This window comes from Phalacrocorax carbo, chromosome Z, assembly GCF_963921805.1.
Source record: "Phalacrocorax carbo chromosome Z, bPhaCar2.1, whole genome shotgun sequence".
NCBI lineage: Eukaryota > Metazoa > Chordata > Aves > Suliformes > Phalacrocoracidae > Phalacrocorax > Phalacrocorax carbo.
The window spans coordinates 28,102,511-28,359,867 of NC_087548.1; the positions used below are offsets into that span (position 1 = coordinate 28,102,511).

Sequence of the window (257,357 nt, forward strand, 5' to 3'; positions counted from 1 at the left end):
ACATTCATATTAAAGTGACAGCTACATCCCAAGAAAAAGAGTACCTTTTTCTAAATGCTTTTCTAATATGGAAATTGAAAGTTACTGTGCAAGTTCCTATCTAAACCTGAAGGAAACAGGCTCAATTTCCAGACTAGCTGACGAGCATATGTAGCAGTTTTCTAATTTGTTCTGTAGAATTGTAAGATTCTGGCATGAAAGAGCAAAAATGAAAGAAGTATTCAGTAGTGCTTGAGAGAAGCTGCTGTGAGGGCCAAAAGTTTCATACTTTCTACCTGATCCTTTGTCTTAAGGTACAAGTTGCTAAACCCAAACTCTTCAGAAGGCACTAGAGGAGTAAATTATGCCTTCAGCTGTAGAACTTAAGTGATATAATAAATTATGTGAAGTTATAGCCTTAGCTGATTACTTGACAAAAATATAATTTTTTTAAGGCTTTTCCTTGAGATTTTTTCATGGAGCCGAGGATTTTTGTTTTCATTTTCTTTAGTGACTTCTTTAGTGAATAAAAGGCTTCAGAAAATGTTCACCAAGAGAATAATGACTATTTGGAATTTGCATTTTCCTTTTCAATGATCTTTTCAAGGGAGTCGCATAAACATCTTACCAAAACACTTCCCATGATTTCTCTTGGGAGAATGCTCACTGCTGTGTGTGCTGCTTGTACACATTTTTTTGTGTTTGGCTCTTTAGGGAACTAAAACTGAATAGACCAATTTCAAGGATGCTTTGATGACTGATAAATCCTGAATATCAATAAATACTGGTTTGATTTAGTTTTTTTGTCTTAACACCTAGGGAGAAAAGCAGGTATAAAAAAACCCAAACAGTATAAACTCATGAACAGTTAGTCTGTTGTGGAGATTTGGGTGCGTTCAAGAAAGGACATCACAGAAGTAGGCTTATATTATATTTGCTGGATATGATTTCATTTCAGTCCTCATCAGTTCTTGATTCTTCAGAGAATGTGTCCTGGTTTCAGCTGGGATAGAGTTAAATTTCTTCGTAGTAGCTAGTACGGGGCTATGTTTGGGACTTTTGCTGGAAACAGCGGTGATAATGTGGAGATGTTTTAGTTGTTGCTAAGTAGCGCTTACACCAGTCAAGGACCTTTTTCAGCTCCCCATGCTCTGCCGGGTGCACAGGAAGCTGGGAGGGGACACAGCGGGACAGCTGACCTAAACTGACCCAAGGGATATTCCATACCATATGACGTCATGCTCAGTATATAAAGCTGGGGAAAAAGAAGGAAGGGAGGACATTGGGAGTGATGGTGTTTGTCTTCCCAAGTAACCGTTATGCCTGATGGAGCCCTGCTTTCCTGGAGCTGGCTGAACACCTGCCTGCCCCTGGGAAGTGGTGAATGAATTCCTTGTTTTGCTGTGCTTCCGCGCGCAGCTTTTGCTTTACCTGTTAAACTGTCTTTATCTCAAACCATGAGTTACCTCACTTTTACTCTTCCGATTCTCTCCCCCGTCCCACCAGGGGGGACTGAGCGAGCGGCTGCGTGGTGCTGGGTTGCTGACTGGGGCTAAACCACGACAGTCCATTTTGGCTTTGTCATTCCTACAGCTAAGTGATTAATTTGAATTTTGGAAGGACTTTCTGGTTCCGTCATAGCTTTCAACGACACCTCTGCTGCAATGCCAGCATAAACCATTTCCACCTTACACACATAGCCACACATTACTGTCCCATTATGCACCCCCTTGTTTGAATCTGTCTAATCTTCTCTGGAAATAGCTAGGAAAAAAAAAAAAAGGTTGCTTTTATCCTGCCCCATTTTCCTGTTCTGCTCTACAGTGTCACCCCAAGAAAACCTGTGTCCATGCAGCTGGGTAATAGGAAGTATCCAGATGATATGTCCAGTACTGCCATAGGTTTATGTTAGGGGTTATGAACTCAGTCAAGCCCTCTGTCAGCATTAAAAAGAGATTTCAAAATGGTTTGTCCTAACAGCTGCTACTGCTGTGATGCAGCCAGGCAGGAGCTCAGATATGTGGCTGGATCAATTATCAGAGCCAATGGTTGCAGGAAAGGATTTGGATTTCCATCCATAGCCATTTGGGGGAAGACAGGGGCAGATGCAGCGGCTCTCAGCTTGTGGTACTGTGCTGATCATGGCAGGGATGGAGCCAGGAGCCTGCCTTGCTTGCTGAGGGCAGGCAGGAACCTCCCAGGGACCTGGCAAAGCCGGGAAGAAGCTGGGAGGTGCAGTGATTCTCAGCAAATATCATCTTTAATTTCTTAAGCTTTGCCTGTCTGTTCAAGAAACTATTTTTCTTCAACCTTAAAGTGCATCTGATATTAAGATCTGTTTCAAGTGCAGAAAGTAGCAGGTCCCTGAAGTTGCCTTACTTGGGGAGGCATGATTCTGAAACAGAAAAGCTGGGTCCTCTCCATCGTTAAGTTAACTCTCACAAGTTAGTCTGCAAGCCAGGAAGATGAGGTCACAAAGAGGATAAAATGGACAATTTCCTGTCACTAATGGCAAGGCCATGGCTAACATTTCCCTTTCCAGCAGTATGGCTTATCTCTGTCCTGTTTCTTTTCTATGTCTGCCCTAGAACTATTATAATGGTGTTTTCTGGTACTCAGTTAGTGACTCGGTGCCTTTAAAACAGGGCTTTTAACTACAGTGATGCTATACTATAATCTAATTGAAAATGTTTTAATTCAGACCTGAATTGTGTTGGCTCTTCAACTCCAACTCTGACTAAAATAATACAATAAATGGGCTCTGAAATATCATGCACAGCCATGCATAAAGGAAAGTATTTTATACTGAAAATATATATCTGTTTATACTAAAAAAAAATAGAGCTAATTGAACATGAAATATCTTTCAGCCATTTGAAGTAACAGTTCAGGTGCACTGAATACCAGCCCCCTTCCTTCTCCTGAGCACAGAAAGTATTTGTTTCTTTTAAAGATCAAAATGTCATGAATGTGCCTTTCAACCACGTTTGTTAAGAAACTCACTGAGGGGTGGTTAGAAAGAAACACGTTTTAAATATTCTTAATTGTTTACATTGCTCATTGTACGGGCTTGGAGCTCGTTCACCCCAGTTCAGTGAAAGAAACAACAGTTACTTCCATGACTCACAAGTGGTCAAACAAATATGGAGTGTTTAGGTACTAACTTGAAGTTTTCTTCCTCCTTAAAATAAAATAATATTCACAGCTGGTTTTAAAACCACTTTGGTCATACCTCTAATCATGATGGAGTAGTAGTAATTGCATTCAGGTACTCAAAACATTGGTGCAGCAGTTGGCTGTCTGTTCTTGTACGCCAAGCTTTGTCTTCACCAGGTACTTGGCAAGACACAATCAAGTCTTTCAAAAAGATAAATTAGGCTGACGTGATCACCTCCTCTGAAAGTTAAGTAAGATTCAGGGGTTTGAGTAGAGACCTCTACCAGATTTGTAATCTGAAAACAATTGCTATTAATGAACAGCTTTCTTATGAAAGACACAAACTACTTTTCATTCCTGTTGCCTATTCTGCCAATGCAGTAAAAGATATCTAAAATGTCAAGGATTGGTTTAATTTAATCAGCATTTGTACTTATTCATTAGTTGAGAGATTTAGTAAGGAGCAGTCTCTTCCTGGCCACTCCCTGGTGAGGCTGTATGGGTGATACTGGGCAGTTTTGGAGGAAAGAGAAGGGAGGCAGCTGATGCATCCTGTTGACGTGAAGCCTGAGACAAGACAAACATACAAAGACTGTGGGAGAAAAGCAGAGCAAAGACAGACACCCCAGCTCAGTTTCTGGTGATAAGTCTCTTACTCTCAGTTTCATTGCAAGCAAAATGCAGGTGTGAAACACTTAACCCAATCAGACATTCTGTGGTCTCACAGGCTCATATGGAGCTTTTAAGGTCACCCATCTTACGGGCTTCTGGGTCACAGGCTCCCAGCTGACTGGCAGAAGATACAGACTAGGCCATGCTCACAAGGGAAAAAAAAAAGGCAGTAACATGATACAGAAAAAAGATCTGTGAGGAGGAGGGCGACCCACATCTCCCACCCTGATAAGGACACAGCTGTCTCCACAAGAGCTGGCAGCATCTTGCTGACCACAGTGGACACTTCTGGGTGGCTTCATTTGGTCACTAAGGCCACCCTGGTCTGGGAGCCCTGAGGCTGGAGTAGGCCACCTGGGTCTCTAGACCTCAGGGCCCAGTGACTCCTCCAGAGCATACAGGTACCTCACCACCACATTTGATGTACATGCCTCAGCATGTGACATCAGCTGCTGCAGCACTCTCAGCAAGGGTGGTATAAAGGGGACAGCAGAGATGGGACACATGGAGGTAGCACCTTACACTGACTTCAGCTGGATGAGGTCTTTCAGACAAATATTTGTTTTCTGTTTTACTACTGGGCATGTTAGTTTGGCCTGCAGTCATAACATGGTTTTACTGCTCCCAAAGGTGGTGTCAGAGGGATGTCTGAGGGTCTGGAGGCTGGAGTTTGGCAGAGTAAGCTAGTCCCATGCAGGCTGGTCAATGCTGCCTGGGGGCACAGGTCCACAGAAGAAATTGCCCTCTGAAACATGTCCAGCTTTTATACTGAAGAGATCAGGTTTAGAACAGAGGCTGGCAACAGGTCAATTGCCCAGTGTTTCATCACCCCTGTTTGGTCCCCAGCACCCCCTTATTAAATGACATAAATATTTCCACTGAATCCCAAGAGTCAACATCCAGGGTAACAAATCTATGCCATTCCATTCACATATCCTCCTGCCTTATGCACTTAACTGGATTTCTTAAAAAGCAAAAAATGGCTTCTCTGTGTTTTGCCCACCAAGGAATAGCTGTATTTCAGCATGCAGTTTTGGCCCATAGATTTTCCCATTTTGTGATTATCTTAGTTGATGGATGTGAACTCAGGCTTTGGTTTGGATTAATTCTATGTTATCTATCTGAAATATCTTTGCTATTAAAAATAAAATCCTGTACCACTGGACTCCAGTTCCTATATACATCTTAAGTACTATATACATCTTAAAGTACTAGCTCCCTCCAGTTTATCCAAGTATCAGCAAAAATAAATGGGCTGAAATACCTAATACCCTTACAGCTAAAAGATGATCTCACTTGGTATGCCTGAGCTCATTCTCCTAAAGTCAGTGTGGAGGGAAGAAGGGTGGGAGATTTTGGACCCTTGCCAAGATCCCTATTAAAGACCAATTTATTTTTCATTATTTAACAGACAATGTTGAAAATACAAATACCTGTGGGATAAAAATGGTTTATGTAAGTAGCAGTGGGAAAACTCTGGTAAACCAGAGGTGAGACTAATCCCTTAACAGAGAGGAGTGAGTAATCACAGCCGAGTCAGACAGAGCAAGGTCTCACTGGGTGCTGAGTACGTCTGTGAGGAGCTGAGTGTTTCTGCTCCTATGACAGTGGTCACTACAGGCAGGCAGGACCTACGTGAGCAGTGAATGCCTTGTGCACTGCAACCTATGAGGATGATAAGCACTAATAAAGGCAATTTGGAGGAGACAAGACAAGTGAAGGGACTTCTTGAATTTCTAATGAAAAACAACCAAGTGACTTTTTAGCTATCTTTGTAATTAGAATTTCTGCAATGTATTACTGGGGTTAAAACTACTCCATGGAAGTCGTGCGAAAAAGATAAAGAACCTTTACTATGCATTTATTTTAAAAGGCCAGATAACCTGTTCAAAAGTGCTATTAATCCAGAAACAACATTAGCTAGAACAAGAGACCTATTTCCAATGCTCAGTTAAGGTCCTGCCACTTGAGAGCATTTGTTAGAGGTGTGCAACATCAGGACAGAGTTAATATGCTATTTCTTGGTTGAGCCATTCACGTTGTGGTATCTGTAGCTTGCAGCTTCAAGTTGCTCTTTGTTTCTCCAGTTTTCCTGAGAAGGCCACATAAATAGACAATGAGAGGGATGTTGATTCTGAGTCTTTTTCCTAGATATTAATACCAAAAAAAACCAAAACAGATGGATGCCTAATGCTCAGACTGTGCTCCATAGCTTGCAAGAGGAAGTAATCTCCTTTAACGTATTTCATTTACAACTTTCTGTCTCATGGGTTGTCCCTGGAAAGCAAAGGTTACCCACTATGTGATCCCAAAGCACTATCGGATCATTAATTAGCTGTTGTTCCCTGTTGATCCCAAAAAAACAGGAAGGGCTCAGGATGTTCCAGTGATTTATCGCTGCTGGAAAGGGGAGGTCATGTTTCTACCCTCTCTCAATCTCAGCTGCCTGCACCTGCCCCCGACTTGCAGTGGGTCACAGGGTCCTTCACTGAGCTGAATTGCCTCCCTGGCTGAGCAGAGGACTGATTTGACACGCTAGCCAGGCGAGTGGCACAGACGAGGGCCAGACACATGCTGGAGAAGGCCGAGGGAGGAAGAGGAGGCAAAGCTGGAGACGAGTGGTGTGACTCCAGCCTCTGTCACTAGCACCCTCTGACAGCTCAGCAGAGCAATCAAAACTTACTCATTTCCTGGCTTTTTTCAGTTTTAGAGAAGGAAACAGCTTTAGACCCTCCCTCCCCTCTGCCTCCACCACCATGAGGGGATGATGACGAGGTGAACAAAACTCACCCGCTGGCCTCCGTTGCTGGTGTGTTTGTGTAGGTTCCTAGCACCTCACCCAGGGTGGTTTGGGGTCTCTGTGCTCCCCAGCAGACTCCTGGCACTTGCCTGCCTTCATGCTGCTCCTGAGGCTTATCCGACCTCGGGGGCAGTGGGGAAGAAAAAAGGTGAAAATAAACCATGGTACACATTCCAGTCAGATGTTCCCTTTTAAACACAGACTTGACAAATAATGCTTTATCAGTATCAATGCACATCAGTGACCACATTGTTCAGTCTTGCATTTGGGAGTGCTTTCCAATTAAAAACAAATCGCTGAAAGAGACTTTCAAATTCGTTTCATTGAAGAAGAAGAAATGAAGGGAAGCTACTTGAGATCTGACAATAGCTGAAGTGATTTGTAAGCATGAAGCACACAAGATAACATTTAATTAACAGCAGCAAAAATAGAACATCGCTTTGAATTTACGTAAGTTCTCTTGTTCTATGTATGCGCAATGCCCTTTCTTTAAGTTTCCCTTCTCAGAAAACTGTATTAACCCTCCATTCCTATAGATGATATACCAGTCACAGGTTGGGCAGCATTTCCTGTCCCTTTTTCAGAGATTTCATTGCTCTGTAGGGTGTGACCCAGGCAGTATTTTTTTAAAAATCTCAATCTGGAATAATTTTCCTTAAAGCAGTGAAAGTGACTGTTTGTGCAGAAAAAATTACAACTAAATGCTTATATTTATTATGGCTGTGCAGAAGCTTACTTATCAACTGCTGCCTGAATTTGAAACGTGTCTGTGGCTTAATCAGGTAATATCTCCAGAGCACGTGAAGAAACTAGGACACTTGCAACTCAGGTGACCATCCCGGGTCCCCTGGTCAGCAGAGCCAAACAGACAGGTTTTTGGTGCCACTCACCTGACCTGTTTTGGATGCCTGCTTCAGGGATACTGGAACCACAGTTCCCAGGCACAGCTTCTCTCTGCTGACTAGTGAGAGGGCCCTGACGTTGCAGATGGCTCCAGTTACCCAGATCATTTAGTGAGATTGATCTTGAGGAGGTCTTGGCTCAGAGCTCATCTCCTGGCCCCAGCATCACTCCAGTGAAGTTACCCTGCTTTTAGTTTTACTCCAGTTTTGAGTTTTGCAAGCTTGCTGCATACTATAGTACACCTCTGTGAATTAGAAAACATCAAAGAAACTGTATCCTAATATGAAAAATAGCAGTAATTAATAGTAAGTTGTATAGGAATTAGTAGTTAATCCACTAGTAATCAATAACTAATTATGCATAGCAATTAACCAATTGTAGAAGAAACATGAGCATATGTATGAACTATTTTTGTGATCTTATTATCCAGAGTTAAGCAGCGCTCCAGTTTTTGTGACAGTTGTTTTGAAGTCAGTGGGAGAACCGCTGGCTTTTCGATGATGGGATCTCCTGCATCTGTGTAGTAACATAATCCTACCCCTGGGATATGACGAACCAGCCCAGCCTTTTCCAATTGATTTTACTTTTGCATTTGATGCAATGCAGGCTCCAAAGTCTACTTGACTTTGATGTGTCCCCTGTAAAGTATGCAAATACACACTTGCCAGAACTTTCCTCTCCTGCTCTGCTTTTCCCTGCTAAGACAGTAAGCAACTGTCCAAAAAAGCCAAGAGATGGCAACAAATTCTAATGGATCACGTTCCTGAGTTAAGCTAGTTTGGAATGAGAACAAGCCAAAACCACTGTGCAAATACCCCAGGATTCAGTCTAGCACATACTTAATATTAGATTGGATCATCTAAACAGCATTTCCACTGCATCCTCAGCTCCCCAGAAAATTGTACTATTCACTGACTGTAGAGATTGACAGCTCAGATGGTCTGACAATGAGCAGCTTTCTCATTTTTGTAATCCCCATTATCTGTGCTCAAACCAACAAAATTATGATCATAAACACACAGCAATTTCCATGTTTTGAGAAGATCTACTTCTAACATAAAAATATTATATTCAGACAGGTAGGGCTGATACTGCTGTAGTGACAAATGGATCAGCTAAAAACAGTCTCCTTCCAAAGATAGCTATATTTGATGCAATAAGATGATAAATGTGTGCATCAGCTGTATTAAGGATGGAGTCTGTTATGCGGGGATGCCTCTGTAAAGCTTCCCAGATTTACTTCTTCGCTGCCTCTTATTTTGAGGATCCAACCCTTCCTGCCTCCAAGCTGGTCTTTTCTAGTTTTCATCTCCCCTACTTAAAGGAACCCAGTGTACTTTAAAAGGAGTATTTTTTCACCAGTAATCTTGCTGCTTCTCAAAGTTTCAGCTCAACCCAGGAGCTTGCAACAGCATGATGACACAGGATCTTTTGTATTATAAGAAACTGCCTACACGTTCCCAAAGGTGAGGCTGGAGCTTGACTGATTAAACGGACAGGGACCCCATTTGGTTATCTCTTCATCTGGGACACTTCAGTTTGGCTTCCAATTAATTGTATCTGGTAGGACTGAAGGAGAATTTACTGTAACTCTAATTAAATTATGGCTGAGTTAGAAGCATGTGTATCAATCCCCTTTGCCTAGCAAAAGAGCCAGATTTCCGAACCAAAATATTTTTAAGAGAAACCAGATGGTTGGGGCTGTGTTCAGACCTCCTCCAAGAGGTGCCCAGTTTAAATCTCAGTTTACTACAGTACCTAAATTTGAGGGGGATTAAAACCAAGAGGTACTTAGAGATGTGCTAACTTTGTCATGTGCTGTAGTATCCTCACAGAAGTTACAACGAAGTGCTTAGAACCTGCTTGTTGTGTTGTCTGCTGGAGGTAGTCCTTAGGCCCACAAAACTTATTGGAAGAGTATCTTTTCCTTGTAAATATAGGCTTCCTAATTCAAAAGCTTATGAAACCTTCTCAGAGAGGTTAGGTTTTAATTGTTTCCTCACTCACCTGGCTTCCTACTGCAGGGCTTTTTGGTATCTGCAAAATCCATGTCCAGCTAACTCTTATGTCAGGAGGTACCTGGTTTAGCTTGAAGCTGGTGGCAGCTGCAGGTTGTGGAGCCGGGCCAGATACCTCTTGAGACTTCTGAGCACCAGAAATGGTGTAAGACCAGGGATGGCAAGGCAACATCAGCTGAGACTCTCAGCAAGTTCCCCGATCAGCATAACTAAAGCTCTGACATCTGAGTAAGATGTTAGGAGGAGTCATCTTTACCCAGCTTTTTTGTCTGAATTCAGCCAGCTCTACAGTGCTGGAGGTATTTGCCAATATCTGTCAGTTAATTAAAGCTGAGTTTTCCAAAGGCAGAATAATTGCTCTTCAGACAAATTATTGTGATCTTTTATCACCTGCCATTATGACGATTCTGTAATTTTTATTTTTGTTATGTGATAAATACTCAATCATACCTTTTATTATTGCCTCCGATTGTTATAATAACTGAGCTTTACATAATGCCTTATTTAAATATATGCCTGTAGCTGTGCATGTCAGAGGCATGTGCAGTGGCCAACGGGCCCTGATGGCCAGACCAGGTGATAGGGCAGCTTCTGCTGCTCTCATGCACAAAAGAGAGCCCTCCCCAAGCACCTCTTCACCACCAGCAGTGGGAATTGTCCCAGGGCAGGGGGAGGCTCAGCCTGAACATCTCCTCTGGGACAGGAGCCAAGGTTGCCCTTGCTTCACAACAGTTTGCTCAGACTCACCAGGAGCCCTGGGGAGCAGGAGGCTGTAATGTTGTAGTCTCCTGCTCCAGGAGCCTGGGCAAGGCAGAGCCAGGGATGTGACAGCAGGGAAGGAAGAGAGCTGAGGGGCCGTGCTGGTGCCTGTGAACTTGAAAGTCAGAAGATGTTTCTCCTCCTGCACGAAACAGGCATTATGTGCTTGTCCTGAAGGACATGCTTGGGTCCTTCAAAATGCTGTGTGAGTCCCAATGAGGGGCACTGAGTACCAGTGTATAGATGAAAGGCAAATTTTGGTTACAAAACTGCTTGCTTTCCTGTTGAGGGGCAAAGTTATAAAAAAAACTATTAGTCAACACTGTAATTGATGGTTTGATGGTAATTTGCAGTAGCACAGTACCATGAATATCAATTTTATTCAAAAGAACAGATAATGAAAACTTTTCATTTTGTAGTGACTCACGTGTAATACACTGCATTTCCTTTAATAGGAAATGATGTGCGTACAAAATCCATAGTTGCTATGATTAGTTGTTGCTGATCTTTAAAGATAAGAAGCAAAGTGCGGAAAAAAAAGTGAAAACTGTGTCAATTTATCAACACGAAAGTTACTCAGATACCAGAAGTAATGAGGCTCTGAATAAAAATGGCTATAATGAATCACTTCCTTGAAGTATAATTTAGCTGGTGTTGAGAACTGAGTAAGTACAGCTTTGAGGTCCTAAGAAGAGTGCATTTCATGAAGGCAAGTGAAATTCCTTTAAGCTTTTAAAAATTCGTTTGTTCCCTGTTACAGAATTGGTGCTGCATATATTCCAATGCAGGATAACAGAGTTCGGCACCTCTTACAACCTATGTGCACAAAATAATGTGGCCCTTGTAGGTAGCATAAAATCCACTTGCATGTGAAGCCAGTACAGTGTGATGGCCCTGGAGACGTATTTTAAATTTGCAGGAGTAGATATTCAGTGGGAAGCAGGTTATATGATCAAACACCTAATGTGCTCTGCAAATCTACTCTCCTTACTATTCAGACTCTGGGAGACTGCTTCCTAACTATTGATCAAAACTTCATCACATACAAAGCAGGGCATGATTTTGTAGAATCAATGTTAGCAAAGCAGGTATTTAGAAGATGTTTTAAAAGTCCTTTAGACTGTCATTCAGAAAGACCACACTTGTATCTGAGCACTTATTTTCTTTGTCAGTCGTGAAAGATAAAAAACAATGTTAGTTTAGCAGAACAACTCTACCCTAAAAAATTATTGCATATTGTCACAGGGACTCGCACATTACTGCCAAGAACTTTGTGATTTTTTGTCACTGCTTTAAGCACAAAGAATCTAATTTTGGGAACAGACGGTCACCTCACAAAGCAAGAAATCATTGTAACATCTCACTCTCATCAGTCTTTCTAAGTTACAGTTGTTCTGCTGAGTTTTTACCTTCAAAAACAACAATTCTAACTTTAATAAAACATTTCTATTGCACTTTCCCTAATTGAAAATAATCCTTAATTCCTGAATAGTTTTTTTCCTCTTAAAAATCCGAAGAGCTTGAACAAGTCAAGTTCCTGTATCGAGACCTATTTTACATGGCTTTTGGCACATGCTTTATGTTGGTAGGTCCCATAACAATGTTCCCCTTTCCAGTGCCAGAAATCTCTTGACAAGCATTATTTCAGCTGACTGATTCTTTTAAATGCCATGGGCACTTCTATAGGGACTGGTGCTGTAGCTTTTTCCCCACTACCACCAGATTATTTCCATCTTCTCTTCTGGGTAATTTCAACAACAAGTACTTACCACTCTCCAATAAATCTTTGCAAATATTATTTATTTATTTCATTTATACCTGGTAAAGGTGGAAATAACATTTAAGCTGAAGATTTATTGCATGGTCTTTAAGTAGAAGACTTTTAATCGTTAAATCTTAATTAAGGTGGGAAATTCAGCCTCCCACTGGGCAACTCACTACATTATTTTTTTGTGACCAGCCACCCTGGATTTCATATTAGTACAGAAATGCAGGAGCTTATTTATGTCCTGTATCCCTCTGACTTCCAAGGTCAGGCTCCAGTAAGAATAGCTGATTTTACCCTTTCCTTTTGAAAAACAATTTTAACCCTAGGTTCCTTTGCAGTTTTTGTGGTGCTGAAGAGTTTTTCAGTCATTGCTTGAGTGTTGGCTGTCCTATCAGTTGAAGTTTAGCGGTTTTGTTTCTAAATCTAGCATGGTGCTCCTGTGTTTTGTAGTGCTGTTGTGGTATCATGCCATCTTTTACATCACTTCTCCAGGGGAAAGTCAGTGGTGATGCCAAAGCAAAAAGATGAAGAAAAGTGTTTCATTCTCAGACACCAGAGTCTGCACTAAGCCTGTCACTCACATCTTCTCCTCACAATTTTGTGGGTCTTAACATTAATTTGGAGGTTTGGTGATTTTGCCTACAGTGACAGATGTCAGGGTGTCTAAATCCTGGACATACAATTTCTTCTCAAAGCCAACATTTGCATACACTGCGTCTTCAAAGACTTTTGTGCCATTTTTATTGTTAGAAGCTTGATTTTTTTTATTATTCTTATAAGGCTTTCCAGCTCTTGTAAGCCTCCAGGCTACAACCTTGTTAATTGATAAGTTATTTCCAGCTTCTTTCAGCAGATATTAATGTTATTCACATATTTCTTTTCTTGCTTTCTTTTTTTTTCCTTTTACAAACTTTTTTTTCTTTGCAGTGCTTTTATTGCCTTGGTTTCTTATCTTTTCATTCATGAGGATACTTATTTCTTTATTTGTCCAGAACTAAACCCTGGAGGAGTTGTGACATTTGACATCTAAGAGCTGACTTCTTGTGACAGAAGTTTTTCTTCAACTCCTGAAATGAGTTGAAAATGCAGGGATACAGATTGAAGTGACTATCATTTTCCACATGACATAGAGCTTAAAGCACAGCCCAAAGAATGGCTAGCTGGCTGGGGTCAAGGTTTTTCCAAGACAGCCAATAGTGTGGAGTGATATGACTGATGGTGCTGCCTAAATTTATGCTGATTAAAAGATTTAGGTGAAGTGACAACCGGTTCTGGGAAAACCACCATGTACTCAAATAATATGCATGGAGCAATAGCAATAGGTGGTGCTGTCGTACACAGAGTGTTGTTTTTCATTCTCCTCCATCTATAAGATTAAGTTTCTTAGTAAGAGAGTCCACTTCTGTATACTATAGAAGGAGAAATCTCAAACCTGTGAACATTAAGTATCTTTTGTATAAGGCCTTGGTGTTTTGGAGGTATTTAAGTCATGTTAGGATTGAAAAAAAGTACCACATAAAGCTGAAGTGTGGGAAATCCCACTATGAAACTGCACTAAGCAAAAGACTGTGAGTTTATCAGTTTATCTATCTTCATTGATGATCTAGCCCTGAGCTGTTGGACCTGAATTCCTTGACATTTCAACTTCTCCTGTGTTTCTTAGTGACCAAGGAGCAGCATTTTAAAGAACTCTCCTGCTCCCCAGTTTGAAGGTATGCATTGTGGATAGGTATGGGCTGATATGGGAGCCCCTAAGCTTGTTCCCAAACTGCCCAGCCCAGAAACCTGCCCTGGTTCACCAAAGGGTGCCTGGGAAAGGCTGATGGAGCCAGACATGGTTAGAGCTGCCCTGACAGTGACAGGCTTTCAGAAATGATGAGCTGAGGTGGATGTCGGCGACAGAGGTCCTCTGTCACTGCAAGTTTCCTTGGGGAAAAAAGCTATTTTGTTGAGCCCTGGTTTCCTCCCCCCACCCCGCCCCCACCCCCCCGATTCAACATCTCTGGTACTGGGGAGCCAAACAAGCACCATACCAGGGCCCCCACAGTGGGTCACATGGGGCTGGAACAGGGACGTGGTGGCCAAGGACCCTCCAGTCAGAGCCCTGAGCCAGGGCTACTCTATGCCTCAGGGGCAGCTGGCAGTGGTTTCATCTGGCTTTTTTTTTTTTTATTTAACAAAGCAAAACATTCCCACAGTCCCCACCTTTTCCATAAACCCAGCCCTGCAAGGTGGACACACTCACCCAAGTCTGACCAGACTGCCAAACTCTCCCTTCTGTTCGTGACTCAGTCACCAAAAATGGGTTTCCAAAACTCTACAGAGGGAGAGTCTGAGGCATCCTGTAGTTTACACCCACTTCAGTTGGGGGCGATTAACTTCAATGTTGCTGAATACTTAAAACAGTTGATTTTTGGTGACTATGAGATTAAGAGCCAGAAATCAGAGCTGAAGATCTCAGGCATGCAGCTGGATTAATCACTGTGACCATTAATTGAACACTGGAGGAGGAACAGTTTGCTCTTGTTATTGCCAGATAGCACTCCCAGAAAACATACAAATTGGTCCATGGGGCCTCCCTCAGAGCTAGGACACAACTCTGGTCCTCTGCTGCACTGTGCTTCCTAGAGCCCTCCAGGCTTACACTCCTCTTCTGGGTCACCAAAGGTCTAGAAAAAATTAATCTACATTTGTATATCCCTGTCTCCATTGTGTCAGCAGGTCACCTGACCAAAAACCTTAGACAGGGTTGGTGCCAGTAAGTGTACAGCTGCAATGTACTCCATATGCAAGTATATGCAATATTGGCAAACCAAATTTCTGCCCATAATGTTACTTTAATAGTCCACAGTTTTACAGCAACATATGTTCAAAATTATATTTTCCAGGAAACTGCACAAGACTTAGGAAGTTTAACCAGAATGTTAAAAGAGCTCTTCAGAAAAATACATCATAATAACGTTTTGCCAACTCTTTGGATGTATTTATTCATGTTTGGATTTGTGTAAGGAAGTTTCCATGCTATAAATTTTTATTAAAAACATGTCATTAGAAATAAATAGTACATTTATAGTCATAAACAAACTGGTAGTTTTTACACACACTAATATTAGGTTTCCTCTTAGAAAACTCAAAGTACATTCCACCATCTAATTTTTATGTTTATACTTGATATAAAAGGATAAAGTTTCTGCATGAAGTTTATACTTATTGTGGGTTTTGTATCTCCTCAGACTAGATACACAGAGAGTTTGTATCTGTTTTCCTAGTAGTATTTATATGGGAAACATAGTGTTCTCTTCTTGCTGTTTATTTTCAATGTGGTAAATAAACTTAAATACTGCAGAAAATATATAATGATAATAACAAAGATTAATAATAGTTGTTCTCCTGCTTGCTCATGGGAATGACTGATTTATATGAAAAAAAGAAATATGCTTGTACTGTAGAAAGGCTTGATAATATCAGCTGGATAAAGGAAAAATACATTTTTTAATTCACCAGAACCTCATTTTCATTAGCTATGTGAAAATACATGGCCTGGTTTCTCAGATACTAGGAAAGCAGAATTCCTCAATACTGTTCTCCTTTCTGTTTTCTGTTTCCTGCAAATCAAGTTGATGATACTCAAATGTCACACGGTTGATGTGTTTGCCACTGGAGACCATTCGCAGCACGGTATTGTCACAGCCAATCTTCATTTGGGCTAGTTAGGGAAAAGAGATATAGAGGACATATAAAGATACACTTACATGAGAGTGAGGGAAGAGATATATAGTGTTGGGGATCACAAAGCACCAATACATGCAATTTTGGAAACACAGCAATTTTGTGTGTAGTAACGACCAGCCAGCGGGTAGCCAGTTAGGTAAACTTTCTTTTGTATTTGTTAGTTTTACTTTACAATGGCTTGGGTATTTAATCAAGTTTTGTAACCTTTACTCATGCAAATGCCACTCACTTCCCATCCACCCACAGTCTCGCATATGTATAGATAGACACAACGCAGAGGTCTGTACATGGTTGCATTTGGGAAGGTATGCCACTGTTAGATACTACAAGCGATGGGTAAGAGTAATGGCACTCCATCCTGGAGATATTGAAAATTATCGATATTGAAATGTTTCCTGTTAGAGGGACGAATGGTTTTTTGCATAAGGAGGTTCTTCACAGTAACAAAGGTGTGTGAGAGCCCCACCAACACAAACTCAAATGGTAGTGCCCAGCATATGGACTCACTCTGGGGGAAATCAAGCATATCACTAACAACTGCTTTAAATTATTTATTTGAACAGGGATTTGGCAAAGCCTGTTTCAGTTGGGGAACTTGGAGCCCTTCCCCACTGGAGGAGAAATCTGGTGGGTCATTGGGAGAGCAGGGGCTGCTGAGATGGGATTTTCCTTCCCTTTTTACCACCAGGAGACCATATTTTAATCTCATTGCAGTGCTCAGTGTTTACTCAGCACCAGCACTTGCTGGTTAAAGCTTTAAACAGAGCCTGGACCATTAGGTTGTGGTGTGATGAAAGGCAAGGGAGACCATGGGTAGAATACCGGGCACATTCTTGCTCTCCAACTGTGTGGAAATGCTGCTCCTCCGGTGCACCCGTTCAAACTCCTGAGGTACAACACATGTATTGAATATTAGGGAAACTGTGAATTCCTGTTTTTATGGAGAGAAAGAGGTCACCGACCTGGTGTGATAGTGAAACAGCTTCAGAGCTCCTCCAGTGTTCAAAGCAGGAAGTGGGAACTCTGAGATTTTTGGGATATGTGTTACTTCTGCAGCAGAAGAGGAAGCTTTGGAAACACTGAGTAAGTTAAAAAAACCTCCTTAACTGAAATTGCGACTGCTCTGCCTTCATTTGTTATGCATTTCCAGGCTCATTTATCTGTTGACACTCTAATAATCATATGTGTCTTAGGACAAGCATTTTAAAACTATGAATAACTTAACCTTGTTATAACGATTACTGAAGGAGCAAGTGAGAGTGGTTGTGGGTGTGCTGTCTCACAGAGCCCAGCTGCAGGCTCAAATAGTTTGTGCTCTCCTGTTCTGCTACATGTAAAGTTCAACAGCCTAGCAGGAAATCCAGGTTTGGGGGGGCTCTGCACGACTCCCTCAGGTTAATTATTTTATCACGTGGAGATAAGTGGAAGAAGGAGTTCTTACCAGACCCATGAAAGGAGTGACAGAGATCAGCTAGTGGAAACATTTTGGATGGGTCCAAACCAGTTCCTCCTAGCAGCTCTACAAAGTCTCCAACTCCTGCACAGCCTGCTGATGGTTTCTAAAAGGGCAGAGATTAAAAGTTATTTATCATTTATCTTCAAAAGGTAGCAGTTCTTTAGAATGATTGCATCCAACAGTAGGTTTTAGAAGTCCTCTGTGCTCAAACCTGTGTGAAATCAGGCTGTTCTCTTCCTGAGTAACACTACTTGAGTCTGACATTTGTCAATTAATTTCCTTAAGGGATTCCAAAGAAAGACTTAAGTAGGCTCTGAAAATTACTGACAAGTAGTTAAGGTGTTGATTCAACTGCTTTTAGTGCAGATAAGCAATCTGGTTCTGGATGCCTACACATGTAATCAAATTAATAAAGGCATGGGCTGCATGTGTGCCCACACTCAGCCAGCAGGCAGGAACTTAAGTTCCACTATACCATACTTATTCCTAAACAATAAGTATTACTAAAAATGCACTATTCTGGCAAAGTTTAATGAAAGTAGGAATTAACCAAAAGAGTAGCTTTGTATGACGACAATGTCTCACTGTATACTAGACCCACAAGTGTTCTTTTCCTGAAAATTAATGCTGTTTGCAAAAACGTCTTGCATGGACACCTTGTGCACCTTTGGGCTGTCACCCATATGGTGCTATTTAAGTGCCTGATTTCTTTATCATCCTCCTACTATTGTCCCTTTTCTGCCCACTGCTGAATAAGTCAACTCACTTGCCTGAATAAGTCAACTCACTGGCAGCAGAATACAAACTTTCTTGCTCCTATCCTTCTGGATATTTTGGAATTTGCACCTTCTTAGACTTCCCAGACACAGGGTGCTGTGAAAAACTCTTGTCCTCTTCTCTCTAGTCATCACCAAGCATCAAACACTGTGGCAAAACCCCAGCCCCATGTCATGCATCAGAGTAGATGGAGCAGAGGATGCCCAGCATGCTGAGCAGGGAATCAGTTGTGAGCACATCTGTATTTTCTCCATGCTAATACCTCACAATCTAATCCATGGCTCCTGTCTCTGTTCAGAGTCGTTGCTACTTTCATTAGTTTAAATACAAACAGACAGCTCTCCAGGAGAGTGCTCCTTTCTTTCTAATGACATTCATACCCTTTGTTATGGCAAGCAATATTTACATGCATTAATGGTACTTCGCATAATTTGATTGCCTCTGCAACGTTACAGAGACAGACCCAGATCTCATCTCTGGGGGTAAATCAGAGCCCTCCAGCGTGCACACACGTGGTCCAGAGAGCACATGCCTTAGCAGCTACTGCCACGGGCTATCCCCGTTTGACCCGCTTCCCTGTCCTGTGCCTGGGAAAACTGCACATGGTAGTAATTTCTTAGGAAACAAACTACTCACCTTTAAAAAGAGGCCATTTAAATGTCCCAGAATAAGATCAGATATTTTTATCACCACTGGGTAGATTATGGAGAAGCTGCAGTTTCTATTCTGATGAGGAATGACCATGGTAAACCTTCCCGAGGGAGTCTGAGAGATGACATTGCAAGCTGGGGTACAGGAGAAGTTACAAGAATTACTTGTGCAGTCATCACTGCATGTAGCAAAATGATGTTCCTTCAATACTACCAAAGAACAGATGATTTAATTACCGAGAGTTACAATCAAACAATTAAAAGCATGCATATGGCATTTTTCTGGGGTTCTTGCATGGCATTTGTTCCCTAAAATCTCCCTACCCACTGCTTACCATGTAACATGAGGTCTGGCAGAACTTGAAAAGTGAAACAGTCAATGGCAGAGCTCTCACCCCAAATCCATACATCAGGGGTTTATGTTGTTGGGGGCTCGTACTTTTTGCCATTTTGAACGAGGTTAAATATAGATGCAGGGCTTTTGTTTAGCTTTGACTGGTTATTGCCTGATACTTCCAGCAAGCCCCAAGTCCTATACTGCTCCTTTTAACTGGAATTCCTTACTCTGCAAAACATCCCATTGAAACTAGAGTGGGTACATGCTGATTTTATCTTCAAGCTTAACTGTTCAGATAAGGGAGTAGCTTATCGTTTGTGTGTGCAACTCAAGGGATCCTCCATGCAGACCTGGGGGCCTGCAGCTGCTTCTGCAGGCCGGTGAAGGACACGAGACACCTCTAGCAGCTGCATGCAGTTATTACGTCCATGGGCATGAAGTCACACCAGCATGGAGACCCAGCTTGCAGGCTTGTGTCTGGACAACTCAGAGTAAGGACAGGGCAGACATGCTGTCATCTTCATCCTTTGCATAGTGAGGCAGATAAGTCAGACTGGCCTGAACAATAATTGTTAAGTGTCCTATCCCGCCTTGGAAAAAAGGGTGCAAGTGACCCTTATTTGTGTCTTGCCAGCTCATAGACTTAGGGAAATTACTTGCAAACAGATCCTTGGGTTCATATATCACTCACAACTGTCCAATAGCTATTCAATAAACTCTTTTTGCAGTTGAACTTTTTAAAGTATTTTTTCCTCTTTGTTCATCCAGATCTAGAAATTGCTGAGATTAAACTCTCTAAATTAATATTATTTGTTCTAGACAAATGTGTCTGAACATGACAGTATTAGATTGGAAGACACCTTCTTTGAAAGAAGGAGCCTTCTGGTCCTGAATATTGAAGGCATGCCTAAGTTCTCTTACATTTAACTTACTTTTTCTTTTTTTTTTTTCTTGAGACACACACTGAGCCTGAGTCAAATCCTCAGGTGTGCAGGTGTGTGTGGCTCTACTGGAGCCATGTCAGTGCAGATAATGTCAGAGAGAATTCGATGCAAACAAACGCAATCATTTTGCTTCCTGCCCCGAATGCAAGCCCGTTTGATTGTATGAAAGCCAGACTTACGGAAGAGGTTGGCATTCTTCTTGACTGTGATGGTAAATCCATTGCCTGGCTGATGAATCCTGAAGATGATCATTGCCACATTCTGCGATGACCTGATGCTCCTCTGAATATTGCCACTTTCACAAAAGTCTACATATCTTTGGGAAGTGGTGAGGGGATGGTCCAAGGAACTGGGAAATTTCTCTCCTTTTAGTATCCAGCCATCAAATACCTACAGGGGTTCAATAATGGAAAACAAGGCTTTTGCTTATTGTTCTGTTAGCAGAGAACAGAAGTGTGAAGTATTACAAACACTGTTTGATTTTGACATCAGATGACCTGTTTAAAGCCACCAGTTAAAAACAAAAATCCTTTGTATGTATTTATTTCCTAGCATTTAACTAATTATTCAAGCTTCAATCAGTATTTGGAAAAGGGATACATCTAAATTTTAGTCTTTACTTCCTTCAGGTGACAATTTTTAAGACCTTTTTTGAAGGAAGCAGTTCTTTTTGCTCCAGCATCATCACATTTGCATCAATTTCTTTATTTCTTACTATTGCAATTTCATTGTTACTAAGAGAAGTTTTTGAGCAGCTTGATTTGGAAGCCACACGAAACACAAGTCACCTTCTCAAACTCTGGGCGTTAAGTCAATTGATCTGGCCTGTAATTTTCCACCACTCATGTTTTGCAACTTGTCATTAATGGGCCAGGAGGCCTTCCAGAAGTATTGAAATACAATAAAGCTTCAGGGAGGAATTATTGGCAGAGGTGTTGCTCTCTCCTGTGTCTGTTCTTTCAGCTTGTCCTAACCACTAGAAAGCAGAACAAATACTGCCTACTTGGCAAGACATTAAGCGGCAAACTCCACAAATCTTTCCTTCACAACAAAAACAGCAACGATTTGCCCTCACTGTCTTCAGGGAAATGTGTCAGAACTAGAGATCTGTATTAATGCTAGCAGAGCTGTACAGTTGCCTGCCTTGCTGTTTCAATTCCCTCCTACTTGCTCTCACCCCATAATTCCTTCTACGCTCCAGTTAATACCTTGAAAATTCCAAGGCCCAGATCCTGCCATGGCTTCAGTGAGTAATCCTAATGTAAGAATGTGTGGGTCTTCCTCATGGAGAAGCTTCAGGATCAGTCTTTGTATTCACCAGAACTGTAAATTTTCTGAAGTAATGGACATGGGTGCTCAAATTACACTAGGGAAGAGCTGCCCGTGTAAATAAAATAGTATAATGCAGAGACTGGGGACACCATGATCAAAGGAAGGAAGCTGCTATAAAGTCTCAAAGATCTCTTGGCATTATTCTAGCCTCTGTAAGTGGCTGTAAGTCTTGGTACAAAATCCTTGGACCCACAAATGGCTGAAATCAGCCTCCCTGTAGCAACATGGGAAGAGATCCCAGCCAGGGGTACGGGATGGAGGGACAGGATTCCCCAGGGCAAAGCAAGCAGGGGAACAGCATCTTTCCAAGAGAGGGAGACAAGGAAAGGGCTTGAGGGCACCAGCCAGGGGCCATCAATCCTCCTCTTGTCTCCTGAACTGAGTTCAGATCTTGGTTAATAATTCTGCCTGTCAGCAAAACGAGCTGGTAAAGTTTTTTGATACTGGAATATAAACAGCTTGGAGTCATGAACCTCTTTCTGTTCAGAGACAATGCCCTAAAAAGCTCTAGGGGGGCCATTTGAAAGAAAGCCTGCAATGATCCACTCATTAATAAGCTGAAGCTAAGTGACCTGCAGGTGGAGGTAGGTTACTGGAGCAGTAACAGCTGTTCAGAGAGCTGTGTCATTATCTACAGGGTTCATAAGATTCATGGTGCAATGAGAAAACCCTCCAAATGGGGCTGAGGGGTGTGGCTCATCCTGACCAAACTTTTCAGTTTGTCCCCCAGGTATGGGCACTCAGTAGATGTGCTCCTGGACAAGTTCAGAAAAGCCGGTGCTGCAGTTTGGATAGAGATTGTCAGCCTGCATCTGACTTTGCTTTAGGGAGGTGGTGATGGGGGGGGACGACATACCCAAAGTGCCTCTGGGAGGAGGAACAGCCGTTCCAGAGACTGCTGCTTTGTGAAAGCCTGTTCTGCACACTCAAAACACACACACACCCCCTCCCCGTGTGCAGCAGCATTCGCCTGCACCTTCCACACGTAACAAATGTCTCACATGTCAGATGAAACCAGGGAAGGGGAAGTGCAACAGGACTTGCCAGCTTCTTACCTTCAGGAAATCGCCCCGTTGGCAGTCAATGTTTACAAAGTCGTAGTCTATTGTGATGAGTTCCTCGGGCTCCCCGATGAAGAAAGTCGCACAGTGCAGCTGCGGTTGCTCTGCAGTGAAGGTGAACTGCCCCTCTATACTCAGCATGTCAATGCACCCTGGAGGAATGGAGACACAGGGCTGCTGCCTCATCCTGCTGGGGAGGGAGACTCAGTGCCAGCTCCTGCGGCACAGCGAAGGGGAGAACAAGGAGAGACCCCCACGCTGGGATCCAGATGGCAGTGAGGAGAGGGAGACCCAGCTGAAGCAATTAGAACCCTGCTGAGCATCAGAGGACGAATAGTAACTCAAAGGTGTGAGCACAAGCATGCGATGGGGGTTGCAGAGGGGGATGGCATGTCAAAGCATCTCTGAGCAGAAAACTCTGTGTGTGTGTATATGCACAAGTGCACAAACACATCATTCCTTCAGATCCTTCTCTAATCACAGCTTTCCTACTTGCCCCATCCCCTGGAGATATGACCCTGCCCAGGGACAGAGGTGGACCATCCCTACCCTCCTCCCATTATTGGGGACTTTTAACTCTGAGCCTCAACCTCTTTTCAGAGCCCCATTTTAACCTCTCTGCCTCAACAACAGTTTTTCTGATATTTTAGTACTTTGTCCTTCTTCTCCCTACCCTTGCAAAAAATGCCTGCAGCTCTGTCACTCCCAAATAGACCCTTTCCCTTTCCTGAGATCCCCGCAGGACTCTCCCACCCACCAATGGCCCCACTAGAGCACCAAAGAAACTCACGGAGTGACCGCCGGTAGATCTGCCCTGCAGTCAGCTCTCGCTTCATGTCTTCACTGAGGAGTAGGAAGGGCTCATCTTCACCAGCGTCCCTCACCTGGTGAAGGAAAGAGAGCAAGAAGAGGCTGGGACAAAGTGAAACAACCCCCTCACTGCACCTCTCAAGAACAGGTACCAGCAGATTAAATCCCTCCACAGAAACGGTGCAGCTGTGTAAGAGCTCAGTCAGAAAGCTGCCAACATGCAGTAGAGGGGAACAAACCTGGCACCTAAGAGGTGAGCTCCACAGCTCAGTGTACAGTAAATTTCTTAAATCCTCAGCAAAAATACAAGTTTGAGAAAAGGGAGGATAAACAAATGGGGGCTGGGGTGGACTGGACTGTTGCATTAATGTTACCCAGGTGTACGTTCAATGCAGGAAAAGAGGGAATAGGAGGGGAGAGAGGAAAAAGCACAATGCTCAAAAGCTGGTAGTACAGGTTAGGAGACAGCAGCTAAAAGCACAGAGAGGCACTCTAGTCATCCACCCCGTTGCTCACCTCTAGGTATCTGGTTTCCCCCTTGGAGGCTGCCAGGAAGATGAGAACGAAGTGGCATTGAAACTGGAAAGCAGACGGCATGCTGATACCTCCTCTAGTGGACCTCTCTCTCTCCCTGCAGCCAAGTTTCTCCCAGTCTGTGCCGGTAGGCAGGAGCCACTGGGGTGTCTTGGAGAGACTCTTTTTATAGAGCTGTTGGGAGGGGAGGCACTTGGTCCCTGTACTGATAGGGTAACCCATGGTAACTGAATTCCTCTCGCAGTGACACAGTACGTGGGCATGATGAGGGTCCAAATCACAGCTACAAATTTCCAAGCCGGTCAAAATCCCCTTGCTGGCGGTTGTCTTTTCTACTTATCTGCCTGGTGGAGCTGAACATGTCTAGGGAGGACAGCCTGTCCCCATGCAGCTGGGGCACTTGCATGGTGTGTTTATTTCCAGTTACTCTGAAGTGAGTAACAAGGAGCATCCCTCTCTCTTCCTCTTCTCCTGCTTTCCAGTCCCAGGGCATTTTGGACCTGCAGGGCTCCCTGCCTCCCTCCTACTGTTCCATGACATGCAGTTCTCTGCAGCCACCACGCCAGGTGCTTCCCACCAGCCAGGCCTGGGTGGGCACTCCTACATCCCAGCCAGGCTTGCAGCCTAGGACTAACATCCCCCTGGGGCTGGGGAACCTAATGGCTTCCAGGTCCTGCATGTGCAGCTGGAGCACAAGGGCTCTGCAGCAAGTACACAGGTGAAAACAAACAGCTTTCCCCACTGGACAAGGTTTATGTACAGAGATTAGGAAAACTTAGGGTTCCTGGGGGCATATTCCCCACAGAAGAGCTGATATTGCTCCAGCTGTGATCCTCAAGGGGATCCTGAGAAAGACCTTCAAAAGATGAACCTGGGAATGAAAATTCAGAACTCTGCAGAGTACTAAAATCAGAAACTCAGCAAAGACATTAGTTTTAGGGTGTATTCTTGTTTTCCCCTGATGTGGGATGAACCATCAATACTCTGCAGATGACAACCCTTTCCCCATCTCTTTAAACCTTTCCCCAAGGTTTCTTGCTAATGTCTCCTTCTGCTCTATGCTTCCCTGTCAAATCGTCGTTTTAGTTCAGACAAACTTAAAATAATATGGTCTGGACTTGCTTTAAGATTGCTGCTTCTGATTTCATTGCTAGGGCTTGTCGACAGAAGTATTTGCTTGCCGTTTCACCCAACTTGTTCGTTGAACAACAAATAAATAAATCCTATTCTGTCTATACACCTGTGGCTCTGAGCTTAATATGCTGTAATTCTTATTCATATGGTTTACTTTAATGTAAACTGTAATATTGCTTCATATCTACATGACACTTCTGTGAATTTGCCATATCTTTGTGGGTTTCAAGAGCATAAAAAATACTAAGGAAATGGAAAAAATTATTTTTTAATTTTTACATCAAATTGCATGCAAAGGTTGTTAAAACTGCTTTGGAGAACTGAGTAGTTAATCACTGCATGAAACAAGACTGAATTAATTCATCTTCATGTACTTGTCTTGAATTGTTTAAATACTGTGATTTTAGGCAAGGATTATCAGAAGCACCAAGGGAGTTTGGAATCTGAAATCCATTTAAGTTCTTTGGGTATTACAAGTTTTGTTGGAAAACTGCAGGTTTTAGTCCCAACTTGCATTAGAAGATGGCTGGGAAGTTAATCAGAGTGGTGAGAGGTGCCCTGGAGACCACCGAGATCCTGTGGGACCAGGGTGGGCTGCAGGGGAGCACAGTCTCATTTGCTTTTCTTATCACATATTCACTTTCTGAAGAGATGAAGGAAGTCAAGATTACAGCAGGACTTGTCCACTCCCCATCTTTGAGACACTTTGCAGAACCTAGTTCTGGCTGGGGTGTCCTAATTTGCCCTGCCAGCCCCCAACCTAGATGTAGGATGCCGAGTCCTTGAACATTTTCAGTAAAAGAGAAAGAGTGACTGTGTGAAAATTTGGCCGGTTGCTAAAGATTTGGTTAAATTCAGCTGCAAAAATGAGTGCACAAATGCAGCTAAATCAAAATGACTGTCTATTAAACCAGCTGTGAGGTGATCTACTCAGAAAGAAACATACTAACAGCGATGTCAACATATTATAAACCCTTGCCTGTGAATAGCTGAGGTCTGGGCTAGCATAGCATTCACTGGTGGAGGTGCCCAGAAAAGCAGGTAGCCCCAGAGGCTGGAGGACATCCTGGAAGGTGAGGTGTGGGGACTGTCCTCCTCCAACCAACGAGGTGGTGGGAGGGAGGATAGGAGCCAACTCCACATCTGTCGCAATTTCTTACTCACATGGGACCTATGGTGGCTCTGCATTTCCTGTGCAACACCTGCAGGGGTTTGCTTCGAGGGTTACAAATGTTCTATGTAACAATGCAAAAGCTAAACCCAGATGCCCCTTGCTGTGGATGTGGAGCTTGTTTTTAACAGAGGTGGTAAGGCAACCTGTGTTCTACTCTGCATCATCTTACGCTTTGCATTTCGACTCTGGGCTCAGCAGGAGCCAATGAAGCACAATGATATCCTGAACAGCTTCATTGCAAAGCCTCCCAGTGCCTGTGGTAATTCCATGTGTCCACAAACACAGGGCTGCCTTCAGCCCCCAAACTCATGTGCGTCCCTTTGTGCAGCTCTAATGCCTGTGGAAGGCAAGTATTTGGGATGGGGATAGGGAGCCACATGCAGAGGTCCAGCTGCTGCTGCTGCCAGGGACTCTGCCCTGCAGTGCCTCCACACCTGACTCAGGTAGAGCCTGGGCAGAGAGACCCCCGAAGGGGGCCAATCCCAGGGGAAGGAGGGGACTCATCTCCCAGCCCTGCCTCCTGATTGTCAGAGGGTGAGATGTGATGGTGGACCACCTCACTCAATACAGCTGCCTCCTCACAGGGTATCACAGGTCCCCTCCTCCTCTACACGGCCCTTTGCCTGCTCCAGCACTGCTTTTGTTTAAGGCCACTGGGAGAGACTCAGATCTTCAGGAGAGGAGACTGCAACTAACAAAGCAAAAATAAAATCAGCAGTTTAACAGGGTTCAAAACATCCCTGCAGCGTTTCAGAAGGGAAAAGCACCTTCAATGCGATATAAACCTTTGGGCAAATGAGGAGGGTGTACTTTTTCTTTCGTGCAGTTGAGTTATGTTAACACCTTATAAGACAATTTTTTTCCTTAATATCGAATTATATGAAACAGTGAAATGCACTCCCAGTCTGACACTGCTAGGGGCTAGATAATCTTGTTACTCTCATGCTATGACACCTTAACTCAGCTGGCAACCGTAACTCACCCTGGGAACAGCCCCTTCCTCTGGGCAGAAGTGATGAGATGCCTCCAAGCTGGTGAGAGGTTTGGCTGTATGTAGGTTATCACTCACACCACTCCGCTATAGCTCAGGGGGGTATTGCTGGGGCACTCCCACCTTTACAGAGCCTCAGGTTCTTAAAGCAGTGCCTGTGGGTGGGTTTTTTATGCCATACAGCTGTGTGCTTGGAAGGACCCACCTGCCCTGTGGTGGAAATCCTCCACCTTGTGCTTGGAGCTTGTAGGTGTCTTGACAGATATAGCAGAGAAGAGATCCCAGCTGCTGTCAGAGGTGGAGAAAATACAGCTGAATAGAGTAGTGAAACAAGCCTCATTTACCCTCCCCCATGGTGATCAAGCAATGTTATATACAGGTGGTAAATGCAGTTTCTTCTCCTCAAAGGTAAGGTAATTGGTACAGGAAGATTGTGGATGATGCTCTTGGTATTGAGATTTTTCAGTGAGCAGTGCTTGAGCTACAGACACTCCTTAGGGATCCCTCCATGATGAGAAGAGGGCCCAGGTGTTATGAACCCTTTCTGCTCTCCAAAAGGGTCCCTTGAGTCCCCAGCTCACTAACACAGCACCCTGCCATGCTTTAATTCCTGAAAAAGATAATTTTATTTCAGCACTCCCTTCATCACAAGCACACTGCAGGCTGTGGCCCCCATTCCCTCCACTCAGTGTGGAAATTTCACCTGCAGTACACCTCACCCTGCACCCAGGTAAAGGGATGAGCCTTGAGGACTGCTGACTCTGGAGAGCTTGTGCAAACCACAGTTCCTGGACCTCCTACCAGCTATTTGTTGAAATCCACAATCTTCTTGTTTGGGCCATATTTTAAATCCCCTGTTTCTTCCTCTCCAGAGTGCCTCCCTCAGCTCTAACCTGACTGCTGGCACAAGCAGCCAGAGCAGACCAAACCCCACTTTCACACTGTGACCTTAAACAAGAGTTAATTTTCCTGTATAGACACAACCCCATGCAGGCTCTGACTCCATGCCACAGGGAGCAGCCTGGCTGCTGCACATCCCACGGGGGCTCCTCTCTTGCCTGTGCCATGTGGTTTCTTGAACTGATGGGAGCAGCAGTGCTACACCACTGACTGCTCAAGTGAAGAGGGTTTCTCCTGCCTCAGGTGCTCCATCTTTGGCTGTTGATGCTGATTTCTTGCTGCTGTCCAGCACTGACTGAAGAGATGTGGTGTGGGGTGATGCACAGTGTGAGATACCCTATCGTGTCAGTTGCTAAACGTTGTGCTGAGCCACATTTATTTCCCTTACACTCATCCCCCCTGTAACTCAGAATTAATTCAGACTAGTTCTTCCTTTCCCCCATGGTGTCTGGGAGAGGTAGTACTAGACAGTCCTTGCTGTTTATTGTGTGGTTGCAGGTCTCACACCGATGTTTGTGTCTTTGCAGGGTAGGAGATTGCTGCATGTCACTTCTATTTTATTATACATGTATGCCATCCAACTGATTGCAAATCCTTCAGTATATTATGCCTGAATGGCGGGATCAGTTAGCCCAGATTAAGGCGAGAAAGAAATCTAGCGTCTCTGAAGTGTCAGATGTCGGTGTCAGTGATTGTTGCCATGGCAGTTATCAATGGGTAACGGCCCACGCTACAAAATGCATCAACTAACTACCGGAAGCACAGTTTAAGCAGCTGGACTATGGACATACAGTAGGAAAGGTAGAGTTCAACATGACTAAAGTAACTAAATTTGCCCTGTCAATGGTTTGATATATTCTTTTTACAGGAACCCAATCAGAGTTGCAATGACATCTGAAGGACAGCATACCCAGCAGCAGAAGTACTAAGTCTGAGATCACATTTTGTGCTACATTCCTTTAGTCTTGTGTTGGTTTCAGTGTCAGGCAGGTTTCCCAACAGCCCATGATCCAACCTGAGCCCAGGACTCCCCACTCTGCACTCAGCGGGCATCTCTGTCACTGACTTCTGTCACTACCTGTCTGTGCCAGCTCTATACTGGGTATGGCAAGCCTTTTCTGGGCCTTGCCATACATCTCTCTGTAACACTTCTATTACTTCTTTGTGTCTGTCTAAATTGGCTTTAAATAGAGCTGAACTTTCCGTAAGGTGAAGTAAGTGTAGCTTGTTAACTCTGGGCAGTTTGACACAAGAGATGTGTGATTTGTCATGTTGAGTGGTTTAGAGAAATGACAAACGCATGTGATATATGAACTGAAAGCCTATCAGCGTCATGCAGGCTTGATGATAAGTGTTGCATTAACACTATTTACAGCACTGAATAAGAGCAAGGACTGTGAAGCTCGCAGTTTAGCAGGTTACAAATAATCAAGCAAACATTACATTCAGACACTGAGATTACCTTGAGGGCTGTTATCACTATCAGCTCTGCCTGTGACTCAACCCAGCATCTACACAAAGCAGTCAGGGCCAAGAAGTGGGAGCAGAGAAAAGTTTTCTCCCAGGAAGGAGAGATGTAGGAGGGGGTGACTGGGAAAGGTGCATGCCATTGCTCTGGTGTCAGACATTCACTGAGCTGTTTAATTTTAGTCTGGGCCTGCCTCCTCTGTGGATCCCCAACACGGTACCTCCCCTCTCAAGGGCTGGTGCAGGAAGACATCAACACCAGCGTGGCTTCCAGGAAAGGGACCTTGATAGATACCTCTTCCAGTCCATGTCTATGGACCAAAGTGGGTTGTGTTTGCCTTTGCCAGCTGCAGTGGCTACTCTGATCAGTCCCAGTGCCCTTGCAGAAGAACAATCTCCCTTCCAAATCATGGCCTAGTTATTGTGGTTGGACTTTGCTTGGAGGCGTAACCCTTTTGGCCCAGGTCAGGTCCAGTGCCAGATTTGCAGAGGACACGGTGCTGCAACTTCTTCCACTACTGCGGCCTTCTCCCAGTGACCCTGCCCCCAGCAATAGTTCCTGTCCCTCCTCTCCCAAATTTCCTGTTCAACTCTGAGTTACTAGAATATTTGTCACTTTATTTTCAATTGAGAAATCTCAGTATTTACACGTCACGTTCCAAAATTCATTAGACCTGGGTCACTATGAAGAACAAACTTCATCATTGACAAAGCACCGCTTTGATAAGTGATGTTTTAAGATATTTTTCTTATCCAAGGACAAGTATTTCTCAGCTGAAGTGACTATCTTTTTGATTGAGTCTTTCTCATCTGGGACAAAACTGTGATTCAACATGATTGTCTCTAGTAGTGTTAGGCATCACAGTAATGGGCCCATTCCAGAAACTCTGTGAGTGTTACACAATTCAACCAGTCAATATGAGTCAGATAAGAGATGCCAGCATACACAGCATAATGGTATATTTATCCTTCCAACTGCTCCCACCACTTAGTCCTTTATTTTTCACATGCATGTGATTCTTTACCAGTTATCCTTAGTATTGTACAGGCTGCAGTAACAAATACTTTTAAGTAAAAGTACTGGAATATTTTGTGTCAGTGAAAAACCATAAACATTGAAGGACTTTGAGATCACCTGGTCAGGGTCAGCATTTTTCAACGTCCTGAAGTCTGAAGACAGCTTCACCTTTGATAACAATGTCACAGACCATGTTTACTGCAGGTGTGCCAATAGACTTTTTCATTTCAAACAGAAACCCTACTTGGGTTTCAAAGGCTGATGATTCTCTCCTTCACATAATATTATTCCTAGGGCACCAAAACTGACAAAAAAAAAAATTTCACCAAATGAAAACTGCAGAATTAGGCCATTAGTGCAAAGGCAAAAAGAGCTTTCATTTCACCTAGCCAAGGCATTAATGGTTTAATGGTACAAAGCTCTCCAACCCTGCATCTTGTCCAGCTACCCTTTGCTCAGCCACAGGGAGCTATTTGCTGCTGCCACTCGATGTCCCCAGCTGGAGCTGGGGAATCTGCATCTTTCTGCAGCATTCTCAACTTCTTGTCATTTTTCAGCTCCCAAAACACAGCCTTCACTAATATTCAGTTAGCATTAACCACTAATGGTGGTTCAGTTGCTTTTCTCCTCTTTGTGACATGTTCTACCACAGTTTATTTTCCTGCTATAGCTTTATTCTGTGCACAATGCTTTTCTGCGTTCATGCAATTGCTGGGAATGTAGAGTCACAGCAATATATGGAGTTTCAAGGCAGACTCCGCAGATAGGTATCTGAGAGCTACACTATGATAACTTGCTTTGCAACACACAAAATCAACCTGGACCTGAGAGGACATCTTAGAATTTAAAGCAGATGTATCACAGGAGCATTTTCCACTAATTTTCTCCCCAAATACCTGTACTCTGAGCAAATGCTCCTCTTGTGTTCCTCTTAGCTTCCTTGTTGCAACATTTGCAGTTTTACAGACATGTCCTTATTTAGCCAACCAGCTAACAGAAACACAACTTTCCATTGAAGGCTAATTTAAAGTCTCAAACACATGTCTTCAGCTGTTGCAAAATTATGGCACTAAGTGCAATAGGCTCTGCCTTTTACATCAGCTGAGAATCTACTTGCAATGGCAAAATAAGTGGATGCAGCTGCAGTTCTCTTCCTTGGGAGTTGCCCCTTGTATACAACTGATTGCAGGTGGCTGAGAGGCTGGTATTTAAAAAGGGCACTTTTTTTCTTTTCCTTCTTTTAAAAAGTATCTGGTGAAGTTCATTCATATGCTCTCTCTGATGGCTGCCCAGGGCTTGTAACCCACCATACCTCAACTCAGAGGAAAGGATGTGGATGGAGCTAGCTTAGAAAACAGATTGCCAGATCATAAATGAAACATTATCTCTCACGCTGTATCATGTGGCAGGAGAAAGATAAAATTGAAAATGTGACCTCTTTTTTCTTCAAATAATACAGTGCCATTCAACAGACTTAATTATCCCTAAAGGCACATCTATTAATTGTTGGTCTGTCAATCAAAACTCTTATTAGACATGCACATGATGTCACATCACAGTCTAACAAATCCTCCTGCCAGTCAAATACCTTTATATAGTCTAATCTGATTTCAGAGGCAAGTTTTGTGTTTGACCTTTTACCCAACTTCTTTGGGGCTGAAATTGGAGAGGAGCTGAATGTTTTCTGTGTGCTGCCAAGCTGGGACAATGGGCTCCAGCCTGTGCCTAAGAGTTTCCTTCCTGGACACTCCCTGGTTTTTGCTGTGGCATGGAGCCTGGAAAGGGGCTCTGCCTTGGATGGCTGAGTGACCTGGGGTGGATATGCGTTGCTTCAGGAGAGCTCTTCTACCCCTTCTTCCAGCCTGTCTGTACCACAACATTAATCCCCTGGGTGCTTGGGATATCATGAGCCCATGCTTCACTGAGATACCTGTACTAGGTTCTGAGGTTATACAGTCCATACTGTGCACACTGCATACACACACGGTGCTGCTGTGGCCATGCATCCATGGCAGTGATTGCTGTGCTGCAGGAGACCCCAAAGCCTTTGCCCTAGGAAGAAATATGTGCCTTGCTAAGGGAAAAGTATACATTCCTGAACAGAGCAGGCACCGTACTGACAGCATAGGGAGTTTTCCAGCCTGTGTGTCGGGGTGTCAAAGATGAGAAATAAATGCACTAATAACTACTGGGATTTGAAAGGCAGCCCTATCCAGATTTCTCAGACCAAACAGGCAGGCATGTCAGGCTGCTGTACTGTTGTGCCACCCTGAGCAGCTCTGGACTTTGTCGCATGTGCTGCATGCACTGCTCTGTACCTGCCCAGCAGGCTTTGAAAATGCTGGATTACCTTTGCTAGCAAGTGCAGGTTAACACAGATACTCCGTGTATTCAAGGTGTCCCTGCAAGTGCCGCACTGGATTCGTATCTGTAAATATAAAATCATCACCGGCAATAACTTTCAATTCCTTCTCAAATGGCACTTGGTGGAAAGCAATTAATGATGTTTCTGGCTGCTGAAAACATCATCTGTTCTGTTGGGGTCTCCTAGAGTCACTTCTTTTTCCCTCCCCACAACCCCAGGCAACTTTGTTTCCCATCTTTACAAGGAGGAACTGATGCTGTAGGATAATGATTATTTCATTGGGCTTGACACCGTCTACATTGCTGTAGAGTGAAAAAGGTGGTGCCTTCCTAGTAGACCTGGCTGCTAAGTCACAGCTTGGATGGACCATTCCCTTGCAAAGCACTTGTCATCATGGTGGTGTCATACACAGCTCTTTGAGATCTGTAGTTGGATACTGAATCTGAATAGGTTATGAATTTATTTACCAATAGTGCATCAAGCTTCATGTACCCAGTTGCACTGGCACTTCAAGTCTCTTTTGAACGGAAATAAAAGCAAATGGCAGAGGCTATTGCTTTCATGATAATATCATTTATCTTCTGAAAATCTGCTTTTTAGATGTCAGGAAAACAATTTCACAATACCTAGAAAAGATCTTGTCTGGCATTGCTGTATTTCTATTTTTCTTTAATGTAACTTGAAAATATTAGCCCATGTTGTTGCGTTCAATTTTCTATCGATTTTCCAAGCAGACTGATAACACAAATGAAAAAAAAGCCTGTAATTAGACATAATTCCTAATGCTCAGGGACTCTGGAAAAAGCCACACATCAAGCTTCCTCTGCATGTAAAACTTCAAAGTACTTCCTAGATTCATGAACTACAGGCAAACTTGGAAGTTCGCAGGAAAACTTTCAGTAAACAATGAGAAAAAAAATACTGCCTTCATGGTTGAAGGAGACATTTTTCCTTTCTGAGAGAAGCTAAAACCAAAATGTTCACATCTGCAGGACGAAGTGGCCGTAGCAAGATTGGCCATACAAGCACCGTCTTGCAAAACCAGTGTGAATGGCTTCAATGAACCTCTCCCTCCTGAGGACTGCTTAAGGAAAAGAGGATTGCTTACAACTTTTTCTGGTTCAGAGGCAATCCAAAACTTCCAGGTGATCTTCAGGTATCTTCCTAGCTGGCTCCTGTTGGAGAGGAACAGCAGCAGAATGATCCCCTGGTGCAGTGGGTCAGCCCACAGTTAGCCCAAGATTAGGATGGCAAGTTCCTTACCCCAGGACCCCAAACTGTGCCAATGCTTTGCGTTTTCAAGCAATTAAATGTGCTTTGTAGCATTTTTTTCCTTTTCTGCTTTGTCTCCAGTCTTTGTGCAGAAAAGTTTCTTCTTTAAAGCTGATAGAGTTTAACAGTTGTCCTTGTGGTTAAAACAGCAACAAGAAAAACTTAATCAGACAAGCCAAAAAGGGTGATTTATGAGGTTTTAGAAAACTTCTGTTGGAATAAAGATCATTTGAGTCATACTCCTCTGATTCACCCAAGCTCATGTGCAAGCAAGCCCCTTCCACAGAGAAATTAGGCTGCACTCAATCCTTAGTAAATTCAGCTGATGAGATGGCTCTACTGACCTCATCACCACAGCAGCTCTCCCTGCCTGACCTCGGGGCATGTTACTGCCACCAGCTGTGACTTAGCACAATTCTACTCAGCAGACAGGCTCCTACGTGTCCATGGGCTCATCAGGGATGAGCAGAAGGTTTATGAACTTTCTGGAGCTTGTTTCCAAAAAGCCTCTTACTCAGAAGTCATAACGAAGAAACTAGTCCTTACTGGGACAATCTTATTCCTTTTAGCTTGGGGTTGAAGCTTTTAGCTGCTCTCCTCTCCTGTCCCCTTGAAGGAAGGGGAAAGGCTTGGAGACTAGCAACAGTCTGCAGGACCTATGGGGAACCATAAAAGCAGTCTTATTTTTTCTGGCTGATACCCCTGCCATCCTGGTCCAACAACTGCAATATTGAGGTGTGTGCCATTGCAGGGGGCAAAAAGTTGTGCAATATTGTCAGTTTTACTTTAACAAGGATTGCCATGTTCCCCTAGACGATCTTCTGTGAATCCTGTATACCTTCTGTCACTGAAGGGTTAAAGAGACAGCACATTGTGGCTCTGCCACCATGGTGAAGTCTCCTTTTTGCTGGGATGACATTTGGTGGTGGCCCCTTTCTTAGGGTGATGTCTGCCCCTTGTTATATTTATTAGACCCTGTAGAATCTCCTCCTTATAAAAAATTACATCTTCTTAATGATATATGTTTTAATCAAGTACTATAATCTTTACTGAATTATGTCTAAGGGTCTGGGGGGGACAGGCAAGTGAAACGCATTCTTCAAATGTTGTCTAACAGGGCACATCTTCATTGGGGGATGTTTCTTTATTAACCTTTTACAAAGCAGAAAATCTTAATTTAATTCACATGCCTTTTATTATAGTTTGAAGTTACCAACGAAGTAACAAGGCACAAAGAGAGGTCTCCATGCAAGGAAAAACCATGACACCCTGCTGCTGAGGATTCGCAGGGCTTTGGAAGTATGCTTAATTCAAACACGAGTGAAGAATTACTCTTAATTCAACCCAAGAGCAGGTTAACACTGAAAGGGATTGTCCTACTCTCTCCACACCTGGCCATGGGGTCCTACTGCCCCTTTTGTACGGCTTCCACGCAGTGGGTTGGATCAGCATGAGATGAAATCATTGTTCCATGAGATGAGTCACATTACAAAGCTGTACCCTGGGATCCGGTCATTAAATCCCCCACAAGTGGTCCTCTAAAAGCCCTCCTCTTAGGGGTGCCAGAATAGTGAAAGCAGAAGGCATTTACATTTCCCCTGAAGACCCAGTCCTTCCATCAGCCCTCAGAGCAGTTTGCTGACTAAATCTTCCATGTATTTGAATAATTTATCATATGAATACATTCATTTATGCTGAATGAAGAGGTGGACTACTGGGATGCAGCAATGCCAACACAACAAAATTGAAGCTGGGGAGGTGGGGGATACAAACCCATAACAATGGCAAGCAGTACTGTCTGCTCAGGTGGCAGAAGAGAGCTGTGACCACATCTGAAATACGAGTGTTTGGGGAGGTATGGAGCAGCACAAAAAAAAGGCTTTAGAATAAGCAGACCTGAGCAAAAACCAAGCTGCTCTTTTTGAGCTGCAAAAATATGTTTGTCACTGAATGACTGAAAAATAAATTGCAAGTTTTATGCCTCATTCTGAATTTTCCAATTCAGAAAGTATATAAGTAACATTCCTATGCCTTTTACTTCCCACTGACATTTAAGAAATAGAAGTTTCAACTCCTGCCGAACAACTCCTTCACCTGGGCAACTGATGAATGCATGTTAGAGATGCCTGCAGTACCAAGACTGAAAATATTACAAGCCATATCTCAAGTAGCATAAACTGACTTTGGTCCAGCTTACACCAGCTGCTGAACTGCTCCATAAGTGTCTTACAGCCATAATGGAGGGATGGTGGTTTGCATTCACTAAACACTAATGCGGGCTACATAGCTAGGTGTGCTTTGGTCACATTTGTGGTGAGGAGATTGATCGTATTGAGCATTTTTAAAATCCCTCTTTCTTTAGCTGTTCTTCAAGGAAATCATTACATGCCACAGTCAACACAACAGCCAGAATGACAAAATCATTAAAATCCACTTCATTGTCTTTAGTGGAGTCCAGATCTTGCATAATCTTACCAACCAGAAGAGGGTCCTTTTGGCCCTAAAGGGAAAGTGACTTAGCTGTGCAGATCTTGAATGTGTAATTCTGACACACCCGGCGGTGCAACCCACTGCTATGTCACAAGGCCCAGTGCTATTAAATAAAAGGCTGCGTGAAATATGCTCCTGAACTGTAATATACCACTAGCCACAGCATTAAAAATATAGGTCTGGAGTCCCAAAAGTGCACCAGAACAGAAACTGAAGACAGTGCAGCTCTTAGGAGGCATACAGGTACTACACAGGCGCTGAAATGAATTAAGCAGATTTTGGAAGCTGCTGAGCACTGGTTCCTTTTGACAGATAGATCTATAGTGTGCATTTGTCTGTATCATCCCTTAACGAACAGTACTTAGATTTTCAACAGGCTATTCATAAGTGGTCATATTATACATCCATTCATCATGTTCAGAAGATCTCTACTTAGCAAACAAGGCATCCTATTCAGTGGGAGTAAGAACAGTGAATCTCATAATAATAAATCAATAGCCAAGATTAAAGAAAATCCAATTCAAGGAAATGGACACAACGTAAAAAAAAAATCCTGCTGGTGGTGATAGGGTCCATGACAATTCTTACAGTTAAGAGGATACAGAAAACCAACTATGAATCTGGTCATTATTCCATAAAAAGCATCCACGCTGTGTAATGTAGAACATAAAAAATGTGAAAAGAGGTATTCAGATCAGCAGCTTGTTGCTGAAAGGATTTTCTTAGCATCTGTCTGCTGGGCACACAAGCAGCTGTACTGTGTCCGTGGCCATGGTGCACAAGCTACTTTCTTGTCTCATGAGAATTGGTTATGCGTTTAATTCTTTGAAGTATTTATCTATGCCCTGTTTATAAAAACAAACAAACAAACAAACAAACTGATTAAAGCCTGATTTAGCATCAGTTTTGCTACTGTTTCTAGGCAGCCCTTGTCTTCCTGCTCAAAAGCGCAGGTACCTGGCTCTGCTGCTGGTGGTACATGGCAGGGCACTGGAGCTGGACCACCCTCTGAAAACACACTTCTCAAATGGGACATTTGATCTCATCTCCTTCTGTCTGGCTCCACAAAGACAACTGTCGTCTGAGAGGCTGTGGTAGGATGTGCCTTGCAGAAGAGATGCTATTCCCGAAGACTTGGATAGCTATTTATCCCACCCATGAAACTAACTCAAGAGGTTCAGGAGCTGCATCTTACTGAAAGGAAGTCAGAGAGCTCGCTGGTGAGGAGCTCCTTGAGTTCTCCTTTGCTGAGCTTGTATCTGTCTCCTTCTTTGCCAGAGTAGTGATGGTAAATCCTGATCAAGGTGTCCATCGCATCTTCCAGCAGTGTGGACATAGCAATGAGAGGGAGAGCTGCAGGGTAAAGATCCAGAGTCAGTGACATTGCACAGGAGCCAAACCAAACGCCAGTCTCAGGGAAGGGATGGAGAGCTATCTGAAGAAAGAAATTGTTACCAGTACTGAAAAAAAGGGGTTTTTGATTGATCCATCCTGTCAACTGTGTGTGAGCAAGTCGAGACTGTTATAAAACATTGTCCTGAACTCACTAGCAGTTACTTTGAAGAGGTAAATGGGAAGGAAGGACTTTATTTAAGAAAGTGATCTACTGTGCATCCATTTTGCAAAGCTACTGTAAAAGGAAATCACTCATACCCATAGCTGAAAACACAGAGAAAATGAAGGCACTCCCTCCTCCCTGTTAATTCAAAGTTTTCTCAGGAAAGTGAGATCAGCAAAGAACAGCAGCCGAAGTGGACGCACATTTATACAGAAAGCTCCACACCAGTTTCTTAGGAGGTTAAAGTCACCAGTAATAAGGCAGAAGCATCAGCTTTCAAGTTATTCAGTCGTGTTTGCTTGGGCTGACCTTTCTTCCTGTAAATTACCTGGAGTAATTTACATGAAAAAAAAATTTGTAAAATACAAGACAAATGTGAGCAAGGCATCCCCGAGGGTTTGCTTCATTAAGCGTGCAATAAGAAGACACACAGGGAAGCACCACCAAGAAAAAAGATGGAAATGCAATTAGTTGCTGAGTAGCTGACTCAAAAAATAACTAAAAATAGAAATCAGAGAAAGAGAAATATTATGCTGATTAAGCCCTGGGAGAGAGGTTAAAAAGCCAGAATGAAATTCAAGGTAAGACTGGAGTCCTGAACAATAACACCATCCAAATGATAAGACTGCTTTACAGGCTAGCTGAGGTGTATGAAAGAAAATACTCAAATCACACAAGGTGATGGTCACCTTCCTTTTAAAACCCATGCGCAGGCTCCTGTTTGTCAGGCAGAGAGGGTGGATTAGACAAATAGAGACAGACATATAATTGTCACAAGCTTCTGTTTCCCTCTGTATTTGCCTTTTCTGTTCAACAAAAACCACTTTCTGTAAATGGGTCACTAAAATTTTCACTAGGCATAGCAGAGGGCTGCGTGTGGAACATACAAGATATTTTTTATCATTTGACTTTTTTCAAATATGCCCATCCAGGGGCCTGAAGGTCAAAATTAGAAAATGCTAACAATCACCAAGTCAGTGTAAAACAACTTTCCCCCATTTTCAAAATAACTCTTTCTAATCTGTCTCTGCACTTCTACAGCTGAAAGAATAACTGCCTCAGCACTGGCAGCCAGTGTTCAAAGATACTTGGGTATGTAGGGGGAGGTTTGTAGGTGATTTGTCACAAATCCCTTGAGATATCTACTTTTATTGTTGGATGTCTCTGTAAGCCTAAAATATTGGCTCTTGCTCAATGAAATTCTTGCTGTAGTACACGTGTCCTCAGGAGGAAACAAGAAAACCGGTTTCAGAGGAAGGTGTGCCTGAAATTACAGTGTGCACTGATCAACGGGCTTGGCTTCATTTTTATCAGTCCTGCACAACAACTGCAGCTCAGCATCTCTCTTTTTATAAGTGATCTTTTCCCGGGAGGGCTTCCCCTGCCCTGAACCGAGAGGCAATGGCTGGGGGACACAAGAAACAGCAGCTTCACCATGGTTGGGTCTACTTACCACCCAAAATATCAAATAACCACAGTTTTCATGACAGACATATGAAAGACAAAAGTGCTTGCTTTGGGTTTCTTTTCCCTCCATAAAGCCTTCCACCGGCTGCACACGCATGTCCAGGGGGCACAACTGTGCAGATAAACAGCAAAAGCGCACACAGCTGCAGGTCTTTCACTCTTTTACTCCAGCAAGGGGGAAAGAGAATGAGATGGGCATTGTTTTTAGTTCTGAAAACCTCCAGGCACTCGTAATTTTGAGTGCCACAGTAGATCTCAGCCCACACCTCTGCCTGCCTCCTTTGCCTCCAGACATGATGCTTCTTCTGTCTGTGCCATTGTGACAAGTCTCCACATCCTGAGGGGTATTGGCTATGCCTCTGGGAGAAGAGGGAAGGAAGGGGATTGCCACATAAAAATGTTGGGCCCCAGTAGTATGGGAGGTGACTGTGTGTAAAGTGTTGTTTCTGAAATGGTAGGCAGGCTCTTCTGGTTAGACACCCCTGCAGACATGCTCCATACTGCATGTAGGTTGTGCACCTTCATTTCCCATCACTGCACTCGTGAGTACTCACCAAGGATGGGGGAAACCAATGCTCAGGTACATTTTAGAAAAGGTCCAGGTGGAAACCAACCTGGAAATGTTGATATGCAACAAGAGGAACCTAATCCCTCCTGAAGTCAGAGGAGAGTTGGGGTGGAGGATTGGTTTCCACACCTCTTCTGTATCTGGGGATAGCTGAGTGACTGGTTTTATACAGAAGTCCCTGTGCTCCAGCAGGAATCTAGTTGGACCATATGCAGCACATGGGAGAAGAACACGGGTGATATCAGGCATAGCACACGTCTCCCACTCAGATTCCAGGCATTCTCTGTGTCTTTGCAGATGCTAAGAAAAACCATGGAGTCTCTTACATAGCTACAGCCATGCAGAGCCGTGTCTTGCCTGTGATTCACTAATGCTTATAACTATCGCTCAGAAATACTAACCAGATAAATATTAAAATACTGAGCCTTTTTGGCTATACTTTCAACAACAGTTTCACCCACAACTAGAAAAAAAAACATGGCTGTGTGAATACATAAGTATAAAATCCTCCTGGTGTCTATGTATTATATTGATCCTCTGACTGATGAATATTGCAAATTAATTACCTAAGCAGAGTCTACAGGATGTACATCTTCCAGGAAGCAGATATAAATTTCAGAGCTGCCATCCTCAGGACAGAAGAAAGAAGGGTTTTCTCTATCGTCTCCAGGACATCAGCTCAGTAATTTATACAATGATATAACCTGTACAGTCTCTTTCAATAGCTACTTTCACTCCAGCTAATTGTGTAACTCTCTGTTCCATTCTAGTGGATTACATGTACATGGGGAATGGCTGCACCTAACAAATGGCTTGTTTGTTAAGTGGCCCAACCAATTTGCTGTGTCCATCCCTTTCCTCCCTGGCTAGTGAAATCCTGCCAGTGGCTCCAGTGACAGCAGATATCTCCTAACTCCTGTGAGGGCAGGTCCCAGAGGCTACTCAAAATTCATTATATCAATCAACTGGTTTTAATCCTTCATCCAATACTCCAGCACAATCTAGTTTTGTGTTATATCTAATAGGCACTGAAGTCAACACAGCCTGTGAGCACTGTTGTATCAGAGCAAGACACAACGCTGTGTCAGCAATCACCATTCCCCATCATCCCCTGCACTCTGGTTTCCACCAGGCTAAACGCAGGAGTAGCACCAGACATGTGGTTGACAGGAGAAGCAGGTCTGCAGCTTGACTGTAGACATGGTGAAGACTGGTGCCTTCCTAGTTCATGACCAAACTGTCTGTCACAACCTGGCAAGTCACAGCAGTGTTGGTGGGAAAGCACCTCTGGAGATGCCTAGTCCCACCTCCTGTTCAAAGCAGGATGATCACCTACACCAGACCAGGTCAGCTGTGGCTTGTCTAGTTAAATCTTTAAAACTTCCAAGGATGGAGATTTCACAAGTTCTCCGGTAACCTGCTCCAGTGCTGCACTACCTCTATTCAGTCTGAGCATCCCAAGCTGCAATCGTGGCCATTGGCCCCTTATGCACCACCTACCGCCACCACAAAGAGCTTGACTTTGTTGACCTTATACATTCCCTTCAAATAGTCTTGGCTCCTCACTCAAACTCAAAAATAAACTTGAAAGCAACCTGTCCCCTGACTTGCCCAATCTAGTTCCATGCTTCAGTGTCCCCTTCATGTTATGTGCTTGCCCTTGCAGGCTGCTCCAGCTATGCCCTTCTTCTAATGTGTATTTCAATATTAAAACTATGGACTGCAAAATCAATGGCTGTCAGAAGCAGAAGGGCTGATTTTTCACCTGGCATGGCAGAAATACGCTATAAGGCCGAATTCTGCCACCTTTGCTCAAGCAAAGTAATAGATGTGAGGCTTACAGAACGTGTCAGCCATCTGATTTCACTGGGGGCTGCTGAGACAGGCAGGGGTTGCTCCTTGCCCTGTAAACCTGAGAAAGGACCCAACCAGATATCACTGCTTCCTTTAATTTTACTTGGGGTAATGTAGAGGTACACCCAGCTGGGAGGCTCTCCAGGACTGCTCCTCCCCTCCTACATGGAGATGGGGCAGTCAGACTACAGCCAGAAAACCTTATCACTGGTCTCTGCTCCTCAAAAAACTGAGCAGCATTCTGCCCTGTGTGACAGCAGTCAGCCCTTGAGATATGTCAGCAGCCTTCTTCCTCCTCAGCTGGGAAGGAGAAGCTTTGGCTTCTTCACCAGGATTTTTCCTTGGTCTCTTCTTGAGACAACATAACACAGACTGCCTTTAAACCAGAGCAGCCTAAAAAGTGACAGTCTAAGCCACAGTAAAATACTGCTCAGCTTAAGTGGGAGGATCTCATACTTAGGGCATCTGGTTTTCCACATTTGCCAGAATGCACGTGGGGAATATTTTCTCACAAATAATTGTGCTGGGAAAGGCAAGTCAGCCTCCCACCCACATCCTGTCATTATTTATTTTTCCCAAACTCATACTGTTCTTGGGATGCACGTGTTTTGAATCAATGCTGTACCCCCAAAGTGGCAAAAGATGTGATAGGAAGCAATAGGGAACACTGCAAGGTTCAGAAGGACAGATATACTGTACACTAAAAAGCTTACATTAAATTAGAGCCTAGACTAGACTGAAGAATTTATTAATACAGACTAAAGAGCTTATAATAGACTTAACATTTGAACCAGTATTTCTTGTTAAGTTATAACAAGAATTTTTACATTTTTAGGATTGCTAGCATTTTCATTTGTGTTTTGTTTCCTTATCTGGGTGGTTGATTGTTTTATCCTTTTACATCAGGCATGTCTTCCTTCCCCACAGGTTCCGGTTCACATCTTCAAGACTGTTTTAACTGCTGTCATCCCACAGGCAGCAGAATAGCAAAGTGCTATTAAAGCTCTTGCTAATAGCTTTTACCACCTAAAATTGGTGGTAAAAATGGTTTACTCTGTAGGCATCTTTTTTAATGGGTTACACTTCAATGGCTACCCAACTGAAGTGTATCCTGATCTCATTATCTGCTGAGTCTTGTTTTGGACAAGCTGGTACACTTATTTTCCAAATATGTAAATGACATTTTCATTAAAATGTCCAGATCATTGAACTCTGCTGGTTCCCATAGTGGTCATTTCTCTTGTGATAATCGTTTAGGACAGAAATCGGAGCATTGTCCATACTTGAGGTACTGACTTGGGTTACCACTTACTGCTCCCTTCTCCTCCACCCAGAAAATGGGCTGCCATTTCATCCCTCTGTGAGCATCACCCGTTACTAGCCTGTGAAGGCAACATATCAAGTCATATAGGAATGTATTGTATATGGAAAATAGCCTAAAAGCTTTCATTAACCCTAAACTGGAGTTCTGAAGTGATATTCTGGCTATACAGTCCTTTCTTCCTTGCAAGCCTCTGAACCAGAGGTATCTATCCAGCCATATATCAGCCAAGCCATTTTTTACTTTAATGCAGTTTATCTACACAAAGGAAGCACACCAAAATAGTATAAAATACCCTGGTGTAGACACAGAGTTGGAGCCAGCTCTGCCTCAGAGAGCAGCAGGGGGTCCCATTACAGAGCAGCTCTCCCCCTCTGCCCCATAGGTACCCAGCCTTTTGTAGCTCATGTTACAGCTAGTATTTGGCAATGCATCACTTTCTGAACAAAGCCAAGACAGGAATTCCCTTTGTGTTTAATCCACTGATTGATAATGCAAAGCTAACCTTTTGAGATACGCTGTTCCTGACCAACTCCTGTTTCTTCCCAGTTCTAACTCATATCAACATGCAGCAACCTCTGTCCTAATTCACTTCCATGTCCAGTTCCTTCCACAAGGTTTTTGCAGCTATGTTCAGGTTATGCTTTAGAACTATTGGGACCACTCCATGCAGGGGGTGATCCTGTGTCACAGGATGGTGGCCAAGTGACCTACAAGGTTGTGGCAGTAGGAAAACCTTCCATAGGTTTTCCCTGGCCCTGGGTGGGCTGCTGACTGAATGTTGCCTCAGTTCCTCCTTAGTGGTCTCCAACTATCACACAGCAGCTCTTATTTTGGGAATGGATTTCCTAGGGCTGGTATGACTAGCCCTCTGTTGGCAAGGATTGCCACTGAGTAGCGAAGGTCCCTGGCTCATACAACTACATGTTTGTTTGTACATGCACTTAGTCATGCTGTGATGCGCAGGTGGCCACCAAGGCTCCAGATGCAAAGCTCACTGCATCTTTTCCATCCTCTCTGCTCTGTTTATGAGCCATGTAGTCAAGTGGGCTCATCTTGAGATAACTGGCAAATAAACTCACCTTCCTTATCACCAGTGCTGAAATAAATACCTACCAAAAGATGCACTGGAAAAAAAAACACTCCAGACTGACTTGATTCAATATTCCTGGGCACTGTTGATGTTAAATCAATATAGAAAAATGAGGCAAAGAAAGTTTTCTCTTAGTTTGGATTTATATAAAAGAACGAGGAAAATGTCTTTTGGTCTGGGGCTGCCCCTTAGCGTCCTGCTGAAGAACTGCTGCTTCCAGATCTCATGCTAGCAACGACTACCAAAGTGATTCAAGCTGTAGGGTCCAAGGGAGAGAGACTCCCACCCGACTGTTCCAGGACATATGTAGATGTTTCACCTCTGCATTACTATGGCAAGTTCCAAATAAGGGCCTGCATTATCAAAAACAAGCCAAATAAGTAATATCATTAAATATTACAGAGAAAAGAAACACCCGTTGCCCAGAGCTTGTTAGCTAGACCTATAAACTCTGCAGAGAATTTAAGTGCTTAACATAGGTCAGGGTTAAAATAATGGGACTTAGGCACATGCTTTGCTGAATTCAGGCTGCATATTCCACTAATGGCCTTTAATAATGCATCCCAGACTTACCACCTGCTGTGGGAAAAAGAAAGTTCAGAAGCACTGTTGTGGTTTAATCCCAGCTGGCAACTAAATCCCACACAGTCGCTCACTCACTTAACTGTGGTAGGATGGGGGAGAGAACTGGAAGAGTAAAAGTGAGAAAACTCATGGGTTGAGATAAAGACAGTCTAATAGGTAAAGCAAAAGCCACGTGGTCTGGCAAAGCAAAGCAAAGAATTCATCCACTACTTCCCATGGGCAGGCAGGTGTTCAGCCAGCTCCAGGAAAGCAGGGCTCCATCACGCATAACGGTTACTTGGGAAGACAAACACCATTACTCCAAACGTCCCCCCTTCCTTCTTCTCCCCCCAGCTTTATATACTGAGCATGACGTCATATGGTATGGAATGTCCCATTGGTCAGTTGGGGTCAGCTGTCCCGGCTGTGTCCCCTCCCAGCTTCTTGTGCACCCCCAGCTTCCTCGGTGGTGGGGTGGAGTGAGAAGCAGAAAAGGCCTTGACTGTGTAAGTGCTGCTTGGTAACAGCGAAAACATCTCTGTATTATCAACACTGTTTCCAGCACAAATCCAAAACATAGCCCCATACTAGGTATTATGAAGAAAATTAACTCTATGCCAGGTAAGCCAGCACAAGCACTTAAGGGCAATGCCACTGTTCAGAGGCTAAATGGAAGAAAAGACCAGAGTAATGTGATTTCCTCCAGAGCTGTTACAGGAGCAATGTGCAAATAACCATGAATTCTTGTCCAAATGCAGTGGGATCAAGAAACCTGAAGAGGGCATTGAGGACCAGTAAGTGGTCACGGTATAGAAGGAATGCTTAAAGAAAATAAGGCTGTAGCAGAAAACCTAAATAAATATTTCGCATGTGTTTTCACTATGGTGGAGATTGGGGAGGTTCCCACAGGACAAAGAAAGGGACATGTTGAATGACCTGCCTCAAACTGAACTGTACATAGAAGATGTTGCGGGGTAGATCCTCAAAACAAGTCATAACAAGTCAGAACTGCATAGTATGCACCCCAGACCTCTAGAGGAACTTGAGGTGGATGAACAATGGGAGCCACTGGCAGTAATCTGCCTCAGGACCACAGCACAGACACCTGCCGGGTACAATGCCAAGTGGAGAGGTGCCGGGTAATATCCAGAGAGTGGCTGAATATTAAGTCTGCTGTCCATATTGGGTAAAGAAGTAGGGACAGCCTGAAAACCAGGAGGGTGGGAAAACGACTGAAAACAGTACGCTGGGGAAAAGTAAAGAGAAGTCATAATGCAAATCTACTCCCTGAAGGAGTCCATCATGGGTGACCACCCTGATTACTGTCCACCTTGTTCCCAGAAAGCATTCCTCACTCTTAAAGAAACTAGGCTGCCATGGGGTACAAGGAAATGACTCACACAATAAATTGCTAAATGAAAGATAGGCAATAAAGAATAAATTTTGGGGGTTTACACGTGAACTGACACCATCGGTGGGGTCTCCCAAGAATCTGTGGTCTGGGAAAGGGAATGAATAAAAAAGGGATAAAGTTTTTTTGTTGATATAAAGCTATACAGAGAGAGGAAGTTAAAGTCCAGCTGTGAAGAACACAGAAGGAGCTCATGGAACAGAGTGATATAGTGTCTGATAAATTCAGCATAGATAAACACAAAATGATGTGGGGAAAATCAGGTTTTTGTACACAACTCTGAGCTTTGGGTTGACTATTAGGATTCATGAATGAGATCTTGGGGTAACGGCAAGCGAAAATATTGGTCCAGTAAGAATCTGAAAACAAATAGGATTAGGAAAGATATAGAAAGCAGAAAAACAGAAGTGTTTTTATGCCACTAAATGAGTCCAAGGGAAGTCTGCTTCTTCAATATCGTGGTGGTCCTCCTACCTAGAGTATGGCAGGATTAGAAGAATCATAGAATCATAGAATGGTTTGGGTTGGAAGGGACCTTTAGAGGTCATCTAGCCATTTCCCTGCAGTGAGCAGGAACATCTTCAACTAGATCAGGATGCTCAGAGCCCTGCCCAATCTGACCTTGAAAGAGATAAGAAGAGCAGCAAAGAAACAGATTTTGTGTTAGAAACGGCTAAATACACAGGGCAACTCAGTCTGCAGAAGGACATAACTGGGGATATGAAAGAAGTCCATACATTTGAAAATGACATGGAGAAGGTAAGAAGTAATTATTCATGGTCTTTCCATTACAAAACTAAGGAGAAAGAAAAATAATCTCCAACCTCCTAATTCAAAACAAGCAGAAGAACATTTTTAAGCTACTAAACTGCTTGCTGTGACAAATTCCTGCAGAACACTTACTGAGAGCTACCAAATACAAAAGCTTGTGTCATCAAGACATCTCCAAAACACAAATCATGGGAGACTGGGTTAGTGTTCCAGGGAAGTAGCAGCCTTGCCCCACTCTAGTCCTCTTTCCTACATACCTGCATTAGCCAGTGTTCCTGGAAGATTAGGCAAGAACTAGCTTTTGCCTGACATGAAAAGCCAGTTATATTCTTATGTTACCTGACAAAACCTCCCAACAATAATGTGGGACCAGTGCTAGTTCTGACAAAGAGTCTCTGCTTTCCTAGAGGACTGTGTGGTTTAAATGGCTGTCCCAGTAATATTGGAATAGGGAGAAAATTCATTAAAAAGTCCAAGGTAGATAAAACATTAATTTCCAGGACAAGGTTATAGGAAGGCAAAACTCTGAAAACAGAAAGTGCCTCCTCACTGGATGTTTTTATGGCTATTACAGCTGCAGTTGCTCTGAGGGATTTGCTCAAGAAAAGTGAATTTTTAGTAGTACTAGGAATGGAGCTGGACCAACACTACAGGAGCAATACATGTCTGAGCAGGAGCAAGCCTCAATGATAAAAGCTGATGGAAATTAAGAGGCAGAGGCAGACATTTGTAAGGTACAACTGATCTAATTGTCTTTAAAAGACAAGGAAACTAGGTGGTTGTTCTGAGTTTAATGAACACCATAAATGGCCCAGAGATGTGTTGCACGCATGTGCAAACCAAAATGAGCTGAGATAGTGGGAGGAACAGAAAAATCCAACAGGCATAATTTCCTCTTCACACCTGAGAGTTTATTTAGAATTTGGTGCTGTATTTTTTCTCTCTGTTTTGGGGAGAAACTAAGAATACACTGTGCTGTGCAGATACACTCAAGTGTATCAGCAAGATACACCATCCTGCTGAGATGCCTCCATCCCTCACCTTTGCAGGGCAGTAGCAGGGGCTCCTGGCTCCACCAGCTCCATCAGGTACCTCGTGCAAGCCACTGGCCAACAGTGGTGTTCCTTTGTGTCAAACAATGTGATGGCCCCATGGGCTTCATATTGGTATCTTGGCTCATAACCCTGTCACACACCCTCCTGCCTCATACCACAGTCCTATGTCACCTGGCACACTGGATGGTGGCAGAGAATACTCTTGCACTTGTGTGTCCCTGGACACAGCTCAAACAATAGCAAATCCATTCTCCAGCCTTTTCCAGTGCTTGCCACTGGAGTGTTGTTATGATCCATCTGTTTCACTTCTCCATACTGTTTTTATCCTTGCTTCCGCACCTCGCAGGCATAACACTTGCACAGCCTTTCAGCCCCTGCATTTGCAGGAAGGGACTCCCTCAGCTCCAGCAGACCGCATTGCATCTCACTCTGCAGCATGAGGTTCTCTTATGAGGTTGTGCATCATTTCCCATGATCTTGCTATGGGAAGCCTGTTTTTTGTGGCTGATGAGTTAGCTCACTTTCAAGTCCAGTATCTTAGAGGCACAGAAGTAGTCTGAATGGAACTGCATTCAGCAAACATCTCCAGTGCGTAAAAACAAAGACATTAGATAGATGTTGGAAGAGAAGAAGTAGACATAAGTGGCTGCAGAACTACTACTCAACCAATACACATTATGGTTAAAATATGCTATCAAAATTTGGATATAAAATGGAATGAAATCACCAAAGTAAGTTAAAATGGGTGAGTAAAAGTTTTGACAGATAGAAAGCCCACAGAGCAATTATCTACTTTGACTGTGTGCCACTAAAAATAGTCATCATGCCTGCTGTGGAAAACAGTGCAATTGTGCACAAAACCACTTAGAAATTTACAGCTCTGTTGCTTTCTAAAAGGATGAGTAATGTTTTGTTGCTCTTACCCCATTTTCCAAGTAGCCCTATAACAAAGCCTTGAAAAGAGCTGGTGCTATATTCACAGGGCTTCCTTCTCATCATCTCCCTGCCATGCCAAACAATATTCCACCTTTGATCAGCAAGTCTTCTCTTTACTTCAAAGAGTCACATAACACTGTTTAAACTCTCTCTCAGCCACAGAATGTTACACAGGTTGCATTCAAACCCTCTGGTTCTGGTGAGCTTTCTACATTCATTATCCCTAAAAGTTTTAATAACATTTATACTGTACCTTCTAAGAGGCATATATTTCTGGATGTCTGAGCTACAAAAAGCAGAATGTCAGTGACTGATATAATGTGCAACATTTTTTAGTTTAAGCTTTTATTTCCTCTGCAAGTATTTTTCTGCATTTTTTGCAGTGATTTTAGAGTGAAATCAGATTTTATCTTTACGGAAAGTCTTTTCCAAACTAACTGTTCTGCAGTTGTTTAAAAGTTCTTCATCCCTCTGGTATTTCCAGAGAAGGCAGGACAATACACTGACACAAATGCTGAGACTGGTATTAAATGAGATTTCAGATGTACTTTTGATAATACAAAGCATTGTCATCCCTGAACTAAAAAGCATGATGATGATACCACCCTCCTTCCTTGCTCTCTTTTTCTAGAGAATTTCTATTTCTTGGGGTAATTGACAGATACAAAAGGCTGGCAGGTTCTCAGGAGCAAGTACATGCTACCACTTTGTTTCCATTGTGTTGAGTGTTTAACTATGTTCTTTTTGGTACAAAACTGTAAATATCCTTGTTTTCACATAGAAAGAAGTTATCTCAAATACCTGAGGCTGTGAAGACTCCTTGGAGTCATACTGTGGCAGAAGTATGGCAGAAATGAGTATCATTTCAGTAGTGATTGCTGCCTTAACTGTACAGTGCTCTAATGGTACCTTCATTAATTACAGGCACACGTTCTGTCTTCTAGCAGTCACTGAAACAAGTGTAACTGGCATTGATGTCTTTTATTCTAAGGGTTATCTAAGTAAAATTATGCCACTCACAGAGTGAATGAACAACTACTTTCCAACAATTAAAATTACACACGTTGCTGACTCACGGAAAGCTCTTAAATGATGATATTACAAACTATCTACATTTTTTATCAGGGGACTGAGTCCAGGCACTCCTCATTCTTCATTCTTCAGTTCACTATCAAGAGAAGTTTGAGGTAAAATCAAAGGCAGGTGCTCTCACCAACTCCTCTAATGATGCAGCCCCCATGATGGGACAGGTCCAGCACTCTCAGTTGTCCCTGACTCACCTGACATGATGAGCCTCTGACCTGCCTTTGATACCAAACCGAGTGCACTTACAGCATTTTGCAAGAGTATTACAATTCCTCACTGTGGAAGATGAAATGCTAGTAAAAAAAGGGTACAAATGGGACTCTGCATTTGCTCAAAGGGTGGAGGATATTCATTCCTTACTTAATACATTTATTTCTTACTTGAGTCCACTCTTGTGAAGCAGCCTGGGTCATCACGCTCTCACCTGAGTCTTGCAGCACAAAGTTATTTGTAGCTATGATGGCCATGGTAAACACGCATTAAGTTACAGCCAGACATTTGCAGATGAAGCAACATTTCCATTCTAGCAAAACTCATGTGGGCTCAGACACTGCAAAAATAACTTTAAAAATCAGCTATTGCTGGCAATAAACTTCTGCATGTCATATCATTTCAGAAACCTAGGTATTACAGGAGATAAACAACAACACCTCTTCCTCTTCAAACAAGATTCTGCTTGGAAGACTTTGCTTTAACAATGTTTAAGGTCCAAGAAAAATAAGGGATGCTAGAAGATACTGTGAGAATATCCTACTTCAAAAGATACTCTCCAGGAGCCCCGTGTCTCTCCTTAGCAATCTGCTTCTCCAATCCCAAGCTTAGCAGGGATATTTAATACTATCAGTTAACTTCTTTTCCTTCTCTAACATCAGATATATATGTGTGTTTTGAAATGAGGAATTACAAAACCATTTGCACAGCACAGGGAAACTTGGATTAAGTCTTTTGCATTTGTATATTTGTTAAAGAAAATGTGCAATAGCAGCTACGAACAGAAGAGGGAGTCTTTAATCACAGTATCAGCTCTTTCTGCAGTTTTTCAGAAAACGAAGCAGTACATGACTCTATATGTAAAATTCTTTCCCCAGCTGACAAATAGTCCTCAGCCAGCTCCTGAATACCACTGATCTCCCTGGGCTTGGGCAGACAGCTTGGCTGGTATGTGACACGTGGCTCTGCCCCTTGGCTGAGAAGCCATGCTCCCACATCATGCTCTGCGTCCTTTGCCTGCTGAGATGATACAATTTCCCTGTACTGCAAATCTCCTGAAGCTAGGAGGTTAATATGCAACAGTGAGGATGTAAATTGAAGGTGGATGCTCTACTCCATGAAAACGCCAAGAGCCAAGGAGATGCTTGCATCTCTGTCTGCAATGCAGCAGCTTTGGCTCCTCATGTAGGTGGTAGAGAAGTGGATGCTCTGGGAGAAAGGAGGGAGGCTGCTAGGTTAGACATACTGAACTACCCTCCACAGATGTCTACCTACCTACCCATACCTACCTACTCTTAGATACCAAAGCAGCGATGTGTGTCTTCACTCCTATCCCAAGTGCAAACTAACAGTGAGGAGCTCGTTCTCCTTTGAAGAGGGAATGAACTACACAGCACAAAGGCACCATGAGTTCATGCTAAGGGAAACTGTGCACTAGCAGGCATAGGGTATATGCCACGTGCACAGTACAGCGACCCTACTAAGTAGAGAAGCTCCTCAGTGGTCCTCAGGCCATAGTGCTTCCTGATCACATCTGACAGGTCTAGTTCGGTGCCTTTGGGTACCTGCAACCAGCAATGACTTTAGGGTTGGTATTCATGCCAAATGTTGTTTAAAATTAAACCACATTTGGAAGACAAGGGATCTTTAAACAACAGAGCTGCTGACACCTCTCTTATCTAAATCTCTGCTATCTTGATTTGAGGTGTAGGCAGTGGAAGCTGTGACCTTAGCAGAAGAGTTGGGCATTTCCATTTCCCTACTTCTGGCAGAGGTATCTCCACTCTGTGCTGTCCTACGTCCTAGAGCCATGACCTCTCCTATCCACCTGCTCATGCCCTGCCATAACACAGTAACCAAAGTGAAGGTAGCTGTGGAAGGACTCTTGCTTACCCATTTCTCCTAGCACCTCTCCTTCTCCAGCCCCTTCTCAGCTCCTGCTGCAGAATTTAATTCTGCAGAGCTCACCCTGGGCTGTTTTGTCAATGCTGAAGCCAGCTCTGCATCCGTCAGTAGCAAACCTTAACAAAGCTATCTGCATTCTTCAGAGACATCAGACCAAACAGCCTCCTCATGAACAGTTTACCAGCCATCACCTTCAGAGAGCTTCTTTGTGCTCTCCCTCACCGGCTCTGCTAACCAAAAACTCACGTCAGCAGAATCTGGGAGTTGAGCGATGCTCCTCAGTCTTGGCTACTCAGCCAGGGTCTGGCAGCAACTCAGACACTGAGGATTGTCTTACCAGCTACTATGGTAGTATTCACAACTCTACCAATTTAACCACATGTAGTGACATGGGGAGCTTCCAGGCAACCAGAATAATATCCACAACACAATCTTCATAAATTATGACAAAGCATAATTTCCATAACTTCTTTTTAGCAATGCATTTTATCACCAAATCACTCTTCACAGCAACAGCACCCTCCACCCCAGCTCACAAATATCATCACCTCAATACAGCCACCTCCAGTGTTTCCAGTTCACAGAATCATAGAATGTCCTGAGTTGGAAGGGACCCACAAGGATCATTGAGTCCAAATCCTGAAGTTAGTCCTGAAGGAGTTGTATTCCTGAAGTTAACGGAGAGACATTAGTGATTTTGACCAAAAGCAGGCAACTTCATTTGAATGTGACAGAGTACTACTTACTTCCAACACGTCCTGAATTAGTGCTATGGGCTTGGCCTTGATATTTTTACACTGTGAACCATGTAACCCAGTTTATCTGCTCACAGAAAGCCAGATGGGTTTGCCTGACTGGGATTTGAAGATGAAATGTCAAGGAGTCATGATGTGTCAAACTGCAAGTATGCACTAGACCTGAGTCACTGCCAGCTAAATCCAGAGAGCATGGTGTTCCCACCCCAGCCAACAGTGCTGAGTTGACTTCTTGTGTTTTCTTCATATCTCCCTGGCTTTTGCCAATGCCTGACACCGAAGACTCTCAGGACTTTGAGGAAACTCCCTCAACCCATTGCATTTTTTAAATTTATGTTCTACACATAAATTATTTCCTTCATTTCCTCTTATTCAGTGGGTCAGCCTATCCAAAGAAGCAGCATATCCTTTGTTTTCCCATGTTAAATTACTCCCTTTTCCCAAGTGCTCAGAAATACAGACACAGGCCCCATGCAAAAGGGGCCTACCTCCCTGCATCCCACAGTCCACAGGATTATGTGACAGCACAGTCCCCATCGCAGACATTCAGCCTGGAGAAGCATGAACCCAGCTGCTAAACCACAGCACCAGGAGTACATACCGTCCTGAATTCAGACTCAGTGCAGAGAAAGCATGAACGCTAATAGTGTTCCCCACTGCATCATGTCCATGCATTGCTTCCTTCCAGCAGTGGAGAGCTGGAAGCGCTGTAGTGGTGGTGGGGAATCAAACAAACTGCCCTAAGGTTTCAATCTCAAACATGCTGAACATTCAGTTCCCAGCAGTTTGCTTCTTTAAGGTGAGACACAAAGCCAGAGTGCAGTTGGTGAACCAAATGTAGCTGCTAACTGCAATGGAGAAACATCACTCATGTGCCAGCTCATGCTTGTTCTCAGTCACAGCACTTGTCACTTGATGAATGTAAGGTTTGGCAATTAAAATCCTGCCACCCTTAAAAATTACTGTATGTTAATTTTTAGAACTGCTATAAAATACAGACAACATCCCTCTTGTCCTCTGTTTCCACAGAGCTCATTAATGCTCAATACTACATATTATTAACACCTTCAAAACAAACAAGGGAACAAAGCTTAGCCCATGTGATGAGTGTGCTATCGGCAGACTGAACTGGTAAAGCACTCCAAACACAGATGGAACTTCAGCAGCAAGACTGTGCTTTACAACCATCATCATAATACCATGCAAACAAGATGGAGCAAGTTTTATCAGCAAAGGTGCAGCCTCTGGGTTACAGCTACATTACGGCTCTTGCTGACATGGCTCTAGTGGTCAGAGATTGCACTGGTTCTCTCCCATGGGTGCACTGTGCTGTGGCAAAACACAATACCCAGGTGAGCATCAGGCCAACACAGGTTGCATGCAGCATCCAACAGCTGGCAGCATCTAACAGGGAAGCAGGGCACCTAGAGACTGGAGTGGACACGCTTTAATTACCTTTGCATTTGGGCATGCAGCCTCTATATTGAAGTGTAGACACTGGAGCTTGGCTCTGACAGAATTTTGTAGCTCAGTTACGGCAGAGATAACCCCTGGTAGACCTTGGTACCCTTGAGGTGGCTCTGTTCTGGTGTTTGTACCACATGAGCAATCCCAGGTGGTTTATGAACTCCAGTGCAACTGTGAACATACCTACCTCCATGTACATGCAGACAGATATGCCTTTCCCTCTTTCCCCAGCTACCAAAGAGCCAGCCAGATCATTGGGGAAGCTGGCTGAAAACACACTTAAATGACTGTGAAGCCCCAGTCACACAAGCTAGGACTGAATCAGTGAGTCCTGATGGATCCAAGCGAATTGTCACAGTGCCTCTGCACAGCACTCAATGCACCCTTCACAATCACTAGTCTTTTTTCATTATCTGAAGCATCTCCACCTCCTTTGGCCTAGATGACAGACTGCTGACTATGTAATCAGCCTGTTGTACTGGTCCTGCCAGCAAACAGTGCCTGGAGCCTACAGAAGGTTATCACTCCCGAGAAAAAATGTAGGTAGCACACACTCTCCTGACTGTCTTTGAATCAAAATGACCATGACTACTGTGTTCATGCTGAATTTAACATTGATGCTATATATTAACCATGTTCAAAGCGCCCATGACAGATAAAATACATCAGCAATTAAACTCAAGTCCCAAAGGGCTGTTACGGTAGTTAAGTACTATGCTGCTTGATTCCCAGGACAGCTACATGTCTAGATATGTGCTACATGTCCTCAGTCATCACACCACAGTTAGTTAGACAAAATGAATGCTAAACTATGTAGGCCCAGATGGTATTCATTGAGGAGTTCTGAGAAAATTCAGGGACAAAATTGCTGTATTAGTAACAGAAGTGTGTTGCCTCTTGCCAAAATTATACTTGAATACTGCGAGCCAACACTGTAATCAATAATTAAAAGCAGGTTCTGAGATGTCCAGGGAAATACAGTCCTGCGAGCCCAATATCTGTACTGAGCAATTAGTGAAGAGTCTAAGAAGGGTCACCACTAAGGAATTGCTGGACCTTTCTGGGAAAAGTCACCAGAATTTTTGTAAAGAGAAGTCTGGGCTTAACAACCCTGTAGAGTTTTGGCCTGTAGAGGCCAGATACATGTGGAGGTAAGGGTGATACAGTGGATCCAGTCTACCTGGATTTCCAAAAGCTTTTGCAAAAGTCCTGATCAAAGACCTTTAAAGAAACTTAAGCAGCCATGGAATAATAGGGCAGGTCCTCTTGTGGAAAAACAACTGATTACAAGAAAAGAAATACAGGGTACTGGAGCTAGACTTTTTTCAGTGGTGTCCAAAGACAGGACAAGGGGCAACGGGCTCAAGTTGCAACACAGGAAGTTCCACCTAAACATGAGAAAAAACTTCTTCGCTGTGAGGGTACCAGAGCAGTGGAACAGGCTGCCCAGGGAGGCTGTGGAGTCTCCTTCCCTGGAGACATTAAAACCCTGCCTGGATGCGTTCCAGTGCCCCCTGCTCTAGGTGTCCCTGCTCAAGCAGGGGGGTTGGACAATACGATCTCTAGAGGCCCCTTCCAACCCCTACCATTCTGTGATTCTGTAGCAGAAAAATGGTCAGTTTTCACAATACCAGTTACCCACCAGTGTGGTGCTGGACCTATACAGTTCTACATGTTCATATATAAATGGTCTGAAAAGGGTTGAGCAGTGAGGAACAGAAGTTTGCTGATAACACAGTAGGTCAAGACAGCAAGGCCTTAGGCAGGCTGCAAAGAATTGCAGAAGAACCTTGTAAGACTGATTGAGCAATGAATTGGTGGATTAGTTAAGTAACTGTAAAGTGAGGTGTATGAGGGAAATACATAATAGCCTGAGAGAACTATGGCTTGCAAAATGTAACCACTCAGGAGAGAGATGCAGTTACAAGCAGCTGCATGAAAACATCAACTCTGTGCTCAAGAGCAGGGAAAATATAAAATAAAATTGAATGTTAGGGGCTATTGCAAAAGGAACATGGAGCAAAACAGAAGTCATCACTGTACCATCCATGGCTTGAATACTGTGTAGCTTGGTGACTGTGCACGTGAACGGGAAGTTCTCAGATAAAGGAAACACGATGTTTAATAGTGTTGAATAGTGGCTGTACTGGAAGGACTGAATTGGCTAGGATTCCTCAACCTGAAATGTAGCTGAGGGAAAGGGAATATGATACTGGCCTACAAAATTGCAAGTGGCTGGACAAGATGGTTAGGGACTTGTTCACATGCTCTTCTCCTGTAAGAACCAGGGACCACCAAACGAGGATAGCGCATCCTGGTTCAAAGCAAATTAAATGAGGTTGACTTTCACAGCAAGACAGCCAATAGGTGTTAATAATTAGACCAGCCAAATCAGGCTTCATGAAACTCTCATGCTGAAAATAGCTGTCTGTTGAGAGAGTACTGTGGGGAACTTGATACATGCCTGCACTGTTTTTACCCCTCCCCAGGGTAACTGCCTGTAACTTCTTTTTGTTGGTGTTTTGTGTGCTTTTTGAGTTACAGATTAATCCCCCTCACAGATGCCCTTGAGCTTAGCTCCCCCAGCCTTCATGTCTTTTTTCCTCAACTTCAGAGCATGTTTCAACAGTCCCGCAACAAAGGACTCATATGGTACAAAACAAAAAGCTGCCCTGGCTACGTCTTGCATGCATCTGGTATGTTGGTAGGTGCCTTATGCAGCAGGCCTACTGTTTTCTGAAACACCCCTTGACACCTCGCTGTCTTGTTGATCCTCAAAGGCATGAGTAAGCAGATTACCCAGGCCAAGCCAGACGGACCCTCGGTATTAGCCAGCAGAGCCATTCCTATGGTCTGTGCTGCTTACGAAGTTAGGCAGCAGCTTCACAGCTCCTGTGCCTTAACTTGCCTTGTAGTTGCACAGTGCAAGCAGGTGTTGGTGGTGAGAGACACAGTCTGACCCCCTGTCTTGTGCTGAGCAAGAGCTCATCTGGCGAACCAGCCAAATGCTGTTCCAAGTCAAACGTAAACTCTCCTCCCTCCTCCTGGTAGAACTTTAACCCAGGACTGATCCTGGACAGCAGGAGGGAACAGTATGATGAAGCAGTTGGTGTCGGGGAAAGACTAGTCTACCTCTCTTAGCTGCAGCATAAGCTTGAGTTGTTTGTGAAACAATGACATTGTGCACATAAATTACTCCCGGGCTACGTGTTCCTACCCCATCACTACCTGGCTGCACAGACACACAATTGCCCATTTGAGGACTTTATTCAAATCAATTGAACAACCAGCCTGGTCTACTTGCTGTGTTAATTGGAACAAAATAATTCATACTAAATTCAGAATGAGGATTTGCAAAGCAGCTACAGATGCAAAAACTTTCCCCAAATTTGCTTGTTTCAAGAGCAAAAGAACACAGCAAAACAATTCATACAAAGTTTTTTCCTCTTTACCTGCAGATTAGTTTAGTCTTCATTGCACTTGGGTTGCAGCAAAAAAGACACAGTTGCAGCATTGTATATCTAGAAGATACAGATCATAAAAGCAATTGGATGCATGATTAAATTCTCAGTACCAGTTCGCTGCTTCGCTCCCTAACCACACAACAGTTAGATGCAGAGCAAGGTACCCCTCCCTCCCAAAGACACACACCCAGATGGCATCACCAAAACAGCAAAGGAAAATCACAAAGAACATTAGTAGTCTCTATTATAAAAGCAAACTAGACTTAGATTTTTCAGCTCCCAGTAAGCATAATACAAAGGAATAAGCTTCACCTAGATGACTGTGGGCTCCTTGAATAGTATTCTCCAATGTTTGTCACATAGTACAACCTCCTTTTAAAATAAATCATTCTGTTAGTTAAAACTTTTTCTCAAAAAGCTTTGAACAACGCTACAGTAACATCCAACTCTAACATGTATCATTGGTAGACCTTTGCTGTTACTGAAGGTAGGAAAGGAAAGATTCCTCCTTACCACCTGTTTTGTCAATCCACAGATGGATACTAGAAAGGCGAAGTGGTCAAGGAGATTAGCACTCCCCTTCACATGAGCTGCAGTGGAATGGTACAATTGATTGTGTGATAGTCCCCAACTCTAATCCCATCAATGACAGGAAAGGAAGAACAAATTGTGACAGCATAGATACAAGCATTATTTGGTGTACTTCTGATAAAATAACAAGAAATAAATCCTGTCCCCCAAACCCCTGGCTACCTTAAGGATATTCTCCTTCAGCAATTTAAGTGATCCATGAATCATCAGTGCTATCTTTGTGGTATTATATAGGCACACACAGATAATTCATCATCTTTACAATATACAACCTGTAACCATTGAACTCCTGACAGATGTAGGTAGTGCTGTAATCACATAAACTGCATGCCCTTCCTTCATGTTATTCACTACCATATACAGAGCAGGAAGCACACTCAGCAACATAAAGGACATTCTCATATTCTGTTTATCACACACAGGCTAAGGAAAAAGTTCAGACAGCAGTTCGAAAATGGTACAATCCCCTTCTTCCCAAGTCCTTTCAGTGAACTGTGGCCTCTTACATAGTTATTTTCCAGCAAGAATGATGCATTACATCTTCAGCTCAGTAATAACTAAGCTATTATTTCCCTGCTTTTTTTCAGGAAACAGGAAGAGCAAACTCTTTATGCCTCAGAATCATTTGTGTTCCACATCATCTGAAGAGCTGTAAACTCTCTGATCCTCTGAAATACCACCACACAACATCCTAGTTTCACACTAAGCACCTGCTAGGAGTTAGTAGACAAGGCTACAGCAGATAAAAGGAGAGACAGAGCTTAATTAGTACTTGATATGAGACATCAAACACATTACACAAACCTCTTAGTCTTTATTATGTATGGGCAAAACAACCTTGTTACAGACTAGCACACAGAAGAACATAATTTGTAAATACTTGCAGCCTTTAAGCTGTACAAGACTGCTCAGATTCTTCCTACAGTTCAATCTACCCTCTTCCTTACTCTCCATAATTGAAATGGTGAATATTTCCTGTCTATATACCGGATGCCACACAGTACTTTTTGGACTGAGGGTTTTTCATTTGCTTGTGTTTGTAGGGACCCAGCTACGTCTAAGCCTCAGACAAGTCACTTGGATGCAAGTTCAATATACAACTTGGTGAAACTTACCAGGACTCCAAGATTTGAAAAAATGCATTTAAATCTTACAAGCAAACATATACCCATCAGCTTTTCAGAAGAAAAGCACATGTGATTCCTTATCCCTGAGCCATCACAAATATTCTGGGTGAGGGAAGAGAATTTAAGATATATTAGAAATCCACTGGTGCTGAAGTTTGCTGTCTTGTTAATGCGTTTGTTTACATTTCACTATTCCCTCCCATTTCTGAACTGTTTAGTTTTAGTTATCTGCTAATAAGATAAGGGAACAGTTTCACTATAATGAAATGCATCATTAGGTAAATTTTACTTAACCCATTTAGACATTACAGCTACAGTTGTCAGACTCCTAATTCTCTATTAGGAATATCTTTATTACCTGAAACCAGGGAAGTTGAACTACTCAGCATTTTCAAGAGCATGTAAAAGCATAAAAGAAAGCACCCAACTCAAATGTGTTATTAAAAAAATTTAGATATATTAAAAAATACAAGGCACATAATATAAAAATCAAATAGCTATTCATCAAAACTTTGTTAAATATCCCCATTTAAGATCATGTACAGGCAAGCTTTAAGTAACAGTGTATAATCTCAACTAACATTTTATCTCAGTGCTAGCTGATAACATGTTCAGCTTGTCAACTCAATAGGGTGACCTTACAGGCTTCCACCATGTTAATATTTACAACATGAAAACTTGGAAAACAATATCAAACTATATTATACTAAAGATAATAAGCACTCACATTGCTGGACCCACACCAAGATGGTGAAACGGATTCTCCTTTCCTTCTGTCTACAGCTTCCAATAACATTCAGTGTAAGTAGGTACATAGAGCAAGGTCCTACATATGCAATCTGTTCAACTGTTTAATGGATTACAATTAAAGCCCAAACAGATTTCTCTGTTAATTAAATATACCAGCAACACTACACAACATTCCAGTGACATTTTGCTTTTTAACAACTTCGATACTGAACAAAAATGTCTTCAGCCATGACTCACTTCCAAGTCAGCAGGACTTTTGCAGAGCACTGGAAATGTCACAATTTTTTTCCAGTCTAGTGGCAGGATTAATCTGCTTATGATTTCTACACAGGGTAGAAAGCAGCTGTCAGTTCTGAAATCCAGCCTTCAATGTAATGAAAAAGCAAAGATGTTTCTTCAGACTCTCTTGTACAAAATAACTCTCCTGTCACATCCTTTCAGCACTAGTAATAAAAGTCACTTGTCTTCCAGGATTGAACTCAGTAGGTTGATTTAGTGGTCCCATTTGAGTTTGAAGAATAAGAATTTGATTTCTTGGGGTACCTGCCTGATGACAGAGACACTTGCATCCTCCGCGTAGTTCGCACAGTTTGGCAAAGAAGAGCATTTTTAAGGTTGTCTCTGAAGTCTTTTGAAATATAATAATAGATGAATGGATCAATGCAACTATTCAAAGTAGAAAGACACAGTGCAGTTATGTACGACACATACAGATAGCTCTGGCGGTAGGTTTTGAGGAGAGAATAGTGCACAACAAGCAGCACATTGCTAGGTGTAAAACAGATGAGATACATAGACAGGACAGCGATAATGAGTTTGATTGCTCTTTTTCGCTTCTTCCCAGTGCTTATATCTGAGATGGAAGCATTCAGAGTCTTAATCATTAGTATGTAAGCGACAGCAGTGATGAGAGCTGGAATTAAGAAGAGTCCAATTGCAAGTGAGAGGAAATAACTGAACATATGAAGAGGCAAAACACTTTCAGGCAACACATCATGGCAGGTAGTGATATTAAGATCTGAAATGTATGCTGTCTGATTAACAAGATACAATGGAATCGTGCCCAACAAAGTAAGTATCCAGATAGCAAGGGAGATGCCCAAGGCAATTTCCGATTTCTTTCTTGAATGCACTATGGGGTTCACTACAACCCAATACCGTTGCACACTGAGACATGTCATAAAAAGAATGGAACAGTACATATTTCCATAGAAAAATCCAACAAGTACTTTGCAGAGACCTTCACCAAATAGCCAGTTATTGCCATTTATATGGTATGCAATCTTCAGCGGGAACCAGACAACAAAAAGAAGGTCTGCTAATGCCAAGTTAACCATATAAATCACAGCTGGATGTTTCTTCTTTGTTCGGAAAAAAAAGACCCAGAGCGCCATGGCGTTGCTTGGCAAGCCAATGATAAAGACAATGATGTAGAGAACAGGAAGAAAAACTGTAGTCAGCTTTCCTGTGAGGGCTTTTGCTGCAAATTCATCCACTTCGTATAACTCTTTAGAGGCATTATTTGTACTTGGAACTTTCTGGCCAAGAAAACTTCTTCCTTTTGAACTGTTGGTTCGACTACTCTCTAAAAAACAAACAAACAAAAACAAAACCCAAAAAATTAATACGTTGTTGCTATTGAAGTACAGACTTTTTGTTCTTTTTAAAAATAAACTACACATAATGATTTACTCTGAAGAATTAAAGAGGGCTTCATCAACAGAAAAATTAAGAAAAATTGAAGATGAGTGTAACACTGTATCTGAATTGGAACTTGAACACACTGACTTTGTGCATGAACATGCAACAGGACCAGTCATGTGGGATCTCTTTCCCATTCATGGTGAAGATGGTCAGACAATGTCTGCAGTTTCTACTCAAAGTGCTAGGTGGTAAAGCTGACAGCCATGGTTGCTTTGATACAGTTCCAGAACGAAAAATGCTTACACCTTGCATTTTAAAGAAAAGAATTCTTACACAAGAAATATGTAATGCACAAGTATGTATGTTTTCCAGTATAGATTCTCAAAAGTAGCATAACTTTAGATAGCTGTTCAAGTTATTACTGCAAAAATCAGATGTACAGCATTAGCATCCTGTCTAGACTGTGTGACCTCCTAAAGAGGTGTATAAAAATACAGCATATATCAGTGTTCTTGAGAGTTTTGAATTAAGTTACCCTAGCTCCAGTTAACAAGGATTTGACAGGTTCCAGGCACAGGCACACTTCACTGGAAAACCAAGGTGTAAAAAAACTTTTTGCCAGTAGAGTGACATAGACAAATCTTCACAGTAGACTACATGAGGACTTAAGTGTAAATTATACCAGCGTACAACAGTCCTAAAGAAAATTAATTCAAATGCCAAACAGTAATTTTGGCCTATATGTGGTATAATTACAATAGGGCAGAATTATACTAATTCTGCTCTCAGATCTTCAAGCTATATGATTATGTCAGCAATACTGTTAAAGATTGTGAAGTTTACTCCTATAATACAGAAATCCCAGCTCCCTAACATGAGCTATGCATATTAGAAGCCATAAAACCAGCTGGAAGAACATAGCTTACATAGACATCAGATCATGTAAATGATAATTAGCCGAGCAGGCTTATAGGCTTATAGCTTAGCTGAGATAGATCCTACAAATGCTTGGAAACAGACCCTTTATTGTAAGCTGACAGTAATTCTCAGAGTACTGTAATTCAGTGAGGTGTACAGTGCTATGTTAAGCAGCTGTCCATCAGTAAGTAGCTGATATTATCAAATTGCAGTCATACTATTTGTACTCCATTACAGAGACTTATACTGTAGAAAACTGGTAGAGCAAATACTACCACTTCATTCTTATTAATGTTTTGTGATTGGAGCAAAACAATGCTTTGTAGTTGATGTTCATAGGTTGGGTTGAAAAAACAAACAAACAAACCCCACAAAATCACTCACCAAAAAGTGCTTAAAGTGTCAGTGTGACACAGAATAATAAGCTATAATAAAGTGGATTGATCGACACATGACCCACAGGCAGGCCTTGGTATTACAAGAGTGACAGAATACAGATAAAGGTTTGTTTTATTCTATTTATGAAGACATAGTCAAGCTAAATGGGTGATTTGTGAGACCAAGTCTTGCTTTTTTGCTTACTTTAAGTAGTTTAAGCCTCAAAAGTTCTGACTGCAGACACTGGGCAGTTAGCCCACAGTGTTAGCCCACCTGGCACCCATAAAGGGAGACAGTTCAGTGTCCCATTTCTCTTTGCAGTTAACACTCCCTCACCAAGCAAACAATCCTTTCATAGGTATTTATATTTTGTAAATCCTTTTCTTTCTCTTTCTGTGCTTGCACTTTTCCACAACAATTGAGTTCTTTTCCAAGCTGAGTTTCACCCTGCCTGACTCACATACAGAGAATGCAGTTGACTTGCTAATCTGCCCACGGGAAAAGCTTCCCAGGCATCAGGGGGAAAAACGTACTCTCCTCCCACAACAAAAGACTGTTTCAACACCTTTGCCCATTTGTCCAGAAGATATAACCCACTGGATACCGAAACATTATGCCTACCCTGCAGACACAAAAGTGACAGCAGGATACAATATCCAAATTAACTAGCTTAGGTCACGGTAGTAATACCCACACAGGACTAAGGTTAAAATTACCCTAATTTTTTGATCTGCAGTTCAGATTCACCACAACCCCATAACGGCATTAGCCTGTTGGAAAACAGTGACAGTCATGTCCCCTGGCTTATAGTGCATCTCTCTTGGTCGCTCTTCCAGGCCATTTCACCTCCCTACTCCAGAAGAACAAGTACCCAGATAAAATTTTTAAGCAGACAACTCACTCCCTCCCCAAAGATGATTCCAAACTCCATCCTCGCGCTGCATCCCCCAGGTCAGACAAGTAGGATATTAAGAGGCAGCCTAATATCAGAAACTCTGAACAACAAACTTTGCACCTAGCTAGTATCTATTTGTTGAGAAAACACGACCTAACGTAAGCTTGGCTTCTATATTTACACAATCTATAAGCATATACTTCTATTATGTAAGAAAGTCCAGGTTGAACAAATACAGAACACATTGCAAAGGCATGTGTACATATGCCAACGGGGATTTACTATAAAAGGTAGTGAAACATGAACCTTAAGGCAGGGAAATATTAGTAAGACTTTTTTACCCCCCCCCCAAACAGGACTTACGTTCAATAAGCAATAATACAAACTAACAAAGGTAAGAACTGAGATTAAAAAACGATCCTAGCTTTTCGGAGTTGGGAAAAAAGCGAGAAGACGCTCTTTAAGATTTTTTTATGTTTATATATAGCTTCTAGGCAGGTGCTAGCCGAAAGCCAGATGAGGTCCGGCACCGATGCGCCCGCGCAGGGCCTGCGGTCCCACAGCCCTCCCCGCCGGCTCCGTGCGCCCCAGGAGCCCCGAGGGGGCTGGACGTCGAGCCCGCCTGCTTGCCTGTTGAGCTGCTGCCCCCCCACCCGGCGCGGAGGCCGGCCGGCAGCGCCCTCCCGCCGGGTGCCGGCAGCTCCACAGCCACCGGTCCGAGCTTTCCGAACCCGTTCGACCCTGCGGGAACCTTGCCCAGTCCACCCCGGGCTCCCCGCACCCCAGCCGCGGCCAAAAGCCTGCTCTTCGGCGCGGTCCAGCCCCGCCACCGCGCCCGCCGAGCGCCCAGCCGTGGCCCCCGCACCGCTCCCCGCCTGAGGCGGCGCCGCCCGCAGCCCAGCCCACAGCCGAGGCACCAGGCAACGAGCGCGGCACCCGCGGAGCCTGGGGACGGCTCGGCCGGCCGTCCCCTGCTGATCCGACCCCAGCCCAGCGGCGGCTCTAGCACCCGTCGGCGACAGCTCGCACTCCTCCTCTCACCTGCGGGAGTGGCGGCTCCCAGCAGCGCACAGAGCACCAGCAGCAGGCACAACCCACGGCGCCCAGCCATCCTCCCGCCGCGCTCCAGCCACCACTGGCCTCTCCCGCACACCCGACCAGTTTCACCTGATACCTGAGCTAGGAGGGGGCGGAGGGCGCGGTCTGGCCGCTACCAGCCAGGCAGCGGGCGGAGCCGAGCCAGACCACGTCCCCCACCCCCGAAGGACTACAGTGCTGTCCCTAAAATGGCGGGTTGAGTCTCACCGGCGGGTCCGCTGAGCCCGCCGCAAAATGGCGGGGACGCCCCCATTTCCTTTGAGGGGGTTGGGGGTTCTGGTACCTCGCCTCACGCCCGGTGTCCCCGCTCCGTGGCCGCTGGGGCCGAGCAGGTGCTGTGGCCTCGGCCCTCACCTCCCTCCCTCTCAAGCTGGCCCTCCGGCCGTCACCCGGCCCTAAACCCGCCGGCGGGAGCCCGGCCGCAGCGCGGGGGCTCCCTCTTGCCAGCTTGTAACTGGGTAAAGCCCAGGCGTAGGGCTTGAGTGGCCACGTATGTGGAGACGGTCGTGGTTCGATGCCGAGCTGCTGCTGGAGCAGAGCAGGCTGGTCCTGGGACACACAGGCCGGGGGCAAGCTGGCATGGAAGTGGGCTGGAGGGGTGTTTTGTGCACCGCGTTACTCCTCCTGGCTCATAAGGTTGCTTTGTGTGCACCATGTTTTTTACTGTTCCTTACTTTGTCATTTGACAGATGGGTAGGAAGATGCATAATGGCTACTTAACCTAAATGCATTTGTGGTACTGTGCTGGTGTGATCCAGGGTGAGAAAGGGGTGTTTTCATTTGCCAGCCTTTCTTAAACTTGGAGTATGCCAACTTCTTTTTGTTTTTTGCAAACAGGGATTTCAAGAACTAAATTAAGCACAATGCAATGACAAGCAGTTTTTTCCATTTATCCACACAAATATGAATTTAAGAAGTGTTTTTAAGTTTGTAAAATCAAGCACACAACTTGCCAAATTCCAAAATTAAAACTACGTGTTCAGTCCTGATTCACACCTCTAGATCAGTTCTCCAGTTACATCACAAATGCTCCCTCTGCCTCAGTCAGTCTGCAAAATGCTCAGTGTTCAGTTGGTGAAAAAATTATTGGTTTTTTTTTTTCCTTTTTTGAATGAATATGCTATGACTATGTTCTCTTCTATGTTGATCTGAAGAGAAAATTCTTTTTGTGGGCTTTCTGTGATGGTCATGATATATCACTGTGAGCTGAGGAGGTCTGCATTGTTCCCATTTTACAGATGGAAAATGGAGTACAGAGAGGTAAAGGTAGACACATTTGGAAGTTTTGGGTGTCTGAGTTGACACTCTCAGGGCCTTTCTTTTTTGTGTCTTTGTTATAAGTTACTCCATACTCAAAACACAGTTCCTGTTTGTCATCCACCCAGCTAAGACTGTTTACAGATTTCTCATCTTAGTCTCAGCTTCCTTGCAGCACCAGGAGAGTCATAGCCCATCCCTCCAGACTCCCTCCCTGTCTCTTTCTGTCTCACTTGCAGTACTGTTTTGTTTACTTTACCGTTACAAACTGCTTCATGGGTGCTTAATCTTCTGCTAATCACCTTGTCCAGTGAGTTGTAGTCTTCTCATCTGGCTTTTTATCTAATCTCCCTTTCAAACAGGCATGTACATATGTGCTGGCTGCCGATCTCCACGGTGTTTTCCCTCTCAGATCCCTAGTACTATGGAGCAGTCAGTCCTTCTCTCATCTGGTTCTGCTGCAGCCAGTGCTCTCCTGCCAGCACCCAGTCCCAGTCTTCAATGTTTGTTTTCTCTTGATTTATCCTACCCAGTCTGCCTTTTTTGTCCCCTTTACATTCAAAGCAGACAGCTTCTTCTCTCTTTTCCTTGGATCCAGCAACACTGGAAGGGACTGAGAACACATGGGAAAAGGATCGCTCTGGATTTAGCCTCTATTGAGTGTAAGGAAACCATGTTAACAGAGATTTATAATTCTGGGAGAGGCTTTTTACCAGGGCCTGTAGTGATAGGACAAAGGGTAACATTCTGAAATTAAAAAAAGGGTAGATTTAGATAAGATAGAAGGAAGAAATTCTTTACTATGAAGGTGGTGAGACCCTGGAACAAGTTGCCCAGAAAAGTTGTGGATGCCCCATCCCTGGACCTGTTCAAGGTCAGGTTACATGTGTCTTTGAGCAACCTGAGCTAGTGCAAGGTGTCCCTGCCCATGGCAGGGGTGTTAGGCTAGATGATCTTTAAAGGGCCCTTCCAACACAAACCACTCTATGATTCTGTAAAAAAAATAATGGTCTTTGACACTTGTGAGTAGTAGTTCCTGGTGCTTTGTCTGTGCTTTGCTAAGAAGGATTTTGTTCTAGTTTTGTTCTATTTGCTTTTATTGAGAAGCTGGTTTTCCTAGCTAACATGTTCAGCAGGGATAATATATGTTAGGAAGATTTCCTATTTATACTCTACAAATGAGTTATGTCTCATGACTTAAAATATATTTAATAGAAACTAGAAGTGATCTTGCCCCTGTTCAAATCACTGGGATCTCTGTGCAAAGCAGTGTCAGGCCTTTGTGATTTTTTGTTGCCTTTATTGAAGACAACTGATTTGTCAAACCCATTTACAGTTCTAGTATACCATTTATCAGTTTGGAAAGAAACTTTAACAATTTGTAAATAAACACAAAACAATTATGTTCTTGTTCACACTAGTTTATAATTGGAAAATAATTGCAGTAAATACAACTGCCACAGGAAGAATAAGTGTATGACTATAGATACTTATTAAACCCCAATTCTCCTTTACAAATTGGTAATTTCTTGGTTTTTCTGCTATACAATTTTTTCTGCTACAAATACATATATATGGAGGTGTGTGTATATATATACATACTGCTATATTATACTATAATGAGTTGAGAAAAATCATCTTGCACCTTTATACAGTGGCTTGAAGGGAGCTTTGAACTTGCATGTCATTCATTCGTTATTTATTATCAAAGCATAGCTAAAACTGATAAAAAGATAAGTGAGCACTACCTCATAATTTCCTGTTCAAGCCATGTTTGTCAGGGGCATGTTATCAGAAAAGTCTTACGCACCTTTGGGCAAAGGGCATCATTGGAAATGTGCTCTCCCTTGCAGTTTGAGTAGCTGATGGGTGTGGTGGTATTAACACAGCTTAGTGCAGGGGCTCTAAAGGGGACCTTCCAGGGTACGCCCCTAAGGTCTTGATTCATTTTTAACAGCATAATGATGCGGTGTAATCATGAAGATGTGTGACTGTCAAAGATACTTGGTACCCCTTTATTAAATGAGAAATGGAAGTGGTTTCATTGCAAGGCACTTGCTAGTACTCATGCAGTTTGTGCTAGGATAAATAGGTGGAAACATTTTTAATATGCAGAGCTTGTTTTATGTGCTTTGTGTGCCAAAATCAAGCAACTGAAAATTAGGAAATGCTATAATTTGGATTTCTTGTGCAATCTTAATTCAGCGTGCGTGTGCATATGCATTTTGAAAGGGGTTTAGTTATAACATCCAATCTTTCTGTGGTGCACTGCGGTGCACTGCATGGAGTGTGGTCATGAATAAACAGGTAATCTCATACTTAACATCTTTACTTATTTGAGATATACTCAAGACACCACCATCTAGCTAGTACTGACTTCTTATCCTGCTTCTGTTGTAAACTGGGAAAGTACTTTCTCTCCATTGATAGGAATGCAGAGAAAAGCACGTGCAGATTGCTTGCTACTCATCAGTGCAACCACTGGTTTAGGCTCAGTTTGTAGTTTGTATCTGTCTGATGTACATGGTGCCATTCTGTTACCTGTGCTGAGGAAATGAAACAATGGATCATTATTAAGATAGGATAAAAATATGTAATAACTGAACAAAATGAAATATTTTTATGTGTTGGTGTGTTTGTTAAAGTGGGTGTTACCCTGTGCTTTGTAATAGCCAACTAGTCTCCAGCACAAACCACCTGCAAGCAGACAATGATAAATGGGAGCTTGCATCAACACATGGAATTTAAAATAAGGTCAGGATTACAATGGAAACAAGATTATTAAAAAGCTATATGCTTGGATATGCAACCTCTTTGCAGTGGAAATATAGGGGGGAAGGTTGTGGTAGAAAATTAATCACAGTATTAGTTGTGATTAACTCAATAAAGATTTTCCACATCTTTCTCTTTCCAAATCCTGTTGATCCATCTCACATAGGATGTTTATTGGTGGCTTATCATGAGATAACTCAGTTTGTACTGACACTATGGGACTATCCAAACACCAAATTACTTTTAGGAATGGATCTTTATTAGGTAAACATTAAAAGTGATAACTGAACTGTTGAAAACATTCTGAAACACCTTAAAAGCCCACAAAATTTCTCAGATAGTTTCTACTTTCTGTATTCCTTTTAGTAATATAATTAAACCACACCAGTTCCAAGGAATGATTTAACTCAGATTTTTCAACAAAACCTTTCTGATGCCAGGAAAAGATTGCAAAGTCTGATGAGTATAGTGAAATTATAATCCTAACCAGTGATAAGAGGTAAAGAGGTTTTCCTTCCAGAGATTAATAAATGAAAATTGGCATACATTGGCCAAAGCGAGGAGGGATTTCTTTTTCCATTTTTTCCTTCTGTTTCAGTTAAGCTACTATTTGTATGTACTGGTTTGTAAAACGACTCTGAAGGGAGTTGAAAGTTATTTTCAGTATGGGTCTATAACGATTCTTGTCTAGTGTTTCTACATCTGCACTGGAAGGAATATAGGGTGGAGTGTATAAAATAACAATTCCTCTTAAGGTAATCTGAATTGTTATAGTGAACCACAAACGCAATGAGAGACAAGAGTATTGTATTGCAGCAAAGAGGATTGTTGTCTGTAATGTGTGTGAAGAAGTCCTTCCTTCACCCAGCACCAGTAAGTTATTTGTTGGGCGATGTTTTTAACTCAGTCCATATCTTCCTTAAAGAAAACTGGACAAAGTCAAGAGAAGATGTGAAAAATTGGAACGATCTGGAGAATGTTTGGAGAAATTAATTTTGTTTGGTCTAAAGAAGATTGTGAAGAGACATGATGACATACTTAAAGTATGTCCAAAGCTGCAGCATGTTTTCCATGTTTGCTGAGTAGGCTGAAATGTTAGCAAAGTTAGATATTAGGAAAAAGGTTCTAACAATTAGCTTTACTGAGCCAAATCAGTTTTACTGGGCCCTCACTCTCTAGGGAATCTGTAGGACCTCCACGACTGGCAGTTTTAAAGTGGTTTAGACAAACAGAAATTACATAGGTATGTATAGTTCATCCTGGCAGAAGAAGTAGGTGATGGCTTGAGTAAGTCTTCCAGCCTACCTGTTAGTGATTCTACAAAAATTTTCCTGGCAGAATAAAAGCACAGTCCTTTATTACACTGCCCTCAATGGTCTTATCCTTGTTTGGGATCTGAACACAACAAGATTTGGCATGGTGTTCGATGTACATTGTGAGTCAGCCTCAGTCGTTCTACACTCATGTATCTGTTCAAAAACACATGCTACTGAAAAGCTAGGCCCTGTCTTATCTGATTCTAGCTAGGAAGGGTTCAGATCCTTAGGTCATGCTTATCATTACTGAGCAATCATGACTCAGGCAACAGCAAGGTCTCCTCCTGAGATTTTTTGCCTCTGGGGAGGCAAAAAAGCTGTTCTTGCTTTCCCGACACACAGACAATAGCAGTTTTCCAAACAAATGAAGGACCAGAAGCCCAGAGGGAAGAAGCATCCAGGTGGGGAACTAAGGGAGAAGAACACCAGCTAGGTTTTAGGGTGGTGGTAGACCTCTGGGAAACCCCATGGTATCTGTACCCATTTTGAAGAATTAGACAACAAGAAAAATGCCAATCACTAACTGCAAAGTTTGGTGGGTGCCGGGGAGAGCTGTGCTTTGAGTCTGACATAAAGAACGTGAAGAGAGTGAACCACACACGTGGTCATCTTCAAAAAGCAGCACGAAGACATGGTCTCAGAGACTTGGGAGCTGACTAAGTCATAGCCAGATGTTGGAAAGTGGGGAGACAAACTGAAATCTGGGTGGGGGACCATTGGTGGTCAGTGCTGCCAGAAATTGCAGCAGTCCTCTGACAAGAGCTTTATAAGAAATTAATCCTGTGTACAAAACAGTTGTGATCATAGTCTTGTGTGACTTATGTTTTTCCCCAGAGGGTTAGGCAGTATATTTTGAGGGTTTTTTTAAACTATTTAAAATTTTTTTGTGCATTTGTTTATTTTAGTCTTTCTGTGTTTAAAACACAAAAATGTCTAAAACAGAAAGTGGTTATTAGGGCCCTTAAGGGATACTGTAACCTCTCCCCTCTCTTTCTGGGCAGTAAGTTTAAATGCATAAATAATTCTTAAATTAAGCAATGCAATTCCAAAACAATCTCTAAGAATTGGTCCTTTTGCCTGTGTTGAGCTACTCCAGGTTGGCAGAACACCATACAAGCAAACTGGAGTAGGACACAGATTCCTGGTTTTATCGTCATCTTTTTGAACTAATTCCCTCTCTGCCTTGTGGACATATGTCTCAGAGTATTAGCAATCTGAAGTAAAAGTAACCCATAGTAGAAATAACCTACAGATATGCTAATGCAGTTATTAGACTGACTATTGCCTTTCCTACAGCCCTAGTTCATTTGCATTATTTCTCCTGCTCCTGGCAGCCTGCAGAATGGGATTGCCTACCTCATGCATTTGCTTTCACTGGCCCTTCTGTGTTTCCCAGTTTAGTAAAAGCATGCCTATTTTTCTAGTGTTGTTCCGCTACCACACAGTTACTAGTCCTCACACCACAGTTCCCAGAACACTCTCAAAAGAGGATTTTTTCCTCCATCTTCCAGCTCACCTCTAGGGGATACCTATGGAAAAGGAATCTGCAAACGAGGGAGAAAAGCAATGGCTTATGAGTGGTGACCTGGAAATACTTTTTTATCTTTCCTCCTCAAGATCCTTTCATCTGTTGAGGTCTTGGCAGAATTGCAACATACTTTGCAACATTTAAGTACACCCATGGCAGATCAACAGAGAAGAAAAGTGTATGTGGAGGTGCAGGGTTGGGTGGAGGAAGAGTTTTGTGAAAGGAAGAACAGTCTTCCTCAGAACAGTTTCATGACATGTATACCAAGTTCAAGCTGTAGGCTTGCTCTAACCTAACTATAGTCAATAAAAGGCAGGTGGTGCTTTCACATGTCTGGAACCGCTGAAGTGAACAGCCAGTAGAATTTGAGCTGTCATTTGGCCAGTGGATTCTGCCTGTCTCAGTTTCAGAAGGTGTTGGTTTTGATTACCTCAGTTTTACTGACATTATGTAAGCACCTTGGCATAGGTAAGACCTGGGACAGCTGTAGGGATGGATGAACTCTGGCTGGGAATTGTTGAGGGATACTGAGGAACTTAGGATTTGCCCAAGCACTAATGCCATTCTCCGTTGTGAATGGATGCCAAGAGTCAGCATCCAATAGATTATTTAATGGCAACAATGACATCCTGTCTGCACCATTAAGCACTTGCTAATGCTGGGATCTGTCTAATCAGTGTGTTTTAGATTCCAACTGATATTTGCAATAACACAAAACGGAAATTAATTCTGAGAGCTTCACGGAAAGTTTCTATGACAAGCTTTTAGTTCAGCTGAACAGATAAACTGATATTCATTCACAACAGTGCCAATTGATTTAAAAGTTATATGAACAATTCCAGCATTGTAAAGGAGCACTTGGGAACAAAATTTCTAAATCTTAAAACCCTTTTACTCTGAATAGTATTTGTCTTTGAGATTTTTTGATTGCTTAATCAAATTTCTATTTTTAGGATCAGTCTCTTACACTTCCTTGAGTATTCATACTTGTAGTAAACAATAAAGGTCATAATGCTTTAATAGATGAGAAAGTATGGTTTGAATCACAATATAATTTTCGTAAATGGAAAGTGGGCTTAATCTAAAGTCTGTGCAGTATACATTCATCTCCCTTTTCTTATTCAGAACGCTTTGAAAGCTTATGATATGCTGCTAGTCTGCATTGCTCTGTAAGTTGCTTGTATGAAATATGGCATTTTGACCACATTTCCTGACTAAGTTTGGAAATTCTAACAGAATCATGCATTTATTAACTTCTGACCCTGAATGCCATTCCAGTCATTTGACCTGACCGTTCAGCTGTTCTGTCGGTACCTGTGATGTGTTTTGGAATCTCATCCATGTTATAGCCATACGTTCTTAGTTTATCAGTGATCTGAATAAGGTGTGAAGAATTTTCTAGTCATAATGATATACCAATATTGCAACAGCTGTCTGGTAGGATTATGGTGGGGGGGAAGATAAATACTTCTAAGGGCATAGATTTTTTTTTTTCTTACCATGTTCATGGACCTGCACTATCCCACTGCACCCCTGCATGCTGGGCCATAGATTGGTACAACCAGGTAAGGATCACAGGATACTCATCCAAAAAGAGGGAGATTTTTTATGGGATTAGTTCTGCAGTCTAGCTGATGGCCTTCCTGTGTTGATGTAAAAGAGGGAGTGTTGCAGAGACATGCACAAAATTCCAAGGGCACTGAGTGGGTTGGGCAGCTCATGTGGTAGCAGTCCTGGCTTATGACATTTAAATAGTACATGGCACTAGAGTTCAAAAGGCAGCATGGCAAGTAGAAGAAATTATTGTTTTGGCATTGGCTGGTTTGGCAGGGCCTAATACCTTGCCTATTGCAGTTTTATGCCAATAAATTAAAATGAAGGAAGATAAGCAACAGGCGCACAAATGTGTCTTAAAAGCTAGATTGAACAGGATTTAAGTTAATGTCTACAGCTGGGAATAATAGACAAGATGGTGATGCATTAACAATTTAAGCTCTGATAGAGTCCAACAATACTTAAGGCACATGATAGTAAGGTTTAAATTACTTCTGTATGAGACCTGACTAAGCAACTGAGAACTCTTCAGTCTGTTCACATCCTCCACTACACCACTAGGGACTGGGGCTATCCACTCAAATATGGGGAACCAGGTTCAAACATAAAAATACATTGCACCAAGGACACCCAGCCAGTAGGAGACTTGTGGAGCTCCTTCCCAGAGGATGCTGGGTATACAAGAGGTTGCCATAAGTTCCCAGGAAGACTGGGCAACACTTGGAAGAGAGATCCATTGAGGATTACTAAAGAGACAAACCATAACTGGCTTGGGAATTTCCCTGAGCAGAATGTAGTGCAAGGGTGAGAGCAAAATTGGGGAAATACCATTCATGTTTGTTCTCATCTCTTTCTTTTCGGTGCATCTGCTTATGGTCACTCTTGGGCTGGTACCCAGGTGAGTGGTCTTTTCCTTTGAATAGTGTGCTTTTCTGTGTTCCCTCCTGTGTGCATGGCAGAGATGATTGATGGAGAGGACTTTTGGTGCAGGTCCATGCTCTCCAGGGAGAGCAACTATGTCATGCGTCAGCAGGACTTGTGGGCTCAGCTGGGTGAGCACAGCTGAATCCCACAGCAGCAGACTGCAGTAAAGCTCACAATTCCAAGGGTGTGCTGGCACTTCTTAGCCTGCCTTTGCAGAGCATCCTGCATCATAAGCTATCTGAGGAAGGACAGGGCAAGTCTGTCCACACTACCTTGTGATCTACGTTACCGTTGATTTGAGAACAGACACTGTTGTGGCTTGGGAACAGGAGAATTAGAAAAGCTGAAGGAGAAAAGATACCTATGCTATAAACTGGGCATCTCTCAGCACTCTAACATGGAAGAGATATGTCTTGTTTTCAGCATTTATGGTCTTTTCATTGTTTCAATGTCACCCCTTTCTCTAGCTCTAATAAATGGTGATTTACTCTAGTTCAAGTGGTTTGCAAATTGCTTTTTTGGGAGTTCCTGCCTTCATTGTCATTAGAGGTGATAGGGACTGCTTTTATCATACTTAGGGATTATTTGTTAAAAAGAACAGAGACTGGAACCATTTATGTAATTATTTTATCAGTGGGATTATGGTCTGTCTAGAAGCAAAGCCCAGTGTCCACAAAGCAATTAGTTTAATGGAAAAAGTATGCTGGTTGGCCAGGACTCTGGAAAATTATTTGGAAACTCCCCATGCTAAGAAAGGACATGAGGAGAAGATCCATGCAGCTGTGCTGAGTCACACGCTTTCCATGCAGCCATCCTGTCTGTTCTTGCAGTGCCTATGAAGTGTGGCAGGATCCAGCCTTGTCCCCAGCATCTCAGCCCACCTCCCACTGTCAGGGAAAAACCACAAACACTTTATCAGATCCAGTGCTGTTATTTGGCCCAAACTTGAGGTCTACTACACGAACAAAAAAGCTAGGATTATGAACAAAAATAATTTTATTATTCCATCATTCTGTTTTGAGGAGGGAGTTCTACTTTTGTAAAATAACTATTTGTGATTGAATTATTTAATTTGCAATTGGATTGTTTAATTTCTTTTTAAGTTTAATGAACAACATAGCCATAATTATTCATATTTAGAAAAAAATTTTTTCTTTTACTTAGTTGAAACCTGTCAACATTTAAACTCCAGGTCTCATATGATCTAGATGCTTACTATGAAAATGCTTAGTCAATGCACATTTAGAAGTGAAGTGAACAAGAGCAGTTATGATTTGCAAGTTATTTACTGCATGTGCACAGTAGTCACTTTCACCATTAAAGAGGTGTCAGACTGTGAGAGGATGTGAAAGACAGAAAAAGGTGCTTCCCTCTGCCTTGCTGCAGGGCCATGTAGGAACTCCATTGCAACCTCCAGATGCCATGTTGTCCCTGCTCCTGCCTGGGCTTCATTGGGGGTGGCAGGGGAAAGTGATGCCACAGAATACCCCAACGGCCCACCCTGCTCTCCTGAGCACAGCAGTACAGGAACCCATCACAAATGTGGGGCTATTGCTGCAAGGCACAGAATCAGGAAATCTTCCCTTTTCCCCTCTTTCCGCCTAAACCATTTGGTGTCTTTGGGGGTGCACTGCGTGGGAGCAGGATTTGGATTGTTGATCAGCCCCTAATGTGAGGAGCAAGTAGTTAATCCCTCTGGAGGCATGAAATATTTTCTTCTGATGGTTGTGCTTATTCCAGTTATGCTGGACTGCTCCCGTCCCAGGCAATTTTCAACCCTTTGGTGGCCAGGTGACTGCTCCATGTAGTGAGATGCCTCACCCCAAGGCACAGGTATAACGATGCTCAGTAAGAGCCAGTCCTTCACCTGCTTAATGTGAGGGATAATCCTCTTTTTGTGCTGGCCTGTTGTTCCTGGTTCCCAGGCAGCGATGTACTTGGCAGCAGCCACGGTCTCTTACAGACGCTTCAGGTCCCTGCTCCTGCTGAGGTCCTGGCTCGGTGTCCACTGTAAACCCGGGCTTGGCTTCCACAGGCACAGCTCCTCATGGGACCCTCTTTCTGCTGTGCTTAACGCAACTAAGCTCACAATTCTTGCTCTTACTGACTGAGGTGCTGTTTTGCCCTTTCTCTCCCTCCCTCCTAACTGAGCATTGCTCCGGCAGAGTGAGGTCGGAGATCTCTCGCCAGATTCCCCCAGGAAGCTCCCTCAGGCTTGATCATGAACTCACACCCACGAGCTTCCTTTCCTAAATCCAAGTAAATCCTTTTACACTACAGTTAATAATTTAAATTTAAGCAATGTAATCTTACCTTCGTATGATCTTGTAGCATTGAGGAATGTGTTTTTGCAAAACAATATAAAAGGCTGAAGTGCAAAAGCAGCAGTACTTGCATTTTAATTGCATAAAAATTCTGCATGGTTGTTACAGATACTCAGTGTATTATCTGGGTTTGATAGAAAATTAACTAGGAGTGTGAGCATGAGAATTAAGAAAGTCTAAATGTTCCACAAATGTTTGCTCAGTGAAAGCTATATTCCTAGGGTTGCAAAAATTAATTAGCCATATTTCATTTAACATATAACTTGATGATGACAGCTTCAACACTAGCCATATTGCTGTGCATTTTCTGTAAAATTAAGTGTGATGTTTTTTTACCTGTTTTTCTCTACTGTGGCTCTAGGGATTTGAAACAAAGAAATTGTCGGATTTCATTCTCCCCACTGTGTTTAGGTTTGTTTATGCTTTGGCAGAAAAGCTGGTTGATCGGGTTTTTCTAGGATGGAGTCGTTACTGTATTACCTTTCCTGACCTGCTGAAAGATCTTTTTTTTTTAATAGCACATATATAATGGCCTACACACAAAAATAATTGAAATATTATTAAATTACCTCTACGTATAGAGATAAATTAAATTTAAAGTATGTAATAAAATATTCAGTACAGGAGGCTACAGTGAAGTATTGTATGAAGATTTATGTATGAAGGATTTATGAAAAGGAATTAGGTGTTTCAAGGTGAAGACCTGTCCCAAAGAGCTAAAACTCACGGTATCTGGCTTCCAACTCCCTGCAAAGAGTGTAGCCTTGTTCCTGCCAGCCTCCCACACTGAGCAGAGCAGCAAGAGGCAGCCCCAGCAGGTTTGGACATGGGCGCTGGTAACCTCTGGGTGAACTGCAGGAGCAGGCTGTCCCTGCTGGAAAAAAACAGATTCCTTTGGCCTTATTGGGTGTTATCTGTATCCTCTTGTGGAAGGGAGGTCAAGATGATCCATATGAGTGGAGCCAGGGGACAATATGTCCTGCTGTCTCTGCTCTGTAAGAGTCTGACACCATTGTAAACATCCTGACTGCCAAAAAAAAAAAACCACCCAGAAGGAAAAACACCTGTGCTTTGGAGTGTGATTCCTGCAGCCACTGAGTTAGGGGATTTTGTGCCTAAGGGCTCAGGTGGAAACTGCTAAGGGGAAGGGTGCAGCCTGCCCTATGCCTAAGAGACATCAGATGTCTAATCCAGAAAATCCTGTTTTTGCTTTGCCACTGGATGTAGCAAGACAAAGTCCTTCCTTGCTCTCAACCTTCTTCTCCCCAAAGAAAATCTACAGAGAAAGAGAAAGAAGTAGAGCAGTGTTCTTTTTTACCCATTACCTTAAGGATTGTGAAGATCTAGGATCGAAGAGTAAATGGGATTTCAGCTTATGTGTCTCCTTAACCTAAGATAGAGCTCCTACATCCAAGTTAAAAGACACTGTAGTACTTGGACATTTTCATACTCTTCTAGTGAAACTATTCCACTTTGCTTAAAGTACTCAGATGTTCTTTGGCACACTGGCATCTTGCATCCTATTTATTAGTAGTGACCTGGCAGGGTGTGACCTAACACCATAAAATCTTAAAAAATGTGAAATAAATACTCAAAGGGATGATCTGTGCATTGCTTTCCACATTCTCAGTGCCTACAACAATGAAGTAGACAATTAACATGCAGCAAAACTTCACAAAATTTTCAAGTTCATCTGCAAGAGCAATGAATTCCTCTATTTCATCACTCCCCTATTTCATCACTGACTTCTTAACATAAAGGCAAACAGGACATCCTCACACAGGACCAGGCTTTCCTAGAGTGCTTGGTTGTGGAGCTGTAAAATAATGCTTGCCTTCCATTTAAGCTTGATAGTTAATGGTTTTTAAACTAATATGTATTTTCCCTGTTTTTAAGTCTCTCTCTCTTTAGTTCACAAAACACTACCACACACCAGGCAATTGGAGAAAAACCACAGCTGTTGAAAGCTAGACAGTGATAACAGTGTGTCTGTAGTCAAGAGCTAAAAAGAAGGTGTTGATAGTCCCCACGCAGGTTCATATTACTTTCCAAGTAATAAGCATCAGCTTTTCATTTATTGTCTGTAGCTTGAACCATTAGAATATACACAAGTTGCATTTTCAAAGGATTTTTATTTCTCCTGGGGAAGTCCGGAGTTTTTTATTTTAAACATAAGCTGGATTCTCATGTAACTATGTTCAGCATTAAAACTTTAATTAAAAACCAGTAATTATTATAATCCTCATGATAAAGCCTCTCGGATGGTAATTTTCAGCTCTTCAGGGCAAGGATTGCATAGTTGTGTACTTAGTAGGTGCAGTGTTTTTGCTTGAGTTTTCTAGGTGCTATCAAAATACACATTCAGCTCACTTATAAGGAAAAACCCATCCTGAAGTGAAAAAATGAGGTGGCAGCCTGGAGTGATGCCATTGTGTGCTGATGCCAGCACTGAGCTGTTGGCACAATTGCTCACTGTGCACGGAAGGCAACTGCGATATGTGTTGCTGCAAATACCTTTCTATTTTCTGTTCTCCACCCATGTGTAAGTGTATTCCTGCTACAGTAAAATGAGTCAGATGATACTATGCCATATCTTCCATGGGATACAGGATCCCTTCCCCACTGGCCAGTGCTAAAAGAAAGGACTTGAGGTCTCTCAGTTCACCTAGTAAGCCTGTGTCTAAGTACACTATCTGCATCTTCTGATGTTTTTCAGTGGTCAAATATGACCAAGTGATACATGGTGAAAGATGAGCTCGTGGGACAGAAGACTGGCCTGGCTAAACAGAGAGCTTTGACTGGAACTCAGGCGAAAAAAAGAGAGTTTATGAGCTTTAGAAGAAGGATCAGGCAACTCAAGAGGACTACAAAGATGCCATGAGGTTATGCAGGGAGAAAATAAGAAGGGCCAAAACCCAGCTAGAACTTAATGTGTCTACTGCCGTAAAAGACAATTAAAAATTTTCTATAAATATATTCACACCAAAATGTGGGCTAAGGAGAATCTCCATCATTTATTGGATGTTGAGGGAAATGTAGTGACAAAGGATGAGGAAAAGGCTGAGGTACTTAATGCCTTCTTTGTTTCAGTCATTAATAGTAAGACTAGTTGTTCTCTGGGTACCCAGCCCCCTGAGCTGGAAGACAGGGATGGGGAGCAGAATGAAGCCCCAGTAATCCAAGGGGAAACAGTGACCTGCTACACCGCTTAGACACACACGAGTCTATGGGGCTGGATGGGATTCACCCACGCGTACTGAGGGAGCTGGCAGAAGTGCTCACCAAGCCACTTTCAATCATTCATCAGCAGTCCTGGCTAACTGGGGAGGTTCCAGTTGACTGGAAGTTAGCAAATGTGACACCCATCTACAAGAAGAGCCGGAAGGAGGCCTGTCAGCCTGACCTCAGTCCTGGGGAAGATTGTAGAGCAGATCATCTTGAGTGCCATCACACGGCATGAACAAGACAATGCAGGACCAGCCAGCATGAGTTTATGAAAGGCAGGTCCTGCTTGACTAACCTGATCTTCTATGACAAGGTGACCCACTTAATGGATGAGGGAAAGGCTGTGGATGTTGTTTACCCAGACTTTAGTAAAGCCTTTGACACTGTTTCCCACAGCATTCTGCTGGAGAAACTGGCTGCTCATGGCTTGGACAGGTGTACTCTTCGCTGGTTAAAAGAAACTGGCTGGATGGTTGAGCCCAGAGAGTTGTGGTGAATGGAGTTAAATCCAGTTGGCAGCTGGTCACGAGTGGTGTTCCTCAGGGCTCAGTGTTGGGGCCAGTTCTGTTTAATATTTTTACCAACTATCTGGATGACAGGACTGAGTGCACCCTCAGATTACAGCCCTCGAATTACAACCTCGGTCATCAAGAGGGCCAACTTTGGCCTCTTCAAAGACCTGCTTGGAGAAATCCCATGGGCTAGGGCTCTAGAAGGCAGGGGGGACCAAGAGAGCTAGTCAATATTCAAAGACCGCTTCCTCCAAGCTCAAGATCAGTGCATCCCCAGGAGGAAGAAGTCAAGCAAAGAAGTCAGGAGGCCTGCATGGATGACTAAAGAGCTTCTAGAGAAACTCAAATGGAAGAGGGAGGTTCACAGTATGTGGAAAAAGGGACTGGCCACTTGGGAGGAATACAGGAATGTTGTCAGGGTATGTAGAGATGCAACGAGGAAGGACAAGGCCCACTTGGAATTAAATCTGGCAAGGCATGTCAAAGATAACAAGGACTTATTTAAATGCACCAGCAGTAAAAGGAAGACTGGGGAAATGGTGGGCCCACTGCTGAACAAGGAAGGCACCCTGGTGATGCAGGATGCAGAGAAGGCAAAGTTACTAATGCCTTCTTTGCCTCGGTCTTTACTGCTAAGGCTGGCCCTGAGGTGAGAGAGAAAATCTGGAGAAAGGAGAACTTCCCCTTGGTTGAGGAGTATTGGGTCAGGGATCACCTAGGCAAACTGGATCCTCACAAATCCATGGGCCCTGATGGGATGCACCCATGAGTGCTGAAGGAGCTGGTGGATGTTCTTGCCCAGCCACTCTCCATCATCTTTGAAAGGTCATGGAGGACAGGAGAGGTGCCCGAGGACTGGAGGAAAGCAAATGTCACCCCAGTCTTCAAAAAAGGCAAGAAGGAGGAACTGGGAAACTATAGACCAGTCAGCCTCACCTCACTCCCTGGAAAGGTGACGGAGCAGTTCATCCTGGAGGTCATCTCCAGGCATGTAGAGGACAAGAAGGTTATCGGAAGTAGTCAATGTGGATTCACCAAGAGAAGATCATGCTTGACTGACCTGATAGCCTTCTGTGATGGTGTGACTGGCTGGGTCGATGAATAGAGAGCAGTGAACATTGTCTATCTTGACTTCAGTAAGGCATTTGAAACTGTCCCCCACAGCATCCTTACAGACAAGCTAAGGAAGTGTGGGTTGGATGAGTGGACAGTGAAGTGGACAGAGAACTGGCTGAACAACAGAACTCAGAGGGTTGTGATCAACGGGGCAGAGTCTGTATGATCACCCGTAACTAGTGGTATTCCCCAGGGGTCTGTGCTGGGTCCAGTGCTGTTCAATGTATTAATCAATGACCTAGATGAAGAGACAGAGTGTACCCTCAGCAAGTTCACTGACAATACCAAGCTGGGAGGAGTGGCTGATGCACCAGAGGGCTGTGCTGCCATCCAGCGAGACCTGGACAGGCTGGAAAGCTGGGCCAAGGGGAACCTCATGAAATTCAACAAAAGCAGGTGCAAGGTCCTGCACCTGGGGAGGAACAACCCCATGCATCAGTTCAGGCTGGGGGCTGAACTACTGGAAAGCAGCTCTGTTGAGACAGACCTGGGAGTGCTGGTGGACAACAAGGTGATCATGAGCCAGCACTGTGCCCTTGTGGCCAAGAAGGCCAACAGTACCCTGGGCTGCATTAAAAGGAGTGTGGCCAGCTGATCGAGAGGGGTTATCTTCCACCTCTGCTCTGCCCTAGTGAGACCACATTTGGAGTCCTGTGCCTAGTTCTGGGCCCCCCAGTTTAGAAAGGACAGGGAACCGCTCGAGCAAGTCCAGCAGAGAGCTACCAAGATGATCAGGGGGCTGGAGCATCTCCCTTATGAGGAAAGGCTGAAAGTCCTGGGTTTGTTCAGCCTGAGGAAGAGAAGACTGAGGAGGGATCTCATCAATGCTTATAAATATCTAGAGGGTTGGTGTCAGGACAATGGGACTAGACACTTTTCATTAGTGCCAAATGACAGGACAAGGGGCAGTGGGCATGAGTTGGAACACAGGAAGTTCCAGCTAAACATGAGAAAAAACTTCTTTCCTGTGAGGGTGACAGAGCAGTGGAACAGGCTGTCGCAACAGCCCCATGCAATGCTACAGGCTTGAGGAAGAGTGGCTGCAAAGCTGCCTGGTTGAAAGGACAGTTTGTTGACAGCCGGCTGAACATGAGCCATCAGTGTGCCCAGGTGGCCAAGAAAGCCAACAGCATCTTGGCCTGTATCAGGAATAGTGTGGCCAGCAGGAGTAGGGAAGTGGTTGCCCCCCTGTACTTGGCACTGGTTAGGCTGTGCTTCAAATACTGTGTTCAGTTTTGGCCCTCTCCCTATAAGACAAAACACTGAGTTGCTGGAGTGTGTCCAAAGAAGGGCAATGAAGCTGGTGAATGGTCTAGAGCACAAGTCTTATGAGGACTGGCTGAGTGAACAGGGATTGTTTAGCCTGGAGAAAAAGAGGTTCAGGGGAAATCTTATTGCTCTCTACAACTATCTGAAAGAAGGTTGTGGCGAGGTGGATATCTCCCAAGTAACAAGTGATAGAACGATAGGAAACTGCCTCAAGTGGCACCAGGGGAGGTTTGGGTATTGGATTGGATACTGGGAAAATGTTCTTTACTGAATGGGTTGTCAAGCACTGGAACAGGCTGCCCATGAAAGTGGTTGAGTCACCATCCCTGCAGGTATTTAGAAGATGTGAATATGTGGCGCTTAGGGACATAGTTTAGTGGTGGTTTTGGCAGTGATAGGTTTACAGTTGGACTCGATGATCTCAAGGGTCTTTTCCAACCTAAATTATTTTGTGATTCTATGACAGGCTGTTCTTTTATTGTCCTGGTTTCAGCTGGGATAGAGTTAAATTTCTTCGTAGTAGCTAGTACGGGGCTATGTTTGGGACTTTTGCTGGAAACAGCGGTGATAATGTGGAGATATTTTAGTTGTTGCTAAGTAGCACTTACACTGGTCAAGGACTTTTTCAGCTCCCCGTGCTCTGCCGGGTGCACAAGAAGCTGGGAGGGGGCACAGCCGGGACAGCTGACCCCAACTGACCAATGGGATATTCCATACCATATGATGTCATGCTCAGTATATAGAGCTGGGGGGAGAAGAAGGAAGGGGGGACGTTTGGAGGGATGGTGTTTGTCTTCCCAAGTAACTGTTATGCGTGATGGAGCCCTGCTTTCCTGGAGCTGGCTGAACACCTGCCTGCCCATGGGAAGTAGTGAATGAATTCCTTGTTTTGCTTTGCTTCCGCGCGCAGCTTTTGCTTTACCTGTTAAGCTGTCTTTATCTCAGCCCATGAGCTGCCTCACTTTTACTCTTCCGATTCTCTCCCCTGTCCCACCAGGGGGGAGTGAGCAAGCGGCTGCGTGGTGCTGGGTTGCTGACTGGGGCTAAACCACGACATTTATTTATATTTGTAAATTCTTAGATTTAGTGTTATTACTCAGAGTGGTTTATTATGTCACTGTTTTTGTCATAACGAATGTAAGATTACAATAGATGTTAATGGACTGTTTCCATCATCTGCATTCCATCAGCTGAGAATATATGCAGCCCATATATTCTCAGATCATCATAACTGTGTTCGAAATAAAGATTGAGAACCTGGCTAGTGGTAGTTTTTCCTCTAAATTTCAAAGGATGAAAATATCTCACTTGATCCTTTACTGGGGTTGGCCTCTAAGGAGCTGAGGCTTATAGATTAAATGGCACACATTGTAGCTATTAATTGCTTTCAGAGGCCTTGAAAAGGATATTTTATTGTGCTTAAATTGGGACACATTTGTCTCAAAGTGCTTCACAAAATAAAAATACTTTCAGATAATTCAGAAAAACCTTGCTTTACTAAATTCTGATATATGACATGATAAAAATTGTGATGAAATATTTTGGGGGATTAAATGTATCACATTTAATCATGTGCTTTACTAGAGTGGCTAGTTTTGACTAGAACTGGTTTTTTAAAAAAACAAGGACGGACTTTTGAATTTGGCTGGGGAACATAAGCCTGAATACGATACTTAAAGAACAAAGAAGGAAAAGCATGAACAGTAGCACCAGTTTATTCATCCAGACCCTGAACAGTCTGTTGTACTACCAGAATTTCAATCTGATCTCAGATTCAATTCAGATCTCTGTCTTTCAGCATATGGGGTTTTTTTAAAGTGGTTGCTTTAATGCTTGTGAAATGTTAAATCCAAACATAGAGATTAAGAAATTTTAATTAGTCAGTAAAGATACACTACAAGTTTTCCCACCTTTTTTTTTCCCCCACCACTATTTTTAAGCCTGAGGTGTGTTCAGTCTGCTTAGTGTAGTGGCCACTGGAAGCAGCTGTAGTGTAAGAAGCTACAATACACTTACAGTGGTAAAAATGCCTTAGTCCCAATAATACTATTCACTGTTGTTACAACAAGTGGAAAGGCAAGACAGAAATATAGTAACTAGTTTTTCCTGGTAGACAAGTGTCAAAAGACATCAGCATAATTTGGTTCCTCTGTTTGATTACTGACAATGCACATGAAGGCCATTACAAACCACTGTCCTATCAGCTTTCTTTTAAGGCAGATGAATTAAGAAAACCTGTGGAACTGGTGGTTAATTTGGGTCTGGATCCTACCACAGCTGGATTTTCCACACTGATGCTTGTGCAAAAGACTTACTTAGGCTACAGAGCTGCATATCAAAAGGGCTGTCTATACTGAATAGTTCTTCCCTCACTGAGCTTCCAAGTTCCAATTAGCATCATCTCCAGAGTGGAATGCAGAGGAACAAAAGCTGATTATCAGTCAGCTATGTCATGTTGTTGCAAAAAAAAAAAACCCAACAAAAAAAGCAAACACCATACTAGGTGTAGCAAGAAGAGCACAAATTGATAAATGAACCACCCTAATGTATTCAGCATCAACAAAGCCTCAGCTGGAGTATGGTGCCCGCACCCTGTTTTGGGAAAGATACAGACAGAACACAGAGGCCAGGGGAAGAGAATACAAGATCTAGAGAACAATCTGTTAAAGACAGTTTGAAAGGATGGAAATTGTTTAATCTAGAAATGAGAAACCAGTAGAATGAGAAACCAGTAGAAATCTTTAAATGTACGAAAGATAATCTCCCCACCCACCCCACCCCCCCCCCCCAAAAAAAAAAAACCAAACAAAAAAGGGAACTGAAAAAAGAAAGGAAAATAAATAGGCCAGCATCAGATGCTGAGGTACATTGTAGAGTCTCCATCACTAATGGTTTCTGGAAGCACTAGAGGTAAGACAGGCATCAATGAGGAGTGGTGGAGGGACAGCTGATCCTGTCTTGTGGCAAGCCAATAGACAAGTGCTTTTCTGAAAAGCCTTCCTTCTGTCCTGTTTTTAGTGACTCTAGCACATGAACAACGCTGTTCCTTTACACTCCATAACTGCTGAGATGGGTATATTCTAATGAGATGCCAGGATAGCCTTTGCGAGCTCTGACTCCTTTGTTCCTCTGTGCTCCTTGTTGCCATACAGACTACAGAAATGGAATAGCTGAACCTTTTCCTTGGCTATAGCAAGACTAACTCCTGACCCTGCTCAAAGCACATACCCAGTCATGGATCCATTTATTGTCTTGTAGGCAGTTAGACATTTCTAAAACAGCTGGGCTCCAGAACCAGGAATCAATGGAACTGGTGTGACTAAGCATTTATTAGAAGAAAAGTTTGTCATGGCTATTAACTTTGTTGTGTTACCATACATGTGAGTGATAGCTTTTCTGACTCATTAGGACAACTGCCGTTACACAATAGTCTGAGTAAGCCACTTATTTTGTACGTGTTCTGGATAACAACAGTATTAGAACAGATGAGTTCATCAATATTTGCCTAGATGATAAAAGAAGGACATAACTGTGATCACAGACTTCCTCCTACACCATTTGAAGTGAGAAAGGCTTCCTAAGAAATTGCACTCCTGTGGGTCTCCATAGTGCATGGTGAAAGAGAGAGAACAGGAGTCCCCATAACCAGTGTATGGTGACAGTAAAAGAGAGGCTCCTCTTTTGGACAGGAGCCCTAAGGGCTGTCTTCTTCAGTTTAGGCAACTTGGTTGCTTCCAGGAAAATCAGTGGGAATGGGCTAAATAATTAAACCTCTCCCATGAGCAGAGTCACACTTGCTATTTTTCCTTTCACCCTGCCCATAGAGGGATTTTGAGATGTGTGCAGAGCACTAAGCTGGGCTCCAACTTAGGGAAGGCCTCCCAGGGCCTTTCCTTTGAAGTAGGAGGAGAGTCTGTTTGTGGTACCATTTGAGAAACCTGCAAGAGGTGCGCTTCAGCACGTGGTTAAAAGCAGAGCAGACCTTCAGCAGGTAAAAGGTTCTGCAGTCCTGCCCAAGACTGGGGAAATAACGGGAAAATCCCTTGAATGCAATAGTGAAAGCTAGTGAAGAGGTAGCAATCTAATGGCTATTAATGGTTACTGTATCCTCTATTTAGATCAAATGATAAATTTGTTTTATGAACTGGTAGAGAATGTATCTCCACTATCAACTTTTCCCAGGCCTGTTTATCTGTGGAGCCATAATACAGTGACAAGATGCACAGCAAGAATAATATGTGGAGGGAAGTAATCTGCAAAACAGCTTAGTGTCCGGAGAGTTATGAAGTTATGCTTTCTACCTGGCAGTGAATATTACAGCAGCTATTACTGAGTGAGCGTTTCTGACACACTTGGCAATGCTGGTCTGGATTGTGCTGAATCTCAGTGAAATTGCAGGGTGTAACAACTTGTCTTTAATTAAATAAACAGTTATACTTGATAGAACTGGCTGCTACACCCTACACACAAGCCCATGATACCAAAACCAAGATATGTGCAGAATGTGTCAGTGGTTACTCCAACAGAAACCTCAGCAACAAAGACTAGTAGGCTTTTTTGGATTGAACACTAACTACACAGCAACAGGAGCTGTGAGCAGAGAAAGAGAGCCCTGCTAGTCTCTAGCTAATACCTTCAATCTTTGTGCAATTAAAATTTTTAGTGCAATGAATGGAATTGCCACAGTAAACACCCAACTTCATTTGTACCTTTCCAGATGAACTGCTCACAACACTCAGTAGGGTCTTAGAATAAGCAGCAAATGTACTATATGCTGAAAGTTGGTTATAAAACTATGGCTGTGATAACAAGCTGCACTGGTCGTGGTGCAAATCAAGCCATCCTTACTCTGCTCCAGTCCAAACATGTTACAATTATAGTAGGTTCTTGTCCAACACAACCAGCAAGAGTTAAAAAACTCTCTAAGCAAACTCTTACACATAGGGCAGCAATGCTATTTGTCCCTACTACTCCCTCAAAGCATTTGTTTGATGAGTTTAAGGAGCTACCACCACCTGCAAGGAGCCTCACACGTGATATTTCAACTTCTCTTATAAAAGTGAGCTCCACACGTTTTTGCACATGACATTTGTTCCCAGCGAACTGTATTGGAAGATCATCCTTAAATATTTCTTCCTTTTGTTGCATGGAGTCTCATTGCTGCAGAATGTGACTTGTGGTTTGCTAGAGAAGCCCTGTTTTTAGTCTGTGGGTCTGGATGTCTTTATCAGTGTCATTATATGAAGTAATTGATTATGTCTCATAAAACATCCAGTTTCTGTATTTGAGAAAGAAATACAGGAAATCGCTGCTGTCACAGTTACAGCAATGGATTAAAATAAAACTCTAAGTAACTAATACATACACATCTACTTGCTGGGCGTAGGGCTGTCAGGGTGGGTTCCCATCTTCACACTGTCCAGAGTGGCTGCATCTTGGGCATCAGCAGCATTTGTTAAGATCGCTCTGTAACCCCACATGCCCAAAGGTCCCAGGCCAGCAGGGAGGCTGTGCTAGTTCACTAACCCCAGGGCAATGCCACTGTTAGCTCCATGGTCCTACCCTCCTGACGTAGCCCCTTCTTCCTCCCCCATTTTAAGATCTGGTGCAAGTTGTTCCTGTTAGGAGAGGAGTAAACCTGGGCTGTTTGTACATTGCTCAGGTAGGAAGACAAGGTGATGACGGAAAGCTAGAGGCAGCTAGGCTTTTTTCTTTGGCACTGTGACCAAGAGAGGTTATTTGTCAGTCAAAGGAAAGTCCTAAATTAGCCTTTCCAAGGTCACTCACATGGGCAAAACCACACGATTTTAGGCAGGAGAAGCTCATTTGCTGTCTCATTAAGCTAAGACCTGTTTCCCCTCACCAGAGGTGGATAAATTTTAATGAAGTGATGTAAAACTCAAGAGCTGTGCCTGCTTTGTGGCATAGGCAAGGCTGGCACCTGACTATTAATGGGGGCAGTAAAAATCCTCACCCTGTCTATGCTAGAGGAATCCCAGGCTCTGCCTGGTCCAAGTGTCCTCAGGCATGGCTGTCCCTGTGCTTGAGACCAGAAGCTGGGCAAGATCCTGAGCCCCAGAAAAACATGAGGCACAGGCATGCTTGCTGCATACCTCAGAGCTTGTACACCACTGCATGTGAGAGTGCAGGCTGTAGCAGAGAGCTTCAGTCATGGGGATGGAGGAAGGTGGAGACTGCCTTCATCCTGCCTGCCCCCCACCTCTCCTCCATAGTTTGACTGTGTGACTGTGCTTATGAGAGTTGGGCAGGTGGGTAACTGAAGGACCGGGAGGGTGGGGACAGCTGAGCCACAGCTGCAGAGGCACCCACTGCCATCCCACCTGTCCCCAGAGACCTGGGGGCTGCTTGTCCTGAGCCTGAGGAGGCAATGCAGGGGTGTGTACACAAAGCTCTCAACATAGCTGCAGATTGTCTGCCTGCTCTGCTGAGAAGCACCTCACTAGTTTTGCAAAAACATATTGGGCTTTTTAAAATGGTTTTGAAAATCATGACAATTAGAAAAGTTTAAAATCCTATTTATATTCCAGTATCACTATCCAGCCACTACAGGCACCTCTGTCCCTCAAGCACCTGGCTAAGCATGCAAAAGTTTAGAGGAAGACACAGTTAATATCTTTGTAGAGTTTTCCATATATTCATAAGAGAACTGCCACCTTCATCTCTGGGTAATGCTTCTGCAGACCTCAGGTTACCCTCAGAGACAAAAAACAGCACAGAATGGAGAAGTGGTTTCTCCTTGATGTCGCTCTTTGCTTAGTTTGGTTTTTATGTACTAGTCTGGAAGCAGGGGTTGAGGAAACAAAAAACCCCTCACAGTGTCTATTTAGAGTATAAACAGGAGATACTGTGATCAAGCAAAGATAAAGTATTTTGCTCAAAATAGCAATAGCTCTTGATTACTGATTTTCAAGTTAGGACATATTTTCACCGCTTTAACAGAACACGTCAGTAGTTGTAAAGAGTCTGCTGCGGAGTCTTAGGTTAGAAACTAAGATAAGAAAATACAAACCTGGAAGCTACCCAGAGTGGTTTAAAGTACCAAAACATTGCCATTGTCTTTTTTTTTTTTTCCACCACAGTGTATCAGTTGGTCTAACAAAAGATAATATACCTTTAGACAAGCCTGTCTCTTAAACAGTCTTTACATTTTAAATGTAATTTTAAAAGAATTTTCAGTAATAAAATTCAGTGTCTCTGATGCAGAGATATAAAAGGCTTAGAAATATTTTAAACATTTAATGAAAAGTGTTCATATAGTTCACTGCAAATATAAAAATATCTTTCATCTAGTGAATGAAGTGCATTAAGTCCCTTCTTTCAAAAATTTTTATTGAAGATAATATGGAAATAAAAATAGGGAAAAATGTTAAAGTAAGAGATCTAAGCTGAATTTCAGAACTTCTGTAAATATAATTTTCAGTGGTAGGAGTACTATTTTCTTGGTCACCCCTAGCTTGTGTTTGAGTGACAGCAGAAATCTTCAGCGTATTTTTTATTTCATTGGACATTAAAGCTGTGATAACTAACTAGATATATTATATACTTTGCTGGGTAGAATTGCATCTACCTCTTAAAGTCAGCAAAGGTGGAGAAAAAAAAGTGTGAAAATAAATTGAAAGCAATTCTACAAGTGGTACTGATATACAGGTTTACTCCTTATGTGACCTATAGGAAAATCATGCAAGAAAAATATCCTTGGGAATACAGTTAAAATACTGTTCTGAAGGAGGGAGATTTGTTAACACTTGAACAGGCAGATGAAACAATGTAGAAGTTAGGGTAGCAAAGTTGTCTCCCTCCCTCTCTCTGTCCTTCCCCATCTGGGACTGAGGTCACAACACTACGTGCTTTAGGCAGCTGTAAAGCTGGAGCTGCATACATGCCATTCAGTTATTCCAGTTATGCTAGCTGACCAGATTTTTGAATTTAACAGATTTCTCACATTTTATGGTTCCTGGAAAACATGTCAGGTGTGAACACATCTTTTATTTGGCTTTGCAACAATATTGATGAGCAATGAAAGATCGGAATTGGCAGTAAAAGTTGTTCATTGTGAAAGAGAAGTGAGAAGAGGAAAACTACAGGAGTGAGCTTATCAGAAAAGAAACATTTAAATCAGCATGTTAAGTTGTAATGAATAAAGGCTAACTAGTTGAAAGGAGACCCCTAAGGCACTTTGCTGTGTAAATGGTGAGGAGGGCTGTCTGGGACAATGTCTTCTACAAGAAAGGCTCAGTGTTTAGGGAGGTATCAGTAAACAGGACTGGTGGTGGCAGTGATGAAACACACCCTCCAGAGCTGGACACCTGCTTTCAATTAAGTGCTGTTCTGTGGAAAAGGAAGCAGTCTCCCATGGCATGTGTTCGGCAGCATCATTTACTGTCAGTGGTACCACTGGCTTCTGTACCACTACCTTCTTGTAGGTATCCAGGGCGCAAGGGAGGACCCACACCCCCTGGAATATAAACTGAGTAGGACTGCAGTGTCTGGCTGAAACAAAAAGGTTTGGTCTTAGTATCCTAACCTGCTTCCTGTTTTGCTGATGGTGATTGCTCTTTCCCATTTATAAGCCAAAAAATCAAATTATTTAAGCATATATCTGAAAAAAAAAAGGAAAAAAGAACACTATAAGCAACCAATAGTGATAAAATAGTGATAGATAATCTGGCTCTGAAACTCTATTAAACTATTTTCCTTTTCTGTGTTCAGGCTTCTGAGGAAGCAGCAGTGTCCTGCCTGCTATCTCTTGCTAAGCTGAAGGGAGAAACATGGCAAACCAGTGTGAGCAGGCTGCAAGCCCTGTGGGAGGATGAGCTGAGAGTGCCTTGGGCCCGAGCCCTGTGGCAGCACATTCACTGCTGCTTGGGCACATGGTGCCATATCCACAAAGATGAAAACACATATGTGAGACTTCCCAAGGACTGCTGCCTCTAGTATGTAATAGTGTGACACAAAAAACTCCCGAATTCCTAACACAAAACTGATCAAAGCCAAGGACAGTGGCTTTCCCAGGCTTACTATGGAATGATGAATTTGACCCAATGTCACTAATTTTTATTTTGGTGAGGGAAAATCAAGCTGTATTTTCAGTGTAGGTTGACTTTGTCAGCTCTGACTATGATGGAGTTACACTGCTGTGTGTGATGCATTTCAGCTTAGTGCCACGCTGTGAATGTCAGGCCTTGCTTTTGAGGAGAGAGGCTTATTTGTGGTGCTACAGGCACCACTGTTATAAGGCTGGTCGCACAAACATAACAAAAATTATTCCCCAAAACTTTGCTGAACCTTTTTACAGGTTCTGTTTAAAATAAAGTCACCCACTTTTCCAACACAATTCCAATACTTTTTCACCTTTTGAAATGGGTATGTTTGTTTAGAGTGTTAATCTCTATTTTGCAGTTCATTGTGATGTTCAGATCTGGTTCCTAATGGTGTTCTCCCAAAAAGCCAAATCACAACAGCCATACCTAGTTATTTTAAAGCTCTTTAGTGTTGACTTGGGTTGTAGCATGTTATTTGTTTAGGTGCTCCAGCTGCATTAGCTAGCACTAAACTATTTCTATAGCACTTGCAAAATGCAAAATGCCATGAAAAAGCACTTACGTGAGTCATTAATTTTAAACATGTAAGAGGTCTTATTCATTTTTTAATTTGCTCAGCATCTTGCAAGATCAAACTGTGATCAGATAAAAAAAGATGTAAATGATCAATAAAAAAAGGCCTTGTCCATTAATTTATTCAAATATTGCACTCAGCATACCAGGCCCTTCTCTTTCCTCCCTCAGCTCTTGGAGGGCTCCAGTGCGGAGCCATAGCTGGTGATCTACCAGCTGGCTCATACTCTCGTTCCATTTCCAGATCCCATCTCAGGTAGGACTGATCCACTGGCCTGATCCAGTCTGCCTGTTGCAAAACATCATGAACATATTTTGCAGCCATGCTCACATTTCTGGCTAGGATTCAACTAAATAGGAAAACAGAGCTAACAGCCAGCAGGCCATTCTTTGTCTGCAGTCAAGCTGTAGGGAGCAGGTTATAAGCAGATGCACACTTGACATTAACTGATAAAATGCTTCTAGTGTGAATGTACCAATCCATACAAAATCCTTGACATGCTAATTTAAGCAACCCCTCCCGTGTGAAATAAGATATACCAGCGACAGCTGCTATATGACGTGTTTTGCCAACAGAAACCACACTGACTACAGATCTTGCCTCTGCCAATACTGCCAGAACATGAAGTTGGCGTATATGGAACATTAGCAAGCTTTCTTATGCATGTCTAGTGCTCGACACCTCCTGACTTACAAATGTGATTTGGCACAAGTTTGTTAGCTTCCTTCATACAGAAAATGATGCAGCTTAACCCCAACATTATGAAAAAAAAAAAAGAGAATGAGGAAGAGAAAGTGTTGGTGAGACAGCATGTAATACCAATGGGTTTCATTTCTTTTGGTCAGATTTCCACTCCTTCCCCTTTCCCTTGACACAAGCTGTTCATTTTCTTTCCCAGCTAGCAATGCAAAGGTGCATAAAGCATGAAGTGTTGGTTAGCTTAAGCATGCCTGTCTAAATTGCAGTACTTCTCTGGTTCAGCTTCATGGAAAGGCTCCCACATTGTGTTTTGCTGCATAGCCATGCTCAGCGGTTATAACCTCTTTTGCAGGTGCTATTTGTGCCCAAATTTGGCTCCATAAACTGCTGCTGCTTGAGCAGGTCTCTTCCTCTTGCCATCAAATACAGCAGCAAAAGCAGACACTGAGAGCTGTAGCACATTCCAACTAACCAGTTGCACAGAAATGCCAAATTCAGCCCTGGAATGAGACTTCCCAGTCACATAGCAGTTTGCTTATTTTTGCAATCCAGTCAGGCTGAAGCCTAAACAGAAAGCAGAAACTGTGGGAGCTTAAAAGAGGGAATAATTGTTAATGCTTCATTTGCTATGAAAAGGTGATATCTGCTCTATGTTTTAGCAAGTATTATGCTGTGCGGCAATTGTCTTGTTAATCACCTACCTCGCCATATGTAGCAGAAATACGCATTTGCAGGCTAGCAAGGAGCTTGCTAGAAGCACTTGCAGAGCATCAATATGAGTAGGATGCCTATGCATGTATCATTGAATGGTTGGGTTAGATGGGATCTTTGAAGATCATCTAGTCCAACCACATGTTTTACTAGAACAGATTGCCCAAAGCACCATCCAACCTGGCCTTGAACACTTCCAGAGATAGAGCATTCACAACCTCTCTGGGCAACCAGTGCCTCACCACCCTGATCATAAAAAATTTCTTCCTGATCTAAACCTACCCTCTTTTGGTTCAAAATCATTACTCCTTGTCCTGTCACTACAGGCCCTGGTAAAAAGTCTCCCTCTGTCTTTCTCATAATCCCACTTTAAGTACTGAAAGACTGCAATAAGGTCTCCCCAGTGCCTTCTCCAGTCTGAACAACCTCAACTCTCTCAGGCTGTCCTCATAGCAGAGGTGCTCCAGCCCTTGGATCATTTTTGTGGCCCTCCTCTGGACCCGCTCCAACAGTTCCATGTCCTTGCTGTGTTGAGGGCTCCAGAACTGGACAACAGCACAAGAGCAGAGCAGAGGGGCAGAATCACCTCCCTCGACCTGCTGGCCACGCTTCTTTTGGTGCAGCCCAGGACATGGTTGGCCTTCTGGGCTGCAAGCACACATTGTTGGCTCATGTCCAGCTTTTAATCCACCAGTACCCCCAAGACCTTCTCCACAGGGCTGTTCTCAATCCCTTCATCCCCCAGCCTGTATTGATACCGGGGGTTGCCCCAACCCAGGTGCAGAACCTTGCACTTGGCCTTGTTGAACCTCATGAGGTTCACATGGGCCCACTCCTCAAGCCTGTCAAGGGTTGTGTTTTCAAACATGCTTAGGCAACATAATAATACTTTCTAAAGGCAACTTCAGCACTTTAGCTAGTTACCAAGAAGTCAAGAACTCTAGTTAGATTTGTAAGTCATTTTTATTTAAGGGTTCTGTGCTCTAGCAGCCTTTTCTCTTTTCTTTTTCTTTTTTATTTTTGTGCAAGCCAGAATTGTCAGCAAACCCAGCTTCAGCAGCGTGCGTGGCAGAGGCATGATACTAATTTACAAACAAGCATACAATCTTTTTTAGTTATTCTTGTTCAGGATCTTTGTTGATGCTCTTAGCCAAGAGGATAAACAGCTGTGGTCACCCGTCTCATGTTTCACCCTACAATGGAGGAGGAAGTTACTCATGTGTTCCTGAGCATGAAGAGATTACAAGTGAAACCACCCAGCCACAGAGCAAAATGATGTAAATAATTGCTATGATTGCTGAGCTGTTTTTCATCCCTCCTAGCACGGAATACTGACCCTTGCAAAGCACACTAGACAGTCTCTTTTGGCTACCTAAAAATAAACCACTATCATGAAACAAAATTATCACAACATTGAAATAAATCCCAACTATGTAACAGATATAAAAAGCAGTCCCCAGACTGCTGGGAAGCACATAGGTAATTTTTTCTGCTGGCAAGAAGTGGATATCCATAGTTTTAAGATGCATTTGGATTTTGCTGAAAACCAGACTTGGTCCTAATATGGTATTAAACAAAATGAGAATGTATCTGAGGGGGTGGGGTTTTAGCCTTACAAGCTATATATACATATTCTTTTAGCATTCATATACTTAGAAAGTGGCAAATACTTGAGAACAAAAGTCTAGGGAGACCTGGTAATGCAATATTTAATTTTGCTTAATTCCTTTAAGGAACAGTCACAAACGAACAAGGCATCATGGTTAGAAAGAAGTTTCTCACTGTCACACTGTATGCAGAAAGATTAGGTTTCTTATCACTTGTTCTGGACTGAAGACAGCTTTTGTCCATTGCTGTACTTCTTGGCAGATTCCTACGGCAAATCCTACATCAGTCAAATTTCTGCTTTCATTTCCATTTTTGTGTAAACTCCTATTACCTACATGCTCGTTTCTAAAACTGGTTTCCTGTTGTTTAGTTTTAGTGTCCTTTGTAGTAAAAGAATGCTAAACAGAGTGAAGTTAGCTATTGGGCTCTACATCACAGTAATTTTAGTAGATGTGCACACAATGTAAAATACAAAAAACATCCAGACTTGGGAGGATAAAGGATATTTCCAAGTCCTAAACATGCAAGTGAAGATTAATCATGTGCAAGAAAGCACACGTTTTCAAACTGCATAACAAGACGATGAATAAATCTTTTTCAGTATATTTTCTGCAGAAAGAGCCATTCAACACTGATATATTACAAAATAAAACTCCAGTTTTTTGTGAAATTAATTGTGGAAAATACCACATTCCTAACCAAGATGCCTAGCATACACTAATGGTAGTAACACCAAAAGAAAAGCTAGTTCCAGCTGCTGAGAATTACCTCCCCTAACATATTACACCAATCAATAGCTGGTTTTCATTTGCTCACGTTCCTGAAACCATACTGTTTTGAAGTGGAATATATTAAAATTTAAAATAAACAGCCTCAAGATCCAAGATGTAAAATGAAGCTTACAGCTAATTCCAGAAATAATGACAAAGAGGGAAAAAAAAAGCCTAGAAAGATATTTCACTTTCTTCAGGAAGTGCTGCATAAATGGATTTCCTGGTTTCAAGTGGTATATAGTTAATTTTCCTCCTATTAGCTGGTATAGTGCCGTGTTTTGGATTTAGGATGTGAATAATGTTGGTAACACACTGATGTTGTAGTTGTTGCTGAGCAGTGCTTACACTAAGTCAAGGATTTTTCAGATTCCCATGCTCTGCCAGGTGCACAACAGGCTGGGAGGGGCCACAGCTGAGACAGATGATCCAGACTGGCTGAAGGGATATCCCATTCCATATGATGTCATGCTCAATATATAAACTGGGGGGAGTTGGCTGGGCACAGCAAACATAGCCTGGGGATTGGCTGGGTGTCAGTTGGTAGGTGGTGAGTAATTGTGTTGTGCATTGCTTGCTTTGTATATTATTATTACTACTACTTTATTATATTTCAATTATTAAACTGTTCTTAACCCAAGAGTTTTCTCACTTTTACTCTTCCAATTCTCTCCCCCATCCCACTGGGGCAGGGAGTAAGTGAGCGGCTGCATAGTGCTTAGTTGCTGGCTAGGGTTAAACCATGACAATGGAGTGGTTACATAGGTAAGAATTTAATCAACCTGATACAGTTCAAAAATCCTGAAATGGCATTTCATAAAACTCCTGCAATAAACTGAACTAACAATGCAAAGGATTTGTCTGAAATAAGGAGTTTATTTGAAAAACACTCAAAAACTATTATTAAGAAATTACTTTTCTCCTCTACATTAACCTATTTACATATACTATATATATACATACACAGAGTTATAATTTGAATTGTGCATTACTATAATGAATCCATAGACTTACGTATTGTACAACAACTTGGTTTAACGTTTCGCATTTCTTGGATATAATAGCCTTTTTTTTGTCTGAAATTGTCTAAAAATTAAGCATGTGTAAAGTATATTATCTCAATGCATTGCTAGTAACTTCCTGTAGACACTGTTATTCACATTAGTAGAGCACGTACCCCTTCTACTAGTGGTAGACACTGACTGGCCACTGCTGTTACTACTTTTAGGATCGAAAGTCTCTTTACAATGGAAGAGGCTGAAAAGTTGTCTCTGATACTGAGAAGAAGCATAGTAGTAAATAAAGGGGTCAATGCAACAGCTAATGCTGCTGATGCAAACACACAGTAGGTAGGCAAAGTAGAGATACTCTAACCTGTTGTTGTAAGAAAAATTGATATAATGAATTAATAGGAGGATATTCGTTGGTCCAAAGCAAATAACAAAAACAGAAAAAACAGCCACACACAAGAGCAAGGCACGTGTTTTCTTACTTTGATTTGCAACAACGGTAGAATAACTAAGACATCGGATGATACACACGTAACAGACAGTAGAAATTATAAACGGCACTACAAAAAAAAAAGAAGAGAAGATGGGGAAGAAGTGAAGGTAATAGCCATGAAGTTCAGATTCTCTTAACACATCATGGCAAGTAGTTATATTTAACTTGGGTATTTCCACTGTTTGCTCTCTGACAAGAAAAGGTATAACCCCACTTATTGCTACAAGCCATATGATGAAACAAATCAAGGAGGCACGTCTTAATGTACGCCACCCTAGAGACTGCATGGGATATACCACGGCTAAGAAGCGATCGAAGCTTATACTTGTCATAAGCATTATTGAACAGTACATGTTACAGTAGAAGGCAGCAGTGATGAAACGGCACATCTGAGGTCCAAAAACCCAGTCGTTACCAGAATAGTGATAAGCAATCTTAAAAGGAAGCACGCTTACAAACAAGACATCCGCAAGGGCCAAATTCAGCATGTATACTACAGCTGGCTTTTCAATTTTCATTTTTCTCAGAAACACAAGTATTGCTGTAATGTTCAGAGGGAGACTCAGCACAAGCACTATCATGTAAACTGACGGAACAAAACGTGTCAGCCATGGACTGGTGAGGTATATTGCTGTTTGCATGGACACTTTTGTTCGTTGTTTGTGTAGGAATGATCCAGGCTGGTTGGTGGCTCCTGATCCAAATTCTGAGTCATTTTCAGTATCACCTCCAGTAGGTATAGGATCATCCTGGTGATTTCCTGAAAAGAGTACAAAACTTCTGACCCGTGGTATGCTGCCATTATATGGGAAGGCTGAAAAAAAAGAAAGTATAAAGATTAATAAGGAAATATTTACATGCTACGAGGAAGCAAAAACATATTTCAAAAAGAAAAGCTAAGATTGTATTAGCAACACAAAATAATAAGGCTAATTCCTAATTCAAAGTGCAGACTGCCCACAGATGCTAGTCCAGCCCTTTTTGTTTTAGCTCCTGTTACGAGTTTGGGTAAGGTGTCCTCCTTTGTCTCCTATCTCTTAGTATGGAAGTTTTTTATGATAGGGACTCTATCTGTGCTTAAGGACCCAATCTCATCTATGTTCCCTAACACAAACACAACAATAGATCTGCCACCCTTGAGTTGTTTTCACCAGACCCTTCATACAGTTTGTGAAAAATGAGAGGCTGGGATAAATACTGGTATTCATACACAAAACTCCCATTAGAAGTACTCATCACTGAAGTAACAAAAAGTTAAAAGTGCAATTAAAACATCCAATTACTAAGATACTTCTCTGTGCTCTGGAGACATCCTGTTCAACCTGACAGCCCCCATCAAGACAGATGGCAGAAGTCTACATGCAGTTTTCAAGGTGGATGTGGATCAACCTTTTGCTTGCATCAGGCAGGTAGCCACAGACTGCACTGAAACATTTCCCCAGTTCTACTTATCCGAGCCCACACTGTGCATCAGCAAGGACAGCATGTGCCCAGTGTGCCCTCAGGGTGCTTCTGAAACCTGCCACTAATGTTCCCTCTACGGCAGGGTCTTCTGCAGCATGGTTTGGTGGCTGTGACCTAGAAGAAAAATGTCAGGACAGGGTATCTCTGCTTTTTGAATATAGCTGTAACAAGTTAGGAATTTAGTGTCAGAAAGTGTTGAGTGTGTGGCATGAGTTTATTTATGTAAAAAAAAAACCCCACAAACCATCAAAAGAGCTACTTTAGACATTATTTCACAAAAGTTGCTTGCAGGGAGAATTATTTTGGAAGACTGTCATTTTCAGCTTTGGCTTAATCTAGTTAGGTGTAGAATAATTCAAACACATAATGGGCAGACAGAAGTGACAGAGTTGCTACTACTTAAGTAATCATTCATCTGATCCTTTGTTGAATCCTAGACAACTAAAACAAAAATGAAGGTGTGTTAGCTTAGAAATCAGTGAGCTGAAAGTACATAGGCATGATTCACCTGTCTAAGATGCTATTTGTTAGAAGCAATTATTTGTTCTACAGTAATTCAAATCATTTTTTTAAATGCAGATGAAAACAAAAGTATCTGAAGGAGGAAGATGGCAAAGGGAGGAGTGTCTGCAGCTTTCAGCAGGCAGTTACCTCTCTGTGCACCGGCTGTGGGAGAAGGGTCCTGCCCTGCTTGAATTTTGGTGAAATTCAGACTTGAATGTGGGGTGAGGTCAGAGGAGTGGTAGGGGAATCTGGGGATTGTTTAAGGCTGTTGTGCTGCATGTATCATGTGGTGTCACAGTGCAGTTCTGGGGGCAGAGGGGACAAGAGAGGAAGTGTTTGAGATAATAATTTTCATACGCAAAATTACTAGACTGTAACCTCTGCAGGCCAGAAAGAAGGTGCTGGATGACAATCTGAGCCTGGGAGCTTGTTGTATAGACTGCAGTGGGAACAATATAATACTTACACAGAAACACAAATGCACAGAAGTATGTGAGATTCAGTGTTCACACAGAAGGGCGCTAAACCAATTTATACAAGAGTCGATTCTGTCATTTAAAAGAGAACATTAACAAAAAGCAAAACTATAGATCCTTAATCTTTAACCTTACTTCAAAAGTTTAGTCCAAGCAGTTGGACAGCTCAGGGAGTCAGCTCCTAGTTCAGCAGTTCAGGTGCAGCACAAGTTACATTTAACACCTCCAACTTTAGCTTGTAGCTGACATTCATCCATTCACCTGTGGCTGACATCAAATAGTTAGGTGATTTCCAGGACTTAATGATGATTGCAACAGAAATCTGTCACAACAGACACCATTGCTATTCATCTCTTTTGGGAGGATCATAATCATACTTGAATAAAAACCCCCTGATTTCTCATGCCAGCGGCAAGTCTCCATGGTAAAATCATCAGTAAGAGAGAAGAAAAAGCTTGAACAGTACCTCTAGTATCTCCAGTACATACAAGTTTCATGAATTCAAGACTCTGAATGCTGTGAATATATATTTCTTCCACTGACATTTCTAAAATGGAAAATTTCTGAAATGGGAGACAATGACGATCCTAGTCCCCGAAGGACTATGTGTCCTTCTTTGTTTCTCCACCACTGAAGAACAGTGTGAAGAACCAAATGAAGAGGTGACATGGTTTCATGTGAGGAAGGCATGTTTTTAGGGAACAGATATAAACAGACTTGACGAGAGGGAGGATAAACCTATGTCTGGAGTCAGGAACTGTATTGCCATGAGTTGGTAACTGAGGTGCTTCCAGCAAGCACCTCCCTCATCCCAGCATCCCTGAACTTTTAAGGGCTTCACCTGTGCTGCCTCACCTGAGCTAGCAGCACTGCAGTGAAGCCACAGAGGAAATGCTGCAGTGCTTCACTTTTGAGCACTAGGGATTAAACCAGCCAGATCCACTGACTCTTAATGACTGAGGTTAAGTCACTTAATGTGGAAGTGCTTGGTGGTAACCTGACCCATTTCTCGTCAGTGACTCCTAATTTAGAACCATATGAAAATATGCTAAAGGAAAAAAATGACCTTTGTCTTAGCTATTGCTTACAGTTACTCAAACATAGCTCCAAGAATTCAGGATATAATTAAAATATTGGCAAACTTATTTACAACTTTCTTAGATGAAAGTCTTTAAAGCCTGCATTACTCCACTATCAAACTTTTCTAAAAGTAGAACCCTATTACAATAATTCAGGACATATCACAAATAATTTTAGTTTAGTTAAAATTCTCTGGAATAATAATTTAACTTGATGAAAACCACATGTTCTCTGATTAAGCAAACACTTTCTAAGTTCAGAGTTGAACTCAACTTTGATGCTGTTAACACCACTGCCAATGTGTGCCAGCCCGTGTCTCCACCTTGAACTTAGAAAACATGAGGTACTACTTGAAAGCCAGCTCTATGGAGAAATGCAATGAGACCTCAAACTTGCTATGGAATGGAATTAAATTTAATTTTAATTTAAAAGATTGATAGCCTGATATCAGTTCTTTTCCTTTGGAAAGCTGCTTGATGTTTGTATGACACAGTGCCTGTGTGTGACTAGAAAAAACAATAATGCATTTCATGCTTTCTGAAACAGAAAGGAAGATGGTTACTGCCCTGAGGTTCTGGATTCTTTTTGTGTCAGTGTTTATTTTAAAAAGCCGACGATTAGAGATATATATACATAAGGGAAGAGGATGAAATGATGTCATATTATTTCAAAAGATCTTACTGAACCTTGACAATAAAGTTCAATAACGGGAAACAAGCATTACCGATAAGCTGGGATACTGCAAGACAGCCAGTACAGTAGCTCTACAGAAAAGATTGTAAAACTACTCTTACATAGCTACAGCTCTACCAGAATCTGTCAGATGTTCCTTTCTAGCTGTTTTAAAGCTGTAGGTATAATTTGTCTCTAAAACATATTTCACTATAGCTTGAGTAATTTTTAGTAATACAAATAATCTGTTAGGAAACCAGAGGTAAAGCTTGTATAATGATCACAGATATTCAAACAATCATCCTATTTTTGCTAGGCTGTCACCTGATCCATTTGGAAGAGGTCAAACCTGGTGGATGACTATCTTTATGACTAATAGTATTCTTGTTGCTGATATGACAGAGTTAGCAGCTATATCAAAGAACTTGTAAAATATAAATAGGTATGAAAGAACAGGACTAAGAAAGTAGGAACAAAGAAAGGGTGGGATAAATCAATAACGTTTAATGCTCATGGTGTGCAGTCATGACACTGGACAATCTATATACAGACTTTCCTATTCTTCCAATATGGACTTTAAGAGGCAAAAGTTACATAGAATCAGTACAATACTCAAATTGCTTGTGGTCTCTGCACTGATTCTCCAAAAAGGACATATAGAAATTATGTGGAAAGTTCAGTAAGTTTGGGCTTGTTTGATTTTAACAATCTATACTGTGCTGTGCTGTTTTCCATTCAGTACTACGTATTGTTGGTGTCATGATCAGCATACACATATTCTGCTTACCCAGAAAGACACACTTTTTTTTTTTTTTTTTAACCACAAGGCTATTTATAACTTCCTTCCATGTCTACTTTCATGTGCAAGGGCCTACTGTGCATACTGTTCTGTGAAAGGAGAATTAGAGGGCAAAAAATGTAATGTCTTCAGCCAATCGTAAAAATCACTCTTGAGCTCCCAATGAAAATTTCGAAGTATTTCTGTAGACCCATAAACCTGGACAGGATGTTACAAATTAGCCATGGTCATGTCCCATGGGATATTTCTGTGAGGTGGAAAACTAAAGATTAGGCTCCTACTCAAGCCAATTAAATACGTTCCCTTTGTGCTGCTAGACAACTATTAATACCGATTTCTGGGCATTACTGATGACAGCTGCACCCACACTGCTGGTTTACAACAAAAAGTCAGTTCCTCTTATCTCCCCTTTGTATAATCTGCAGTGATAAGCATCTTGAATCTAAATTACTCAGTGGCCCATAAATTAGGTACTCACAGGCAGAATGTGAAGTGCATGCCAGACATGTATAAGATAAGTCACAATTTTGTAGGAGAGATGTCAATTATTTGCTTTTGTAAAAACAAACACCATACTGTATTTAAAAATACTCTTTAGCCCTCGTCTCCGTTTATACGGAATTCATTATTGTATTGCACGAGTAGCGTAGTTACAATTTGAACACATTTTCCTGAGGTATTGTTTTCTTGCAACCAGATGTCAGCTCCTTTTTGCTTTCCTTTCTCAGCTGCTTTCACCACAGGTGCTGGCTTTAAGCAATGACAACATCTCTCTATCCAGCTATCAGTGTCCCAAGGCAGGAAAGTCCTGGCAGGTTCAGACCTCTGCCAGCCACCTCATCAGCACGTGGTCAGCTAATCTGCAAGCGCCTAGCGCCAACCTGCTGCCAAACCATTGCTTTTTCACCCACCCACAGGACCATAAGGTGAGAACCATGGATGTTGAAGGACCAAGGGGAAAGTAGGGAGAGAAGCCTCAGGTGTGCAAGGGATGAGCACACCTAGGGATACAGCAGCGCATGGGTGATGGGAATTAAGTACATTCTAGAGGAAACAGGGAAGCTTATCTGGGACAGTGGGAAAATGATATTATTAGAGTGGGACTGAGCACAAGGGGAACAGAAGGCATATTCAGATGGCCAGGCTTTATTAGTTCTGCTGTGCAGGAAGTAACTTGTTTTGAATTTTTCTTTTCCTAGTGATGTAATACAGTAACTATTTCAATCATTATTTCCTAAAGAAGCAGCAAATAAATAGTGTAATTCGGGGTGCTCTTTCATGAAGACTAGAATTTCAAAAGGCAGGAAAACAAGTTTGAATGTTTCCATAAACTGGCAGAATAGCACCTGACAGTACAATCTTTTTTCTAGCATTAACGTTATAGTTGTCTTTTATCCCCCTCCCCGCCTTTTCTTTATAAGGACATTTTCTGTAGACTTCCAATACAAACACGGTTATGTTCTCTGCAATCCCACTTGCCCTTGCACCAAAAAGTTGTTTAGTGAAAATTACTTGCCCTCTCTGATTCTTCCCTCCCAGCATAATTACAAAAACTAGCTCAGCCTCCTTTCAGCCTTTGCTTTAGTAGTCAAAGTATGCCACACTCTGAAATTTCCCCTTAGCTGTTCCTCTAACCACCCCTTTTCTGTACAGAGAGCTTGAACTGAGTCTTCCCAGCAGGTACCTCATGGGGCTAAGTTATTTGTACAGCAGCGCTATGATCCCTATGTAATTGAAAGAAACGCTAAACTGAATTTTACGGAAAAAATTGTTGCTAATCTCCAAATGCAGAATCTTGCCCTTTGTACTGTTGTATCTCTACCAGAAACTGGGAGGTTGCAAGCATGTGTGTCTTCTCTTTCTTTCCTTCCTTCCCTCAACACCTGCACTGCCAGACAAGCTTTAACCTAGGCAGGTCCATTGTCTCACCAGGTGTAATACTGATGTTGCTATTAGTGCTATTTCTAATCCAGTAACCATGAAGGTCATCTTGGGATGGGTGTTTTGAACTATTTTGTGCTGGCAGATCTTCCAAACTTTATGCTACCTACAAGTTCAGCTGGCACTCTGTCTTCTGAAGTTGTTACAAAAGGCAATGTCAGTTTTCTTAGGAAGTCCACCAGCATGCCTCACAAGCCGGGTCGCTTCTTTCGTCGTTATTTTCTATTGCGTGGCTGCCTCCTCAGCCACGGGACGACTGTAAACCATTCTTTGCTATCAATAACATCACCTGTGGAGTTGCGTCGTTCTCAAATCTATGTATTTCAGATCTACGACGTTTCCTTTATTCAAAAAACTGGTTCCCAAAAAGCACGTCTGACGTTGCTTCACCCAGGCTAACTTTCTGGTTTAGCCCTTCTCTTGCCGCTGCTACGAGAGCAAACCTCGAGCAGCGTTTCACAACGCCAAAGAAAACGCGACCCTAAGCCCCAATTAACACTTCAACGCGGGAGACCCTTGCCCTGGCTCCCGTCGTAGCAGGGCAACGACGCCGTGCACTAACGCGGCTTCCGTTTGTTTTCCTCGGCCGAGGCGCAGGGCTCCGGGGCCGACACCAAGGCGGACGCCGCCGCTTCCCCGGGGACCCCCGCGGGGCGGCCGTCCCTCCCCGTCCCCCCACCCCGGGGGCGGCCACTCACCGGCGCGGGCGGCGGCGGCGGCGGGCGGCGGTCGCGGGCAGCCGAGGAGGGCCAGGGCGCAGAGCAGGGCCGGCAGCGCCCGCGGCCCCATGGCCGCCGCGCCGGAGCCGGCCGCGGGGAGCTCCCTCCGCTCCCTCCGTCCGTCCAGCGCAGGGAAACGCGGGAGCAGGCGAGACGCGGTGCGGCCGCTGGCGACGGCGGGCTGGGAGTGCGGCTGCGGCGGGGGAAGGGCCGCCCCGCGGCCGCCGAGGCTTCCTCCGGCGGTAGCGGAGGCGGGGGCGCCTTCGTGCCGCGCCGCCCCGGCGGAGGGGGGGTGCTCCCGGCCGACCCCGCAGCGCCCGCCGCGGGGGCGGGGAGGGGAGCCGGGCCTCGGCGGCGGCGGGCCGGGGCGGCGGGCCGGGGCGGCGGGCCGGGGCGGCGGGCCGGGGCGGCGGGCCGGGGCGGCGGGCCGGGGCGGCGGGCGGGGGAGGGCCTGCCGCCCCCGCAGCACAGCAGCCCGCCTCGCAGCCCCCGCGCCGCGAAAACGGCGGCGGAAAACGCTGGCACCCGGCTGGGAAGTGGGGAGCGGTCGTGGGCTCGGGCAGGGTGAGAGGGCAGGAGGTGCAGAACAAAGGGTTATTCTCGAGGAACTATTCTAAGCTAAGTTTGCCAGATTTTGTTTGTGCAATCCAAATATCTGCTTTAGTCGTAATTGAATGATCACGCTCATTCAGAAAAGCTCCTCAGTACAGAGAGCTGCTTTGAATAAAGTAGACAACACCGAAGCTTGCTTGTGTTGCATGGGTTCAGTAAGCTGACTGCTCTACAAATACAGGACAACCTAAAAGGGATTCATTACCCAGCTTTGCTGTCCTCGTGGCTGTTCTTGCAGGACGCCTGAGGGAGTGGTGGCACTCCTCAGCTCCAGTGGCATGTGCCTTGGACAGGAAAGCTTATTCTGTCCTTCAGAGCTGCTCACGAATCAAGGGCTGGTTAAACTGAAACCAATATGAAAGGTATAGAGGAAAATGTTTTTGTTACTTTACAGCCTAAATAATTAGGCTCTTTTCTTTGAAAATACTTCTCCGACTGGTGGTTTGAGTACTTCACATTTCTTAGGCCTATAACACAGTCAAAAGCTTCACAAGAGGAAAGTCTTTTTTTGGTTTGCTAGGGTCTGCTGCCCTATCCTCAGCTGCACATCCTTCTGTTTACAGCAATATAGATGAAAAAAGGGGGAGGGAAGCCCTATTTAGAACTTGTTCATGTGTATGAAGTGCCTTTATTACTGCAGAAGCACTGACCTTTGCACTTAACTGAGAGTAAAGTCATGGAAAAGAAATACTCCTGATTAAAAATACTAGTTCCCAGTAACACCTCTGGGATGTTCTTCCCACAATCCTAACACTTAATACTTATAGCACTGTTAAGTGAGACTCCAATTTGCGTAGAGCAAGGGCAAGTAATAAATGCAAGTTTTACAGCTGGCCAGCCTTTCTGCAGCTCTATCATCCTAAACACACTAGGGAGCCCACACGGAACACCCTTATACTTAATCATGAACTATTCTTCATCTATTTAGAAAATACTTTCTTCAGAGATAATTTCATCTTTTTGGGAAGGGAAAGTGAAGCTATTCTTGGGCATTTCTGTTGTTTCACAGCTCTATAAATGGACCCAAAGGTAACATGTAAAAATTTCTAAACCCAAAATGAACTAAAAGTGAACAAAAGTGAACTAAAAATCAGTCTTTCTTAAAATAAATTTGTATTTGTAAAAGTTATACCAGAAGAGCATACATTTTCAGTATTTGTATTTCTTAAGTTTCAAGAAGCTTTAACCAGTGGGCCAGCGCTTGAGGGATAAACCAGTCTACAGAGTTTGTGAAAGCTGGGAAGGGAAATGCAGATTTTATCTGCAGGGAGTACTTTAGTTGCGGATATAAGAAACAGTTATAGGGCTATGTCATTTCATCTTTGTAAATTAGATTACTATAAACATAGCGAGTGAATAATGTGGTGTGTGTACATTTTCTGTCTGCACATGGGAACCAAATTTAAGTTAATTTTTGTATCCTGTATTTATGCAAGTCAGCTTGCTACTTTCTAGCTAAACTGTTTATAATGAAGGTGAAGAGTTCATGGTTTCTAAAGCTTTTACCAGTTACCACATTTTAATTCTATTTCTTGCACCTTTTTTCAGAGCATTGTTTTTTGGTACAAGCATGTTACAGGACAAAATTTCATTACTGTCAAACACACTTGGTCTACCAAAAAAGCCTACAACTATCTAGTAAGATTGCTGCATCATTACTGTTTGGGGAAGGAGCCATCTTTCTGCTTTTCAATAAACAGATTACCCTAGAGCGTGCCTGGGGTAGGTAGTTACTACTCAAAAAGGATAAGGTTAGAAGCATATCTCAGAGACAAAATCAGTCCTCCAGGAAAAGGGCCGTCTATCTAGTTATTAGCATTTTGAAATCAGATGTGACTGTCACTCTGGATTTGCTGTTAGAGGGAAGTTTGTTGTGTTGCTCCTCTATTTAAAACAAAAGCTAAAGAAGAAGGTTTGCAGCTAAGTGCAAAGTGAAACAGAACAAAGTTATTGCTTGTGATGGTGTTTGCCTGCTGAAGACAAGAAAAAAAAAAGATGTTCTGTGATTTTGTGGATAGTTTTGGAAACCTTCAGAGCCCCATTAGAATGGATAAATCCCAAAATAAACCAAGTTAGCTGCCAAGCACTCTTAGTCAACTCTGAAGACATGCGGTAGAAAAATGCAGACTGCAGGGCTAACAGACTATTGGCAATTATAATGTCTTTTCACTACCACCAGTTAAGGAATACAAAGTTGAGAGATAAGGCAAGTCTTTCAGGGAAAGATGTGTTTTCTCCTGTGGTGAAAACTGATGCGTAGGCTCAATTCACCTGTACTGGCTTTTTCCTCAGGTTTTGTACCAGCAATCCAAGTCTTTCCACATTGACCATTTCATGAATGAAACTTGGTTTCATCAAGTCCTGTCTAACTCTGAAGACCCTAAATTGCAGCTTACAGCAGCCTCCAAAAATCCTTTCTTTTTTGTTTTATTTAGTAGCTGTCAGCAGCGTAGGACAGCAGTGCGTGGGTACAGAATTACTTTGCTCATTTGCATGGTACTTGGTGTTACTGTCAGTCTTATATTTATGTAGGAATCATTGTGGTCAGTCCTGTTTAGCAGGGTTTCAATGTTTGTTCAGTGACAAGGCCCTAAACTGAACTAGTTAATTAAGAAAAATCTTCTGAAGGAGTTTGAAGAAATCAAATTTGCGATTACTCTTTGATGTGCACTAGAAGAGCAGGAAGCCCAAGAAATGGTTGGAAAAGGTGAGCGCTAGCACACAGACCGTACCTTTCATACATCTCATTATGTTGGTACCAAATAAGCTTCCCTAAGCTTGCATACATCAGGAAGTAACTGAGGAACATGCTGTTGCATTAGACCTATGCAGTCACTACGTGTGTTAACAGTGTTACACAAAACAGCATATCCAGGAGTGACTTACTCCCAACAAAGTCTGTGGGGGTCTAGTATGTCTCAGCAGCAGAACTCCAGGCGTTTGACGTGTTACCTCAAAAGTCTGGTCTTAGGATCAACATCCCATCTGTGCAGACTTACCCACACAGCTAGCATTTGTCAAAAATATGTAGGGATTAGTCAAGTCTGTTACAAATAAAAAGGGAAGCAAAAGGTTGTGTGTTTAATGCATACTCAAGTACAATTCACTTCTCTCCTTTGGAAGTAGAAGTAAAGTGCTGCTTTCATCTTCCCATCCAGCTGTTTTAAGGGAATCAGGGTATCAGTACTGCAGCATTTATGGAATGTTAAAATGGCTTATACATAACTAGCTAGAAGAGAAATGGAAGCACGTAGGAACTGTTTATCTTTTAATTAGAGATTAGCTGTTTTAAAGTAGTCAAGTGTTCAAATTTGATGCCATGCATAAATTGATATCTCTAGTTAGTGTAATAATTTTTTCAGCTTGTATAATACCACAGGTCGGTATACCAACTAAACTCATGATCTATGTATCTGTCACTGACTTTACACTGTTTTATTCCACCTTCAGAATTAATACTTGTTTAATATTTGCTTTTAAAATCTATTCCAGAATGCCTCACAGCCCATCTTTTAAAATTTTTGTCACAAGGAGAGTTAGGGTAGGAAATATTTTCTCTTAGTTATCACATTACCGTACACACGTTTGCTCTGTAGATAAATTGGTAGTTCATGAGCAAAATCACCATCACATTCAATGGCATAAAGGCCATGGAGGCTGAGCAACCTTTCCAAAATGTACGGTGAGGACAATCAAGCTTAGATGAAGTTTTACAAAAGCACTGAAAGAAGTTCTTTCACTACCATCTGGATTGCTGCTTTAACGACTCTTTTAAATGAAATTTAGGAACCAAGCCAGTTTAATTAGGTAACATTTATTTTACATAGAACAATCTCCAAAGAATATTTTAAAAACCCAGTCTAAATACTGATTTTATTGCATTTATTTTCTTACAAAAAAAGACAGACAGGCACAATTTATGTATTCAAATACTTCAAACTGAACAGCAACTGTTAACTATTCAGAATTCCCCAATGCCACTCCAAAGGTTGTGAGAGTAGAAAATGTCATTTTACATGAGGCAGTAGTGCATTTAGTAGAAATGAATCACAAAATATATTTTTGTATAGTAAGACGTTATTGCCATTTTATAATTACCTATAAAATTTTTGGAATTGCACAGTAAGTTTGCTTTACAGTTGACAACTGCCAGAAAATAGGCTTAGTATGTAAGTAGGTATTTGCCCAAACTATCCCCTAGAAACAAATTAGGATTTCTTTTGGTAAATACTTAAAGTCTAATAAGAACTGTATTATATATCTGAGGTCATTTAAAAATGTTTTAATAGGAAGAGGTGTATGTATTCAACTGAAATAAATTTCTGCCTACCTTAAAATCCATACAACCAAAACAGCTGAGTGTCCTAAACAATATTTTGATCTGAAAGTACCAACACCAGTGAATTTTGGAACTGTTTAAATTGATCTATTTCTTATTTTTCTGCTTCATTAACAATGCTGAAAAGGCACTGTGAACATTCCTCTGAACATTTGGTGTTTTAGGTTTTTTTTTTAAAGTGAAAAAGCATCCAACAATAAACCTCAAGCAAATGTTTAAAAGCAAAAAAAAACTGAATAGAATTCCCACTGATGGACGCAGTCCAAGATATCTGAAGACACTCATTTTCCATAGAACTTCTTATTCAACAAAAATATGAGCAAATTGACATTCACTTTAGCTCTATCAAACATTTTCATTACAGCCACACCTTCATACTGCATCTGAAGCAAATCCTGTAATCAGAAATAAAATCATTAGTCTCTGTTTGAATTCATACCTTTCAGCAACATGATGGGGTCATTTTCATCACAGGATAACCATCTCAAATTGCAGGTCCTTCACAGTTTAAACAGTTGCAAGCAACTATTGGAGAGGGGTAGAAAACATTACACATCCTCTAGATCCCAAACTGTAGACTGTCAGGGACAGCAAACCAGAAGAAACACTGTTTTCTGTCTACTTTTGATTTCTCTTTGTATTTAGTGCTTGCCACTGAATAATGTGGCATTTGGTTTCATGCAATCACCCCAATATAAACATTAACCCTGTGTGCCCAGCATCCTACAGACGTTATGTAGCTGTTCCTCACATGATCTGCTGCTCTGTGCTGATTGAATAGTTCATGAATACATATTAAAAAAATCTGAAATAGTTTATAAATAGAGGAAATGCAACTGTGATTATATAGCAAAGTAACAACGTTCAAATTCTACCTGGAAATGGAGCTGCACTTTTTCCATCTCAACCCCCAAAAATTTTGCTTTAATTTCAAAGTCACCCACTTCTTCTCCAGGTGTGATATCAAACATCACGTTCTTAAACCTTGAAATGAAAAGAAGGGTAATTGATTATGTTTTATATAGTCCAGAGAGTTTTGAGAAAAAAGCCTGCAGAACACAAAAGAGCTTCGACTGTAAGCAGTGTAAATGGTGTCAAATGAACCACTCGATCCCTACTGCTATGTCTTCTTGGAGACTTTCTGATGCATATATAGATGGCAGAGTTCTCAAGTCTTTTATACTGGGTAAAAATTGGGCTGTGGGAAGTTCAGGGAACAAAGATGACCAAGCGTCCACAGCACAGGAACAGGGCAGCCAGGTAGTCATTCTGCCATGCCTGAGTATCTTCCTGCAAGTGTGTACACACTGTTCTCTGGTTTCAGTTTGCCTCGTGCCTTCCTTAGCCTGATGAAACCACTTGGAAAAAAAATATGCAACCTGGAACACTTTCTTCCGTGCAAAGATGGATGGAAGGGTGCAGAGGGTGGAAGATTTTCACTCAATGGCCTCAAAATGGATAGATAAAAGAGGGATTTTAAACCACCACATCCATTCTGCTTTGCTATAGTGAGAAAGTGCAGAAAACCAGGTGTTTACTCAGTTACATGAGTGTGATTGGTCAGTAAATGGAAGAAAAAAATTTACTGCTGCAGCTTCTTAACAAGTCAGTCATCAGCAGCACACTCACTGCTAGACTTGTGCTTTTTCCGTCTAAGCTAATGTCAAAATAGGCTTATTCAAATATTTTCCCAAGGTAATCATATAGCAAGGTACAACAGAAAAAATGATGACAATTGTGATTCGTCATTCTTCTGAACGTGAAAGTCTGATGTAATTTTAGGTGTGGCACAGGAAATGGGGCTGTGAGTTCAAGGAACAAAGATGACAAAGATTCCGCAGCATAGGAACAGGGCAACCAGATTTTCATTCTGCCACACCAGAGTGTCTTCCTGCAGGTGTACCTTTTTGCTGGGTAAAAAACTGGCTGGATGCCAAGCCTGGAGAGTTGTGGTGAATGGAGATAAATCCAGTTGGCAGCTGGTCATGAGCAGTGCTCCCCAGGGCTCAGTTTTGGGGCCAGCTTGTTCAATATCTTTATCCATGATCTCGATGAGGGATCGAGTTCACCCTCAGTAAGATTGCAGACAACACCAAGTTGGGCGGGAGTGTTGATCTGCTTGAGGGTAGGAAGGCTCTGCAGAGGGATCTGGACAGGCTGGATTGATGGGCTGAGGACAATTATATGAAGTTTAAGAAGGCCAAGTGCTGGGTCCAGCACTTGGGTCACAACAACCCCATGCAACGCTACAGGCTTGGGGAAGAGTGACTTGAAAGCTGCCCAGTAGAAAAGGACCTGCGGGTGTTCACTGACAGCTGACTGAATCACAGAAGGGTAGGTGTTGAAAGGGACCTCTAGAGATCATCTTGTCCAACCCCCCTGCTTGAACAGGGACACCCAGAGTAGGGGGCACAGGACCACAACCAGGCGGGTTTTAAATGTGTCCAGGGAAGGAGACTCCACAACCTCCATGGGCAGCCTGTGCCACTGCTCTGTCACCCTCACAGGAAAGAAGTTTTTTCTCATGTTTAGCTGGAACTTCCTGTGTTCCAACTCATGCCCACTGCCCCTTGTCCTGTCATTTGGCACTAATGAAAAGTGTCTAGTCCCATTGTCCTGACACCAACCCTCTAGATATTTATAAGCATTGATGAGATCCCTCCTCAGTCTTCTCTTCCTCAGGCTGAACAAACCCAGGACTTTCAGCCTTTCCTCATAAGGGAGATGCTCCAGCCCCCTGATCATCTTGGTAGCTCTCTGCTGGACTTGCTCGAGCGGTTCCCTGTCCTTTCTAAACTGGGGGGCCCAGAACTAGGCACAGGACTCCAAATGTGGTCTCACTAGGGCAGAGCAGAGGTGGAAGATAACCCCTCTCGATCAGCTGGCCACACTCCTTTTAATGCAGCCCAGGGTACTGTTGGCCTTCTTGGCCACAAGGGCACAGTGCTGGCTCATGATCACCTTGCTGTCCACTAGCACTCCCAGGTCTGTCTCAACAGAGCTGCTTTCCAGTAGTTCAGCCCCCAGCCTGAACTGATGCATGGGGTTGTTCCTCCCCAGGTGCAGGACCTTGCACCTGCTTTTGTTGAATTTCATGAGGTTCCCCTTGGCCCAGCTTTCCAGCCTGTCCAGGTCAATATGAGCCGGCAGTGTGCCCAGGTGCCCAAGAAGGCCAACAGCATCCTGGCTTGTATCAGGAACAGTGTGGCCAGCAGGAGCAGGGAGGTGATCGTGCCCCTGTACTCAGGACTGGTGTGGCCACACCTCGATTACTGTGTTCAGTTTTGGGCCCCTCACTACAAGAGGGACAGTGAGTTGCTGGAGCGTGTCCAGAGAAGGGCAACAAAGCTGGTGAAGGGTCTGGAGAGCAGGTCTTATGAGGAGAGGTTGAGGTAACTGGTGTTGTTAAGTCTGGAGGAGACTGAGGGGGGGACTTTATTGCTCTCTACAACTACCTCAAAGGAGGTTGTAGTGTGGTGGGTGTTGGTCTCTTCTCCCAAGTTACTAGCAATAGGACTAGAAGAAATGGCCTCAAGCTGTGTCAGGCTAGGTTTAAATTGGGTATTAGGAAAAATGTCTTTACTGAAATAGTGGTCAGGCATTGGAACAGGCTTCCCAGAGAGGTGGTGGAGTCACCATCCCTGGAGGTGTTCAAAAAACGTGAAGATCTGGCACTTCAGGGCATGATTTAGGAGACATGGTAGTGTTGGGTTGATGGTTGGACTTGATAATCCTAGAGGTCTTTTCAAACCTTAATGATTCTATGATTCTATGAAGTTGTGAAGATTTCTTTAACAAAAGCCAGGCCCCTTAAGCAGCTGTTGATTAGAAAAAGCTCTGAATTGCTTTATAGCACACTTACTGGTTGGTTTGAAGATCTTCAATTTCTAGGATGACACCTTTTTCATGTAGTCTTGCAGCTGTGTACTTCAATGATGCCTGCTTCAGTCGTTTACTCCCCTTCACCTCCTCTTTTCCGTCTAGTTTAATTGACCTCCGTGAATTTCTGGGAAGAAAAAAAAAGGGTTTAATTTATCTACAAGGTCTTTTACTCTTCTAGCCATATTTAGCTTTCCTTCACTCATTGCCTTCTTGAAATCCTATTAATGAATGGAATTAACATTCAAAACAAATCTAAGAATTAGAGGGATTCTTAGCACACAGTGAATAGTCTAAACATATTGGCAATGATTTTGAATCAACGTTTTTTAGTACTTGTTTAAACTCTATTGTGAAATGCAAGCCTGATCCAAGAGAGTCCACAATCATCACTTTAAAATAGAAACTTGTAATCATACAGTGACATAGGCGTTAGATAAGATTGGCCACTACATTTCATTTTTGGATCCCTGAGGTACGCACTGGAAAAGCTTCTTTTCATGTCAGTAAAATGTTTTCATTTTGACATTTAGTGGCATTGGCAAAGGCTTGCTCTAGAGTAGCTGCATGATACCTTTAAAGTAAAGGTATATCAGGCACTTATTTCCCCCTTTTCCATTCTAAAGACAAAACCCAATCCTTCTAATGAAGGAAGAAAATCAATAATTACTTCCCACAGCTGCATGACTTCAAAGCATGGTAATGGATCTGCGAAGTAGCACCACTTAAATATATTGAAAACACTTACACATCTCAGGCCTTTTTCTTTAAGGCAGCTTTAAATAAATGCAAGACTTTACTTTCCAGGTTTTGACTTAGGTCACAGTAACAAATCCCATGGACTTTTGAATCCATGGATTGCCAATCTTTTAGAGTAAAACTTTAAACTACAGATTAACATCTGTTCTCCCTCCTGATAAAACACACTGAAATATTAAAAAACAAGAAGATTCAACTCACTTTCTTGTTAAGTTGTCTAAACAAGTTTTTATATAGGTGTTGTAGTAGTTAATTTGTTCTTCATAAAATGCTGTCTTGGAGTTAAGTGCATTCAAAGTTTGCTGGAGTTTCACCAGTTCAGCTTTTCGATGATGCCTGTATCTTCTTTGATTCCGGATATCCTAAAAAAATTTGTTAATGTAATCAGTTTATTAATTTGATATTTTTAAAAGTCTCAGCTTATAACCATTCACATATGTAATTATACAACCTGACTTAATTACTGGGAGGAAACATGAACTGTCATGTTAGTTCTCACAAGCATGGCACCAATAGTGAGTATGACAGTTTACATGACTGTACAGAAGACAATCACCTTCCTACTCATGTATACAAGTGGTGGTATCTTGAAATCTGCTATGGTCTCCAGGGCATGACAGACAGAAATCATAAGGAAGACATAATCTTCCATAAATGGAAGCTTTCTCATAGCTGGTTTCTGGTGAGAGGCCTAGGAAATGAGAGCTAGGTAAAAACTAGCTACTACTAAACTAGAGTTTGGGTTGAAGGTAATGCTTGAGTGAGGTAGATAAAAGTGAAATAAAAGCAACTGCTAGTCCTAAGGCTCATCCTAATCTTCAGGTTGTCTTAATGGCTCAGAACGAAGCATCTGGGCTTATAGGTAAGAAATAACACCAGAATGGGGCACTGAATACATATGTAGAATGGTTTTTCTTAAGTAGAAGTATAGGCAGACACCTGAACAGATCAGGACTTTAGAATGGCATTTCAGAACAGGTGAAATGTGACATACATACTTATATTAGAGGCTTAGCTCACATGAGTAATTTACTCCTTTATATATTCAAATGTATTTGCAACTTTAAAAAATACATATGTATAATATGTAAATCACTCATGTGAACTATGAGTAATTTACTCATGAGTAATTAAAGATAATCCAATATTACTTACAAGTAATTAAAGATAATCCAATACACTAAGATTCTCACAGCCAGTATTGGGTGTGGGTTTGGAACAGGATTTGCCAATTTGTACACAACAGGCCCAGTGCTTTATCAATACCAGGATGGGCACCACATTGGCCCCCTATTCTCCTTGTGTCCTGCCCAACCATTGCAGATCAGTGTTAATACCAAAGAATGTTTTTGGGTTTTTTTTAGTTTTTTTAAAGCTTTACCAAGACTCCATTAATTATTAATTGAAACACTGATGGGTAAATCTGATTCCTTTTAAAATATAAAAAGCTGTACTGAAACGCATTGTACTGGAGAAGTTAAAACAGCATTAATATAAAATCTGGATAAGAGTCTACAGTTGAATACTATTCAGTTCAGGTAGTTACGCATGAGAGTACTGTCTTTCACTTATTTTGTCAGCAAAGATGATTTGTTTCTTACGTGGGTACTTCAGTGATTTAGTGTAGCATTCTCTGGAAAATGTATATTGCCTAAATCCATTCCAGCTAGAGATATACTAGATGCCTAAAAACCATCAATATACAGGGAAGCGTGTTCCATTTACCTTAGCGATCTCATTTATAATTTCTTGGTACTTATTTGCTGAAGACACTAGTCCTGCTTGGTCCAGTGTCCGGAGATTTCTCTGAATTTTCCTTTTCTTTTGTTCTATTGGTAGCTGCCCATCTTCAAAAATAGACTGACTGTGCTTCATTTTCTCTGGAGTTTTAGAATCTAAGATGGCACGTTTTTCTACAAGTTTCAAGTGCTCAGATTCCTGGTTTAAAAAAAAAAAAGAAAATCCAGAACAGCTATTTTCCAGCTAATGATAACAGTTAGGTATTCAGGTACATTGAAATCTCGAAGGAGATTATCAAGAATCAATGCGCAGGTTTTGTTTATATCCTCTTACCACATGGTCTGAAAGTGCTCCATTTACTATGCCTTTTGACATACCTTAAGTAACTAATCAGGACAGCTAGAAATGTATTTCAGTTGATCAAAACATGTCTAAAATCAGCCAGATGACTCAATGACTTCACTTAGTTGTGGGAAGACTGTCCAGATCTCACAGGTGTCCTCTACATACATACACACTGAGGTAAGCTAAAATGTGCACTTTGAGATGTAGCTTTGTCAGTATCTACAGGGAAGTCTTCAACTAGGAGCTCTTCCCACTCAATTCCCATACCAAGTGTAGCAGTAGTTCCCTAGACAGATGTTTGCTTGTATTGCTTAAACAAATAAATTAGGTGTCAGGAAACTCTAGTTAAGATACTGAAGTTCATGAGAGAAAAAGAAATCTAGCAGAAGGATTCACCTCAGGCTATTTGATTGTATTATAACATAGGAGAGAAAGAACCTGTTTACAAAAAATGTAAAGAAAAAGAATATTATTTTAGTTGTGCTAGTTGACAGCAAGACTTAATTTTTCTTTTCTTCTGAGGCTGTTACCAATTATACAGTAAAAGAAAATTTGCAAGTCTCACATTTTGAAGGCTCCGCATCTGAATAGTCTAAAACCAGCAACAGTGATTTCATTGTTATAAAGTGGTGGAGAAAGGTGTCAGAGATCTGCTAGCGCCGTACTTTGTTCCCTATTCGAGGCACAGTGTAGCACTTACCTGTTGCGCAGTGGCTGGTGATTCTAATATTTCTGAGAGTGTATCCCCTGGCTGTGTTCTTATTACATCCACAATAAGTCTCTTGGTCCTTTTAAAAAGGATATATGGATATTATAAAGCAGTTGTCACTGGATCACTTGTGCATTTCATTACTTCAAAAGTAAAATGACCGTTTATTATGGATACTTGGTAATGTTAATGTTTCCTAGCTTTTTAAGTTTCAGAGCTTCCATTAATAATGTTGAACATCTAGCTTCTAACACAGGTCTGAATAGATAAATACGTGCATACTTTTCCTACTTTTATTTCAGAAAACGGTTAACCAACTAGCACAGTAAAACAGTTACTGTTAACATAATAAAAATCCAAGCAACAACTCACATGTGGATTTTAATTATGATCATGACAAAACAGCGGATAGGAATGTAATCTTTGCAAAACTGAGCTATGCGTGCTTCCATTAAGGGTTGTATTTACTGAATAAAGTGGAAGTGCTCTCAAAACTGGTAAACTTCTGAAGGAATTTTACATCTGACAGTGTATTTACACACAACACTTAAAGCAGATATTTCTCTGGCAGGAATGGACAAGGACCATTTCCTTGCTTAGAAAAGGAAGCTGCTACGCCATGATATGTAAACCAGTTCCTTTTTTGGTAAGAATTTATCTCATTCCTGCTGCCTCTTCATCCACAATATTTCCAAGAACATCCTGCTACAGAATTCTGTTAATTTAGAGGACACATTTACAAAAGAGATATAGCTCCTTATTCTTAAAAATTAACAGAAACTTGAAGATGCAGCTTAAATTTCCCAGTAAAGTGTCTAAATATGATCAAGGCTTCTGTGATAAAACCTCACGACTTGGTTTAAAATGATAGTTTACCTACCTAAAGTGGGTTTTTTGTTGGTATTTTCAGGCCTAAAAGTTCTAATAAAAATGCAACGAAATGGCACAAAAGATTTACTTGTATACAGGCAACATTATCCAAAATCACTGAGTATTTGGGTGTGATCCAAGCTTCCATGGAACGGGCAGCGAGGTAAGAATGACTGACAGCCCAGGCAGATCTGAGGCGCTGCTCCTTCCAAGTTAGAAGCCACCCTGCTAAACCTCCTGGAAACTAGTTTGCTCATGCAGAGCTGCTGTTAACTGCACTGAGCAGTCCTAGCACATTCAATAGCTTCTGAAGGACTGCTGTTAAATGTATTTTTCCTTCACAAACTCTCTTAGAATCCCCTCCAGTTTGCCAGGAAAAAAAAAAAAGCAGAACAAAACCAGAAAGGCTTTCTGAAGTTGGTTCACTTGGGCTACACCAACACGTTGCTGGCTTTCTCTGCCTGACACAACCTTTGTCAGTCTTTAGTCATCACCACCACGGTCTACATTAATGTACTTGGGATAGCATTATTGTTCTATGCAATGCCTTAGATACAGGTGCTGATATGGCCGATAAGACATGAGGCTTATTTCCGCTTCCTCTCCCATCAGCTTTCTCTCCCTGCGTACCAAACCTGCTTGGCTCTGTTGTTTTCCAGAAGCACCCCACCTGGGGCTGGATGCCTCCCCCTTCACCTGCCGTGTGGCATGTGGCACCTACGCAGTCAAACTATGCAGACAGCACTACACAGAGTCCTCTAGATGGGGGGACCAACAAATCTCGGGGTTCTTCACAGAAGCCTTAACGAAACCATTTAAAAAGCAAATATATCAATGTTTCTATACAGAAGAGGCACGCCACTTGCAGAGAAACAAGGAACATGCAGTAAGTCAGCTGAGACTTGAATTTTAGCCAGGTACTTAACACTTCACAGTTGCAGTAAAAGACTTCTACAGCTAAGGTCAGAAAGCTAAGCATCTGTATTTACACATCTCTTGTGTAAAAGGTAGTGGTAAGTGTTTTAACTTTTGATATTGCTGCAATTTACCACAGATTGCTAATTATTCTTCTGTCAGATTACTTACTAAATTTCCTCAGATTATGAGAAACATTACTTGAAAACACTTATGCAATAGCGAATTTACTCTTTTGTTAATTCTCATGCTATTGTTTCAACATATTTCCATACTCCACACAATGCAGAGGATTAAAGACATTTCTTTTGGCCTTGATTTTGCATATTTTAGGGATTCCATTAAGGGTTAGCACTTAACTCCTACACAGAGGGAAAAAAAGACAGGAAGCACTTTTTTTTTTTTTTTTTAAGAGGCAGCTGCAGGCATATCCTTATTTCAAAACCAGCCTGGGAACAGCTCTAGAGCCTTGGTCTCTGGAATACCAAGTGACTAACACAGTTTTGATTTGACATTGTCATTGCAATCCCCTTTAGATCTCAAATTATATTTGATAACAAGTTACAGAAAAAACCCAGTGTTTTCTTGTTTAAGATTGATATCAAGTATGCACATTTACCGTGGAAAAACTCCTCTTCCTTTTAGGATAAGAGTTTCCTTGCACTTAAAATGAGATTTTTTTTCCCCCTCAGACTTTAAACAGGCATTTATGTGTTTGTTAGAAATTGCACTGCTTACTACAGACATAGCTAAGAGCTTTCTTCAGAAGTAAAACTTCTCATATAACCTAATAAATTCAATTTACTGATTTTGATTTGGGAAAAAGATACTAACAGATAAGAGTTGAATTACTGCCTGTATCTACACTCCAACTGCTTGCAAAGGTGTAAAATCCTTATGTTTTATTTCCCTATAAAGTGAACTTCTAACCGTCACCCTTGTGGGGTAAAAACATACATAGTAATGAGGGGAGTAGCATCCTGTTGTCCCCCTTCTTCAGGAAGCACCAGGATCTTAATTAAGCCAATCCTTATTCTGGACAGTTTGAAATAACTTCAAGAGAGAGGTGCCAATAACTGATACTAAGTGGTTTTATAAAAACATTTTTGACTGCAAGGTAGCCTATATCCCAGTAGCCATTTCTTAATTTGCTCACCAGATAAACAATTTTCTTTCCCTGGATAAAAGCTTGCACTATTCCTGCTGAAATGGCAGTTGCATTCTGTTCAAACATCTGATGGCGGCATTTCAGGGAAATGTTTTCCTTTGAGGGGGCGGAGAGGACAGTGTGATACTGTCCATCACTTACAAGGCTAGACATCTTTTAATCTCTACTTTTCCAAGGCTGTGGTGTTTTAAAGCAGGATGCTCTTACATCTCCATGGAAAAGTACTTACTAGGTTAGATAATGATCCTTTCACTGTCCAAAACACAAGTGGTAGTATCTTCCAGTTTATCTTCCTGTAAACTTTCTGGAAGAATTGACAGTTTCTTGGTCTTTTGCAGAAGTTTGAGTAGGACTGAACACAAAATGGCTTTTGAAAACTGAGTGCACTCAGCACCTCAAAAATGCACTGAGGCAGGGCAACAGGGTGGAAGCAACTTTTTTTTTTTTAACTGAAAAAAACCGACAAACAACCAGAATGTAAGTTTTGAGCAAAACTTACTTTATCATCAGGCTTTTGAGATCCTGATCTTCACCTTCTCGTAACTCATATTTGCTTGTTAGAGACAGTGAAATCTCTGTTTTTGCAAGTTGATTCAGTGTGTTTTCCCTGTTGGGGTCATTGGGATCAACAGCTCCTTCCCCTGTAAGGAAACATTTTTTACTGCAAGTTTTCCTACTTTCCCGTGATTCAATGCATGAAGTGAACAAGAACCTAGATAAACCACCATAAATAATCAGAAATATTCTGTTTATTAAGCAGCACACACATTCCTACCATTTAGAAGCAGTCTTTTTTTTGGACACTGAAAAATCAAAACCATAAGCCAGCTATTTATAAGCCCCGTTAGAATATTTTGGAAATGCCATCAGTTCTTGCTTTTCAAGCTACTGATGTGCAAGAGGCTCACATGTCTTCTTAAAGAAGAATACAAACAATTTAACATCCTTTGTCCTAATGTGCAGTGGTAGTGAAAAATGAAATAGCGGCTATGTTAACAGGCTGTTCACTTGGAAGCTGGTATTACCCATGACATCCTAGCTGCTTTATAAAAAGTTCACATTTTACTAGAGTTAAGGCTAATTAAATATCAGTCACATTTATTCCTTGTAACTTTCTAAGAAATCTGCATAATTTTTAAAACTTCATTTTTGTTTGGATAATTAAGTGTCAGAATAAAAAATGGCTGTTTTAATAATTCTCTGTGCACTTTTTGTAAGTTTCTAGCCAATGCTAGCAAATCTTAAGATCGGGTTATTAAAGATAATTTGTTTTCTATCTGCAATTTGAGCACAACAGGATCATTCTGCTCAAAACATTAATCTTTAGAGTGAATCTTGCAGTTAGAAGAAGGTTCAACTGGAAGGAGCAATGTTACAAAAAGTCTTCAGAAAAGAATTCTGTAGTAGATGAAGAAGCTGTCACTATGAGAGATATGAGAGTATTTAAATCAAGTACCCATTTAATTCTGCCCCTAGAGTGAAGTTAACCATAAAGACAAGAACAGCATACCAAGGAAAGACTCTACATCAGGAACAGGTCCCAGCCCTTTCAGCAGTTCGTTCAGCAGGTCATTCGGCTCAGTGGCAATGGCATCCTGGTGTTCTAATAGTAGCTATAAACAAATGTAAAGTAAGTCATCCTCCAGAAAAAATATTCCCAGTGTCTTTATACTTCTAAATAAATCTGGAGACTAAATGCTGACAAACACAGACGTAGTGTGATCAGGATTATGGAGGACCCAAACGGGGGGAAGCATGCTCGGTTCTGGACTATGAGTTTAGAATTGCTCTTGCTGTAACGCAGCTTGTTGTGCTCCACTGGCAATCGTCTCCAGAGTGCTGAACATCACAACTGAGCAGATTTGCCTTTAGGCCTAACGAAGTATCACAGAGTAAAGGCTGATAATACCAAGTGAGCATTTCAGTGCTGCATTGTGAACTAAGCACACAAAGGAATGAAGGCAGGGTTGGTGGTCCACAGAAAGATACCTATTTTCTGTATATCCACTTCAGTAGCTTACAGTAGCATCAGTGATATCTTTCAGAATTGACTGTATTTTGTAAGTGAGAAACCAGCTGTGCAGGACCTGCTGCACCATTTCTAATACACTTAGAAGTTGCAGGAGATTTATGAACATATTATCAATAACTTCCATTGAACCCAGGCACATTATCAAAACTCTAAGGCACAAAAATACTGGTAAGCCAAGTTAATAAAGAGTATGAACAGGGCAGTAACATTTTCTTGAAAACAAGCTCTGGCTATTTGTGAGAAGAGTAACCCTGTGCCAAGTTAGTTAAAGCCGGCAGCATTAGTGACCACTAGATTCAACATCCCATTCCCCGTAGAACCAATATTCCTTCCTTGGAGGACTGATGGAAAGACTGAAATTTAGCTACAGCAAAGCATACACATTAGGCAAAAATTCCATGATTCTAAGTATTCTAAAGACTGCAAGTTATAGTCAGTCAAAAGTTACTGGTTACTAGAAACTTACAACTAAAAAGCCTATGTCCAGAAAAGAAAGCATTTCAGACACACTTACAAGACAGAGGTAAACTTTATAAGCCCATAACCATTAACTTCTTTAAAATAAGTTTCTTTTACGTGCAGCAGCTACCCTATACTGTATAGATTATTTCATAATCTATACACTTTAGTCTGTTGACTAGTATATTTTCATTGACTTACTGAATGGGTATTGATAATTTCTTCAATGGAGATATATATGACAGGTTTGCTAAGGGTCACCATGTCAGAGTATTCATCAATGTTGAATTTCTCTTCTGGTTCAGGAACATCACATGCAGCTTGAAAAAAATTCCTAAGACAAAATTAGAATGACTTCAGTAATTGGCCCCTGTAAACTCACTTAAGTTAGCATGCTTTAATTACCCTGTATAAAAAACACTCAATCAAAAAATCAAGTCCTTGACATGCAGTATATTTTACTTATAATCTGCAATCTACACTTAGTGTTAAAGGAATGTTTTGGAGTCAATCAATTTACACATCAATACAAATGATGAAGTGTCTTTCTGGGACAGCTGGTAGAAGATTGTTTCAAAGGTTATTTTTTTTCTTCTTATTAACGAATGATAACTTTGTAAATTTTAAACACTTCTAGAACATTAAATACAGACTTCTCTAAGTTATGAAAGGTTTTCTACTGAAAGACACTCCAATTTATGAAGTCACTTTGTACTTTGGAAAGTGTGCTGAGAAGAAATTATTTTAAATAGCTGCACAAAATTACCACTTGGCCTACAAGTGTTTAAATTGCTGTTACTCAGAAATTGATCGGCTCAGAATGACAGAAAATGTGGTATTGTTTATAAATACAAGAATCTTGAGAGGAGAAAATGCAAAGGATGTTTGAAGCATTACTTTGACCTGATTAGCATGTACATGAAGAGCTTTGACCTACTTCAAGACAGCAACGGTTGTCTATCCGAGCCACTCACAGCTTCAGGGATGTGCAGTCAACCAAGAAACTGCAAGGTCCTTTTGTCAGAGGACCACTTCATTTTCCAAAGTGAAAGGACCTGAATTTGGAGCAGCTGGGAGGAGCAGGGTTTAAGATGAGGCCTACAGGGATGCTGCAGGAGCTGTCCTGCCTTCACTGTGGCAACCCTGCACTGTTGAGGAGGATGCACATTGTGGGCTCAGAGAACCTTTAAAGTTGGTATTGGGGGGGGGTGGGGGGGTGGGGGGTGGTGGGGGAAGTAAAGGGCTGGGATTCCTCAGTTTGGAGAGGAAAAGCTGAGGGATCAGTCAAGTCATACAAAATCACAGTGGTGTTGCATGAGAAGTTCCAATCATCAAATCCCAAAATAATGGGACCAGTCACCCAGAAACTCAGTTTTGAAGTTAGCTTAATTAGGAAAGAGATTCTTCCTTTTGTAGTGATCAAAGGGCCAGCTAGAGTAGGCTCTCTCTTTCATTAGTGTATGTTATGCTTGCTGTAACACTTTCTACCCTAGTGTTTCTTCATGTTTATTCCATGCCCATAAATACTTAAACTTAGTAATTCTGTTTATTGAAGTATCTTTGTACTCATGGCTGATCACTCAAGGAAACCCATTATATGAACAGTACATTTGCTTTCCTGAAGGGCAGACACTGATGATAGAAGTTCTGAAAGTGAGTTTGTTGCAGGACTCAACAACACTTCAAGGTAATAATAGCAGTCACCCAAAAAGATGGGCAGTGATCCCAAAGAACTTGTGTCCCAGAGTGTAGCAAAACATGTAATTTCTATGACTGTGCACGGTGAGAAAAAAGATGGGATCTCTTGGCAAAGACGAAAGAATAAAAACAAAACCTGCAATTCCTTCCTCGGACAGAATATTCAGCTGTCCTTCTGACCCAAAGAATACATTATTTCTGCTGGATAATAAGTCACCGCAGATGGCTCTCACAATCTGTGTTTGCAGTAAGGAAACCTTCCTGCAATCAAGCCAGCAGAGATGGTCAGTTCTAAAAGTAATGCTCAAGCAGGAATGCAACCTGTGACTCCTGCTTCAACTTCCTCAGCAGTGAGAATTTCTCTATGGCAGATCACTCATGATTTTTATACTCTGAGCAGGGAATTACATAAATGAGAAGTTCACCTGCCTTACTCATCCTAGAGGAAAGTTCTTATTGTGTAGATATTTGTGAGGGCTCTGCATACCTGAACTTCTGGTATGTCTGTGAGAGGTAAGTGTTCATAGATGATAGATGTTCACTCTCTCCTTCGAAGAGTTTGTTAGAAGCAGCATGCTGAAGGACTTTTGCCACACAACCTAGGTTCCTCCTTTGGTCAGGGTGTATCTGGCCTCTGGCTGTCATGTCAATTATATCAAAACCGTCAGGAGCAACAATGGCAGGGTTCATGTAGCGGTAGTACAGGAGGTTGCCGACAATCTAAAAGAAAAAAAAAATCAAGATATCTTGCTTTTGCGTACAGTAATTACATTTTACAAAACATGGTCAATCGTTTCTACTTCTGAATTAGACCATAAGAACTGGTGCTAGAAGAACCCCTTAGACATGTGTTATCTATGTAGCTAACTAAAAAAGCCATGTCTTCCATAAGATGTGCTTCTTGCAACATGTCTGTGAACATCAGTTATGGACTTTTACAGCCACATTTCAGTTTGCTGTTGGCTTTAGGTCAACTAATGCAAGGCACACAAAGACAAATGCAGCTCTTTTAGATTTTGCAAGGTTGAGCTCCAGAGGCTCATTCTCTGAAGTGCTACAGATATCTGGCAGCATTTAATGCATTCATTGACAAGGGACCCATTTTTTCTCATGGAGAATGCGTGCAGCCCTAAAAGACTACAGAACAGGTTTTCCAAACTGCAGTTTCTATAATGATGTTACAGTAACCTGTATTTTGCAGATGGTGACTTCAAATCATTCCTGTTCTCAGAATTAGGCAGGACTTTTGTTTCTGCAATTTGCTTCAGCTTATGAAAGGATTACCTGTGGTAAGGACCACAGTAAAAAAACAAAACCCAAGAAGATTCAGGTAAACTCCAACCTTCTAAGAAGAATTACAATCCAAAACAGGTTGAGAACTGTCTTCCATAAGAATTGCTGGGCATCCAGATTAAGATAGCTAGGTTGTGGCAACAGAGTTCCTTCTCCCCCCCTTCTACCACCCCTTTGCAACCCAGAAATGCCAGTAAATGCTGGTGTTCTCTGTTTCTTAGAGTGCTTAGTGTCAATAAAGATCTCCTTTGCCATTAAAAGAACAGGCTGCTGGCAGTTTGACCTCAGAAGTCTACCTTTAATAGTTCATCTTCTGTTGCATCTGGGAATTTCTCATGGAGCGAGCTCTTCAGAACTTTGGCTATATATCTCATTCCATAACTACACGTAGAACAGATGAAAAGAAAAAATATTGTAAAAGCTTGGATGAAACAAAACAGTCATTCTAGTCAGCCAAATTATTGGATTTTTCCCCAGCCACTTAAAACACAAACCAATACTATAACCGAAAATACAAAAAATTTCAGTACAGGGAGGTGTTCATTAGGCTGCTAAAGCAGAGTAGAAGTGGAGAAACCACTCCCTCTACTGGGGAAGTCATTCGAGAGGCATGCATCACAAGCCATGTCATTTGAAAGGATCTCCATTGCAGAGTTTCAAGTGAAGCTTCACTGTGCACATTGACTGCAGCTTGGAGAGTCCTAACTCACAACTTACGGCATCATATTGAGAGAAGAGAATATGGATGTGAGAACTTTGTCAGTTACTGCTCGCAAACTCTGCATTGATGATTCCAGTTTGTTGACTACTTCTGTGTGCGTTAATGCTTGTTCTGTGGTTACATCATACGGCAATTTGCTGCAAAGCAAGCAGATATTAAACCAGGCTAAATGTATTTGAGAATAAAATACATTTTCTTTGCTTCATAAAGGCCATCAGTGAACAGAAAAAACCATCAGACAAATACAGTTGAAATTGGCTAAGTAACAAATGCACTAGCTCTCTTTATTTTTGGGGGGGTGGGGGCAGTTTGTTTAGGTGGGGTGCACACAACATGATGTACCTTCCCTTAATTATAAAAGAGAAATCCTAATTTAAGGCATGCATCTCCACATCCTACCATAGCTCCTCAAAAGCCTGGGACACTACTAACATGCTGTTATAAAACCTGGGGAAAAGGCTATAAATTATTCCATGCATAGTCTACTAAACATGTAAAGATTAAGTAATTGACTTTCAAAGTTCATGACCAGGAAACTGATCCCTTTGTTTGGAACAGGCTAGCTGTTCTTCAAGCACCTCTCCCCAAAACTCTCGCTGTGCTGCAGGAAGATGGGCACAAGTGCAATTTGTCAGAGAAGGAAAGGGATAGAAGAACTGAGGGAGCCCTGAAGTATTTAAATGGTACAATATGTACCAGCTTCCTCACTCACCTGGCTTCACCAGTCTGCATTTCTAGCTGGTTTACCCATGACTTGTACACATCCACGGGACTAGTATTGATTATGAGAGACTTGTCCTCCATGATCTCCTTCACCACTGGGGCCAGGAGCTGGCGCAGTGTGTTCTGTCCACGAGCACCACGATTGAAGCTGACGACCATCTTAATGACGGTGGGGTTTCCAGTAACAATATCCTGTATCTGGTCTACCTTAGAACTGTATCAAGAACAGGAGAGTTCTCAGATCTGACTTAGGTATGCAATAATCCATGTTTCGAAAACTCACCCTTTTAAGATTATTCTATTTCTATGTTGAAACCGTCTATTTCTTAGGGCTTTCATATAAAACAAGAAACTACTACCTGAATTCTGTATGTGTTATAATAATGTCCCTGGAACAAAGCATAGTTAGTGGCAGCTAATCTATACCTGATTCAGGCCCAAATACCTGTTCAGCAAATACCTGTTAAGGGCATAATATAAGATTTTATTGTTTCAGGATAAGGCACCACTCACAGAATGTACTTCTACATAGAGAAAGAAGTCTTACTCCACCCTTAAATACTCAAGCACAAAAAGCAAGAAACCCTAGTGTGTATTTTTTCCAAGCTATTTTTTTCATACAAAAATGGTGTCCACCATAGAAAAGTTTTTGCCAAATTGGAAATAGCTTGTGTTAACGAATACGTTACCCTGAAAACAAATTTCTCTAGTAACAAAAATATGTATACAAGTTCCAGCAGTTTAAAGATTAACTGTCAAATTATTTTAGATATGCAGTATTCATTGAAATGTCTGCAGCACAGATTATCTAAAATCATCTTGTGAGTGCACATACTTTATCTCCTCTTCTAGAGCAGTTTTGAAGAGTTTGAGAAGCAGATATTCTTCTCGTTGGTTGGAGGCATAGTTGTACAGAGTGAAGATGACAGTATCCATAAACTTGGTTGATTTGTTTTGTGGCATCTGGAAAATCAGCTTTGCCAGATATGTGGGATTAGTCTACAAAACAAACAAATGACTTAATACTATTGTCCAGGACAACCTACCCCCACTTGGGGGGTAGCTCTCTCTATATTTCCATTAACACCAAAAGCATTTATGTTAATTCCCATATATCTCACTTTCCCACACAGGCTTTACTTTTTTCCAAACCCTAATATGTAAGAAACATTGACTACTGCACAATTAGATATCCGTGAGTAGCACCAGTAAGTATTTTATCTGAGTCTCTGAACAGTGTGTCTGTACATCAGGTCTATGTAATGGATGACAATTTACCAAATGTCAATGGCTATCTACCAAGGAGACATTGCATACTACATGTCCTCTTAAGTATTAGAGGGCATTTGCCCTGGGAAGATCTAAAATTCTTCTAGAAAAACGTCAGTGAGATGAGATAAAAAGAGCACAAGAACAGATGCATGATATACAGTCAGCTGTAGAGCAGACAACTTCCTTTCCACCACATAAAATGCACAGTAATAATGACAGTAATTTATATGGACTTAAAGACATGTAGGGGAAAATATTTGTCTTTGGCTTCAGTACAAACTGAAGTTATTCTCAAGAAAAAACATACCTGTATTTCTTGCACAGTTTAAAAACAGCAAGGATTTTCTCAATTACAGGAAATATCAGAAGCTGATCATATTATTTGCTGCACTCTGCATCCTACTTTGGAAATCTTCTAATAATCACTACCAAATTAACTAAAAGTAAGCAAGCAATGTATTTCTAGATTTTCTTTAGCAGTTTGCTGCCATGCTAATTTTTAGATTAAGATTTACCTGTAAAAGGTAGAATAAATGTTGATAAGCCTCTAGTTTTTTTCTTCTCTCTTTACTCAAACCTTTGATACCCTGTTTGTCAACCGTAACCATCTCTTCCAGCTGACTTTTGCTCTTTTTGTTAAGTTTCTTACTGTGCAGTACCACATCCTGCAGACAGATAATCAAAAGTCTAGGTTATATATTCACACACACAAAAACAACAATCTGGAAGAATTAACATTTTCCCAACCATGTTAAATGTGATATTCCTCCAAGGGCCTTTGTTAGCAACTTTGTATATTTTGCTGCTCTATTCACAAACCTGTCTTTTGAACATCTTTATCTTGTCAACAGTATGGCTTGCCAACCATGACTGTCTGGGAAACCTGATCTCATTTACAGACTCATTCATCGTTTAGTTAACAATGAACAAGCTCTCAAATACAATCAGAACTCTACTCCATTCTGCCACAGAAAAGATACTTAAAATCTGCCAGCCAATTATTATTGTCCACGAGCAAAACAAAGAGTTACATTCAGTAGCAAACTGACACACCACTCAGGACAACAGAACAACCTCTACCACACGGTATTTTGACAAGATTACTTAAGGCATGCAAAGAAAGTGCTTAATTTATCCGGAGTATTTTAACTAATTGAGGGTGACCAGGTGCTGGCACAGGTTGCTCAGAGAGGTTGTAGAGTCTCCACCCTTGGACATATTCAAAAGCTGTCTGGACATGGTCCTGGGCAACCTGCTCTGGGTGGCCCTGCTTGAGCAGGGAGTTTGGACCAGAAGACCTCCAGAGGTCCCTTCCAGCCTCAACCATGCTCTCATTGTGTAATCCTGAGCCCCTTCAACACATGGAAGTACTCAGTGCTACCAAGGGAGCCTGAACAGAGACTGCTGACCTGAAGAGTGATTCTGTTTTTCACCAGCAATCCAATCTTTATATCCATTAAGTTCAAGTCCTTCTCCAGCTGTTGATTGGATCGAATTTTTGTAACCACTTCTTCCCTTAACCTTGTTACTTCTAGTTCTTCTTGAAAGTCTAAGTCACTTTGGTCCAAGAGGTAGGCAAATTTGCGCAGGACAGTCAAGGGTGGATTTTCAGCACCAACTGTAGTTGAAGTAAATAGGCTTGTTAGTCAACATAATACTGAACACCCCTAAAACCCTCAGGAAACTGATAACTGTGCAGAGAATTTTGGAACTGCAGAGAGAAGTTTATGCCAGTTAGAGCAATATTTTTGTCATACTGTATAAGTACAGCTATCAAAATAGCTTCAGCTGTAAAACAATTGATTTACAAACAATTACACCAGCTTTTGAAGGGGAATAGGAGACTGAGAAATCCCAGGTGAAATTTTTTATTAAAAAAAAAAGACAACTGAACACAGCAACATACTTCTCTCCAAATATACAACATTCAACTGTTACCACTTACTTAGTGTTCTGTAGTCCTCCCTGGCTTTGTTTGCTCTGAGAAATGCTTGTATCTTCACAATTTCATCATTCTGGAAGGGACCAAGATTAGGCAAAAGAATCTGGTTATGACACACTTCTGTTCAGAAACACACTGCAGAACCTGCACCCTCTTTCCTAAGATTCAAAAAACTGCCTGTGCAGTCATATTACGCTATTTTAATGCTTCATGTTCAAAATGGAGAAAAAAGGACTTACATGATCCTTGAAGTACTGCAGCCGTTTCCTGTAAGCTGTCTTTGCTAGCCACATTTTGACCCATGACTGAATCTGAAAATTAAATAAAAACTTAAAAGACACTGCACAAACTGTTTTGTGTGTGTGTTTTAACTAATTTCTGACAGCCTTTTTCTGCAGGCATGCTGTTTTCACATGCTCGGGGCCATTGATGACCATACCACTGGGCTCCCAGAGTCTGATGACTAGATTAATGGGCTTCAACTGAAATAGCAAGTTGAGTTCAAGGCTCTACCACCCATGTGTAGCGCTATCTTTGGAAGTAATTTCTACTTTCAAGTCTCAGCTCTCAGTTGTAAACCAGTACCCTTCAGAGAAAGAAGATCAATATCCGATCTACGATCTACTCGTGACTTAGTAATCCATTAGCATCTCAGGGAAGTGAACACTTTTCAGACAGACAAATTTGACATTTTTAATGAAATGATAACACACTGTCAGCTCAAATATTTTCGAATCGAGTATTATGGGAAGGGAAGCATAAGGAAATCTCTATTATGAGCCACTCAAGTTCAACAAGGCCTGATAGAAGTCAAATACAGAGTTTTCAAGAAGCAATATACTTAAACTGTCAACTAAACAACTTTCAGCCATGCAAACTTCTGGAGCACAAGTCCCTCCAGTTTGTGTTTGTAGTTTCTGATTCCCAGGTGATTGAGGACCAACCTAAGGGATAAAGTATACTTAGGACCCAATACACAGGGGGAACTTACCTTAACGATAGCAGCAACATTGCCTCGAAGCACGTTTAATCTGTCAACATAGTTTTTCCTTTGTTTGAATCCTTTCCAGAAAGCCTGTTTTATAAAAGGCAGGAGAATATTATTACTAGTAAGAAATGAATTTTTTTTTTTTTTAAATCTACAGATATATACTAAAATAATTAACAATGTTTATCCCGTACAGAAAAACTGCCATTATGGTAAAAAGATAACTAAGATATAAGTAAGCTTGCCTCTGTATTTTTAAGGTGCCCTGATACATTTGTTGTTAATTTTGGCCAATCTCAGCACAAACATTTTGTTGTCCAATGCTATTTCCTTCCCCACCCCTGAAGTCATCCTTACTCTTCCCATCAGTACACCGACATCCTTTAGCATCCCAGTCACTGGCTTCATCCCACACTGGAAAGACTCTGCCAGCTATTGCCCATTGCATCCAAAAGCTGTCCCCTATCTAACTGGACCCCCACTGTTCTTGGCCTGGCCTCCTTCCCAAGTCTTTGGTCTTCCAGTCAATCAGGATCATCTTGTACCACAGATAACCTCCCAATTCCTTCAACTTGGTTCTTCCTGTCCTATCTCTGAAGCAAACTCTTGGCAAGGAACCCAATGACATGGATAATACAGATACTTTCACTGCCTTTCGTCTTTATCCAGCCAGTGATACCAGCCTTGTCCTCTACTTGTTCTCTTTTCACAAGTCATTTCTATTTTAATACCTATAGAAAACAATCAGAGAATAACTTTATTTACCTATGTTTCTCCATATTTTTGAACCTGTTCACAGACCGGGAATTCATCAAAGAACAGTACAGTCGTTTACTACGCTCAGACATGATGCCAGAAAATGAAAAGCCAATGCCAATGACGGCTACTAGTGGTAAAGGTATTTACCATCATGAATTGTTAAATCAAATTACTATAGATTAAAAAGGTCAGTTGTACATTTTTCTGTAATTTCTCTTGTTTTTCAAGACTGGAATAAATTGCTTCTAACAGGAACTTCTAACAGGTCTATTTCACCATTTAAAACTGGTGTGCATGCATTTGTCAGTGTTCACACCCTCAGCAGAAAGTTTCTTTTATAATCCTTTTGGAGTTCAGCAAACTGGAGACATCCAAGAATTACTGCCAGAGCCCGAGAACACCAGGGCAGCTGCCACTCCCTACCCAGATATTGCTTCATGGAGCAGAGGCAAACCACTTCCAGGTGGGGATAGTCTAGAAAGGAATGTATTTCTTAAGTCATGCTTTGCAAGGAATTTTTGCTTTGATACTCAACAAATATCTTCCGATCTTGTCCTGTGCATAGTTAGGTGTACCACACAAAACCTAAGCACCTCAGAATAAAGCCAGGGCTATGTATTTCTGAGCTTCTCCCACTGAAGTAACTTAGAGTGCAGGTGGATATGATTCTTTTAAAACTAGATATTTGCTATTTAAAAGCACAGTTACTCCAATGAGGACAAGAACATATTTGCAGATGTTGAAGTTTGAATTGCTGCTGAAGAAAACAGGGGGACAGACCTATTTGAGAATTTTATCAGTGGTACTAATCAGCTGCATCACCTGTCACATGCAGAAAGTTGCCCAAGCCATGTTACCTTCTTGTTCTAGACCAATACCTGTATTTTGATGGCAGATGGTTCCTGGTTTTGAAGGTATGCTTTCCTCTCCTGGTAGTTTTTTCTGACTAAGAATCCCCTTGCTTGGGCTTGCAGCTGAACAATCAGATTTTCATTAGCAAGCCACAGCTGTTCTCGATTGTAATCTGCTGTAACTTGCCCAACAATGCTCTGTTAAGACATCATGGAAAAAGATCATTGAAAAGCAAAAAAATCCCGAGCCAAAGCCTTCCTGGAATTTGGTCTGTATTCTCTCCATCATCTGCACAGCTTATGATCATCTTATCCAAGCCCCTCTGATTTACCCCTAGATTTTAATCAGTATGACAGAAGAGCTACTTTGCTACCACTAAATTTTATATGAAGGGTAACTGAATTCTTTTCAAGCCTCAGTTATTCAGCTGGATATGCTATTTTGAGAGAGGGTTTTTTTTTTTTTATATACTTTAGGAGAGTCCTGCTTTCCTAATACAAGCATTTTGTAGAAGTCAGGCATCTAGAAATACTAACTGAATCAGGGAACTCTCTATAGAGAAGCTCACTCAACTATTGCTGCAGTTAGAATTTGGAAGGACCTACACTGTGACTTGAGCTGTTTGTGCAGCAGAGTAAACCTGTAACACAGATGGGCTGCATCAACATAAAAAATCCAAACTGCGCAGAAGCTTGTGTGATCTACTTTGTTCTAAGTTATATTTCATGCTAATGCAAAACTTCCACAGTAAGGGAGTTTAAGTATCGCACATCTTGTTGGACTTGGAGATACAAGAATGCTGTCAGATGATTAGATTTAAACATAAACCAGTGCTTCCACCTGCCCCCAAACACATAACAAAATCCCTTGTCACAGGCCAATGTGAAGTCCAAAAAAATGCAAAAGGATATGAAAGCAATCAGACTTTCCTCCATCAGTGTCTGCTGGTGGCCATTAAAAGGAGTGCTGTAACTTCCAGTTAGGAAGTCCCCACATCACTGTCAGACATCAGACAAGAGGCTGTGCTATCACTGTCTGCTTAGACTTAAGTTGCTGCTATTGTTAGAAGCGATACTGAACAAAAGTGATCTTCATTCAGTCTCACCCAGCACAATCTCTTCCCCTGATTGCCATGTCTTGCTATCTGTCTCTCTCAAACGTTTATGTTGCATTTGCAATAAAAGCAAAAGTTTCAACCACCTACCTGGATTTCTTCACCAGTTAACCATGATGTTTTTGGTACAACTCCTTCAGGGGCAACACAGGTACCTTCTTCAGTTTCCACATTGTAGTAGTAATCATACATGTTTTTCATTACAAGTTTAATCCATGGACTTTCATTAGAACCTAAAAGAAATGCACACCATTAGTACACATCTGTGCCCTGTTACACTGATAAATTACAGCTCTCCCTATGCATTTCCCATCTCTACCTTTGCTACAAAGCCATTTTACATGCAAAGTCAATATATATCTTGGGTCAGTTTGTAGTAATGATGTTTTCAAAATATCCCATTAGGTTGATCAGGATCATTCTTCTAGAATGAAACAGCTATGAGGTTAGTACAGATCCATTGCCACCTTCTTCCAAACCCCAACTTGTCAAGTTAGTGCTTGCTCCTGAAACAGCATGTGCTACGTCTTCCATCATCGCTCACGTAAGTGGAACTGAGACTGTGTTTATGAAAAGAAATGTTGTTCTTGTCTTCTGGCCAAATACTGGCTTTATTGACACTTAGCTCACATGGGACATTTCCTATATCCACATCATTGTCTTGTTTAGTGCTTTGGTAAACGAGGCTGTATCCTGACAGGCAGGAAAAGCCTCATTTCCTCACGGACAAAAGGCCCCAAGGTAAGCTGATAAAGGTCAGTTGTGCAAAATTCCCTCAAAAAATTCATGTTGCAGGATGAAACATGCCCATGGTAAGCTTTTTTTTTAAAAATCATTAGCTAATTTTGGCTGCATTAGCTATAACCAGCTTGCAGCTTTACATGACAAAACATCCCATTGTCTTGCTATAGACATATTCTAACTCCAGCTTTTGCTGATACATGCTGTGCTGCTTTGGCAATGCAGAGAGACCATAACTGGGCCATGGACACACTGGCAGAGCCTGGCTTGATCTTTGATATTAACCCATAATGCTGAAGTGAACAGCCTAACCCTTTTCTACATCTGCTAACAGGGAAAAAAAAATTAGAGAGCAATACAGTTTTCTGAGAGGAAGGACTAGTCTATTGATGGTCACAGAGAAGCTGCCCTAAATTCACTCAGATGCTAGCTTGAGGCTCTGGAAATAGCTAGACTTGTTTCTCAGCACGTACAGTGATCTGGATGATGGGTGCAACAGTTCAGCATCATGTGAAAAGCACCTGGGCAAGTATAACATTTCTCAAAAAATTTAAAACCTGCAACTGTCTTCCTCAGTTTACAGGGATTTTAGGTAAACCTTTTCCAGTTGCCTCAGTGATACAGACACATGGAACTCTTCTGTTCAAGAAGGTTTTTACCTTCTCTAGTTTTCAGGTTCTTCGCTTTGGAGAGGTTCCTGAAGTAGGTTTCAGCACACTCAGGAATGACTCGTAATCCAAACTTGGACTGCAGTATCATCAGGACTGGCTGTGAATCACCCTTCTCCAAGCTCTTATTAATCATTGATGTTCCAACAGCCACTAGGGTAAGATAATGACATAGAAAATTAAGTGGTTCATATTCTATGTACCCACAACTCTGGCCTCCAGCGACTTTGATAATGGACTTCTAAGGCTGGCACACACAGACAGCATGACATACACAGCAGTTCAGTGCTTCACCCATTTGCAGCCTCCTTCATGCTTGTAAGGACAAGTATTTCAGAGAACAGCAAGCTTGTTAGATAGAAAGTGTGCGCTCCACCCAGACTAGGGTGCAGCCACAGCACAACTGACAGTGGTCTGAGGGCGTAGCTGCTCCCCCATCAAGTGACACACCAGATGACACCAGGGCAGGGGTTGAGGATTGCAGGTACCCCCTACCTCAGCCTGCCCTAACAGATAGGCCATCATCTGCTGATCACTCAGAATTCTTCTACAAATGCATGGAGTCATTAGGTTACAAGCTGTATATCTTAACATTCACTTTTACTGTACAAAATGGAAATAAAAACTGATTGCCATAAGCAAAGTCTTGCAACACTAATAGTATCCTAGTTAGGATCCCGAAGGAACCCTTTCTTGCCCTGACCCCTGGGAGCTTGTTTAAAGCTGATGCAGCAAATTCATGCATCTGAATTTGCAGAGATGCAGCTTTTGCTTCCAGGGCACATAAAAGTGCCCTGAGAGGTGATGCTGTGAAGCATGTTTGAACTTTGAGGTTATATGACGTTACCCATACTCTGATTCAGGACCACTTAAGCGTCCTTTGCTTTGTGCAGGTCCCACCATCACCAAAGGAGTTAATAACACCACACCTGACAGCATGTAGCAGCACACAGCACTTCGAAGTACCTTACACCCTAGAAGTATATGCTGCTTTAGAAACTGCTGCTCTGGTCTTTAATGGTATTCCTTCACATCTAAATTCAAGATCCATGCACAGAGGAAGAAGATAGTCATATGGCTAGAACGTGTGCATTATAGATTGGCTTAAGTGAACCTGGCTACCTTTTCATCCCACTGCTGTGCTTCATGCTGTTACACCAAACACTTTTCCTTATCTTGGGTATATCCACATCAATACAAAGAGTCCCTCCCCATAGTCAGTGCTCTGCTTACACGGAGCTGACCCAAAAGGTGTTCAGTATCAGGATCCTACATACAGGAGGCACGGCATGAGACTGAGCTAGCAGGAGGTCATTTCAGCAAGAGAAACAGTTTTTCTCTGTGGTTGGTTTGACTAAGGTGGAATGAGTAGCTTTGGCTACACAGCAACAGATCAACCTCCAAATACATTGGCAGCAAGCTGAGAAACAAAGTGAACACAGAACACCATTGTCTGGATTTCTACCAGATAACATCCTGCTATTTTAATGTGCTTTGAAACAGACCCCTGCCAAGCATGCACGTGGTCCCCCTGAGATGGCTTTGTACCACAGCTGTGGTATTGTGATGCCCAGGAATCCAGCCTCAGCAGCAAAGCAGCAGGAAAAACTGGGAAGCCACACATTACCAGCTTTCTGCTGCTGGCCCAGGTGGCTCAGCCCTGCTTATACACAGTCCCATGTGCCTTGTCAATTCTGGTCACCCATATTTGAATGCTTTTCTTCCTCCTTTTTCATCCTATAGTTACAGGTGCTGGAAATGTTATAAAGACAAAAAAGCACACAACCTAGATAAGAGTTGTTTCTATAGGCCCCCTGCTACCTGGCTTTTTCTCATCTTTTAATTAATTATGCCTCTATTTTTGAATGAAAATGTAAGAAAGATGTTTAGTAGGGAAGAAACTAATTTCAACAGAAATTATTCCTTTCTGTGGAAGTGCTAGCAGTTAGTACTGTGGCTGTTGCTCTAAAGAAGGGCCATGTGAACCCTGTAAAATTATAAGCTAAATGGAACTTCACCATACCCAGCTGCAGAACTGTGGGCTTCAGTCTGCTCCTGCAGCTGGGATGCCAGTACCAGATCAGCACTGTGAAGGGCTATTTTCTGTACCTAGCCTCCCTTCAAACAGCTATGATATACAAAGATGCAGCGCTCTGGTGTGATAAGCCTGAACACTCAACAGGGCCAAAGATCAGGTTTTTCCTACAACATGGAATCTCATGACATATCCTGCTTTGGCAGACAGAGTCTTCCTGTGCAAGACTAAGGTTGGTATTGGTGTCTATTTCTGAAGGCTACACAGCTGATATTTGACTAATCTCATTTTGTCCTCCACTTAGACAAGGAGTACCATGGTTGAGCTGATTCAAGAAGCCAAGCAAGGTGATGCAAACTGCACAGCAAACATCACAAATAAGGAATTGCATCAGCATTTACTGGACATGTCTTCCTAAATGAAGATAAAAAATACAGAGCTCTTCACTGACAGGGAAGGCTGTTTGTAAAAACCTTTAAAAATATTAATAATGCAGTGTTCAATATTTATATAAGGCATAAAAATTAGTTTGGATTAGTTTGGGTCGAGACTGTTTCAGTACAGTTGTCTACCATTTTATTGCCATTAATGCAACAATCTCAAAAGTACACTTTGTTCTAAGTGAAAAAAAAAAATCTTTGCCTTGCAAAAAGTTTTGGAGTGGGATGTGGGGAGTTTGCCTTTCAAAAATAATATCTCAGATCAAAATAAAGGTTCATTTCCAAGTTACAGTCAAGCTGAACATAGTTTAGACTAACAAGAGTTAGTCTTAGTTTAGGTGAACAAAGTTTAGATTACATGAACACAACATGCTAAATTCCTGACACAGGATGTGTTTGTTATAGGAAGTATCAGGTTCTGTGCCATAGGGAAATTTTAAACCTCAGTTTTTAGCTGCAAAACCTTACAGCTCTTCTAAAGAATGTGCTGTGCTGACACTGCTTCCTTTTAACCCAGAGGACAGAGTACACGAGATTAGTAGTTATTTCTACAAGTGACTTGTTCACACAGTTCTAAAGATCATATTTGATTGTGAAAATGTGGACAAAAATGAGGATGTTTTCAAGTCACTCTTCAGCTTTGACTTACATGTTTTTATAAGTTATGTGTCTCCTTCCCTTCTCTGCACTCAGATGTTTCCTCATGCCTCTGGGTGGCATTGGTGGGAAGCCATTTTTGTCCACAAAAGAAGGTATGAACACTGCTAAGTACAAGAGCTCTGTTGGGAAGACGTATGTGTCTGACCCCATCGCAGAAAACACAAGCCAAGTGTTTTTAACTATAGATGTGACACCTAGGAAAATACTTAAGTGTCTTCAGTGTATTGACTGTTTACATTAAGACTGTATAAACCAATTACAAATCAGTTCTAAATTAACAGTACACTAAATGCAATGTTGTTGTAGGAGGGATAAAAGGTTTTGTAACAGCTAGCTATGTTTGGTTTCTTCCACCCACAAGTTCCCAAGCACTAACTACTGACATAGCCTGCCTATAAGTAAACAGGCTTCTGCACTGCACTAATGGAGGCTGAATGCAGAGCGACAGGAATGCACTGACTTCAGCAGTTGTATTCACAAGCTCTTAGGGTCCAAAAGAAGGCAACACTGACTCACCCGAAGCCAAGTCAAGCAGAAGGTGAACCAATATCCAATGCCAAGCTGACAGCCTCAGCTGGTCTGTGCTGGTCCCAGGCAGGAGCAGATAGGGGTGCCACCATCTCTCCAGTGTGCCCTATACACTCAGCTACACTTGCTTCTAAGTTACTTGCCAAAGTGTATTATATATTATGAATATTTTTCTAGAATTATTACATTCAGTTCAAACTTTGACAGAAGGTGTTGAGTGCATCCACAACACTCTGAGAGGATAAGCCTCAACATTTTTCCTACAAATTTCCTCCTCTCTACAGATTGGAAGAGCATGGCTTTCTCCAAAAAACCTAAGTGGTCTTTTTACACTACTTTTAAAGTTAATATGTTCCTAATTTTTGTGTTGGGTTTTTTTTTAGCACTTAATAAAAAACATTATAATGAAATAGAAATAAAGCTGTAAACATGTAAGAATTTGCTCTTACAACATGCATCAAGATTTTAGTCTCATATAAGCAAAATGAACTCTTGAACAGTATATCCCTTCTCATTCACATATCCTTGTGTTTCAACAGGTATGTAAAGATACACTGACACTAGAATTCTTGGTCATGATGTTAACCTATATAACCAAGTCCACTAAAGTATTAGCCAAGGCTTAAGGTTTACCACTTTAGATAAAGCCAACACCACCTCTGGAGATCTAAGTTACCCTAATTTCAGTATGACAAAGAACGTGCATTCATATCTTTTGATGTATTTAAAGGGCTGCCACACTTCCCCGAAGTGGAAAAAATAAATTACCACTTTCAGTTTTTCAAGTCTAAGAAAAACAAAAGCAATGCAAATGCAGGTTAATGCTTACAGGTTACCACTGCTTTTATATTGTTATTGGCATCACTGATTCCTTTCTGTATTTCATCCAGCCACAGAAGTGCTGATTCATCTTGGGATTCCTGAAAAAAGGACAGAGAAAAGCCTTGAAAAAACTGAATTATAACAGAAGTTGTCTGAACATACTGATAGAGCTCTGATATACAATCTCCTCTTGCAAAGCCCCTGGACACTAAAAAGAATTTAACTGCTTAAAATCAGCAATAAACCCACATTCATATTCTATTTACTGACTTTGATAAACTTCTGTTCAAATTCAAAGCTCTAAATGTTTTAATGTGTAAAAGACACCTCCTGCTAAAGATCAATAAAAATTTTGAGTGAAGCTAGAAACATTTTCATTTCCATGATACGTAATTTGAGTGTCAAATAAAACAACACATTACCAGGCAGCACTGTGATAGTAGCATAAAGAGCACAAAGCAAAAGACTGCAGAAAGTTGGCTTTTTTTTTTTCAGAATCCTTTATTCGGAAAGGATCCACATGAACACCTGAATACAGGTTACGTTAGAAAATAACAGCCAAAACCAGCATAGAAAGACAGCTCAAGTTTACTGGTGATGACTTAGCTTCAGGTGGTGAACATTTCAGGAAATAAGCAGCAGAACAGGTCTTGCTCTTCCTACAGGCTAACAGTGCATGGCATTCAACCCAAGTTAAAATAGAAGGTCCAGGGAAGTGTGCTCAGCATCCGCACCAACCACCCTCCTCCAGCTGCCCAGGTTCACAGATCAACCAACACTTCAGCGGAGAAAATAGGGTTTTGGAGCTAAACTGACATTTAAAATCTAATCCAGTAGGTGGGGGAACAAAATTCATTCTAAAAGAGAAATAAGAGTGCCAGTTCTATAACAGACTAATGATGAGAGAAACTGGAATGTACTGATTTGATGACGATCTAGTAGCATATACACTGAAATATTTCAGGCAAAAAAAAAAAACAAACCCAAAAACCCAGAAACTCTCTCAAGCTAAAACAGTGTGGGCAAAGAACCAGCGTCAGGCCAAAAAATCTATTAAATCTGTTATCTGCAGAAATTAAAGAGAAAATAGATTAAAAAACCCTAAAGACAGACTCTTCATGTAAGCAATGTAGCAGACTATCTAAATAAAATCAAGTAGCATCAGGGAATCGCATGACAGTGGACACATGCTGCAAGTTTTTCTAACAAGAAAGTTAGAGTTAGCACTTGAGAGAGTGTATACTGAATTCCCAAACTACAGCTGACAATTTTGAAAAAGGATTGAGAAACTGAAAAAAATTCCTTATCTGCTGTCCAGCTTTTATATACTAAATACAAGAACAGACGCAAATACTGCTCTGCAGCCAAGTACAGCTTATGCCGAGCCTCGCCACTAGCTTGGAAGCCAGACCAAGACTTGCGCTAATTTTGCCTGCTGAAGCAAGATGTTGTTGTTTGGCATTCAAGGGGAAAAAAAAAAATAAGCCAGGCAGAGAAAAAGGAAGTAAGCAACAAAACAGCAGACGAAAATAGGGGAAAGGTTTTAGAGGCTGCAGGCTGTGTAGGGGTGGGAACTGCCTGAGTGCAGCCGGCAGTCAGATCGAAGGAGCACAGACAGCTAACAGCGGATAAAGAGGTAGAAGGCAAAGACGACCACAGTTTTCTTAAGGTGTGTTTGTATGTGTGGCTTGCTTTCACCTTTGCATTTACTAAACTTAGATCACCACACTCTCCCCCAAGCTTGGCTTCTTCCCCAAGAAGGATAGAGTTCAGCAACATGGCATTTCAGTCTGTGGATGAGACCCTTGAGGATTTACTAAATACACCATTTGATTTTTCTAGAAAACACCTTTTTTACCCCAAATATCTGTACATACAGATTCCAGTAGAAGCCCCACATCGGCTTAAGGCTTGTGGTAAATTAGGAGTTAAATTGCTGCTGTAAAGCAATTTTATCTCTGTGTTGGGCAGAGGCTGAATCTGAGTCATGTGTGCATATTTGGATACGTCACACCCTCTTGCTGTAGTAGACAAAGAACAAACTACCTCCTTACCATAAACTTCATGGCTACAGGATGCTTCTAGAGAACAGATCAATCATTCTTTAGTCCCTTCCAGAGGGGAAAAAGTCCCCCACAAAACACTGAGATGAATTAGAACAGCACCATTGCCTGGTTGTTGGATTTCATGTACTACAATGAAGATACTGATTTTCACTGGACTGCTCTCTCTTACTTCTAGTCTTTTCACAACAGGTGAGTCCCCCTTTCTGTGTCTATTCCATATTTTAGTCAGTACATGGGCTTTTCAATAATGTTGGTGTTTCGCCAGCTTAAATGGGTTGTATGTGCCTCATTACAGAAAAATATACTCCAGGAAGTCTCACTTAAGGCAGATTTTTATTCTTCCGTTTCAGTGGCACCTTACTTCCCCCTAGTCACTTTCTATAAGGAATTCTATTTAAGGGATCTTTCTGTGCTTACTGAAGACACACCTTCTCTAGTATTTCTGTAGTGATATGATGATCTTAAATGTGTAGAGTCTTGTTGTTTCTGCTTTAAAACATTCAACAGAATTAAGACTTCACTGATGGTGCTATTAGAAGGAAATGCTCAGATAATTATTGTGAGAAAAATAACCAAGTGAAATGATCAAATAATAAGCCCATTTTTTCCCTTTCTAGAACTAAAGCTGTTTTCAGACCAAGCTCATTTTTAAAAGCTATTTCATATATATATAAATATATACAAATAGGCACCTGCATGTACCTATGTCTTTTAAAGACTAAAATTAATATTCTGGATTAACCATCCAGAAAATTACTAGAACGGATGCAGTCTACTGGTTACCATTTGTACCATAACATGGTACATTGTACCATAAATCTGCCAGTAAGCATTGACAAAACTGTTTGCTGTATTTTATTCCAATATGGAAGGGTAAAAGCAAAACCCACAGGTTTTCATCCAAATTGCAGGTAGCTTCTGAATTCCAGTTTCAAGATACATGCTCTAAGCTTTACACTAAGTCTTTTTGCATTAAACACAGCTAAGAAAATTTTTAAATTACAGAATTCATTACACAGATGTTTATCCTGCAAAATCTTTTTTGCAACACAGGGCTTTAGAAAGTATTTTGAATATATTTGTGCTTCATCTGGAAATGTAAATTTCTCTACACAGTTCTCTTCTAAGGCTGAGGAACAGGCTTTAATGAAAGCCGCATCATTGGCTTTGCCACATGCTAACTATATTTACTCACTGAAAAATTTTCTGCTCCATAAAAAGTTTTATTCACCTACTAATAAATTTGATCTAATATCAGTCCAAGCATTTGTTTTTGGTTCTCAAGACTAACTGCCCTTCCTTGTGTATAAGCAGCTGAAAAGATCTGGTTTGCTGTAGTCAGAAGCTGAAGAATAACATTGATTTCATATGAGACCCCCAAAAATGAGGGTTTTTTCAATTTTCTAATTTGAAAGTTTCAGCCTGTGTTAGGCAAGACAGAGTTTTTTTGCATCTTTTGCAGTCATGCATTTCATCCATGATGTGACAATAGTAGTACTGCTGTTTGCTTCAGTAATCCTGATAAAGCATAGACCAAGGCTGCGGCTTACATGATGAATTACCAACATTACCACTATGGGGAAAAACCTTTACAGGTGAAACAGTACACAAGTGGCTGATTTTTTTTTTTTTTTGCCAAATATTACTGAAAACATGCAAAATGCAGAAAGATCAGCTTAACACTAAATTCATGCTAAATTTGTAAGGCCGGGTGTGAGATGAAAAATAAAGTGAAGATTGTCCTTGAGTACATTTGATATGAACACCCAAAGGAAAGGAGAAAGCCACCAAATCATTTAAACATATATCACTTTTTACATGGAGATGTTTCCCTTTCTCTGTACCTGAAAGTGAATTATATTGCTAATCTAGTAATTTACCCTTTTCAACAATTTTAACTTTTCTTTTTAAGCTTCAGAATTTTCACTGAATGGCTCTGCAATTAAGACTGTGTCTCTTATCAAGACCTTCCGTGGAATTTCAGCAAGAGACTACGATTACATCCCCCCATATGCTATGGAAGAGGAGACAACGACCATCCATATCGGACAAAACAAATGCTCCTCAAAAAAGTCAAATGACTCCACTTTAACAGAAGTGAACAACACCACGCTGGAATACCTGAAGAGTTCTCTGAGCATCAAGCTAATACCTGCCGTCTACCTCACTGCTGTTTTGTTGGGTATACCGTCTAATGCCATCATTTTGTGGATGCTGCTCTTCAGGATCCGGTCTGTGTGCACCGCCATCCTCTACACAAACCTGGCAGTTTCAGATCTGCTCTTCTGCATCATGCTACCCTTCAAAATAGCATACCACATCAATGGGAACAACTGGATTTTTGGGGAAATGATGTGTCGAACTACCACTGCAGTGTTTTACGGCAACATGTACTGCTCCATTCTACTGCTCATGTGCATCAGTGTTAGCCGCTACGTGGCCATTGTTCACCCCTTCACCTACAAGAGCCTGCCAAAACGTACCTACGCCATTGTGGTCTGCGCTACAGTGTGGACCATTGTCTTCTTGTACATGCTCCCACTTGGCATAATGCAGCAAAGCTATTATGTGAAACAACTGAACATTTATACCTGCCATGATGTGCACAATGCCTGTGAAACAATATCTTCCTTCCAGTTCTACTACTATGTTTCTTTAGCTATCTTTGGGTGTTTAATACCTCTTGCAACTATCATTTTCTGCTATGTCTCAATTATACGAGCGCTCAAGACTCATGAATGGTTCTGGTACGTTAAAGTCAGTCTTTTGGTCCTTACCATCTTTGTTATTTGCTTTGTGCCAAGCAATATTATCCTTATTATCCATCACATTAACTATTACTATTACAATACAGATGGGCTGTATTCTTTTTATCTAATTGCTTTATGCCTTAGCAGCTTGAACAGTTGCCTTGATCCTTTCCTTTATTTTCTGATGTCAAAAATCAGAAGTCAATCCAATATTTATCTAACAATGGTTAAAATATCCAGGCAAAAATGATTTAGCGCTATATTTATATTTTTGGAATTATGATTTTATATAGTATTAACCAGGGAGCAACAAACCTCAGGCACAACAATTAAACTTAAAAAATTAAAAAGTGTTAAAAAACACAATCTTGGTAAAATTTTCTTCCTTCCACACACCAAACAAAGAATATCTTCAGAAATATACTTCTCCAGCTCTGTAATTTTATCACACTTATTGCAACATCTGGTGTACCTAGATTAAAGGAAGTGGCTCCCACCTTAATTTCCTTCTGAGATTGCTTTCATGGCCATGGAGAAGAAACCAGAATATCAGTCACCACAGCCTCTGAACACCAGAAGAGGAATCAATAGCTAAACAGCACTTCTACACCCATTCATGATTTCCAAACACTTCAAATTAGCTCTGAAGCCCACAGTCACTGCAGGAACAACGATGTGAAAACAAGTTTTTGGCTCAGTGGAAATGGGAACAAGTAAAAGCACTTTTCATGTGCCTGGGAGCTTTTGAGTTTTGCAGAAGCTCCTTGTCACATCGTCAAGAGAAAATACTGCCCTGGACTTTGGGAATAAAGAGCCAGAGTCCCCATATTTTCAAGGAGCAGTAAATCTACAGCCATAGATGGAGCCTGATACTTCGAGGGCAGAATCTCTCTGAGGCTGCTTAACCAGCTTTGCACTGGAGACTTGTTCTTCCACTTTGTCAGCGCCTCCACTCGCCTAGCCCATGAGGACAGCTGGGAGCTAACCCTTATCAGTGTGAATCCAGGCATGTATTATTCTTGCTTGGTAAGCAAAACAGGGAAGCTATTTTGTAGTATTCTCTGTTTCCACATCCTCACAGGAAATACCTACAGTGTTACAAATACTGAAACCAGTTATGATTGATTGTCCACATTAATAAAGCAAAGGGTCAGCTTTTATGTTTACCAAAACTTAAAAGCTACATACATCCTAAGTTCCTACAAAGTGAGCTCAGTGGTTGGAATTTGTATTTGTAACTGCAGAGTGTAAGACAGTGATGAGAAAAAGTGTTTACATCAGTTTAATAATAGTATTGTAAAACACTTAAATTTGCACTGGAAAATTATTTCAAGGAATTTGCAGCCTGGTAAGATTCCACCTCTTCAATTTCTTCTGGCTCCTAATTTATGTTAGTTCTAATCATGCCATTCCCTCAACATCCACAAGAACAGATTTTAAAGATAACTTTAAAATAATCCAGATGTTATACTACTATTGTAAATATAAAAAATGTGAACCTAACTGTAATATCTGTGTGCCTATCACCCAAGAAATAAAATAAGACAGGAACCATTTCAGAGTTTGGAACACCTGTTTAACTTTTCAGGTGTCTGTAATACACTCCCTAAACACAGGGTTTTTCCTCACTGGGAACTGAAAACATTTGGTTTGAAATGGCCTTAAGAACTGTTAGAAGCTGTGGTTTAAGATTACAGGAATAAATAAATTCCTGGTTTGTGTTTTCAATTTCAAGCAAGGAACAAGTAGGTGTGATCTGAGATTAAGACCTTTAATGGGTACTGGGAGATTTGCAGACTACTCCCCCAAAGCCATCACAGCCAGAGGGACGTGACAGCAGGCTGATAAGAATAAGCAAGGAGGTTTGACCCATGTGTTTTTCCAGATGCTGGGAGACACAGGAAGTTCGCAGGCAGACCTATCTGATCCTTGTAAATCAAATACTTCCTTTTACCATGGCTCACTCTTAAAACATGCTAAATACAATTAAAGGCAGATCTGCTTTATAAACAGGGCTCAGAAAAAGTGGAGAATAGGCTTTAGACATTGCACTATATTTTAAATTCTGTTTGGATTTTTTTTTTTTAAGGAAAGTTCAATCTAAATCATATCTTTACCTAAAGAATAGTGATGTCCATGTGATTGTCCATGTATGTCTATAGAGAGTTAAGTCAAATTAATGCATCTGAGTATTTCTTTTGGGAGCACATATAGTGTAGTGTCTTGCTCTCTTCCTAAACAGGAGCAATGCTTTAAGTAATGCCAAGCTACTTTTAAAGTAGCTGTCAAAGGACTGCAAAAAAACCCCCAAAAACTTTCAGGAGAGAAAGGCCAGTGGAAGCCTCTAGGAACATCACAAAATTTTGAACAGGAAGACTTCAAAGAGATAGCACAACTTTTGTTGTGAAACTTGGAGTCACCTATTTATTTCCTATCAGCACATTCACACAGGGACAGGAGTAGGTGCTGTGTTTGCACCTGGGGAGCACAGTGGCAGCCGGCAGGAGCGAGCCAGGGCAGGGTTGCTGCGTGCAGGCACGTGGGTGCCTGTGGGCTGTAGATCTCTGCCTCAGGGACATGCCAGCTTGTTACACCTGCACAAAGAATCTGGCATGTCCTGGACCAGCCCTGTGCAGCCACCACCTGCACGGACACTCTGCCCACAGATACCGTCCCTGGCCCTTCTAGGACAGCTGAAGTAGTCAGCACACACTAACCCCTCCCCAGCATGCACAAAGCAGGATGCTTTTCAGGATCCAGGGGCCAGTGAAACCAGCCCTTACCTGGGAACCCAAGCAAGAAACTAAGATGTGCAAGCGTCTTCTGAAGGCTCTGACAGTGGACCGTGGAAACACACTGTTTCACAGCAGTTACCACAGGTGAGGTGGCAAGATAGCTGGAATGTATTTCTAAAAGCCAAAGTTCAGGAACTTTCTCCAGCTGACCATATTACTTCAGGAACACATTATGTGAATTTTAAGCATCTTTTCCAAACATTGGACATGTTAAGCGCTGTGCTAGTAGCTTTAGCTCATCCTGTGTTCAGTCACATCCTGCAAGCTGTTAAGCTTTGTTTATGCTTCCCTGAGCTGTGGTGCTATAACCAGGGCACTGTTTTTGGGGAAGCAGATAGCAATATCCTGCTGAGATAGGTTTAAACTGAAGGCACATACGAGACAGCCAGCTGCTTGTTGCATGATAAAGCCAGAGCATAAATATGTACAAAATTCCACCGTCATAAACCACGAGATTTAAGCAACTGAGACTCCTCAAAGTACTTCCCAGAGGTTTGTTAAGGAACACCATGACTCCTTCAGCATGACTATGACTCCTTTCTGGAAGTAACCTCCGCTCCCACCCATATTGTAACTACCTGCCTGACACAGTCTAGTGTCAGATCCTTGCACGAATTCATAACTTGTCAGGGCCACTGCTGCCCACATTTTGTAATAGCTGCAGCAACGTAGTAGGATTAAAAATAAGCAAGGTTATGTCAAGTCTGTAGTGACCCACATGCAGAATATGCCTTAGTATTACTACATTGAGAATTAGTCCCTTTTGCTAGTCAGAATAACTTGTAGTGGAAGATTACTTAGTGCCAGTTTGTTGTCATTGGCTTATTTACAACTCCCATTTATGCAGCTAATCCAAACCTTGGGGGAACAGGACAGGGACACATGTCTAAGTGACAAGAATTGGCGTTTCAGTTCTGACAAACAGCAATGGTCAAAGCTCTAACCTTGCATTTCTGTGCTTTGGCGTGGTGCAGAACATCCTGATAATGCCTTGCATTTACTGGTGACACATCTTGCAGCTTTGCTGTGGGCAACAGTAGAGTTTCTAGAGTTCTATCGGGATTTCCTTGGTCAATTGCTTCATTAATGTGACCAATTGCAATGATTCCTATGAAACAGAAAAGTAATTAAAGACAGTTATCAGAGAAAGATACAACTTATCTGATACCAGGTACAAACAAAGCAGTAACGTGAAGAACAGAAAAATCAAGTAACAAGAAGCAGAGGCAGCAACAGCAGCTGATTTAAAATTATTTGTGCTCAAATATTCATGTGAAGCTATTAAGTTGTACAGTTTTCCTTTCTGCCAGTTATTGATTCATCTGAATCTACCTCTTCATAAAAATCAAATTTATCCTTGCTGAAAAAAGGAAAACAGACTTATCTACTCTCAGGGCAGGAGTAGCTACATGAAGCTTACGGAAAAGTTTGGCATCACATCTAAATACGTTCACCTATGTACTGGCTCACAGTGCTGAAAGACAAGTGAATTAAGATTACTTGAAACCCTGATTTGGACAAATACATACATACTGACCTCCAACTTACAACATTGCATAGCAACTTAACCTAATTTCTTAAAGTTTCACCTGAAATAACCAGTCTGATAATGTTGACGTGAGAAATCACATGATTGTTCAAGATTGGTGGCACTCAGGACTTCAGTCAGCAAGTAACATGGTCTGGTGTATTTAATAAATTGTCTAATTTTCTTCAGACGGGTCTCAATGTTTTAAAATCAGTTTCTTCCTACCCCCAAACAGTGCTGAAATGTGCCGATTCAGGTACTTTCTCCCTAAAGCCACCCCAGAAGGGCGCCAGCCAAGGGCCTCCCTATCACCTGTGGGGGATGGAATCCTTGCCAGCAGATCATCTCTCACCAAGTCTCTCCCAGACCCACCGCAGCCCAGCTGGTGGGGGTCACAGATCCATGCCCTCATAAGGTTCTGAGAATGAGCATTTTTTCTGGGGTGCCACCAAAGAGGGACTGTGCAGACCTGCGGCCTTGCTTGTGAAAACAGAGGCCACCCTTATTCCTCCCCTCTCTGCCCTAGTTAACCATCCCAGGGCAGAGGCCACTGTCACTGAAACCGAGTGAAGCTATTTTAGTACTAAAGATTGACTCTCCTGATGTAAGATCACCTTTCTTAAGGCCTGTTTCAACTCCTAGTGACTGTAGAGATTCAGACAAAAGAATGATTATGTCAGTTAAATGAACTGCTCAGCTTCCCACCCTGCCAGAGGGTACATATCAGGAGCGAGCCTTGAAGGTCCATGGCAAGTACTTGACTAGATTTAGGAAGGAACAATCCAGTCAGTTTTAGTAATATAAAGCTTCTCTTTCCAATACGAAACAGTAGTATGTGTGACTCTGATGACAGGGCAGGAAGGGCACACGCACTATGTGTCAGTGCCACCCTGGAAACAGCCCGCGCCTTATGAAGGCTCTCAAATTATACTCCAGACTTCTTCCCAAATGACAAACAGTCTAAAGGCTGCCTTCTCCTTGCTCCAGGAAATGGAGCATAACTTGATAGCCTCAAATTTTAGTTTAAAAAAAAAATCATACTTCCATATCCAGTAGAGAAACTTGATCCTTTAGCATTTTTGAAGCCCAGATGACCCTATCATGTTTAATAACAGCATCCTTTTAGGGCAATGCAGTTATATTCAACTTCAAAAATAAACTCCAAATCCTTTTGTATTAGGAAAAGTGGGCCCAAGAAGCTACGCAGATAGGAAACTAAGTTACCTAAAGGGAGAGCTGGGCAGATAATTGCACTGCATAACTTTGTGCCAACTCCTTTGTGAAAAAAACAAGGGCTTGGAAACCATTTAACATTAAAAAACCTGTCTCCCACAGGATACTGCCTGTAATTTCTTCCCTATCCCCCAATATGCTCTTTGCTTACAAGATCTGTAAAATCCCCAAAGCAAAACCACCCACTACAAATACTGAAAGATACTTCCAAGTGGGCAGAACCATGGCAGTTGTGACACTGCAGAAGGCAGGCACCCTATGATATCTGTCAGCCAGCCAAATCATAACCATGAATACTTCGAGGACATTTAAAGACAATTGGGTGTTCAAAATTGCTTAATGCTCTTCTCTCTTGAAAAGTGTCTTTACAAGGCCATTCAGCACAGAAATTTATGTATCAAGGACCAGACTATCGTCTCTGTGGGCGACATAGCGGAAGAATTACTTACTTTCATTTTCTTCTTGAATTTGCATATTAACCATGTCAATGCAGTTCTGGATATCATTCCAGCTTAAATAATCTTGGCCTTGAGATGAAGCCTCTGACTTAATAGACAATAGTGTATCAGCATAACTATAAGAAGATATAAAATACATAAGTGTATTTCTTATACAAGTTAAGCTGCCATAAAGAGTTAGTCAGATGTATCATCCATCATTTAGTGCCTAGTATTTTTTTCTATTAATGTATTTCAGGCAAACTCATCCTTGCCAAAAATTATACAGACATGCAAGCTGCCTTGCTGGTTCTGTGTGTGCATTTCAGGATCTGAAAAAATGGTCCTGTACAATAATTCAGTGCACTTTTCATGGCAACGTGGGGTGATGGTAATACATACACTGGACAGAGTTTGCTGTATGGGGCTACAGATAAATTTCAGTGAAACTATGGTTTGCTTCTTGCTACACTAAGTCAAAGACCAGAGTTTCTGCCGTAGCATCAGGTAGCAGCACCTCCGGCTACCTCCGTGCTCTCTCTATGTGGAGGATGATGAACCATGGATAGGGGAAGGGCATAAAAAATTATGCTCCTCCCCGTACAACTCAAGGTCCTCCAAGCACAAGCTCTTCTTAGAAGGATCACAGATCAAGATCAGCTGGAAACCTTTGCCATAGCATATACTCAAGCATACATAGGTTAATTTTCATATTCCTGAATCAAACATACAACTACCACAATGTGTCAGAAGCCTGAGAAATGAATGGTTGCCAGAAAAAATACAGGCAAGAGTAATAATTTTATTGCTCTGATTTGCCCTTCCAGCATTCAGCAGCCTGAGTTTAGGGGCTTCCTGAGCTGGAGGCTATGTATCACTTTAACAGTTGGAAACAATGCTGTGCTCCATTGATTTGTTTACTGTAATTTGAAATCTTATATGTTCTTGAGGAATGAATCTACAAAATGTTTTGTAATATGGCAGTTCCTAATATAAATTTTCAACTTTATATTTGATGGTGTCCAAACTTTTCATGCTCCAATTCTTATAAGAAATTAAAAACTAAAGTTATAAGAGAGGATAGCAATTTTTATTAACCTTGCCCACAACATGCACACTTTTGCAGACCTATGTCATATTTCTCCTAAATTCTGTCTTCTAGAAAACACCTTCCTAACAAGTTCATCTTTTCTGGTAGAAAACCACTGAACACCATTTCCTCCCCCCCCCCCCCCCCCCCCCCCGAACTTTTTCAAGCTTTAATGTATTCCTTCTGGTATTGTGCAATATTCAACATATTGTTGGCAGTACAGATTTACGTAATGGCATAATAAACTTTCATTTTATTCTCTACTCCAACTAATTCCTAGTGTGTCATTTGTACTGACTGGCAGCTTAATGTAAAGATCAGGTCACTGTAACACCAGCCAACATGCACTTGGACACTTTGGGGGCCATTTCTATACATTTATAATGTTGCTTCTCTTGCCCACAAGCACCACCTCACATCAGCAGAGGCCAAGTGGCTGTTTAATTTTGCTCCACCTTATGGCATTCTGCTCCCTCTGACCAAAACACTGTCCCCTTATTCCTATCCTGTCTCCTCTCCTTCCAGCTTTGAGACATCTAGCAAGGGTTGCTCTCAGACTCATGTCCCCTGGCAGCTTGGTGAAGATCTTCAGCTACTGCTGTCCCTTTTGCCTAGCAGTGCCTTCTAGCAGCACATCGAGATTATCACCACCTGTGACCAAGAGGTGAGAATTGGCCCATGCCCCCAAGCTCTCCCCCACACACTGCGGGCTTAGGTCTCACACAAATGGTAGTATTGCCTAATATTTTTTTCAGATATGCAGAAGAGTGCAGAGGCAGCAGCACATGGCTGTGTCAAGTCAGGCATGTGGCAGTGCAAGCAACTGGCAGCTGAGTGAAGGCTATTATTTAATGTCAAACATGCACGTATGCCACAGCATTGTACTCAGCTTTTTAGCAAGCAGGACTGTGCTACGCTTTTCAGACTTTTGCAATTCTCAAGCAAGAGTCAAATGTGGTTTAAGGGACCTCCTGGACCTTAAGGCATTAAACACTACTTCATTCCAAAGCTGCTCTTTCAGTATTGCAAGGAGGTTACTGATTAACTGTTTCCAGCTATGGTTGTTTCATGTGTTAGTGTCTGCAAAACTTCTTGTCAGATCTTAAAGTTTGCTTTCCAAAGATATTTTCCCTGCACCTCACACATCCTCTGCCCTCAAACATCTGAAGTTGTGATTGCTTATACTTAGTGATACACAACTAGTTCAGCAATTGTCATGTTATCAATTATTAACTTATAACACAGATATTTATCTTGCAGCTCTTTCAACTTCATAGCCACAACAAAAGACAGCCCACCTAGTAAAACGCTTACTTATCCTTCTGCAGAAATAACCAAGTGTCATCCAGACAAGACAAAATGAACCTTTACCGTTGGAAGTTTTCCTCTTCCAGGTTATTGAAGCCAATGCATGGGTTTCTGAGATGATTCTTTACCATTAGGATGTCCTTATTTTCCAAGGCCTGGTTTAGCAATACAACAGCTGACAACATTTCTACTGCAATAGACAGTTCATCATGTGCCAGGTAGTTCTGTAGGACAATAATGTACTGCAGTCAGGAAGCTAAATAAGCAGTGTAACAACTTTGAGTTACACAGTCTAGATAGCACCAAGGAGATGGACTTGATTTAAAAAGCCTGGCAAATTTCCTAGGCCCAGGCATGTCAGATTAACACAACACTGGTGTTAAGAGTTTACTAGGTTTGCTACACATTCCTTCAGCCTCTCCCTCTTTTGCCCCACAGTCCCATCTATTCTGGTCTTACTCTCATAGCAGGGGATTACTTTTCTTCACAATACATAAAAACACAGTTAGTCCTCATTAGGAGCATGCAACAATTAAAAATAATAATTTGTTGCAACACAAGAGCTCAGCCAGAGCAAAGTGTGTCAAGAAACAAATTCTCTGATTCAGTGTTGTCATTTCAGCCAAAACTATTCATGTAATATGTAATACCATGACAACAGAATTAAGTCTGATTTTACACAACATGCTATGTTTGCGCTCTTTCATGGTTTGGCTATGTAACATCAGCAAGTAGGTCATAAGCTTTTCACTCTTACCACAGCATTCTGTTGTTGGAGGTTGAACAGCTCAGTCTGATAGACAGCAGCAGCAAATGAGTGAACAACAGGCAGCTGTGCCTCCGGTTTCATCAGTGCAACCAGTGTTTTACTAGGATCACAGTTACGAATTGCAGTATTGATATTGTCAACTGCTATAAGTTCTAGAGAACAGCAGGGAAAGAAAAGCCTATTAATTTTCATATGCTGTTTGCTCTTTATGCCATGTAGATGACAATTAGCATATTCCAAACAACATAATTGGGTGTCATTAGAGAAAAGAAAACATATTGGTGTGAGATTCTTCAAGACACAACTGCTGAATATTGCAAAAACAGTGTCTATTTAAAGGTATGCAGCAAAAAATGGACTGGAGGACTTAAAAGTCTCTGGACTTATAGATATTAGAGACTGCTTATTGTACCTTTAACCCAAAACAAGGAGCTGACCCCATCCTAGCACAGAGGAAGACCTAACATCCCTCCTGTGTTTGCTTGGGGCAGGTACTGCTGGGTATGTCAGCTCCAGTGCACCAGTCTTGCTTCACCCCAAATGCTCCTTTCCTTCTGCACTGTGTTTCCTCCCTCGCCTCCTCCTTTCAGCAGGACCTAACTCAGTTAGCTAGAATAAGCCTATCCTGAAACACCAGCAACACTTTTGTTGTCCATTTCAGGAGGCCTAGTAGAAATCAACCAGGCTGGGGGTTTGGGATTTTCGGAGGATGGACTGCTGGAAAACCACATGCTATGGCTTCCAGGAGTTCCTCTGCATGGCGTCACCCGCTCGTTTAACAGTGTGGAAGATCAGTCCTTACAAACACTGCCATCTAGTTATCCCCTTCGCTACAGCTCAAATTTCCAGTTAAACTGGCCACCATAGAGGAGTATAAGCATAACCCTTTTTGGTACCTGAATGACTCGCCTGTTTTGCTTTTTACTGAACTGACTTCAGCAGAAGTTTGAATCCCAGCAGAAAAATGCTAAAAAACACTTCCCACTTGGGCAGCTGCTGAAACATTACAACACCCCTTAGCTTAGTCACAGCCGCCATAATTGCACACCTGGAAGAGCCAGCTCTGAAGAAACCTGGGCCAGGACACACCCAGGAACATCTTGTACAAGGGACTGCTCTGGTCTTGTGCAAAGGGTAACAACCTTGAAGGTTAGAGCATGAGTGGTGGAGTAAAGAATAACAATTATGTAAATGCCATTTCCATCAGCAAAATAACCCCCATCTCCTCCTCCACCTTATCTTATGGCTTTTCTATGTACTATTATCCAGGGAAAGCTTTCAGTCACCACTGACTGGTCAGGTCTGTATGAGACTGCTTGTACAGCAGACACTGTCCACAGTTCATGTATGCAGCAACACTCAGATCTTATTATACAAGACTTTGAAGACCTTTATAAGTAACGAGGTCTACCTATACAAGACCCTCACCTCTCATTTCAATTGCTCTGAAACATGGTAACAGGAGGCCATGTTGTTGTTGAAGGTTCTCTCTATTGGCTATTCCTGAGGTTAGAAAAAGCAAAGGTTCTCAAAGCTATGGTGTGCATGCTTTTTTAGAGAAAAGAGCAAAGAGGAAAAGAATCAGAGTCCACAAATGGACTAGACTAGCTCTGTAGTCAATAACCAAGCTACTGGTTTCTAATTCAGGAACTGAGCATGCAACTTGCAAAACACACTTTACATTGTTTGCATTCCAGTAACAACACCCACTATTTTTTCCTTTTCAAATGAAACATAAGAAATAAGTTGCTCCCCAGATCACTGTTACTGCTTTTCATACATCACATTTTCCCTCCTCATTTCCTTTGCCAAAAAACTACTCTTTTAGAGAAAGTACTGCTCATCACGCCTAACCAATCTAAAATAGGTTAACTTTTGCGGTAGTAAATAAAACTTAGCTTCTGACTTAAGTTGACCTCACAGTACAGCCTTTAAGTCACATTACAAAAGCAGTCAGCCTGGATTCAAAGCACTGGAAATACCAGAGACAAAACATCCACTAAGCCATGCCCAGACATAGCATGAAATGACAGCCGTTTAACCAAAGCTGAACTTCCTAGCAAAGAAGTTTCCAGTCAAAAGCAGCAATACATGCACTGCAAATTTAGATCCCCCTTAACTATATTTTTTACAAACAGTAACTTGCATCTTGTGATAGTCTTAGCAGGCTAAGAACAGGTTAGTTTTAGATAACTGTGTCTAAAAGTAAGGCTAATTTTCCTCTGTGATATGACTGCAGAATGTTCTTCCATGTAGTCACTCTATTTTAATTCTACAGGGATGGTCATTGCTCCCAAGTAAGGATTAATACTGCACTGATAAATAGTTGTTCAAGTCATCAAGCCATGCGTTGTCTTCTGTTTCAGCCAGCATGTTTACCAGTGGCTTAAGTTATTAAAAGAAAAAAGTGTTAGCTGCCTCAGATAAAAAGAGTATATCCAATGCAGCAAAGATTGGTGACTTGGCAATTGTGACACTGAGAAGAACAGTTACAAAAATAAAAAGCAATGCATATGGTTTCAGTTTGAGAAACCTTGTTTACATGCAGGGAATGGTGGATTCAATTAATCTTAACATAATTAAGCAGTGATGGTAAAAATATTAGTATTAAAACAGTTACTCACTAAGCTTGTGGGCCTCAGCTTCCACATTGGCAACACTAACTTCTTTCTGTATTTCACTTTTGTCGAGCATATTTGGAACCCCTGCTATCTAACAGATCAGAAAAAAAAATTTAATTATGCTTTTAGGTATGATGGGAGATAAGGGGATAAAAAAGCCTTTGATGGGACACTAGGATTTGTTTGTCCTTTCCTCTGTGCATCAAATACAATGTAGGAGTAAATGCAGCATTAATCTTTCCCTGCAATTTTCATTGTACTCAAAATAATGGATTTTCTCCTTAAAACCCAATTCACCCTTTCATTTGCTGTTAATGATTCAATATTACCTCTTGCTGTACTCAAGTTATAACGCATTTTCAAACAAACATAATATTAGGGGCTGCATGCTATATCTCTATTTTTTTTCCTTATGTCTTAGTAATTACTTATAATGGCATCATGCTCTTTAGAGCAAATGCAGCTACTTCGGTGTCAATTAGTACATCAGTTATTCTAAAACCTTTATAAAAACTGTTTCATTAAGTGATGCTGAAGGTAGAGTAAAGGCAATTTCTCTCTGTGTTAAAATCAGCTAAAAAAATGCAAACTGTTGTGTAGTTCCCATTCCGTTCAATTACCTGCATTTTCTGTTCTTTAGAATCACACAATTGCAATAGGTACCATGAGGAATTTTGCGGCAGAACTTCAAGTAGGCTCAGAGCAGGACGGTTCAAACCTGCCATCAGTGCCACTTCATCTTGCCGGTCAATAGCCTCATTCAGTTGGACTAAAGCTATGTGAACTGAAATGAAAACAATGCTCATAAACAGCAAATATGCTTTTGTGGAAAAAAAGTCCACTGCTGTCAGCATCTTGCTTTTTGTAAAAGCCAGTTAGGGTGGCAGTCTTTATCCAGCAGAGGATTATCTATTTTGAGACCAATCCTATGGATGGAGTTTCTGGCTCTGCGCGAGCCCATGTGGGAGCAGTTCAACACAGCTAACTGGAAGCTTATGAATGAATTCTGGCTCTATATAGAAGAGGGGGTCAAAATTTACAGTATTCTGCACACAAAAGGAACTCAAACATAAGGAAACAGAGCAGGCAATAAATGATTAGAATCTGAACCAAGGAATCCTTGCAGCAAAAACCACGAACACAGACGTTAGCGTCCCCCAAAGATTAGTAGAAAAGGAGCAGCAAGAAAAAAAACACTGTAGACAGACATTAGCTATTTCTGCTAATTTTTCCCCAGAGTTTCCCCAGAGACATTTTGTTTGTTCCTGTGAATTCAAGCTGTGTTCAGCTGGAATCTGGATGATCATGTGTTATGTGCACTCTTCCATAAGGATCCATAATGGCTTACTGTTTATCTTATTGATATTGCCTTGAATCTCAGCTTGTGTCAGCAGCTCCTCGTAGACATCCCTCTCCTCCTCAGATATTGTGCCGTTCTAAGAAAAATAAAATTGTTGCTAGTACACACAAAAACTTTTCAGGGAGAAAAGCGATCAGTGGGAGTCATTAAAACTGCATCAGCTGAAATATTTACTGGATGTGTTTGTAAAGGAATTTGTTGACCACATGAACCAAAGAAATGAGCACTTCATGGTAACTGGCTGGCCAATATTTAAAGCATTTTGTTCTTCCTGTAAAATAGCCATGTAGTGTAGCATTTTTCAACTACAGAAAGCATTAGCTCTCATGTGAAAAACAAAGAAAATAATTTCAGGTTAAAGATCTGTGGCAGAGGTTATACTTTATGCTCAAAAAAAGCTATCTTTTAAGCACAACTTTTTAATTTTTTTTTTTTTTTCTAAAGCAGTTGATAGAGGAAAACCAGTCTTTTGTTTCTAGTCTTCTGGTATTGGTCAAAGTTAAGCTACAACATACTCATAGTAATCATATTCTTATAAAATTGGCTGTCAGCTTGTTGCATTATCGTTATTTACCTTATTTAGCTTAAACTTTTTTCCTAATTGCAGTAATTTTTAAAATTAATTTAACTTAATTTTTAAAATTGTAATAATAGAGCATGAGAAGGAACATGTATACTAAGAGCACTAATAAAATACCACTACCTTAAGTCTTGCATTTGATTCTTTTCTCCTTTTAGCTTCAAAGAGTTCATTCTGATACTCCTGTGCAAGTTCCTCATCCACGTTTAGCAACATTGCATTTGGGTTCCTCAGAGTTGCAATGGTTTGCTCAGCTATTCCCTTCTCAATAGCTTCGTTAATTGCTATTACTGCTGCATGCACTAAAATTAAAAGCACAACCCAAGATTTTAGTAAGCAAAACACGTTCTGTTCAAACACTTAATTCCTTGACCACAAGCTTCTTTTAAAAAGAAAAAGAAAATGACATGTCGTTGACAGTTGAAATATAACTCCCTTGATTACATCTGGGGAAATCACCAATCCAATAGGAAATCACTTAGTTGTCATCACAAGACAACAAAATAATTCTATTAATAAAAGTAGCAGTAAAAAAAAAGTGAGCAGCAAAAGCACTCAATGTCTGCTCAAAGGTGGCACATTGCTGTCTGTTCCGTGTTCACCCTTCTCCCAACTAGGGTTTACTATTTTACTGACAGAAAATAAAGCATGAGTTACATTTGATTATTTAAGTTCTATGTCATTTAGAAGGCAATTATATGTAGGAATTGAAACAATTTTTAGTAGTTTTTCCTCTTAAAGCTTCTTTTGTGTCTGTAAAGATACAAGATATATGAAGGTATTGTCTAGACTAACTATATCTGAAAGATACTACGCAAGAATAAGGAAATGCAAAATCTATGAAACTTGTCCCCTAGAAAACATAGTTAAGACTCCCCAGGCAGGGTGTAACCCTGCATACCACATCTAAGCCTATCTGGGATGAACTCCTTTCCTAACTGATGGTCTCCATGAGCAGCTGTGGAACCAGAGGTACAGTGATGTAATGCTCTCTACTTCTGCCACCTGCAAAGCCACAGAACAGCAGACTCCAAATGGGGGAGAAGAACACCCACAGGGCTTTTCAGGGTTCCCAAAACATTGTTGCACAGGAAAATGGGAAAAAGAGCCATAGGACGTGCTACAGCCATTGATCAGCTTAAGCATTAAACCTTTCCTTTGAGAAAACAAGAAAACTAACTACTAAATAAATGCTTGACTCCAAGATTTTAAGGGTCAGAAATGCTCATTTTTCCACACAGCAAGTTTACATAAATGTACAAAATCAAAACCACTTGCAGCTGAAGTAGGTGTAAAGTAATGGCTAACACACCTCTCCCAGGTATTCATTCCCTGCACACATTTGGCCGAGGTCAGTCTAGATGAAGGATCTAAAGCTACACTTTATCTAGACCTTCATGCCACAAAAAGACGCCAATGATTTTCTGGTGCCACCTCCATCTCAAAGAGTTTTACAGATATTGCTATTTAAAATTTAATTCTTGATAAATGTTTATCTAGATCCTACCCCAAAGGAGGAACACAGCAGCTCCCCATTTATCACCACAGCAGCTTGTCTAGGATTTATTTTCATGCCACCAATGAGATGTGTGAGGGAAAACACTAGTGCTATCTTTCCTTGTTCTATCAGTATTTACTTGCTACATGGCCTTGCATGGTTTTGCTAAACTGGAGAAAAGCATTCAGCAAAAAGCACTTTTTTTGCAGTATGTTTAACTGAGGGGTCTATATATCCGAGTTTAGACACTTCAATTTCTTTCAGTATATGAAAAGTGAAAGATGCTTGTCAGTGATTAGTAGATTTGAGTTTTTAGAAAGGCAAAGGGGCTGAAAAATTTAGGAAAGTAGAGAGAAGAGCAGACTATTGAAAACAACACAGACAAATGAAGCATGAGGTGAAGCTGTATATTCTCAGAGAGAGCAGTTAGTGGAAGAACTTGCCTGGCTGTTGGTGGATTGTCCATTGCTTAGCATTAAATTAATTCTAGAAAGTTGTTCTAAAATTATTTCACTCTAGCTCAGTTCAGCACAGCATCAGAGTGGAAACATCAGCAGCTGGCACAATGGAAGAGAAGCAAGCAGAAAGACATACGGGTTCCACTGTCATTGAACTCTATGAACAGGGGAAGTTCAGGTTGGACATTAGGGAAAGGTTCTTCACTGAGAGGGTGGTTGGTCACTGGAACATGGTCCCCGGGGAAATGGTCACGGCACTAAGCCTGTTCAAAGAGCATCTGGACGATACATTTAGTCACATGGTTTAGTTTTAGGTAGTCCTGCAAGGAACAGGGAGTTTGACTTGATGATCCTTATGGGTCCCTTCCAACCTGAGATATTCTATGATTCTGTGAACATCCAGATCAACTTCAAGGGCCTAAGAGAAGACTGTGGTTCTTAGATGCACATGTCCCTGCATCCTCATATAAAACACAACACATAGGAAGGACATAATCTCTTCCACAGTTGTGCAAGAGGCCCCACTGATGTAAGTGGAGCTAGCAAAAAGTAGTCAACAGGTGGGCTCAAGGTTAGGAGAGATGCGAACAGGTATTGGTGGATGTTGTGAACCCATTTACCAAGAAAAACAGCAAGAAAACTGATTGGACTTGAAAGAGTAGTCTAAAGGCATGGAATAAGAGAAGGTTACTTGCAGAATAAGCTCTCTTCGAAAGCACATAAGCTTACTGTTTACATGCCGATTTCTATTATTGCTGACAACACAGCAGGAGTCAGCAGTTGTTTCATTGCTTATATTCTTTTGCTTACTCCATTTTTGGAAGCAGGGTGGTAGACCCTTTCCTCTGGCAGGGTCTCCATGTCCAACCTCACTAGTGCGTGAGTGTTCCCATAGCAGATGTTTCCTATTCAGGGGCAGGGCTTGTTATCTATAGCAGGCTCCTTGCCCAAAGAGAAAGAACCAGCATCAGGAAACCCTGCTTTTCTGTAGAAGACTGAAAACACTTCAGAAGTTAAAGGAAACCTACACACACTATAAAAAGCTTTCTGAGAAGGAAGTTGCAGCCCTTTCATCTTCAGGGAAGGAAGGAAGCTCCCTGGAAAAGTGCCCTTAGTCAGTAAATCTCTGAAGACTTGCTAAAGGAGGAGACAAACTATCCCCATGTCGAAAGCCAGTCTTTTAAGAGCTAGCTTTGCAGAAGCATGCAGATTTTAAGCTATAGCAGGCTCCAAAATACACAAAAAACCCCCATGTTTTAAGTTAAGGTCTGGAAATTTCAGCACACTAAGTAACATAATGAACCGACTTGTTTCAGTTATGCTACTTTGCAAACTCTAGCAAAGTTGCAATGGAACTTAGTTATAATACAGCTTTTATTTCCCCTCTCTCCCCCACCCCATGTACAGTCTGCAGTACTGTTACAGGTTTGTATCAATGATCTATGTGCCATTGAACTTACTCAAGCCAGCCCTTCTGTTCTTCAGTTTGCTCCTCTGAAAAACACTAGAATTTGGAACAAAATAACTAAAGCTCAAGTATGGTTTTAAGTGGACACACTTCATTTCATGTCATTTAAGTTCAAGCAATTTTTTCTTTGTTTAAATATATAATTTCCTTCCATAAATAAACTGAAGAAAAAAACAGATTTACAGGTGGATAGGCTTGGGCAGCAAAAACGCATTTAATTTTGGTTTTGAGTGGAAGCTGTTCAAGACAGACTCAAGAGGACCATAACTGTGCATCAATCCACTTAAAAAGGAAAAGCTTATTTCAGATGCACCGGCAGGATATGCTCTCCAGAAGGTTTCTACCATGATGTGGGTCACACACCAGTTCTTCGACAGATCAAAAGCTGCCCATGTAGGAAAGTAGTTCCTCCATGTATGCACCACTAGATGTGAGTTGTCTGTCTAGAACAGTGCATTGTCCTCACAGCAACCTGATCCAGTGTTTGAGGAAAACTGCAAGAGTCCAACACAGGAAGGAGGCACAGAGAAGACACCTTGTTCCCATGGCCATTCCCATTTGTACCCCCTATGGTACAGAGGCAGACAGAGAGCTAAATTTGTCTTTCTAGAGGAGAACTAGCTACTAAAATATTAAACCCCTGTAAAAGATTGTAAGAAATCTTTCTTTCTGGTACCACTTCCTATGGTTCAATGGAGATGCTCAGAAATGCAGACTGAAAAATTGCAAGAGTTCTTGTAACACCAACGCAGTGTGATAATCAGTGAAAACTTGCTCTTCTTGTTATGTATTAAGAGGTAGCAAACTGGATGAATTAAAACACAGAAAATATTTTGTTAGCATTCTGACAAATTATCCAGTAGAAAACAGAACAAGAGCCACACTTACATGCAGCTTCATCCACTGATAATTCACTGGCCAGAATCCCACCAATTTTGCTAAAAGATGGCATCTGTATACCGTACTTCTCTAGCTCCTTTCGCATGTTGCTGATTTCTTCCTCTGTTCACATAAAAAAAGAGAAACATTATCAGAATAAAAGCATATAGAATTTCATTATGAATAACCATACCCACAAATATGGGTGCAATGTTTTTGAAAGTTTTTCCTCCCCATTTTTAAGGAATCTAATATATGCCAAGTATTCCATGCAAATACATTCCCTTCTGTCCTTCAGGGACTGACAGTCATTAAAAATAGCAGCCTCCCACCTATTTAATTAGGATGTGTTCAGAAGAACCTTGCGGGAGGAGAAAGACCATAATAGAAAATATGTACATTAACAGATTTCCTGGGTGAAGAAACCATCTAACATATTATTAGATAAGCTGTTTATTACCTGTGAAGTCTACTTTTCCCAGTAGGTCCTGGATCTGTGGTGCTAATCCTAGTTTGAAGAGATACAAACTGCAAAGAAGAAAGTTGGAATTTAAAGTCTGGCATGTCATTAAGGTGTTTGCTTTCTGTACAGGAGAAAAACACTTATGAGCTTGTCTTTTAACTGTTGGGTTTCATAGGCTGATACAGAATAAAGAAATTTACGTTGTATTTTTAATTCTTACAGAAAGAGAAGTCTTTTTTTTACTTAATGTTTCAAAAAAGCATCTCTAAGAGAGGCACTGTAGTCTATGTCAGATCACAGGGGATGTGTAAATAAGTAGAAAAGTAGAAAATAAGACAAAGACACATAAAAGCTAGTATTGGTGCAGGGGGGAGGCAAGATGTGAATGCACTTTGGTACATATTATAGCTTTGGATCTATGTGCTGTTTTGACTTGTGTTATTACACCTCTGTAATTAATAAGTTGAAGACACACATCAGACATACCTCTTACTAAGTACAGAGGAATAAGGACCTGTAAAAGTCCCTCCAAGCCAGCCTCAAATATATTTGTGTCATTAGTTATTTAGCTTTTAGAAAATGAAGTAAGCTCAATTTAGAATGCTAACAATATAGCATGAAAAGTATCTATACCCATTATTCCTAGAGCTCTGGTGTGCTGTTTGAAAAAAATAGCTGAGTACATACATATTTTCCCAAGATCTTCCAAACACAAGGCAGGTATTTATCTACAAAAGATTGGTGCCTGTATAATTTATCAGTGAAATTCAATAAACATGTGAGTTTATAAGCAGAGATCAAAAAGGTAGATTTTAAAAACAAGACTTAAGTAACACATTCCTCCAAAGAGATTATTTTGCACCTCTTTTTAAGATGACTTTGCCCCGACTTCCTACATTGCAAACGTGCATTGTGGCTTAGAGTTTTTATTTCTAGAGGGGCACATTTCCCCTTTGTGTTTTGCTTTTGAGTTTGTTTGGGTTGTGGGTTGGGTTGTTGTGGGTTTTTTTGCACCTTTTTTTCCTATTAGCAAATTACAGGATGATATTTCAAAGCAAATATCTGTAGATGTTACATTTATTTCAGAGCACACAGAATCAGTATTTCATCTTCCATGCTACCACAGCTACTCCTCTGTACTGTCATTACCTGGGTGGACCCAACAGCACATCATGTAGGTTGACAGTCCTCTTGACTGCTGCAGCCCTTCAAAATTATTGCCACTGCCATTCTCACCTCTCAAAGCAGTGTTAAACACAAGTTTGCCATAGCAGGAAAAATCTCGCATGACTACAGTAATGAACCAGGTCCCTCTGTTACCCTGATCTGCCTGCCAGTCTTTACTTGTGTGCTTTTAAAGATATTTTACTCTAAATTTGAGACAGGGGCACACACCTGGCTGAAGCGCTGGGTGTCATACAAACAGTTATGGAGATCAGCAGCATCACAGGGCTATGCTGGCTTTTTTTTGGGTCACCATGATAAAAAGACAGACGAGAAAAAAAGTGGTATGAATATTAGAGACTCATATTTTTGCTGTTCAGCACTTCCAGGAGGGTACTGAGCCATGTGCATTACTTCCTATACTACTTTGTTTCGATAAACTTATTAACCACCAGGTGGTGCTGAAAATGTGCTTCAAGTCTTGCAGGGGACCCAAAAATGCTTCTACTCTGTATTAAGGTATAATTTCACTTTAAACAGCTCACTTAATGCTTTTATAGTGTCACTTGAACATCAGGGAACCCACACAAAATGAAAAGCAGGGGTCTTGTAGTTAAGAAAGCTGCATATGAGGCATCAAGATCAGGGGAGAAACAAAGGGGAAGGGGCAGTTCCCAGGTGAAGTTCCCTTTGCACCACCCACACAGAACTGCAGTTCACATCAGCCAGAGGTTCCTGGGTTTTGTTTTAAGCTTAGCTCATGTATAACATGCTGTAAAAAACAGATCTGAAAATAGTACACTTTAAAAAAAACCCACATGCTTGTTATTCTACTGCTTCCTATGAAAACAATATTTTGATGCTGTCCAGCTTTAGAAGAATAGTTTGTTCAGGATGTAGCAGTAATCCACTTGCAAAGATCATCTGAAAACTAAATATTTCAAGAAAATAAAAAAAATCTCCTAAGTACTGCTATTTAGGGGAAAAAAATCACTGTTAACATCTATTTAAATGAAACAGTTCTTTTAACAGTTCATTTAATCCAGGACCAAATACAAATTGGCTTTCATGAGAAAAAATGGTGCTAGTAATGAGAACTACACCTTCATACTTTTCAGGGCTGGCTTTAAGAATTGATGTTTCAACAGGGGAAAAGCAAGAGGTAATTATATTCAACAGGAGTCTTGAAAGCATTTGCTAAGTCTCTCCTTCCTGGTCAGAGTAGTGCTGTATTTGACAGTGCAAGTTGTCCCACATATTGTAAGGGCAATGGTCCTCATTTCAGACTTGAATGAGGACTTATCATAAGAATATATTTAAACCATATTTCTTAAGAGTCATTGTCTATATTCAGGCCCTCTAGTAGCTCAAAGGTTAGCAAAACCCCAACTAACATTTCACAATGGGCGTCTCGGGTTAACATTTCAGATGTCAAATAGACCCTTTAGGTAGACAGAGCTTTTTTTGCTCTTATTAGCTACAGTTAAGGCTGTTTCGTTGTTCTTAAGATTATTTTTAATTGCACCTTTATCAATTTTAAGCACTTAAGATATGTACACTGACTGTGCATAAATGAATTCATGTAGGAAAAATCTCAACTAAAGATAGCTTCAGGATTTCCAAGAATGGGAGTAAGAAAATATGTCCTGTGTTAAATTTACATAGTTCTGTCAGAAAGCTCAGGAATCATGTTGCTTTGGAGTAATTACTTGATAACAACCAAGAGAATGGGAAGTAGGTTAACCCCTCACCTTTCTGAGAAACTGCTCAATTTTTGCAAGTTATAAGCATTTGAAATTTGAACATGTGCTCCAAGATGCCTTAGAATTTAGCATGTAAACCCAATGGTGATCCTTCATATAATGGTCACGTGCATATACTACAACTGCCTGTTTGCACTTGCTGCTTCTAGATGCTGTGGTGCTGGACCCAGAGAACAGCAGGGACCTGGACTTCTCCAGGGTCAGTGACTCCTGTACTGATTCCCTGGAGAGGATGCTCTGACAAACCCAGAGCGTAGAGCAGGTGGGGTGCACAGCGTGGAGCCAGAGGGACAGCAGCAGGTCAGTAGTTACAACAACAGAAGGGGAAGAGAACTGGAATCCTGCAGCTCAGTGTTCCTCTGACACCAACCCAACTGGGAATACAGCTGGCCAAGCAAGCGCCTTGTCCTTAATTCTGTTGTTTCCCAGACTGCTTTCAAAGTAGGCTGTGTGCCATTCAATACTGACACCAGAGTTTGATTTGAAAGACTCCAGTGAAGGACTTAAAACATGCATTTTAGGAAGAGGTGTGGAAATAAATGAAGCCTAATGATTATTTCTTTGATTCTTACATCCTGCATGGGGTGCAGGCTCAGGGCCCTACACTTCCATGAGAAAACATAGTAAGTAAAAGCATTGCAGGCTTTCACTTCAGTACAGTATGTCACATTTGATATAAAGTCAATTTCTAAAATAATAGACTGTATGTACAGAGTTATAGCTTTGTGTTGATATGCAGTGAGGAAAAGTAATTTAAACAAGACAAACTTGAAAGTGAAAGCTGAGACAACACAGACCAGTTCTGATACTGGCATGAATTTTGGAGCACATCAAGATGGAGGAAGTAAAATTTCTACCAAATATCAACCGATTGCAAAATTCAGTTCAGGAGGAAAAGGGTTATTGCTATTGCAATGATTAAGCAGGTCTTCAGAATGTACCTAACGGATGGGTTTATTGTTCATGTAGCATTGAAATCCATAGTCGATAAACTCCTCCTCCTCCATACATGAGGAAAGAAATATCAGAAAACCTCATTGTGGTTCTTCCACCTCCTGCAAAACATCTGCACCAGCCCTTAACATGGCCAGAGGGGCATGCAGCCTACCACATCAGCCTGAGCTGGTTAACTTTAGAGCCCCATGCCTCCACTTCAGGAAATCACTTCAAGCTTACACATGGCACTTGCTGACAGAACAGACCACACTACCAAGTTTTAGGTGAAAGCTACCCCCAAACAGTCCTGGTGATACTGTCCAGTTAATATTGCACCATGCATAATAATTTCTGGTGGCAACGCTTGTCAAAGATGACAGAAAAAATTACCAGGGCTGTCGACTCCAAACACCTAGCATTCGAAAGCAATATGATGAACTTTGGTGGTATGCCTTATTTATTGGCAGTGAGTGCCAATGCAAGAAGCAGAAAGCGAGAGTGGCCATTTCGAGGATTAGACCTTAAAAAATTTTCAGTTATGGCATGTATTGAATAGTTTATTACATATAGCCCTAGATCAGCTGATGCACCTTTGAATATCATTAGGAGTGCAGAAGAGAGTTTGGGGCATAAGTTAATTAAGTTCTTTGTGAGCCTAGTATGCAAGAAAGTTATGAAAGGAAAAAGTCTCCACATGCAGGAAATGAGCTGGGAGAACGACAAGAGGGAGGAGCTGTCTGCCAACACCACTGCCCCTCACACCAGCAACAGCACGAGGCAGATGTTCATTACATTTAGTGCTGAACATGAAGAAAATCCTTAAGGCAGGACATAAAAATTTTAAGCTCTACCTTCAGAGGTGTGGTCAAAGCCTTCCTGACTTTACATTCAAAATCAAGTCACTCAGAACTGCAAAACTTGAAAATGTTAATTTTTACATGAATGATCTCAGAATACAGTAATTATTTGCTCCTCTTTTGGGACAGAAAGATGTCAGTTCATCATCATTTTCACTCTGATCAGCAGGTCTGCCCCATGGTTATACTGAAGTTTTGCTAAGTTTTTGTTCATTTATTCGGTGTCTGTTGCAGTATGTGTTTTGAAATGGTATGTGCACTTTGAGGGGTGTACTAATTGGGAGGGATGCTAGTGCTAATTTCAATAGTCCTTCATTTTTATTTTGAAAATAATTCGACCAATAGTCCTGACAAAGTTGGACTTTTGTGTCCAACTTTAAGTAAATGAACTTGTAAATTCTGATAGATTTTCATATACTGGTTACCCTAAAGCCATTTCAACACTTACACGCCTAGATTTGGCAGTTACTTTAACTTTTACTCCTATCACCAGTTACCTTAGAGCGTGAATGCAGTATATCATCCTGGGGATGTTTTTCCTGTCGTAGACATCTGTAGTCTCTGGATAAAAGATCTAAAAAACCCAAAGAGCACACAGTTAAAGGAGAAGACATTACTGAGCAAAAAAGTAGCTAAAATGAGCTCTCTGCAGAACCATTCCTTAAACTTATAGAAGTTCAGCTGTTACTTCTGTGTGGTTACAAATCAAGTCTCTCAAGTTATTTTAACTTTATCAGTAGTTTTCACAAGGAAGAGTTTAATAAAGTGTAAGAGCTACTTAATAAGAGGGGAAAAAAAGGAAGATAAGCAGACAGATTTCAGCAAGATTTTTAGAAAAGGTCCTTTGGCATGAGCTCAGCCAGTAGGGCTCGTCCTCCTACAGACACTCAAAACCTGGGATGCTGTTACAATTTGGAAAACCTCATTGCAAACCAAACCTATCAAGTATGATTTAAAACTGCAAAATTGTAATTGCCAGCACCCCTAACTGTGTGGATACATCATTTACAGGGAAAGATATTCAGAGAGAGGAGTATTAAGCAATTTAGCCAAGAAGTCACATCATAAGTTCCAATTCTCATTCTACCACTAATTTGTTCCTGGCCTTGGTCCCAGTCACAAAACACTGTTTCTCCACAAAATGAAATAAAAGACCTAGCTAACCATGAGAGTTGGCAGCATGCTTTCAGCCCAGGCCTGGCCCTTAGCGCTGTGCCATCCCATGGTTAGTAGGACAAGACCAAGTAAGTCAGGAGTACAGTGCCCTCTTCATCATTTTCTCACAAGAGATTTGGGAGGGAGACTCAGGAAAGCTTTTTGCCTGACCATCCTCCATAACAGAAGCAAAACATTTCAGAGGAGGGATGGCAGGGTGGGAATCAGCCAGCTGAAGGAGGACTCAAGTTCGGGGTGGGGTAACGGGGGTGAAGCCTGAGCTGGCATAGGCAGGAACTTCCCCACCTCTACTGTGTTTCTGATGGCAGTCACAGGTACCCCTTTCTACTTATGGGCACTGAAATGAGTTTGCCTGCAGTGACTGGCCACTAGCCCCTGAACTGCTTCAGGCAGCCATCTGAACATCCCTGCTGTGCTGGATCCCACAGCACGTGGGGTAGTGCCAGGGCTGCCCCCACCCAGTCATCCTGGGGCAGATGCTGGGCAGCCTGGGCGAGGGAGTACTTGCCCCAGGATGTGTGTGGGTGCCAATATATCCAAACAACCAGAGTAGGTGTTTCCACATAGCCATTTCTTAAAGGATTTTAATCTGAAAAAAGACTCACTGGTGCACAGAGAAAGCAGCAGAAGGGGGAGATAACAGGCAAAGACCCACAAGGAGGAAGATAAATATGAGAAGTGACCCAAGAAAGGAGCTGGTGGAAGAGGAGCAGCAGCATAGCCATGCAGATGCACTGGAGTGTGCAAGCACAGCCAGGAAACAGGATAGAGGCAGAGAAACTAGGACATACATTAAGAGGAAGAGGCAGCAAGAGGCACGATGAGAGGTGGTAACCTAAAGGAAGCAAATATTTAAGTTTTCCATTTTCAACCACAGTCCTTTCAAGTACCCACAGAGCCTATACTAGCAATAAGACGCAGCTAAAACATTGCTACCTTCCTCCCCATTTGTCTTCCCACAGGAGAAGCACCCTGAGCATTTCCACCCACAGCACTCATCCACAGCAGCCTCAGCCCATGCACAGTGGCAGCAGTTGCACATCACTGACACTGCTTTCAGCATTACCTTCTCTTCAGGTTTGTTTCCTGAACTACTCTTTCTCCTTAGACTTACTGTAAGCAACTGTTTATACTCAAGCAGGTAAAATAGGATCTCAGTGAGTCAGTGCCTTGAGCCAGTTTCTTTGCTAAAATTTGAAGTCTTACCTTAGGCAGACCAATGGACTCCATTGCTCTTAACCACTGCACAGTGTTGTCAGTGTGCCGAAAATGAAGGCCAGATCTCTATTGGAAGGAAGAGATGATAAAAGTCACATAAAGCAAATTCTCTGATTATTGATCCTCCTTTTGCTTCCCAATTTTATATCCTGAAGTCAAGTTCAGGGGATTTTCCCTTGTTTGAACCTGGAGACTAAAGCATCACTAGCTACAATCCTGCTAATGACGGATCAACAGCCCCATGCTATCCAGCTCATTCTTTTATGTAACATAAGCCAGATTTGTACCCATCTGGGTGGACTGTGACTGAAATGGCCATTTTTACAGCCCTTCAGTAGTCTTTTGGAGTAAAGGCTGGCTGTCAAATACTAGAAGCCACTAACTCCAAAGTACAGAAGTGGTAACACTGCTCAGCACTACTGTGAAGGAGAACAGATAAGGAGCTTTTAGTCACACTTCAGATCTACCTGACCCGCCCTACAGTCTGTGCAAGAAGCAATTAAAAGAGCAAAGTGGGAAAGTATTTTAGTTTGTTTTGCTAAAATTTTTTTAAAGAGTCAGGATAAAGTGAGAAAAGAAGCCTGAACTCAAGTTTTGGAGATTTTCAACAGAAACATTTGAATGTAACCAGGATTCTTAAACATGGCTCTTTTAACCATGCAGACCCTAGAGCAGCTTAATTTCTTGAGTCTCAAACAACAGCCTGTGATTACAGCTTAAAAATCTCTATTTCAATTTTTTTTTCTGCCCCCTCTATATGTTGAGATAATGCATTCCATAGGGGGACTACTGCATTTGCATATATATATTTCTATGTTATAGAGGATCTTGGAGTTAACGAACAGCTTGCACAGTTACCAAGGTAAGCTTAATTACTGGTAGCTTGTTTTTTGCTTCTTAGTGTTAAATTTGGTAAAATAAACACAGATCTGATTAAGTGAATGCCCTCCCATATAAAATGAAGAAAATTCTGAATCATTATCAAGTTTAATTACTGAATTGCTTTTGACTTCTATTCCTAGTAAGAAATAATTGTATAAATGGTAAAGCTCATGTTCTTCCTGGAGCCAGAAGTGTAATTTGTTCAGCTTTAAAAACATTAAGTGACACTAACATAATTTTTCTAAGGGTAGAACATTTCTAACCTATCATGCTGGCTTCTTAGTGCTACATCTTCCATCTAGTTCTGGCAGCCTTATGAAAGAGATGCAGCAAGTTAACCAACCACACCTGGGTATCTGTAAGAGCTGGATGACAGACACTACATTTTTTTTGTCTTGCTGGTGAGAGAACTGAAAAAGTTACTACCTTATAGCGTGCCTGCTCCACATCATAGATCTTTTTGTCTGACACCACGTTAGGGGCAAAGAATTTCGCAAGCTTGGCGAGGTAAACGCCATTTCTTAAGCCTTCCTCTAGCTCCGTAGTCGGGGGCAGCTCTTCTTCCAAGCAGACCTCCATCCATCTACAAAGACAACATTTGAGAAGCACTGCTATCTGTGGTTTTAACAGAAGTAATATCTTCCGCCCACAACCATCAAATTTTTAATGTTACTACCACAAGATAATAATAATCAGTAAGAGAAATGGGTGCAGGCTAAAGAGAAAATTATTGTATTCATTGACATGGCAGATCAAAATGGCTAGAGAATCATATCTGCACTGTGTGGTCATGACCCATCCATAACCAAACAACATGCTTTGAAGTAGATATCCCCCAAGGGGTGTAATTTATTTTGTGTTTTCACACTGCTGTGTGAAAATCCTCAGATCTATTGAACAGCACTAGGCTTTTTAATAGACAGTAATTTAAACTGAAACCAGAATAAAACAGAGTACTGTGTATTATTGATGTTTGCATTTAAAAAACTCTGTGATAGCTATGCCAGGGCTGAACCCCAAGAGAATCAAGGCCAGCAATGTGCTGGGCGAGGCTGGCTCCTGCAGCCAAGAGGCTCTGCAACCCAAGCTCACAGGAATTCTCGTCTTGGTACAGGGTACTCCTGCAGCTCATCCTTCCGCATCTCATAGTGGCTCTCCATGTTCACCCACGAAACACATGGTACCAGTGCTGAAGAAATGAGTGAAGCTTTTTGTTGAAAGGGCTCAAGGTACTTTTATATGTCTGAGGTCTACCTGGCAGTGAGTTGGATGAAATATTCCTGCCACCTATCAGGTGGGATGGCTTCTCATCAGTGACTAAATCCTTCAAGGTGGTAAACTATTTATGTTTTTGAGACTTCTGTGTGATAGACATGGTACTAGACAGAAAACAGTAATTGTTAAATGCATAATCAGTTCAGAAGGCCAGTAACAGATATAAACATACTGGTTAATACAGTTTTATGTTGAGTAGCCAAGAGAAGCTTCTAACAAAGCACTCCTGAAGAAGGTTAGCATCCTAATCACCAGACCAGAAGTTCCTCACATTGGTGGTCTAAATGATTTGGCCCTGTGATATTATTCTTGTTTCTAGCAGCTAAGTCACGTTACGAGACGTATAAATCTGGTGGTTTGTTTTTTTTTTTGCTTAGGCAATCTCTGCTATTGTTAGAAGGACATTAAGACCACTGCAAATGGACAAAAGCAAAGATGAAGACATTACTTTGCTTTATTTACCGTCACTAAGGAAGTGTTGCTGTGTGCTGCATGAGACAGCATTACAAATCTAACATCACCTCCACAGGGGTAACTTCAGAAACCAGAAAGCTTGGATCCAAGCTGAAAATGAGCCAGTTTTTCCTCCACCATGGAGAGAAAGAAAAGCTCACTACATCATTTTGTTTCATGTTAAAACTCAAGACAAATTACCTACTCCATTACCCTTTTGGATTTGTTACAGGATGTATGAAAGTTGTTTCACTGAAGCACAAACTACCCAAATAGCTCTTCAGGAAACCACCAGCCATAAATCTGGGACAATATCACACAAAACTGCATGGGGCGAGTGTCATTAGGAAAACTGTAGTTAGCAGTATAAAAGTTGCTTCAACGTGGGGAATTGTATCCCTAAGAATTTTCCCTGCTCCATCCTGTGTTGTGTGTTCACACGTTACGGGTCCATGCCAAGGGTCCCAAAAGTCATCCTTATTAATGACATTTTATAGACTAAATAGATATACACACTGGCAAAATGTCTCTTCCCCCCCCCCCCCCAAAAAAAAAAAAAAAAAGAGGGCAAGGAAGAAGAAACAAAGAATGTATACTCCTAGCAAACGTGGGTTTCACCCGAGCCAGTTAGGTCTTGCTATAGAATTTAATTCCTAAAATGTGTCTTCTAGAAAAAGAGTTGTACAAATAGCAGGAGAAGCTTGCTAGGCACAGGAGGTATTCACCATGAACTGAAGCTGACCCTGATGTCCAATGGACCATCTCCAGTGCGATGAACCATATGCCCTCAGAGCAGCTTTTGGTACCTTAAACCGGATCCTTTACACTTTTAATTCTTGGTTTTCCTACGAAAACTTTTTTTCTGGCATCTTCAGTCCAGGGCACCAAAAAAGTTCACATTGAAACTGCCTTTGAAGATACATGTGCCCCCCAAAATTGCTTTTCTCCCTTCTGGTACAAAAGTTTGCTACTTAGAGGCAACTTTCCCCTGGCCCAAAACCAGCTGGTGCATGAGGGCCCCCTGAAAAGCAGTTATTTGCTGCTTTTTGCCCTTCCATCACAAGCAGCAATTCCTCAGGCTTTCCTTCACCATGCAACTGAGGTTCACTAACAGAAGGAGCTCTGTGTGTTAGCACTGGCCCAGGTATTACACTTAACAGCCTTATAGTTGAATGCCCATTAGCAAGGCATGGCTTAGTGTTAAGAAGGAAGGGCTAATAGCAACCTGGCATGACACTAGAAGACAACAGCAGCTTTCAGAGCAGGTCTAGGTTATAATTTATAACCCTCCAAGTTCTTCTTTTGACACAAAGAGCTTGCTATTCATAACCTGGTGCTGGTTTTGGGAAGAAGAGAAAAGATGCAGTTGGGTGGGTTGTGTCTGGTTTTATAAAAGGGTCCATATAAAACTGACTTATTCCCCAAGCTTTAAATGAGATGCTGATCCAAAGCGAAAGCTACTGCTCAGCTTTTCAAAAGTCCTGTTATTCAACAACAGAAAAACTGTTTTGGACTTGCTTCCAGCATGGTCAAGAGCCTTTAAGATTAATCTAGAACCATCCTATTCTGGACAGTGAGGCTACACTGTCTAGTGGATAAATGCAACACACTGAGGAAGAAACAGGGAACAGTATGAGGAAGCAAAGAAACAAAAAAAGTAATTAAGAATACAGTTGTCAATCCAACAAGTCCTAGATAAATGTACAAGCAAACCAGTCTCCTTTTAGAAGGAGAATGTTAGTAAGTCAGTGGAAAAAATGAAAAATAGGGAAAAGTAAATGGAGCAGACCTGAAAGTTGCAAAGAGTTTCTTTCCATTTATAGCTAAAAACACTCTAAATTATATCTATTCTAGAAAACCTCACAAGTCTGCAAAAATACAGCTTTGTGAATCAGTCTCCAAGACTGAGAACAGAGCTACAGCTGTCTTATATGTAAGACAGGCTTTACTAATGTCTGGAAGTTGCAGAACTTAGGTACAACAAGATCTACTGTAAAAGGATTTACTCCATTTTGCACATGTTTAATTAGAGGAAGGAAAAGCCTTAGGATTTGCATGAAATCCTGCAAATATACAAACAACCTTGTGTTTGTTATGCAAACAGCTGACCATCACCGTTTCTCTGTCTCCTAGTATTCTTTGAGAAATCTGTAGCACTTTTCTCCCCAATGCTTGCTATTACAGTACTTTTGTTCCTTTACACTGATGCAGTTAAAAGGGGATTGTGGTTTTAAACAGAAAGAAGCATTACTTTAAGGTTGTGAGGTTCTGCTTTTTAAGACACAGTTCAGTGAGTTTATGGAAGTTATTTTATGACATGGTGCCAACAGCAAGGGTAGACTGGACTGAAAAAAAAACCAGAAATTCTTCTACTTCTGTTTCTTTAAGTGAAACAGAGAATAGCCACCTGACATGGTATAGGATGTATGGGTACCTTTGGAGCAATTTATTTTTCTTCAGGGCTAATAAAGCAGCATTGCCTTTGGCTCACTCACTGTTTTCCTGACCACACAGTACTGCAGCATCAGCACCAGATTTAATTCTGTTGCAGAAACTTTTACCCAGAAAAAACTAGTTAATACCATGGCTATATGAAAGGAAGGACCTATAACTCAATGTTAGACAGTATGTTTTTCTTCAGTATGAAGCTTGTGGAATAAGACTATTATAGATATCAAATGTGCATGTGCATTTCTATTTCTTTTTCTACAATGTGATCCCATAACTAATATTGTGTTTTTAACAACTTTAACTTACTGACAGATGTACGCTATGAAAAACTGCCGCAGTGGTGAACACGATGATTGACTCAGTCACTCATTACAGCTAAACCCAAACCGTGCTCCACGCTGAAGGGACAAAAGGCAATCTAAGGAAGCAGACCAAAACATGCTACACCCCTGAAGTTCTGGGTAGCACCATCAAAAATCGGTAGTCATTAAAACAGCCCTGCAGAGCTACCCATGCCAGTTTTAGTCTTATCATTTGTGTTCAAACTTGTGTAAACAAATGTTTTCCTGACTTGGGATCATACACCAGTATACATAAGGCCATCTTCTACATTCATAATCTGCAGTACTTGCCAGCACAGAAACTTTCTGATTTGCCTTAGACAAAAACCCAAACCCAGACCTGATCAATGGAACTAAATCTCCAAAACTTTAATTCCAATACATAGAACTGGAAAGCCTGCCAGGAGTGAGTATTGAGGTACAGTTTCCTTTTGCATTGCTCAGTTCTGTTTTGACTCTTGGCAATCTGGGGCAGAGTGGTTCAGCAGTGAATTTCTGGCAAGATAACAATGATGACTTCTATGCCAGACCCACAAGCAGTAAACATCATGCTGCTCACCAAGGGATCCCAGTTTGCACATTTGACCATGCAAAACAGCAGTAGTATAATGAGCTCAGGCTTGCACTTTAAAAGCAAAAAAACCCCTGAATCTCATTCGAGGCAAGGGTCAATGGAACTGGAAGCCAGTGTTGCACTGTGAACTTAACCAGTTATGAAGTTGTCACTGAGAGTCTGTGTGATCAGCAAAGCACGCTACTGGCTAAGGGACTGGAAATCCTGGAGCCCATGTTCAGCAGAGAAGAGAGAATGTATCATATAACTCACCCAAAGCCCATCACATTTGGTACACGCTGGATATTGCAGCAAGATTTATACTTGCCTTGCCTGGCGCTTTCGGATTTATGCTGCAAGATGTGGATCCAAAGGCACCAGGTTTTAGTCTCCTGGGAAGCAGAACTTTGGAGAAGCAAAGAAGGGACTCCAGAGCCAAAACTCTGGATGCTGCTATGAAAAATATATAGCGAAGACAAGGTAAGATAAGTTACCACCCATTTACTACCTCCCTGGCTCACAACCACAGCTTTTCAGTTTGGTTCGGCACATGTACACTGTCAGGAAGTGAAACAGACTGCTGACCTAGAGATTACAATACAGCCATCTCATTCCAAACAAAGGGCAAAAAAAAAAATAATCTTGTTGCTAGAGAATAAGAGTATCAACAATCAGTCCCAAAGCAAAATGTTATATTCTAACTTTAAATGTCTGTGAAATGGTGGGATTATTTTTACATCAAAACCTTTATTTGAAGATATTTAGAAATATACAATAGTCTGAAACATTAGAAACCACCATTTACAGTTCTACATTATTATGTTTCTGAATCTAAAGCTTTGTTAAGAAATCTCAGCTCTTTAGCCTTCATTAGCTTTTGGTTTTTAATGCAAAAAAACCCCACTTTTTTTCCACCAACAGGCCCATAAATATTGCTTTAAAAAGGAGGGTGAGAGCAGCAGAAGCGAGGTGTATTGCTTGGCTGAGCAGGAGTGGTAGTGGTGGCATTGGTCTGTTTATAAGGAAAGACTGTTACCTTTGGAATTTGTTCTCATTAGACTGCAATATTTAGCATGATACACCTCCTAAACCAGGAACCCTAGAAAAAGGTTGTTTCAAACAGCCACATCCTATTTCTAGAGCAAGAGCATGCAAAAGCTTCCAGCCATTCTATGAAAATATGATACAGACAATTTGAATACCTTGATGTCAAGAAGTATGAGTTGTATTAAAAAAACTGCATAAGCTTGGAGGCTACACTTAGAGGCTGTGGAGAGCAGTGACAGAGCAGGCAGCTGAGAAAACTACTTTTTTCAGAACATTACAGTGCATTCAGCCCCAAATCTTCCTTATAGCTCGGAGCCTTGGCTCAAGTTAAGAGCTACAGCCCTCTGCTGCCAACTTACTCTGGCAGCCAGACACCCTGGAAACATCGTCTTCTAAATCTGAGGCTCTCGATTCCTACTCCAATGACAGTCTCTAGTGAATCTCAAGTTTTATCCATCCTAAAAGCATACTTTGCCTGAAAGGCAACATTTTGTGATTGTGAGTCACTTGAGCAATGTGGGGAAGGAAGGTGTGATGCAGGTCATTCAGTCACCACTTCTCTTATGTTGCACACAAGAGGTAACATGAAGATGGTGTTGTGGAAGACACTGTGACTTACTTGTCTACACAAGATCTCAGAACTTCAGCACATAAAATGAGTGCCACATCCTTTAGCAAGGCATTTCAGATTTACAGCACTACAAGTTATTTTTTACCCTTCCATAAATCAATTCAAATTAGACATTACAGATTTCTGGGTCTCCCGCTAGTGTTAGATTTAGCAGCATCTCAACTCATTTTTGTGATAATGATTTCACCAGAGAGAATACTACTGACTTTCACTAAGAGCTACACTGAAAACTATGAAGCATTCATGTATGGATTCTTTGTGCATAAGTATTAAAATATTAAAGATATCACTGCACATTACTGGATTTTGTTGAATTGTGTGCACCTGTGTGACATTTGTTGCAATGTTCATTTCCTTGATCAAAGCCCTTCTGATGCCCTTCACATTCAATTTAGATGAGTAGAAACAAGCAGCAGTGATAACTTGCCCATCCCATACAGCACACTATACCATCAATAAATCATTTTAGCAATATTTTTCCACACCAGATTTCTGCTGCCATGGCAACACTGCCATATTTACAAAATAACCTTAAAGGCGCTATAAAATTCTGGTTCACAAGATGGCAGCACAGATAGTTTTTGTTGTTGTAAGCTGTTATATTCCAGCCATCTCTTATGTGGGTTAATCAGTGATTAGAGTCCACAAGGCAAAGTGCTGCTCAGGAAACCCTTTCTGGAGCCCTGGAACAGCCCCGCGGCCATCACAGGCTGCTGGGCACCAGGCACCAGGCAAGGCCTGTTTACTTAGCACTTCTAAGTTGGTGGTGGAGGGGAATAGAGGCTCTACAGCAACACCCCTATAGGCAACAGCAGCACACACGCCTGTGTTGCATGACAGGGCCCCAGTCTTTGCAGTCAGAGCAGACTTTGTTTTGCTGCCTTCTCTGTTTGCAGAGAAAATGAGATTTATCACCAGGTATCAACCACAAACTCGACAAATGCTCTGCAAGATAATGTGCTGAGCAGGGGCCAAAGCTAACAAAGCCCAGGCTGATGGTCACAGGGATGTCTCATTTTATCCCACTGCTCTTGGCCTGGCTCCAAGGTGCCAGCAGCTGGGGACAAATACTGAAGAGACAGGAGAGAAAGCGGTACTGGGAAGGGAGCTCACCACACTGCTGGAGGCTGAACAGCTACAGCAAGTATTTTTCCCTAAGAAAACTCATCTAATTCTTCTCAGCAGAAAGAACAGTATCCTACAGGTTGCCTAAGCAATATTAAGTCCGTGTTCAAATGTCTCAGGGGGGAAAAAGTATTTGGGGAAGGTATGGGCTGATGTATCCCTTTTTACAGGGAGGAATTGATTTTTCATTTGGATGAAAAGGATGAAACAGATCAGTCCTCTCCTAAAAACCTTGCAAACTCTGTGTGACTAAGTTAACACAATTCAGATTGATGTGCATCAGCTGGCTGCAGTCTAGACCTGTTTTAACAGCCCTCTCTCCAACAGGCAGCAGAGACCACAGCAGCAGAAACACGTCTTTCCTGTGTTAGTCTGGCAGTGGTGGCTCAGTGGTCTCTGGAAAGCATAATTTCAGACAGATGACAGACTCAAACCACTAATGAAATTTCAGGTAGTGCAGACACAAGCTCCATAGCAAGTCCCACATGCAAATACAAAAGTTCGCCCTCCAACCCTATAAATCAAATAATGCTTTTATCTGAAAAGGAGGGAAGCCAAATTTGGCATGTGAATTTATCTAAACTTAGTATTTCTCCAGTCGGTATAGACACTGATTTGATAAACAGAAGCACACACACCAATAAAAGCATCTTTACACAGTACAGCATTTGTTGGTGTGGAAATGTTGCAAGCCAAGTTATTCCCCCAAACACACAATCTTTGCCTTAGAAAACCACTGTGATTGCAGCCTCCATAGTTTAGACTTGCACATTATAGTGTCTTGCTATGTACTACTGCAATTTGCTTTGCTCTATTATGTCTTCTACAGCTGCAGTATGGTATTACAGTTCACATCTGAATCTGTAGAAACAGAGGTGTAGTCTTTACAAAGTGATCTATCCCACAGTGACTTTGATGAAGGTACTACTAAACCAAACCTGTCCATCAGAGAGCCTACATCTTTTATTCACCCCCTCCCAAACTCCAGTGCATCACCAGGTGCACCGTTTCTGGCAGCTGTCAAGCTAGCCACTCATGGAGGGACAGCTAAAGAAATACCAAAACACACATTCATTTTCACATTGAGATCTAGTATTTTATGTGTTCGCCTGTTACTACTGTACAGAGCCTTCCATGAAAGTATTATTCCTCAGCTGTCCAGAAGGATATTCTATTACCTTTCTTGGTAGATAATATGGCAAGCATAAACATTTCCACCATGTCTATAACTGACACACTTTTCTAGGGTAGAAAAGTGACCCAGCAAAGTACCTCCAGTGTAGATTCAGCATAAAAGCTTGTATGTTGTGCAGGTGTTAAAGCCAAGTCCATGATTCCAGACACAGCTCTACCTGCAGACCTGTGTATTTAATTGGCAACTGATGCAGCTGGGTCAGCAGAAATCCCCAAAGCTGTGCAGCCTAAGAGTGTGTTGAGGCCATGCAGGAGACCTATGGCAGAAGAAGAAACCAAACTCAAGCATGGCAGGATGCAGGGTGCTGTTCTGACTCCTTGACTAGTTCCAAGTCTACTGGATCAGATTCAGGTATTTATATTTTACTGTCTAACATCTGACAACGGGTACTTTTGCAAAAGCAGCTAGCAGCAAGTATGCAGGTACAGAAACGGCAAAAAGGACCCAAGAAGTACAGCTACTAGACAGGCAGCTGGGCCTCTTAAACAAAGGTGCAGGACAGCAGCCAAGTAAGAATTAAAGCACGGATGAGAGAACAAGATGTTAAAGAAGTGAAAAGACTGAAGGAGCCAGTTTGTGAAAGCCTGAACTGTTGTTCAAAGCATTTAGTGTTATGTAAACACTGCAAAACAGGAACAACAAGGAGTTTGCAAAGTTTAAACTTTGTTCCACGTCAAAAAAAAACAAAACCAGAAGACAGAGGAACAAACTTAAAACCAAGGCATTTAGGTGAGAAACTCCATGCGCAGCACCTACAGTTACCTTTTCCTGTTTTCTTCTTCCCTAGTTATGCAAGCAATGCTCTCCTCCATCGTTTTCAATTTCAGTGTCTGGGAAGACAGTTCTCCCCTACCTACTCAGTAACAATCTATAAAATTTTGAGAAGCATATGCATAAAAATCAGGCCTGCAGTAGATGAGGAAAATGTAGGCAGCAGTATAACAACATTTAATAATCCACAAAGAAACTAAAACCCAAGAAATTAATGGTATTTTTTTTACTGGTGAAGGTAAGTAGCCTTTCTATAACAGAAACAGCAAAAAAAAATTCACAAGAGCTCCACAGCCTGACCTTTATCATAAGAACATAAACTAAGGACTGCTGAACAATGCTGTGGATCCTCCAGGACCATCTAATTAGCCCAGTTCCAAAACTAAATAGTGTTTTCTACAGAGACCTAAGGCAGTCAGTTAACACAAATTTACACTAAGGGTAATACTCAAAATCTCTATACAATACGTAGATATGAGCTCTTGGTGAAGACAATATTGTCAGTGCACACTGGAATTTTTATTGAGGACATATGACTAAAAGCTGCATAAAATAGTCAGGCATCTCAAACACAGAGACAGTATTTAAGAGTCAGGAATGAAACCATTCCTTTAAGAAAATGGACCCAAGAAACTAAGTGTTAAAGCAAGCTGATTTAGATGCAAAATTCTAAAGTATTCCCTTGGAACAATTTGTATTAATGCATTTTTGTAGCAATAGGACAGAGTAAAAGCAAAGCTGTAGTCCAAAGACTAGGCGAGGAAGAAAAACCTGACTATGATTAGTATGGTAAATATTTAACAGTGTAATTAATATCTCATGCAACAATTACCTAGTGTCTGGTGACAATGCTTCAGTTGAGGGGTTTTGAGATCACCATTCCCAACATCTGTGCCCACAAGACAATCTTGTCTCCAAGATCAAACAGTGAAATATCCCTATCAATCTGAGTACTTACTCGGTGATAAAAATCTACCTTCCATGCCCCAGGATGCAGGTTACTCAAGACAGCAAGAGAGGTTCAAGAACTACTTAATCAGCCAAGACCCTACCAGTCACCAAACAACATATTAGACACTGGCAAAAGTGGGCTACCGGGACACGACTTGATTCAAAGGCAACAAACCATTGAATCAAGTCTGGCTTGTGGCACCTAGCACCAACCAAGAATCCCACCACAACATGACTTAAAGTACCAGTACATAAAAATATTTTCTCCTGCCCTGCCAAAAAAAAATGTTTTTCAATAATGTGAATAGGCAAACCAGTTATCAACATCTACATTGTTGTCTGACTCCCCCGAGCCAGCCCACATGCTCTGGCTTACTCACCCTGTAACAAAATCACTGCTCATCCACAGCTGACCCAGGCTCTGCTGTCCTGTAACACATTTCCCACTGCATCTGCCACTCAGGGCAAGCCGTGAATGCCTCTGGGTAGTCAGTGTCATCACGCGAACCACCAGCAGAAAAGCAAGAAGGCAGGCAACTCCTTGCCAGTGGTACCCCAAGCCAACAGTGTTGCACACAGCAACTGTACAACCCCAGCCAGAATGCTGTAGCCATTACTGGCCACCCTGTTTGAACGTGAGATGCCATATGCATGAGAAGTCTTATTAAGCCCACTTCGGTATGTTTAAGAGCACTTATGGGAAACCCTCAGTAGCCTGTGCCAAGTGGCAAAGTGCTCCTTTGTTTCCTTGTTCATGCGTAAAGAGGAAATAAAAATGGAAGAAATTTAAAATCAGAAAGAAAAACTTGAGAAGTTTTAGAGACTATTTCAAACTAGTTATGGAGCTTATGTGCCACAATAACTGTGTTTCCAGAGAGATTTCAGCTTTCTCTAACCCTCTAACAACCCTTTAGGTGCACAAACACTAAAGAATAGTTTGCTTATTGATTTCTATAGAGGTCATTTCTCTGACAAAAAAAACTACAGAGAAGTTCAATGGAAAAAAAGCTGGTGTGAACTGCTTCAACCAACACAATGCCCTGTTTGGAAATGTTTTTGTACCACCTCCCCAAAGATCTCCAAGTGGTTTCAGGCATAGGAATTAACATAAAAACCTCCATATTAGAAGGTGGAAGTAGCGTCAGTCATTTTTATTTTGAAATCAAAGTGAAACAAAGAACATGCACCCAGGCATCCTGATCAGCCCTCTTTCATTAGGAAACTAATTTTTAGGCTGGTAAAGCTCACTTTACTACTGTCACAAAGAGATTACTCCATCTTAAAAAGGTGTAAGGGGCTACCATGCAATTTCACGTTACAAAGATAACACTTTACTATTATACACAGAGTCCTCCAAAGATACTTAGTACAACTGTGTTTACTGAAGTGGAAGTAAATAGGACAAGAGAGAACAAACATTAAAATACTTTAGGGGAGCAGCCTCTTGATTTTTTTAATAAACAGCAGTTAACTCAGGGTCTCTGGACCTCAGTCAGCCAACAATTTAGCAGAGAAAAAAATCCCCTACACCCATGAACTTGAACCAAAAAAATATTTTAAGTCAATTTACCTCACTGACAAGCCTATTAATGACCTAGATACTTTGATCGAGTTAATCAGCAAACCATCACAGCTTGTTAACTCTCAGCTCTACATTGAGACCTAAGTGACTTAGGTTGCTATTTTGACCTGCAAATTTGTTCCTCCTTTTTATCTTCCCATTTCTTCACACTTTATCCCAAGTGAGTACAACGCCTGCCAGGTGCTGCTCATAGAGGCTGGGAAAATGGTGCTTCAGTTACAGCCAGAAGCCACACAGCCCTAAAAGTGGATCCCCACTTCCCCCATTATTTGTAGGGCATATTTTTGTATGGTTTTAGGAGGGCTTGCGTATTTTGAACTACTGGTAGTTGTGGCCTGCAGAGCCTGACCATCATGGGTAGTATGAGACTTCCTGTAAAAGAGGGTCACAAAGATGCTACTAGTTTTCACAGCAATATCTCCTGCAGCACACTGAAAGTTAGCCAAGTATATAAAAAACAAACAACTAATTGGCCAGCTTGCAGGGTGGCAGGCAAGGTGGCAATGGAGAGTTTGAGGGAGCGAGCCATCCACGAGTGCTGGGAAAGTAACTGCCATGGGGGAGAGGAAGAGGAGTGCAACCGTCACCATGCCACACAGTTCCTGTCAACAAGGGAAATAGGCAGGAAAAGACAACCACAGCAGCAGCCAGATAAGGGGGACCAGCAGGATGGACGCCTGGATAGCAAGATTTACCGTGGGGAAGAGAAACCTCAGTAGACAATGTTGACAGAGATCTGAAAAGGAGTGTGGAAGGGTGGTGTCCCTTAGCCCAGGTCAAGAACAAGATGCAGCAATACCCAAGCAAAAGGAGGTTTTGCCCAACTCTAACGAATGCACAAGATCCATACAGTTAGATCAACTCAACTGGTATTATCAGAGGTCTGGACATAAGCACTGGAAGAGGTTCTTGACCAAGGAAGGGGAGTTGCCTGTGGTCACAGTAGATTTTGCTGAAATAATGAATCTAAAATTGCTCAATAAATTCTTGCAAAAGAAGAGGGAAGAGCCTGAAAAAGAGTATTAGAGTATGTGCAGAATTACATTAATAGATGCAACTTGAAACTAAGGAATACACAGTTTAATACTGACACAGAGTGCCTTCGTCTTTAGACTTTGCCTTCATCTCAGATTTAAAAAGTATGTCTTGCAGAACTTCTGCACACTTCCTTTGATACCCAGCCAAATCCTTGAACAGCATATTTTACTTCAGCTTTCCATGTGAAGACACAACATAATCAAGATGTCTCTATACTCTTCTCTTCCTCCTCAGGAAAACTAGTATGTATATTCAAAGAAACTTAACTAACCCAGTTGCTCCTAATTTTGAACACGAGTGTTACACTTTAAGACTGCATTTCAGGAGTGCAAGTGTCCTTGCAATGAAACAGAAAGCTCAGCTGAAGTCCCATGTCTGCAGAAGCAGCTTTTTTTCCTGTGCAAAGATGCAGGTCATTTTTTTAAAGTGGGCTGCAGAAACACCTAAGGACTCTCAGAACAACTTTCCTCCACTTAAAACTAAGAAAGGGAATGAGCATAGTCCTCTTGCCATTCTTGGTCTCTCATAACAGAGTCAGTCACTAAAACTTCAGCTGCTTCTAGTACCAGCTTACAAGCAGGAGAATATTTCTGGAGACAGAAATTTCCAAGTTGCCTAGATTAGTGGTGTGTTTTCATCACCACACTACAGTAAGGGGAGTTTCTCCAAAGTGGAAAGGCAGATCTCCATCTGGTTGCCAAATCATATCTTTCCCAAAGGCAAAGTGACCCCATCTCCTATGGCATCAAGTTCTCAAACAAACCGTTGCAACAGAGCAAAACTTATAATTAAGCATTCAGCTGCTTTCACCATATTTGGTATCAGAGGACTGTAGGTTTATCCCAGTGTCAAATGCCCAGTCCCTGGAAATTCAAAAACTGTGTTCAGAAGATACCTGAATGTGTCCTTCCTTATACCCCCCTACCCCAACACCACACATAGATTAAGCCCTACTAAGACTATGCAGTAACATGCTAAGCTTCATTTAAAAAAACAAAAAAAACCCACACACAAACCAAAAAGACACAAATCAAAACCACATTTCAGCTGTTATGTATCTGTCAGAAGTAGGCTTCTTGTGAAGGCAACTAATAAGTATTCATACAGAAGAAAACAAGAAGAGCGTTAAATTCTTTAACTTGCAAATTTGGTATCTAGGTTAGAAGGACATTTATAGACCTACACATATAGACATTTGAGGAATTTTGACGCCAACATACGAGACAAGTATCTGGGGCATAGCAGCATAGCAGTCAAGTAAAGCAAGGTGCTGGGCAAAGGACATGGAAGAGCTGAGCAAACCCCAACTGTTGCCCACCCAGAGACCAACACCTATCACTCATGCTATACCTCTGCTGGGCACTGCTGTGAGGAGCAGGAAATCTACAAGCACACCAAGGTGACAGTTTAAGGTGGCGGGGCGGAAAGCATATGAAAGTAAAACAAAACATGCATCCAACCTAAAGAGCCAAATGGGGATGGGAAATAAGTAGGCTGGGTAAGATGATGTCATGGTTTAACCCCAATTGACAACCGAGCCCCACACAGCCACTCATTCACCCACCCCCACCGGTGGGATAGGGGAGAGAATCTGAAGAGAAAAGTAAGAAAATTCATGAGTTAAGAGTAGAACAGTAGTTTGACAATAATATTATTACAAAATAATAATAATAAATAATAATAAAAGAAACCATGAGAGAGAGAGAAACAGAACCCAGGAAAAACAAGTAACGCTACCGCTCACCACCTATCAACTGACACCCAGCCAGTCCCCAAGCAGTGATCACTGCCCCCCAGCCAACTCCCCCCGGCCTAAATATTGAGCATGACATCATATGGTATGGGATACCCCTTTGGCCAGGTTGGATACGCTGTCCTGGCTGTGCCCCCTCCCAGCCTGTTGTTCATCTGGCAGAGCATGGGAAGCTGAGAAGTCCTTGACTTAGTGTAAGCACTGCTCAGCAACAACTAAAACACCAGTGTGTTATCTACATTATTGTCATCCTAGATTCAAAACACAGCACTATACCAGCTACTGGGAAGAAAATTAACTCTGTCCCAGCTGAAACTAGGATAGGTGTGCACAGTTCCTACCTGAGCAGGAAGTTTGATGAACAGCAACTGCTTTTCCACTCATCTCTTACAGCTTATGTTGTTATTCAACAAGCATAGATTGTGTTTATGTGCAGTAATAGATAGTAAACCTGGCATTGAGAGAAATCCCAGACTAATTCTTTTGTACATCAACAGTTCACTGCAAGTACATTTTCTTTACTTCTCTTAGCTTTACTGAAAAATAGCATAATGTGCCCAGCATACACACAGCATAACATCCTAACTCAAAAGATATCCCCCTTGCTCAGACAAAGAGCTGGAAATTATTCTTTTCTAGATATCTGCACAAAAGTGCTTTGCGTCCTGTATGGCTGGCCAGAGAAAGAGCATAAGCATTTATCCTTCAGAAATAAGTTTGTTTTTTTTTCTTTGCCAGTTGATTCTTTTACAAAGATGTTAAATGAAAGATAAGCTGTTCTTTTTAATACCACTCTGGTGGCAGATGTAGTCTTAAGATATGAACAGCTTGTTAGCAAAATCCTAACTTAATTCTACATTTATAAATATATATGTTATTCTTGAATTATGGCACACTCCCTTCACACAGCTTACTTTACATAAACACTGCCTCTCTGCGCCATTCTCTCTTGCTTTAAAAAAAATATTCTCCTGCCACTGCAGTACTGTATGACAAGCACGCCACATCTCAGGCTGAAGTATTTACAACAACTGGACAGAGGAACACCAACTGTGTGGAGCAAGAAACAAAGTTGAGCAAACTCTGAATTTAGAGGGAAACTAAACTTAGATTTTTCAGGTTGGGTTTTTTGGTTGTTTTTTTTTTTTTTTAATGCATTTCATTTCTAAACTTATTTCAGTATGTGTGTATTCTACTACTGGCAGTGCTTACTGGAAAAAATTATCAACTCCCAGTATCTCTCATGTTGGGTGTTATGGTTAATTAGACCTTCCTATATGCAAATTTTTGCAGCATTTCCATGGGGCTCCTAACAAAATTTACATACACTTGTTTTTGTTTTTTCATTAAAATGAAGATATTTGCTTACTTAAGGGGTAGCACCATACATTAAGAGTAATTGCTATATAGCAGTAACCACATATTTGCCTTTACTTTGAAGAGTTTTATTAGAAAATCATGGTGAGCAAAACTAAAACACTGTCTATATATTGCCAGTTACCACCATCCAATACTGGCCAGAACTCAAACACTGCCTTTGTACTATTACTTGTGTTATATCCATTTCTGCTATTTAGATAAAACAGCAGCACTGTAAGAAAGAACAAAAACTAACCTGTAAAGAATTATAGTTCTTTGTTTAAGGAAGTCTTTTTTGTCCTCTCCTCAGTCCTCTGTCAAAGTGACTTATTTTTCTATGACAAAATACCTCCGCAACAAATCTTAACCCTATTTGTTTTCTTAGTCTTCAGCAATTGCCACTGTCTTCATCTTGCGTCTTCCCACCAAGCCAGAAAAGTGGGGGTTTTGGTGGTGGTGGGTTTTTTTTAAACAGAATTTTTGACTCAGTCTATTGCTATCTTACCGAGACTAAAAATGAATTTGAAGTATTGTAGTAACTTTGATTAGTAGTACTTACACTTAGAGCACATGCATAAGGCTACTGAACAGTCCTGCAGTTGCCCTGTTTGGATCCACAAATCTTGTCAGTGAAGCTCCAGCCTAAGTGCAGGAATTGTTTCAGCTCTATTCAACATGTGAGTTTGCATTGCCAGAGTTTTGGGAGAGGAGACTGTACGTGCCAAGGGAAAGCAGAGTGTTTACTGACACTTGAAAGCATCTAGAAATATTGAAATAATGTAGGTGCAACTCAGAGTCAGGGCTTGAAATAAATGACTGAGAAGAGTAATGCATTGCCATCCATTTTACTTTTGCAGAAATTTTATCAGGTAGTTCAGTACTTTGCTCTCCTAATGCCTAACATACTTGATTTATGGGGTTATTTTTGGTGGCTTTTTTTTTAACGCCTATTTAAACATTGCACTGTGGACACCTCTTGGGCAATGCATTTCTGACCTCTGAAGAACAATTATCTGCATCAGGATGAAGAATATCTGATGTTTCAATGCTCTTTAGTTACAGGCTGGTTGAAGAGTAATCTTTTCTGATGGTACTTGTCACATCACTTTGTAAATGGGAAGTCCTGCTCCAGAAGTGGAAGGCAGTCAACTAATGACCCCCTCTAACATCTTTAAGGTACAGGTCTGAGATGTGATTTGAGACAGGGACAGTCAAAGGGCAAAGACCTGTTTCAGAAAGAGTTTTAAATTATGATGAATTTGAGTTCAATGCTATATTTAACAGTCTTACCAGGAACATCTGTTTGTATTCTGGTTGCAATAATCAGGAGCAGCAGGAGCAGCAAAGCATGCTGCTCTAAGAGGCAGAGCCAGCACTATATCACACAAAGAAATGAACTGCACAGGCTGAACATGCGAACTTATCTTGCTTAGTGCTGTGCTTAATACAGGTGGGTCAGTTTACATGCCAGCTTTTATTCACTGTTTAATTTTTAATACAGAACACAGAGGCAGAGATGAAGTAATAAGAAACATGCTGCTCAGTTCATTTATCTTGGGGATACACTGTATAGCACATTTCCAGGCCAGGGTCAGACAACTGAAAGTGTGATGGTTAGTAGCAAATGAAATTCCACATACACTCCCAAAGCAGCAGAATTCAAGTTGATACATCTGCCAGTGACAGGAGAGGAACAAAAGCAGAAGGGAAAAAATAGAGCTTATAAGACTAAATCTTCCCCACCAAATCTTACCTGTTGGCCTCTTTTGCCTTTGCCATTTTATAAGGGAAGAGACTTTGGCCCTGGTCTTATTTGATGCAGGTTCACAGCATTTCCCTTGCCCATGCCAGACACTGGCCAGGAGCTCCATCCACTGTGTGTCAGGGTTAGATCACCCTGAGCTGCTGCAGCAAAGTAGTCCTGGGGATGGCAAGTTACTTCGCAGACAGCCCTTCCCTGGGTCCCACCAACAGCACACAAGGGCCATCAGCAAATGTCAGCTTTTCAGACCATGTGGCAGGGTGAGGAAGGGGACACAAAGAAACATATCAAAATTTCTGAGGTAAATGCCTCGTGTTGTCAAGCCACTCTAGTGAGGCTAAGGCCATTATTTCAGGGTTGCTTCTCATTCTTTGCTGCTTGTTCCTGCCTGTATTTTCCCTCCACTTTTTGGCCACACCAGTACCCCAGGGGCTGTGGGGAAAGTGGAACCAGGGAACTCATCGTACTGAGCATTAATGCACTACCATAAGATACATATGTTAGCACTTGACCAGATCAGTTCCCTGGTTTGACACAGCTTGGCTGTGTGAACTACTGCTGGCACAAGGCAGACAGCAGGAGAACAGGATTACCCACCCTGCAGTCGTCCAAAACACACAGTTCAAGGAACACTGCAGCTTTTATTTATGCCTTTTGCACTACCTCTGTATTTAATAAACGCCACACAACTATACTGTTTTAAAAATTGAGATATGCAGCTATTTTTTTGTTCTCGTCAGCCCAATTTCTAAATAGCCTTTAGTTTGTATGGGGATATTACATTATCCAAATTACATCATTTTCTGGCAACTATGGCAGGCTTAGCCTGTGAGTCACTTCCCAAAATGAGGGGAGAGCCATGCTAGGGAATAATGCACGATTCAAAGGTTTGTATTGTTCTAGTGGACTGTGGGGTCCATGCAAGTTCAGTTGCTGCTCAGTACAGAAGAGCAGCTAAAAATCTCACTATTGAGTTATATAAAAAGGAGCATCTTAGAGAAGCTAACAGGCAGATACAATTGTACAGTCTCAAAAACTAGAGCTATGTGATCACATGCCTGCATGTATTGATTTATTAATGATTGATATATAGCAGGTGTGTGAATACACATTGAGCTGCAAGTTACTTTACCTGCATTTGCCAGCTAAGAGTCTCCACAGTTGTCAGCAGCAGTTTCACTAACCCTGTGCACAAAGCAGGGTCACAGGACTACAACAAGCCTTCTCTACTCAATCCTGTCCAACCCTTTGCATAATCAATCTGAGAAATAGATGGAAAGAGACCCAAAAGACTATGGAAACAATTTCTCATTACAGACTGTCTTGAGGAATAATGCTAATTATCACAGAAGTATTCCCAGTTCTTCACCAAGTCCAGATACATATCCATCCCAGGAAGAATGTTTCCTCTTTAGTCACTAACTGGATCTTGTTCGTAAAGCCAAGCTTTGTTTCAAAATCTGACACAGTTTGGAAAATGGGTACTATGGGGGCAGAAGATGAAAATGCCTCTCCACAGCTGACAAAGACACCAGAAACATTGACGAAACATAAAAGGATGGGGCACATTAACATTATTTCCTTTTTGCTTTTATTTTGTAGCTTAGGTAAGATCTGAAACTAACTCTTTTAAAGGTATATTGGAAGCATCTGATCTTGCACAACTGCGGAGTCTGATTTTACGTATTTACTGACCAGGAAAGCTAATTGCATGCTGAATTGGTCACTTTAAATGCTAAGCTATGCAAATGATGAATTTATTAATTGCTTAATTTGGGGAGTTTAGAAGACAGCTACTCCAAGAAAGAGCAAGCACTGCTCACGGAAGGCAATAGTGCATACAGGAGCAAGGTACATGTTTGCTGTACTGAAGTCTCCCTGCTTCAGATTCAAACCACCATTTCTGCTCTCCAAAATTATGGGGATTCCTTAAAACACCAGAAATGCTGCATGTGAACATCTCCTTCACATGACACCAAGAACTCAGACTTTTTTTCCAGAAGTTGCTACCTCTGGTCACTAAAGTAATAATGACTGTTTAAAGTTAAGCACAATTTTTACACTTTTTATTTAACTTACGTACTTTGCATGTGGTTCTGCTCTCCGTAAGGTTAACAAACTAACACAATTACCATTAAAAAAGCCGCCCCCATGTTACAGTATTGTATAGCATGCTCTACTTTCAAGTCATCTGCTACTTCACCTTTCTGACCCTAGCCAAGAAAAGGCCAAAGCTACACTATATTTTCCTCAATTGTAGCAGAGAGCACATCATCCTGAGTATTTTGGGCTCCAGGCATGGACCACACTGGTTTCTCCTAGACAGACAGTGCTGGATCAGTATTCAGACACAGGTACCAGACCCCCTCCACAGGCCAAGAAGTCCTCAGCAGAAGGGTAAGGAGCAAAGCTGGTACTAAGCCAGCTCTGCCCTGTCTCATCTCTACCCTACCCTGAGTCAGTCCACACCAGTCACTGAGTCAACATCTAGATGGTCTCAAGCTCTCCCCTCTGCTGCACCTGCACCTCCAACAGCAAAAGAGCAGCTGAGGGGCTTCATCGTCTGTGCCTTTAGACCTGTACAGAAGAGAAAACTCATGTGCTAAGCACCACAATGCAGAAGTGCAAAGCTACCAGGTTGCAACAGGACCAGCAGCTTAACATCCCCCACTGGCTACTAACACCACTTCACATTTAGTCACTGAAAGCAGAGACCCTCATCATGTTCTGGTTTTTGTGTCATGTTCAACTATCAAAAACCCCTCTGTTCCACCTCTTATTTTTTGCTGCTCTTGTGGAATGTTACATTAGCAGTACATTTCTTTTAAAAAACAGTTACTAGGAAGGCTCCCCAAGCTAAGCTGTTCTACATTTTTATGCTTTAAAAGCTCTGTTTCTGAATGTTAGGAAAAAAAATTATTCTATCAAACAATGGTAGTGTGTTTTCATGCAGGAGTGGAATAGGCTTACCAATGCACAGTTTGCCTTCTAACAAAAATGTAAGTGAGGATTTCTGAACAGTAATCATTTTAATGCCAGGAATTCCTACTGGTTCCTATATTTTATATCAGATTATTCAAAGCAAAATTCTTCAAGACAGACAAATTCAGGGTTTGTTTTCTATCTGCTTTTATAAAATAGAACACTACTGCCTGTGGCCACACCTCAACACATTAAAAATGCATGGTAAGCTAAAGCAAAGTCAGATAGACCTTATAATTTCTCAAAAAGGGAGAAAAATGGGTCTTCTCCACACATGCAGATGTGGTAGAAGGTGGGAGAAGGGCACTGCTTTCAAAGCAGTAGAGGAAAGTCTTCATCTAATTCCTGTGCTCCCTGAATCTGGGTGCAGCAATCAGTCCTGCTCTTACCAGGCAAACCAAGTCTGATTAAAGAGCAATGGCCCCACAGGTTGCTTGCTAGCTGGAGAAGGAGTAGTAGCCAGTGCCCTCATGTATGAGTCAAGTCTAATCAGTCAAATCTATCATACCAACATGCAGGTTAAAACCACAAGAGGAAATCACTGTGTTTCTGATGAAAAAAACTAAGATCTAGAAAAGCTAGCCAGTAGTACCATTTGGTGTTTTGTCAACCAGAATAAAATGTTGCACAATTTTGTATGTACTGTTTTTCATCACTCAAGGGCCAGTACTCAAGTCAAACCACTGGATGAGCCAGATATGTTGCCTGCTTTGTTAAATACTCTCCAAATACTTATAAAAGCACTTTTTGTCTGACTTCATCTGCTATTGTTATTTTTAGGACCAGGTTCTCATCTACTTATGTGATCAAGTATCTTAACTTCACATTCTTAAGTCACTCTCAGAAAAGGATTTGTCATCATGATTAAGTGTATTGGGCTTTCAGTATCCAAAGGTGAAAGTTAATTGCACACTTTACAAAGCAAATCCAATGCAATGCAGTTTCCTCCTGGATCAAGACAAGGCAGGTACCCCACCAGGAGATTCAAGGCAAATAGTTTAAAACAATTCCAGTCCTGTGTCTAAAAGGTTGCCTTCTGAATGGGGTAAGTTTGTGTTAATTTCTAACTTCAGTATGAAAAACAGCCTGAATATCAGAAGCATGCCAGAGAATATGAAGTGGAGTGACAGTTTCACAGACTGGACAACAAATCCCATAGCTCTGTATTTTGCTCTCCAGCATGTTCAATACCAAGTTGTGCAAATATGTTTACTAATTAGTCTAAAAAACCATTAAAGCCTCAATTTCTCAGAACTTAACAGAGCAATTTTTTAAAAACTTGTCATTTTTCTGAACTAGCTTGTTCAGATGATCAGCTCTTAAGACCCATGGAAAATTTGTGGTTGCAGGCATAACCAGAGCCTGAAGAAATACAGCAAGGTTGTAGCCAGCTTCAGTTCTGAGTACCATTAGCCCTAAATTTGAGGTGCAACAATTCATGCTTCTTTTCACACAAAGCATATTGGACACTATTCAAACAGCTGTTAGCACAGTCATTGATTCCAGCAGTTGCACTCCAAGAATGCACAGGTGTGTGCAGATGCTGCACAAGAAAAACTGCATTCCCCAGGACTAAAGGCTCAAAGTTACTTGATTGCTTCCAAAGGCATTGGAACACACTGCTTACAGAGCCACTTCTGGTTGAAATTCAATCAGTACTTTTTTTTATAAATATGTCTAGACATTTTTCTGTGCATTTACATGGAATGGAAAAACAACTAAGAGGAACTAGTCTAATTATCCATAGGAGAGATGAGTTGCCCTGCCCAACTGCTGCTCAATTTTTTTGCCTAGTGCAACAAATGAGAACTCCTTGGCTCCACAGTAAACAAATGCTGTCACCAAATTATAGGTCATTACCCCAATACCTTAAAGAAGATTTACATACTCGCACTTTGTTGAAGAGGTCAGCATGTTTCATTAGGAAATATATTCACAAGTCAGCTGTTTTACCTGCTTTGAATACTTGTTCTATGTACACCTGCTATTAGGATCTCCTTTACGAACCTAGGCATTGACATGAGTCTGAGGACAGTGGTAGTGATAATCTACCAATAAGTGCAGGATGACCTTATCAGGTATCAGGCCCAGCCTGCATAGCTTTGTTAAAGGCAGGTCCTGCCTGACTAGCCAGATCTCCTTCTATGACAGGATAACCCGCCTAGTGGACGAAGGAAAAGCTGTGGATGTTGTTTACCTAGATGTCAGTAAAGTCTTCAACACTATGTCCCCCAGCATTCTCCTAGAGAAGCTGGCTGCTCATGGCTTGGACGGGTATACTCTTCACTGTGTAAAAAACTGGCTGGATGGCCGAGCCCAGAGAGCTGTGGTGAACAGAGCTAAATCCAGTTGGCAGCTGCTCACAAGCACTGTTCCCCAGGGCTCAGTATTGGGGCCAGTCTTGTTTAATATCTTTATCAATGATCTGGATGAGGGGATTGAGTGCACCCTCAGTAAGTCTGCAGATGACACCAAGTTAGGGTGGAGTATTGGACCTGGACAGGCTGGATCGATGGGCTGAGGCCAGTTGTATGAGGTTTAACAAGGCCAAGTGCCAGGTCCTGCACTTTGGTCACAACAACCCCATGCAATGCTACAGGCCTGGGGAAGAGTGGCTAGAGAGCTGCCCAGCAGAGAAGGACCTGGGGGTGTTGGTTGACAACCAGCTGATCATGAGCCAGCAGTGTGCCCAGGTGGCCAAGAAGGCCAATGGCATCCTGGCTTGTATCAGGAACAGTGTGGCCAGCAGGAGCAGGGAGGTGATCGTGCCCCTGTACTCAGGACTGGTGTGGCCACACCTCGAATACTGTGTTCGGTTTTGGGTCCCTCAGTACAAGAGGGACATCAAGGTGCTGGAGCATGTCCAGAGAAGGGCAACAAAGCTGGAAGGGTCTGGAGAGCAGGTCTTATGAGCAGCGGGTGAGGGAGCTGGGGTTGTTTAGCCTGGAGAAGAGGAGCCTGAGGGGAGACCTTATTGCTCTCTACAACTACCTCAAAGGAGGTTGTAGTGTGGTGGGTGTTGGTCTCTTCTCCCAAGTTACTAGCAATAGGACTAGAGGAAATGGCCTCAAGCTGCATCAGGAGAGGTTTAGATTGGATATTAGGAAAATCTTCTTTACCTCAAGAGTGGTCAGGCATTGGAAAGGCTGCCCAGAGAGGTGGTGGAGTCACCATCCCTGGAGGTATTTAAAAGACATGTAGACACAGCACTTCAGGTCATGGTTTAGGAGACATGGTGGTGTTCAGTTGATGGTTGGACTTGATCATCTTAGGTCTTTTCCAACCTTAATGATTCTATGATTCTGTAAATGCTTTACTCTGCCATCAAGGCAGAAATGGCCAGAGCCAGCCAAGGTGTTGTGCAGCTCAAAGTAAGTTTACATTCTTGCTTGAATTCTTAGCCTGGGATTTATGAGCCATATCTGGATTAATAGCAAGAAAATGATGTCACATACACAGCATCTGAAGTTGACCATATGGACACCAGAAGTTAGATGCTACAGCTGTGTTACACATCCACCTTCAGCAGTGAGAACAAGTATAGAAAGACTGTTTGTCCACGTCACTACCCCTTCAAGTGACAAGCACACTGATCTGCAAAGGCTGCTTTCTAATAAAACAGCTCAGCACTATCACTGAACACACCAGCTGCATTACTCTTTTTATGCTTATAGAAAAAATAATAGAAATATATATAAATATAGAAACCTTTTTTCTTTTAACTAAGTGGTTTTTAATTGCATCCTGTATGAGAACAGATTTAAAAAAATAATTATTTTCTTACTAACCCAAAGCTGAATCTTTAGAATAATTTAAGATTGAAAAGCAGAATACAGGTGGAGTTTTTGCTTCCTTTCAAAGCCCAAAACAACTCCTTCATGATAAATTTTCATCTGTTCAATAGCACTTACACAGAATGCTTCTCTAATATATACATTTCATCAAAGGCAATGAAGCTTGTATAGAAAGAATCTTGGGAACTGTCTGTAGCCAAGTGCGGTTACTCAACCAAACTAAAGCAACTAATCCTAACCCATACTGATCCAGAACAGGCTACTAAATTGCTGAGATACCTCCAGATTTCCACAGGTACTCTGATGTAAGCAGGAATAACATCAAAAAAGTGATTAGTACCTGGTGAGAAACCTTGCTGTCCAGCAGAAAGCTTTTTTCATAAAGTTTCGTTATTGCTTTTCCACATATTATAACCAGCCTTTGACCCCCTACTGTCATTTCTAATACTGATCTCCACTGTACCAGAAAGTTCCCAAGTAAAAGGGAAGTCAAATATCTCCTTTCATTATCTGGGATTACACTTACAAGTAAGAGTAGTTAGGCTACAAATACTGGGATTTACTTATACACTTCCTACTTAATTGTGACAATGTTTTATCATCAAGTCAGTGATGGGTATGTGGACTTAAGCATACATGCACTCATGCAGAGAATCACATGGGACCACGATCTAGGAATATAGAATGTTAACTTGATTTCTAGACAAAATGAAAGCCACTGCCAGCACTATTTTTCTTTACTACCCAGCACACTGACTGTATCATACCATTCACCATTATTACATCAAATACTACACTGAAATACCAAGTGAATTGCAATAGTTTCCAAATTAAACGATAAAAGGTGATCATTGTTTTAATGCCTCGAACTTGTGGGATGAAGATTAGCTATGACTAACATCTGGCTACCATCAAATTGCCTTTGAGGATCAGAGGGGAGCATTAGCTGAACCAAAAGTATCTAGTGTTTCCTACCTTCAAGTACAGCAATTGGAAAAATCAGTCGTCAATAAAACTTCCCTCCTGCTCTCCACAGTAGGGCCAAAAGGTGTTGCACAGATTAATAATCCACAAAATAGCACACAAGGAGCACTGGACAAACAAAGAGGAAAGAGCAGATGTAATCTGACTGTGGATTTCCATTTCAGGATGGCTGCCTAGCTAAAAATAACTCCAGGTAACTAGCAACAGAACTCTTATCCCTCCTTGACAAGGTTGCCTGAAACGGGAATGGGGGAAACAGGAATTGTTGTGAACAGAAGTGAACTTAGCATGCACCTCTGTTGTAAGACGACCTATATATGGCCTACACCTTCACTTCAGAATGGGGTTTCCTTGCCAGAATATGTTGCTACCACCACAGCAATAACAAATGGCTGTACTGAAGCCAAACTGGTTTTCTTTTCCAGCGATAGATGTCAGCCAGCAAGGAGCACAGCGCAGGAGCTACAGCAGTGCCATAGCAACCTCTTCCTTCCCTGGGGTCCCAGTGGTTAGAGTCACGAGGAGAAAACCCTATCCCAGGTTGTATCATAGCTCATGGGGTTCAACTCTGAAAGAGGAGGAAAGCTATTCAGGGCAGGGAAGCTTAGGCTGTAGCAAGCCTTATTTGCATGAAAAAGAAACACCATGCGAACAGACTACACCAAGGTATAGATACACACTTATTAATAAATAAACTGAATGTTTAAGTGATTTATTTTGACAAATTTTGCACCTATTAAGCCCCAGTCTGAACATCAAGACAGGATCAGCAGATGCAGATCTGTGTTCCATGTCATTACACTTGTTCTCATGTAAAAAGCAGCATTCTTGAGTTGATAGCATGCAGTTTTGGGGTAGGATGGCTTAAAAGGACAAATATTGCACAATGATTCCTTTCAAGCACAGCATATTGGCAAGCCTCCATCCCTTGCAAACAAGAAGTTTGACCTGGGGGAATGAACTTTCCTAGAATTTAATATGTCATTAAATTATATACTGTTTCTCATTAGAGAGAAAAGCTTAAAATCTGAAGGCAACTTAAAAGTATCATCGACTTCCTGAGCATACAGACAGACTGCTACAGTGCTTTAGTCATCATTTACTGTCTTCACAAAATCAGTGAGATATTGATTCTGTACACTTTTGCTCCTAGCATTCAGGATAAAGAAAGACCCATACCTGTTCAAGGTAAAGCAGGGAACACCAGTAAAGTGTAGAGGCAAATTGCCAGTTATATAGAGGTAGCAAGTCTCTTAACCACCCCAGATGCAAAGGCTGAGGAAGATGTAACAGTGGGAGGAACTGGGTTTGGCTGTAAGAGAGGCTAGTAAGAGGGGAGCCAGAAGAAACTCTTCTCTCTTAAACCAAAGATGAGGAGACAGGAGTTATAAAACTTCAAGTTTTGGATTTTGCTTTTTTTCCCCCCTCCAAAAAACAGAAACATACTAGCTACGTTTCATGTAGGGTTGGGAACAAGGCCTGTTGAAAAATACAAGATCTTACCCCCACAGCCACCTTCCTTCCCACTGATGAGGCATGCTTCTTAAAAGCATGGTTCCCTGAGCACACTTTAATTTTCATGTTTGCCACTAGTTAGCAAACAACTCAAAATATTTCTCAGACTACCCAAATAGTCAAGGATTTTCAGTTTGCTTCAGATGAGGCATACCAATTTGAGGCAGATGGGAAAGACAGCAGCTAGGGAAAGCCTTTGAAGTTGGGATACAGCAGGCAATGCTGTGCTTGGAGGGGAGTAAAACACTGCATTCGTTAACAGATGGCAAGTAAGAAAGCAAGCTCTTCAGTTTTAGGATTTCTTTAAAAATGAAAACAGAAAAATAGCAACAGCATAAAAAATGCTCAGTGTTCTTAAACAGATTATATTTCTGCTTCTCAGTGTTGAGAACAACTGCTCTAACCAGAAAGAAGACACACACTTCCTATGTTTTACTCAGGAAATACTGCTCAAGTTTGCACAAGATACATCTGCAGTAAGCCAAAAGATTAAAGTTTTCCTCCCATGCAAAGTCAAAATAAGAGAAGACAAAAACCACAGTACAAGAATTAGAACATAAGTTTCACATTCACTTCTCAGAGGTGACAAATAGCAAGTCAGGAGCAGATTCAAAGTTAAGCAGGAGGCAGTGAGTGATCCTGAACAGCTGACCCAGGGAATACAACGCATGAGGCTTTGTCTGGCTGAGTTTTCTTTTTAGACAATTCACAGGTCACAGATTTTACCAGGACAGTACAAAATTGTTTGGCCAAACAGACTCCATTCATCCCCAGTTTTGATGGCTCCTCTGGTTTTGTCTTCCCCCTCCATTCCCAGACAACTGTATTGGTTTTTCACCATCAGAATTACTACAGCAAATTACCATTTGATTGTCAGATATCTCTGTTATAGAAACTGCTTAATATGACATGTTCAGATGTTCTTTAATCTAGGGGTCAGTGACTATCAGATCTTATGCAACCTAAGAGACACAAGCTAGAGACCCACTGCCAAGGATGGACTGACCTTGTTCCCAGTTCTGTAGCTAAGTCCCCTAACAAGTACATAGCTGATACTCCCTAACAACTCCATAGCTAGCATAGATATGTTGACAGTGAAAGCACACTTAAGCTACTTTTAAAAAGCAAGGAACACAATGTGCTTTAGCAGTTCTTCATTAGATGCAAATCATTGTTTACAGCATGAGTAGACAAAGTTTACAGCTCAACGTCTGGATGGAACAGAAGACCTTATCTCTGCAAAAGGAAGCACTCATTAGCACTTGTTCTAAGGGATAAGCAATGTTTGAGCAGTACCAATTCAGAATTAGCAAAATTGGAAAGAATTTTAAAGACAAAAATCAAGGCTAATATTACTGTTCATAGCACTACATAAAATATTCCCACCCCAGCTGCTAAACAAAGAAGGTTCCAGTAAGACTATACGCTGGCAGCCACTGGAAGCCCACCACGGGGCAAGCCTGCTTTACCCAACAATCCTCTAGGCTGCCATCTCCCTGCACACCATGTTACCCCAAGTTCGTGTCTATCCCTTTCATGGTGCCTCCAGCCACAGCAGGTAGAAAAAGATGACAAGTCTCATCACACTAAACACCAACCTGTTCTGCCCACTCCTCAGCAGCACAGCCTTGTACTCCTGCCTACCCTCCTCCTGCCTTTTTAAGGCAGAAAAGTAGCAATCTATTTTCACCCTCTGAGGCAGCTTCCCACCTCATCCAAAAAGCCATCCTCAGTCCCCCAGCCCCTCCTTCACTGCTTTTCCAGCTTCTTGGACTCTTTGACTATGATCCTGTTGGGACAGGCTCTTGGGAGAGGCTTGTGGAATTTGCTAGATCTGTTCCTCTGCTCCCAGCATGGGCCACCCCTACCCCCACACACCATCAGGCCACATGTTTGCCTCTGCTCTTCATCTGTTTCCTCTCCTCTTCATCTGTTTCCTCGCCTTCAAGCTCACACTTCAGTTTGTCTGATATCATTCTGGTCTAATTTCTGCCATAGAGGCTATTCATGTCTCTGCCAGCTGATTTTCCCAGAACATACTCTGCAACTAAAGCAGACGAACAGTGAGATAAACTTTCTTCAAACTCAGGAATAGGCTTTATCAGCAGTGGCTAGGGAACTGCAACCCCTGACTCTGTCCCTGACCCTCAAGATCCAGCTGATGGGGCAAAAGCGCACGATCAAGCCTCACACCCAGAAAAGAGCACTTCATCTTTCTCTTCCCTCCTTCACTGTTGATGAAACCATTTGATTGCAATATCAGAGGGAACATCTGAACATCTTTCACCTGTTTTTTCTACCAATGCACGTCCAGTCTAAGTATTGATACTTCCTTCTCCAAATCTTATGCTTTGACACACACACAATGGCAGCAGTAAACCCGCTGCACTGGACTGTGTTAAAAGTTTTTCATTCTCCACCTGCCTAGCAGAAAGCCATGTGTGATACAGCAGCACCATACTTACTGTGCAATGTCTTTTATAGATACTGAGACAGGATATTTGCTGTATTCATCCCTAACCTATTCAGTTAGGTCACTTAAAGTTCAGCGTTGCACACGCTACTGCCAGGCAGGGTGTCTGGAATACAGTATTTTCTCGACTACCCAGAGAAAACATGATAAAGACAAGCCTCAATCAACATGGCTACCTATAAAAAAAAAGGAAATTTAAGCAATGCAGTCACTATGTCAGTCTGAATCTTTAGCCCTCCTGATCTGTACATTTATATCTTCAGTTATAATACCATATTAGTGAAGGACTTTCCTAGTATGAAAGCTAATGGGATTGGAAGGAAAGAAGTGGCAGAAAAAAGATTAAATCCTTTGGCAGCTAGCATCAGGTCTGTACCCTTAAAAGCATTTTAGTCCCTCCAATACACATTTGTATCATTTCATAATATGTATTTTTATACATTATTTTAATTATCTATTATGTGTTATGTATAATATATTAAACATATTATTTATACAGTAAAGATGATCATCTTACATGAAGGGGTAAAGATTTGCCAGCTGTAATTCTTCTGTATGGGAAGAATGGAGCTGTTGCTGACTTTAACAGGGCAGGCACGGCAATGAACACATGAAGAGCCCAAGAGATCAGGTTTTTGAAGTGTTAGGGAAAAAAGCTATAACAGGCTCCTTCACAACTTTGGTGTGTGTTACTTTACCATCCACATCATGGAAAACTTAAGTCCACTGAATACATGAACAAGTCACACAGAACAAAGCTATCAGTCCCCTCTCACGTATACTGATGCTTTCCCTGGGTGACAGGGAGAACAGGTTGGGTTCACTACAAAGCACCTACTGAGTGTTTCTCACAGTTTCGTTCAGGAAAGTGGCGGGAGTCCATCCCTGACTCCTGTGCAGGTATGCCAAGTTTATAATTCAAAACACTTACTCCATTCTCCAACCTTGAAAATCCACTGTGGAACTTAAGCTATTTCACCTATTATTTGCAGCTGTTAAAAACAATTCTGCAGATCAAGTCATAAGTCTTCAATCTGTCTTGACAGGTTTACATCAATTAATAAGTTGTAGTTTAAAGTCTTACCTCTAAGGAAACCCAGTACAGTTCACTTACAGCACCATAAGCCAGCATAGCTAACAGGAGTGAATTACAACAAAGGCTCATTTTTATCACCAGCTCAATCACTTTTGACCTTTAAAACATGACCTCTATTCAAGTCAGGATTGCACTTTAAACTCATTAAGTCACTTTCTAGTCTTTCCATACTATGTCAGAGTACTTCATCAAAATTTCTGAATGTGAGCCTTGAGAGAAAATTTCCAATAGATGATGCAGCAGGAGAAAAAAAATGCCTGAGGTTATTCAGTTTTTTGGCTCCTTGATTAGACTCCTCAGAGTAATACGGTCATCATGAAAACATTCTGCAACACTGACTCAATAGTATTTCAATGTTTAAATGTCAGATGTGGATAAAAGCAGTATTGTGCAAAAGCTCTAACAACTGTTATTTTAGAAAGTGCTTTATCAGACATTACCAAAGCTGTACTTCTAAACAAAGCAGTTTTCTTGTTTTACTGGCATGCTCTAATGCTCCCCAGACAGAAGTTTTACTAGTAGGCAGCCATGTAAAAGGATTCACTGCTTCAAGGTGATAGCCATTTTACACTAGACACATGCTTATTTTAATAGTGGCACTAAAGCTGAATGCCTGATGTTAATATTTGGATGCCTAGTTCAGCTAACAAATTTGCACATCCTTCTCCCAAATCCTTGTTCAGACAGCTTTGAGAAGAGCAGATGTTCCTGTTCTGTAGCAGGAGGAGGAAAACCCCAGCTGCAGCTTCTTCTGCTATATCTGCTTCCGCTGCTCTGCTACAGATGCTCAAGAAAACCAATGCCACCCCTGCAAGCTGCCCACTCTATTGTAGTACTGCATGTCCCAGCACAATTCTCTGGCCTGAAAAAAAATAAAGTGAATAAAGTGACAAGCAGAGAAAGGTTAGGAACTTTGTTCACTTTTCTTTTAAAATGAAACTGAGAAGTGGGAGACTGAAAGCCAACAAGAGGAAGTAATTCCTTTGGTGCCTTCTTAGCACAGACTTCAACCAAGAGGTCAATTTTTTTTTATTTTTTTTTTTTTCCAAAGAACTGGACTATGTTTAATGTCTGCCAAAAGCACAAAAAGATGTCATAGCATTTAGTTTACAAAAATTAAATGTTTGTTTCATCTTATCCTGTCACTCTTGGTAAAAAAATAAAGGCTATTTCAGTGTACTGTTCCTAAAGGCTTCTGGAAGGCCAGAAAGCCATTTTCACAAAGTTTTATTTTCATCAATTGCAGGGCAAGCAGAAAAAAAAAGGAAAAGAAAGAGGTACCAAAAAGGAATTTGTTGTTCTTTGAAAACTCCCAAGTTGTCGTATTTTCTCTCAGCCCTACTCCCTGCCATCCCCGTAAACAAGAGAAAGTCAGAGATTCAGGTAGAAAACAAAACTTACAAATTTCTTGTTATGCATTTTTTTGTTACTGATGAACTAAAGTCTTTGATATGCTGCAGGCAGAGACAAATTTTAATTATAGTCACCTGCTTATTCACATTCTGGGTTACATGAAAGGCCACACAGCATTAATTATTAATCTAATCATGTTATCAAAGTACCAGCTAAGCAGGATCTTCACAGAAGATACAATTCTTCCAGTGACACCTGGTTCACAGACAGCACAGAAACATAATAACTGGAGAACCCTGTGAACTCTGTCCTGAGAATGTGGCTCCTTTTGCAACACGTGGATCTTGATATTGGTTCAAATCAGAATTACTGCAAGCATGTTTCGTCTTTGAACTTGCCAGAAACTAAGGGATTAATGAAAATTCTGTACTGCAATGTAGGTGTCAAAAGTTTTTAGGAAGCCTGTGAAGCAACAGCGGAGTTCAGGTGTGTACTTTTATATCTAATGACAAGCCACAAGAGAGGAAAAGTCCTTAGAGATGGACAGATCCATCTTCCTGCACTAAAGCTGAATCCAAACAAAAACTGCATTAAATACAATCTTCGCCAACATACAAGTCTTGGCCTCACTTTCAGAAAGACAAATAAACACGTATAACAGCTTTGCTGACCCCAGTGAATGCTTAGTACATGAGAAGCCATTTCCAGATTTCAGAGGAGGTCTCAGTTCAGCAGCTGCAGGCTATTGCCTCTTCCTTGGCATCTCAGGCTACTAAGGGTCAGCCTTTTTGAATCCTTTAGTTACCCCTGCTTTCCTAGTCTCTTTTTTTCACTGCGATGGACAGGCTCAATCTTTTGTTAGACATCTGTACAAAGGTCTGAAATTGCTGTTTAACATATTTTTCTAAGATGAAAAGTAATTACTATTGACACTCAAAATAGTGTGCAATCTGTCAGTAACCACTACAGCAAGTGGGTTATTCCCTACCACTTTCAGGCAATGAAAACTTAGACCCCATCTTTCTTATAGCCTTCTCTGATGATAAGCAGCTTTTAAAAGGAATAAAAAAGCCTAGAAAAATAACATAGTACAGGGAGGCTTCTTGATAAGTAGAGAGCGGGAGCAAGAGCGTGTAAGCCCACAAGTAAATAACACCTTCTGGAAAAAATTCCTATTCTCTCCTATTACTTCTTACTAAGGAAAACAGTATGTGCTACTAACCATCATGTGATGCCACTTTGACCTTGAGGAAGCAGAGAAAATGTTGAAATTGGAATCACAACAGAAATATATTTATTTAGGGGCAGCAGATCAAGGTCTCTCTCTGTGGGGACACAAAGCAGCAAGAATATTAGAAACATATCCACCAGCTTTATAAATTGAACACAGAAAAATGCCAGTACTATTCGATACTTTACTCTTGCATTTATGAAGACTTCAACTAGAGTATATGCTGTCTCCAAAAAAGATGGTAACCATCCCAGTATAAAGTATTAAGTTAATCACAAAGTTAGATTAGTGTTCTTGTGGTGGAAAATTAGGGGAAGAGGACATGAACAGGAGAAGTGAACAAATGGTAAAACACACACTATTAAAAATCCAAAAACCTGCAAACACACAGCTCTTTCAAGTGCTATCAAATACTTTATAAAACCCCCACTTTCTCCCTTCTCCCAGCAGCTCACATTCAACATAAAGAATAAGTTTTGATTTCTGTTTTTGAAAGCAGCCGAAGAAAGTGCAACTCAAGAGTTACTGGGTGTATCAAGTTGATTCTTCCCTATTCTGTAGATCTTCATCAGAAAAAATGGGAAGCTCTAAAACCTGACTTCAGTCACGAATTCCATTGAACACTGTTCCAGCAAAGAGCGCAGCTGAGACCAAGGGCTGGCACTCCCTCAAACTTGCTGCAGAGCAAATCCCACGTGACCAAGTCTGTACATCATGTGCAGGCACACTCGAGTAAAACACACTGAGCTTTCCTTGGGCCATGACAAGGGAGGTGACACAATCTGCAGCTTGGAAGCTGTCAGGAAAGGAAGATGTTCCAGCTTTTCATGTTCACAGATGTTGAATTATTTAATTGCTTTGTTTCTTTAACAGACAAAGAGGTTTGGCATAATGTGTAGATAGAAGTTTGATGGAAATCATGCTATCTACCCATCTTAGAGGAGCCTGTTTGATAGCCAGGCTTCAAAGACACTCCTGCCACAGAGCACGACTCATGATGCGCTTGATGCTCTGACACTTTCCATAAGACCAGTGACAGGGCACCTAGTGGGCAAGCATGGCTGGCATGCAGTGGCATTCTCCATGCACCACTCAGCCTCACAGTCCAGGAGCAGTAGCCCTGGGTCTGTACCCTGCATTCAGTGGCCCTCTACAAATGCCTTCCACTTCTAAACCTCCAGTCTGGGTACTTCTTGCACAACTCCAATGCAATATTCTCCATTTCCCCTCCCACTGCTTCTCCCCGTTCCCCCCACTGGAAAACAAACACACCAGTGCCCTGAGTGTAACTATGCCATAGCAGGATGAAACCTGTGCAGTGGCTTGGCTGCAGGATCCACTGCAGCTTTCATTGCCTTAGTGCGCAGATTCTGCCTTTGGCCCTAGAACAGGCAGACTATTATGGAGCAGAACAATAGAGATAATGAAAAGCATTAGTTTTAAGGCAATTTCATTCGTTACAAGAGTTCCTCTTACACCACCAAATTTTATAAAACTCCCATCTGCTTTGATGATAACCAAGTTTTAGAAATAGCTAGCACTGTAGATGGCAGGAGAGCTCGAATTGTTAAACTAGCTTTATCAGTTTCCTTGCAGGCCAAATGCACCACGAATAACCCAAAAGCTTTATCAACGCAGGTGAGAGCAATAACAGCCAGGATCAGAAACTGGGCTTTCAACTCTGCTGCCACACAAAACAATACACATGAGTTACTCCTGCACTGAAGGCGTTTATAGCACAACTTTACAATTGGAAATCTGAGTTCTCATCCTAGGGCAGGCTAGCTGTTTGTCCTCTGGGTAGCTGGAAAATTACACATTCAGTTAACCAACATCCTGCCAGAATAAATCTGTACTTAATGACACAATAACAACTCACTTGTCAACACTTCTTAACCCAACTCGATTAAAATAAAAACCTGCAAGATTCTCTCCCCTTCAAGCTGGTAAAGCTGTTACACTTGCAACTACTGGATGTCTCTGCTTCCAAGCTAGGACCTGCCTAGTATTTATAGTCACTGGAAGCCATGTGAAATCTTTCCTAGCACTTCAAGCTTGAGAGCAGCTCCATTCATTCACTTGAGAGGATTCATTCACAGCCCTTCCCCCAGACTCAAATTTGTCAGGCTCAAAACCCATTCACAGCTCAGTCTTTACTTCTGAAACCAATTGCAGGCCCTAGTTGTCAAGAATTATGCTAGTGGGCAACAGAAACAGTGGAATACATTAAGTGTTCAAGGCCATGTCCTGCTGCCGCTGGAGAAACAGACAACCACTATCTCACATCTTTGTCTTGCAGCTAACACAAGGCTAATTCTAGACACATACACTGAGTAATTACAGCAAGGATGTTTTGGCCCACCATTTCTCTTTTAACAAATAAAAACAGGTAACTCCAGACTACTTTCTCATCTACGCATGCACTGGTTGTTAAGAGGTCCTCTGATGACCTCATGTGATTTGGAACTGCAAAATAAAATCCTTGGCAAGGAATATTTTTTGTTTCAGTTTTAAAGAAAACATTCCTTTGCACATGTGATTGAATAAGTCTAAGTTATACTAATTCAAGAATGCATGCCCATTCCTGAATTCATTTGAAAAAACAGATACATCACTTAAATTTCCCAAAGAGTGGCTTGGCTTAAAGAATGTTTTTCCCTGTCTGTGTTAAATCTGGGATTGAAGAGATTACCCTGAAATCTCTCCTCCTGTGCACTACAGAAGGTGCTTAAGCAATTAGAAGAGTGGGCAACTGAAAAACACGCCAACAGTAAAGTAGCAAGAGCAATCTTTCCTACCTTAAGTGAAGTGGAGAGAACTTGAGGGTTTTACTTTGCCCCACACAAAAGCCTGCAAATGCCTATCTCTACACCTATCAACCAAAATAGCAAAAGCAATTATGGGAGGCTGCCACACAAGCAGCTTCAAGTGACAGTGGCTCCACATCAGGAAGAACAGGTCTCAAATATCTGACCTCCTGCAAGGTGTATAAGTGCTGTTTGACTCTGGGACACTGCTGTATCCCACCTCTTAATAGGTGTTTGAATTTAAATGCAGGTAAGTGAAGCCATCTTTCTTAAAAGATGTGAAACAGAGACTGACAGCAATTGAAGTGAGCCACACAACCTCACTATTTAACCAACTTGGTTGTAAGTCTGACCACATGTTGCTTTAAAAAAAAAATCTTCCCTAGTCACAACTGTCAGCAACCTAGTCCCTCACAGAGGGCTTCTACTCATCTTGTAGTGAGGAACACTGTGGGGTTTGCAACAGCTATATCTACTAACACAAGATTCACAGTCCGTAGTGAGCAACATAAACAGCCAGAGCACCTTCTAGCATTATTCCATATTTAACATGGTAGGTACAAACTGTCACAGTGCTCCTTCTCCAGTCATTGAATTGAAATATTTGCATCAACAGTGATTTTTAAGGTCACCCAGACCTATATACCTCAGCAGCTGCCTTATTCCATAAAGTGTTTGCCTGCAGTAGCTGGAAGGCAAAAGCCAGGTGCAAGGTCACACCTACACAATCAGTGAGCACTAAGCCCTCCACTCCCTGGGTTGTTCTTCCAATCCAGAACTGGAGGTATAGTGGCACATTAGTTCTTTTGCAAATCTCAGCAATTACTGGACCAATGTTAGGATCTCCAGTCCCAAAGCTGTAGCTAAGTCATAGGGACTGGGATTTCTAGCATCCACATAGCTATAGCAAAACCCTCCTCCTCTAGACACATGTTTTTTGCGACCACTCAGTTTCTCATTTCCAATACAGTAAGATTCCACCAACAAGTATCTGTGGGCTCCTCGCCAGCAGTTGCTGTCTACACAAAGTAGTGTTGTAAAGGTCACCAAGTGAAGTCGCTGCCTCACCTCTTCTCATCTATGAGGACACAATTGCATCTCCCCACAGCAGTTTCTGTAAAAGTGTGAATAAACACTTCTTCCAAAATCAACAGCTCTCCAAGACATGGTCGTTGGGTAAGAAGGATCTGAGCGTGTGAGAAGTATACTCCTGCAAAGGAGCTGTTAAAAAGCAGATTCCATGAGCCCAGGTAATTTCTTGTCCAAAGCAGATAGACACACAACCACATAACAAAGCTTTTTGAATTCTACGCTAGGGTTACAGCATGATGCGATAAGTGCCAGGCAGAATGTACCACTTGCTGGTCAGCTATACCAGCGGCACAGCATACAACCATCACAACCCACAGTCCAGCATGGGTGGCATGGGCATACAGCATGCACGCCCTGGCACACATGCTGTGATTTATTCCATCATTAACACACAGGGAAGCAAAGGCCTTGGCTGCTCTCAGATTAATAGGATCTACACACTAACTTACTGAGCAGAGTCCAAACAGTGCAGAAGGACCCACCCAAAGGTTAATAGCAATAGTTAAGCTCTTCAACACTAAGCAAAGGATAAAACCTAAAAGGCCTTCCATCCCACAGTTACTTCCACAGGTTCTTCCCAATAGCAGCTTCATGTGAATACCTTAGGCAGGGTGCAAATCTCAAGTCCATCTGCTACCTCTAATACCCACTGTGTTCCTCCCTGCACAACTCATCCTCAAGCTTCCCTTTACCATCCTTCCAGAGGTGGAAGTTTTGGTTGGTGATGTGCAAACATCCATGCCAGCATTCCCTGGCAGCCTAATTCCCCACTCATGGGTGTGCTCCATATAGTACCATAATCAGTCAGGTACTTCTGATACCTTAGTGAGGCCACCTCAGCTTACACTTAATATTAACTAGGAGCTACTCAGGGTGCAAAGTGAAGCCATCAGTTTGGTCTGACAAGCAGCTAATCTTATAGGTGGAGCATAAAGTCAAAGAGACTTTCAAGTTGCACCAGGGATAATGCAAGTGCAAAGGGGAAAGTGAAGGAGAAATGAATGAAAATGCCACATGCTTTCTTGAATTTGAACCTACAAATTACACAAATAAGAGGGCATCAGAACATGAATTAGCTTCAGATTTGTCCCTCTTCTGTTACAAAAAAGAATCACAAGTCCTTTTACAGAGGGTGGTGCCTAAAACAAAAGTAGAAAACTTTGGGAAAGAGAACCACTCTGAAGTGACTGTACTGTTAGCTTCACTGCATGCTGTGGGATAAGTGCCATATGGTTTAGTCTCCAAAAAAACAAAGGTCACATCCTTCATTACTCAGCAGCATTATCTGGCAACTATACACACTGAGCAATGACCCATAACATGTGCACGAATTACCTAAACATCCCAGTGAGCAGGTCAATGCATCCTGTACAGAAACAGGAGTTCTCTCATAGTAGCACAAAGGTTTCTCTCTCCTTCAGATCTTACTAGTAAGACTTTTCATATGCAAATATCTCTATCCAAGCAATTACTGGATTGATTGATATCACTGACACTTGCACATGAAAACTCTGGCATATTTGCACAATTGTATAACTATCTGGAACAAAAAAAATCCTGTTCAACTCAATAGCTGGCAGTCTGTCTGCAAGGTGAGTACCCTTGGGGATCAAAACATGAAACAAGTATACTTGCTGATCAATACCTCTGCAGGCTGAGCTACTTCATGGATGGGTATATCCTGGCTAAGCAGGATTCTACCAATAAAATTATCTCTTGAAGCGTCTTAATTGCAAACATTTGGCCTTTACAGAGTTGCTGCCAGCCATGTTCACTGATGCTTTATTAATCTTATGGTGGACAGAGGGGGGAAAAGAGCCAAAGTTCATAGTCTACAATATGTCAGTAGACTCCACTCCCAGAAGAGTAATTTTCTTGACAAACCCATACAAAACAGGTTACCATAAAGTATGTTAATATTTTCTACTTACAGTCAACTAGTTGTATAGCTGTATTGCAATTTTATTCATTTACCTCTGAACACAATGCTTTAAAGATTGCCTGTAGTCTGAAAGAATGGACTTAAAATAGACATTTGAGTAGCATTAATTCACTCATGAGCTGTCTGGGCTGCACAGTTACCACAGCTTTTCTCATGGAGAAACAGCAGCACACAGCTTTGCAGAATTCACTTGTACCAAGTCTTTGTAGGACCTTGGTACCACCCCCAGGAGCAAGGTGGGCTCCAAAGCAACCCTCCATGGTCCCGTAGTCCTGACAACTGGAGCAATTTGAGCTTTCTATTGGGCTATGGTACTGCAAAACTGTTAGCTTTAGCAGAAGCCAATTAAGCACTTCAGGGCTTGACCTTTTAAGTATATTAAACCGCATGTACATTTTTACAAAGCAGCTTCCAGCTGTGACCTCATCAGTGACCAATATCACAACTAACCATTGCAAACCAACTTAATAAAACCCAATACAATGAAGGAAGTGGGTTTTAGAACCTAAAATGGGTTATTTGATTTTCTATTGTAAAGAAATTGGAAAAGCATGAGGATTTACATTTTCAAAATAAAAAATAGCTTCTCAAAAGAAATTTCCTGGATAGTTTTCCTTCACTGTGCCTTCATTGTCCACACATTGGACCTAAAACCTCAGTGCTTCACACAAATTCATTGAATGGCTGAGTAAGAAAAGAAAGAATAAGACAAATGCTAGCAATTCCAGTTACGAATTGCAGCATATACATTGTGAAACAAAGTATATTCTAATTCATGCAGAGAGAGACAACATTAGTAAAATGAGACCTCCCATAGTTCAAATTGAAGCTTAGCATAAAACAGTACAATTTGAGAAGGAAAGAGAAATAGTGCCTGCTTAAATATGAATGATTATAACCCTAGCCAGCCACAACAGATTTACTCTAAACTTGATTTACATTATATGCCAAAGCTTCAATCACAGTTTAAAATCCATCAAATCTGTATTATCATTTACAGTAAGCCAATTGCACATCTGCAAAGAGACAAGCAACAGCAAAAGACAAACTCAAGGCAGAATATGATATTCTGGGTATTATAAAGATAATCCCTGGAAAGGAGGATTTTGTGGCAAATTTTTTCTCTTAAAATTAACCTAATCCAGTATGACATAAGGGCTTGTGACAGCTATTCATTCCCACCTTAAGCCTTTGTTATTTAACAGAATAATTTCCCAAATGATATTGGAAATGTATTCATGTAATCTGTGGAGACCTTCTGTTTGAGGCACCCGTGGTTACATTGCTGGAAATGAGTAAATTGCTACTTCTAATTGCCTATTGTTGATTTTATTCTTCTCAGGAGTTCAAGGATACCGGAGACTATCCATTTTCTCTACTTTTAAAATACACAATAAACTTTCCTTAAAGACAAAAGTAATAAAACAAATGACATATGAGCAACCAAAAGCTCAATTTATTAGATGTGTGATTTTTGGGGAGAAAGGGAGCAGCAATTTAACAGAACAAAATGTTTTTTTCTCCATTATTAAATATAACACCTTATTCAAACATTACTGACCTCTGCAGATATTACAAGCCTGCTCACAGTGTTTAAAAAACAATTTCCTATATGGTATATATGTAACAGACACTGTGCCTAGCACAGAAGGTATTTGCAGAAGCATCAGCTACCAGCAAGAAGATTCTTCTTTAATGTTAAACTTGGAAAGTTATTAAAGCTGTGCCACAGGAAGTAAATGTGCAAACAGTAGCCTGAAAAGCAGCTGAAAGTACACATTCTTCACCTTTTTAATTAACTCTGGCATTTCAAAATGCAGAGCTGCTACAAAGTAGTATTTTGATTACAAATACAGTGAGAAAAAAAACATAACTCCTGCCATAAGACTGTATATAAAGGCATGTTCTCCCCTAAACTTAAATAAGCAATACTTAGCAAAAGAATTTACTCTTCTGTATGGGCCAACACACATTGTGTTTGCACACTGCTGATTAGCTGAAACAGTATTTGCTGTCATATTTCAGCAGCTGCCAACTGAATGGAAAAAACTCACCTTGCTTTACCCATTTCAGTCCACTTGTTGTCATTGCTACCTATAGTGTCCTGAATACTAGAAAAATTCTCTCTATGCATTCAGGTTTTATAGAAGCAAGAAGAGCTTGCAACAGTAAACGCAAATCAAACACAGAGTATCAGTTCCCACTCCCAGGTTTTGCCCAGGAGGGCTTGCCGGGAGCAAGCAGGCAGCAGCTGCAGCTCCAGGCAGTTTCACAACTGGCCACAGCACCTGGGGCCAAGGGCACCAACCTGCCTCCTCCAACCCAGCCCCACCACCACAAGCACACAGATGGGGAGGGGGCCCTGTGCAACCCAAGGGGGCTGCTCCTGCACTGGGGAGCAGGGGCAAGCATCCAGTTGGGACCCCTCCATTCAGCAGCAGCAAAAGCCAATCCATCAGCTGGCACTGCCTGCACAACTGCACCCCCAGCACAGCTGAAGGGCAGGACTGGCCATTTGCTGTCAAGGTAGCCTGTGTCCTACACTCAAGCCTCCCAGGCTTGTGCTGGTCTTGTTTTGCTGCAGTTTGAATTACGATCCCATTGCTCCCTCTGAGGCTGCTATCTCATTTTCCAGAGTCCCCAGTTTTGTTCAGGCTCTATTCTGACAAAGAAAATGCTATAACCATGCAAGTACAGAACAGAGACTGCATGTCAACATGTTTCACCCCTAATCTACACAGAGATGGCGATAACCATGCAGTGAGAAGAGATAGAGCATCTTCTCATGCCCCTGTTTTGCCAGAATGCAGCCACACACTTTCACCACCCCAGCCGGTCCCTGCTGCCAGCTTGCCTGCCCCAGATGGCATGACTTGCCTCCTAGGGGAGCAGGGCTAGGGGCTACACAGCTATGAAACACATGCATTTCTGCTTGTTTCTCCAAGATTTTTTGTTTTGAAGTTAGTAAGAGTCCTTCTTGGGGCAAAGTCTCACGATGTGACTGAATTATCTCAACAGTTTGCTGTGAAGGGAGAAGCCTCCCTTGCCCTCTCTTTTCCTGCACAGCAGCTCTTTTCACCAGAGAGCACCCCCAGAGCCTTCACCACACCCTTCTCTCTAAACGAACACTGGGGCTGGTGCTCTGAGACACAGGACGAGAACATGCAGCAGCATCGAGCTGCTATATCAGCTCCACCCGTCATGACCCAACCCCCTGGCAGGGGAAGTACAAAGCTCCTTACACTGCAGCACTCAGCCCCACCTCATACGGTAGCAACCACTGGCCATAAACGTTACCAGTAAGTTCCAATTTTCCAAACTGAGAAACAGAAACGCTTTCAGGTACCTAACAGCCCTTGGAGTGACTGTTCTGACTGCAAAGTCTCATCACCTGCTGGCAGAGCTAAAAGGAGTGTTCCTTTTATTTTCATATGAGTTCATGCCATCAACAGTTTTCTAGAAGAAAGAAGGGCATTCACAGCAAATGCTAATTTAAGTCATTAATTGTAAATATGACTTCACATTTCCTTGCGAAATATCAAGGGAGATGCTTCAAACTAATGAGAGGACTTGAGCTGAAAGTAACAAGTAGCCCTGGGAAGGGGGGAGGGTGAAAAAAAACAGGAAGATAAATCAGTGATAACAGTAATAGAAAAGGCTGGATTTGGAGACTAATTGTTATTCCTTTCTTGCCAGAAGCCAGCACGTAGGTGAGTTACAGCAAACCAAGGAGGAACCTTGAGTAAAATCAAAGCTTGACTCACTGAGGTTTCCTGAGGTGTTGGGGCTGATCTAACCTCTCAGCAAGCAAGATGGAGACCTGCTCCTTCCCCTCTCTCAAGTGTACAGCTGCACTCAATCCTCTTCCTCTTGCATGCACTGATTCTCCTCTCACCCCTTGATCAGACTAGGTGGCTCACTGAACCCATAGAAAACTAACTCAGCAAAAGACCTACGAATTTCCTGTCAGCATAGCAAGCTGACTCAGCTGACCAAGGGCAATCTCTTGCAACTGCACAATGGAGGCAACAGGAGTGTGTAGAGCAGGACAGACCCCTCTGGCAGCAGTAAGACACTTGGCATCTCAAATATGTGAATGGGGAATCGCTCTGCAGTAGAAAGAGAAAGAAAGTGCAAAGGAGGCAATGTTTGCTACAGCAAATGGGACAGCATAGAGAATAGGAAGTAAGAATGGCTGATTTTTATAACAATGCCCCTTGGACAACATCATTGGCAGGTAGCTGCCCCCAGCCACAAAATAGGTAACTGTCAGTGCCACACAGTGATGGTGAGGGGAATGGTGCAGAAACAAAGCCCAGGGCACTGTTTTACAGTTGATTCCTGACTGAAGTAGTCTGGGTTACTCCATTCTAAAGACCTTATGGTTTGTCATCACACTGATATTTCCCAGCTTGCACTACTCAATTTCCTTTTCTTTACAGAAATTCCTAGGAAAGTCATCCAACCAACGTTTAGGACTAAAAACACCACCATCAACAAATAGAAAGCAGAAGCAAGACACCAGCGGTGTCCAGGGAAATAAATTTAGTACAATGGGCATCTTTGAAAAATTCTGACCAGACTGAATGTAAAATATGTTTTTACATACATTAATAGCAGCACTTCAAGCTACTGCAAAAACACAAGGATATTGCACCTTGTTTCCTTGCTCAGTAACTATGAAAATATTGTCGAATATTTGTTTTGAGAATGAAGTGTACGTAGCACAGTACATTTGCACAAAGATGATAAAACCCTGTGCATTTGCAGACCAGTGCTCTCACTTCAAGAGATGAGTATTCCTGACCAAGGGGTTAGAGGAACTAAAGCAAGAGCAGAGTCTGGGTTATCTTATTGCCCTGCCTGCACTTACCATTGAAACACTGAGTTGATATGGATCATTAACCCAGTAAGAGCTCAGGTGATATTCTGCCATCTTAGCAATCTGAAATGCCCCACAAGCACTAGCATTAAGAAGGGATCACAACCATGCAGCCAGGAACAAAAGAGTTTCCCCAGTTAGTCACATAGGTCTGACACAGCTTCTCACAAAACCACAGCCTTAGGTTTTAGTACCCAGCCCCTGCTTTCATTGAAGATAACCACTGTAGTAGCTCTGAGGAGACTGTCATGATTATTCTAAATCCTTCTTTGAATTAAACTTTTCACATTGGGCATTAATTTCTCATACTGAATGTTATAAAATTCCAACATTAAGTTAATACAAGCAATTTACGAAGTTGAATTAAAAGTTACAAAGCTCAAGAACACAACAGGCCTGAACTTCTGTATTTAAAGGCCAGATATAAGTGTGCTTTTATTTACCTTTTTGCTTCTTCTAAGTGGCACAGATACTCATAAGCAATGTTCTGACGTCTCCTCTCATCCATTTCCTCCGCTGAAAGCCTTTCATCATCCACAATAGCTGCAAAGAGAAACCCATATCAAGTTACACATGAGTCTGGGGTGATTCTTAGAGCAATTTTACTAAGAACCTAGGCAAATTACTGCAGAAGAGAAATTAAACTAGTCATCCCTCCTCCTCAAAAGAGGCCTTTTATAGCACAGTGCACAAAGATATTTAGATTACCAAGAAGATGCCATTCTTTGTACAGTGAATTCCTCAAGTTTCATTTGTTCAAAGCCACATGTATATTGGTCTTTGTCCTTCGCCTGGTTTAGGGGCAGGATGGAGTGGTCAAATACATGGGTCTGAGGCTGGAAGCCAGCAGTTTCAGTGTACACATCCTCAAAGGAGTTTGAAGACGCCCATGTGGAAGCTCAGAGCAAGCAGCAGATAGAGAAGCCCCATGATAAGCAGAGCTTCAGCAGTAGAGATGAAGGCAACAACTCACTGCAAACATATCTCAAAGGCAACTTGGGAACCATCTGCAGCTTCAGCAACCTGTGAGACTGATCAAGCTGCTTCCCACTGATGGGGCTTATGAGCACTGTAATCAAATTAACAAGCTGTGGTATTCACAGCCCTACTTACTGCTGCAACCACATCACCTCCCATAAAAGCACTGTCCCAGCCTATTAAGGATGACTCTGTGCACATCTCCAGCTGCAAATAACCCTGATTATTAACAACTACTACCCCATGACCCATTGCTGTCTTTGTAGGGTACAGAAGGCCTCTGTGAGCAAATAGGCAGTTCTTCCAAATGTTTCTAGCAATGAATCTGAACAACCATACAGTAGTGCTAACTTCTGCCTGAGTTTCAATCATAGCAAGAGTGTCTTTTGGAAACAGCCTTCAGTATAAACCAGTTACCAAAATGACACCCTATTTGTGCTAGCAGCTGCCAAAAGCTGGCCCTGCCCTCCCTCATATTTCCCAGCCATGTACTCTACTCCCATCACCTCTTGTGTCAGAGCTAGCAATCTGTGGCTGCGTCAGGGAACCAGAACAAGGGGCAGCCCTCACTGAAGAGCAGCAGCCATGAAGAGACACACTTCTAGGAAGACCAGGTCTCTGATCTGAGCTGCTGCACACCTGTGGGCACACTGGTGCAGGCACAAGGGAGGGGACAGAAACAGAGGGCTGGGCCAGCCACTTTCTGTGGCAGGCCATGAGCCAGTTAGCTGAGAACCTCAAGATGCATCCTCAGTAAAAAAACATGGGGCCCTCTCCTCCTCAAATGCACTGTGAGAAGCTTTTAGTTCAACTGCCACAGACTGCATGCCACAAGCAAGTTCTCAGTGTTTCACTGATGCGCCTGCCTCATGTAGTGGGTAAACACCTTCCAGTAGCTGATACAGGCAACTCAAGTAAAAGGCACTATAATAAAGCAAGAAGCTGGTCTTTACAACTACATGCATATTTTGAAGGCTGTACCTCAAAAGTACCAACACAGAAATGATCTCGCATGCATTGACTGAGGACACAAAACAAATGACACCACTTACCCACACTTTGGACTGATGCTACCACACATTTGTTAGTGTGTCATATAGCTGCTTTAAGCTTTGTAGTTTCAGTTTTAATCACCACAAGCATTGTTATCTCTCATCTTCCTTTGCTTTTAGGATGGTTCTTCCCTAATTACTCAGAATTTTCATAAACCGATAAAGCAAACGTGTCTTGCCCTGAGCCCCTTTTAAATCTGATGGCTCCAATAAGCATGACTCACTCTAAAAATAAGCTCTCAGATACTGTAATCAGGTCATCACCTGCTATGACCCAAAACATTAGTTTGGAGGCAAACATGAGATGCAGGTGGCCTGGCAAACTGGCAACAGAGGCTGCTCTACTGCTGCTCTTGCCCAAACCACCATAAGCACAATCCAGGACAGATGGCTCCCACGCCCTGAGACAGCTCCTCTGTTGCGGAAGGCTCCTGACTCCCCAGAGCAAGGGAGAGTACTGATAAGCCACCACACTGAAATTTAATATATCAGTTTATTACTTGTGATATTGAGCTCTAGGGCCACTTTTCAAACATCGTAGCTCTTCCTCAGCTCTCAGGGCCCCACAGACTAAGACAAGTGCCAGAGGACCTTAGCTGACCATCCTAGTGGGCTATGGCCCTGTCAGCCAGGATGGGACAGCTGATACTGGACCAAGCCTTCAACCCCCATGACATAGGCCCCATGCCCTGCCTCTCTTAGGCAATTAAACAGCCATTTACCCCTGCCCTCCAAACACAACTCACCACAGCCCCAAGCAAAGCAGCAAAACAGGCATCTTGTCTGAAGGCAGAAGTAAGAAAACCACATAATCCATTTGATAAGTATCAGTCTAGGAATTTACCTGAATAACACTAATGGTTTACAATCTAGTCCTGGATCTACACATCCACACGTCCCTCCCATCCTCAAAGACACTCCATATCAAGTAGCCCTGGCCAGCCTCAAATCCCTCATTATAATTATTTCCAAAGATTGAATCAGAGGGTGGATTAAGTCACTAACAGATATCATGGAACTGTAGTAGTTGTTCTGCTTAGGAAACCCTCCAGTAATGAGGGGAAAAAGGCAAGAGGCAAGAACAAGTAACTGTAGGTACTGAAAAGTAGAAAACCCAGATCCTTTCTAGAAGAGATACTGTATCAGCAGCTCACAGGTGGGTAATTAGGCTTCTTTCCTGCCAGGGCCAAACTGGCTGTTTCTGGGCTGAATATCTGAGCACTGAAAAGGCAAAGCATAAGGAGTGCTTATGCTGGGAGGAGTCTCTTGCAACACCAGCTCCGGTAAGACTGATTACATGCTTTCCCCCTCCAGCACATATTGGCTTCAAAGCGACACCGTAACCACTTATTTGATCTGATAGCAGACACTTTTAGAAACAGCAGTGACAACCTGCAGGGTAGGGGTGGCCCCAGAGCTGCAGAGGTAACTACTTTGAAAACTTGGGTCCTTAAGGTCTAGTCTACAATAATATGTTTTAGCAAATGCTTCAGACTTTGACTAGAGCCCTGCATATGGCTTTCCACACTTCAGATGAACACCCTATGAGTAAATCCATCAATCCAGCCACACCAACTTCAACACATAAGCGAGCTCGGTTTGAAGACAGAGAGCTATCTTTCTGTCTAGCAGGGCAAGCGTAAGTCAAAAGACAGAGATTGATGAAAGAATAAACACACCTCTGCTCTGCCAGGAACTTCTTGATAGTGCTAAACTCACAAGGGAAGAGTGCTGCAATAAAGGCTGTTACAGGGCAGAGTAAGCCAGGCTGGGCTTTACCTGAAGACCTCCAGCCCACTGGTAAGGCCAAGCAGGATCCAGGCAGACAAATTGTTGCAGCTGAAGAGATCCAAATGCCATAGAGCAAGGCACACTACATAGAAGCTATACAGGAAAACAGGCATCTGAAATTACATCTTATGATTCCACTTACCAATTTTGTCACTTCTGATTTGGAATTAAAAGTTAAAATAACATTTAGTCTTTGAGGGAATATTTGATAGTAGTATGTCTGGACTACTGACATGAACTAATAAAAAAGCCAGTGTAGCTAGCCTAAAAGGTTTCAATTGCAATTCATTCGAGATGTTACCACCCTGTTAGCCAACAGTCAAGACATACAAAGCATGTGTGCTAAGACATCAAGTTCCCTTATAGATATTCCTTCATGGAAAAACACTAAAGGAAGGGTGTGTAAGAAACAATGCATAGAGCAGTATGAAAGCTTAAATTGCCACACCTAATTTTGAACACTGAATGAGAACAGACTTAGTCTGGCACTCAGTATGATGCAACAATTGCCTAAGCAAATTCTTCCCACAACTGATTCAATGGAAATAGTCACATTCTACTAACAACTTCCTACATATCTCATTCCACATATTTCTCACAAAAATAAGTCTGTTTGCCAGGGATTGTTCGTAAATTGAGACCTGACCATCTTCCTTCAGCTGACATATCACACTACATCCACCCTCATCTTTGTCTGAAATATTTGTTCTGTGTACCACCATCACAGAAGAAGCAGAAGAACAGGCAAGGCAGTAGCTGGGACTAGTGGATGTTTGGGGTTTGGTTATGGATTGCAAAAACTTTCTGATGTGCCCCGATCCAAGACAGCCACACCAGTTGTTGGCAAATAGTTGGAGCTGTGTCAGCTGCTGACCACAGGGCTGCCAACACAACCCAAGGCACTCCATGCGCCTACAGCCAATATGGGACAAGCAGCATTTACTGAGACTGACTCAGCATTTGTAGACAACATAAAAGCATTTCAACCTTCTGTATTTGAGTAAGTTTTCAGAAATAAGGCAACCACTTCTAAAGCTGCAATACAATTACTGAAACCAGTAATTAGCAGAGGTGTGCAAGAGCCACTGGAGCCATGATCTTACTAACAGTGTCTGCAAAGAGATTCAAAACTTCGGGATCGCATAAGATATGCCCAGTTTACACAAGAATTTTAAGAACAAGTGCTGGCTGTGTAAACGTTACCCAAGTTCAGAGTTAACCCTCTTATCACAACCATGGCAAGGATTTTGGAGGTCCCAGGGTCACAGAGATAATCCACATGAGCACTGATCTTACCGGATCTCTCCCATTAGTAAGTTTATACTTGAAATGACATTTAATTAGAGGTGTTTTACAGGTCTAATCTGCAACAGTTTTCAAATGAGCCCATGGTTCCATGGATTGTACTTTTAAGTTAAGCTAAACTTGAAACTTCTGTGATATGTAACCAAAAAGCATGCAAGGAAAAGTAACATTTGTTTTTATTTCTGAACATAAATTTATAGAACACTTCACAAAGCATAAATCCAAGTTATACAGGGATAAGAACTGTCTGTTTGGAGAATTATCTTAAACTGAGGCTGGAAAAAAAATCCTGCAAAACCTATAGCAGCATGTAAGGCTTCCTGGTCATTCATTTGCACTCAAACGTATGGCTGTCTGCAATAGCTCAAGAACAGCACGTGGCTGCTTCTAGCAGGCAGATCCTTTAATAAGGAGTTTGCCACAGACATACCAAAAGACTTCTTATGCTGAAGAAGGCAAAGAAAGGAACGGAGGCTTTTATTCCCAGGGCCAATCCCCTCAATTTCCTGCCACCAGAGACTTTTTCCCATGGAAAGTGAGACGTGAGCAAGGAGGAGGGCGGCTCTTTTGGCACCACGACAGCAAAGCTCAATACACAGGACACAACAGAGGACAAAAAGAACAAAATCTTCTTACAGTGACAGAAAAGAATTTGTGAAGTCAGGATTGAGGGAGAAGAGATACATGAGTGAATACTGTAAAATGCTGGAATAAAAGTTTTTCACCAGAGTATTTGAATTAAACATTAGCTAAACCACATTTGGCTGTCCGGGCCACACAGTAGGTAAGGTAAGGCAATGCTCCAGTCCACCGCTGAGAAATTCTGCAAATTCTGCATATCCCCCCTTCACACCTTCCTGCCTCCTCCACCCAAGCACATGCCCACATTCCTAGTATTAAATGCTTTTCAGTGTGCTAACAGAGCCATGCTGTAACAGCTGAAAACACAAAAACAAAAGCAAGCCCCTCTTGCACAAAAACTCCTGACTGACACTTTGCTGGCCGTAGCCATCCCCGGTGAAAGCTGAGCCTGGTACAACAGGCTTTAGGCAGCATCCCCTATACATCTGCCTCTACCATGAGGATGAGCTGCAAACTTGATGCATTTGCCATCACACTTCAGTGCTGTACTTTCATGAAAAAAAGTAGTTGCATTTTAGATGGTCAAGGTGACTTAAAATCTTCGGTTATGTGACAGCATATAACTATTTTGTCCTAGGGTGAAAGAGGCCAATAAATTCAGTGCCAAATTTTATTCCTAAGTAAAACTTGTACTTTAAGGTACCCAGCACCCTAGAAGCACCTGTGGGTTCGTTCAGCTCTGTAGTCACTCCTAGGTTGGCAATTCAGGTGCTGCTACTGCACCAAATAGCACAAGTCAACCCCCATAACAAGAGCAGGTCTGAGACAGCAACACTCTGAGCCAGGCTTGCTGGTACCTGAGCTACCCTCACTGCCGTGGGGCAGGAGCTTACAGCACTGCCAGGCAGCTGGAAAACACATGGACAAGATTACATGTACAGATATCAGAAAAACACTGCTCAAAGCTACAGAGGCAGAAGGAGTTCCCTCCTGAGCCTCCACTCCCAATACTGACTCACAGGTATCTAATGTAACAGTTTATTAAATATGCAGAAGAGCATATGCCAAATTTAACTACCTGAACAGAAGTCATTAAATAGGCTACTAAGAAAAAATGGCTTTAAAGCACCGAACACCTATTACAGGTGTTCTGTTATTAAGGTATTTAATACATACGGGTCTATTGTTACACAGGAGGATGTTTATCTTTGTATGAGAATGTTAAGGCTCTGACCAACACAGCTCTCCATAGACTTTCTTTCAAAGAGCACAGTCACAAGCAACTAGCGTATGTCCCACCACAATAAAACCAAAGGACCGTAGCCTTTTTCTATGGCTCGAGTTAAGGGAATTCCATCCATTCCCTGAACACTTGCTCTAAGAAAGGACTCTGGACAAAACCAAACACTGCAAGCACTCAAAAACCTACCACAGCTGTGAACTTGGAGGGCAGATTCACTTGAGATAGCAGACTAATACACTTCATTAAATTATGAGGGCCTTCAGTATGACATATTTCAAGTCTTTCCAACATTAAACTACTCTCCCCTTCCCTTAAAAATGGCTACATCTCTCCTAATCTAGTTGCTACACTGTCTGAAGCATGCAGGCACAGATTTTCATACAGAAATACACATGCATCTTCTGGCCAGAAGACAGACATTATCCCCTCTCACAAGGATCACACAGGATCTACAGGGCCACTGTTCTGGACCAGATCTCACTGCCAGAAAGTGTAAACAGGGAAAACAAATGAAGTCCATTAGCATGGGAGTGTTGACAACAGAAGTCCAGTAAAAAGACATCCTGATGTAAAATTAAAAATGTTTGCTAAACCAGTCTTTCCCTTGAGGTTTCTCATAAAGCCTCATTCCTGTGTGTTCATGCTCCTGAGCTGTCCTCCTCCCATTTCCTTGAAAAAGGTTTTATTTCAGTCTTGTTCATCTGCTACCAAGTCCAACAGCATCCATTTACAGAAACTGAGCACTATTACAATACATGGACCTTAGGAATATCCAAGGGAACAGCAATGCAACGGCAACCACAGCCTGTGCTGCTGGAGTCAAGTGTCAGAACTGCTTGATTTCACAGTCTATCAAGTGCCAACACTGGCAGAAGGCTGTAGGATGCCCACAAAGTTTAGAAAAAGTCTCATTTAGCCACACACACAAGGTAGCTTTAGCATTCAGCAAGTAACCACATGTACTGCCAGAATATTTAACATCTATTTTTCTTCTTATAGGTATACATATCCTTTACTCTACTTTTAAAACTCAGGCTTTCTATAGTACCATCAAGCGAGACTTTAGTAGAGACTATACATTAAAAGATATTAAGTAGTTCTGACATTATCTTCTTGTATAATGATACAAGAGCATGGCCATCTCTTTTCTAGAAAAGTTCTTTAACTTGGGAAAAAAAAAAGAAAAGAAAACCACCCCATCACTTGTTTCATCTTCAGTAATGATATATGTTATGTTCAGTCCAATGTTTGGAAGAACAAGGAGACAGAGTAATGGACCTGAAGGAAGTGTATGAAAATCCAACTCCAAACAATTTCAGTTAGCTTCAGGTGTTGCCATCTACAATTACAAACACAAAATGCAATTTATCAGCTTATTGCCCAAACACTTCCACCTCCATTTAACTGCTAGTCTCACTGTTGCCAGCAACAGTTCACTTAACTCCTTAAATTGTAACTGTTTATCTTTGCATACTTTGCTAGCTGGTCATCTCAAGGCACAAGAGGTTTCCCCAAGATTCAGGTACTCAAACACCTTTAAAATCCTAGCTCCTTTCTATGATCTAGCCAGTTGACCTTAAAACTCTTTGCTAATAAACCCTCAGTCTATGTTTGTGCAAGAAGTTGCAAGCCTAAGGAAGCACTCGGACTGATTAATCCTGAAGAAGCAGTGAACACCAATTAAAGTTATTTCTTTTCCTCCCTATCTCCACTTACCTAGTCCAAAATCCATTAACACAGCCAGGCTTGAAGGCAGCTTGCAAAAGGCTACACTGGTAAGTAGTCTGGTTGGAAAGTTTGCTTAGTTTCCACACGCTTACAGCCAGGATTAAATTTTTTATGTGGGCTTTAAGAAAAGAAATTTTTTGAACAGGCTGGTTGGTCAGATTAGCATATCACTTGGAGGCTCGAGGCATTCAAAATAATATTGCACATTCCAGCAGGTGTTTCCAACAGGCTTTCCTTCTCTAGAGGTTAATTCATGAGGAAACAACTAGTAAAGCATGAAAGGTTCCTCTGTCAACTTTATGCATTCACTGCTTTCTTAAATAAAGAACTTGTGATTTGAATTCTGTGTATTTTGACATATTTACTACTTGATCCATTCATTTCACTGGAATTACTTTAAAAAGCAAACAGGTTATTAGCAACATGCATTCATAATCTTCAATAAAAAAGCCAAGATTTTACCATATGGACACCATTTCCTTACATTTTACCTACTGTGACCTCAGTTCAACTTAACTCAAGCAGAATGTAAATGAAATAATGAAAAGGACAGTTTAATATTGCCAGGCTAGTAAAATACACCACTTAACTATGGAAGATGAAGAAAAATGTTAGCACCTACAGCGCACCTCAGTAGCAACCCTGTAGTTGAGTTTAGTGAGAAGAAAAATGCTAAGTCTCTTGCCTGGAAAGAATTGCAGGTATATCAACAAGTCAAACACATACACACACCTACATAAAAGGAGGAGTGACTTGTGGAGGGTAAAAGACCTTGAATATTACCAAAAAGGATCAAAAGCTCATCTGAAAGGCATTCATCCCTACGCAAGGAGCTGGAAATAGAGACACAATTTAATGGCAAAAAGAGACATGCTTGCAGCATTCTGCTGAACCCCAAAGGCAACTTTCATTATATGTAGTCACACCACCACCACCTGTGGCTACAACCCCACCCATAAACATTTGTGAGTCAAATACAGGGCAGAAAGCCAGTGCAGAAGCGGAGCAGAAGAACAAGAAAGAGGGGCTGGGAGCGACTGGGAGAAAAGGCATGGCAGAGACTGAACTCATCAGGGTGGCAGCAGGAAACCCAGATTCAGGTTTGTCCACACAGGTTGATGTTGACCCATGGCTCTATTGCACTCCTACTACTGCCAGTTTAGATGCTCTGCTGTGCAAACAGGAGCTAAGATCACCCTAATTAAGTTGTTTGAGAAATCTTAGTCAGCATGCAGGACCAGAATAAAGTACAAGGCTTACTGTGGCAAAGGGGGACTCTAGGACTGAAGAAGATAAGCATGTCTGACAAGAGCCACTGATGCTTCACCAAAAGGCAAACTAGTTGAAGTCCACAAGGAAGAGCATAACACTAAGGTTTTTGGCCACTGTCATTATTCTTTGGTAGAAATTCAAAAGACTGATGGCCTTTTAAACAGTAACCAATTGAGGTAACACCCTGAGCACACTGCACAGGATTTTTTGCTGAACCCTGTCTGGTTTCTTTTTCAATCTTGGCAGTGTCAAAAAGCTCATCTCCTTTACAGACACCAGAACAGTGATTGATAGGTACACTGGTAGTAAACCCCTACTACCTGGAGGCTACTCTTAGATGTGAGAAAAAAGGAAGACAAGAACAACAGGGACAGGGGGAGTGAGAGACAGGGGAAGGGAAACCCCCATACACCTCCTGAAAAAGGTCCAGCACAATATCCTGTTTGGGAGGGAACAGTTACCAAATGGATTCAATATTCAGATCGCTGGGAGGCTGACATAAAAAGCTGCCTACCAGCAAACTCACAGTACAGTTACCACCTGGAAGCAGTGTAGTAAGGTGTAGCTTAAAGAACAGAAAAGGAAGATGACAATCAGGAACACTGAAGTGAAAGACAAAGACAACCAGAAAAGAAAGCTGTGTCTGAGTGTCACTGAGTAACTCAGACAAGAGCTACATGAGTGTCAGAGTCTGAACCATAAGACTCAGGGGGACTGAAACACCCATATAGGAAAAGCCATAAGCAAGAACATCACTTATGCACTGAGTAAATTTGAAATCACCATGAGAAAGACTGCAGTGTAGAAACCCTCAGCCCTGATATCTAGTCTTAATGCTTCCTTTGACAATTCATCATCCCCTGCTACTTTCCCAGCTGGTCTGTTACAGAGTCCTTCTACCACGGTCCAAACAAATCATCTCCTTCACTCTCTCCATACTCTGAAAGGAGCTCTAGAAAACACCCGAAATGTTGCAGCACATTTTTCCTTCAAGGTACAAACACAAGCATGTGCAAAAAAAAAAAAAAAGATAAGTATGCATGTCATGAGGTTTGCAGCCTTAAACTTGGAGAACACATTTCCCTCTGCCTTGCTTTTCATCCCAAATAATTATTACAGTCACAATATACTTGAAGTTTTGAACAATGACCTTTTTTTAATCTTAGTGGAGAGAAAAAACCTCAAGCACTAGTGATAATACAACTGAAAATTCAGTTTGCGCCTACAGACTCATAGAATAAAATTGAACAATTTTAATACAAAGAATAGCTTAAAATTCACAAGAAGATAAAGAAATGCTATATGATGCAGAATACCAACATATAGTTATTTTAAGTTTAGGTGCTCTGCCCTGGGCACCCAGAGGCAGAGACTGAACAGAGCCATGGCAGTTCCTGAACCCCCCCGACATTCCCAGCTCCCCTCTGAAGGCAAGTGAGCTTCTTGTGAAACAACCCCAAAATTGCTGTGCGCTCAACAACTATTTCTGCAGCTGAGATGGCCCAGCACAAGTGGGAACAACAACAACAAAAAAAGGAGGTGCAGTGCCAGCCTCACAAGCTAGGATCTCACCCTACAACCCCTTGGCCTTGCTGACTGTGCTGGTCCATACAGGTACAGAAAAGCACAGGGGATGGAGATGCACTTGCTTCATGGGTGAGATGATATGTTCTTGCAGAAAGAAGACATACTCAGTGTTTCCATGCAGGTGACCAGCTCAGAGGTGGTCCCATGTCAGCAATGACCTCAGTTATCACCTGAAGCCTGCTTGGCTGCCTCCACTCCACAGTAGGTAAGCAAGTGCTTAAAGAGTTATTGGAGCTGGCACCACTGGCTTCAGGGTAACCTTCTCCCAGTGCTCCCTGCTAGGTCACTTCAGGAACACGTCACACAGACAGGCAGACATTGATTCTGGGGCAATTAACCACATTGCTTCTGGACAACTCTGGCCCCCAGTTCTTATTTACATACATACCCAGTAATAAGAATTATTTTCTTCCTTCATCGTCAGGAGTTAAAACCATAGGAGAGAACAAAAACACAAAAAAGATTTAAGTTTCTAATCACAGACCTTAGCAAGATTTGAAAAGAGCAAACAAAACCCCACCCTTTCACTCGGTACATCCAGTACCTAAATATTGAAAGTCAAAACTGCTGAGTGACAATGACACATCTACCATTGTACATATCACTGCAGTGAGCCAGATAGTCAGCCAGATGTTCCTCCTAACTCATCAATAAACCAAGTACTTCCATTTCCCAAGTAAGTTATGACAGCTGCACTCACAAGATTATTTTTCACCCAAATCATGCACTCACAAATTTCTATGTCTAGCTATTAGTTCTACTAAATTTGTATTTCCTCCTAAGTGACACAAAACTTTGTCAATCTCATCTTGAAGAACTTAATTTTTCAGGTTACTTGCTTGCATCTACTCCATAGCCCACTCCAAAAAGTAAAGATTGGATTAAGGCAGCAAGTACTGACCACAGGACATCCTCCTCACTACCTTGAATCCATTTCCCCTAATGGAAGCACCACAGTGAAAAAACTAAATATCAGTCATGGATAAAACATCAAGAGCATATCAGACGCATTGTATACACATCACAAAACAAGCATTCTGCTTGAAATAGCAATACTAAGACCACTGAAATAAAGGAAGCATAACTAGCTTTCAATCACTGTTATGGCAACCGTAGTACAAGCGATGCACATAAACTTAACATCAAATTAAGCTATGTGTTTGCAAGTATTGACTTCTCTACCCAACAAGGAAATTCACATCCTCAAGGGCTGAGCACTGACTTTTATCGTCTTTTACATAGCTGCCATCTGTTTCCTTTGTTGAAGCACTACTTCAAAAATCAAGGCTCTTACTAGGGCTTGTAATGGGTCTTCCTTTAAGCTTTGCCCTGGTTCCCAGCTCAAGCCCTATGGTCATCCTCCTTATAATAAGGCATTTACAGCTGCTACAGGGAGCAGAGCAGACTGAAAAAATAGCTCTTCCATTGCCAGTATCTTGCCCAGGTGAGTGTCATTCTTGTTCTATATGGGAACTATTTCTGTAGAGACCCAGTGTCACAACAAGCCTTGTTCATCATCAGTATTTCTGCTTCTCCTGGCCTGCACACCAAAGACTCAACAGTGAGTACAAGTGAAATACTTCTACTTAACTGGTAATAGTTTTCATGCAAATTATCAACTTCCAAGAAAGTCTAACCTTTATAGCTTGAGGAAATTGAATAAAAATAACCCAACTAGATGTAAATGTGCCTCTCAAATGTGCCCAAGAAGCTAGTGCTGACCAATTCTGCTACTGTTATAGAAGCCCAAAAGTCTTGACTGCTTATTTCTTCATCCTTTTGGGGAGTCCAGATAGGCCTCTCAGTGGGCAGCATTTACAGCCTGGACAGAAGCAGCCTGCCAGTTAGCACCCTCCCACTGTAATTTTAGGAAAAAGGATGCAGATGAATGTAACAGAAATCCACCTCTATTTTCATAAGTAGCTCCATGAATGTTTACAGGGGCTTCTGAATTTTGTTTAAATGTGGCAAAGAAAAGGGGAAACTGCTCAGTGTTATTGCTTATTGCCATGGTTCAGTGTTATAGGAAACACCAGCCCTTGTTTTGCCTGTTACTACCCACAATACTAAGAAGTTTGATTCATTTTGTTCTAAAATAACTCACACATCAGTGAAATCTTGAGCAAAACCATGTGGTCTTACTTCTCGTGATCTGTATGAAGACAGAAATTGGAGCAGAAGCAAGGAGCTTGCTCTGTGTGTGTTAAAATCTGCATGTTTTCTGGAGCATTCTAACCTATTTGTTAAACATCATTACCGTAGTCAGAGGTCATGTAAACTCAAAGCAGCAGGCAGTAATGTCCAATCCTTGCAGGTAAACTCTCTAACCACCTTCAGTAGTCAGCTGCCATACAACTGGTTTTGCCAAAACAGATGACCATTTTCCCTTGGTAAAAGTTCTGTCCCAGATTCATCTAAACATAATCCCTGCTCTCCCCAGGACTCCTTCATGTTTCTTTTCAGTTACACCACTGCATATCAGTGTCGATATTTCAATGCATTATTTATTCTGCTATACTGTATTGAGAACATATGGAATTTAAGAGTTGTTTACCACTGAAGAAAGGCCAGCCAGCTATTGATTGGGTGAATCGGCTGGCCTTGAAAAACTAAAACCGCCCAAAATAGGCAGCACATACCACTAGTCACATCCTATCCCTGCAGTTTTGAGGCCCTGCAAGTCAAGAATAATTTTATCAGCAGAAAAGGGTCAGAAAAGCATCTTAAGTCTTACTTCATGTACAAAATCATTTATTTTCCTTTCTTGTTCACAGAATCTAGTATTTAGACAGTTTCTTACAATTTTCTTACCACTGTGGCATTGTGTGGCAAACACGCCTTTACTGACACTTAGGGCTTTATGAAACTAAAGCGCTAGAGACGAAATTCCCTCAGAAATATTTCTGTAACTCAAAACTCCCGGGGTGGCAGGAGAGCTGAGAACAGCCCCAGCCCTGGCGGAGAGCAGGGTACTGGCATGGTGGTGGCACTGCAGCAGAAGCACCCGAGGGGACACCATGACACACGCTGCTCCTTTCCATGTGCCCCAGTCCACATTCATGTGCTGCCTGCACATTTTGCTGCCCCACTGCACATGCACTTTCCAGATCTATATGTGCAGCAGTAATGCAATTTAAATCAACTCGACCTGCCATTCCCCCAACTGCTTGTGCTCGTCCATGCTCCAGCTACTACATCATGTTGGCAGACCTGCCTGCGGTTCATGCTGCAAGCCAGACCGGGGACTTAATCCAGCCAAAAATAATCCCATGGAAGGAGTCGAGGTTGCTTATTCCACCAGCAGAGCTGACTGAAAGCACATGCAAAACCACAGCTTCAGGGTGCGGTTCCAGAGCAATTTAAGCACATTTAAATTTTGGCTGCCACAATCCCACCTGGCCAGTAAATCCCTCCCACCTCAGGCCGGCAGGCACAGCTGTGAGATCTGCAGGCAGCCCCTGCAGAGGCCTGAAGTGACTGCAAATCCAGCAATGCAAATCAGCTCTGCAAAGAGAGATTAGCCTCCTGGCAGATTAGGTCCCTGTACCATCATATGAGCATTGGAAAGAGATGAAGACCACAGCAGCCTGACAGAGAAGCTGAAGGCACCTCAGCAAGTTCAGGTTGCTGAAACATCCACCAGCTGCAACAAGCTGCAGCAAGGGGGGAGCTGGGATCGCAATGTGATTAACACCAGTTAAAAACAGCAGCTTCTTTCATTAAAAAAGCTTTTACCCTATATACAGGATAATGTTTTTAGCAAAGTAAACTTGTATCCCTGTGTAGTTGTCAAGCTTTTTACTTTGTTTCTAATCACTTCAACTAGACAATTAGACACAGATACACCCTGTACCTATGATTCTCCAAAACACCTTTGAAACACCCCCTTAAAAACATAAATAAAACACTTACTGGCCTATAGTTTGACATTACAACCCTGTGAAAGAGTGGCAGCCTTAATGAAGCATATTTCTGTACAGAGTTTGGGCACTTCCCATTCCGACTGCCCCTGGATTAATATGTGCCATGCTCCTATAAGCTGTGAGGCTACAATCCTGCAAATATAAGCAGTGTGCTGAGCAGCTTTACAAATCAAGCACGAATGCAGGAGGATACCCTTAATTTTCAGGAGTAACTGCTGGTAGAGGATGGATGGCATGCATGACTACATATTTCCCAGTAGACTTTGGAGCCTAGTAAGAATCAGTTCAAATACCTTGCTAGATGCCATGAGAGCTTTTACTGTACTTTGAAAGAAGCAGGTCAGAGTCCACAGGGGATGACTGGCAGAGACCACATCCTTAGTCATCGACTTCAGCTGAAGCCACAGACTGCTTAGCCTGATACACCCAAGCCAAGAGAAGCACCTGGGATGAGGGCAGTAGTTTCTGCCAGCTTTGGAGCCTGGCTGGCAGGTCCTTGAGGTAGAAGGTCCTTAGGGGCTGGCAGTGGTTTGCCAGGAGTTGTAAGCCAGTGCTGTAAGGTGCTCTTTGAATCTGACTCCTGAAAATTTTATACCTGTCTGGCCTCTTAACTTGGGCAATAAGTGATAACAAAGAACTGACATATTTCCTCCAGGTAAGTGTTTCTTGCTCGTGCATACTTATTGGAACAAAACAGTAATTTAACACTGAAATTGGCCACCAGCACAGGTTCTTAATGGCTGTTTATTTGCTTACTCATTTCAAAAGGTATTTAGGAGCTGTGCAGAGTTTGTGTGAACACCACCTGATTCAATATCTCCCTTGATACACAGCAGGGAAGTTGGTCTCCAAACCAAAGCATTCCTTTCCTCTGCTCCAGAGACCTCCATGTGAGAACCATGGCCTCATCCCCTCCCCCTCCTGCCACATGGCCCAACCCAACACCCTACCAAGACCCTTGGCCACCACACAGCACTCTGCAGGCACTGCCTGCCCCACCAGCCCCTCACCACCGTGGACCAGGCTACCTTTGGCAAGTGCCATAGCAGCTGGCAAAATATAACTAAAGCAGTGCCAGGGGCAAGGTCTTGGTCACCAGCACAAACCTGCCCCTGTGCCAGGTGCTCAGCAGACCACTTCTCCACCAGCTGTGAAGATAAGGCAGTAGTGTCCTGCACACAACCCTCTTCAAAGTCCAGCTGGCACCAGTCTGAATGTGACATTGTTGTTTTCTGAAGGTGAATGCAAGCACCAACGTGCGGGAAGTGCTGACCCATGAATGAGCTGTGCAAGACCCAGCTTGTGTCCAAGCCCATATCATCAAGGATCTGTAAATGAGGTGCCCACAGCAGGCACTCCTCCCTGCATGCCTCCCCTCCCAAGGATGTGGGCATCCAGCCTCTGTCCTCCCTGATTGTGTTCCCCAGGATGGGGTGGCCGTTGCTTCTTCCCCATCCAGCACCTGCACTTTCATTCCACAACATGCAGCAGTTCAAGGGTACCTGTTCCAAAAAAAAACCGAAAAGAGCCTGAACAAGGGAAGCAAACACAGCAGGTTAATAATTTCCTGCAAGGAACGGAGCACAGGAGCGTACACTCGCTTATCATCCCACTGAAATATGACCCACCAGTTCTGCCTATCACTGCCAGCCATTTTTTTTCCACCTTACATGTAAGCATATTCCTAGTAAATCATATTCAGCTTTAATCAGCAACAGTATCAAGCAAATCTTGAGCTAGAAAAACTACATAACTGAAACATCACTTAGCAGAAGAGGCAAGCTGCAAATCTGCATACTTCCTATTCCCTGCCTCGAGTATTGGTCTTGATCTAGCACACTCACATGTGCTATAAAACCCGTTTCCAGCACAATATTAATATTTCCTGTTTCAACAACATTCAAGTAGCTTGAAGCATGCTGTAACATAGCTCGGTCCTTTCTTCACCAAGAGACTTCAGGGGAGATGAGCCTGCTTTGTACAAAAAGCACACAGAGAACCACTCCTACCAAATGAATCATATGCACTTGGTTAAACAAAGCAGTTAAACTTTTCAAGTTCTCATTCAGCAGTTTAATTATTAGCAACCTACAAAAGGGTAGAAGAGATAAACAGTGTATTTGGTTGCCAAATTACACCCATCAATAAAAAAAAAAAGAAGAAAAGTGTTCTCATAAACCACAAGTACTACAAAAAGCATACACCCAAAAGAATATATATGCATAGGATACAGTTAAGCTTTTTTTTCTTAGCATTAAAAACCCCATCTGTTTTCACTTAGAAAAATCCTATGGAACTTTTGGTAAAGGATTTTTCCCCCCTCTTCACTGAAAAATAGCCATTTGTTTCTCTGCTTTTAATAGTCATGCAGACAAATTTATAGTTTCTGAAGTTAAATGCTTTTCAAAAGAGCCACCAGTTTGCAAGTTTTCACATCCTGCCAAAGTAAGAAGCTAGGTGCAGTTTCATAGAGAGGCGTAGGCTGTGTTTCACTTCAGGTTTGCCCTGGCAGGGCAGCTCTCCCTCACAAAGTTTCACACTGCTTATTTATCTCATCTCGTCTCTTAACTCTTAGTGCCAAACAGAAGCAGTCCTGAGAGCCAGGACAAGAACCACAAGCAATGCTGTCATTGCTGGATACCAAAGTCAACCTTCCCCCATGTTTACCCATCCATGCCCAGTGGAGCTGGCTTTCCAGCTTTGGCAGGAAAGAGGAAGACTTCTTTAGCTGCTTGTCTCCAAGGGATGTGTCTGATGATGCTGAAGCATCTAGTTTCTCTCCCAGTCTGTATACAGGGACCTGGTGTGTATGTTAATTCAGCTACTCTGAGCATGGAAATGCCTGAAATCCTTCACAAATCCAGGCACTCATGGCCTCACTCACTCTAGCTTTATTACATTCCTGGAAGTGTGGTGAAGCCACAGACATTTCTTACAAAACTTAAGTGTTCATTTCTGCACACAGGTTTCAGGGAGACCTAGCTATTAAGGACCTGAGAGCATTAGGAAAAAGGCATTCTGAGATCCACCACTGCCTGATTTGCCATCTTCCTTTGTTCAAAACTTCATATTTAGTCTGTGAGGCATGTCCAAGATTTATAGTTTTTCTCTTCATAATCCTCAACAGCACCAAGCATTTCTGTCATAAAAATGGCTCATGCCTCGAGTTGTATTACAAGTCCCAATTCTCTGCAATTCTGTGAACCTCTACATCTGACTGTGCTGCGATTGAGAAATAAAGCAGGCAAAAGCTATAGCCAGACTGGAAACTAGCTATGTAAATTCAGTTGCAGTATGCCCGCTAACTTGGTTTCTGCTGTGTAAGTTGCTTCCTTGTACATGTATGAATTCATTTGAGTTGGTGCTGGACACTAATATCTGAAAGACTCAGTAGATCACCAACAGAAATTGCTTCTGCATCTTAAACTATTGATAGCATGCAGAATTGGAGGCACCCTTCAATAAGCAATCCAGGAAGCCACAAGGCTTTGCCCCAACAGGCAAAGAAAACGCTCAAAGACTTTGCTCTGAGATCCTGTTTCTCCCACGAATCGTGCTCATCTTGAATTAGCACCCACCCAGAAAGGCATCCTCTTCTTTGGTTTCATTCAGTTATTTCCTGACTTCAGAGATTAAAATTATCAGGTCTAATATTTTTTTTCCTAGATGCATATCTCTGAGTTAATACATCAGCAAAACTTGGAATGCAAAGAGTTTTTAAGTTAGGGATATGTCTTCCCAGTTACTCACTTTGTGCTACAAGATCTTATGCCCAGAGACACTTTTTTTCCTAGTAGTATCCATCACGCTACAAAATGTAGTCAAGATTTGCGTATGTCTTCCCCTCTAGTTATCAAAAGGAAATGCTCCTGATCACCATGTACTGGTTCGTATATTTCCTAGCAGAGAATTATCATAGTAAAATGCTAACCTTCTTCAGAGCAACACACAAACTCTGCCAGCAGCCTGAAGCCAAAGTCAAAAGTCCAAGTTAAGTTAAATGTTTAAAACAGTACTAGGTCACTAAAGCAAGGAATCTTAGCAATTTAATAGCCTGACTTGGACAACTCATTAACTCTTATAGGAAATCCAGCACAGATGTGGGACCAACGTAAGGGACTGGTTGCCAATGATCCAAAGTGCAGTGTTAGTTTTACAGAGAAAATACAGTGTATGATGGGCTTCATAATAGCTCAGATAAAGCTGGTATAAGTTTCCTAGTTAGGAAGCCTTTTCTTTTTTTTTGGCTTTTTAAGATGCACCTTCCCTCCTGTTCCCAAAGTGGCAGACAAATACAGTGTAGATAAAGTATATTTGGTTTTCTAGGAACAGGCTAAAAAACCAAACATGCACCCATACTTGCGATATCACTACAGACAAGGCTATGGTTTGTTCTTCAGTGTATGGAGTTCTCTACGGAGTCCTTTGGTGTATTTTTTTAAAAAATATAGGCATCAGCCTAGCATACCTGAGGAGCCTTTGCCCAGTCTCTTGAAAGGAATGCTATCTCAAAGGTTCCTGCAGCAAAAACATCCATCCTAAAAAAGAAGGATGTAGTGCAGTATAGCAACCACAGCCTCTCACTCAGGGAAGGACAGAATAGCCACTGGAGCCTGAGCAAACAGGCAGCATCAGTCAGAAAAGAGGTGCCATCAGAAAAGCCAAGAAGGATGCTGTCATCCACTCCTGTCCCTGGGACAGGAGATCAAACAGCAGGACAGTGGCTACAACTCAAAACACCAACTTCTCCCTGGTCATAGCACAGTGTAAGTACGAAAGACAGCTCTTAACTTCAAAACTCTATTCAGCATCCTTAGTGTGGTCATTTTTTCCCAAAATAAATAAGGCCTGAGACTCTTAAAATACACTGAGTAGCTCTGGGAATAAGGTAAATCATCCTCAGTGCCCAGGCAGGAGCCAAGGCACAAAGGATAGGCCCTTTGCTTTAAGTCAAAGCCTCATCTTTGATCATATTGGACTTTACGGCAGACTAGCAAGTGCCACATGTCCAGACTCAATATATTCTGATACCAGCCAGATCTGATCTGCACAGGGGGGCCCCAGTTGCTGGGGGGCTGACGGACACACTAGGTACATTTGAGGAGTTTCTGCATGTTAGGCAAGTGGACAAAGCACCAACCTGGGGCTGGTGTACCGTGCAGCGCATTGCCCAGACACTGCGCTACCATGCAGGCAAAGGCACAGCAAGCCGAAGTGACTGGGAGATTGGCTTCACAAGCAAAATATTCACCTTTGCTAACATACTAGCATGGGCACCCAGCCTACGTCTCCAGTAATCACTCCAGAAAAAATTTTATCAGTACTGGCAACTGTGAATACACCTCCAAAAGCCTCTCATCTACCTACTAGGTAGTACAAATAAAAAACAAAACCTACAGACAGGGTCCACAGACAGCCCCAACTGGTAGGCATCAATAGAGGAAAATGCTCAGGAGGTCACAGCATCCTCCAAGCTGCAGGTCTCTTTGCCAAGCACCACCTTTTCTGTCCTCTCGGGGTGGAAGTGAGGTGACCCCTAACATTGTCAAGGAGTTTTGTTCTTGTTTCAATAGAAGAGGTTTCAGAACCGGTTTAAAACAAAGCTGCTATGCTAAGACCTGGGAAGCTGCTCATCAGACCACAGGATACCAGGGTTGTGAGCTTTGCAAATAATTTGCATGTTCATATTTTGCGAGGTCTGAAGTGTCAGAGATCTAGCCAAGGGCTTGCACTCCTCTGCCCACACAAACTGGGAGAAAGCACAGCCCGGTGCAGGATCCTAGCAAGGCACCGCAATGCTGAGAGAGCCCTGAAGCAGGAGGAGGGAAGGTGCTTCAGGGCATTTCTTAAATACAGTTTGGGGAGCAAACACGCCTCCTCTGAAAAGAGATGCCTGGTACCTACACAGCTTTATTATTTAAAGTGACAAAGTTTTAAGCAAAGTTATAAAATTAGAAAGCAAAAGTTTACAATTTTATATATTTTAAATTCGGTTTTTATAATTTTATAATCCGAAATTCCAGAGTGATAATCCGAAGGTTACAAAGTTACAGTCCGAAACTATAGTCACAATCTCAAGTTGTAGAGTTACAACCCACAGCGGTACCTGTAACACCGAGTTATAAAGTTAAACTCCAAAGCTCTAGCTCTAGCCTAAAATCTCCAAGTTGCAATACGGAATTACAGCTACAGTCCAGTTCAGCAAGTTTCAGAACAAAACCCAGCCCCACAAAAACCTGTTCGAGACCCAGCCAGAGCTGCGAGTTAACCTAAACCAAGCCGGCGCGCTGCAACAGAGTCTGCTGGGCGGGTTTTATTTTCCCTCAAGTCCCTCTTTTAATATTAAACCAAGAAAAGCCGGCAAGGGAGGGGAACTTGAAAAAAAAAAAACAAACCAAAAACAAACCCCCAAAGGGCACGACCAGCCCCCCGCTCCCCCCGACCCCACTCACAGCCGTAGCAGGGCCGCTGCAGGGGCGCCAGCTCCTCATGGTGCATCCTGCCGCCGCCGGGAGGGACGGCGCCGGCTGCCGCCCGCCCTTCTTATGCGCGGCCCGGGCCCCGCTGATTTGTTGCCGCCCGCGGCCGCGACCGCCCCGCGCGGGACCGAGGCCACCCGGGGCGGCTCCGCGCAGGGCCGCGGGGCGCCGCCGACCGGGAGGAACAAAAAACAGAGAAAGGGAGAAAAACAAAGTAAAAAAGGGAAGGGAGGAAGGAAGGAAGGAAAAAGAAAGAAAGGGAGGGAGAAAGAGGGGGGGAAGGGGGAAAAAATGAAGAAAAAAAAAAAAAAAGGTAAAAAAGAGCAAAGCACCCTAAAGCCAAAAAGGCAACACACACACACACACACACACACCCCCCAAAAAAAAAAAAAAAAGGGGGGGTGTGGAAATCTAACAAAAAATCTCCATCCCCACAATGGGAAAGGTCAAAGTGCCTCCCCTCTGCCGTTTTGGCAGTGCAAGGTTGTGAAAAGGAGCGAAAAGTGAAAAACCAAGGCCAGGGCTCACACCTGCCATTTTGCTCCTTCGAAAAAAATCATCCTCCACAAGCAGCGTTGCGTTTTGGCTGGGCTGGGAAGCTACCAGTGCAATCTGCAGGGCACGTTCAGGGTGAGGTGTGCTTGTGCAGGCCTGTCCCATGTTGATGCCTCTTTCCGAGTCGTTTTGGAAGAAAGCAGGGCATGTGCCTGTTTCTGTGGCTTCCCTGCTGGGTGTCCCTGGACCTCAGAGGGGGCTTAATTTCAGGCACCAGAGCAACAAATTCATAGGTCAAAGGTTCATGTTTTGTGGCCACAGGCTCCCAGGTGACATCTGAAATGCACCTGGAGATGGGCAGGGGCAGGGGTTTCTCAAATGGAGGTGTATTATAGGGCAGCACATCTTCCTAGCACTCTCTAAACCCCTGACATGAAGTTTGCTGGAAGACAGAGTGGAACAGTGTCTGTCCACAGCCACAACCTGCGTTGCAGAGCCCATGGGACACGGTGCACCTGAGCATGTTTGTGGTTTAATGCATAGCCAGGTGCCAGGTGACTCTTGATGGGTGTTTTCAGATTGTCTGGAAGATTTCAGTCATTTCTGTTTCAAAATAAAACAGCGTTGGATCTACGGAGTCTCCTCTGTGGTTTTCTGTGGGTTTGAGGATGTCTGTAGGTTGTTTGCAAGGCCTTTGTTTTGCTCATTCCCTGTCTCTGGCTGTGCTGATTATGGCTAATAGGTTGAAAACATTCTGGTGGTGTGGGAAAAGGGGTTGGGAAAGACATTTTGATAGTAATTAGAACATGGATTATTCAGGAGGAAAGGACTGCAAGGGTACAGGGGGAAAAATAAGCCTAACAGGAAACACCATTACTTTTCTTGAGGTCATTTTGATTTTCTCTGCTCCCTTTTCCTCCATCCCTAGAGTCCAGGGACAATGTCTTACTGTAAAGGTACTGTGGCATTAGTAGAGCCACAGCCTGCACTTGCCTTTTTGAACAGTTTCTTGCATTTCAAACAATAACCTGTTTACTTGCTTTTCCTCTTATAAAAGAAAGAAAATGGGTGACCAAGTTCAACATGAAAATGAAGAAATTGGCTTCCATGTTTTAAAATGCATTTGAGTTGATTGAAAACACAGCATTTGCTTTAAATGACTATTTTTACTGCCTGTTAAACTGTAATACTTAGCCTAAGTCAAGAAAATATTGAAGATCACTTTCTCCCTACATATCTTTTTTTTTCTTTAGTCAAAATCAGTGACTTCAAAGTTTTCTTTGAGTTTTTTTTTTTTTTTTGGACTAAAATCGACTGGCCTTGTGCCTGAAAAGCTTGGTTTTGACAGAGCTGAATCGTGTTTTAAATGACAACAGTTCTCTCTTGAAAAGCACTCAGCCTGGTCCGTAGGGTGTGTAGATGTGGCTATGACATGGTGGCAGGGAGGTCTCTCTCCTGGAGGAACTGTCTGGCAAAGCTTCAGAGGTTCTCTTAGAGGTGGTGGCAGTTTCTGGTATGTTTTCCTGATCCTTTACTTGCCGTGGCTGGAAAAATGGGGGTGTGGTGTCACATGCATGTACAGTGACAGTGCTGCTGAGGAAATGTTCACCCTTTTCTCTCAGCCTCTGTACCCACAACATGTCCTCTCCCTCCTCTGTCCTGTGGCTCCTCTTAGGCTAGACTGGCACCAGCATTTTTGTCACCACACGGGGACTCAGCTAATTGATCCAGATTGAAAACTAACTTTCTTCTTTTGGTAAGGTTATTTCTTAGGCCAGCAGTAACAAGCAGCTCCCATGAAGGTCTGCTCATGACCTCTTGCATTAAATTTGTTAATACTTGGTTTTCTGAGTTGAAAGGCAAGTTCCTTCAGCTGTTCAAGGCATGAAGATGTAGACACATTTGGCAGGAACCAGGCAGAGGGGTGGCAGCCTGCCACTGAAAGCTGCTGGGTGCTGCACATCAGTTGGGGGAGAGCAGACCCTCTACTCTTCCCTCCTCTCCTTCCTTCTTCTTCCCCTTCAGAAGCACCACTGCAGCTACACTCAGTGCCCACTCAGCTGCAAGAAAGGCAGCACATCTTGCATTCCCCTACCATCTTATGGGAATTGCACTAAACGATGTAAACTCAACCACAGACTTTTAGTCAGCCTACACCAGAGCTAAGGCTATGGACCTGTCCTGGTTTCAGCTGTGACAGAGTTAATTTTCTTCCCAGTAGCTGGTATAGTGCTGTGTTTTGAATCTAGGATGGCAATAATGTAGATAACACACTGGTGTTTTAATTGTTGCTGAGCAGTGCTTACACTAAGTCAAGGACTTCTCAGCTTCCCATGCTCTGCCAGGTGCATAACAGGCTGGGAGGGGGCACAGCCAGGACAGCGTATCCAACCTGGCCAAAGGGGTATCCCATACCATATGATGTCATGTTCAATATTTAGGCCGGGGGGAGTTGGCTGGGGGGCAGTGATCACTGCTTGGGGACTGGCTGGGCATTGGTCAGTGGGTGGTGAGCTGTTGCACCACTTGATTTTCGTGAGTCTTATTCATAGAATCATAGAATGGTTTGGGTTGGAGGGACCTTTAAAGGTCACCTAGTCCAACCCCGTTGCAGTGAACAGGGACATCTTCAGCTAGATCAGGTTGCTCAGAGCCCTGTCCAGCCTCACCGTGAATGTTTCTAGGGTTCTAGGGGAGGGGCCTCCACAGCATCTCTGGGCAACCTGTTCCAGTGCTTCCTCTCTGTCTCTACTGTTGTTTTGCTTTATTATTTTTATTATTATTATTACTACTACTACTACTACTATTACTATTATTCCATTATTAAACTGTTCTTAACTCATGAGTTTTCATAATTTTGCTCTTCATATTCTCTCCCCTATCCCACCGGGGGGGGAGCATGAATGAGCAGCTGTGTGGGGTTTGGTTGCCAACTGGGTTTAAACCACAACAGGGCCATATTCTCTCTTAAGCACTCAAGTGCTCCACTTTTACAGTTACTAAGAAGCATGCACTTAAGAAATCAGTGTAGTCAGCTATCTAGTGTAAATGTTTGAATGTGAACATTTCCTGTTCGCACTCTGGGTCCTTTAAAGGAGCTTAAGATCAATGTCCTCACCATATTATCAAGGACATCATGCTGTGGATAACGTGTTTCCCATTGCATTCTTGCTAACAGCCCAGCTCCAACCTCTGCACCTGCCTATGAGTGAAGCAACGCACCCCCATAGGGAGTGAACGTGGAAGGAAGCTCTGGGTGAATGCGCTGCATTTACATACACTGTGTTTTCAGGGGCAGCCATGGACTGCTTCAGATCTAACAGGGAAACAAGCTGACAGAAAACTGAGAGGAAGGAGGAGTGAAAATGTACCCTTCCTACATCTCACTGCCTGCACTTGGATCAAATACTGTAAAGGCTTTGCATTTCCTGACAGCCCTGTTGTATACAAAGGGATTTTATATGGCAAAGGATATTGATATTTGAAATTCTTGGGTAGCTTATGCAGCAGTGACGCAAGTATGTGCAGGTAATTAGAAACACTAGGCTTTTTGTTGGAAACAGCAGCTTTAATGTCACTTTTTCTGTGACAATACCCTTTATTTTATTGGTAAACCCTATGCCTTGGCTGGCTGTGCTTGTCCTACAGAAAGGAAAATTGCATTTGGTGATTTAAAAGAGGTTTTGCTGGTTTGGGGTTTTTTGTTTTGTTTTGTTTCTTGTTGGTTTGTGGTTTGTTTTGGTTTTTTTTTTTTTTTTTTTTCCTGTTAGGTATTGTAGAGAAAGACCATATCCTTTTTTATTTTCACAGGAGAGGAAGCCTGAGCTGGAGACATCCCCCCAGTAAGTGGGAGCAGGGAGCTGCTTCTTGGGTGGGTCAGCCTGAGTCTGTGCAGCACAATACGGAAGGAGGTTAGCTCCAGGCAGGCTCCCAGTTACCACAAGGACCTTTTTGATTCTTTCGTTCATGCAGCTAATTAAAGGGTGACAATCTCAAGCTGGACTTGCCACACTGGCACTTGGGCAGACCCAGTAACAGTATGTTGTAACAAAACTTTTCCGGCCATCCTTTACTCTCCCTGTATGGCCAGCAGATCTTTCCCTGACTGGTAGGATGGACCCTGGCTGGCTCAGCATGGTGGGAGGGCCTCCTCAGCCCTGCTGGGTATCAGAGGTGGCCAGAGGGACAGTGACTTATGGGGGCTGTGGAGGCAGAGCTGGTCCCCCTGAGGATTTCAGTGGGAATGCCAGGTGAACCCAGATTAATAATTTTGCATAAACTGCAGTGAAAAGGCCATGACTGCTGTGTTTGTAAATCCAGCCCAAAGGTGAAGACGTACCTAAGGCATCATTAGGAAACACAAAATTGGCAAGTGGCCCCCAGTGTGGCTGCCAATACGGTCTGCAGTGGGTCTTGTAAGTGGCCACCTCTACAGGGAAGGGAATCAGCTGTGGGTATCAGCACTGGGAATCAGGCTGCGTTACAGCCTCCCCCTCAGCACGGTATTCATGTTATGCATTATTGATTGCTGTAAGTAAACAAATACATCATCACAGAATTGGCTACAGGGATCCCTGAAAACACACAGCTACCATCAGTGGGGAGGCTGTGACTCCCCTGCTCAGGGAAAAGCAAGTGAGGGACATTGCTTGCCTCTGCTTCCTGCCCTGTGCTCCCAGAGGGGAGAGGCGATGGTGCAACCCAGCACTCCCCTTCCCCGATACCCCTCTCAGCTCTTCCCTGCCCATGAATGAGGGCCTGTGGTCACAGCAGAAACCCTAATTTAAAAAGAATATTAAGCTCAAACCAGCCCAGAGTTATGTCAGTCAGAGCATCCTAAAGAACTGTGAGAATTCACAAATTCAAAATACCATGGCAAACTGAATGGGTGGGTAAAAAGGCAACCCAGAACAGAAGTGCTGAAGTGCTTTTCTTTCGCAGCAGCAACGGTTCCTTCCCACTGAGGAAGTGATTTTAACTTCTGAAGCATCCTGGCTGAAGCGTACAGCAACACTGAATACCAAAACTCAATGTCTAGAGGAACATGTTTTTCAGATTTTATAACAGCTGCTAGGGCAAGTCAAGGTAAGTGGAAATATGCCTAGCTGAGCTCTGTTGGGCATCAATCTAGATGAAAAAATCATAATTATGTTACTATTTATCTTGAAATAGAGAACTCAGTTTTTAAAAGCAAAAGAAATAATTCATGGGATGGAGGGAAAACAAACATGTGGGTAACTTCAAGCCAAACTTTTACAGAAAGAAACCAGAAAGTGTGTATTAAAATGTGTACAAAATAATGTTTTTATCTAGCACTGACACCTGAAAAAGAACTTGATTAGAGAAATTACTTCAGTGACAGAAACCTGTCATCTTTCTACCACTTGCAAATCTCATGTTGCTTGCCTTAAAAATACAGCTACCGAAGTAAGAAGATGCTGAAGCACCTGCACTTAAATTATTCTGAGGAAAAGAGACTTTCTAGACCTTGTGTTTTGAGGGAAAATCTGTTGTGCTCATGGGGCTGTCTGTGGGGTCACACCATTATCTCAGTCATGGGACTGAGCTGACATAATGTTCCTCTTCCCTGCCCAAAAGCCGCGATTTTTTTTCAGAAGCCAGCTCAGCTCGCAAAGAGCTGCTCAAGTATAAAAGAGGGGGGAGTGATGTGTCTTGTGCTGGACGTGAGAAGAAGTGGTAAGGTGGGAATACCAAGTTATACCACACCTTGCTACATTTAAGTCTAATTGCTTCATGTTATGCATGAAGCATAACATGCTTCATGGTATCCTAGCCTTACCTAAGGTGCATTTCTAAGGTGTACTTTTATATGCCCTTTCCTATCAGGTGAGTGGTCCCTCTGCTTTTCCCATCCTGGCAAGACCTGGTTAAATCCTGCCTGCCAACGTACCTAAGAAACCAGTTTCTCTGCTTGAACAGGTTTTTTTAAAAAAAGAAGTATTTGTTCAAAATGTCTTGGACAAATGCCCTGGTTCCTGCAAAAGTGGCAAGAGTTTAGCAAGACAGAAGTGGAAATCTTTCTGCAAGAACTCTGCCAGAAAAGAGCTGTTTCCATTTGTCTGTTGGAATAAATATTTATTCATTTAACAGAGTACTTCGGAGTGGAGTGACCCTCCTTGTCTAGACATAATAAATGACCATAAAAATGAATTCAGACATGTTTGAAAGCAGGGAACATCTGTGCCCAGCTGCAACTTGCAGGTTCAGAAAAAAAAAAACAAACCACCATTCTTTATCTGGTTGGATGTAGCAAAAGTAAAATCTTGATTGTTTCCTCACACGTTATCCACAAGTTATAAGTGGATGGCTTGTGGCAGTGTTCCTTTTATAGGAGGATTTTCAGGGGTTTTGGGGAGGAGTTTGTATTTTTTTTAATACAGCATCTGTGTGTTTCCCTGCGATTGCATGTGCTTAGCAATGTTTCTACTCTGCTAAAAGTTTATGCATTATTCACTCATTAATGTATTATTTATTTATTACTCTTCAGGCAGAGTGCTAGGAGCTTTAAATTTACAGCGTACTGAGTGACAGCTAAGGCAATACAACTATTTCTTGCCTGCCAACAGTTGCCCCACAGATAAAGCACAGGCTGAACTCCCACAGATTTCCACTAGACTAATTCTGGTCTTGTTATTTCCACCACTTTTCCACTGGCACAACTCCAGCCTTTTGAAAAGCTCCTCATTATTCACATTAGTGTAAAAAAATGAAGAACATGTCTAAAAGACTGACAAATTCAGGCTCTGGGAGGCTTGGCGAGGAGAGCTAATTCCAGCATCCAGGACCCTTCACAGGGAACACAATGTCAGCAGCCTCCTCTTATTTAAATCAAAATGGCTTCAGTTTGAATTACACTCCTGGAAGCAACTTTGTTGTTTTTCTTATGAAAAAAAAATGTATTCCTCATATAACCAGATCCCAAATCAGTTGTGGCTGTAGCATTAAAATCAGTATGTGAAGTTCCAGGTAAAAATGAACCAGAAGCTTGGTAGGTTGGGGAGTGCTGGGATCCTGACACTGGTTCATTGGGTTAAGGCTTGCAGAGAGGCCCAGAGCCACCCTCCATTTGAGACTTGTCCCACCAAAACTCATGCCAGAGGTGAGGCAGTCCCTGGCTCATCCAGTTTGCTTAACTATCACGAGGCGCACGGTACTCGGTCAGTGGGTTTACCCACAAGCAAAGGATTTCAGCCTGTTGCTGGGCAATGATAGCTGAAACTCTACGCAAGCTTTATAGTAATAAGGTCTTTCCTGATCCTTTCCATTAGCTATTTTTCCTACTCCACCTGTAGGTCAGTTTGGCAATTGCGCTGTTTCAACCTGTATTTTCTATAACCAGATTACTGGCAGTAAAATATGATCCCCTGACATGGCCAGCATTAATCTTTCTACATAGGGAGGGTCCTGTGATGTAGTGAACATGTATTTTTCCTTGATGTCAACATTCATGTAATAATAACAATGCAAAGTAGCATATTTACTTACAAATGACTTCTTAAACAGATGTGTGCTCTTATCCACCTTTTTTTCTTTCAGTTTATGATCAGTCAATAGCTCTGATATGCTTTTGCCAGGCAAAGTCCAGAGATTTTGCCTGGGAATTGGGCTCCGTATGCCCATGTCTGGTCTTTAACAATTTACATATTTTACAATTACATATTTTATATGTATTTTAGTTGACAAAACACAGTATGACAGCCCTACCAAAAGACCACTCTAGTGTGAACTCATATTGCTGTAAATCAAGAGTATGGCACTATCCTACTGTTCCTTGGTCCTACTCTGACATCTTTACTAATAGCTAGTGACCTCTTTTTTTTTTTTTTCCTGAACAGATTCACCATTTTATTAAAATATAAAAAGCTCTGATTTTAGCTAAAGTCTGAAAGGATGAAGTCAGACTCCTCCTGCATACTCAGAATTGGGCTGCTGAGTAATTGTTCTCAAGGAGCCTGAGCTTATTTTCCATAGAACTTACTGGATAGTAGCAAAACATTTCTGTAAATCCTTATGGACAGAATGGGAGGGAGCAGGGAACATATTCACAGACAGTCACTCAGCAAGGGCCCAGACCTGCTGGATGGGAAATAAACCTGGGAAAAAAGATCTTACCTGCTATGTAATCCTACATACCAGGAAAATTGCCTTTGAAATAATCTAGCTCTACCACCAACACTGCAACACTGTTTGTAGGCAGAACCTAGAGTTTGCAAGGGAGTCCTTGGGAGAGTTTGTGCAAGGACAGCTGCTCAAAGCTAAATGATGTAGCAAATATAAGAGTCCATTAATGGCATCACTTCCAGGATGCTGGAGAAGGTGGATTACTCTTAGTTTTATGTGATTTCTCATTCTTAGTCTCTGTAAAGTCCAGTCTGACTGCAGAGCAAAGGAAGATTTTATTTGAAGTCCCCTGAGGCTTAACCCAAGATTCCCAGGGTTAAGTGGTTTGCAGTCTGTATGCATACACAACACAGTTAGTTATGATACAACCTGTTGTAAAATGCACAATTGAAAGCTGTTGTAACCACTGACAAAACCACTGTTATTCTGCAATATTCCAACTCTGAGTATTGCCATGAAACTTTTTTAATTAAAATGCCTTTTTGCCTGTGGGAGAACTGAGATTAGATCTGTAGCCTAGGCTGTATCTGATTAGAATTCAGCCAAATTCTCTGGATATCCAACCAACATTTAAAGTGGTTACAGCAGGCATTTCACGATTTATTCTTGTAGCTAACAATTCTTAAGTACCTACTTTTTTCAGCATTGTACAGTGCGTTTGAAGAATACTTTGACAGTTTCCCATTCTGTGGCCAGAAGTGCCACAGTCTGGCCTTTCTGAAGGATAACAGAAGTTACTCAAGGACAGATAAGGCTGACGCTGGTTTGTCTTCTCATTTTCAAAGCTGGAAACATTGCCTGGATTGATTAGTGTAGGCATTTCCAGATGTAATTTGTTCAGGCATTACCACTTACTGCAGCATCTGCATCTTCTGCCTCTAGGTCTAAATGTAGGGACAGCATTTGGCTTTCTGAGCAGAAGTCATACAGCACTTTGAAGACAGCAGTGTACCCTAGTGCAATCAATAGTGGTGAATAGATCACAGCTGCCAGACCTCTGTGGTCACATATTTCAGCAACTGATGTGGTCAAGCTCTATCCTCCTCTCCCAGGAAGTCTCTCTGTAACATGGCTTTTGGTGTCTTCCCAAGCTATTTTGCACACACACTTGAGCCTGCTATAGTAATACAAAATTGTTAATGCGGTTCTAATCAGACCAGTTAGGTCCACTCCAAGAGCCAGAAGCAATGTGATGTGAAACGCATCTGTATGCTTTCTGCAGAAAGAGTATATACACCTGTATACTGTGAAAGTTTCCATATGGTGCCACCAGAAAACATATAGAATAGTATGATTTTCAGTTCTGCTTAATCCTTTTAGGAAAGTCTATGAGGAACTTTAAGCCAATGTTTCTTTTCTCTGATGTCAATGTAAAGTGCTATAAAAAAGTTCCAGAGATGGGGAGTGGTTCAGGTTAGATACAGATCTCATATCAGCCTGGTATATCACATGGGTAACTTTATAATTGCAATGGAATAAATAATAATCATTGGCATCCTAGTGGAAAGCAAAGCATATGGAAGATGCACATGATCTGTTTTAACATTTGGTCTCAGGTATACACAGTATTAAATAACACAAAAAGCCTGGTCTTACATTTGCATCCACAGTTTCTATGTATTTGTCTTGTCCCACACAATATATAGGCAAACACATACACACACCGCTCTGAATTAAGCATGACCTTTTTGCTAGCATAACTGTAGCAGCCAGCAGTATACACATGTATGCTTGCAAAATTCTTTGGAGAAAAGCAGTCCTGCACACCAAGGTGTGCTTTTTTGCAGGATGAGGTGTTCCAACACAAGATTCCCTGGTACTGAAGGTTTTCTAGAAATCAGATGAAGTTCCTGAAAGGTAGCTATGAAGAATATGTGCAAATCTTCTCCCACACTTTCTTTTGGACTGTTTTATTATCTTCTGCACAAAAGAGGTTGATCTCTTCCCAGAATGAGACTAGGAGACACAAGCATAAAAGCTTTATCATCACTAGAGGACAAGAGCAGTGTAGTTATAACACCAATCCCCTTCAAAAGCAGGTAGATGAGGGTGTACATCTAAGGGCACTTTAAAAATGGATTAGTACTTCTGTTGGTTGTACTTAATAAACGGAGAAATTTTTTTCTCTACTGTACCACAAAAAAACTCCAGTTGCCAAAAGACAGTCACAAAAACATACATGTCCTTGGTTTTGGGGTTTTGCAGGCAGTGCTCTTGCATGAGCTGAAAAATGCTTCAATTCACATGTAGCTTAACTTCTTCTTGTTGGTGACACAGCTGAAGAGGCTCATGTGTTTTGTTTAGTCCATCATCTGTTTGGAATAACCTATATTTGGAAATGTATTTCCGATCCAGCCATGGAGATGGCAGAATATAAATAACTCAGCAGTTTTTTGTTATTTTAAAGCTACCACATTTAATCTGTTGAAGCTTTTCAGAGGCCCATAGTACACAAATGCAATGAAGAACTGATGTTGCAGTGCTGTTCAGGTTTTTGGGGTTTGGTTGGATTTTGTTTTGCAGAATACCAAGTTCTTGTGGAACCATAGCTTATTGTATAAATTCCCATTGGCCTTTTGGATGCACGGATCATCATACCTTGCAGCAGTATTCTTTTCACATAGAGTTAGATTAGAGTTAGACCCTTTGAGTGATAACATACCCATGCAGTGCAGTTATATAGTGAAAGGCCAGATGTCTATTTTGTGCAATTATGTACCATAAAAATATGAATCCCAGATGGTTAAATAAAGAACTTTGTCTCTTGCAACCATAGCAACTTTTACTGTCTTTTTTTAACCGTCATTTACATTTCTTTAACTTTATTAACTCTTCTGCATTTTCTTTTAATACATGTTCAATCTCTATTACAGGCACTAAAGATGAGATACACAGAGAGAGCCTTTGCAAAAGAACTAATTAAGGTAAAACAACTGTTTTCAGTATTTTGTGGGTAGTGAAGAATGATGTTCTGGCTATCATCACACCTGATATGTATTCATTGCAGAGAACAAATCTTTATTTGAATATAGTGGAGCAAAAAATGCCCCTTTATTAATCTGATGTACACGAAATAATTTTGCGTTTGTTACATGTATGATAAATATTTGGCAGATAAATTTATAAACACTTCCACGATTTATAGATTTATACTGTACACAGTCATTCTACACAGAGCATGCCCTTTCACAAGTATACAGACAGCTTTCCTCAGGGGACTTAAGTAAAACACTTGGTCAAACATTTTGAAAATCGGCAGTCTGACACTGAGGAGCATACTGGAAAGATGAGTTCACAGTTGTACCAGCTGGACTTGAAATGAAAAATTCAGAACTCCAAAAGAGAGAATTTATCAAGGCACACACATGCAAAGACATATATACAATAGTGATGACTGTAACCTGCATTACAGGAGATCAGACACAGCAGTAAAGAAAACAAAGAAAGAAACAGAGAGGTCAGGACCATTGCCAAGATCTTCTTACAGATTAGCAGATATGGAAGTAGACATGTATAAATGGGAATTCAACTTCAAAGTAGCTCATTACTGTATATACATTATGTACATGTTTCCTTGCATTAAGAAATTGAGACTGTCGGAAATGGTTATGATTTTCTTGACAACATATGCACACTAACACACCTGCACTTTTGTACACTAAAGACAGTTTGAAAAATTTTACTTCCAGTTGGCTCAGAGCAGTTGGCAATTTGAGTGGAAATTTCATAAGAAACCAGGAACAGAAAATAGCTCACAAAAAAACTAGGAAAGAATACACATTTCCCTTCTGTTGCTCAGCGTTAGAAAAAATTCACATTTTTTTTAGAAAATCAGTAACCTGACTGCCAATAAATCACAGTGAAGACAAAGAGCTCTATTTCCAGTACCTTATCTTTGATTCCTGACTTCTGCACATGTCATTACACTACAAAGGAAACTGCCCACTTAAAAAAAAACGCTAATTAATTATGTATAGTGCGTTGTCAAATATATTTGAAGACAAGTATGAGCTACAATTTACTTGTCATGATGTTATCCAGCTAAGGGTAATCCAGCAAATTTTTTGAAAGTTTTAATTGGGGTTTTTAATAAAATATTAAATAGAAAATGGCTAAAATAAGCTATCAGTTGATTCATTAGGCTTGCAGCATGCGATGATATTAAAAATCCTTTTACCCTTTGGGAAATGTTACATTCATAGGAAAAAGCCAGGCTAAAATTGTTCATGTTAAAAAGAAGGGCTAAATGAACATAATTCTCTCACACCAGCAATTCTAGCATGATAGTATACACAAACATGTATTTAATATTTTGGAAAGAGAAAGCTAAGATCCCAATCCTGCAAATTGCTTCACTGATTTAAACAGGGATCAGTTTACACACACAATACTAGTTTCACGTAACACTTTGTAGGATACTAAACCACTAGGAAGACAATAAATGCAGTCACTAGCAGCTTGGTGCATTTTTTTGTTTTTAACTATAAGTGAACTAACTTTCCTACAGCACTCATTTCATGCCCCCTCTTATTTTTGTGCAAATGTCAGTAAAAACTTTCATTTCACTAGTGAAGGCCTAATGAGATCAGTCACTGTTATCAGAAAGGATCTGGGGCAGGAAGAAACAGGAAATTGCTGTAAGGTTTGTCCACAGATCATGATGGGAGGTTGTGGTTTGTAATTTAGGTCTCCAAATATTAAGTCTCTCTTTCCTTCTAAACTATTGATTTTAATCTATGTTTACAAATTTTGAAATAGAAGATAGTATTTTCTACTGTTATTTTGAATCTGGATGCCAATTCTACTTAAAACTGTCTACTCATGGTCACAATTAGAAACTATATGCTGCAGTCTCACTGTGTATGTTTTCCTTGTGACAAGACGCACTACTTTCCAAAAGTGCTATTACGTGAGTACATGAGTATTGCTACCCTTTCATGGTCTCCTCCCAAAGGTTTTTGGTGTAGACTGGTATTCAGTTTATCAACTCATAGAACACATGGGGAAAAAAGGAATTGCTGGCTGCTTGAGTGAGTTTGTTTTAACCTTAGTATATCAGATTTCCTATAGCAAATATACATTATTAAGTCCTGTAGAAGGAATATGGTCTTCCTTCTGCTGATTTCTTAGTTCTGTAGCATGTGTGCATGTGCCCACCAGAGGAAGCAGACTGGAAAGAGTGGACATCCTGCAAAGAGGGAGGTGAAATGTAGCGGATGCCAGAGCTTTTGAAAGTTCTCTCCACCCTCACTGCTCTGTGTGCATGTGCTGCTACTTTCACCCTGGATTTGATCAAATTATAGCTGCAATTACTTTATACAGCACTAATTACTGTAGAAGATCTTTGTGGATGTTAATCATTAATTGAGAAACACCCTGGCAATGGCTCTGTTTCAGGCTGGTCAAAGATTGCTGATAAGAACAGCAGCAAACAATTGTTTAGCCACATTACTAGAACAGCACCTATGTATGCCGAAACAATGAAAAACATACAACACAGGAAGAACAGACATTTTCTCATGCGTAACACAGAAGTTCACATGTTGAGATCCACACAGAACATTTTGAAGGACTTCTAATTGAATAAGACAAAATTCATAGCTTTTAGGATTTCATGTATCTGAGAGCACTGTGTCTCCTAGTCACTGGAACTTGACCACTGCCTTTGCATGATGTGGTGTTTTTCGGTTGGCATAGTGCAGCGTGGGGGGGAAGGTTACACCTAAGTCAGAGCTCAATTTTCAGGCCGTTTCAGGAGTTCCCTTCCAATGACTGAAAGCTAATGGCCAGCTAAGATGAATCTTGGCATCCAAATAATTTTATACATTAATAAGTAAAGGTTTCTGCACAAGGAACAGAGCAGGATGTTATATGTGCTCAAAGCATAATGCGTAATGCAGAAAGTAACACAGTATCATTGAGAATGAGGTAAGAATATGGTTTCTAAGTCTTATATCCACCTGTGTTATAGGGAGGTGTGTGTGTATATATGTGTGTATACTCACCCACGCGTTTGCCTGCATATGTATATCACTTCTAACTGTGTAATGCTTCTTCTTTGCAACATACAGTATTATATAGCTGCAGGCTAGGATTTAAGGAAAACAGCTGACAAAACCAAAAGTAATTGAACCCTAGGCCTTGAAATCTTACTCTTCATGGCTTGCATTTAATTTGATTCCGCTTCATTATTTTTTTCCTGACCCTCTTCTTTTGAAGGATCACCTTTAGTTAACAGGTAAGACAGGCCTACATGAGATTCAGAAATTACTTTTATCACATAGCCAGTGGGGGACAGGCATATATTTACAATGCAGATATTAAGAGGACAGGAGACATGTATTATAGGTTAGAGAACATGCAGTATTATCAGAAAGAAATGCTAGGTGACAACTCTAGCTCTAGACAAGAAATGAAACTTTAACAACACATAAGACATCAGACCCTTGCAGAGTCCTGGGCTTATGATGAGTTATGAGTGCTGTCCATTAGCAGCAAGTAGCTTCAACTTGCTTGGTCAGGACTACTGGTGAAAACTGAGTGGCAGGTGGTAGATGACTAAAATTAGAAAGCAGGAGGCTGAGCAAAAAAGCAGATCCCTAGGATCCAACAGAAATGAGCTTAGGTGGCTAGCTGCGGAGAGAGTGATGAAAGCCAGCCTGCCAGCAATTTCTCTCTCTCACTTGCAGACTGATGTGTCTGGCTACAGCTCAGAAGCGTTGATGGCCAGAGTAGGGACAAGATCTCTACAAATCTTCTTCGTTATGTGACATTAAAATATATATTCATGAGTACCCTGGGTGGAAAGGATAACACTTTTGTGTCAGGTCATCCTCATCCAAATACTTTTCTTGTTTTAAGTAATCTTTGGTTATTGGACTGTGTACTGGTCAGAAGCAAGCAACATGTTCTAGACCTTTGTCGAGCAGGGAAGATCATTTATCCCAGAAAGCAATCGCGCCTGTATTTTTCCCCCACTTTTTTCCTAGTATTTTGGTCCTAGTAAATATAGCTTGTGTGTATGTTGTGGGAGCAGACTGCCAATAATTACTGCTTTGTTCATTTTTAGTTGGACAGGATGTACTCCAAGGGCTAGAAAGGATAGGTACATATCAGAGGCCAGCATCTATGGAGACAATTCAACCTACTATCAAATAAGAGAAGTAAACCCATCAGTCAGGCCCATTTCTGTCTTCATGTTTGTGACACGCTAGGTCACTGCATTAAAGAAAGCTTCTGAATGTGGATGATGTTCTATATAACAAACTTACACATCTACAGTAGGACTAAATATTGAAGGATCCTTCCTTTGCAGGAAGAAATAAGGTCTTCACTGCTGCAACAAAAATAAAGAATGCAGATAATGACAATGTTCAAAAAATATTTTGCATCATTTGGCTGAAATTGTCAATGTTAGAAGAAAGCAAATGAGGCTGATTTCAGCATATGTACTGGTTGTAGACTGAGTGAGGGTAAGTGAAGGTAAGGGAGATCTGCAAGTAGCATTATAAATTGGTGCTTTTTATTTAGATCAGGTTCTGAACTGAGTTCCAGATTTTCTGGCTAACATGTCTCTGCTAATTTCACATCACTACCTGATCCCTGTCTTGCCTCCAAACTGCAGGCAAAAGTCTCATGCCGTATTTCATGAACTAGCAGCTTCGGAAAGTACTAATTCAGGCAAATACCTAATATTTTACCGTGTGTTTAATGAACAAGAAGGCAGGAAATGCTGTCCCTCAGATGTGTTTTCTTCTGGAATATGATTACCAAACATGTGTTTTCTTTCAAGACTCCAGAGGAAGTGGAGTATTTCTCTTTTCACTTCTTGTGCTTTGACCCCCTTGAGTGCAAGAATTAATTTTTTAATATTCTGATTGAGATGAAATTTCAATTGCATTTCCAGGTTATTAAACAGGAAACATGACTTATAGGTTGTATAAGCATGATACAATCTTGTTTAGGTAAAGAGGTGCAACTGGATGTAAACGCCTTTCTCTGACTAATGAAGATAATTTTAAAACTCTCAATGGGGAAGAGAGCTAAAGCACAGCACACAGAAGCTGTCCATATGAGGGGATGAGGACTATATTACGTTGCTAAGAATTGGAATCAGCAGTTGTGCCTCAAGTGCACTTACATGAGGATAAGACTCCACAGTGGTAGAAAAAGAAAACAAGAACAGAAAATAACATTTCCTCCAAATGGAGCTGAGCTAGGTGCACAGACAGGAAGATTCCCCCATATGTGCACCCACAACAGAAGGAATCCAACAAGGGCCATTGAGAGGAGACCCCTCCTTGTAATGGTTTAGCCTTCTGGATAAGTAGGGAAATGTGGAGTCTGGCTGCCTTAAAAGGGTGAGATTGTGTGAAGGACTTTTGAGTTTGCTTTCCATCTTGGTTCAAAAGGGATGTCCATATTCAAAAGTTATGTGGCAATATCTTACAGAATGTTATTATGAAGTCACAAGCAAGTAAGAGCAGGAGCAGTGAGCTCCTGCTTTCTTTAAGATTGTCCCTCTGGTAAGAAAAGCAATCTGGGATTGAACGAATTAAAATGGCATGAACATGAAAAGAGAGCAGAGCTTGAGTTAGCAGTCTTATTTTTGATTAGCAGTCTTATTTTGCCCCACTTTTCTAGGATGATGAACAAAGAGTAGGCTACTGGAGCCGTCGTCTTCTACTTTTTCACCTGTGTTGAGGTTTTGTAGTGTACACTTCTGGAAGGGCACGGGCTAAAATCAAGCATAGAGGAAGAAGGCTTCCCAATATATCAGTCATTAGCAATCCCCTTCAGCACTCCAGAAGCCATGAACACCTCAGCCTGGTTCCCTTGCTGGGAGTCAGCAATCAATGCAATACATACCAAATGTTGTAGTGCATGCTTCCAACCAACATGAATACAGCCAATCAGGTTAAAATGTACAAATAATATAAGATGCTTTCAAGAAATAAGAGTCTCCTAAGTCAAGCTCAATCAGACAACTTGTAAGGAGTAAAACTAATTAAAATAAAATTTCTTTGCCAAAATGAAAACGTGGTGTCTTTTGTGGACAGTTTTCAAATCTTAAAGTAGTTAACTATTATGGTTATTACTATTCTAAATGTTGTCAGTCTTCCCTGTCTTCAGGGGCCATTGTACTTTTTGTCATTGCTGTTGTTGGGATGAGCCTTTCAGCTTTAGAGGCAAAGCACCAGACCTTATATGCTACTTCAGTTTATACTGAAAGGAATTTCCAATTAGTGGTCAGTCGGTTCAGTGAACGAAACAGACAAATAAGCAGTTTTGATTACATGTGTTTGATGGCTCTGATACACAAATGTTATCAAGTTCTCTGTGGTGTATCAGGGATCTAAACAGGCCATTAAGTGATTCTTTGTATGACATATACGTGAATAGACACAGAAAGGAAGTGCAATTCCTACTGTCCAATATTTATTAGCTGAGATTGCTTTGGAAGCTGCAAAAAGAGACACATTCACTAAAGATCAGCCAAAACACTTTGGCTTATAACGTAAGTAACATTTGTGTTCAGATCTCCATAGATTAAGTATTTCTGTTCTAGCCTGTGGATTGTATCTATCTAACTAAGTATTTATAGCTTAAAATCGCATTCACTGCTTTTGTCTTGATGAGATAAATCTTTACTGCACTCAAGCCCCCAAAACCGATTGTTCAAACAGTTTTGATGCTGGCTTGTGCACTAGTCCAAATCTGTTGAGCCAACTGGCTCACCAACTAAGGAGATTCTAGCCTGAGGTTTCGGTTAATATATTGGAAAAGTCCATGGTGTTTTTTTTTTAAACTTTGTTCACCTCTTCCATTTACTTTTTTTCCCTTTTCCTACACACTATTCTTTTTACCTTTTCCTACCTTAGAACTTTCACTCTAATCCCAGACCATGCAAGGTCCATGTAGTTGGGGATTTTGTTTGCCTTTACTAATTCCTGTTGTTGCTCTATTCCACTTCATCCAGACTTAATCACATACTTATGATTTAGGATATGGACCAGCGTTTAAACCAGCTGAATTTTACATGTAATGACATTTTAGTGTGTTAACCTTGAACTGTAGCCCTCAAAACTTGAACCTTATTTTTCTGTGGCCCATTTCCTCCACACTGGTCAGGTGGCATGAAGTGTTGGTTCTGGATGTTCTTTGGAATTACATACAGAGATGGACAGAATATACTA

General features: G+C 41.7%; 4 protein-coding genes across 16 annotated transcripts; 1 reads left to right on the plus strand and 3 right to left on the minus strand.

Annotated features, from left to right (window-relative positions):
* Window positions 1-14,872: 14,872 nt before the first annotated feature.
* On the minus strand, window positions 14,873-65,565 carry CRHBP (corticotropin releasing hormone binding protein). 6 transcript variants are annotated; one of them, XM_064437799.1, is made up of 9 exons: window positions 65,329-65,565; window positions 37,695-37,852; window positions 32,723-32,800; window positions 23,135-23,228; window positions 22,339-22,496; window positions 20,131-20,341; window positions 18,657-18,805; window positions 17,229-17,346; window positions 14,873-15,761 (listed from the first exon to the last, which is right to left on the minus strand). In XM_064437799.1, the coding sequence occupies exons 1-9, from the start codon at window positions 65,396-65,398 to the stop codon at window positions 15,604-15,606; spliced, it is 1,194 nt and encodes a 397-aa protein (XP_064293869.1). In that variant the 5' UTR covers window positions 65,399-65,565; the 3' UTR covers window positions 14,873-15,603. The 6 variants fall into 6 exon arrangements, with proteins under 6 accessions (XP_064293869.1, XP_064293871.1, XP_064293872.1 ...); XM_064437801.1 differs by lacking the exon at window positions 32,723-32,800 and having other exon boundaries at window positions 65,329-65,563; XM_064437802.1 differs by lacking the exons at window positions 32,723-32,800; window positions 37,695-37,852; window positions 65,329-65,565 and adding exons at window positions 23,671-23,733; window positions 27,193-29,538.
* A 31,798-nt stretch (window positions 65,566-97,363) lies between these two features.
* Window positions 97,364-106,129, minus strand: F2R (coagulation factor II thrombin receptor). Of its 2 annotated transcripts, none has more exons than XM_064438096.1 (2): window positions 105,744-106,129; window positions 97,364-98,923 (listed from the first exon to the last, which is right to left on the minus strand). In XM_064438096.1, exons 1-2 carry the CDS (start codon window positions 105,832-105,834, stop codon window positions 97,725-97,727), a joined length of 1,290 nt encoding a protein of 429 aa, XP_064294166.1. In that variant the 5' UTR covers window positions 105,835-106,129; the 3' UTR covers window positions 97,364-97,724. The 2 variants fall into 2 exon arrangements, with proteins under 2 accessions (XP_064294166.1, XP_064294167.1); XM_064438097.1 differs by lacking the exon at window positions 105,744-106,129 and adding an exon at window positions 100,689-103,118.
* A 4,045-nt stretch (window positions 106,130-110,174) lies between these two features.
* IQGAP2 (IQ motif containing GTPase activating protein 2) lies at window positions 110,175-238,601 on the minus strand. 6 transcript variants are annotated; one of them, XM_064439317.1, is made up of 38 exons: window positions 238,498-238,601; window positions 217,028-217,127; window positions 172,573-172,729; window positions 171,253-171,330; window positions 169,368-169,444; window positions 164,148-164,215; window positions 163,697-163,810; window positions 159,508-159,686; window positions 158,793-158,880; window positions 158,065-158,228; window positions 157,448-157,535; window positions 154,812-154,975; window positions 154,118-154,278; window positions 151,669-151,793; window positions 149,403-149,566; window positions 140,855-140,945; window positions 136,354-136,515; window positions 135,044-135,186; window positions 133,866-134,036; window positions 132,232-132,315; window positions 131,480-131,551; window positions 131,244-131,313; window positions 130,708-130,916; window positions 129,814-129,963; window positions 128,862-129,025; window positions 128,016-128,240; window positions 127,300-127,440; window positions 126,879-126,963; window positions 125,777-126,009; window positions 123,793-123,925; window positions 122,611-122,713; window positions 121,600-121,741; window positions 118,139-118,226; window positions 117,079-117,291; window positions 115,555-115,715; window positions 114,578-114,721; window positions 111,591-111,699; window positions 110,175-111,110 (listed from the first exon to the last, which is right to left on the minus strand). In XM_064439317.1, the coding sequence occupies exons 1-38, from the start codon at window positions 238,541-238,543 to the stop codon at window positions 110,997-110,999; spliced, it is 4,980 nt and encodes a 1,659-aa protein (XP_064295387.1). In that variant the 5' UTR covers window positions 238,544-238,601; the 3' UTR covers window positions 110,175-110,996. The 6 variants fall into 6 exon arrangements, with proteins under 6 accessions (XP_064295387.1, XP_064295386.1, XP_064295389.1 ...); XM_064439316.1 differs by having other exon boundaries at window positions 159,505-159,686; XM_064439319.1 differs by lacking the exons at window positions 157,448-157,535; window positions 158,065-158,228.
* On the plus strand, window positions 142,394-146,029 carry F2RL2 (coagulation factor II thrombin receptor like 2). 2 transcript variants are annotated; one of them, XM_009505658.2, is made up of 3 exons: window positions 142,395-142,516; window positions 142,819-143,102; window positions 144,826-146,029. In XM_009505658.2, the coding sequence occupies exons 2-3, from the start codon at window positions 143,045-143,047 to the stop codon at window positions 145,911-145,913; spliced, it is 1,146 nt and encodes a 381-aa protein (XP_009503953.1). In that variant the 5' UTR covers window positions 142,395-142,516; window positions 142,819-143,044; the 3' UTR covers window positions 145,914-146,029. The 2 variants fall into 2 exon arrangements, with proteins under 2 accessions (XP_064295393.1, XP_009503953.1); XM_064439323.1 differs by lacking the exon at window positions 142,819-143,102 and having other exon boundaries at window positions 142,394-142,516.
* Window positions 238,602-257,357: the final 18,756 nt, after the last annotated feature.

What these genes read in the sequence shown, in the direction of transcription:
- IQGAP2 (XM_064439316.1), bottom strand. Translation starts at nt 238,543, where the DNA reads ATGCACCATGAGGAGCTGGCGCCCCTGCAGCGGCCCTGCTACGGCT. An exon ending in TACTGCATTCACGCTCTAAG is followed by an intron (nt 164,216 to 169,367) that starts GTAACTGGTGAT and finishes TCTTCTTTGCAG; the next exon opens with TTTGTATCTCTTCAAACTAG. An exon ending in TGCAGTACTTCAAGGATCAT is followed by an intron (nt 131,314 to 131,479) that starts GTAAGTCCTTTT and finishes GGTCCCTTCCAG; the next exon opens with AATGATGAAATTGTGAAGAT.
- CRHBP (XM_064437799.1), bottom strand. Translation starts at nt 65,398, where the DNA reads ATGGCTGGGCGCCGTGGGTTGTGCCTGCTGCTGGTGCTCTGTGCGCTG. An exon ending in GATCTACCGGCGGTCACTCC is followed by an intron (nt 22,497 to 23,134) that starts GTGAGTTTCTTT and finishes CCATTCCTCCAG; the next exon opens with GGTGCATTGACATGCTGAGT. An exon ending in TAAATGGCCTCTTTTTAAAG is followed by an intron (nt 17,347 to 18,656) that starts GTGAGTAGTTTG and finishes CTGCCCTTTTAG; the next exon opens with AAACCATCAGCAGGCTGTGC.
- F2R (XM_064438096.1), bottom strand. Translation starts at nt 105,834, where the DNA reads ATGGGGCCGCGGGCGCTGCCGGCCCTGCTCTGCGCCCTGGCCCTCCTC. An exon ending in CGCCGCCGCCGCCCGCGCCG is followed by an intron (nt 98,924 to 105,743) that starts GTGAGTGGCCGC and finishes CTTTTTTTTCAG; the next exon opens with CCTTCCCATATAATGGCAGC.
- F2RL2 (XM_009505658.2), top strand. Translation starts at nt 143,045, where the DNA reads ATGAAGATACTGATTTTCACTGGACTGCTCTCTCTTACTTCTAGTCTT. An exon ending in TTCTAGTCTTTTCACAACAG is followed by an intron (nt 143,103 to 144,825) that starts GTGAGTCCCCCT and finishes TTTCTTTTTAAG; the next exon opens with CTTCAGAATTTTCACTGAAT.